General features: G+C 43.3%; 30 protein-coding genes and 3 pseudogenes across 54 annotated transcripts in view; 17 read left to right on the top strand and 16 right to left on the bottom strand.

The window, feature by feature from the left end:
• LOC106593504 (ELAV-like protein 3) overlaps positions 1-9,664 on the bottom strand; it is a 19,666-nt gene extending 10,002 nt beyond the window's left edge. For 6 of the 17 annotated variants that reach the window (XM_045720500.2, XM_045720486.2, XM_045720493.2 and 3 more), the window contains exons 1-3: positions 9,220-9,664; positions 1,675-1,915; positions 1,418-1,521 (exon numbers count right to left, since the gene is read on the bottom strand). In XM_045720500.2, the coding sequence (XP_045576456.1) occupies positions 1,418-1,521; positions 1,675-1,915; positions 9,220-9,237 (363 nt within the window). In that variant the 5' untranslated portion in view covers positions 9,238-9,664. The remainder of the gene's footprint in view (positions 1-1,417; positions 1,522-1,674; positions 1,916-9,219) is intronic. The other 11 variants (XM_045720501.2, XM_045720498.2, XM_045720494.2 and 8 more) reach the window with 5 other exon arrangements.
• Positions 9,665-22,966: 13,302 nt separating this feature from the next.
• LOC106607387 (dedicator of cytokinesis protein 7) lies at positions 22,967-65,105 on the top strand. 6 transcript variants are annotated; one of them, XM_014204307.3, is made up of 46 exons: positions 22,967-23,148; positions 25,888-25,972; positions 26,594-26,769; positions 27,125-27,193; positions 27,348-27,687; positions 32,843-32,928; positions 33,134-33,200; positions 33,417-33,566; positions 38,661-38,747; positions 39,048-39,204; positions 41,066-41,196; positions 42,239-42,332; positions 42,513-42,675; positions 46,699-46,816; positions 47,826-47,896; positions 47,986-48,124; positions 48,339-48,440; positions 48,547-48,633; positions 48,798-49,029; positions 49,267-49,431; positions 49,880-50,055; positions 51,094-51,195; positions 51,792-51,878; positions 52,518-52,613; positions 52,868-53,008; positions 53,232-53,345; positions 53,657-53,827; positions 53,992-54,131; positions 54,210-54,379; positions 54,858-55,006; positions 55,397-55,579; positions 55,723-55,849; positions 55,951-56,032; positions 56,198-56,429; positions 56,622-56,774; positions 57,150-57,409; positions 57,822-58,014; positions 58,493-58,636; positions 58,865-59,011; positions 61,115-61,240; positions 61,400-61,489; positions 61,658-61,894; positions 62,075-62,218; positions 62,304-62,410; positions 62,538-62,717; positions 63,609-65,105. In XM_014204307.3, exons 1-46 carry the CDS (start codon positions 23,099-23,101, stop codon positions 63,649-63,651), a joined length of 6,363 nt encoding a protein of 2,120 aa, XP_014059782.3. In that variant the 5' UTR covers positions 22,967-23,098; the 3' UTR covers positions 63,652-65,105. The 6 variants fall into 6 exon arrangements, with proteins under 6 accessions (XP_014059782.3, XP_014059783.3, XP_045576459.2 ...); XM_014204308.3 differs by having other exon boundaries at positions 38,661-38,741; XM_045720503.2 differs by lacking the exon at positions 51,792-51,878.
• On the bottom strand, positions 43,207-45,206 carry LOC145879838 (uncharacterized). The gene is made up of 4 exons (XM_082976580.1): positions 44,681-45,206; positions 43,877-44,026; positions 43,656-43,766; positions 43,207-43,546 (listed from the first exon to the last, which is right to left on the bottom strand). The coding sequence occupies exons 1-4, from the start codon at positions 44,984-44,986 to the stop codon at positions 43,529-43,531; spliced, it is 585 nt and encodes a 194-aa protein (XP_082832706.1). The 5' UTR covers positions 44,987-45,206; the 3' UTR covers positions 43,207-43,528.
• Positions 65,106-67,339: 2,234 nt separating the features above from the next.
• Positions 67,340-97,237, top strand: LOC106607385 (KN motif and ankyrin repeat domain-containing protein 2). 2 transcript variants are annotated; one of them, XM_082976581.1, is made up of 13 exons: positions 67,340-67,595; positions 77,754-77,850; positions 86,185-86,254; positions 86,706-88,151; positions 88,456-88,668; positions 88,763-88,877; positions 88,988-89,746; positions 89,874-89,961; positions 90,235-90,454; positions 90,714-90,856; positions 91,239-91,439; positions 91,752-91,850; positions 96,790-97,237. In XM_082976581.1, exons 3-13 carry the CDS (start codon positions 86,215-86,217, stop codon positions 96,820-96,822), a joined length of 3,357 nt encoding a protein of 1,118 aa, XP_082832707.1. In that variant the 5' UTR covers positions 67,340-67,595; positions 77,754-77,850; positions 86,185-86,214; the 3' UTR covers positions 96,823-97,237. The 2 variants fall into 2 exon arrangements, with proteins under 2 accessions (XP_082832707.1, XP_014059776.2); XM_014204301.3 differs by lacking the exon at positions 96,790-97,237 and adding an exon at positions 91,968-94,386.
• Positions 97,238-101,461: 4,224 nt separating this feature from the next.
• On the top strand, positions 101,462-102,496 carry LOC106607382 (hemoglobin embryonic subunit alpha-like; annotated as a pseudogene). Its single transcript, XR_014392670.1, has 3 exons — positions 101,462-101,679; positions 101,895-102,102; positions 102,275-102,496. The product of XR_014392670.1 is annotated as a hemoglobin embryonic subunit alpha-like (transcript).
• Positions 102,497-103,723: 1,227 nt separating this feature from the next.
• On the top strand, positions 103,724-104,554 carry LOC106607377 (hemoglobin subunit beta). The gene is made up of 3 exons (XM_014204294.3): positions 103,724-103,880; positions 103,990-104,212; positions 104,315-104,554. The coding sequence occupies exons 1-3, from the start codon at positions 103,789-103,791 to the stop codon at positions 104,441-104,443; spliced, it is 444 nt and encodes a 147-aa protein (XP_014059769.2). The 5' UTR covers positions 103,724-103,788; the 3' UTR covers positions 104,444-104,554.
• A 1,961-nt stretch (positions 104,555-106,515) lies between these two features.
• Positions 106,516-107,348, bottom strand: hbae (Hemoglobin embryonic subunit alpha). Its single transcript, NM_001140924.1, is given in 3 exon segments — positions 106,516-106,710; positions 106,908-107,115; positions 107,220-107,348. Coding segments are annotated over 3 exon segments (432 nt in total). The 5' UTR covers positions 107,315-107,348; the 3' UTR covers positions 106,516-106,581.
• Positions 107,349-110,631: 3,283 nt separating this feature from the next.
• On the bottom strand, positions 110,632-113,415 carry LOC123743439 (hemoglobin subunit beta pseudogene; annotated as a pseudogene).
• On the top strand, positions 110,861-113,874 carry LOC106607384 (hemoglobin embryonic subunit alpha-like; annotated as a pseudogene). The gene is made up of 3 exons (XR_014392671.1): positions 110,861-113,222; positions 113,320-113,527; positions 113,655-113,874. The product of XR_014392671.1 is annotated as a hemoglobin embryonic subunit alpha-like (transcript).
• A 1,997-nt stretch (positions 113,875-115,871) lies between these two features.
• Positions 115,872-116,868, bottom strand: LOC106607378 (hemoglobin subunit beta). Its single transcript, XM_014204295.3, has 3 exons — positions 116,711-116,868; positions 116,299-116,521; positions 115,872-116,195 (listed from the first exon to the last, which is right to left on the bottom strand). Exons 1-3 carry the CDS (start codon positions 116,800-116,802, stop codon positions 116,067-116,069), a joined length of 444 nt encoding a protein of 147 aa, XP_014059770.1. The 5' UTR covers positions 116,803-116,868; the 3' UTR covers positions 115,872-116,066.
• A 1,173-nt stretch (positions 116,869-118,041) lies between these two features.
• LOC106607381 (hemoglobin subunit alpha-2) lies at positions 118,042-118,934 on the top strand. The gene is made up of 3 exons (XM_014204299.3): positions 118,042-118,199; positions 118,308-118,515; positions 118,702-118,934. The coding sequence occupies exons 1-3, from the start codon at positions 118,105-118,107 to the stop codon at positions 118,828-118,830; spliced, it is 432 nt and encodes a 143-aa protein (XP_014059774.1). The 5' UTR covers positions 118,042-118,104; the 3' UTR covers positions 118,831-118,934.
• A 1,355-nt stretch (positions 118,935-120,289) lies between these two features.
• LOC106607238 (hemoglobin subunit beta-C-like) lies at positions 120,290-121,002 on the bottom strand. The gene is made up of 2 exons (XM_014203989.3): positions 120,670-121,002; positions 120,290-120,565 (listed from the first exon to the last, which is right to left on the bottom strand). The coding sequence occupies exons 1-2, from the start codon at positions 120,805-120,807 to the stop codon at positions 120,437-120,439; spliced, it is 267 nt and encodes an 88-aa protein (XP_014059464.2). The 5' UTR covers positions 120,808-121,002; the 3' UTR covers positions 120,290-120,436.
• A 9,973-nt stretch (positions 121,003-130,975) lies between these two features.
• LOC123743438 (hemoglobin subunit alpha-4) lies at positions 130,976-132,127 on the bottom strand. Its single transcript, XM_045720506.2, has 3 exons — positions 131,957-132,127; positions 131,279-131,486; positions 130,976-131,189 (listed from the first exon to the last, which is right to left on the bottom strand). Exons 1-3 carry the CDS (start codon positions 132,049-132,051, stop codon positions 131,061-131,063), a joined length of 432 nt encoding a protein of 143 aa, XP_045576462.1. The 5' UTR covers positions 132,052-132,127; the 3' UTR covers positions 130,976-131,060.
• Positions 132,128-133,248: 1,121 nt separating this feature from the next.
• Positions 133,249-134,263, top strand: LOC106600318 (hemoglobin subunit beta). The gene is made up of 3 exons (XM_045720507.2): positions 133,249-133,432; positions 133,609-133,831; positions 134,016-134,263. Exons 1-3 carry the CDS (start codon positions 133,341-133,343, stop codon positions 134,145-134,147), a joined length of 447 nt encoding a protein of 148 aa, XP_045576463.1. The 5' UTR covers positions 133,249-133,340; the 3' UTR covers positions 134,148-134,263.
• Positions 134,264-136,258: 1,995 nt separating this feature from the next.
• On the bottom strand, positions 136,259-137,148 carry LOC145879842 (hemoglobin subunit alpha). Its single transcript, XM_082976585.1, has 3 exons — positions 136,984-137,148; positions 136,552-136,759; positions 136,259-136,442 (listed from the first exon to the last, which is right to left on the bottom strand). The coding sequence occupies exons 1-3, from the start codon at positions 137,076-137,078 to the stop codon at positions 136,314-136,316; spliced, it is 432 nt and encodes a 143-aa protein (XP_082832711.1). The 5' UTR covers positions 137,079-137,148; the 3' UTR covers positions 136,259-136,313.
• Positions 137,149-139,005: 1,857 nt separating this feature from the next.
• LOC145879843 (hemoglobin subunit beta-1) lies at positions 139,006-139,971 on the top strand. Its single transcript, XM_082976586.1, has 3 exons — positions 139,006-139,172; positions 139,399-139,621; positions 139,775-139,971. Exons 1-3 carry the CDS (start codon positions 139,081-139,083, stop codon positions 139,901-139,903), a joined length of 444 nt encoding a protein of 147 aa, XP_082832712.1. The 5' UTR covers positions 139,006-139,080; the 3' UTR covers positions 139,904-139,971.
• Positions 139,972-154,403: 14,432 nt separating this feature from the next.
• LOC123743441 (hemoglobin subunit alpha-4-like) lies at positions 154,404-155,554 on the bottom strand. Its single transcript, XM_045720511.2, has 3 exons — positions 155,384-155,554; positions 154,706-154,913; positions 154,404-154,617 (listed from the first exon to the last, which is right to left on the bottom strand). The coding sequence occupies exons 1-3, from the start codon at positions 155,476-155,478 to the stop codon at positions 154,489-154,491; spliced, it is 432 nt and encodes a 143-aa protein (XP_045576467.1). The 5' UTR covers positions 155,479-155,554; the 3' UTR covers positions 154,404-154,488.
• A 1,061-nt stretch (positions 155,555-156,615) lies between these two features.
• LOC106595268 (hemoglobin subunit beta) lies at positions 156,616-157,690 on the top strand. The gene is made up of 3 exons (XM_045720508.2): positions 156,616-156,859; positions 157,036-157,258; positions 157,443-157,690. Exons 1-3 carry the CDS (start codon positions 156,768-156,770, stop codon positions 157,572-157,574), a joined length of 447 nt encoding a protein of 148 aa, XP_045576464.2. The 5' UTR covers positions 156,616-156,767; the 3' UTR covers positions 157,575-157,690.
• Positions 157,691-159,685: 1,995 nt separating this feature from the next.
• On the bottom strand, positions 159,686-160,595 carry LOC123743440 (hemoglobin subunit alpha-like). Its single transcript, XM_045720510.2, has 3 exons — positions 160,431-160,595; positions 159,999-160,206; positions 159,686-159,889 (listed from the first exon to the last, which is right to left on the bottom strand). The coding sequence occupies exons 1-3, from the start codon at positions 160,523-160,525 to the stop codon at positions 159,761-159,763; spliced, it is 432 nt and encodes a 143-aa protein (XP_045576466.1). The 5' UTR covers positions 160,526-160,595; the 3' UTR covers positions 159,686-159,760.
• Positions 160,596-162,452: 1,857 nt separating this feature from the next.
• On the top strand, positions 162,453-163,418 carry LOC106607112 (hemoglobin subunit beta-1). Its single transcript, XM_045720509.2, has 3 exons — positions 162,453-162,619; positions 162,846-163,068; positions 163,222-163,418. The coding sequence occupies exons 1-3, from the start codon at positions 162,528-162,530 to the stop codon at positions 163,348-163,350; spliced, it is 444 nt and encodes a 147-aa protein (XP_045576465.1). The 5' UTR covers positions 162,453-162,527; the 3' UTR covers positions 163,351-163,418.
• A 15,482-nt stretch (positions 163,419-178,900) lies between these two features.
• Positions 178,901-180,051, bottom strand: LOC106594777 (hemoglobin subunit alpha-4). The gene is made up of 3 exons (XM_014186163.3): positions 179,881-180,051; positions 179,203-179,410; positions 178,901-179,114 (listed from the first exon to the last, which is right to left on the bottom strand). The coding sequence occupies exons 1-3, from the start codon at positions 179,973-179,975 to the stop codon at positions 178,986-178,988; spliced, it is 432 nt and encodes a 143-aa protein (XP_014041638.1). The 5' UTR covers positions 179,976-180,051; the 3' UTR covers positions 178,901-178,985.
• Positions 180,052-181,112: 1,061 nt separating this feature from the next.
• LOC123724067 (hemoglobin subunit beta) lies at positions 181,113-182,183 on the top strand. Its single transcript, XM_045720512.2, has 3 exons — positions 181,113-181,356; positions 181,533-181,755; positions 181,936-182,183. Exons 1-3 carry the CDS (start codon positions 181,265-181,267, stop codon positions 182,065-182,067), a joined length of 447 nt encoding a protein of 148 aa, XP_045576468.1. The 5' UTR covers positions 181,113-181,264; the 3' UTR covers positions 182,068-182,183.
• Positions 182,184-184,341: 2,158 nt separating this feature from the next.
• Positions 184,342-185,230, bottom strand: hba (hemoglobin subunit alpha). The gene is given in 3 exon segments (NM_001123662.1): positions 184,342-184,543; positions 184,653-184,860; positions 185,085-185,230. Coding segments are annotated over 3 exon segments (432 nt in total). The 5' UTR covers positions 185,180-185,230; the 3' UTR covers positions 184,342-184,414.
• A 1,881-nt stretch (positions 185,231-187,111) lies between these two features.
• Positions 187,112-188,065, top strand: LOC106607236 (hemoglobin subunit beta-1). The gene is made up of 3 exons (XM_045720513.2): positions 187,112-187,266; positions 187,493-187,715; positions 187,869-188,065. Exons 1-3 carry the CDS (start codon positions 187,175-187,177, stop codon positions 187,995-187,997), a joined length of 444 nt encoding a protein of 147 aa, XP_045576469.2. The 5' UTR covers positions 187,112-187,174; the 3' UTR covers positions 187,998-188,065.
• Positions 188,066-204,941: 16,876 nt separating this feature from the next.
• LOC145879839 (hemoglobin subunit alpha-4-like) lies at positions 204,942-206,093 on the bottom strand. The gene is made up of 3 exons (XM_082976582.1): positions 205,923-206,093; positions 205,245-205,452; positions 204,942-205,155 (listed from the first exon to the last, which is right to left on the bottom strand). The coding sequence occupies exons 1-3, from the start codon at positions 206,015-206,017 to the stop codon at positions 205,027-205,029; spliced, it is 432 nt and encodes a 143-aa protein (XP_082832708.1). The 5' UTR covers positions 206,018-206,093; the 3' UTR covers positions 204,942-205,026.
• Positions 206,094-207,154: 1,061 nt separating this feature from the next.
• On the top strand, positions 207,155-208,206 carry LOC145879769 (hemoglobin subunit beta-like). The gene is made up of 3 exons (XM_082976150.1): positions 207,155-207,398; positions 207,575-207,810; positions 208,193-208,206. The coding sequence occupies exons 1-3, from the start codon at positions 207,307-207,309 to the stop codon at positions 208,204-208,206; spliced, it is 342 nt and encodes a 113-aa protein (XP_082832276.1). The 5' UTR covers positions 207,155-207,306.
• Positions 208,207-208,210: 4 nt separating this feature from the next.
• Positions 208,211-209,224, top strand: LOC145879840 (hemoglobin subunit beta-like). The gene is made up of 3 exons (XM_082976583.1): positions 208,211-208,393; positions 208,570-208,792; positions 208,977-209,224. Exons 1-3 carry the CDS (start codon positions 208,302-208,304, stop codon positions 209,106-209,108), a joined length of 447 nt encoding a protein of 148 aa, XP_082832709.1. The 5' UTR covers positions 208,211-208,301; the 3' UTR covers positions 209,109-209,224.
• A 1,995-nt stretch (positions 209,225-211,219) lies between these two features.
• On the bottom strand, positions 211,220-212,129 carry LOC145879841 (hemoglobin subunit alpha-like). The gene is made up of 3 exons (XM_082976584.1): positions 211,965-212,129; positions 211,533-211,740; positions 211,220-211,423 (listed from the first exon to the last, which is right to left on the bottom strand). Exons 1-3 carry the CDS (start codon positions 212,057-212,059, stop codon positions 211,295-211,297), a joined length of 432 nt encoding a protein of 143 aa, XP_082832710.1. The 5' UTR covers positions 212,060-212,129; the 3' UTR covers positions 211,220-211,294.
• Positions 212,130-213,986: 1,857 nt separating this feature from the next.
• LOC106607380 (hemoglobin subunit beta-1) lies at positions 213,987-214,952 on the top strand. Its single transcript, XM_014204298.3, has 3 exons — positions 213,987-214,153; positions 214,380-214,602; positions 214,756-214,952. The coding sequence occupies exons 1-3, from the start codon at positions 214,062-214,064 to the stop codon at positions 214,882-214,884; spliced, it is 444 nt and encodes a 147-aa protein (XP_014059773.2). The 5' UTR covers positions 213,987-214,061; the 3' UTR covers positions 214,885-214,952.
• A 14,432-nt stretch (positions 214,953-229,384) lies between these two features.
• LOC145850529 (hemoglobin subunit alpha-4) lies at positions 229,385-230,535 on the bottom strand. The gene is made up of 3 exons (XM_082976587.1): positions 230,365-230,535; positions 229,687-229,894; positions 229,385-229,598 (listed from the first exon to the last, which is right to left on the bottom strand). The coding sequence occupies exons 1-3, from the start codon at positions 230,457-230,459 to the stop codon at positions 229,470-229,472; spliced, it is 432 nt and encodes a 143-aa protein (XP_082832713.1). The 5' UTR covers positions 230,460-230,535; the 3' UTR covers positions 229,385-229,469.
• A 1,110-nt stretch (positions 230,536-231,645) lies between these two features.
• Positions 231,646-232,651, top strand: LOC145879844 (hemoglobin subunit beta-like). The gene is made up of 3 exons (XM_082976588.1): positions 231,646-231,820; positions 231,997-232,219; positions 232,404-232,651. The coding sequence occupies exons 1-3, from the start codon at positions 231,729-231,731 to the stop codon at positions 232,533-232,535; spliced, it is 447 nt and encodes a 148-aa protein (XP_082832714.1). The 5' UTR covers positions 231,646-231,728; the 3' UTR covers positions 232,536-232,651.
• Positions 232,652-234,646: 1,995 nt separating this feature from the next.
• Positions 234,647-235,556, bottom strand: LOC106607383 (hemoglobin subunit alpha). The gene is made up of 3 exons (XM_014204300.3): positions 235,392-235,556; positions 234,960-235,167; positions 234,647-234,850 (listed from the first exon to the last, which is right to left on the bottom strand). Exons 1-3 carry the CDS (start codon positions 235,484-235,486, stop codon positions 234,722-234,724), a joined length of 432 nt encoding a protein of 143 aa, XP_014059775.1. The 5' UTR covers positions 235,487-235,556; the 3' UTR covers positions 234,647-234,721.
• Positions 235,557-237,406: 1,850 nt separating this feature from the next.
• LOC145850530 (hemoglobin subunit beta-1) lies at positions 237,407-238,372 on the top strand. The gene is made up of 3 exons (XM_082976589.1): positions 237,407-237,573; positions 237,800-238,022; positions 238,176-238,372. Exons 1-3 carry the CDS (start codon positions 237,482-237,484, stop codon positions 238,302-238,304), a joined length of 444 nt encoding a protein of 147 aa, XP_082832715.1. The 5' UTR covers positions 237,407-237,481; the 3' UTR covers positions 238,305-238,372.
• Positions 238,373-249,373: the final 11,001 nt, after the last annotated feature.

The following is a 249,373-nucleotide window of genomic DNA, read 5'->3' on the forward strand; positions in this document are numbered from 1 at the left end:
GCATCCCCGACTGTCAACTCACTAAAACTTTCACTCCTTATTATATAAACACATACTCACATATACAAGTACCATATAACTTGAATGAATGTGTTTTAGATATAAATATGGGACATTTCTAGTGAGAGTGAACATTTAGATTGACATGTCCAGACAATATCGAGTATTATCATGCCTCGCACAACACATAGCCAGCCGATGGATGTATTTGACCCATTGAGTGTAGAGAATAAAGTTGTACTCATTCTAAATGGTGCAGTGAGTGTGCAGGACTCCAGTATTGTGTATAGTGCATGTGGACAGGGTGTGTGATGCAGTGATTGGGGGTCCTAGAGAATGGGAGGGGGGTAGCGGAGGATACCCTATAATTAACCCTCTCCCTGTCTCTCCCACAGTACAGATGGTGCCTGCAGCCCATATGGCCCCTAATCCTGCCATTGGCATTCTGTTTCCCAAGCTACCCCCTACCCTTTACTCCTCCTGCCCCCTCCCTCCATCTTACAATGCTTTGGTGGAAATATGACATTTGCTTGGTCATTTATTATGGCTGTATAATATGCATTGATTTTCAAAATAGCCCTCCTGATAATATAAAAAAATACATATTTGAACAATTGTAATAACAACATTAACAACAATATTATTAACAACCATAAAATGTATACATTTTCTGTCATTTATATCGGCCCAATTATTTTGGTATTATATTACTAACAGTAGTAATAATGTTATTATTGCCCCCTAAATAAAATGTATGTGTATTTGTACAGTAATGTAACTAAAACATATTGTACAAATAATGATTAACAATATGATTTGCCACCTGTCTCTATAACTCTAACAGCCCAACCCAGCTCCTGATGCTGTTGACTCTCTCTGCCCCAGTCTTTCAGAAGTCTGATTTGAACTCAGCCGGCACTTTATCCCAATCTATGATCTACTTTGATCAGGTGGGAGGAGGGGGCCAGGGGACGGATGGAGTAGTGTTTAATCTGCCCCCCTCACCTCCTCCCCCTCCTGATCCTCCCCCCCCATCCATATTGGGGACAAAGAAGCCCCCTAATTAGGCCAGATTGGAGGCAGATGGGGGAGCCTGAACTGACCCCCGTGCCCCACAGTGAGACTCCCTGATTACATTTCCATCACAATCCCCTCTGCATGCTGCTAGCCCTTTGCTTTCTGACCTCCACTCTCCCTCTCTCCACTCTCCCTCTCTCATTTCTTGTTCTGCTCACTTCCTTTGTTCCTGCGACCCCTCCTGTTTTTCCCTCCTTCCCCTCTTGTCACATCTGCGTCTCTCTCCACCTTCCTTTCTTTGAGTTGCTCCCTGCCTTTCTCCTGGTCTTCTGCAGCGTATTGAAGCAGAGAAGATGGAGAGTGGCGCAGGTTGAAAAGCAGGAAGGAGAGGTGCTCTTACCTTAATTGTTTTGGTCTGCAGTTTGAGACCGTTGAGTGTGTTGATGGCCTTGTCTGCGTCATTGGGATCCACATAGTTTACGAACCCATAGCCCAAACTCTGGCCTAAATCGTTGAAAACAGATATCGATAATGGTCCTTTAGAAACTGTTTTTGCACCAAAATAACTGTACCTACAGGTACATATGCTGTATGTGATTATTTGTTATCCTCCAACTAGAAATAGATTTTGTTTGTCTGTCTATTCATCAACTGTACCTGCTGAAGCATCATGAATACCTGTAATCTTGTCTCGGACCAGTTTGCAGGATTCAATCTCTCCGATGCTACCGAACAGGCTCTTGAATTCCTCCTGGGTCATGTTCTGAGGCAGGTAGTTGACGATTAGGTTGGTCTTGCTGTCGTCTGTGGCACCGTTGGTGCTGATGACTGGCCCGTTAGGCAGGCTGGTTCCGCTCGGACCGTTGGACACCTGGGTTTCCATGGTGCTGATTATCTGCTGAGGAAAAGGAAGCATATAGAACCCTGTGTACAAATAATATACATCTGCAGTAATAACACACAGTAGAGTAATGGTGGGGTGTTGTTAGTAGGCCTTTAATGTAGACTCATTGAATGAATGTCCGCTCTGTCATTGTCAGCTAGGGAAGAGGTCAGACATCAGCTGAGGGAGTGGAAGGATGCGAGGCAGGGATAGCAGTAGGCTACACACAGACCCCTCTCTACCCCCCCCCCCCCCCCCTCTCCTCCCCCGCTCTTTCTCTCTCTCGCTGCCTCTGGCCCTGCAGATGTCACAGTCCTTTTCCCCCGTTTCCTCCTCCCATCCCCCAGCCTCCATCCATCCATCCATCCATCCATCCAGCCACAGGGTCAAACAGCATTACATCATTACAGGGTCCTAAGTATTGGTGGTGATGGGGCAGGTGGGGCAGTGGGCTTTGGGACGGGGAGGTTGACATGGCAGACAAAAGAGAAAGTGACATTGTCTAATCTGCTCAGGCCTAACGTCTCTGAAGGCTGTCATCTAGCGACGTGGAACGTTTCAACACAAAAAAATACATTCTGGGTTTTAGTGTGCTCACTTTCTTTTGTAAGTGAGTGTTTGTGACTCCGACTCAAAGTTGTTTGTGCGAGTGGATGGAATGAGTGAGTGTGTATTTGTGCCCACTAGAGGTGTGTTGGTGTCATTGTGTGTTGCTCTGGAGTACACCATGTTGCTTAATTTGACCCACAGGGGATTGTCTTCATGGAACAGCTGTGTGTGCAGGTCAGAAACTAAACTTCCCGCTCTCTCTCCTTTTCTTTTCTCTCCCTCTCTCCCTGCTCCATCTATTCCATTCATCCGCTCCTCCTTTTCACCATTCTGTCTCGAATATAACTATTTTTTGACAGACTGTGTAAACAAGCCAGTACAAAGATGTCCTCCCTGTACTACTGGCCTCCTGGGCTCCACCCAAACTGATACAAATATTCATTTTGGCTCCCTGTTCCATTTCCTGGTATAGTGTACCTGGGAAGTGTGGTTTAAATACGTACCATTATTCAAGCTGGTATCTGTGAGCCTGGCTGGCATGGTGACTGCAGGTCTCAGACTGGTGGGTGTTATAAGGCGTCTACCGCTAAAGCTCCAGAAGTCTCACAGTGTAGCCTAAGCTTCTAGAATTATTTGAGTAAGATACAATATTACCAGCAGTTTTACTACTGTTTGTCTGTTGTTTTGGTTATAGCCTATGTTCGTCATTTTCCCTTTTGCGTGGCAGGGTTTTCTTTTGATGTTTATCCATTCAACTTAATGGAGGAGGCTGAGTAGTGTTCCTTTCCCCTGCTATGGACATATTACTCTAAAAGCATTCATTGCTTTGATGATATTCCCCAAGCCCTGTTGTAGCTCTTAGTGTCCCCCATCTTGTTTCCCCCCTCCGTGCTCATGCCCTTCTCTGTCTCTCTCTCTCTCTCTCTCTCTCTCTCTCTCTCTCTCTGTCTCTCTCTCTCCTCTGTCTAACCTGATTTCTGCCTTGAGCTGTACCTTTAACCATGTTGCCCAGGTAACAGCGGCTTCAAGACTGTTGCTAATGGCTGGCTGACTTCTGGTTGTGTGTGTGTGTGTGTGTGTGTGTGTGTGTGTGTGTGTGTGTGTGCGTGTGCGTGCGTGCGTGCGTGCGTGCGTGCGTGCGTGCGTGCGTGCGCGGACAGGAAGATAGAGGCAGAGAGAACGAAATAATCTATCTCTGTTGGGCAGATATTGTTTTTCTCCATGTATTAATATTCGATGGCTTTGCGGAAGCAGAGAATATATTTAAGTCAAATTGACATTGACAGGGAGAGGAAGCGGGAGAGGGAAAGGGAGTGAATTATGACAGCCTAAAAATAAAACACTGCAAACACACATATCTAAGCAGCACATGAGAGCTGCTGCAAAGTAGACTAGCCATCCATCATACAGTACACATGTTATGGGCTTCTTTGGTCTCGACTAGAGCAGTATGATCTGCTGATCTAGGGACTGGACTGGAACAGAACATGGACAGAAGGCTCTACAATACCCAGTTAAAAGATCATCCTTCATGCATAATGGGAAAGAACAAATAGTCCACATGGGTATGATAAATAGATTCATAAAATGCATCTATCTAATATGTGTCACCATGTAACACAAAAACGTCCGAAACTAAAAGAAATATGAATATTTTCTGAATTTGTCACAGAACTGACCAAATATTACAGCCCTTTGCAGAAAGACACCGAATCCCAGCAAATTTGATTTGTCAACTGAAATAGACCTCAGTGTGGCAGTCCAGGCATCCACAGTGACAAGTTCTAAAGTTATATAATTCCCAGACTCAGACTGGCCACAGAGACACAGAGGGAGAGACTGGCTGACACAAGCAACATCTAACATCACCCTGAGATCTCCATGCCAACAAGCAGGAGGATGAGAAAAACAGAATAGAGTGCTTTTAGGATGCTACAAATAGAACAAGTCGTAATTATCATCAGAACATGTTAGCCTTTACAAAGAAATTAGGGGAAAATATCAACTACCTCCATAACAATATCCAAGTACTGATATGGCAAGGATATAGGCAATAACCCATCAGGTCATAGATAAAGGCCCAACCAGCCCCCCTCTGATAGGCTAATTCTGTTCATTAATTCTGTTGCTAATCATGATGAATGACAACAAAGAGAGTAACCACACACAAACACATTAAACACACAACCCCCAACACTTCCAGATTTCTGCTGTTGGTTGGGCCAGCTCTTCTTCTCCTTGTCCCGGCACTAGATGTGCCTTTCTTTTTCTATTTCTGGGACCTGAGAGATCTCCCTTAATATTTAATGGACTGCATGATCAGCATCGCCTACACATGGACCCAGACTCGCACGCAAACAAGAGCCCAGAGCCCTACCTCCTCTCCTCTCTCTGCCTGCCGAGTGGAGCGAGCACAGCACACAGACCACCTACACTTGACAATGCTCAATTACAAAACACAGCAACATTACATGACCCAAATGTAAATACAGATACTGGCAGCGTCGTCTTCTTCAAATTGGCTTTCTCCTTGTCTATATACATGACTGCTGTTCCTTTCCTACAAATGGAAGGTGAAGACTTGTCCTAAGAGGAAAAGCAGCAGTCTGCCACATACAGTATTCAGGCCAGATTTTGTCATGTCCCGATAAAGGTCAAAGCATGTGATGTGTTTACCATTTACGGAAATCACTGTAATTGTATCAGCCAGAAGACTGGGTTCAGATGGAACTGAGATTCTCATGCTAGGCCTCATTGTTCCTAAGTGTACTAATGGGAATCAAACACAGGTCCATACATTGGAGTTAAGACTGCTCTCTACATTCTAAAAAGGGACTTGTCATTAGATTCTTCTGATAATGTCAAATGTGCTTGGCATCGACTCTGTTCACGTTCAGGAACATTCCTAGCATAAAAAAAAAAACATTGCTCGAAAGATTGTTATCCGTAAATCAACCCAAGAGAAAATAAATCAGGTTGTGGCAGTAACAAATAAATACAACAAATTCTCTCTTAGCAAAGAATGGGAGGTCAGGAGGAGGCCTCTGCTGATCTACCTACTGATATGGGGAACTATATTACTGCTACACACACTTCCTGTTAGTGCTACCACTGGTGACAACACAGTCATTCATGGGTGATGCAGTCGCACTGTACTGGGCGAGTCGTGGAAAATAACCTCTATCTCTGAGTGAGATAATGTAAGAGAGAGAATTAAAAAAAGGTTATTTCCTGTCGGCAACAACACCATCAGAAAATACTAGGTTCTGAATATTTCATGTTATTTAGGAGTTGTTGGGTTCTCTTTTTCATCAGTAAAACCCTATTGCAGACACTGTTGTACCACAATATAACCCGCCTAAAATGGTAGTGCATTAGTCTCATTTGAGTAACTTAAAAACGAGGAAATACATTTGAAAATCTAATTTCATGGAACCACCAAAGACAGGCGATTCACTAAACTAAGGTTTAGCTCAAGAGAAAGGCCTCGATTTTCAAGGCTTTTTTTTTCTCTTTCTCACCCTTGTTTTTAAAATATACATCAATCATTCTTTTGGAAGGCCTGAATCGCAAGTGGATTCTAGGCTGGGGTTGTAAATGGGCCTTCTAAATAACACAGATTACAGGATTATCCTAAACAAAAGGCATTAGCCACACTCTCTACAGCTTAAAGGGATCATGGTGGCAGCTGTAAAACAACAGGACAACACAAGTCACAGCCCAACCCTCACAACCTTAGCCTACATACAGTCAGTAACTAACGCTTTGCACTAACTCTCATTTTTAATAGGCCTATATATATATATATCGTTTTCTTTCAGTGTTATATTAGGAAAATGTGATATTTTAAAATAATTTCCCCGTTTGTCAATGCATTTTATGACACAGACGTAAGACATGTTGCAAATTCCCTGTGAGTGTGTTTGTGTGTGTAGCTTTCGTTGAAACCAGGGGCGCTATCCAGAGTGCTGAAGTAGGGAGTGGCTTTCAGGCGATTCCGTTTGAGGCCAGAATGCATTGTCCAAACCATCAAGCCTTTTCTGTAACATTTCAAAAATGCTTCATTCGCTTCTTTTCACGCATTTAAAAATGTTCGCATTTATATTACACAACATCTTCTTACCCCTTCCCCTTATGTTGTGAAAACAAGACATGTGCGCTCTGTAGGAATTCACAAACCCGAGCGCCTTTTTGCTGAATAAAGGTATTGAAACAACCAAACAAAAGAGCCACCCGTTCCTCCTCTTCTCGCGCGCAGAGACTATGGCAGCTCTATGAATATTAATGTAAACAGTAGCGCTTTGTGTCATGGCCAGGGGCTGCAGGACGCTCCGGGAACAATGAACGCCACAATTGCCAACATCCTTTCGCTCCAGTAAGTCAATCATACGCCTAATAATAATAATAACAATAATAATGTACAACATATATTTTTAGGATATATTAGTGGGAAAAATCAAATGAGGCCTATAAAATTATCTTCGCTCAGTTTAGTAGATATTTTCTTTGTGCTGTATTATTTCCACGACCATGGCTGTCAATTACTTCAATTTACGAGGACAGTAGAAGACAAGGCTAGACCATTCATGACTTTCGTGACAACATAGCAATTGAGGTCTCTTGTTCTTATGTAGGCCTACGAGTCTATTTCAGTCACCTATAGGCCATCTTGAAGAAGTAAATATAGAGTATTTCAAAATAAATCAAAAATCTATTTAGGCTAAACCTGATTTTGTCCTCCAGTCATACTCCACGGGGCATTGATTTTCTAGACTAAATAATTTGACAATACATGTAAATACAGGATACATCTTATATTCTAAACTCATAGCGCCAGTTGTATTTAGGCTCGTTTACACTTGGTGGCCTCTGCTGTCCTTGTCCTTGAATCGCGGAAGCGCCTCGGGAAGGTTATCTGACTCAACTGTTTTATTTGCTTGGCACTGCGGTACAGGCAATGCTCACGGAGGACTGCGGAACATGTGGACAGGAGCTATAGGCCTACGTGCATGACGCTGACTGGGCTCTGGGCCTGCCTGTTAGCCCAGCTGTACGGGAAAACACTGATGAAGAAGAAATAGGCTACTATTCAATAAGGACATATGAAACACACTGAGGCTATAGGTCTAAGTAATTATCAAGTGGACTATTGATTGAAACAATTGCATTATTATGATCTCAAAGATTTAGGACTTGCAAAATAAGTCTGCTCTTCAGTTTATAAACATGGTCGTGCTCGTGCTATATTATGTAGGCTACTAGATTTTATTTTGGGCCTACACGACCATTGCAGTAGGCTACCAAGTCCCACGGAATGGTCATTCGATCATTTATGTTGGCCTATATTGCGTATAATTTCTAAATGGCCGTATTTGTGTTTTTGGTTGCAACAAACGATTATATCCCTTTGGATATTGTAGCAGCCTATTATTTAAAATAGAAAATGTGGTTCTACCTGCAACTGTCATTAAAATCTGTAAATTAAGACGATCGAATATAGGCATAAAGCCTCCTTGATAAATATATAGCCTTTTATATATAGAGCATACAAAGTAGTTAATTAATCACATTCGATATATTTAGCGTGCTCCTCGCTAAACCATGAGAACAAGACAACGGTAAATCCTTCCACCTGCTGACAGGAATACATTGGATGCAGCGCCGTGAAGTCAAGAGGATGTTTGGAGATGAAAGCCAGCGCGTGCCATCATTATGCGCTGGAGTCCAGCAGAGGCACGCCCAATTCGGCCGTCGGCTATGAGCTAGGCTAATTTCACTCTGCTAAGGCTAAACCCTTTATCAAACAGGCGTGACTCAAATAGGCTCTAGCTAATTAAAACAAGTGTTATGATGGATGGGTAAAAAAACGTGCTTGTAAAAAAAGAAACCGCTAGTCGCCATCCCTCGTTTCGCGGCCTCTGAAATTTCCATCCCATTTACTCCGTAGCATCGCAACAAGAACCCTTAGGAATTTTGACTTGCCTGATTCAATCCAAACCAATGTATCCGTAATCTCCCCCTCCCCCTCACTGAGTGACTCGACCCTTTTTCTTTGCCTTGCTCTCGATGGGCCCTCAGCCTCCGAGGCATCATGTTTTGTCTCAGAAATCCGTGTCGAGCATCCATGTGCTGTGCCAGGCAGGGCAGGCGGAGAAAGACATTCCTCCCCCCCACCGCTCTCTACGCCGCTCAGCAGCAGCAGCCGCACGCGGCCTCTGCCCTCTACGCCCTTATCGAAAAATGTGTATACAAATAATGCAGCCATGGATTTTGATATAGCCTAGTGGGCCTATGATAAGCAAATATATCGTCCTCTATAAAATGGCAGAATAAAGCATTTTGCTCTCCAGCGTCGAAGATGCAGGCAGGGATGGAGCCTCGCGCAGGCAGCCTTGGCGCATCGCTCAGCATGACATTACTAATTGCCAGCATCGATCGTTAATCTTGTCAAGACAATATCCCATAACCGAGAGAGCTCTAGTATAAGCCTATTTAGGCCACTATAGCTTATACATATTGTGTGTAATACATGTGTGTTTGTTTATACCAGTATTATAGCTAGCTAGCCTATCATAGATACCATCTTGTATCATATTCAATATGTGTATATATACATAGGGCTATATGCATTCATGTATATACGTTTGTGTACAATACAATCAAGTGGAAAACAAAGGGTCTGCGCTCCAGAATGTAGCCTATGCAATGCATGCTGCTGCTACAACATCCACCATCCTTGCAAATAGAAGAGATAAATGGGGCATACGTACAGTAACCATTCTTGACATACAATGAGAGTGATCTAGGTCCTTCTTCGTTTCGCAGGTCTTCAAGCCGTAGGTTGAGTCAATACTATGATCTGTAGTCTTTATATTAGCTGGCCTGTGTATTTACTGTGGAGAGGCCGTGTCCAAATCCAAAAGAAAAAAAAGAAAAAAGGAAAAAAGACAATGTTCACCAGGGGAATCTCAGCCCTTGGAGATTGGTAGGTGTCCTCTGTAGGGTGAAAATGAGGAGAAAGGGGTTTTCTTCAGGATGATGATGAGGGAGAGCTTTCTCTCCGAGTGGCGTGGGCGACGGTTCAGAAAAAAGAGAAGCAGTGATCCCCAGCAGGGTGTGTCCAGGGGAGGGTGTTGTGGTTCGGCTGTGTTCTGTGTGTAATATTCCCAGCTCCTCTTGCAGTCTCCTTCTGTGCCTCTGCTGCAATGTTCTTCTTTTATGCGTCCTTCTGGCTGGCAGAGCGCGCTCCTGATTGGCTAATTGTGCAGGGAGGGTACTACACGGCAGCCATTGCAATACGCTCCTCTCCCATTATCCCCTTCAGGAGAGATCACCAGGAGCCCCCCCCCCCCTTTCTCCTCCCATCTCACTGCCCCCCTCCCTCCCTCCATCCATCCCTCCACTCCTTCCTTCTCTCTGCTTTCTTCCTGCCTCCCCCTCTCCACACACACATGCAGAGCTGAGTGAATAGAGCCTCCACCTGCACTATCAGAACAGATGGGTGCAGCAGAATACAGTAGCTGTCTCTCTCCGCCTGGCTCTCTTTCCCTACTCTCTCTCTTTACATGTCTTTTCTTCACCCCTCATTTTCCCTCGTTTGAAGCTGTATTGGACAAAATCTGTGTTTTAGCTTTTGTCCTTGTGAAAAAGGACTGTGTGTGTATATTTACACAGGGAGTCTACCATTTTAATGCAGCCAATCACAGCACAAACAAACAAAAATGGCAAACCATTCAAATCAGGGCGTAATATGTGGCCAATAACAAAGCAGGATATCACCAAAGCTGACTAATGAGTTGAATGAGGGATCCCTTCCTATTGGCTGTGTTTTCCTCTACTATTCCAGTCATGTGCAGGGCAGATGGGGGACTTGTAGTGAGTCAAATGCGAATATTTGGATTTGGCTCCTGAATTGATCTGTGTTTATATTCAATATATACTTCAAACATGAAATGTTATGTTCTGAAAATAAAGATAGGCAGGTTTTGTATAGACAAACAGCCCAGCCATGGCAGTGGTAGTGTTAGACAGTATAGTACTCAATGTTTCTGAAACATCCTTCTTTTGAGGAGTTGTCATCTCTCCATCCATCCATCCCTCCATCCCTCCATCCCTCCCTCCTTCCTCCACAGCAGTGAGTGTGTGATGAGTGCAGTGCTGACTGAGACAGACTGTTTGGTCTCATCTATAATGCATCCTCTGCCCCAGGACATGATGTGTGACAAATGACCTATTTCTGCACAGACCGCCATAGGGCCTTGACCCTGAGGGTGCGTGTGTGACTGCATTTGTGTGTGGTGTGTGTTTGTGTGTTTGTGTGTGTGTGTGTGTGTGTGTGTGTGTGTGTGTGGGGGGGGGGGGGGGGGGGGGGGGGATATATACATAGGGGGTTGTTGTTGTTGAAGGGTTAATTAATATGTATATACCAGGCGGTGTCAGAGGAAGGCCCTAATATTGTCAAAGAGTCCAGCCATCCTAGTCATAGACTGTTCTCTCTGCTACCGCATGGCAAGTGGTACCGGAGCGCCAAGTCTAGGTCCAAAAGGCTTCTTAACAGCTTCTACCCCCAAGCCATAAGACTCCTGAACAGCTAATCAAAGGGCTACCCAGACTATCCCCCCCCCCCCCCCCCCCCCCCCCCCCACACTCTTTTACACTGCTGCTACTCCCTGTTTATTATCTATGCATAGTCACTTTAATAGTCACTCTACCTACATATACATATTACCTCAATTTCCTCGACTAACCGGTGCCTCTGCACATTCACTCTGTGCCGGTACCAACTGTACATAGCCTCACTATTGTTATTTTACTGCTGCTGTTTCATTATTTGTAACTTTTATTTTACATTTTTAACTCATCTATTTTTTACTTAACACTTATTTTTCTTAAAACTGCATTGTTGGTTAAGGGCTTGTAAGTAAGCATTTCACTGTAAGTTCTACACCTGTTGTATTAGGCGCACGTGACAAATACAATTTGATTTGATGTGTGATTGTATTTTTGTATATGTAAAATGACTACTTACGTGTTTAGTGTTTGTGTATGACGTTAGAGTGTGTGTGTGTGTGCATGGTGTTGCACGATGTGACTCTCCCACAACAATGGTGTGTTTTCCTGCCTTCCTCTCCCAGACTGACCTTGATGTGTCCTTAGATGTCGCTGCCTTGAAGAAACGATGGGGGAAGCAGGAGGGGGATGGGATGATTATTGGCATTGACTGTGCAGGTAGCAGGCATTTGCATTTAGTGTGTGGATGCTATTTCTGCCGTGGAGGACAGTAGTGATGCCCGTATCAGGATATCTATCCATTTGTATCACTATGTGTGTTTCAATATTCTCACATTTGCATACATAAAACGAACATGGTTGTATAAGAGGTGGACAGTATGGCGTGTGTGTGTGTGTGCGCGCGCAAGTGTGAGTGATAATGCCTTATGTTGCTACAGTATGTCCGGATGTTTACAATGTGCTTATAGATGTGTAATGTACGTTTTCTATGCCTATATACATTTAGCCTAGATACTGAAGTGAATGTAATGTAAACAGTGTTGTCAGCAGTTATAGGCCATAGTATTTGTAGGTTACAGGTCCTGGCCTGAACACAACAGAACTAGTGTAAAGCTGGCAGCTCTAGGCTGATCTTAGCTGCTCCACTGAGTTGAAATAGATGTTAATTCACCACATAATTGTATCGTAGCTTCCTGCTCTTTTGCCTCTCCCTCTCTCTCTGTTTGTTCCACTCCCTCCCTCCATCCCACCCTCTCTCTCTCTCTCTCTCTTCCTGTACCTCTCTTCCTCTCTCCGTCCTTGTCCTGCAGCTCTCTCCCCCAGCCCAGTCAGTTTGTGAATGTGGGCCCTGTCTGATATTTTACATAATTGCCTTACATAAGTAGCCAGCTCAGCTCAGAGCTTGGATGATATTAGCGGAGATGAATATTGCATGAGGAAAGCACTCGTTAAGCGTTAATAAGAGGATAGAGATGGGCCCCGCTGTCAGTCTGTCTTAACCCCGCCCCCACTGTTCACTGTTCTGTCAAGCACTGACTCTATTCAGTATGTACTGTACGTGTTTGTGTGTGTGTGAGAGAAATTGTGTGTGTGTGTGTGTGTGTGTGTGTGTGTGTGTGTGTGTGTGTGTGTGTGTGTGTGTGTGTGTGTGTGTGTGTGTGTGTGTGTGTGTGTAGCCTATGCACTGTATGTGAGTGTCTGCTAGAGAGGCAGATTTTGTCATTAGGTGCTTGTGTGTTGTATTTTCTGCTTTGTTTCCTGAATAAAAGCGGCTCTTGTGACACAAAGGCGCCCAGGTCTTTTAACTGACTGCAGCCCCTGGCATTTGCAGTTCACACTTAGTGTGAATAAACAGGCTTAATTGCGGTCCCTCATTAGAAGGCCCTGGCTGGCAGCAGGGCAGGCTGCAGCTGAATCCTCCCTGTGGGTAGGAGGAGAGGGCACCTCAAGCACCTATTGTACATCTCTATGAATTAAAGGATCAAGCATTGCTTTTAGCTTGAAAACCTTTTGTTGTTCTCCTGATTCTTTTCTTATTTCTAGGGGCCCTTCTCACCAGGAGAGGTGATTAGGAATCCTGTTGCATGGGTTGGGATTCTGAAGGAGCCCTCAGGCATTCTATTGTTCTAACTCATATAGCTGGCTTAATGTGCTGATTTGATGTCTGCAGAAACCGTATAGAATGCATATTTGGTGGCACTGGGAGAAATGTATACATTTTGAGCAGCTTATTAATATGTATGTAAAGTTCACAGATTCTGAAATACAATATTCATGTGATATATATCAATTTCTCTCTTAGGTGGTGAAAATAGAATGCTGTAGTTTTTCTGCATTCGTACGAGATACAATACCATGCAGACAGTGTATACTAAAATGAGATTGCCATTGACTATACTGTTTCTTTTTGCATCAATTTCATAGAAAACCTGAAGGCTAGTTCAGCCATTAACTTTTTAGATGGGTCATTTCATGGCACTCCTATTAATTGAATCAGTCAGACACTTCTCTTGTCATGTCAGGTATGTCCAATGAGTGAAGCACTCAACAGAATATTCACATTCAAGTGCTGGGCCCCAAATGATATGAGGATTAGAAAAGCCAGTGTTAAGATTCATTGAAAATATGTACTTGTGATTAAACAATTACCATTCTAATTCGGTATCCACATCACACTCCTATCAACCATAAATGGAACTGCAAGAACAGGCACTACAGTGCATCAACACATTAATGATAACTGTTGCTAGTTGCAAATGAGAAAATTATCATAAATAACAACAATTACAAATGACAAAGGTGCTGTGCAAAATGCCTACATGAGGATATCAAATGTTTGTTTTTTAATATAAACTGGTGATTGTTTTGGCGTTTATAAATGTCAATAGCTTTTAGCGGTGTTCTCCTAACTGAGAAACATCCCAGTTCTTTGTTTTAACAGAATAATGGAATCTGGACTGCGAATGTGTTCAGTTTCACATGATAATGGCAATGACATTAATGACAGAACAACCAGAAGTCTGAATCAATTATGCATTAAGTTCATAATGTGCTCACTTCCTGTACTAGTATTACATCACAATATATCACAATGCACATTACCGCTTCATTACATGAAGATTCCATTACATCATACATGAAGGTCACGTTGCATTAAGGTTGTTATTTACATCTTTAATGGCTGACAGGTTATTTCTCTCCCGTTTGATTCAATTATCAACCCTTGGTTGCCTTATGACTCCGTAGTATGTATTAATGGATGCATGTATGAGTCTGTTTTGTGGGTGTTTTGCGCATGCCTGTGTGTGTGTGTGTGTGTGTGTGTGTGTGTGTGTGTGTTTGGGGGATGGGTAGTGATGGAGCAGACAGCCTCAGGTTAATAGTGGTCTCTCTACTGGGGTGAGCTCTGGGCGATGCAGGGTTTCATGGTACAGGGCTGAGGGGGCTACTGCTTTTAGGAATGGATCCACAATTAAATCAGCCCCTCTTTGAAATGACATTTGTTGATAATGGCTATTGGCTTAATTCAACCCCCGCATGTATTATTTGGCATTTCTCTTGGGCTCTCTCTCTCCCTTTCTTCATCGCTCTCTCTCTCTCTCTCTCTCTCTCCGGCTAGTTCTATCCCTCTATCTTTCTCAATGTGTTGTCTCTGGGCTATTATTAGAGTAGACTGGCTGGTGGGAGGAAGACTCTGAACTTAGATGCCTCTTGTCATCTTTTTACTTATTGATTATATTCTGCTTTCCAAGCTTCTGGATGAGTGTGTGTGTGTGTGTGTATTTGATTACAAGCCGGAGTGTTAATGTAGTGTATTCTTCTGTGTTAATGTGGGCCACAGGTGCATAACATGTAAGTGCATTATATTTTGTCATGCGTAAGAGTGTATGCAGTCTACATTAATTGTGAATGTGCAACCCATTATATGTTCAAAAAGTCATAGTGCATTGTGTATTTGTGTGTGTGTATTTGTGTGTGTGTGTGTGTGTGTGTGTGTGTGTGTGTGTGCGTGTGCGTGTGCGTGTGTGCGTGTGTGTGGCGTTAGAGGAGGTGGGAGTGGGTGGGTGTGAGTGCAACCACCCTTTCTGGTAAGGAACATGTTTTACTCTAAACCTCGTTAAATATAGATGTTTATTAATCTTTCATCTCGACCCGTCTGCGTTGGTATCCAGGGAGAAAACCTTAAATACACCCAGCTCTTAGAGAATGTCTCTCTTTTCTTCTTCTCCCTTTCCCACTCTCTTTTCCTCTGTCTATCTGTCACATACAAACACCATCACTAAGACGCTAAACTAAATGCAATAACGCAAGAGTGTGGGTGTTTCTTCAGCTCATTGTTATTCATATTGTGTAACAGTTCTGACTTTAAAGGCCCAGTGCGGTCAGAATTCTGTTTTATATGATATTGTACAACAGCTGATGAAACTAACACTTTAAAAGTGTGAAAAAGGTCAATGTTATTTCCTGATAGTTGCTGGTTGAAAATACAATCTACACAGGACCTTCTAAACAGCAGGTTTGCATGGGCGGGGAGTTTGGGCTTTCCATGGTGACATCACCATGCAGTAAATAACAAAGAGAGTTCCAAACCTCTCTGTTAATGATAGCTAGTTTTCAGTTCCCCCCTCCCCACTGCATCCTCCCCATATATGCCAATTTTAATGGAAATCTATTACAGTAAGGTACTTAATTGTTAACCAGAAATGATTTGATATCGATATAAAAACAATTGCATTAGGCCGTTAAAAAAAGTCTAATCTTTGAAAACGCTTTTGTTTTCACTGTCTCAAATGTTCTCCCTCCACTGTTTCTAATGGAAGTCTTTGGTCTAAAATCTTATTTCATGAGAGAGTGAAATAGAACTCCAAAATAGACACCACAGTCAGTCTGAGAAGACATACGATCCTGATTCTCGATGTCCGTGCTCCTCAACAGCACCCCCACGGCATTCTCTTCCTCCTCTCCATCTTCCACCTTTTCCTTCTCCTCACCCTCTCTCATCAGTCCCTCTCCATCCCTCTCTCCCACGCCAATCTCCCAGCTCCAGTAATACGAGACTTGAAATCAATAGCACATTAGTCTGGCCGGAAACTCCACTGGAATTAAATATGAATGACTGAGATTGCAGCTCTAGCTACATGCTACTGCGAGAGAGTGAGAGAGAGAGGTTATGGCCCATAGGGGATATGGGGTTTAGCTGAGTTCTCTCCATACAGACCCATTATGTTAGCCAGCCCCATAGTGAAATTACTGGGGTATCTGTTGTCTTGTTCGGTTGAGAAGCAGTGTGCAGTGATTTGTTGATGATGTTGTTGTTGTTTACTAGGATCTCCTTTAGCCCATCATAGGCTAATCATCAGTGACATACATGTTTGTACCAATATAGTTTAGGAGGGTCATTCAGTGCTCTGTACTGAACAAGGGCTTTGGCGTAGTTGGACAGTGTCAACAGTGAAAGGGCATGTCACAAAGAGGCGACGGCTAAGGAAGCAAGAAGAATCCACCAGCCCCGCCCACCCTCCCGTATCAGAGGCAGCAGAGGCAGCAGCCCCATTTCAATATGAAAGAGCCCTGTTCAGTTATGAACAGATTGCATCTTACATTTTCAACATTACCTCTGAGTACAATGTGCTCTCTTTTTCATCAAGCTTTCACATCCATTCTGTGCACTCTCCTAGAAACACTCTCCATATATTTCCTTCTTGTGTCGAGCACCATTTCAATTCCCTGATTGAATATTGTGAAATTAAATTAGTTCCCTTTGCACAGAATGGCTAGATTTCTGATGATGGAAAAGCCTATTATGTGCGTGTGTAAGGTGCAGCTTGCTGGGTGGATGGATACACTAGAGGTAGGGTGTGGTTAGGCAGAAGCAGACAGAGTGTCTGCTGGGTATACTGTAGGGGATTGGGGGAGCCGTTGCCCCTAGTAAACTAATGCTCTGTAATCATCTAAAGGTAGATGTTTTTAGGAGGTGTATTTATCCCATCAGAGATGAAGCAGTTGGTTTGTGACAGATGGTGTGATATTGTTCCCCTGTACAGCCCACAAGTACAACCCCTCCCTCTCTCTCTATGACAGATGTAGGGGGAGGAACACAGCCCTCTTCTCTTTTCTTTACATTGATTTGGGTGCTTGAACCCTTAGGGACTGGGAGGGGGTGGTGGTAATGGGGATGGAGGTTTGGTCATTTCTTGCTGGTCAGATAAAATAATCTATAGAGGGTACAGTCGAGGGAATCGTAAACACATTGGATGCATTATACTGTACCACAATCTGCATGTCCTTCACCATGAAACACCCTTCAACAGGGCTGGCTTGTGGTAGGCATTAGTGAGGGTAGAACTGTGGATATCCACATAAATCTTGGTTAGTGTGACAGCGATGTAAGCAGCCATGCATGTAATGAAGGCAGGAGAAAGTGGAGCTTCTACTGCTGCTGCTCAGGTTGGCGAGTGTGACGCCTCAACCGCAATTTCCCAATACACGTCTGCAACGCCATCCAACATATACTGAAGGCTACGCTACGGCTCCAGGTAGTTCGACGTATCCTGTACCCTCTGTGTGTATACTGAGTACTAGTGCACTGCGTTTTGAAATAATTTAGCTAGCATCATGATTTACTTTGTTAAATGGCTCTCTGCCTATTAGCCAAATCTGCTGAGTGGGAGTACAGAAGTGGAGGGATGTGTACTGGCAACTGGGGGATATAGATTTCTGTATTCTACAGTAATTAACCAGATTTGAAAGGATTTTAGCAGTGATTATCCGACCCCCCCCCCCCCCCCCCCCCTGCTTCCCCTCCCTCTTAATGGTAGGACAAGTTCCATTAAAGTTCTAACAGCTGTCCGGTGGGGGTGGCAGATGCGGCCTAGCGCTGCACCTCTCCTCTAGCTCCCTGGAGGGTCAGGGGTCAGTCCAGGGGTAGAGGTTCGAGAAAACACTCTCCTGAAGATGCAACGTGTTGATGCCTTTCGAGCCACACAATCAAATAAGCATCTGCCTGCCCCTCAGTGGAGGACAGCAAGAGATACTACTGCACATTAGCTTGAACGTTATTGATTATAGCTATTGTCATGATGGGTAATTCCTTCATCATCAGTGTTCCGCTTGTGAAGGTGATACCATTATGTCATCCTTGGTAACACTTGACTTATAGTCAACAGGTGTAATGCTTTATTACTTGTTATAGACATATGAGCCTGTCTTATTTTGTATCATTTCTTTGCATTTGTTGTTTCTTGCTTTAGTTTCATACATGTAGCCAATCATACAGAATCTCTATATTGATTAAAACCTCTAATCATCTCTCTTTTTAGCATGTAACTTACTCATGTTTGTTTTCCTCCCCCGACATGTGGTTTGCTAAATTGTGAGGGCTTTCATATGCAAAAACACTAGAGGTTTGTTCTTCCTTTTCTCTCCCTCAGCACTTAATATGGTAAAAGCCTTTTTATGGCTGCTGAAGTAATGTCCTGGAGCTGGGCCACAGTGAGCAAGTGGTTAATGATTTTAATGGGACCCCCCCCCCCCCCCCCCCCCCAAGGCCGATAGGGAGAGGTAGAGGGGAGGGGGTGGAGATGGGGCGTGCTCTGGGCATGGGCGCGTGGTGGGCGAGCAGGTGGATGACGGGCAGCTGAGGAGTGGATTCTGGGGGGGAGGGGAAGTGACATCCATTTTGAAGGACTCTTGGGGTTGCGAGAAACCCCTGAAAAAAAGCTAAGCCCATCTGGAAGTGAGGTGGGGGCTGTTGTGTGAAAGAGATCCAGTGGGTGGTGTCTGACACGCTCTCTTTTGTTCTTTGGTAATGCAGTAGGGATGGAAGGGCTGGGGGGGAGGGGCAGCGACTCGAACAATAGTGCCGGTCTAGGAATTGAAAGCCTTCGATGAACAGAGGAGGGCTAAGGAGGAGAGAAAAGAAGGAGGCTAGAGAGGTGGGAAGAATAGAGCAGGCGTAGGTACTGTCCACTGACAGTATTAATCAGTGCTATACGAACAAACACAATGCAAGGGCACCACAATGTCACTGCCAAACATACGAGCGCTAAACTAAATTGTTGATTATTGTGTATTTGTATAGTATTTGCTAGACATTCTACTGCACTGTTGGAGCTAGTAACATAAACATTTCACAGCACCTGCTAAAACACCAATAAACTTTGATTTGATTGGATGCTGACATTTAATTCCCAAATATGACATCAGTGTGATATTTATAGATTTGTCTGGACAGTGTCTCTATGCGTGGTGGTAATGATGGCTGCATTGTAGTGTGCCAGATGCTTTATGTAATATCCAATTAAATGTCCAATTAATCATGTATTCTGACTTACCATTTGGGAAAAGGATAATGTAATGATCTACATTGTCTGGTGTCATGATGGAAGCTCATAGTGGTCTACATTGTCTGGTTGTCATGACGGAAGCTCATAGTGGTCGACATTGTCTGGTTGTCATGACGGAAGCTCATAGTGGTCGACATTGTCTGGTTGTCATGACGGAAGCTCATAGTGGTCGACATTGTCTGGTTGTCATGACGGAAGCTCATAGTGGTCGACATTGTCTGGTTGTCATGACGGAAGCTCATAGTGGTCGACATTGTCTGGTTGTCATGAGGAAGCTCATAGTGGTCGACATTGTCTGGTGTGCATGACGGAAGCTCATAGTGGTCTACATTGTCTGGTTGTCATGTGGAAGCTCATAGTGGTCTACATTGTCTGGTTGTCATGACGGAAGCTCATAGTGGTCTACATTGTCTGGTTGTCATGTGGAAGCTCATAGTGGTCGACATTGTCTGGTTGTCATGCGGAAGCTCATAGTGGTCGACATTGTCTGGTTGTATGACGGAAGCTCATAGTGGTCGACATTGTCCGGTTGTCATGCGGAAGCTCATAGCGGTCGACATTGTCTGGTTGTCATGACGGAAGCTCATAGTGGTCGACATTGTCTGGTTGTCATGATGGAAGCTCATAGTGGTCTACATTGTCTGGTTGTCATGATGGAAGCTCATAGTGGTCGACATTGTCTGGTTGTCATGACGGAAGCTCATAGTGGTCTACATTGTCTGGTTGTCATGATGGAAGCTCATAGTGGTCGACATTGTCTGGTTGTCATGACGGAAGCTCATAGTGGTCGACATTGTCTGGTTGTCATGATGGAAGCTCATAGTGGTCTACATTGTCTGGTTGTCATGATGGAAGCTCATAGTGGTCGACATTGTCTGGTTGTCATGATGGAAACTCATAGTGGTCGACATTGTCTGGTTGTCATGACGGAAGCTCATAGTGGTCTACATTGTCTGGTTGTCATGATGGAAGCTCATAGTGGTCGACATTGTCTGGTTGTCATGATGGAAGCTCATAGTGGTCTACATTGTCTGGTTGTCATGGTGGAAGCTCATAGTGGTCGACATTGTCTGGTTGTCATGATGGAAACTCATAGTGGTCGACATTGTCTGGCTAAGTGACTCTTGACCACCTGAGAAAATACATTACAAATACAATACCTATGCTCTCACAATCTCTAATACACACATGTTGCCTTGTAAGGCAATACTCTTCATTCTTCATTCTCAGGACAACCATGGTAGAGAAAGGGCTAGTGTGGGCATTGTAGTGGAAGCAGTGGACCTACATAGAGGAGAGAGAGAAAGTGAGATTAATTTGTCTTCATTAACATGGTCTCTGGCCCAGACTCCTGCCTGCTGTTAGCACTGAGCCTGCCTGCTACCCTGCTCTGCTCTGAGAGAGACTGGTTCCATGCGCACACAAATCCCTTCCTCTGCTACAGCCCCAGCCTCTGTCTGTCACACAAGGTTAATTTATCCACACCAGCCCTCCCCCTCACCCCAACCCTCTCTCTCTCTATCTCTGTCTCTCATTTTTCATAAACCTCCATACACCCCATTATTCATCTGGCATCTTGCAGACAGAGCAGAGCGGGAGCTGAGTACCTGCAGCAGCAGGCCAGGCAGGCTGCTTTCCCTGGTGCTGAATTGGTGGACCATGGGGCAGAGGGAAGAGGGGTGGGGGCAGGGTTGCAGCAGGCAGCTCTATTTGGTTCTACTTTACCGATGGAGGAGATGGGGGTGGGGAATGAAGGCAGACAGAGCGGAGGGAGTGGTTTTACAGTAAATTGACAAGTGGTTCCTGTGGAGAAGGGTCGATAAGAGAAGGAGAGAAGGATGGAGAAAGAGAGGGAGAGAGATACATAAAACAATACTTACCTTACTAGCTCTGACTTTGCTGAGAGCTACTTTGAGGAAGCATGTACTTACTATGACTGTGATATGTGGTTGTCCCTCCTAGCTATCTTAAGATGAATGCACTAACTGTAAGTCGCTCTGGATAAGAGTGTCTGCTGAATGACTAAAACGTCAAATGTAAATACAATAATGCATTGATTAATTTCCCATTTAGTGTTACCTGCTCATTTCAATTTGAGATGAAAGATGGACTAGCTATAAGACATCAGGGACAACCCTGTAGGGACACATTGTGTTTTGAACTTTGGTGTACCTCCTTTTCATTTGCTTCATTGTAAGTAATTGGATTCCATTTGAAAGGAGGCCATCTCCTTTTGGTCTTAAGACCAGCGTTTGTTGTCTATATACTGAAAGGCCACAAAGAAAATCAGAAACAGTGCAACATAACGCTACAATCAGAGTCTGTCACCACAGTACTAGCTAGTTCTGTTGAGCACCATGAACCACGAACTCAGAAATCAGAAAGAATCATGACTCTGAAGACCCGCCTTTCTTAGAGAAGAGGCTTGGGCCCTACCCCTTTCCCCACAATCATGGTGAACATCTCCCTCTGCTGGTCAACAGCTAGTAAAGCACACTTGCTGAAGGGAGAGGCTGCATTTTGCCTCCTGGCTGACGTGGGAAATGTGATCCAGTATATTACACAGACTCCCTCCAAGAGGGGATAAGGGAATAAACATGAAATACTTGAGCGTGTTATGAATATGAATGTGAGGTAAACATATGATGCTGCTGTAGAGATACACCCAGAGGAACTAACTGTTTGAGGGGATGGGCATATGATTATAAAAATAGGAACACACTATCCTTGTGTAGTGTGAAGAGTATTCTAAAGCACACAACATGATTGAGGTAGACAAATGCTTTAAAAGGTGTAAATTAGCACACCACAATGTAGCACCGCTGAATTATAGGGCCAGTACACATCCTCTTCGATAGACCTTGTAGGCGCATGCCAGACAGAATTAACAGGATTAGATCTACTTAACCAAATGACGAATGAAATGGCTCCCTCCCTGGTAAAAGGCAGATTATTTTTTTCATCAATTGGATTAGTTGACCGCCGGGTGAGGAGAATAGTAATCAGACCACGGTCATATGTCTGGTTGACACAGGCCTAGGTCTATTGGCTCAAAAAAGCCTAGCAGTTGAACAGGCTATAAACCTATTTAATCCCTAGCCGGCGAGCCTAGTACTTCACAACCCTACCTTTTCTCTTGATAGCATTGCTTGATAGCCTACCATCCTCTTCAACCTCCTTGAACTAAAAAATATTGACCTTGTTCAGGTGCCACCTGCCTGCTGTGTTGCACCTGCCTATTTGCATCACTGCAGATTTCCCCATTCACCAATGGGTGCATAGTAACAAAAAAATGGCCTACTGCAGATCCATATCCGTATTATAGGCCTGTAATATATGCAGTGTGATTTATGAATGTATGCATTAACTGTAGTGTTTTGCTTTTGTTTTGACAGGTAGCTAGGACTACCAAACTGTCAACAGATGACACACCTACGGGCTTTGACATGATGTTTTTCACCTGGTATACATGTTGAACTAAAGTAGGTCTCGCTGTTCAGCAAACTTCCTACATTTTCACACTGTAATGAAACCCTAACTGTTGGGGATATGGGCCATTCTCGGGCGTGTGACAGCGTCACTGAAACCGGTCAGTTGAGAATTTTGAATGCACTGCGGACGATCCCATACAACCTTGTATTTCTGCTCCCAACCACTAGGAGGACCACTGGGATAGGCACCGTAGCGTGGTGTACAAGGAAGCGAACTCCAGCGGGACAACAACAGTATCGAAGTGCAGGAGTGTGAGACAGAGAGAGAGTAGTTCGAAGACTACACTAAATGGGGACGCGAAATGGCATCTTCAACCAACGAGAGGAGGGCGTTTGCTCACAAAATTAATCGGTGAGACTCATAATTTGTATGTACTCAGTAGGACAGCTAGTTCGCGTGACATGACGGACAGACCGGGTAGTGCAGGATTTGAGGGTGTCGCTGATCGTAAACCGCGCAGACTGAATAGGAACTGAGACAGACGGAGTCTATTGTTCAGCATATGGGCTTCGAATGAAATATCATTCACCCTGCCATTGTTTAGAAAACGATTTTTCATACCTTGCGATTGTTACTTTGTTGCACACACATAGAACTATATCACAGCTATCCTTTTGCTAGTAGGCTGACACTCGAGCCATCAAACATGTTGGCTACTAGTTACCTAAATTACTTTATTTTACATTATCTTGAGGAGACCCAAGTAAAACGGATATAAAACTATAATTAGTAGTTATCTAGTCATACCAGCAGTTGAATTCGCTTCCCCGTCGACCTGTGGGATAACAAGGCGTGGGTTGGGTTACACTAATATTGTTGCGCTGCAAATGAACTCAGCTTGATCCTCTGTGCTGTCACTCCTAGTTCAAATCAGACTGTGTAGAACTATTCCTGGGGGTAGATCTGTAGATGGAACTGAAACGTCTCGTTCGTATGGACTTCTGATACACAATGAAAACAGAAGTAGGCAAGATGGAGTTCCCCTTTCCTATGGGAAAGTAAAGTAGCCGAGGACAGTATCTTTATTATTATCCACAGTGTTAGGTCAGACCTATAGCTGTAATATCACCTTGCATGACATGATGCATTTCCCAGTTCCACCATTGCTGAGTTAAGTTCATATTTGTGTTCATCAAAGCCTTGATTAGGGAACTGCATGCTAAGCAATTGATTGTGTGGTGTAAGGTGGGTGGGTATAGGTAGTACATGGTAGTACATGCTAGTACATGCTAATAGCAGGTGTCCACACACACCCTTTCAGAATAAAAGCACTAGCCTAGCTGTTCACCTTGCAGCCTTCATAGAATCATCTGAGAACCTCCTTCATGTTATGGGTGAGTGGCCCTTGGAGGCTCCTGAGAGCAGATTGCATATTTGATAAGAGATGTCTATCAGCATCACAACATGCAGGTGAACATGTCACATCAAAACCAGCAGGGAGGAAATCTCAATGACATCTTGGAATGTCAGCAGTCCAGTGCCAAACAGTCAACAACACCACAACAGGCCCATACCTTGTATCTCCTATTAGGACTTTCAGACTGGCCCAACCAGACTTATTATACTCACCATGGTGTGTACGCATATTTCTCAGTCTCACATGATTGTCATATTGAGTTAGCCTAGCTAACGGGGAATGGTGTTTTTCCCTCTGAATGTTGACTGGCAGCCTACTAGTTCAAATTGTATCAGCTAACCTACTACTAGGCTATAGCCTAACTTAGTAGTAACCGAGTACAGTGCTGAATTCAACAACTTAGGCCCAATCATTGCTACAGTTTCGCCTCTCTCCCCAACTCTGTTATTGGCCAGTCCTCTCTCTCTCCCCCCAGTGGGAGCTAGTCCATTGTATCGGTTCAGGATGCAGGAAAGGGTGTGACGGGGTGTTCCGTCTATTACCCTTGGAGGCGATAGCTTTTCCTTTATCCTGTTTAAAGTGGGGATTGGAGAAGGTAGCACATTTTTAACGGCAGAATAACACGATCACAAACATATTGTTGTGACCGACACCTCTGTTAGAAGATTGTTGTAGAGTTCCAGCTTGAAAGGGTTGTGTGATTTGGGATAGCAGAGTTATTTCTGAGGGGTGGGGGTGTGTAGTATGTCATGGGGATAAATTACATTTGAGGGTCTCCTTTTGAAGCAGAGAGCAGTAGCGTTTAATGTGTGGAATGAAGACATAGTTTGACCACAGCGACCGTGACCAGGGAATTTCGGAAGCGTTGTGTCTGTGTGAGATATATCGTCTGAGAGTATGAGATGGCCAGTCCGTTATAAGTTTGTGGAAGAGCAGCTGCGTGCTGTGTCTCTGAGAGGATTGGGGGCCTAGTTTTGACTGTGTCCCCCTCTCTAAGCCTCCCATTGGTCCATAAAGGCCCAGGCCAGGGGTAGTGAGAGAGTTATGGCTCTCTGCCTGGTTTCTGTACTAGGCCCAGCCACCGCTCCTCTCTTCTCCCACAGATCCGGCTTGACTCCCATTCACAACAGCTGCTGGCATTCAGCACTGCTACTAGTACCAGCTGCTGGGGACTGGGTAGTGGGGAGAGAATGGATAGCATACATGGCTGCTCACATCTGATAAGAAGTCAAAACTGGAAAGCTATTATGAAATCTAAGGCAGGCACATAATTATGTATAAAACACTTCTAGCATTACGCCTGGGAGTAGCCTACATATTCATAATGGTTTAAAGCAGCAGTAAGCAAAATGTAATAGGTTTAACTCTGGGTTATCTGCAGCAAGGGTTTTGTTTAACCTATGTTAATTGGCTTATTTGCATATGCATGATAATGGTGATGCAATTAGATTTTTGGCACCTCGCTGGAGAGATTTTAGCTGAGTATCTAGATTATGGAGCATATTTGCATACGGATCTGAGGCTAGCGCGTGCAAGTTTGGGCATCAAATCAGTTCTCCTCAAGTTAACCGTCTTTATCCAGTGACAGAATGATTTCTGTTCTGGTATTTATTATGTCTAGACTTGTTTTTGTTTGGCTTCCTGAAGATACAGCTGTGAATGAAAAACAGTTTTTTTCCCCCTGTTTGAGCGTTACTGTGCTCTACCGTTTCCTGTCCGTCTGTCTCTGTCAGGACGGTGGCTGCAGAGGTCAGGAAGCAGGTATCCAGAGAGTATGGCTCCCCTCAGCTGTCCAAGAAACGAGGAGCACACCAACCTGTAAGTAGCAGTGTGTTTTATGTTTTTAGGTATATCACCTTGTCTTTGGTCAAAGGTGAGGACGGAATTTCTATGGTTGAGTTGAATTTACTGCTTTGGAAACAAACAACTACTTAAGGACGTCATCAACCACTTAGGATGTCATCTGTTGGTGCATAAAAAGGCTAGCTCCGCAGTGCTCTCACTGAAGTGGAGCCAGTGTCTATGTATACGAGTGTGTCAAAACTAGGTGACGTAGGCTTAATCACTCATATTATCCATCTCTTTTCTTTGCTCACTATCTCGGTGTGGCCTGTAGCGTGTGTGATCCTGGTGGAATGTTCAGGTGTATGAGTATAATGCTTCTCCGGGGCTGCGTTCAGTACATAAAAAAAAAAACAACGTTCAATTGAACAAAAACGGTGCTGTACTGAACGACCAGTTAAGGTTCAAAATGCACCTCTGCCCTTTAAATATGTCACTCATTGCTTCAAGGCACACCCACCGAACGGAGCAAACCTTTCTCGGTCTGTTCAAGAAAACGTGTCGTTCAGTACAAACTGTTCCGCAAACGTTCAAGCGAACTGAACGCACCCCGGGTATTGATTGTTGTGTGTTATTGATTGATTGATTGGTTGTCAGGTGCCGCTGACAGAGGTGGTGGAGCCTGTGGACTATGAGGAGTATGTGAGTAGCCACGCCCCTGGGGCGGAGCCTTGCCCCCTCAGACAGCTGATGGAGTTCCCCCCAGACGACCTGGAGCTCCTCCTGCAGGACAGAGAGTGTACTACACTGGAGCCCCCTCTGCCCGAGGAGGAGTGAGTCACTCTAACACACATACTGTGTACATTATGTACAGTACACACACCAGTGTTTCCCCTAGCATTATGTCCCCTTGCTTAGCTCTGTTTCCACCTGCCTAAAAGAGTTTGGCTTCAATGGGTTTCAAATGGCAATTTTGGAGACAGGGGCCTGGACGTTGAGTTGAATTCCTTTGTCCCCCGCCTAGAAAAGAATCTAGAGGGTAAGACTGACACACATGCTTACTCACATAACTAGGACTTCTTTACACAGCATTATCATGCTACTGGACAGGCAGAACACCCTGTACCTTTCCTATGCCATTGTAATATTTATGTCATACTATATAATTCATGTGTTTTATTTCCACAGCACAATTGACCCAAGAGTGAGAGATGCCTTGGGTGTCTACACAGATGACTGGTTGATCATTCAGAGGAAGTGAGTGTCCCTCTATCATGTGTCCCATATGCCACCCTCTTTTCCATTCCTTTATCCACATTGATTTACAATTGATTTGATTGCAATGGTGCCCATGATGTACATTATCTCTGTGATTTAAAGATGAGGAAAATGTATTTTTTCATGTCTGTAGGTATCAGCGTTACAGTACAACCCACACCCCCCACAACTCTGAGCGCCAGAGGGAGAGGCAGCGAGGGCTGGTTAAGCAGACCTTTGAACTGGACGAGGCTGCGGCCACTGACCGCCAGGATGACCAGGATGATGCTAAGCGGCGGTCAGTCTCTCTGGATGACACGCCCCGGGGTAGCTGGGCCTCCAGTATTTTTGACCTGAAGAACTCGTCGCCGGACGCCCTGCTGCCCTCGGTGCTGGAGCGCACGGCTGCAGAGGACATGGACCGCCGCAACGCTGAGGCCCGCCTGCAGGGGCGCCACTCTGACCTGCTGGGGCTCTTCCCTCCTCCCGACGAGGTCTGTCCAAAATAATAATATTATCATCCATACAATATTAACTTCTGTTCAGCTCAGTTGTCTGTCAGCATGTGTTGCTAAAGGGCTAGCCGACTTTGTGTAGAATGATATAGCTATAACATAGAATGCTACGGAAACGATATCAAAACTTAATTATATATAAAACATTTTTTATCAAAGTTAATTACATATCGATTATTTTGCTAAAAATCAGACAGTTCCGCCATTGACATTGAAGCACATCAATGAAATAGATGTACAATACTGGTCTTCTCCTCAGCCATGTGACCATCTGTTTGCGTATCTTGCCTCTAGGGCTGGGCGATATGGCCAAAATATAATATTAAGGTATTTGAAAAATTTATGTTTTTAGGGTATTTTATGTTATTTTATGTTTTTGAGTAATAAAAGTTCTTAATTTGTTTTGAGTAGTGCTTGACCTTAGGGTGGCAACACATACAGTTCATTCGGAAAGTATTCGGACCCCTTCACTTTTTACACATTTTGTTGTTACAACCTTTTTCTAAAATGGATAAAAAAATAAAAATAAAAAATATATATATATGTGTGTATATGTTCCTCATCAATTTACACACAGTACCCCATAATGACAAAGAGAAAACAGTTGTTTTTTTACAAGTGTGTGTGTGTAAAATTTTTTTTAAAAAGGATTTACATAAGTATTAAGACCCTTTGCTATAAGACTAGAAATTGAGCTCAGGTGCATCCTGTTTCCATTGATCATCCTTGAGATGTTTATACAACTTGATTGGAGTCCACCTGTGGTAAATTCAATTGATTGGACATGATTTGGAAAGGCACACACCTGTCTATATAAGGTTCCACAGTTGACAGTGCCAAGCCATGAGGTCGAAGGAATTGTCCTTAGAGCTCCGAGACACGGTTGTCGAGGCGCGGATCTGGGGAAGGGTACCAAACAATTTCTGCAGCATTTTAGGTCCCCAAGAACACAGTGGCCTTCATCATTCTTAAATGGAAGAAGTTTGGAACCACCAAGACTATTCCTAGAGCTGACCGCCCAGCCAAACTGAGCAATCGGGGGAGAAGGGCCTCGGTCAGGGAGGTGACCAAGAACCTCATGGTCCTTCTGACAGAGCTCCAGAGTTCCTCTGTGGAGATCGCAGAATCTTCCAGAAGGACAACCATCTCAGCAGCACTTTACCAATCAGGCCTTTATGGTAGGGTGGCCAGACGGAAGCCATTCCTCAGTAAAAGGCACATGACAGGCCGCTTGGAGTTTGCTAAAAGGCACCTACAAGACTCTCAGACCATGATAAACAATATTCTCTGGTCTGATGAAACCAAGATTGAACTCTTTGGCCTGAATGCCAAGAGTCACATCTGGAGGAAACCTGGCACCATCCCTACAGTGAACAATGGTGGTGGCAGCATCATGCTGTGGGGATGTTTTTCAGCGGCAGGGACTGGGAGACTAGTCAGGAATGAGGGAAAGATGAACGGCGCAAATTACAGAAGGATCCTTGATGAAAACCTGCTCAGGACCGCAGACTGGGGCAAAGGTTCACCTTCCAACAGGACAACGACCCTAAGCACACAGCCAAGACAATGCAGGAGTGGCTTCGGGACAAGTCTTTGAATGTCCTTGAGTGGCCTACCCAGAGCCCGTACTTGAACCCGATCGAACATCTCTGGAGAGCCCTGAAAATGGCTGTGCAGCAACACTCCCTATCAAACCTGACAGAACGGATCTGGAGAGAAGAATGGGAGACACTCCCCAAAAACAGGTATGCCAAGCTTGTAGTGTCATACCCAAGAAGACTCGGGCTGTAAAGTTGCTTCCACATAGTACTCAGTAAAGGGTCTGAATACTTACAGTTGAAGTCGGAAGTTTACATACACCTTAGCCAAATACATTTGAACTACATTTTTCAGATTTCTGACATTTAATCCTAGGAAAAATTCCATGTCTTAGGTCAGTTAGGATCACCACTTTATTGTAAGAATGTGAAGTGTCAGAATAATAGTAGAGAGAATTATTTATTTCAGCACATTCCCAGTGGGTCAGAAGTTTACATACACTCAATTAGTATTTGGTAGCATTGCCTTTAAAAATTGTTTAACTTGGGTCAAACATTTCGGGTAGCCTCCCACAAGCTTCCCACAATAAGTTGGGTGGATTTTGGCCCATTCCTCCTGACAGAGCTGGTGTAACTGAGTCAGGTTTGTAGGCCTCCTTGCTTGTGCACGCATTTTCAGTTCTGCACACAAATGTTCTATGGGATTGAGGTCAGGGCTTTGTGATGGCCACTCCAATACCTTGACTTTGTTGTCCTTATGTCATTTTCCCACAACTTTGGAAGTATGCTTGGGGTCATTGTCCATTTGGAAGACCCATTTGCGACCAAGCTTTAACTTCCCGACTGATGTCTTGTGATGTTGCTTCAATATATCCACATAATTTTCCTGCCTCATTATGCCATCTATTTTGTGAAGTGCACCAGTCCCTCCTGCAGCAAAGCACCCCCACAACATGATGCTGCCACCCCCGTGCTTCACAGTTGGGATGGTGTTCTCCGGCTTGCAAGCCTCCCTCTTTTTCCTCCAAACATAACAATGGTCATTATGGCCAAACAGTTCCATTTTTGTTTCATCAGACCAGAGGACATTTCTCCAAAAAGTACAATCTTTGTCCCCATGTGCAGTTGCAAACCGTAGTCTGGCTTTATTTATGGCGATTTTGGAGCAGTGGCTTCTTCCTTACTGAGCGGCCTTTCAGGTAATGTCGATATAGGACTCGTTTTACTGTGGATATAGATACTTTTGTACGTGTTTCCTCCAGCATTTTCACAAGGTCCTTTGCTGTTGTTCTGGGATTGATTTGCACTTTTCGCACCAAAGTACGTTCATCTCTAGGAGACAGAACGCGTCTCCTTCCTGAGCGGTATGACGGCTGCGTGGTCCCATGGTGTTTATACTTGCGTACTATTGTTTGTACAGATGAATGTGGTACCTTCAGGCGTTTGGAAATTGCTCCCAAGGATGAACCAGACTTGTGGAAGTCTACCATTTTTTTCCTGAGGTCTTGTCTGATTCCTTTTGATTTTCCCATGATGTCAAGTAAAGATGCACTGAGTTTGAAGGTAGGCCTTGAAATAAATCTACAGGAACACCTCCAATTGACTCAAATGATGTCAATTAGCCTATCAGAAGCTTCTAAAGCCATGACATCATTTTCTGTAATTTTCCAAGCTGTTTAAAGGCACAGTCAACTTAGTGTATGTAAACTTCTGACCCACTGGAATTGTGATACAGTCAATTATAAGTGAAATAATCTGTTGTCTGTAAACAATTGTTGGAAAAATGACTTGTGTCATCCATAAAGTAGATGTCCTAACCGACTTGCCAAAACAATAAAAAAAAATTTAACCAGAAATTTGTGGAGTGGTTTTAAAACGAGTTTTAATGAGTCCAACCTAAGTGTATGTAAACTTCTGACTTCAACTGTATGTAAGTGTGATATTTTAAAAAAATGTTTATACATTTACAAAAAGTAACATCTAATTTTGCTTTGTCATTATGGAGGATTGTGTGTAGATTAATGAGGAATTTAATCAATTTTAGAATAGGGCTGTAACGTAACAAAATGTGGAAAAAGTCAAGGGGTCTGGATACTTTCCTAATGCACTGTACATTCTAAGTGATTTCAATGAGTCTTTCTCCATTCTGATTGTTTTATACTGTTCTATTCAACTTCAACCAACATTTATTTCCATCAATTCCTTCGCTCATTTCAGATAATTTCCACACTACCACGTAGGGCTGCATGGTATGGGCAAACAATCTATGCCTTATTTTTACAAAATGTTGCAATTGCACTTGTGTGAACTTTAAAAAAAATGTAATGTTTATATATATTTTTTTAACTAGGCAAGTCAGTTAAGAACAAATTCTTATTTACAATGACGGCCTTCCCCGGGCAAAACCCGGACGACCCTGGGCCAATTGTGCACTGCCCTATGGGACTCCCAATCGCGGCCGGATGTGATACAACCTGGATTTGTACCAGGGACTGTAGTGACGCCTCTTGCACTGAGATGCAGTGCCTTAGACCGCTGCGCCACTCGGGAACTGTTGGAATCATGGAAATAGAATCATTATTTGAATTCTGTAGTTAGAATATGATAGTTGGCACTTTGAATATGGTGTTGTTTGAATGAAAATGCCAGGGAGGATTTATTGTGACAGAGTAGGAACCAAAGTGTTGATAAGTGTTTCTTAGGAGACCCTATAATCTTTGGCTACTTCATGTAGCTAATCATGCTTCGCTTATTCCTCTTTGATTTAGAAGATACTGTTGCACAGACAACATGCTGATTTAGGTATACACCATCACTGGTATTATCAGGCTGTATAGCTAGTTATGTTTGTTCTGACTCACTACATTTTATTAGCCAGCTAACTAGTGATTAGCATTAGCAACTAACACAATTTAGGCCCAACTTGCTTAGAATTGACAAACGAGCTGTTTGCAGATGTAAGAAACACAAACTAACAGTGTAATTCTGGAACACTAGTTCATTTATATTAAGAAGCAAATAGAAAACCACATCGTTGCCATCAATATTGTCTTTGTAAGCATTTTGCTACTCCCGCAGTAACATCTGCTAAACATGTGTATGTGATCAATAACATTTTATTCGATTTTTTGGGGGTTTGTTGCATGTGCTGCGTTGACAATGCAGACTGAACACAAGTGTCTTGTGGTCGAAGAACAACAAATGCGCTCCATGAGTGACAGGGGGAGGGGCTAGGTCTGTGTGGAAAGCGGCATGGAGAGAGCGGGGAGAAATGACTCGAGTAGCGGAGTAAACTATAAAAATGGATGTTACACACAGTGTATCAAATTTAACAAACAAAACATTCAAATACCGTTATAGAAGGTAAAGTAAACGCCCAAACCGGTCCGTGTGTCAATACCGGTATACCGTTTACTGCCCAGCCCTACTTGCCTCTCTCCTTCTCATGCTCTCTCCCTCTTTCGTTATGTCTGTGTACACAGGCGAATTTGCGTGTCTGTGTGGTGTGGTGTCTGTGTCAATGTTGCCATGGCGTCTGGCTGTGTAAATGCTGCTGTCGTGTTTATGTTCTCACGGCTATGTGTGTTGTCTGACAGGATGAGGCTGTGGAGAGATGTTCTGTCCCAGAGGTCCCCAAAGAACACTGTGGTCAAAGGATCATGGTCAAGTGTCTGTCCCTCAAGTGAGTGACCATCTGTCTGTCCTTATCGTTCCTAAAATGATCCTTGTCGGTCACTCTTTCACTTACAACCTTTTCACACTAATGTAAAGTGCTGAATCACGATTCAGGTTAGCACAATAGTAAATACATTTTGGCATTTTATGAATTTATCAATCATATTTCCTTCTCATCCAAACACACATTGTGCTTTTTGTACACCCTACAGATTTGAAATAGAAATTGAGCCAATATTTGGGACTCTTGCTCTCTATGATGTCAAGGAAAAGAAAAAGGTACCCATGAGTTTTCTAGAAATGTTTAGACTGTACATATACAGCATGTTTATTTTTGAATCATCATATTATGCTTATGTCATTCTGAGCTCATGCTTTGACTGATTACATTATTCTAGCTCTCAGTATGCCTCAAAGGTCTTGTGCTTTAAATCTGAGTCAAAACTTAATTAATATCCCTTGACATGCATTTCCTCATCTCCCTCCCTCTCTCAGATCTCAGAGGACTTCCACTTTGACCTGAACTCAGATCAGATGAAGGGTTTGCTGCGTCTCCACACACCCCACACAGCCATCTCCACCCTGGCCCGCTCAGCCATCTTCTCCATCACGTACCCCTCTGCAGACATCTTCCTGGTCATCAAGGTACTGGGCATAGGGCCACCAGGGGGGGATGCATACAGAGAATCCAAGGAGGCTCTACGTTACATTACAAACTACTGACTCTCTGTAGGACTTTTTCTTGGTCTGGTTACATGTTCAGGAGAAAACCCCTAGTCCTGTCCATATGAACTTTTTTAATGATACAAAGTCTTTTATCTTCTATCCACCTTCCACAATGTTTTTTAGGTGTGAACTGAATTACACAGCAAATTCTCCACTGTTAAATAAACACTGAGAGTGTTAAATTTAACAATCTTCCAGTGTCAATACGGGTCCACACTTTTCAGTGTGAAATTAACACTTTGCTTAGTGTAAAGCCTTATTTGCATATTTCACAGTGTGCCTTACCTTTCGTGTGAGTTGTAGAGTTACCACCCATGACTGTATTTGTTAGTGACAGATACATGGCTGTTGCATTCATTCATTTTCAGTCCTGTAGCCTTCACTAAGTGAGATCCCATGTGAATATGTTATCATTAAAATTATATTCTTTAAGACAAGACAATACATATTTTATAAGCCTTATTTTGAGGGCCTAGTTTTACCCTAATACAGTGGCCTGAAACTCATGGTTTACAGGCCACATCAGGCCTCCCAAGTGAAATATTTTTGGGGGTATGATATATATATATATATATACATACATACATACACTGCTCAAAAAAATAAAGGGAACACTTAAACAACACAATGTAACTCCAAGTCAATCACACTTCTGTGAAATCAAACTGTCCACTTAGGAAGCAACACTGATTGACAATAAATTTCACATGCTGTTGTGCAAATGGAATAGACAACAGGTGGAAATTATAGGCAATTAGCAAGACACCCCCAATTAAGGAGTGGTTCTGCAGGTGGGGACCACAGACCACTTCTCAGTTCCTATGCTTCCTGGCTGATGTTTTGGTCACTTTTGAATGCTGGCGGTGCTTTCACTCTAGTGGTAGCATGAGACAGAGTCTACAACCCACACAAGTGGCTCAAGTAGTGCAGCTCATCCAGGATGGCACATCAATGCGAGCTGTGGCAAGATGGTTTGCTGTGTCTGTCAGCGTAGTGTCCAGAGCATGGAGGCGCTACCAGGAGACAGGCCAGTACATCAGGAGACGTGGAGGAGGCCGTAGGAGGGCAACAACCCAGCAGCAGGACCGCTACCTCCGCCTTTGTGCAAGGAGGAGCAGGAGAAGCACTGCCAGAGCCCTGCAAAATGACCTCCAGCAGGCCACAAATGTGCATGTGTCTGCTCAAACGGTCAGACACAGACTCCATGAGGGTGGTATGAGGGCCCGACGTCCACAGGTGGGGGTTGTGCTTACAGCCCAACACCGTGCAGGACGTTTGGCATTTGCCAGAGAACACCAAGATTGGCAAATTCACCACTGGCGCCCTGTGCTCTTCACAGATGAAAGCAGGTTCACACTGAGCACGTGACAGACGTGACAGAGTCTGGAGACGCCATGGAGAACGTTCTGCTGCCTGCAACATCCTCCAGCATGACCGGTTTGGCGGTGGGTCAGTCATGGTGTGGGATGGCATTTCTTTGGGGGGCCGCACAGCCCTCCATGTGCTCGCCAGAGGTAGCCTGACTGCCATTAGGTACTGAGATGAGATCCTCAGACCCCTTGTGAGAAAATATGCTGGTGCGGTTGGCCCTGGGGTCCTCCTAATGCAAGACAATGCTAGACATCATGTGGCTGGAGTGTGTCAGCAGTTCCTGCAAGAGGAAGGCATTGATGCTATGGACTGGCCCGCCCGTTCCCCAGACCTGAATCCAATTGAGCACATCTGGGACATCATGTCTCGCTCCATCCACCAACGCCACGTTACACCACAGACTGTCCAGGAGTTGCCGGATGCTTTAGTCCAGGTCTGGGAGGAGATCCCTCAGGAGACCATCCGCACCTCATCAGGAGCATGCCCAGGCGTTGTAGGGAGGTCATACAGGCACGTGGAGGCCACACACACTACTGAGCCTCATTTTGACTTGTTTTAAGGACATTACATCAAAGTTGGATCAGCCTGTAGTGTGGTTTTCCACTTTACTTTTGAGTGTGACTCCAAATCCAGACCTCCATGGGTTGATAAATTGGATTTCCATTGATTATTTTTGTGTGATTTTGTTGTCAGCACATTCAACTATGTAAAGAAAAAAGTATTTAATAAGATTATTTCATTCATTCAGATCTAGGATGTGTTATTTTAGTGTTCCCTTTATTTTTTTGAGCAGTATATATATATATATATATATATATATATATATATATATATATATATATATATATATATATATATATATATATATAATTTTTTTTTTTTTACAAAACCTACACATACAAACGACAGCGTACAGACTCACACAAACATCAACAGCACTATCTTTGGATGCGACCCAGTCGTTTGTTATAAATGTTCTATTGCCGTACTGGCTGGCAACGTTCTTATCCCTTGCTTGATTGCTTGCTAGCTAGCCAACTACGGCTAACTTGTAGTCATGTCAAAAATGTGCAGCCAGAATAACAACAAAGTAGCTGCATTTGTTTAAGCTGTTTTCTAGTGACCATTTATTGTAGATACATCCATAACAATGACCTAATGATGCGCAAATTCGCCTGGCATAGGAAATGTGCTCACTCGTCAGGACACTGTTGTTCAGAGGAGCTAGCCAACAACACAGCTATAGTAACACAATCACTTCAAACTGAAGTTGGAAAGACTGCAAATTAGCTGCGTTTCGTTTGACCTTTTTTCAATTGAATTTTTTTTGTAAATATCCATAAAACTGATGCCAGCTGATTCATGATTTCGACTGGCATAGAAACGCTGCCTGCCTGTCTCTCGTCCCGACTCGTTCATTACTATGGGACAGCAGGAGATCTAATTTTAAATATTAAAACAATGTTGCAAATGTCGGAGAGACAGAGAGCAAGGTTTATACGAATCTCTGCTGTTGAAAATGAAATGTTAGTCTAAAAGAAATTAGATAATGTCTAGATGCTTTTTATAGGAGATCAAGTGTATAACTTCCCTGCCTGGGCTGATGATGATACAGTGGATTGCGCAGTCAGATGGAACAGAGTATAAAGGTATTTCGACGTCATAGATTTAGCCGGTGGCAACTTGTGGAATAGACACCTGCTTGAATGCAGTTTTAACCAATCAGCATTCAGGATTAGACCCACCCGTTGTATAATTAAGAAATGACTCTGCCATTGTACTGTAGAATTTGTGAATTTTGTCTCTTGTATAGTAAATTCTATACGTTAGTTTATACTGGATTAAGCGTACATTTTCATGAACTGTAATTTAGTTAGTTATGCTCCAACATTCCCTCCATTTTGTGCCAATATCAGTTATTTTTGGGATAGGCTCTATGCAAGGTTTTGTATATCTTACCTATCATATTAATATCAGTTTCTGACTCAAATATGATTCCCTCAAGATTGCTCTGATGTCCAAATGATTTCAAATCGAAACTTTGTGATAATAAACTTTTAAGTTGCATGTATTTGAAAATATCTACACTGGTCAGTCCAAAATTGCTTTTTAATTCTGTAATGGAAATACATTTATTTCCTATTACCAAGTCATTTATGGTTTCTGTGCCTTTAGTTTTCTATGTGGGACCAATTTATCAGCGAATTCTGAAAAGCTATCCAAGGATTGTTCCATAGGATTGTGTTTTTAAAGAGTGATATTGGATCTTGTAGAATACATTGAATTTTCTTCTATATTGTTATAGTGTTTTTAACTATGAAGTTGTTTCCTGGTTGCAAAAATTCTTTAAGTTTGCATCATTTCAGTTTGTGGCAAAACAAAGAAGTATAGTGTAGAGAATCATTGTACCATCTAAACCGCTGTGAAATATATTTTCTATAACCAAAAATATTGTATTTTCAGCTGTTTGAAGCTATTGTACAAAACCGAGAGTAAAAAGACGCAAAAACAAAACTTAAGAACAGTCAGCATAGAAATAGCGCACATAGAACAGATCTACCGCTTCTTAGAGTTGCTTTCAATGAGAATGACATATCTATGTGAATTAGGTCGGGTTGCCCAAAAATCTACGTATTGCTTTGTCCTTTGAAAATAGACACATGAAAGATTCAGGGGATGAGCATGCGCATCTTCAATATGTACCTATTGTTCCTCTTTAGTGCATTAAACTATATTTCACAAGTAGAAGACTTGTGTGGTGAGTTGATACAATTCCAAGTCTGGAAGGTTAAAACCACCCTCAGACTTTGGAAGATGTAAAACTTTCCTTTTTATTCTTTGAGTTTTATTTGCAAGTCAAATTATGCTGGCTTGCAAAGTGGTGTAATTTCCATTGGAATCCAGCTAGAGTGGAGATATCGAACATTTAGAAATGTTTTCACCCACAACCTGCATTCAGAATGACTGCCATGGTCAGGAGGACTAAGATGTGAGACTACCTAAACCATCTAAACTGGAACAATCATTTCAGTAACGGGTGCAATAAGTCCAACTAACAGATTAGATTCGTGTAGCATAAGACTAATTAATCAATCGAAACAAACAATTCCAAAAATCGACCTGCAATAGAACACTGGGTATTGACACCAACACTGGGTATTGACACCAACACTGGGTATTGACACTGGGTTTTAACACCAACACTGGGTATTAACACCAACACTGGGGTTCTTATGTAACACAGAAAAATCAATACAAGGTAACACTGGCCAATTTGCTGTGTAAACTGTATTTGAGCAGACCATCTCAGACAAATCAGTGGAATATCCTTCAGCCACCAGAATGATTCATGCCAAGTGGCTTTGCAATACCTTATCATGGCTGCATTATATCACTTATTTACTTTAGATAAAGTTCTGTAAGCTTTGCCACATAGGTGACAGTGAAGTGCAACGACCTATTTGTCTTTAACTAGTGAATGTGACATTAGTTATTCTGAAGATGCATCCAATATTTGCGTTTCATATATTGCTTTAGAAATGTGTGTGCATGCACGATGTGTGCACCATTTGCTAATAATTGTCAGGTCAGCAATGTTCACCGTTACACACGTGTCTTTGTGTGTGTGTGTGTGTGTTTCAGCTGGAGAAAGTCCTTCAGCAGGGAGACATAGGGGAATCCTGTGAACCCTACATGGTCATGAAAGAGTCGGACTCATCAAAGGTAACAGTAAGTCCATAGTATCTATCTTCTATTGGTCTTTTCTTTGCATGTGTACATGCGTGCATGGGGTCATGCACATAGGACTCTATCCAGCTGGGTAGCCATCAGCATTTCTCAATTCTGTCTAGTCAGACAACTGCAATATTTGCAATTCCCTATTCTGAAGCTCAATGTCCAACAAACTCTGAAACATTATATAAATATTACAGTATCACATAGCAAAGGCCTTTTCTCAAGGCCCTTGATAGAGCAAGCTCCCATCCAGGTTTCCAGTCCCCACCAGTCAGTCTGTCTCTCTCTGTTTAGCACAAGGAGAAGCTGGAGAAGCTGCGTCTGCAGGCGGAGACGTCGTGTAGCAGGCTGGGGAGGTACAGGATGCCCTTCGCCTGGACGGCCATCCACCTGGTCAACATCGTCAGCAGTGTGGGGGGGCTGGAGCGCTCTGACCCCGACTCTGACTCTGGTAGTTATGACCTCTGACCTCTACCAAAACGCCCCCTGGTTTAGTCACAGTTAGGATGTCAAACACATACACAGATCAGTCCCTCCAGGATTTCACAATTTTTTTTGGTGATTTCTGCTGCCAAAAATGCTTGATTTTGCAGCAGCTTCCTGAAATTCTGCAATACATTTTGAGGCGTTTTCTTTTCACGTTAATTTCATATAAATCAATAAGTCATATGTGCTCAGTTTTAGGATGACTTTAAGCAGAATACATAATACAAAAACAAATAAACATCTAAAGTGCTCAATTCTGTTTATTTTCCTGAACAAACAGCTCTGTCATAATCCACTCACACACACCTCTCCTCTCCATCAGGCTTGGGGCTTGCTATCAATACGAGATGCACCTTCCATTCCTACTCATTCTCCCTCTCCCTCTCTCTTAAAAAAAAACAAATTCAAAGCTGATCAATCACTTTCAATTTGAGGATCGATATTTCTTTCTATAAACTTGTCTTCAAAATTCTTGAGATTTTTTTCCTGAAATGGTCGTAAGGGAGGTAAAGAACAGAACACGTAAAAATAAGAGTTGTGGTTGATTATTATTCTAATTTTTTTTTAATCCAGAAAGATGGTGCTTTTGTAATCCGTATTAAGTTTTACAGAGAGTTTAAAACGGCAATGCTGACAAATTGCACTCAGTGCTTTGAGCAGCGCTCTCCATAGACAGACCGGGGAGAGCAGAGTGCCGACCACCCTACTAAAGCCAAGGTTGGCGGAGTAAAACGCCACTCACCTTGATTCTTTCAGCGCTTGCCACAGTCTTCTCTGCTACCACTTCATTCACTTCATGCTTTAAGCACCAGCTGTCAGAGCAGCTCACAGATCACTATACCTGTACATGGCCCATCTATAAATAGCCCAAACAATTAACTCATCCCCTACTGTATGTATTTATTTATTTATTTTGCTCCCTTGCACCCCAATATTTCTACTTTGCACATTCACCTACTGCAAATCTACAATTCCAGTGTTTTTAATTGCTATATTGTATGTATTTCGCCACCATGGCCTTTTTGTATATAGACTTGTTTTTCTACTGCATTATTGACTGTATGTTTGTTTTACTCCATGTGTAACTCTGTGTTGTTGTGTGTCTCGAACTGCTTTGCTTTATCTTGGCCAGGTCGCAGTTGTAAACTTGTTCTCAACTTGCCTACCTGGTTAAACAAAGGCAAAATAAATCTAAATAAATAAATTCATGGTGATCTGCCGCTGCTGTGGGAACTGTTCTGACATTCTCATATTCTTTACTGAGTCGAAGTGACTGTTGATTGTTGACTTTCTCTAGTTTCCAAAAACATTTGGGAATTGTTTCGCACGGTCGTTAGCTGTTATTTTTGTTGGCAAATGAGATTGATTTCTGTTCATTGTACTGCCTGTCAGCCATCAACAATCTCCCATCATCTTAGAACGTGAATACGCTGACAGGCCAGGAGGAAAAAACTTTGTTGACGTGTGGTTGGATTGGGCCGTTTTCCACGGTAACAATGCAGTAATTGGTGTAAAATTAATAAACTGCTTTTGATTGGACCCTTTTATGCGCTAAAAGTGCGGGAATTGGTCAAAATTGCGAGCTCTCGCGTAATATGCGCTGATTGGTTGATTTTGCATCGAATTATGCGATCGCGGAATCTTGGAGGGACTGACAGATTTTCTCTTAATATACACATGGAAATACATGTTGGAATTCCTTACATCAGTCACACTCAGACACCTTTCTTGTTGAATAGTGGATATAACAAAAGTGTCATCATTTCATAATAAGTATGTAATAATTGTTATTTAATCTCTAAACGGATGACTTGTCTTTTTGTCAGAGCGGAAAGGCCATGGAACATGGAACGAGAGAAAGAAGAAAGGGTTTGAGCGGATGAGTGTAGGAGAGGACATGTGTAACTTTGCCACCTTCCGTCCAGCCACTCTCACAGTCACCAACTTCTTCAAACAGGTCAGTCAGAATGTTGTGTGTTTGTGCTACCCAGGTGTACAGTGCCTATGATAAGTATTCATCCCACCAGGATATTTTAAAACATTTTGTTGCGTTACAAATTGGGACCGAAATGTTATAAATGTTGACAAATAAATAAAATGACTTGGTTATCTAAGTATTCACCCCCTTCGTTATGGCAAGCCTAAATCATTTCAGGAGTAAAAATGTGCTTAACAAATCATATAATAAGTGGCATGGACTCACTCGGTGTGCAATTATAAGGGTTAACATGATTTTGATTGACAACCTCATCTCTGTACCCCACACATACAATTATCTGTAAGGTCCCTTAGTCACGTAGTGAATTTCAAGCACAGATTCAACCATAATGACCAGGGAGCATTTCCAATACCATCGCAAATATAGATGGGTAAAAAAAAAAAAAGCACACTGAATATCCCTTTGAGGGATATTCAGTTGTTAATTACACTTTGGATGGTGTATCAAAACACTCAGTCACTACAAGGATGCAGGCATCCTTCCTAACTGAGTTGCTGGAGAGGAAGGAAACCACTCAGGGTTTTCACCATGAGGCCAATTGTGATTTTAAAACAGTTAGTTTAATGGCTTGCTTGCCAAAATCTTGTACTATCCCTTTAAATCTCCTAGAAAATGTATGGCAAGACTTGAAAAAAGTGCTGTCTAGCAATTAGCTTGAAGAAATTGGAAAAGAATAATGGGCAAATATTTCACAACCAAGATGTGCAAAGCTCTTAGACTTACTCAAAAAGATGCACAGCTGTAATCACTGCCAAAGGTGTTTCTGACATGTGTTGACTCAGGGTGAATACTGATTTAATCAAGATATATTTTTCATAATTTATATTTTTATACGATTTTATCATCTACTTTGGTATTGCAGAGTATTTTCTCTATTTTAATCCCACTTTATAACAATAAAATGTGAAGATATCCATGGGATATGAATACTTGTTATTGTCACTGTAACCTGTCTCAGATGTGTCTGTGTGCCGATTTACTATGATCTCTGTATCTGTAGGAGGGGGACAGGCTGAGTGATGAAGACCTCTACAAGTTTCTGGCAGACATGCGCAGACCATCCTCTGTCCTACGCAGACTGAGACCTGTCACAGGTACCTATAGGAGGGGGACAGGCTGAGTGATGAAGACCTCTACAAGTTTCTGGCTTACATGCGCAGCACACACGTTTATATATAATCACCTGCACAAATTCTATAGGCTGAATCGAGGATATATTTTATGTTCACAAGTGTAACCTTGTTTTTCTCTCTTCCTGCTCCTTCTGTCCTTAGCCCAGTTGAAGATAGACATCTCTCCAGCCCCAGACTCTCCTCACTACTGCCTGTCTCCTGAGCTGCTCCATGTCAAGCCCTACCCTGACCTGAGGGTGCGCCCCACCAAGGAGGTGCTGGAGTTCCCTGCCCGCTACGTCTACACCCCTCACACCACCTACAGGTCAGTCTACACCCCTCACACCACCTACAGGTCAGTCTACACCCCTCACACCACCTACAGGTCAGTCTACACTGCTTATATCACCTACAGGTCAGTCTACACTGCTTATATCACCTACAGGTCAGTCTACACCCCTCACACCACCTACAGGTCAGTCTACAGTGCTTATATCACCTACAGGTCAGTCTACACCCCTCACACCACCTACAGGTCAGTCTACACCCCTCACACCACCTACAGGTCAGTCTACACCCCTCACACCACCTACAGGTCAGTCTACACCCCTCACACCACCTACAGGTCAGTCTACACGCCTCACGCAACCTACAGGTCAGTCTACACCCCTCACACCACCTACAGGTCAGTCTACACGCCTCATGCAACCTACAGGTCAGTCTACACCCCTCACACAACCTACAGGTCAGTCTACACACCTCACACCACCTACAGGTCAGTAGACTCTCATACACTGTCATAGATCATGCATAGATTTTACATGTCATGTGCTGCATAAACACCACAGATCAGAAATGATATTTGCAGATTTTTATTTGCACACAAAATATACAATATGACAGCAGTAAGAATGAATTAGAATTAAAATAAAGAACATGTACAATAAAAAAGGGCTTGTGTTAAACAATTAAATGTATTCAGAAATATAATACAGTGGTATAAATATATAATGTTATTGTAATTCAGTTTATTGGGTGGGAATGTTTGTTCTGTGTGAATTATGGTTGAATGAGTAGACAGGGTATTTATGCACCAGGGTAAAGTCATGGAGTGTATTAGCTACAGTAGCTGGTGTTAAGATTCAGTGGAGCCATCAGGTGATGTGACAAAGGACTGGCTATCTCCTGGCTTCACTCTGAAATCAAGACAAAGCAAACTTTGTCAAACACAGCATCCATCACTACATCAATCATGGGCAGATTCTATTTAGCATTTTTCAAACTATGTTCAGCTATTATACCCACCAGTTTCTGTAGCTTAGTCAACTGTTGGCCCTGACTCTCAATGCTCTGTTTTTGGAACTGTGTCCATGTTAGCAGGCCCTCCAGAACACTGGAGTGTTTTAACGCCCTATCCTGAAAACACACACGCACATATGAATTTATGAATGGAACAGAACAAGATTGAGTGTGTTGGCATTGGATTGTTTGGCATAATCTGTGTGTGATTGAGAAGTGTACCTTACCTTTAATTCCTGTATGCTGTTGGGGGGGTAGTTCTGAAGGAATGTCTCCAGGTTGATCACCTTGGTCCTAAGCTCTCCCTCTTCCTGCTCCATCCGGGCCACCTTGCCCTCGGCCTCCTCAGCCTCTGACTGCAGCCCAGCCATCTGGCCCTTGGAAAAGAGCATCTGTCTTTAAATCCTCTCCCTCCCACTGATCTCAGACCAGCTGCTCAAACTGCCTTGGCCTCAACATACACTGGCTGGCCAATGCCATTCTCTGTTCTCAGAACATTAGGATCTATATTGAGTAAACAAAACGAACATGTACATGGCTCTGTGTTTATGTTGAATAGCTAGCCAGATAATTGAGTGCTCAGGTTCTTGGCAGTTATTGGCCCATTCAGCCAAATAGCCAATGTCTGCTCTCCAATGTCTGTTCAGCTGTTCTCTCTCCCTGTTGGAGCCCAGAGGAATAGAGCTTATCTGACTGACTGGGATTTCAGATTGTTGGTAAAGCAGGGTTGTCTCTGTCTGCCCTGTCGCTCTGGAGTGAAATCCACAAATGGATCATCATTTTAGAAGCTTAACCCTCTACCAATTGATGACACTGTCAGAGTTAGTTTGATGTGTTTGACTGGGTGTGTTTTCTCCAGTAAATAGATACATCTAATCTACACCTGACAGAGTAGCTAAGGTGCAAGATTGAAGTTCTACTGAATAAAAAGCCTCTGCACACTTAGATCTATGCACATTTCAGTAATTTAATTGGCAAGTATCCGTTCACAGTATACCTTCGTCAGAGCAGGACGAGTAATGTTTCCTCACCTGTATCTGTCCTAGCACCTTTCTCATCTGTCTTTCCTTCTCTGCGGCCTGGCCTGCGTCCTGGCCCAGCCTCTCCAGCCTTTCCTCGTGTCTCCTCAGCGACCTCTCGATCCGAGCGAACTTGGCATCGGTGCTCTCGTAGACGTGGTGGAGGGTCTCGCTGAACTGCAGCACGCCGTACATCAGCACGTTCATGTCATCAATGGGGGCAGCCTGGTTGTTCTTCTGGGCCTTCCGGACTGGGCTGGCTGGGATCCCTGCTAAACACATGGCCATACACAGCAGGCAGAGTAGTGTGGCCCTCATCCTGACCTGAGGACAGAGGCTATATAGAGAGATTATTTCTTTGTCTCTTCAGAGGGACTATCGACTCGAAATCTTGTGCGAATCGCGCTGTGCCCCTTCCTATGCCTGTTTGTCTTAAAGCTTTGTTAAGGGTGGTGTTACTCCTCAGTTGTCGTTAAAAAGGTACCTTGTCTCAGCTGTATGTCTAAGTGCCTCAGGTCTGTAGTATCTTTTTCGTCTCACCTCGGATATCAGTAATGACACGACTCTTTTATATCGGGTGTTCAAAATGACTGTGAAACATTAGCTCAGTCGTGGTCCAATCAGAGATCAGCTCTGTGGCCTTAGTCAGGCTGACCTTGGCATTCATCCCAACCTCTGGAGTAACTCTGTCAGGCCTCCAGGTGGCAAATACACATGACCTACATTAACATCATCTGAGCCTCTGTTTGTCCTGGTAGATATGGACCAGGGCCTGGTTGCATAAAACATCTCAAGTTTAACTTTAAGTCAGATTCACAAAACATTTTAAGGTGAATTTCTCTCTTAAATTAAGTGAAAAAGTTAGTGGTGCCCATGAGGTCCCTTAAGTGCTTCATTCAGTATGGATATCAATGTAAACAGAATTTGTGAAGGTGAATGTTTTCCTCTGCCCTGGTTGCAGAAGGAAAACATCAACCAGCTAGCTAGCTACTTAGCTAAACAATGGAAGGTGCACAATCAATGGCTACAAAGCCAGCTGGCTAGTTAGCTACCTACTCTGTAAGTTAGCTTGACGTTTTAGAAAGTAATAGAAACAAGTTGAGAAAAAAGTAACTAAAAGAAACGTGTTTCATTATCTTCTGAATCAATTTGTTTCTCCTGTCTTGAATGTATAAGTTTTATTTTGCTATCTCCCAAAATAAATGCTATTTGACAAGACCTTCAGTCAGTAAATCAGGTCGTCTCCATGGTAACCACATAGTTTGAAGGCATGTATGGCAGAAAAATTATCGTAAAACCCATTAAGTACCGTTAAGTATGCCCTTACCTATGGGAAACGTTTGAGGGGCTCTATGCAGCGCCATTCAACAATTATCTTAGGTAAGGGAACATTATTCCTTAAGGTAAATCCTTTAGAGAAACACTTGTTTTATGATGTTTTATGCCACCAGGCACAGTATTAAATTGGGCTGACCATCAGACCATGACAATATGTCACACTGCTCTGTGTTGTTTGTGAGTGTGTGTGTGTGGATACTAGATAGATTAACAATGTTCTTGCTAAGTAAATTACATTTTGGATTGGAATGTACTGGTATGCTCTGAAGTTCTTTCACGTGTTTGACTTGGACAGGAGTTGAAGGTCACTCACACCCTGATAGGTCACACATGCTTCCTCGAAACACATGGTTTCTCTCTCCCAATCCTTCTCACTTTATAGGCCTAATTGTTAAGATTTATTTTTTGATTTCTTATACATCTGCAGCAATGACCTAATTACTACTGTCTAATTTAGGCTAGATATTCAGTTTTTGTGCCAGAAATGTGGTAAGTAGTCACGTGCCAGATAGAATTGATTTGACCATGTTCCCTGTGGTGCGTGCGTGCGTTAGTAGGATATGTTGGCAGGCACCCGCAGCGTGTAGGCTAGCTGAGCTGAAACTAGAGTGTAATGGGTTGTATTAGGTAATTCAAATCCACTGCCATTTCTTTCTTCTCCCTCATCTTGTCCTCCTCCTCTCTGCTTCCAGGAACCTGCTCTATATTTACCCCCAGAGCCTGAACTTCAGCAGTCGACAGGGCTCAGTCAGGAACATTGCTGTCAAGGTGCAGTTCATGGCAGGAGAGGATCCCAGTCTGGCCATGCCGGTGAGTGATTGGTGGACTGGTGACGCAGGCCAATCACAAAACAGGAAACCTCTACAGATTTGTAACGCAGTGCTCTCAGAACAATGGCGTCCCCCTCACAAAGAAAAAGCCTGATGCTGTGAAATAGGATGTGCCCCACAAGAGTAGGTCACTCTACAAGAATGTCCAGTGTGTTTAACTGAGTTGGGGATAGGCAACCCTAGTTCCTGGTTTTTGGAAACGGACAACCTTTTTGATGGTTAAAACAAACTGAAGGAGGGTTTTACTGTAGAATTAACTTCCTGTCTGAAAGCTGTGGTGTTGTTCAGTGCAGTGGATTCTTAATCCGATTGGAGCCTTTAGGACACATCCTAATCTAATCTGGGACCCTGGCAACAATGTCCTAATCCATTGAAGGAGCCCTGTGGAGACTTCTAAACAACTATTGGACATATTCCCAGTCCATAAGATGTGAAAAACTGTCAAATCCAATTAATGATGTTTAGAAACCAGCTAATTTTAAATGACCTAATTTGGAAGACTTCCAACTGTAATGCTGAAGAACCGTAGGTTACATTTCATTTAGTATGACGTGTTATTTACATAGTTAGCAGTTCTGAGAAGGATTCTGGTAAATTCCTTTATGGACATACAGAGTTACAAAACATTAGGCCATGACAGACTGACCAGGTGAAAGCTTTGATCCCTTATTGATGTCAATTGTGAAATCCACAGTGTAGATGAAGGGGAGAAGACAGGTTAAATGAGGAGTTTTAGGCTTTGAGACAGTTGAGACATGGATTGTGTGTGTGTACCATTCAGAGGGTGAATGGGCAAGACAAAACATTTAAGTGCCTTTGAACGGAGTATAGTAGCAGGTGCCAGGCACCGGTTTGAGTGTGTCAAGAACTGCAACGCTGTTGGGTTTTTCCCGCTCAACAGTTTCCCTTGTGTATCAAGAATGCTCTGAGGGCAAAAGGTGGTGCAAGGGCATAGATCCAATAAAAACTGTCTCCTCTCATCATAATAGGTGATCTTTGGGAAATCCAGCTGTGCTGAGTTCTTTACTGAGGCTTATTCACCCGTCATCTACCATGACAAGTAAGAGCCTGTTCCCTTCCAGACCTTTCCTATTACACTGCTCTCATCCTCTCATTTCCTCTCTCACCCATCTCTCTCTCTGTCCTCAGGTCTCCAGAGTTCTATGAGGAGGTGAAGATGAAGATTCCAGCCAACCTGACAGACAACCACCACCTCCTGTTCACCTTCTACCACATCAGCTGTCAGCCCAAACAGAACACGCCCCTGGAAACGCCCGTGGGATACACCGTGAGTACGCTTCACTAGGACCCGGAGGTTTTTCCACTTACCTGACCAGGGAAAACTATGGTCCCAAGTTAGGGTGCTTCCCTACCCATTACATACCTCCGTTACAAGCTACTAATATTTAGGCCTTTGAAACACTAAACGTGTCATCAGTGATTGGCTGTGCCTTGATTTATGTGTGATGTAATAATGTGCATTAAATTGTCCGTGTCCACAGTGGATTCCTCTGATGCAACATGGCCGTCTACGGACCGGTTCCTTCAGTCTGCCGGTCTCTGTGGAGAAACCCCCACCCAGCTACTCCGTCCTCACCCCTGACGTAAGTGTGCGAGCACATGCATGCTTAGTTCTCATGAACTCGTGAGTTTGTATGTGTAGTCTGTGTGTGGCTGGGTTTTGATGTAGGTAATGTGTGTGTATTGCAGGTGCAGCTTCCAGGCATGAAGTGGGTGGATAATCACAAGCAGGTGTTCAATGTGGAAGTGACTGCTGCCTCCTCAGTTCACACTCAGGTAACTCTCTTTCTCTCTCTCTCTCGCTCTCTCTCTCTCTCTCACTTCTCTCCTCTCTCTCTCTCTCTCTCTTCTCACTTCTCTCTTTACTTTCTCTAATACTCTAAATTATCCGAGTTGTAAATTAACTGAATTTACCCCCCCAATGTGACTTTGTCTCTTAGGACCCCCACCTGGATAAGTTCTTCACCCTGTGTTACGTCCTGAAGGAGTACTCGTTCCCGTTCCGTCTGAAGGACTGTATCATCACTGAGGCCAACGTGGAGGGTGAGCTGAAGGCTAGCATGACCGGCCTGCGGGGGGCGCTACTCGACACTTGCGTCCGCTTCCTCCACCAGCTGCTCTCCAAACTCATCCTGCTCATCGTCCACCCGCCCGTCATTGCAGGACAGATTGGTGAGTGGCCTGGCCGACTTTAGATTGACTCATCCCTCATGGCCCTTTCAAGATCCTCATCTCTCCCGCAGAAACACTCCTGGTCAAATATTTCTCCCAGATCTAGGATACATTTTTCAAATAATTTACGTCTACGCTCGATTGAGCTTGCCATGTACAATGGAATAAATGGAACAGTCCCAAAAGTGCAAACCCATGTGTGATCTCTGCCTCTTTTTCCCCATTCCCATCTCTCAGTGAACCTGGGTCGTGCAGCGTTCGAGGCCATGTCCCTGCTGGTCAACCAGATCCATAAGAACCTGGAGGGGAACCAGGACCAGCATGGCAGGAACAACCTGCTGGCCTCCTACATCCACTACTGCTTCCACCTGCCCACTGCCGAGCGTGCCATGCCCCCTACTGGTGAGGAATGGAACAGCAGACACTGAAGATTCACTATATCTCCACACCAGCTGTAATGATGTAGTCCCAATGCTTTCAAGGAAGAGTATTTTAATCTAGCCATGTCTCTGATGTGCTTGGGTGTGATTCATTTAACCTTGTGGAGAATTCTCACTCGGGCCTCCCGAGTGCGACTGGGTTCGAGCCCAGTCTCTGTCGCAGCCGGCCGCGACCGGGAGGTCCGTGGGGCGACGCACAATTGGCCCAGCGTCGTCTGGGTTAGGGAGGGTTTGGCCGGCAGGGATGTCTTTGTCTCATCGCGCACTAGCGGCTCCTGTGGTGGGCCGGGCACAGTGCACGCTGACATCCAACCCGGAAGCCCCCCAAAAAAGAGAATTCTCACTCAACTACTACAATGAGCATAAGTGTGTCTTTTGGTATCAGTGCCCTCCTCTTCTCCCTGACCCAGGAGGGGCCACCCCGGCCTACGAGCTGCCCATCCAGTATGCCACGTTGTCCAGGGCAACGGCCCGCCCCAGCACCCTGCACCTGGCCTGCTCCAAGAGCATCAGTAACTCCAACCCTGACCTGGCCAGCACCCCCACATCACCTGATGAGGAAGTGCAGAGGATCATCGCCAGCAAGGTCAGTTCTACCTCCAATACAAATCAAATGGTATTGAATTGAGATCTCTCATTGGTTCCTCTCCGGTAATACAGCTATCTTAGACATTGCCTCTTTCCTGTCTAGGCACTGTAAATACAACCTGTTCTGTCCTCTGTCCTGTCTAGGTACTGTAAATACAACCTGTCCTGTCTAGGTACTGTAAATACAACCTGTCCTGTCCTGTCTAGGCACTGTAAATACAATCTGTTCTGTCTAGGCACTGTAAATACAACCTGTCCTGTCTAGGCACTGTAAATACAACCTGTCCTGTCTAGGCACTGTAAATACAACCTGTTCTGTCTAGGCACTGTAAATACAACCTGTCCTGTCTAGGCACTGTAAATACAACCTGTTCTGTCCTGTCTAGGTACTGTAAATACAACCGGTCCTGTCTAGGCACTGTAAATACAACCGGTCCTGTCTAGGCACTGTAAATACAACCTGTTCTGTCCTGTCTAGGCACTGTAAATACAACCTGTTCTGTTTCTCCTCTAGTTGGGGAAGGAAAGGCACTATGTGACGAACTCCTGAATATGTTATCTGTGTGCTTATGATAGTGTTGCTGCCTCTTCCAGTCTAAACATAGACACTTACTCAAATTGGGGTTAAATGGCATTCTGGCTGTTTAAATGTACGCTGAATGTCTGTCCGACGTGTTTCCTGTGAATAAACATACAATCAGACTCCCCTCGTCCTCCTGTAGTGACGCTCCAGTGTCGTATCTTGATGTGCATGTCTGTGATTCCTGTCTGTCTGTGCCAATGGTTGGTTGATTCCACCGCTGTTGTCAATTATGCAATCTTGTGGTGTGCCTGTCTGTCTGTCCCTCTGTGTTCTATTCCCCTCCTCCCCCCTCCCCTCTCTCTCTCCCGCTCTTCCTTCCTTCTCCTCCCTCTCTAATTTGACCCTTGTCTCCACCCCTCCCACCCTCCCTAACCTTCCTTCGCTCCCTCTCTCCCCCCATGGCCTGTGGCTGCCTGTGTGTCGGTGTGGTGGCTGATGTGGTATGGTGTTCAGGGGATAGACCGCTCCCACTCCTGGGTAAACTCTGCTTATGCCCCCGGGGGCTCCAGAGCTGTGCTACGCCGGGATACCAACTTCACCTGTGAACTCAAGCAGGTGCCAACAACCCTCCTTCCCTACCTTCAACTACCTACCTACCTACCCCTCCACCATGGGTGCCGGTTCATTCAGTAACGAGAATTGTTCAGAACGTTGCAGAGAGAAATATAATGACTAGAGCGGACATGGTTCCCTATTCTACACGATACATTTCTATCTGAACATTCTGTAACGTTTTGGCCTCCGGAACAAACCCCATGTTCACCCCGTACCCAACAACACCCTCCTCGCTGCCCTGCCCTCCTCCACTCCTATGTGGCTGTGTGTTTGTCTACGCTCCGTTTTGTCAGCTGTCTGTCTATCTGTCTTGTCATTGGTCTGTTCCTTTTCCCCTCCTTGGCTTAGCTCGACTCAGCCTCGTTATTCACAATTCTGCTTTTCACTAGGATCACATTTCATCCTATCAACCGCGTGGGAAATCTAAACGTCACCTGGCACTAACGTCAGTTCTATCTAAGCTAGTCAACTGAGTCCAGGAAGTCCTCCAGCCATCCATCACGTTTCTTAGATTTTTTCCTTAATCTTTTTCCACCTTGCTCACTCCCGCTCTTTGTCTTCATCACTGTGTTTCCATCGCTCCACTACTCTGTCAGGCAAGTGATCGTGGCTGCAATCGCATGTCTGCCTTTGTGGACAGCGCCACCTTCTGTTCAGCTCCAACAAGACAGATTGCCAAGAAGGTACCGTTGTCATACACTGTCTAAAACACTATATTAACACCCTTGTCCATCCTCTTCCATTCTGTGTTTGTCAGCATGTGTAACACACACACACACACACACACACACACAGGTGCTTATCACTTCATACTGTAAGTGTGTGTGTGTGTGTGTGTGTGTGTGTGTGTGTGTGTGTGTGTGTGTGTGTGTGTGTGTGTGTGTGTGTGTGTGTGTGTGTGAGAGAGATAAGTCATTATTTAATGCATCAGCTTTTGAATGTTGACACAGTCATCAAAGCCAGGTATGGGTAAAGTTTGTTATCTGCGATCTCCCAGAATAAGCCTACATTATAAGACCTGTCTAGAGTCTTGCGTTCCTCTAATGCTACCGACAGGATTCATCACGTTAGTGTTCTACAATAATCCTGTTGTTAGCGCAGTAGTATCTTTTCTCACGGTGTGTTTGTTAGCAGACAGACAGCCCGACCTTTTTATGAGAGATTGTATGGTACTAGTGTTAGCTCAGTATTTTCACACGTTCACATTTTTACCTGGGTATTTCAGTTAGCTTTTCCTGCCTTAGCCTCTGTGTTGCTAACGGTGGTGTACTGCACTCAGAGTGTTTCTCTCTGACCCTGTGCCTGTTTACTTCCTGGTGTAGCTGCTCCATGAGGAGCTGGCTCTGCAGTGGGTGGTGAGCACCAGCACAGTGAGGGAGGCAGCACTGCAACAGGCCTGGTTCTTCTTCCAACTCATGGTACGTGTCTGAATGATGAGGATGATGATGATGACGGTTGCGTCTGTATGGCATCTTTCATGAGATCTTGATCTTACTCACTCGTCCTCATCACACAGGCCGTTTATGGATTTCCGTAAATCAAGAAACGGTTGGTCAAATTTGTCATGTAGAGAAAAGCGTGAAGGAATATGATGTTATGATAGTGTTCATTTGAAGAATTAGATACAATCCATGATCCCTCTTTTCCTCCCTTCCCTCTCCTCCTCTCCCAGACGAAGAGCATGTCCCACCACCTGTTCCTGTCCTCCCGGATAGACCTTCCCAGACGCCAGCGCTTCCCAGACCGCTTTGTGGATGACATCGCTGCTCTAGTGGGTGCTATCAGTGCTGATGTAGCAGGGCGATACCACAAGGTACAGTGGCCACAACCCAAGGGCCATTAGAACGGAATTGCAGGACATGGGAGTCACGTTTCCCTTTTTTAGAGAATACAAAGTATACCTTCTATGTCCTCTTAACCCTTCCCATATTCTCTAATCACGGACTTTCTCTCCCTCCTCTCTCTATCCCTCTCCCTCCCTCTCTCTCTCTCGCTCCATCTTGTTCTCGCTCTCTCCCTCCCTGTCTCTCTCTCAGGATGTGGAGCTTGTGGAGAGGTTGAACAGCAGTCTGGCCTTCTTCCTGAATGACCTGCTGTCTCTCATGGACCGTGGCTTTGTCTTCAACCTCATCCGCTCCTACTACAAACAGGTACACACACACACACACACACACACACATACACACACAGGTCCTGTCATTTGCTCCGACGATAAACACAGACACCCACTCTCAGACAGTGAGTGTCTGGTTGTACTACAGACAGGCACGTACGAACATGCATACAGACAGTGTCACTATTCTGCCACAATACAAGCCAGTATTTACACCCACTGTCAGTCATCGACGCAGTCATCACAAATGACAAACACACGACATCATTTGCTTTTACTGCAACCAGTCCCTGAATACGTTGTCTTACACATTCCTGAACCATATGTCTCTCTCTGTGTGTGTGTCAGATTGCCAACAAGTTCCACACAGCCCAGAACCCCAGCTCTCTGACTGCTCTGAGAATGGACTTCACCCGCATCGTGTGCAGCCATGAGCACTACGTCACCCTCAACCTACCCTGCTCCACCCTCAGCCCTCCCGCCTCGCCCTCCCCCTCCACCTCCTCCACCACCTCCCAGGTAACTCCACTGGACTGGAGGCTCCATTCATTACTAGGCAACACAGTGATCTTGACCAACGGCCAACTTTGTCATCCGCGGACATCTGTAGTAATACTCTTGCTAGAAAGTCCTTCCTCTCCCTCCTCTCACCATCCACCCATCCGTCTCCCTCCGTCTCTCAGGGCTCAGCGTTCTCCAGTATGCACCAGGACCAGGGTGTGGCCAGTATGTTTGAGCTCTCTGTTCCCTTCAGACAGCAACACTTCCTGTCTGGCCTGCTACTGACTGAACTATCCCTCATCCTGGAGCCTGATGGGGAGGGGTGAGGAGGCTTCACACACACACACACACACACATCTAGACATACACGGCACGTACTGACTCATTCAGTCTCCCCCAGGGTGTTTTTCCTGCATAAGAAGGCCATCAGTGCAGTCCACTCTCTGATGTGCAGTCATGATGCGGACCCTCGCTACACGGACCCCCAGGTGCGAACCCACATCGCCCAGCTCTACCTGCCCCTCATCCCCATCGTCATGGACACCCTGCCCCAGCTCCATGACTTCACAGGTGAGAAGGACACTCTGTAGGTCAGGGGTCGGCAACAGGCTGACCGCGTGCCAAAAACGGACAGCAAGTTTTTTGGGGTTGTAAAAAAAGACTGTCAAATCACCAGGAATTAATTTAGGAAGTCTGTTCCCAATTATTCCCACAAATAGAAAAGATATATTTCTCAATGTAATCAAGGTATGAAATTATTGTTATTCTCAAATACAATCTGTTTTTGGGCTTAGTTGTGGTCAATTTGCAGTGTACAAATTATTATAATTATGTTATGGCCCCCTAACCGTCCGCTCCGACTGAAATCGTCCCGCGTCCTGATCTTGTTGCCTACATCTGCTGTAGGTTAACCAGTGTCATCTTCCTCTTCTCTGACCATGTGGCGTTGTGTTTAAACCCTGATTGGAGGTGGGAGATTGCATGCTAGTCAGTTATTCTGGCTTAGGTTGATAGAATCAGCAGTATGTTTTGTTCCTGTGTTTGTCAGACACTTCTGCCGCCCGGGGCCGCCACGCCCCTGCTATGCAAGACGACGGGGACCCAGACAACGGAACCATCAGTCAGTCTGTCGCCATGGCAATCGCTGGCTCCCCGCTGCCGCATGCCAAAGCCCCCAACTTCACCATGCCCACGGTGGTGAGTAATGAGACACCATCAGCCCCCCTCTGCTGTGTGGAGCTTACTGCCTCAGGCTTTCATATCTCAGGCATTTTTAGTAACTCCAGTAACCCTGGGAACGATTGAACTTATTATCCCCCTCCCTCTGTTATTAAGATCCTTTGTATTCCACTTCCACACTAAGGTACAGTACCAGCATGGGGCAAATCCACAACACCAGAGTGGGTACAGCATGCCTTCTAATGACAGCCTCCATACTGAATGACCCCTCACTACCTGTAGATGGCTCACTGCTCATGAGCTCCTCTGACTCTCTTTCTCATCCACATAGTTTGGAAAGTGACATAGTTTCAAAGTGACTTCAGGAGAAACTCCTAGCCCTAATGTAGGCGTTCATCTCTCTCCCAGGCTGGTCGTCAGTGCAGCTCTCTGTCGGCAGAGTGCAGTAGGACTCTGCTGGTGTCTTTCCTGTGGGTTCTGAAGAACGCAGACGCTGCTCTGCTGGAGAGCTGGGTGTCAGACCTCTCTGTGATGCAGATCAACAGGCTGCTAGACCTGCTGCACCTCTCGGTGTCCTGCTTCGAGTACAAGGTAGGCACCACTCCTGTCCCCCCCTCACTGATCAGACCGCTGTACCTCTCGTCCTTCACCTGTTACCCCTGTTGGACTCTCCGACCTGAATACCTCCTATTTATAGCTGTTCTGACTGCTCCATCTCTGATTGGTTGTCCCAGGGGAAGAAGGCTCTGGAGCGTATCAACAGCCTGACGTTTAAGAAATCTCAGGACATGAAGGCTCGTCTGGAGGAGGCCATACTGGGAACCATCGGAGCCCGACAGGAGATGGTCCGTCGCTGCAGAGGTACCAGCAACGGATGGGCCATCGTAGTTTGAGATTTTTCTACATGCAATGTTCCTTTGTGGTTGTTACAAGTGTCCGTATTTTTTGTATTTGTTTTTCAGAGCGGAGTCCGTATGGCAACGAGAACGTCAGGTGGAGGAAGAACGTCACTCACTGGAGACAGAACACAGACCGAGTCGACAAGTAGGTCCTCGCCATGTGCACAGATTAATGCCGAGGTAGACCAACGACTTGATAGAGCTTATCATCAACGGTCTGTGTTCAGTATTTGTGTAGGCACGTTGTATAGTGAAGTTTGTACGGAGTTGTGTGTGTGTCTGAGGGACTGTAAACCCTGTTTCGTTGCAGAACTAAAGCGGAGACGGAGCAGGAGTCCGTGGTGGATGGAAACCTGGCCACTGAAGCCTCTCTGGTCGTCCTGGACACGCTGGAGATCATAGTGAAGACGGTGCTGGCGTCGGAGCTGAAGGAGAGTGTTTTGGGCGGGGTGTTGAGAGTCCTCCTCCACAGCATGGCAGGGAGTCAGAGTGCCCTCTTCCTGCAGCACTGCTTCACTACACAGAGGGGACTGGTCTTCAAGGTGTGTGTGTGTGGTGTGTGTGTGTGTGTGTGTGTGTGTGTGTGTGTGTGTGTGTGTGTGTGTGTGTGTGTGTGTGTGTGTGTGTGTGTGTGTGTGTGTGTGTGTGTGTGTGTGTGTGTGTGTGCGCCCGTATGTTAGTTACACACAAAGTTACATGTCTTTGTGTGTGTGGATTACGTGTTGTGTGTGTAGTTCCCAGAGATGCTGTTTGAGGAGGACACAGAGCTGTGTGCTGACCTGTGTCTACGTCTGCTCCGCCACTGCAGCAGCAGTGTGGGGTCTGTCCGGAGTCAAGCCTCCGCCTCCCTCTACCTGCTGATGAGGCAGAACTTTGAGATCGGCAACGTGAGTCTCACTCATACAGAAGCTTGTCATCGCCTGGAAAGACAAACTGCATTCACACTCCGTTTAACCGTTATGAAGTGAAACAATAGTGAGAGGAAGCATGAATTCAGTTTGGATTTCCAGGCTAAGATCTTCCCACAATAATACAAATCAAATCCAGTATATTTGTCCAATGCACAGGATAGATGTGGTGTATATATTATAATGAAATGCTTACTTGCAGGTTCACCTGTCAACAATGCAACAACAATAAGAATAGATATAAAGATGACTCCAGTTCAGTCTCAACACCATCAACTGACATGTTGTGGAATTCTGTATTGGTCACATCCCTTCTGCAGTCTTGAGTATTGACTCATCCTCTCTCTGGTGTAGAACTTTGCTCGGGTGAAGATGCAGGTCACCATGTCCCTGTCCTCCCTGGTGGGGACATCTCAGAACTTCAACGAGGAGCACCTCCGACGTTCCCTAAAAACCATCCTGACCTACGCAGAGGAGGACCTGGAGCTTCGGGACTCCCCGTTCCCAGAACAGGTCCAGGATCTGGTCTTCAATCTGCACATGATTCTGACTGACACAGTCAAGATGAAGGAGCACCAGCAGGACCCTGAGATGCTCATTGATCTCATGTACAGGTATTACACATACAACAGCTGTCTCATCGGCACAAGCGCTTTCTCTCAAACACATTCATATCCACACACATTCACATCCACAAACTGAGTAAAGAGAAATCCATAAGGGAAGAGGGATACCAAGTCAACTGAAATGTGTCTTCTGCATTTAACCCAACCCCTCTGAATCAGAGAGGTGCGGGGGGCTGCCATAATCGACATCCACGTCTTCAGCGCGTGGGGAACAGTGGGTTAACTGCCTTGCTCCGGGGAAGAACGACAGATTTTTACCTTGTCAGCTCGGGGATTCAACCCAGCAACCTTTCGGGTTACTGGCCCAACGCTCTAACCACTAGGCTATCTGCCACCCCGGCTTGGATTGCGTTAGCTATGTACCGCCCTGATTTTCTGTCTTTCTCCCCCCCACCCTCAGGATTGCTAAGGGCTACCAGAACTCCCCTGACCTGCGTCTGACGTGGCTGCAGAACATGGCGGGGAAGCACTCGGAGAGAGGGAACCACGCGGAGGCAGCCCACTGCCTGGTGCACAGCGCCGCCCTGGTGGCAGAGTACCTCAACATGCTGGAGGACTGCCGCTACCTGCCCATTGGCTGTGTCACCTTCCAGGTCAGGAGTGTGTGTTTTCCTGTCCATTATAGTATACCTCAAAACCTTAGCTGAGTCTTTTCCTGTCCATTATAGTATACCTCAAAACCTTAGCTGAGTCTTTTCCTGTCCATTATAGTATACCTCAAAACCTTAGCTGAGTCTTTTCCTGTCCATTATAGTATACCTCAAAACCTTGGCTGAGTCTTTTCCTGTCCATTATAGTATACCTCAAAACCTTGGCTGAGTCTTTTCCTGTCCATTATAGTATACCTCAAAACCTTAGCTGAGTCTTTTCCTGTCCATTATAGTATACCTCAAAACCTTGGCTGAGTCTTTTCCTGTCCATTATAGTATACCTCAAAACCTTGGCTGAGTCTTTTCCTGTCCATTATAGTATACCTCAAAACCTTAGCTGAGTCTTTTCCTGTCCATTATAGTATACCTCAAAACCTTAGCTGAGTCTTTTCCTGACTGCTATGTCCCTTACCTGCTGTAGCACATCTCGTCTAATGTTCTGGAGGAGTCAGCGGTGTCTGATGACATCCTGTCCCCGGAGGAGGAGGGTATCTGTGCGGGGAAGTACTTCAGCGAGTTGGGGCTGGTGGGGCTGCTGGAGCAAGCTGCAACCTCCTTCCACATGGTATTACTCAGATTGTCTTTACATTGAGATTTCCTTAAATACGTGATGGATAACTTTTTAATCTCTCTTTGAGTGGATGCCCTACACAGCATCAGATTGCCTTACCACCTCGTAAATAGTCAGAGCTGTATGTTCACATAGAGAAAGCCAGGTTTTTGTAATGTATATATGAATTGTAGTGTGCTGTAGGTAGACTTCTCACTGTTTCATACTGTATCTCCCCTGCAGGCTTCCATGTACGAGGCCATCAACGAGGTGTATAAGATCCTGCTCCCGGTCCACGAGGCCAACAGAGACTTCAAGAAGCTGGCTACTGTCCATGGAAAGTTGCAGGACGCCTTTAACAAAATCTACAACCAGAGTTCTGGATGGGAGGTAAAGTAAATGAAATATGTAGTTTGTTTGTGTAACTTAACGGACTTTGAGTTTATTTAAGCAGTAAGACACGCGGGGGTATGGTATATGGCCAATATACCACGGCTAAGGGCTGTTCTTACGCTCGACGCAAAGCGGAATGCCTGGATACAGCCTTTAGCCGTGGTATATTGGCCATATACCACAAACCCCGAGGTGCCTTATTGCTATTATAAACTGGTTACCAACGTAATTAAAGCAGTAAAAATACATGTTTTGTCATACCCATGGTATACGGTCTGATATACCACGGCTGTCAGCCAATCAGCATTCAGGGCTCAAACCACCCAGTTTATAAATGCATTTAAACAATAATATTTGATTTCTCTTTCCCGTGGTTTCCCTGCCTTTCCTGTCCTTTCTGGATGATGTTTCCTAACTGGTGAGTGAAATGTAATAAAACTCTGCCCAACACTCAGACCACAGTATTGCATTGCATTCACACTTTCACACACTTAACCAATACATAGTTGTGTAAAACAGTTGCACAAGATCGACTGGCTCCAACTCTCTGAGGTGTATTTACTGGTTGCTGTGGTAGCATATGGTTTCAATGTTTTGACTAGGGCTTTAAATTTAAAAAAAAAACATTGGTAGCACTGATGTTCCCGGGGAAGGGTACCAAAAAAGTTCTGCAGCATTGAAGGTCTAAAAGTACACAGTGGCTCCATCATTCTTAAATGGAAGAAGTTTGGAAACAAGACTCTTCCGATAGCTGGCCACCCTGCCAAACTGAGTAATCGGGGGAGAAGGGCCTTGGTCAGGGAGGTGACCAAGAACCCGATGGTCACTCTTACAGAGTTCCTCTGTGGAGATGGGAGAACCTTCCAGAAGGACAACCATCTCTGCAGCACACCACTTTATTGTAGAGTGGCCAGATGGAAGCCACTCCTCAGTAAAAGGCACATAACAGCCCACTTGGAGTTTGCCAAAAGGCACCTAAAGACTCTCAGGCCATGAGAAACAAGATTCTATGGTCTGATGAAACCAAGATTGAACTCTTTGGCCTGAATGCCAAGCATCACATCTGGGAGAAACCTGGCACAATCCCTACGGTGAAGCATGGTGGTGGCAGCATCATGCTGTGGGGATGTTTTTCAGCTGCAGGGACTGGGGGACTAGTCAGGATGGAGTGAAAGATGAACGGAGCAAAGTACAGAGAGATCCTTGATGAAAACCTGCTCTAGAGCGCTCAGGACCTCAGAATGGGGTGAAGGTTCACCTTCCAACAGGACAACGACCCTAAGCACACAGCCAAGACAACGCAGGAGTGGCTTCGGGACAAGTCTATGAATGTCATTGAGTGGCCCAGCCAGAGCTCGGACTTGAACCCAATTGAACATCTCTGGAGAGACCTGAAAATAACTGTGCAGCGACGCTCCCCATCCAACCTGACAGAGCTTGAGAGGATCTGCAGAGAAGAATGGGAGAAACTCCCCTAATACAGCTGTGCTTATCTTGTAACGTCATACCCAAGAAGTCTCAAGGCTGTAATCGCTGCCAAAGGTGCTTCAACAAAGTACTGAGTAAATGGTCTGAATACTTATGTAAATGTCATATTTCATTTTTTTTTTATAATTTAGCAACAATTTCTAAAACTCTTTTTTTGCTTTGTCATTATGGGGTATTGTATGTAGATTTGAGGGGGAAAAAACGATTTAATCAATTTAGAATAAGGCTGTAATGTAACAAAATGTGGAAAAAGTTAAGGGGTCTGAATACTTTACGAAGGCACTCCCAAATTAAAACTCCAAGTCGCACAGCAATGTCAATTTAGGACAACTTAGACCAATGTAACATGTCAATTTAGGACAACTTAGACCAATGTAACATGTCAATTTAGGACAACTTAGACCAATGTAACATGTCAATTTAGGACAACTTAGACCAATGTAACATGTCAATTTAGGACAACTTAGACCAATGTAACATGTCAATTTAGGACAACTGAGACCAATGTAACATGTCAATTTAGGACAATTTAGACTAAGTGACTGAAAGTAATCTCTGTATTCTGTTTTCCTATTCTTCCCCCTCCCCCCTCTCTCTCTCTGTAGTGTGTAGAGGATGTTTGGGACCTACTTCCGGGTGGGCTTCTACGGTTGTCGCTTTGGGGACCTGGATGAGCAGGAGTTTGTGTACAAGGAGCCCTCTATCACCAAGCTGGCTGAGATCTCCTACAGACTAGAGGTACGGTCTGAGGAGAATGACAAGTAGGAGGATGTTAATAATCATTTATATAGCACTCAAAGACATCAGTGATCATTTCTGTAACTCACTGGATCATTGCAGAGTTGTGTGTTATAAGCTGATACCAGTCTTTTGAATGTCTCTCTACATCTTGTTCAGGAGTTCTATGCTGAGCGGTTTGGAGATGATGTGGTGGAGATTATCAAGGACTCCAACCATGTGGACAAGAACAAGCTGGACCCCAATAAGGTAAAAGGCCCAAAGTCCCAGAAAGAGAAACGACTGAAGGTTTGTGTTGCGGTTTTTACACGGGGACGTGAGGAATGACCCCGTAGTACTGATCTATGTGTTGTATATCTGCGTGGCTCTCAGGCCTACCTCCAGTGCTTATAGATGTGTTGTATGTCTGTCCGTCAGGCCTACCTCCAGATCACCTACGTGGAGCCCTTCTTCGACACGTACGAGCTGAAGGAGAGGATCACCTACTTCGACAAGAACTACAACCTGCGCACCTTCATGTACTGCACCCCCTTCACCCTGGACGGGCGCGCCCACGGGGACCTGCACGAGCAGTACAAACGCAAGTCCATCCTCACCACGTCCCACGCTTTCCCCTACATCAAGACACGCGTCAACGTCATCCACAAAGAGGAGGTGGGTCACTGTGTACATGTCTGACTGTAGTGTGAGACATGGTGAGCACTGTGAACAGTGAAGGGATTTATATTTAGCAGTGTTTTTCCAGGTGCTCAGAGAGCTTTACTGTACATAACATTAATCCGCTAGCAGTGAAGCAGTGCTCATGATCATGTTGCTGTCCCCTCTCCTCTCCAGATCATCCTGGTGCCCATGGAGGTGGCTATAGAGGACATGCAGAAGAAGACCCAGGAGCTGGCCTTCGCTACCCACCAGGAGCCTGCCGACGCCAAGATGCTGCAGATGGTGCTGCAGGGCTCTGTGGGCACCACTGTCAACCAGGTACTGTGTGTTGTGTAATATCCCTTTGTGTGTTTGACATGCTGTAGTGTGTACGTAACCCTCTCTCTCTGTCTCTCGTGTGCAGGGCCCTCTGGAGGTGGCCCAGGTCTTTCTCTCTGACATTCCTGATGACCCCAAGCTGTACCGTCATCACAACAAGCTACGCCTCTGCTTTAAAGACTTCACTAAGAGGTGATGACACCTTCCAAAGCCTGTACATGGACTATACAGTCTGACACACACACACGGTTCAATAACCCAGTGAACAGACTTTGACTCCCCATGTGTGTGTGTGTGTGTGTTCCTTCCTCTCCTGCAGGTGTGAGGATGCCCTGAGGAAGAACAAGACTCTGATTGGTCCAGACCAGAAAGAGTACCACAAGGAAATGGAGAGGAACTACAATAAGCTGAAAGAGTCTCTGGGACCGCTCATCACCCGCAAGATCCCCCAGCTCTACAGAACACTGCCGGCTGCAGGGCTTCAGTCTGCTACACAAAGGTTACAAATCAAATCTTATTGGTCACGTGCACATATTTAGCAGATGTTATTGCAGGTGTAGCGAAATGCTTGTGTTCCTATCTCTGACAGTGCAGTAGTATCTAACAATTCACAACAATACACACAAGTCTAAAAGTCAAAGAATGGAATTAAGAAATATGTAAATATTAGGACGAGCAATGTCGAAGTGAATAGAATACAGTATATACATATGAAATGATTAAAGCAGGATGTTAACATTATTAAAGTGACTAGTGTTCCATTATTGAAGTGACCAGTGATTCCATGTCTATGTACAAGTAACTGGATTCACACACTTATGAACATGCATGGACACACACACTCATAATACACACACACACACACACACACACACACACAATATGAGCGCATCCAGCTCTACAGAGCACTGACATCTACAGCCTACACAATAGTAACTCGACACCATCTCACACACACACCGATGCAAACACACACGCTGTGAGCTAATCCATTTGAACACCCCACTGCCAGCCTCTGCTTTGAAAAACACCGTAGAAACTCGACACTTTACATACGCGTAGTCACACGAACATGCATCACACCCCACTGAGTACCACTGGTAGGACCCCTTCATCCACACACAATGCAGCTGCTGCTTCAATCAGCTCAGCACATCTGTTTTGGAAAGTATCCGCACATTGTTGGTTGGTTTTGACTGGGTGTTTTTGGAGCCAGCTGCGTGTCTTATGTGAGAGCTGGAGGATTTGTAATCACAGCCAGATACAGCCACACCTGCCAGAACACAAAATGACGTACACCATACCAGCAATTACGAGCCTCCTTCATCCACACATTGCAAAAACCCTCGTCCAGATAGCAACATTTTAATTACTTTTTATGTCTTCACAGGAATTCCTTCAGTAGGTCCAGTCTCCGCCGGGGGGACTGTTGAAGCACAGCAGACCTCGTCAACAGAGAAGAAACCGAACGCTTGAGACATACTCTTGATTTCAACTGGTCTGTCTGTCTGTCTGTCTCCCCCACCCCTTCACACACCAACAGTCTATCCTCAACACTCACACCATCCTCCTCCATCTCCCTAGCTTGTTATTCCAACCCCCCCCCCCCCCTCCCACCAGTGTCAGGCCATACCACCTCTCTCCCGCCTCACTCACTCGTTTCTTGTCTTCCTCTCCTGCTCTGCTCTACCTCCCCCCCATTCTCTCTGTCTCTCACACTCCTATAGGAAAAGCTCCCTCTGTTTATACTGGAAGTTTATCTGCACTGTAAACATAGTCGTTTGGACCATCTCTCTTTGTCCTGGGCATTTACAGAGACCAGCTTTCAGGAGGAGTCTCTCTGCATTGAGGAGGACCCAGAATGATGCCTCTCCCTCTCTGTTCATCTCCGCTCAGTTTAAATGTAGCTTTTCCTCAACTGGAGAATCCAAAACAGCTCCTAGGCGCTTCCCTAATTGTGTGTTTGTTTTGGGCCGCGTTTGAATGTGTGCGCTTGGAAGTTTGTGTTTGAGTGTGTTTCTTGCCCCGACTGCACAGGATATAGGCTTCTTTCCATTTGCTTGTGTATGTGTCATGTTTGCTGTGGATGGGCCTGGGTGGTTACACTGTGGTTTAGCAGGCCTGTTTCGTGGCCTTAGTGAATTTGTGTGTGATGATTTTTTTGGTGGGGGACCAGTTGCTGCCAGACGTAGTCATTAAATGTTCCCAGGGAGTCGTTCTGTAACCAACGATCCTCATACCAAATAACTGACATTCTTTCACTACTGACTTCTCCCTTTCATACACCCTGTATCAGGACAGGAATTCATTATGAAGAAGTATGACATTTTGATCATTAGAGGCCCGTCTGCTCTAGATGAACATACAATGGACACATTGTAGGTTGGAGAGATGGGGCTTTAGGAAGAGAGGGAGCCTTACATGTGGTCTCTGGTGACACTGAAATGTTATTTTTACTGCACTGACCAAAAACACTGTCGCATCACTGATGTTCACATGGTAGGCACTGCCAGACTGCCAGGGACATTCTCTCTCTTCTCTCTCTCTCTTCTCTCTCTCTCTCTCTCTCTCCCTCTGTGCTGACAAACACTCCACATGTTCTGGAATGAATCTTCAACCTTGTGGTTGGTGGAAACACATAATGTAGGTCTTTTTAACTACTGTATTGGACTGTGTCTCCTTTATTGTATTGCACTATACTGTATTCACACTGCCGCACCTACGTACCACTGTCTGTAACTACTGTATTTCCTCTGTTTATTGTATTTTCACGAGGCTTGTCTAAAACTGCATTTTTACCAGTCAGGAAAATAACTACTTTTTTTATTTATTCACTTTTCATTTTTTTTTTGTACTGCTTTGTATTAAAATGTTCTCTCAATCTTAACAGTCTGCTTTCATCAGTGCTGATTAATATACAATGTATTGGGAAAGTATTCAGACCCCTTGACTTTTTCCACCATTTGTTACGTTACAGCCTTGTTCTAAAATATATTAAATTGTTTTTTCCCCCTTATCAACCTACACACAACACCTCATAATGACAAAGAAAAAAATGGTTTTGATACATTTTTGCAAATGTATCAAATAAAAAACCCTGGAAATATGAGATTTACATAAATGTTCAGACCCTTAACTCAGTACTTTGTTGAAGCACCTTTGGCAGCAATTACAGCCTCGAGTCTTGGGTATGACGGTATAAGCTTGGCACACCTGTATTGCAGATCTATACAGATCCTCTCAAGCTCTGTCAGGTTGGATGGGGAGCGTTGCTGCACAGCTATTATCAGGTCTCTCCAGAGATGTTCGATCGGGTTCAAATCCGGGCTCTGGCTGGGCCACTCAAGGACATTGAGACTTGTCCTGAAGCCACCCTTGCGTTGTCCTGTTGGAAGGTGAACCCTCGCCCCAGTCTGAGGTCCTGAGTGCTCTGAAGCAGGTTTTCATCAAGAATCTCTCTTTACTTTTCTCCGTTCATCTTTCCCTCGATCCTGACTAGTCTCCCAGTCCCTGCCGCTGAAAAACATCCCCACAGCATGATGCTGCCACCACCGTGCTTCACCGTAGGGATGGTGCCAGGTTTCCTCCAGATGTGGCGCTTGATATTCAGGCTAAAGAGTAAAATATTGGTTTCATCAAATCAGAGCATCTTGTTTCTCATGGTCTGAGAGTCTTTAGGTGCCTTTTGTCAAACTCCAAGCGGGCTGTCGTGCTTTTTACTGAGGAGTGGATTCCGTCTGGCCACTCTACCACTTGCCTGATTAGTGGAGTGCTGCAGAGATTGTTGTCCTTCTGGAAGGTTCCCCCATCTCCACAGAGGAACTCTGGAGCTCTGTCAGAGTGACCATCGGGTTCTTGGTCACCTCCCTGACCAAACCCTTCTCCCCCGATTGCTCAGTTTTGCACTGACATGCACTGTCAACTGTGGGACCTTATATAGACAGGGGTGTGCCTTTCCAAATCATGTCCAATCAATTGCATTTACCACAGGTGGACTCCAATCAAGTTGTAGAAACATCTCAAGGATGATCAATGGAAACAGGATGCACCTGAGCTCATAGCAAAGGGTCTGAATATTAATGTAAATAAGGTATTTCTGTTTTTTTTATTTTAAATACATTTCCAAACATTTCTAAACCGGTTTTCACTTTGTCATTAGGGGGTATTGTGTGTAGATGAATGAGGAATTTTATTTTATCCATTTTAGAATAAGGCTGTAATGTAACAAGATGTGAAAAAAGTCAAGGGGTCTGAATACTTTCCGAATGCACTGTACTGTATATAACCTTGAGAGGGTTAATCATTCTAGACACATGGTTTTACTACCCTGGGAATATGAGTCCCAGGACTGGACTTAGCCAGCAGGGGAAATATTTAAACAACTAAATTATTAAACACCTTCGTTGATTAATTGATAGGCTATAGGCCTATAGTATATTATGTTAATAATGCAGATGGGAATCTAATTTTTATGTGTATCGACATATGGCATATTATTGCTTTATTTATTTTTTTAAATGAGAAAAGATGAAACGTTCCATTTCGAGTGGATTATGAATAGGCTGTGGATGGGTTATCCTGGAGCAACTGAACGGGTATAGTAATCTGGCCCTCAGGACGCATCTTTGCAGACATGAACCACCCTAATTATTGGCCTGACGATGTAGAGCGGACCCCTCAGATCTCCATTTGAACCTGATGTCGGCTCAAGTCGGAGTATGCGCCCCTTTCTGTTATTTTTCATCGTGCAATTAATTTCCTGTGCGGGTGTGCCTGACATTGTAGCCGTAATGGTAAACGCCCATTGTATGGATGTAGTGTGTGTTATTGGTATGTAACACGCTATACAATAAAAACACACCCACCCCTTTTAGGCATTAATCAATCTGTGATATAGCTGTGGTGTATCCATTCTCTGTAAAACAGTAACCGCATTTACGTCCCTCAATCGACTATTTAGTCTTCTGTAAGACACGGGTAGATTCCAGGGGAGACTAAAGTATGACGTCATGTTACGGGGACCATATTCCCCAAGCGCAGTCACCGATAAAACATTTTTTTAAAGAATGGAAAGAAAGAGCAATGCTGACGGACTTTAGGTCACCCTTGCATTAGGCTAAATTTCTATAAGTCACACTGAGCCATTAATACGACGACTCTCTTATTCCAACTCTTACATTTTACAATTGGGAATGAGTATGCAGAGATGTCTGAGTGGAATGGGGCTTCTAGCCTAAGGTACTAGTCTGTTCTAAAGGCGCTCCTGGCCCTTTAAGAGCGGAGGGAGGGGGTTCTGAACCGCTTGGCTGCGGTGTTTTTGTCTCCATGTCAGTGAGCGCTCCTGGCCCAAGACGTCTGAACGGATTTCTAAGGAGAGGTAAGGACAACAGCCTTTCGATAAGATCATAAATTCTTAATTCCCAGCAGCCTGTATGTTAACATTTGCTTAATTCTTAAGTCCAAAATGGTGTCTTGCGTAAGATTTCTTTTGTCCTATTCCTTCGGCGGTTTGTTTCTTACTTCTAGAAGTAACGGGTCTCTTATTGCCCATTCTCTACCTATTTAACTGCGTTACGTTTGTATGAATTGGTGTGCACTTTCCCCTAAATATTACTATAAGTATTAATGGCCTAATGAGTGGTTTTGTTCTCGTGCATAGTAGGTTATTTGGCTGAACATCATTGGCGATAATGCGCTCCTCGAGGGAGCGCACACAATGCATTGGGCACTGGCGCGTGTGTTATAGCTAAGACGTTTTATGTTAATAGGTCATGTTGGCTGAATTTTATTGACAACTGAGAGAGCGGTCTCACATTTTCACTGAGTTTATTGTTCAAATTGGAGAGAAGGTCTTTAGTTACTATTTGCGTTCTGGAACATTTTGGAAACTTGCCACCCTCACTCTTCTGGCTAAACTTGAAAAATTTGGAACTTCAACTGGAACGTTTTTCGATCAGGTTCTTTCTTCAATCAAAGAAAGTTTTGAAGTTGAATTCCTGAATACTTTCAGATTAATCCCTAATTTAAAGAAAACCCCGTGATTGCCGTTACTCCAGGGAGAGGGTGGGTCCTTCCATTCTTCCACTTTTCATTAGCCTACTTCCAGATGTTCATCACTTTCTCATTACCACTCTGCCCTTAACTTTGGTCTGGTTTAACCGCCCGTCCGTGAACGGATGTCTGCCTCAAAAAGCTATTGGGCCTAAGGGAGGGCTGCATCAACAAAAAGTTGGATTCGTTCTATCGGGTTTTCCTCCTCTCTAGAAGAAGCAGTGTCTGTAAGAACATTTAACGCCTGTAGGCCTAATAGCCTACTAATGCTTTTCACGGTTTGTCTATTGGTCATTATTAAACAGTTGAACTTTGGAGAAGATGGATACAACCCAAGTGTAATTTTGTGGGAATAGGCTACAGTCTAGATAGGCCCATATAATTGTATATGGGGTCCTTTGATCAATCATTGATCACTTGATAGCAGTCTGCTTTCACACAGACTAGGCCTACTTTATAGGTGACCGACACAGGTCTCCATAGGTGTCCTAGAATGCAAGGTGCCCAGTTGGAGTTATCCCATGCTCGTGCCAGCAGCAGCGGGGATGGAATCCGTAGCCTAACTGTCTCACCGACTAGGTCCACATTCCCGATTACAGCGTTAGGAACGAGGGGCGCTGTAGTGGAATTCCAAATGGAGGAATGCAAGGTTATAAAGCCCATTTGTAGCGGTGGACCACACGCTGGGCATTTCAATGATTTAGCTAGACTAATGGAATTACGCCATAAACCAGCATGAAGCTTCATGTTTGTGATCGTCTGGATTTATTAGAATTTGCGGACAGGTCTCAGCGGGCCAGACTGTCCCCTAGCTGACACCTCTCTGTTCAGCTGACACCCCTCTGTTCAGCTGAAACTATGGTTACACACATGAGCAATTCATTTAGAGTTGCCTACCACCTTGAATCAGGTAGTGGAAGATAATTACAGACGCTCTGTGAGTTAATGCGTGTAGGCGGTCAAGGTATATTTCACTCTGCCATTTTACAGTTCATGTCTTCTTGTGTAGTCTGGAAACTAGTCCTATCACATCAGTCAATTACCAATTGTTACTGATTCAGTGAGCAGAAAGCCTTCTACTTCTGCACAGAAAGGCATGTTATACTTGAGCCTTACACTACTGCCATAGAAGGTGTATAGTAGGCTACAGCTCAAATACACATTTTGACATCATGTATAGCTTTATGCAAATTTCACACAAACATATGTTTCTTGTTTTGGTGGGAAAATGGATCACAGTTTGTGCACCTTTTTATTGATAGAATATCAACATTTTTTACTTTAATATGAGAGTAACTTATCACCAAATTCTCCATCAGTATTAATAACTGTTTTGGTGAAGCCTGTAGGCTATAGTGCCTTGCTTATATGACTGCTAATCACTCATTGCAGTGGAGAGGTGTAGATGTATTTAGCTATAGCAGGGGATGATTACATAGCTCTGATATTAGAATGGGGCCAGATTGGGGGATTTGGCTGTTGAGGGTTAATACCCCTGCTTGTTTATCCAGACCTACAGCCAGAGACAAATCCTTCAAAGTTTTCAGTCAACATATTCCTTGATCATGCATGTAGAGTCCAAGGAAGCATGAATCATTATCTGCTGGACTAATCTCTGGAGAAATCCTTCTTAAAATATATGAATCGTTCTGAAAGGGAAGATGGATCTTTCTATTCACTGACTCGCAACAACCTCCCAATGCCTTGTTGTGTGGTTTGAAGTCCTGCTTGTTGTTATCTAATTTACTTCCCTCATTGAGTTAGTCAGGAAACAATCAATGAGGATCCCGGTGAACGGGTCACTTAGATACATCATCAGGGCTCCAATGCTTGACTACTTCCTTCCGTTACCCCACTGTGCTGCATGTGACCACCACTGACTGACTCCACTGACCTGAGGTTTTAAGCCCAAAACTGCTGTGAGTCTGACCAGCTTTCCCCTGCCTGACCGGACTAACAGCTCTGCTCCGGTCTTCGTCTCCGTTTCTGTCTCCCCTGAACCTTCCCCAAATCCTTCCAGAACACTGCCTCTCTGGCCTCATCAATCCTTATCCCTCTACCTCCCGTTCTGCACAGGAATTTTCCCTCTCTCTCTTTCTCTCACTCTGTCTCTCACTCGCTGTCTCTCCCATTCCTTCCACCTCTCTCTCTCTCGAATGCATACAGTTTTTCTTCTTTTGTTTCTGTTGCAATTCCTGTCCCTGGGCCCCACCCTTAGCCAGGCAGTTTCCTTTTGGAGGAGTCAACACAATGACCAATGGCAGCTGTGATGCTGATGTTTATTCTTCTCCTGTTCCAGACAGGAGAGCAGGCAGGCAGGGCTGAGGCCAGGTCAAGCAGTAAGGCCGCTCCCTGGCTGTATGGGGCAGACTATTTCTGCAGCATGCCGTCTTTCTCTCCAGACCCTACTCCTCCTTAATGTTAAAAACAGTCGTCCTATTTGCTTGCAGTAACAGGGCATAGTCTACATAGCTTGGCTGGGTTAAGGCTTCACTGACATTTTCAACCTCTCCCAGACCCAGTTTGTAATACCTACATGTTTCAAGCAGCCCAAAATAGTCCCTGTGCCCAAGAATGCCATGGTAACCTGTCTAAATGACTATCGCCCAGTAACACTCACATCTGTAGCCACGAAATGCTTTGAAAGGCTGGTCATGGCTCACTTCAACACCCTCATCCCAGACACCCTGGACCCACTCCAATTCACGTACCGCCCCAACAAATCCACAGATGACACAATCTCTATTGTACTCCACACTGCCCTCTCCCACCTGGATAAGAGAATGCTGTTCATTGACTACAGCTCTGCATTCAAAACACCATAGTGCCCTCCAAACTCATCACTAAGTTAAGGACCCCGGGACTTAACACCTCCCTCTGCATCTGGATCCTGGACGGTCTGCCCCCAGGTGGTAAGGACAGGCAACAGCACATCCGCCACGCTGACCCTCAACACAGGGGCCCCTCAGGGGTGTGTGCTTAGTCCCCTCCTGCACTCCCTGTTCACCCACGACTGTGTAGCCGCGCACAACTCCAACACCATCAATAAGTTTACTGACTACATGACGGTGGTAGACCTGATCACCGACGACGATGAGACTGCCTATAGGGAGGAGGTCAGAGACCTGGCAGTGTGGTGCCAGGACAACAACCTCTCCCCTCAACGTCAGCAAGACAAAGGAGCTGATCGTAGACTACAGGAAACAGAGGGCCAAGCACGCCCCCATTCACATCGACTGGGCTGTTGTGGAGCGGGTCAAGAGCTTCAAGTTCCTCAGTATCCACATCACTAAGGATCTATCATGGTTCAAAAACATCAACACAGTCATGAAGAGAGCACGACAACGCCTCTTCCCCTTCAGGAGGCTGAAAAGATCGTCAAAAAGTTCTACAGCTGCACTATTGAGAGCATCTTGACTGGCTGCATCACCACTTGGTATGGCAACTGCTTGGCATCCGATCGCAAAGCTGGGCCGTAGTGCGGACGGCCCGGTACATCACTGGGGCCGAGCTCCCTGCCATCCAGGACCACTATACCAGGTGGTGTCAGAGGATGGCCCTAAAAATTGTCAAAGACTCCAGTCACACAAGTCATAGACTGTTTTCTCTGCTACCGCCCGGCAAGTGGTACCGATACACCAAGTCTGGAACCAATAGGACCCTGAACAGATTCTACCCCCAAGCCATAAGACTGCTAAATACTTACTTAAATAGTTAACCAAATAGCTACCTAGACTATCTGCATTAACCCTTTTTGCATTTACTTTTACTTTTTTTTTTACTCATAACATACACTGCTGCTACTGTTTATTATCTATCCTGTTGCCTAGTAACTTTATCCCTAGTTATATGTACTAGCTCAATGACCTCGTACCCCTGCACAATGACTCAGTACTGGCACCCCGTGTGTATATAGTATGGCCAAGTTATCGTTAATCCTTGTGTATTTATTATTACTTTTATTATTATGTGCTATTACTTTTCTATTATTTCTCTATTTTCTCTCGGCATTGTTGGGAGGTGGCCTTAAGGAAGCATTGCACTGTTCATCAACACCTGTTGTTTACCAAGCATTTGATGAAATAAAATCGGATTTGAAAAATGTGATATGTCTGCTCTGTTCCTAGTTCAAACCCACTATTAGTTACTCAGAAGCACATTGCCCTCACAGTCATTTGTTATATCCTGGTCAATTGAGAGCATCTGTCCTCCTCATGCACATGTGAAAGTCTTGTTTTTCATGCGAATGAGGCACGACATTTGTTCTAAAAAGAGTGGTTTACTTGTAAAGGAACCACATGATGATAAATGGCTAACATCCTTGCCACTTCTGAGTAGAGACCAGCAATTCATTGGTCATTGGTTATTAATGCATGACCAGTTGGCTAAATTAAGCCATCTGTTAGAATGAGAGTTAGGGTCACATACAGCAGTCCCCAGCAGATGCTGAAAGAGCAATGAAGGTTTCTCCTCCAGCGAATAATGTGACACCAGCATGATGTATGTATTTGTTGTTTTTCGTAAATAGTATTCATAATAGTTCCAATTTTCCCATGTATTGTTCCAGTTTTTTTAACATGGTGTTACACTCATTGGACTGAGGTCAATCATAAGTAGCCTGGGTGCTGACAAAATAACATTCGGCTTCATTTAGGAACTTGAAGTGCTGCCTCTTTGTGTGCTGGGTTTCTATTGTGAGTCTCCTTTTCTCCTTAAACCAGTAGTGGAATGTTCAAAATATGATCGTAATCTTACAGGCCGAACGAGTTCAGATGATGAAGAAAGATCTTTTGAAACGTAATTCACCCTTGGTCAAGAGTTCCTCTTAAACCCTCTTGAATCCCTGTGATGTCTGCCCTGTTTTGGTAAGCGCAGAGGACCCAACATTATGGTGTGGCCGCTGGGAGTTTCAATGACTCATACTGGTGGATTCGAAATCTTAGAACAGTCATGGTGTTCTCATTCTAGAAGTTTCCATTTAAAAGTTATTCTCTTCTCCCTCCCTATTTTCTTTCTCTCCCCCACTCCAGTCTCGCCCTTCTTGTTGTTCACACACACCCACACCCCTCTTTCTTTTCTCCGTCTTTCACTCACATACTGTACCTCCACTCTCCTGCTCTCGCTTTACTTTACTCCCTCATTCTTTCTCCCTCTCCGTCTCATTTTCCCTCTCCCTCTCCTTGTTACTTTTTCTCCTGGGCTTGGAGGAAGTGACTGGGTTGTTTCTGGGTCCTGAGGGAATACAGAGATGGAGCTCCTTTTCCTGTAACCCTTTCTTCGTCAGACCTCAGGCAATCACACAATAAGCTATTTTAATGGCACATCAATGATATATATCCTTTCTAATGAACAGTGAGAAAGGGTTACCCACGATGTGCCCTCTTCCAGTCTGGGGTCTGGTGTTGAGGGCTTGTGGTGCTGAGTGCCTGTGCATGGTGATATCTTTTGAGTGGGTGTACTGTATATATGTCGTCATCTCACTGCTGCTGTTGAAAGGTTACTACTGTCATGGTGGATTTGATACTCACCACTACAATTTCCCAGCGTGTTTAGATGGAAGATAAGAACAGAGTTACTGTATTTGTTTCTTCAGAGCGTATACCTGAAACAATGAACTGAAATGATTCAGCTGTGTTTGTGGGTCTGTGGGAGTCCCATGGGTTCAAAGGATCCTGGAGTGTGTGCGTGTGTGTGTGTGTGTGTGCGTGTGTGTGTGTGTGTGTGTGAGTGTTTTCAGCTGTGTGATGAAAGGGTAGTGGGTGCAGACGTGGGAGTGTGTGTTAACCTATCTCTTCAGAACTGTTTGACTCTTTCACAAAAACAAGAATGTACAAAAGTTTGCAGAGCCTACCTCCTACCTCATAACACTGGGCACCGCATACACATTGGTATATACTGTGTGTGTTGGTATATACTGTGTGTGTTGGTATATACTGTGTGTGTTGGTATATACTGTGTGTGTTGGTATATACTGTGTGTGTTGGTATATACTGTGTGTGTTGGTATATACTGTGTGTGTTGGTATATAGTGTGTGTGTTGGTATATACTGTGTGTGTTGGTATATACTGTGTGTGTTGGTATATACTGCGTATGTAGTTTTAGTTTAGTTATGAGATTTTATAGTCTGTATAGACTAGTTATTCCACTGTTATTATACTCTATTGTGATATTTACTGATGCTTTCTAGTATGATAGAATCACATTTGTATTGATTTGTGATGACTGATAAGAGTAGGAGTCTAAGACATGTACACAGACCTCCCAGACATTGGTTGCTCGTCATCACTGGGCCTGTTTGTATTTCCGCTCTCTGACAGTGTCTGGATCCACAACAGACAACAGCCTCAGACACCATTACGTTTGTTTTGAGGTTTATTTTCTTGGCTGTAACAGTCTCTCTCCTATCTCTCTCTCTCTCTCTGTCTCTCTGTCTATCTATCTATCTATCTATCTATCTATCTATCTATCTATCTATCTATCTATCTATCTATCTATCTATCTATCTATCTATCTATCTATCTATCTATCTATCTATCTATCTATCTATCTATGTGTCTCTCTCGCCATCTCTCTGCCTCTCTTTCTCCCTCCCTCTCTTTCTTTTATTTATGTATGTAAATATGGGTTGATCGTGTGTGTGTCTCTCTCTCTCTCTGCTCTTCTCTCTCTCTCTCTCTCTCTCTCTCTCTCTCTCTCTCTCTCTGCCCCTCCTAGCTCTATATTAGAACCAGCTGTGGAACTAGGGGCTGAATGAATGGCTCATTGTGATTTGGCTGTCGTTCCTCTATAAGGCTCTGTTTCTCTCACTCTCTCCTTCCCTCCCTCTGTCCCATGATAAAAGTATTCAACAATGGACTGAGTAAGATAAAAGTTCATAATGTGACATTCTTTAAATGGAAATCACTGGCGTCATTTGGCCACAACTCCACAGTGAAATGTACAAGTTAAGTCCCAGAATTTGCAGTGAAAGCCAAGGTATGAGAAAAAGAAAGAACCTCCATTATCACGCAGCTTATCTCCTGGAACTTGCACGTATTTGTGACAGGACGAATCTGAAATCACATGGATTTGCAGATTGGGAATATTGGCTGTATTCCTTGCAAATCACGCGTAAGTATAGGTAATGTCGTGGAGATGCCTTGGCAAGATCCTGGGGTAACATTATCTGGGTCGGCCCAGACGGCATCCCTAGCCGCGTCCTCAGAGCATGCACAGACCAGCTGGCTGGTGTGTTTACGGACATATTCAATCAATCCCTATCCCAGTCTGCTGTTCCCACATGCTTCAAGATGGCCACCATTGTTCCTGTTCCCAAGAAAGCTAAGGTAACTGAGCTAAACGCCTATCGCCCCATAGCACTCACTTCAGTCATCATGAAGTGCTTTGAGAGTCTAGTCAATGATCATATCACCTCCACCCTACCTGACACCCTAGACCCACTCCAATTTGCTTACCGCCCCAATAGGTCCACAGACGACACAATCGCAACCACACTGCCCTAACCCATCTGGACAAGAGGAATACCTATGTTAGAATGCTGTTCATGGATTACAGCTCAGCATTTAACACCATAGAACCCTCCAAACCCGTCATTAAGCTCGAGACCCTGGGTCTCGACCCCGCCCTGTGCAACTGGGTCCTGGACTTTCTGACGGGCCGCCCCCAGGTGGTGAGGGTAAGAAACAACAACTCCACCCCGCTGATCCTCAACACTGGGGCCCCACAAGGGTGCGTTCTCAGCCCTCTCCTGTACTCCCTGTTCACCAATGACTGCGTGACCATGCACGCCTCCAACTCAATCATCAAGTTTGCAGACGACACTGCAGTGGTAGGCTTGATTACCAACAACGACAAGATGACCTACACGGAGGAGGTGAGGGCCCTCGGAGTGTGGTGTCAGGAAAATAACCTCACACTCAACGTCAACAAAACAAAGGAGATGATCGTGTACTTCAGGAAACAGCAGAGGGAGCACCCTCCTATCCACATCGATGGGACAGTAGTGGAGAAGGTGGAAGCAAAAATTGTTCCTCGGAGTACACATCACAGACAAACTGAAATGGTCCATCCACACAGACAGCGTGGTGAAGAAGGCGCAACAGCGTCTCTTCAACCTCAGGAGGCTGAAGAAATTTGGCTTATCACCAAAAACACTCACAAACTTTTACAGATGCACAATCGAGAGCATCCTGTCGGCAACTGCTCCACCCACAACCGTAAGGCTCTCCAGAGGGTAGTGAGGTCTGCACAACGCATCACCGGGGGCAAACTACCTGCCCTCCAGGACACCTACACCACCCGATGTCACAGGAAGGTCAAAAAGATCATCAAGGACAACAACCACCCGAGCCACTGCCTGTTCACCCCACTATGATCCAGAAGGCGAGGTCAATACACATCACTAACATTGAGTGGCTGCTGCCAACATACAGACTCAATCTCTAGCCACTTTTATAATTAACATTTGGATGTAATAAATGTATCACTAGTCACTTAAACAATGCCACTTTATATAATGTTTACATACCCTACATTACTCATCTCATATGTATATACTGTACTCTATACCATCTACTGCATCTTGCCTATGCCGTTCGGACATCGCTCATCCACATATTTATATGTACATATTCTTAGTCATTCCTTTACACTCGTGTGCATAAGGTAGTTGTTGTGAAATTGTTAGATTACTTGTTAGATATTATTGCACGGTCGGAACTAGAAGCACAAGCATTTCGCTACACTCGCATTAACATCTACTAACCATATGTATGTGACCAATAAAACTTGATTTGATGATTTGATTTGGGTGTTCCTGTGAAACCAGAGGGGTGTGTTACATGGCACTGGGTTCAAGAGTGTGAGTCAAGAAGTGCATGAAAACATTGCTCAATGTCATGACAGGGAGGTTCCCAGCCAGCCTTGGTTGATTAGCCATACAGCAGTCTGTGTTGTTGTGGTTCAGACTCAGACGGATGAGAAGTTTTCTCAAGGCACTAGCTGCATGGAGGTCTGTTGTTGCTCTGAAATTAGGTCCATCGACTTGTGAGTTTGATTGGCATTTTGTGGTGAGATGGAAAGGATGTTTTTCATGTGAGGAGCTGTCACTGAGGCAGTGGAATGTGTTTCTGGGGTTTGTTTTCTACTGCAGACCTGGGTGTTTTAGTCTTACCCTGCCTAAACATTGGGTAATCCCTGTTTTGTAAGAAAGGCCTGTTTGTAGCCCTCTGGAGAGGCTGGAATGGACCTGTTAGAGTTGTCATGGACGTTTTGAGATTTGATGGCTGGTTAAAGATTCACTGGATACCTCAATGATGTGCTTCATTTGGAACTTGGTTGCATTTATCCCAAGTTTATTTTGTGGGTCTTTCTGGTCTTTTCTGTTTTCTGATCTCTATCTCAGTAGGATTATGAAATGGATGTTATGATTTCTTAATATAAATGTTAATATCTTTCCATTATCTTCCTCCATGCTGTGCTCAGGTGCTGACCGTGAGAAAGAGGGGAGGGAAGAAAAAGAGGAGAGAAGAGAAGCCAGAGTGAGGAGGAGAGACCAACCCTGCAGCACTCTGAGCAGCTGGTATGGAGCAGAAAATAAATCCCTCTTTTCCTAATTCATAAACCATTCCCAAACTTGTGCAGAATAGCAATCACACAAAAGGCAGCTATTTAAGACGTGGGTGGAAAATTCCATGATTTTATCTGGGTAGTGGGATTCAAGGTATTTCTTGCTTTGCGGTAAGACAGTGAATGAGGTAAGACAGTGGATAAAGACAATGTGTTGGACATACAGTCTGGTCCAAAATTATTGGCACCCTTGATAAAGATTAGCAAAACAGACTATAAAATACATAATACAAATACTGAGACATATTGTATGCTCAAAGAAATTGGGAGATTATATTATTATTATTATACTAATACAATTGCTCAGAGAAAGAGATTTTGTTTAACAAGTAAAGCAATTTTTCTCAAAAATATAGGGTTCAAAATGTTTGGCACCCCTGTTTTCAATACCTTTCAATACCTCACCTTGCAAATATATATATAATTGGAGAACACATTGAAAGGGATCTTAGACCATTCCTCCACACATAATCCTTCCAGATCTTTGATATTCTTTGTCTGCGCCCTCTTCAATTCAAACCACAAGTCCTGGTACTGGGTAAAATTCATGATGCCGTTGACCTTAACAAGGGCCCCAGGACCAGTGGAAGCAAAATAGCCTCATAACATCAAAGATCCAACAGCATATTTTACAGTAGTTATGCGGTTCTTTTCTGCATCTTTCTTTAGATGTAAAACCCAGCACTGGTGTGCGTTGCCAAAGAGCTCTATTTTTATGTCATCTGAACATAGCACTGGTTCCAATCCAGTGGCTCTTTGGCCACTGTTGAAATCATACATTAAAATCATACATCTTTATAAAAGTGTGTCTTTAGCAGCGATTTAAAAAGAGGCACAGAATCTGCAAGCCGGATCTACTCTAGACTTTGGAATGGCCAACAGTGCCCTGCCAGAGGATCTCAGGCTGTGCCCTGGCTCGTAGGGAGATAAAATATCTGAGTGTAACGGGCGTCGTATAGACGGGACCAAGGCGCGGCGTGTAGAGTGCTCATACTTTACTTTAATGATAACACTTAAACAAAACAACAAAACGGCAGCCAACAGTTCCGTCAGGTGATACTCACAAAACGGAAAACAACTACCCACACCAACACAGGAAAAACAGGCTGCCTAAGTATGGCTTCCAATCAGAGACAACGATAGACAGCTGCCTTTGACTGGAAACCATACCTGGCCAAAACATAGAAAACGAAAACATAGAATGCCCACCCATCTATCACACCCCCCATCTATCACACAGCTCTCCTAGGTCAGAGCGTGACAGTAACCCCCTCCCAAAGGTGCGGCCCCCCAGCCGCAAACCTGAACCTATTGGGGAAGGTCCGGGTGGGCATCCATATTTGGCGGTGGCTCTGGTTCCGGGCATAGAACCCCCCCCGCCCACTGATCCCCCCGCTTCTGTGCGTCCGGAGGAACCAGACCGTGGGTCATCGCCGGAGGCTCTGAAATGCCAACCGCCGCTGAAGACTCTGAGCTGAAGGCCACCGCTGAAGACTCCAGGCTGCAGACCGCCGCTGAGGGCTGCGGACCGTCGCTGGAGGCTCCGGACTGGGGAGCGTCGCTGGAGGCTCCGGACGGAGGAGCGTCGCCGGAGGTTCCGGACTGGGAAGCGTCATTATCGGTTCCAGACTAGTGACCGTTGCTGCTGGCTCCATGCCATGGATCATCTCTACAGGTTCCGCGCCATGGATCATCACAGGAGGCTTCATACCATGGAAGATCTCTACAGATGCTTGGCCATGGATTATTCCTACAGGCTTCGTGCCAGGGTTTATCCCTACAGGCTCAGGACCATTTATAATCCCTTCAGGCTTTTTGCCAAGGATTATTTCTACAGGCTCCGGGCCATGGATTACCTCTAGAAGCTTCGTGCCATGGAACATCCCTACAGGCTCTGGGCCATGGATCATCACTAGAGGCTTCGTGCCATGGATCATCTCTATAGGCTTCGGACCATCGCTTATCACTGGAGGCTTAGATCGTGGAGCTGAAACAGGTCTCACCGGACTAGGAAGACGCACTGAGGACCGAGTGCTCAAAGCAGGCACCGGCCATACTGGGCTATGGAGGCGAACTGGAGGGAGAGTGTGAGGGGCAGGCACAGGACGTACTGGATTATGGAGGCGCACTGGAGGGAGAGCGCGAGGAGCAGGCACAGGACGTACTGTGCTATGGAGGCGCACTGGAGGGAGAGTGGGAGAGGCAGGCACATGCTCACCACAATAAGCACGGGGAGTTGGCTCAGGTCTCAGTCCTGGCCTAGCCAAACTACCCATGTGCCCCCCCCCAAAAAAATTTGGGGGGCTGCCTCCCGTTCTTCCCCGGTAGGCTCCGATATCTCTCTATTACTTGCCCCCAAGTCCAGTTTCTCCTTTCTAGCCACTCCTCACTTGACCAGTTGTCCATTTCTGCCCGGGCACGCCGCTTGATCCAATCATGGTGGGTAGTTCTGTAACGAGGGTCGTATAAAGGGGACCAAGGCGCAGCGTGTAGAGTGCTCATAATTACTTTAATGATAACACTTAAACAAAACAACAAAATGACAGCCAACAGTTCCGTCAGGTGATACTCACAAAACGGAAAACAACTACCCACACCAACACAGGAAAAACAGGCTGCCTAAGTATGGCTTCCAATCAGAGACAACGATAGACAGCTGCTTCTGATTGGAAACCATACCTGGCCAAAACCTAGAAAACAAAAACATAGAATGCCCACCCATCTATCACACCCTGACCTAACTAAACAGAAAAACACAGCTCTCCTAGGTCAGAGCGTGACACTGAGATATAGGATTGGGCAAAACCAAGTCTAGTCTTAAAGGAAAAATCCTCCCAAAACCACTAATTCCTATAATTTACCGTGTTAAATAACACTAATATGTGATAGCAATATTTGTTGTGATTTTTTTTCTTTCATTTTGTCGTTATAATAAGGTTGGTAGCAACATGAAATGTGAAAATCGTTTTGGAAATCTGTTGCATCTCAAGTCGACTACAAAACCCACAATGCAATGATCTCTCTATGGGTTGGCTGGATAGCTACCTAGCTTGTTAGCTAGTTAGCCACCCAGTATTGAAAACTGACATTTAGATTGCGAAAACCTCAAACATACAAGTCATTTTCCTCTTAGCTTCCAGTGTAGTGAGAGTGCCGGTCACAATGCCATGTCATATCAGCTGTCTTTCTGCCTGCGTGAACGGCAAGACATCAAATACACATGAAAACATGAAATAACCCCAGGAATCGATAGAACATCGCTCAGAGATACACAAAAACGATTTAACATTCAAAATGGGTGAATATTTCCTTTAAACGTGATTAATACATCTATTCTGAAAGTGACTGGTAAGTGCTTGTTAAAATCCAAGCTGTAGCATTTTGAACTAACTGTAGACGATGGAGTGATTTCTGACTGAGACATTTATACAAAGAGTTACTGTAATCTAGGCATGTGGAAATTAAATCATGTATAACTTTCTCCAGATCAGTGACTGAAATAAAAGAGTTGACTTTAGCTATATTTCTTAGATGATAAAGGCAGGACTGGACAACTTTCTTTACATGCAGCTCGAGGTTTAGGTCAGGGTCAAAGAAGACACCAAGGTTTCTGGCCGTAGGCTTTACTTTGGTCGACAAATTACCAAGGTTATTTACAATCTGGGATCTAGCAAGGTGGGCACCAAATAAAACAACCTCTGATATCGTATCATTGAGCTGGAGAAAATTGTCACACATCAAACATTTGATGTCAGCAAGACACTTGTGAAGGGTAGCTACGCAAGCTTGGTCACTGGGTCTGATTGGTAAATAAAGCTTTGGGTCACCTACATAGCAGTGAAACTGAATGTTATTATTTCGGATGACGTCACCAAGGGGAAGCATGTACAGGGAAAAAAGGATGGCGCCCAGAATTGACCCTTGAGGGACACCATAGTGAATAGGTGCTAGGGATGATACTGAAGCACCCATGCTCACTGAGAAGCATCTACCACATAGATATGACCTGAACCAGTCGAGGGCAACGCCAGAGATTCCCCCAACCTATCCAGCTGGTCAACAAGGATGTTATGATCAATGGTATCAAACTCAGCACTGAGATCCAAAATAACTTTACCCAGTACCAGGACATTTTGGCCCAAAAACTGGTTGCCTCTGCCAGGAAGCTGAAACTTGGTCACAAGTTGATCTTCCAGCAAAACAGTAATCCCAAGCACACACCAGAAGCCACAAAGAAATAGTTAATTGACCACAAAATCAACATTTTGCAATGGCCATCTCTGTCTCCAGACTTGGACCCCATTGAAAACTTGTGGTTTGAATTGTAGAGGGCAGTCCATAAGAGCAGATGAAGGATCTGTAAAAATGTGTTATGGAAGAATGGTCTAAGATCCCTCCCAATGTGTTCTCTGAACTCATAAAACGTTTTAGAAAAAGACTCAGTGACATTATCCTCACAAGGTGAGGTATTGAAAGCAATTGAAAACAGGGGTGTCAATAATTTTGCCCCCTCTCTTTCTCTGAGCAATTGTATTAGTATAAAATAAAAAAATTCCCCAAAAACAGCTGCATACAATATAGCTCAGTATTTGTATTATTTATTTGATAGTCTTTTTTGCTCATCATTATCAAGGATGCCAATAATTCTGGACCTGACTGAAGTACTAGCCCTGAGAGTTTTCTTCCAGAACTAAACCTACTGTATCTTACCTACTAACCATGGTGGTCACCCTCCTCTGATCACAAAGATATGTGCATTGTGTTTGTGTGGTAAGAAATGTGGTATGTCATTTTGATACAGGTGAGGGACATCTGTACCTTTTATTGAGGGACTGTGTAATAACAATGTAGCGGTATATTAGCACATTCTGAAACAGCTTCGGTGTATCAATGTTGCAACAAGTCACAATGATTAAAAGTAGCACACTCTGGCATCCAACAGGACATCAGCAGTCTCAGAGACAGATCCTATTTTGTGCTTGAAGGATCTGAGTTTTTCTCCCCTTGATTTCTAATCTTAATAGTCAGAGTGGGGGACCCTGGAGGCGGGCAATGTTAACTTCCTCTGGTCTGGAACGAGGGGAGGGGGGCATCAGTCTGTGGCAACTCATTCCTCCTGGAGGAAGGTAGAGAATGGCTGGAGGAGGAGAGGAGGAGGTTAAGGTCTGGGTCTGGGAGTGTATCACTGAAGAATGGTTGGCTGGCTGTGCTGGTGCTGCTGAGGAGGAGCGGGGGGTACACTGGACTCTGTTCACTGTCATCTCAATGGAACACTGTTTACAGCCCAGAGAGAGAGGGAGTAAGGTCACCCACATACATGGTGGAGCACACAGACACAGCAGACACACACTTACGGGTGGACACGCACGTACAAACACATCACGGACACACACTCACTCACACACTCACACTCACACTCACACACACACACACACACACACACACACACACACTGTCGTAGAGGCAGATGCAGAAGGTTTGGGGGAGGGGAGGAATTGGAGCACCAGGCAAAGCGTTAAATAGAGAGAGGGGAGAGAGAAGAAAGCGGCCCATAACAGAGTACGTGTTCACTTGACGTGAGTAGGAAAGGAAAGGAATATTCAACTAAAGTGAGAGTTAGTATGAGAAGGAGAAAGCGAGAGAGAAGGAGCGTGTAGAGAGGAGAGTTTTGGCCGTGGTCATTGCTGAGGGCCGGGATGTTTGTCACGCTGTGTAGCTGAACTGAACACTCTAATTATATCTCATCAACTGTGCCCCTGTCAACCAGACCTCCACCTTCCTGTACTCTCTCAATGACACACACACGCCACCTTCCTGTTCTTTCTCATAGACACACACACACACACACACACACACACACATCTGACACACTCACATTCCACATTCCAGATACGCTCACATAAGCATTTATACTGTACTCATACCAGGAAATACACATTAAACAATAAATCTCATTTGATTTGTTGCGACTACTTTGATACTAACACTACATGTCCTGTCATCATTTTGCAGAGGTCACATTTGATCTCACCAACGTTTTTTTAATCATATCAAATTGTTTGCCTTCTTTGTTTGTGTGTGTGTGTGTGGGGGGGGGGGGGGGGGGGGGGGGGGGGGGGGGGGCACGTGCGTGTGTGTGCGTATCTGTGTGTGTGTGTGTTTGCATGGGCGTGCATGTCTGTGTGTGTTGCCGTATCAGTGTGAGAAAGACAGAGATAGGGAGAGCTACAGTATACAGAGAAATTCAGGCTTCAAAAATACCAAGTCAATTTAGTCAATGTTTCCAAGTGCCCTACTTTCCCTGAAACGGGCAAGAGCATAAACAGGCGCTGACGAGAGTCATGAGATTAGAGGGAGGGAGAGGACGAGCGAGGGGAGAGACAGAAATTGAAATGAGCAGAGAGAGACTCCTTTCTTGCTGATGGAACAGAACAGAAAACTGGGCATGAACTAAGTATGCCCTGAGAACAAAATCAATTCAGGTCAAACTTTTGATGTTTGTTTTTACAGATTCAGCTGGTGAGGCTCCAGTGGCTAATGCAAGAGATTTAATGCTGAAAAAGTTCATCCCCAGTTCCCACAAATGAATGACCTAGAAAGTAAAGATTTAGCAGACGGGGAGACACACGGAATCAGAGACCCCTCATTGTGGGCAGTATGTCATCGCTGGCAGCATGTCACTTTCCTCTTACCACAAGCAAACAGAAACTGCAAAGGGTGTCAGAAAAATAGCTCGGCCATCACTATTAACTTCCAAACAGAAATGTTAGTACACCAATAGCAAGACGTCTTGTAGGCGAATAGAAAGAAAGTTCACAACAACATGAAATATGCATTGGTTTTCTCAGTGTCGATCCCAGTGTGCATTTGGTCATTGCTTTGATTGTGTTTAATGTGGTGAATGTACTATCCTGGGTTGAGTGTATGGGAGCAAGAGGAGGGGGAAGGGGGATGAGGGGAGACAGTGGTCAGCTGAAATCTCTTTATCGTCAGCTGACGAGTAGAGGGGGAGAGAAAGAATGAAAGAGGAGGGAGGGAGAGACAGAGAGAGGGAACAGAGAGGGGAAAATAAATGGAAAAAGAGTGGGAGAGAAAGAAAGGGCGAGAGTGTCTGTAAACCCTAAATCGAGAACCTCTGTGAGTGTTCACAAACGATTCCTAATAAGGCTGTAACTGGCAGCCTCCAAACTTTCTCTCCTGGAATAAGCTGCCTGGAAACTTTCCCCTTCTAACTCTTCTCCTCCTCAGAATATTAGAACCAGAAACAAACAAAAGATGTACTATCGAGCAGGAAGATGTACTATCGAGCAGGAAGATGTACTATCGAGCAGGAAGATGTACTATCGAGCAGGAAGATGTACTATCGAGCAGGAAGATGTACTATCGAGCAGGAAGATGTACTATCGAGCAGGAAGATGTACTATCGAGCAGGAAGATGTACTATCGAGCAGAAAGATGTACTATCGAGCAGAAAGATGTACTATCGAGCAGGAAGATGTACTATCGAGCAGGAAGATGTACTATCGAGCAGGAAGATGTACTATCGAGCAGGAAGATGTACTATCGAGCAGAAAGATGTACTATCGAGCAGAAAGATGTACTATCGAGCAGAAAGATGTACTATCGAGCAGAAAGATGTACTATCGAGCAGGAAGAACATAAGCAGGCAGAAAAGCAGAGAAATGGCTAATTGAGGCTAAATATATTACACAGAGAGATTCTTAGGGACATACACAAGATGTTAGATATAGCCAACCCACCATATGACCATCCTACAATATGACCAATTAAACTCTCAGGCCATCCCAACAAAGAAGCAGTATATTGACCAATACAAACCCAGCTTATGCTACTCTGCCCTCGTCAGAAAGAGAGACTCTTCAACTACAAGGGTTGTCATTGTGACCCTACACTCTTAGAAACAAGGGTTCCAAAGGGGTTCTTCGGCTGTCCACATAGGAGAACCCTTTTGGGTTCCAGGTATAACCCTTTTGGGTTCCATGTAGAACCCTCTGTGGAAAGGGTTCTGCCTGGAATGACCTTCTGTAGCCAAAAATGGTTCTTCAACGGGTTTCCCTATGGGGACAACCGAAGAACCCTTTAAGGTTCTAGATTTCACCTTTGTTTCACTGGCCTTTCCCCTGCTGGTGTATCTATGGTATCCCCCTTTGTGTACAATGTATTGTCAAATATCTTACAGTGGGTTGCTCCATTAGGAGTAGTTCTTCTGACTGTGTAGTGGAAGTGTTTGATAGGTTTGTATGACTGTGTCTTTCTCTCTCCCCAGGTGAGGTTTTGTGGGTAAACGTGTGACATCATGGCTCAGGTGCTGCACATGGACCCCAGCTTCCCAGGAGGTATGGTCCTAACTCCACTCTTTCTATTTCTTAACATCATAATACTGAATCATCTCCCACAAACTATCATGTGAGTGAAAAATCTATTTCTCATGTAGGGACTGTTTCCCAGACAAAGATTAAGACTAAAAAGTCATTTCACTGGAGTTTCTCCATTGGGCATGCTTGTCAGTCCAGGATTTAACCTAATCTGCCTTGGCCTAAAGTGTTTAACATCCAAAATAACTTAGATCAACCTAAGGTCTTTAGATATCTTAAACCAATCAAGGTCTGGCTATAACCTACTACTTTATTTATCAAACTTTGTTTCTACCTAATTTGTGTAGCTACTATTAGAGTGCATACCCAAGCATTCAGTATCCCCGAGAGATAATGCTATTTTCTGAAGTCTGAGTCCGAGATTAGATGGTAGATTTCCGCTTGTTTTAACTCTATTTCCTGTTCCCTGCAGGGAAGCTTACCCCGGCCGCTCCCCCTTCCCTGCACGGGAAGGAGCAGGAGGCGCCCTACTCTGTGGAGACCCCCTACGGCTACCGTCTGGACCTAGACTTCCTCAAGTATGTCAACGACATTGAGAAGGGCAACACCATCAAGAAGGTGCCCGGTCAGCGCCGGCCCCGCTACGGGTCTCTCCCCCGGGGGTACGGCTACACAGGCTCCTGGTGGACCTCCACAGAGTCCCTGTGCTCCAACACCAGCCAGGACAGCCGCCAATCATCCTTCTCCTACTGCGCCCCGGGCTACCACCCACACAGCTCCCACTCCCAGAGGCCCAGCTTCAGTATGGCCCGGGTGGAGAAGACCCTGCTGGACGCCCGCAGGAAGTTGGAGGAAGAGAAAGAAGGGGCCCCCAGGAGGTTCTCTAGCACACTGGGTAGCATGCACAACAGCATGGCCGGATCCACCACCTCCCTGAGCAGCGCCCATAGCTACAACCGCACCCATGGAGGAGGAACGGGCTCCTTCACCCCCATGAGTTCCGGCCTGTCCACGCCCGTGTCGCCCACCCCGGCCCACCTGCAGCATGTGAGAGAGCAGATGGCGGTGGCTCTCAGGAAGATCCGGGAGCTGGAGGAGCAGGTGAAGACCATCCCCGTGCTCCAGGTGAAGATCTCTGTGCTACAGGAGGAGAAGAGGCAGCTAAGCGTACAGCTGAAGAGCCAGAAGTTTCTGGGACACACCCTTGGCTTCGGCAGAGTGGGCCGGCCCCGAGGGGAGCTCTACATCGACATCCCAGAAGAGGAGGTGAGCTCTGGAGCTGGAGCCACCACCAGGGTTGCAGCAGGGCCTCTGTCTCCCACCACCCCCACCAGTCCTGAGGACTCCAGGCCGCAGGCAGACTCAGGCTGTGAGATTGAGGACACGGTGATTGTGGGTGGAGCGCGGCCGGCTGGGCAGAGGGAAGTGCGTACCATTGGGGTGGGACCAGAGGAGGCGAGGGGCAGCCAGCAGGTGGATGTGGGCATTGGGGTGAAGGAGCAGGACCTGGGGCTGGTGCCGGAGACAGAGGCCCTGAAGAGCCAGGTGGGCCAGCTGGAGGGCCAGCTGAAGAGGATGATGCAGGAGCTGCAGGCTGCCCAGCAGCAGGGGCAGGCAGCTCAGAGGGAGAGGCAGGCTCTGGCCCCCCAGGCAAACCCCTCGGTCAGGGCCACCAGTCTGAGCTGGCAGGAGCAGCAGGGACGCAGCCTGCAAACGGTAGTCAGCTTTACCCAGCAGCCCCATCTCCGGGCGCAGAGAACTGTGGGAATCCAGGTGTACACGCTGGAGCAACCAGCCACTGTGGTGGGGGTGGGCACGTTGCTCCGAGCAGAGGGGTGCAGCTCCCCCTCCCTCCCTCCAGGTGGTACAGTCCTGGAGGGAACCCAAAGAGGACATGCACAGGCCCTGGGCCCAGAGGGTAGGTCTGACTTCAGTGATAAGTTACAAGTGATATTAAATTAAGTAGGTTTAAATGGGGCGGCAGGTAATCTAGTGGTCAAGAGCGTTGGGTCAGTAACCTAAAGGTCACTGGTTCAAATCCCCAAGCCCACTAGGTGAAAGATGATGTCGATGTGCCCCTGAGCAAGGCACTTACCCTTATATGCTCCTGTAAAATGTACCAATGTTTTCTATAACAATTAGTTGTTAGGTTGAAAAACCATGTGTTTTCTTTGATTGTTGATCCCTTCCATTTTTTGTCCTCTTCCTTTCCATTCCTGCAGATGCAGCTGTTGAGCTGCCCATCGCCATCTCCTCCAAACAGGTCCGAGACGTGCTAAGAAGTGAGCTGTCCACCTCTGTGCCTGTCACTAATCCTGCCATCGCCATTGATACCATTGGAAATCAGATGGCTTTGCTGTATTTGAAGGAAGGAGAGACACCCCAGCACACTGCCATAAACACCATCCATTATCAAGAACACCCATCAAAGCCAGGTAGCTATGGATCGTACGACTCCTTACCTTAACCCTCCCACTAACTGTCCCTGACGTAACATAACATTGTGGCAACATTGGGTGTTCTCTCCAGCTGCAGCAGCCTCTCCCCAGACTGCCCTGAGGTCCATTATGAAACATAAGGCAGAAGGAGAACCTGGCTCTCCATCCACCAAGAAGAACCTGCAGTTCACTGGAGTCAATGGAGGGTACGTGTGTTATTGATAGTGTATGACATTGCTTATGTGTAACAGTGTTTTCATGTTACACTACAGAGATGGTGAGTTGACGTGTGTGATAGATCAGTCCTGTCCTGCAGGTATGAGTCCACCTCCTCAGACGACAGTAGCAGTGAGAGTTCAGAGGAGAGTGATGCCAGTGAATATCATGAGACCACAGAGAAACTCCCAGAAGCACCAGAGTCTGCAGCGGGACAGCACCAGCGAGCAGCAGCAGTCCCAGTCTCTTCCACAAGGCTAGAGCATGCCACCCCGCTCCCAGCCACTACCGTCCAACCACCAGCCTGCGAACCTGCCTCTGAGCGGAGCACCAGCCAGTCAGCAACCATCAGCATAGGACTGCAGCATGCAGCCACCTCATCACCAGCCGTGAACACTGCCGTGCAGCAATGTGCCTCTGACTCTGCCCCCACTGAGACTACCTACCCGTCTCCAGCCAATGACTGTGTCCGTCAGGGGAGTATTGTCCAATCATCGGTCCCAGACCCCATCCCTCAGGAGTGTACCTCCATAAATACTAGCACTGAACCCACTACACCTGAGCAGTGCCCCATCCAATCAGCAGCTACCTGTTCTGCACCCCCCAAGCCACCCAGATGCCAACCAGAAGCCACTAACCCGGAAGTAAAGCAGGGTGTCACCCAATCAAATACCACTGGTGTCACCGTTCAGCTAGATGCCATCAAATCACAAACTTCTGACCTCGCCCCTCAGCATTGGGCCACCCAATCGTCAGCTACTGAACAAAGCTCCCAGCAGAGGATAGTCCAATCATCAGCCTCGACACCAGCACCTGGAAACGCCCCAAGTGCTACTGGAGCAGCCAATCAAGAAACCAGGTAAACCAGCACAACCATTTAAAAACTCAAATCAGTAGATCTGTCATTCCATGAATGATCTCAAGTGCAGTATGATATTGTGTATGTATGTGTTTGAATTTGCTGTGTTTTCTATCATCTCTGTCAGACTGGAGTTCAGTGAGAGCCTGATGTCATCTCTCCATGCCCTGCAGAAAGCCCTGGGTGAACCCAATGCTTTCAGCCAGCAAGCAGCGGTATGCTATTCTCTTTTACTCTGCCCACCATGCCAGTTTACATGACTTCATCTGTGACTTGTCATTTCATATAGTCACTTTCTACATGATTGTGTTCATGTAACCGACGGGGATTTGAACTCGGGTCTCCTGCACTTTACAATACTGGGTTATCCCATTAAGCTAAGGCTGTTAGGCCTACATTCATCTGTATATCATAAACAGTGTGAGTTACTTTGACCAGTCCTGTCTGGTTGTTAGTCTGAGACCGGTGTCTGTGTTTTCCCTCCCCAGAGGACAGCCTACACCACGGTGCTCCAGGAGTGGCTTCGGGTGTCCTGTCACAAGGCAGCTGACACTGCCATGGTCAGGGCCTATATGGATACCTTCTCCTCCGTCTCCCCACAGCTGCTGAAGTTTGTGGTCAATATGGCCGACGGCAACGGCAACACGGCCCTGCACTACACCGTCTCCCACTCCAACTTCCCTGTGGTCAAGCTGCTGCTGGACACTGGTGAGTGACTGGGGGATGTGTGTGTTTACAGACAAGAGAATAGTGGTTTACTTTTATGGTGGACAAGTAAGTGTTTGGTTTGTTTGTACAGTACATGGATTAGCACTGTATGAATGTGTATATCTAACACAGACTTGTGGTCTGACATGGATACAATTGACTGTCTGTATAACCTTTATGTACTGCATGACTGTTAGTGGAATGGCTTAGGAATATAATTCCCATAATAAACGTGTCCTGGTCTCTCTCTCCCTGTCAGGCCTGTGCAACGCTGACAAGCAGAACAAGGCCGGGTACACAGCCATCATGCTGACAGCTCTGGCTGCCTTCCACTCTGACAGTGACCTTCACACCGTCCTGCAGCTGCTGCGCACAGGGGACGTGAACGCCAAAGCCAGCCAGGTACACTATGCCCCCTACTGGACAGCAGGCCTCCCTGCACAGAGCCAAGCTCAGGCAGACCAATGACGTCCCTCCCAAACCCCTGACATAATGGCTATTTCAGCTACTTCAGTTAGATGGCTCCTTTGCGTGTATGTTGCTGATAGCTCCACATTGTATCTATGTTCTGATGGAATTAAAATTCTCAAGTGGTTATGTTGGGCCAGGACATGTCTTTCTTGCCTCCAATGGTTTTGTAATTTTGAGAAAGAAAAGCTGACTGTTGGTGTTAGGCCAGCTCTTATAACTACTGCCTGGAGTTTTTCCAGGTCAGAAGGTCACACGGTCAGGAGACTGGTAAAACTCGTGGCCTTCCTAACGGGTAATTGTTGTATGTTGTTAGGCGGGTCAGACGGCGTTGATGCTGGCAGTGAGTCACGGGCGAGGGGACATGGTCCGGGCGCTGCTCTCCTGCGGGGCACAGGTCAACATCCGCGACGACGACGGCTCCACGGCGCTCATGTGTGCCTGCGAGCACGGCCACGTCGACATCGTGCGTCAGCTGCTGTCTGTGCCAGGCTGTGATGTCACCCTCACTGATAACGTGAGTCAACAAACCTACTCCCAAACTTCTAGGATTTTACATAGCATTTTACTTAGTCGTTTTCCCACCCCGTTTTCTCTACTCTCTGTCTAACAGTATCTGTGAGTTTGTCTCCCACGTCAATGCAGTGTCTTTGACTGTTTGTTTTTGACTTTCTCTTCTGTCTCTCTAATTTGCTCTCGGCGGTGCAGCTCTGTGAACCAGCTCCCAACCCTGTCTCTCATCCTTCCCTCAGCCTGACCTACTTTGTCTTGTCTTTCTCACCCTGTCTCTCTTTGGCAACCAACCTATGGTTATCTCTCTCTCCACTAGGATGGCAGTTCAGCCCTGTCCATAGCCCTGGAGGCCAGTCAGAATGACATCGCTGTGCTTCTCTACGCTCACCTCAACTTCGCCAAGCCTCCTTCCCCTGTAAGTGTTGTCAAACAGAGAATTTCCGTTAACATTTGAACAAAAACAAACACACAACACACACACTCACTTGTGGGTGCATCAGGTGGTGATTTACAATATTGTTTTACCCTCAAGGTATCACCAAAGTCTCCTCTTTTGGGATCCTCTCCACCCTCTGGTGAAACAAAGTGACCACACAGTTAGATACCTTTTGGCGAATTTAGCAGCACCGCTTCAACCAGCTCCTCAACCATTCCACCACAAGTGTTGATATCTGTGTATATATGTGTGTGTGTGTTCGTGTATGTGTGTGTCAGTCTGTCTGTGTGTATTTGTGTGTGAGAGAGTGATTGTAATGGTATTTTCCTCTTCTCTCTGTCTGTTCTCTCTGTATGTACTGTATGTGCACGTCGGCATGAAACCCAGCACTTGACACAATCCTAACGCGTCTTTTCTTTAAACAAAAAGGAATTCATTGTGATGCTATACTCACATATAGTTCTTCACGCACAAGCGTCTGTTTTTTTGTTACAGTGTTGGTTGAAATCAATCTCAGAAAATATTCACATGACAGAATAAGCAGTTCCCATTGTAACAGCTCGGCACACAATCTCAAATCAGCAATAATCCCACTTACATTCATTTTGTGTTTTTTATTGCCACTAGATAAGCAATATTGTATTACTTTACTGTAGTTCATTATTGTAGCTTATTTTTTGTTCATATGCATTTGTTACTTATTACTGTACAAGCAATATATGTCATTCTATATGTCATTCTATATGTCATTGATAATCGATTAGTTGCAATGACACAGTAGGAATATGTTGTCTCATCCCAATCATTTATGAAACGTATAAAGTCACCCATATCACTGTAGAATTATGAATTCACCCATATCATTCGAAAACTACCAAATCACCCATTTCATTCTGAAATACACATATCTCTCTGAAGTGTCCTTTATCGATTGTATCAGTCAGCTGATTGGTGCTAAAACAATTCTGATACAGGACTCCAGTTTAATTCTGCACAATAGGTCGAGATTTCTACACAACCTTTATTTACCCTAGAGTATTTTTGATAGTGTCTTTTTATTCAATCCACATTTCGCAGAGGTAACGGTATGGATCTCCAACACTGTTAACAGATGACAGACTTTACACACAGCATTGCTACTTTAGATGTCAGACAGCTAGCTGTGACGAGGCCTACAGCACCCTTACCAGGATGCTGTTGTTTGAAATGATGGTCTTAGTGGCTAACTTCCAACCACATTTTAGTCATGGTAACAGTTAACCATTTTTTCTGAATTTTTATCCAAAGATCTTCCCCTCATAACAACTATTTTGTTACACTGTATGTTGTGGTGACTCAGTTTGAGTGTAAAGATAATATGTATTGACCAGACAGATCATTCTCAACAAAAGATTTGGTAACAGCAACAATTATCGTTGAGGTCAATAACAGTTGTAATGTTCATGAGAAGGCAACTAGAAACGATAGCTTCTCTAACTCTCCGATAAAGGTACTACATTTCTGAAATGAAAGATTGTTTATTTTCTTGAATAAAGGTTTTATGAGTGGTTTTACTGAGGGAAGGAGAGACGTGGGGTGTTTGGGTACTGTCTAGGGTGTGTAAGGTGGTAGGCAAGGTTAAACTTCCTGTTCAGTGGTCACCCTTTTTGGATTGGTTGGTAACTAGAAAGTGACAGAATGGACTATGGATCTAATGAAGAATTTGCATTGTAATATAGGTATACCAAAATTATAATAATATATGACATGATTCTACAGTAGTGATGCATAAAATTATAATTTAAAAAAGATTGAAGTCCAGAATACAAAAATACACTGAGCATACCAAACATTAAGGACACCTTCCTAATGTGGAGTTGCCTCACCCTCTGAACGGCACACATACACAATCCACGTCTCTATTGTCTCAAGGCCTAAAAATCCTTCCTTAACCTGTCTCCTCCCCTTCATCTACATTGATTGAAGTGGTTTTACAAGTGATGTCAATAAGGGATCATAGCTTTCAGCAGGATTCACCTGGTCAGTCTATCATGGAAAGAGCAGGTGTTCTTAATCTTTTGTATGCTCATTGGTGTCTCAATCTGGAATACCTGGGATAGAATAAAGTAATCCTTCTAACCCCCCCCCCCTTAAAAGATTTAGATGCACTATTGTAAAGTGATTGTTCCACTGGATATTATAAGGTGAATGCACCAATTTGTAAGTCGCTCTGGATAAGAGCGTCTGCTAAATGACTTAAATGTAAATGTGAATTTGGATTTCTCTTTTTACATCAATTTTTTCCCCCCACCTTTAAAATAGGATTTCCTGAGCAATTGGATTTTATAACGTTTTATATTTGTTTTACTTTCTTTTTTATACATTTATATTTGTATTACTTGTTCACAACTATAGGTTTACCTACTCGCACATTTGTTTTTGTTTTTTGACTTCTGTAAAATGCTCCGTTTGTATTTTTCCCCATTTAGTTTTATGGGTTTTTGGAAGAAAATAATAAATCAGCCTTCATCGTAAATCGTCTCTGTGTGTGTTTCTAGTAACAGTAGAAACTGGACCAATCTCTCTGATTATGCTAAGGCCTTCTTGAATCTTCAATACATCGTGGATGATAATGTAAGTATAATAAATTCCAAGACAATGTTCCTCTGCCCTTACGTAGGCTATTAGACTAATCCGTGAAACTAATAATTATAATAATAAGAGCAGACTATTAGACTACTCTGCAGTGGGTATTGAACAGGACCTTGCACGCAATTAACGTTTGGCAAGGTGTTTGAATAGAGCGTTTCTCGAGCCAGCTGTAGCCTAATTGTGGATGATTTGACCAACAGAGCGCGCTGTTGCATTTAGTGTAGTCGTAGATTTCTTGGGCCCGCTGCGCACGCTGTCATGTCTGCAGCAGACCAGCAGAGGACACTTGTAGACTGAATTTGTGTTGGAGACCAAAATATTGTTGTCCCAATTTCCGTCAAAAACAACAAAAACAAAACCATCAAAAAAGCAGACTTCCACTTTGGCAAACAACCCAAATCCACTGCGCAATGCAATGCTTAGGCTGCCTATAAACCCCTTCTCAAAATCAAACTGCCTGCTGCCAATGCCATCAACATTCTAAACACTTGAATCTGGTCTATTAATCATTACCTCGTGCATTAAAAATGTTCCATTACGATTTCCAATTGTATGTGACACATAGACCAATTCTAAACTAAAGTTGTAAGTTGTTAACTTGTTCTTCTTACTTCAGCTATGTCACCGAAGAATATAGATTTTGCCTCAGAAGAATCAATCATATTTTACATTTTGACACAGTTGACCCCATTGAATGATTCGTTTTGATTGATTTTCTGGTCTATTGATATGTCGATTTTTAAAGAGTCATGTGAAATTACGAAATGTACCTTCATTGTGATACAAAAATGTTAAATAAATAAGTGAAACAGTAAAGCATTGATGAAATTCTAATTGTATGGCCCATGGTACGAACAGGATAATCACAATCAGCATGACTTTCTTACAAAAAGGTAAAATGTTCAAAATGTGCATATATATGCTATTAATAGCCAATTGACGTCAAACAAGGAAAGTGACTCTGATGTCTTAGGGCATACTATCACGGAAATATTATCTGAATCGAAGTACATACGTACAATGCCAGTGCCACGATAACTGAGCGACTAGGGTGGAACCAAAACACAGATAAAACCGACGCATGTTTCCTTTGAGATAAGCAGAGACAGAGATAGATGCCCTTATCAATGTGCACCCCACCTCTTGTTAGAGCACCAACTCGTCCAAATATGAGATCATTGCTAGACACGTTGAAATTCACATTCAATTCCTTTGTAATTGTGTGTTCGTTTTATAGGCCTATACACGTTACCAGTCAAACGTTTGGACACACCGACTCATTCAAGGGTTTTTCTTTATTTTTAATATTTTCAACATTGTAGAATACTAGTGAAGACATCAAAACTATGAAATAACTCACATGGAATCATCTAATAACCAAAAAAGTGTTAAACAAATCTACATATATTTTATATTTGAGATTCTTCATAGTAGCCACCCTTGGCCTTGATGACAGCTTTGCACACTCTTGGCATTCTCTCAACCAGCTTCATGTGGTAGTCACCCGGAATGCATGTCAATTAACAGGTGTGCCTTGTTAAAAGTGAATTTGTGGAATTCCTTTCCTTATTAATGTGTTTGAGCCAATCACTTGTGTTGTGGCAAGGTTGGGGTGATATACAGAAGATAGCCCTATTTGGTAAAAGATCAAGCCCATATTAAGGCAAGAACAACTCAAACTTTAAGACATGAAGCTCAGTCAATGTGGAAAATGTCAAGAACTTTGAAAGTTTCTTCAAGTGCAGTCGCAAAAACCATCAAGCGCTATGATGAAACTGGCTCTCATGAGGACCGCCACAGGAAAGGAACACCCAGAGTTACCTTTGCTGCAGAAAATAAGTTCATTAGAATTACTAGCCTCAGAAATTGCAGCCCAAATAAATGCTTCACAGAGTTCAAGTAACAGACACATCTCAACATTAACTGTTCAGAGGAGACTGCGTGAATCAGGCCTTCATGGTCGAATTGCTGCAAAGAAACCACTACTAAAGGACATCAAGAAGAAGAAGAGACTTGCTTGGGCCAAGAAGCATGAGCAATGGACATTAGACTGGTGGAAATCTGTCCGTTGGTCTTTGTGAGACGCAGACTAGGTGAACGGATGATCTCTGCATGTGTGGTTCCCACCATGAAGCATGGAGGAGGAGGTGCTTTGCTGGTGACACTGTTTGTGATTTATTTTGAAATTCAAGGCACACTTAACCAGCATGGCTACCACAGCATTCTGCAGCAATACGCCATCCCATATGGTTTGGGCTTAGTGGGACTATCATTTGTTTTTCAACAGGACGATGACCCAACACACCACCAGGCTGTGTAAAGGCTATTTTTCCAAGAAGGAGAGTGATGGAGTGCTGCATCAGATGACCTGGCCTCCAACAAATTGAGATGGATTGAGATGAGTTGGACCGCAGAGTGAAGGAAAAGCAGCCAACAAGTGCTCAGCATGTATGAGAACTCCTTCCTACGGTCGTGTATTAGAAAACAAGCACTGTTTTGATATAATTACTATAATAGCATAATACTGATGAATATAATGATTATTCCTTTGTTTAGAATTTGTTGCTGCATGTGACGTTTTACCAAATATCTCTCTTGTGACCCCAGCGTCAAAGAGAGGTTTCTCAATCTCACTTAGGCCAACGGCATAAGGGCAAGTTAAAGTAGGCTTGGCTACATTTTGTAATGGCTCCTGTTTTACTGCCCATCAAACAGAATAAAGTGAAGAGCATGGACGTGTGCTTAACATTATATTTTATTATTCATACAAAATGTCTTCTATAATAATTATATATATATATATATATATATATATATATATATATATATATATATATATATATATGTATATGTATGTGTATATATATATATATATATGTGTGTATATATATATGTATATATATATACACACACACACACATATATATATATATATATATATATATATATATATATATATATATATACATTTACGTCATTTATATATATATATATATATATATATATATGTATGTGTGTGTGTGTGTGTGTGTGTGTATATATATATGTGTGTGTGTGTATATATATATATGTGTGTGTGTGTATATATATATATATACTGCTCAAAAAAATAAAGGGAACACTTAAACAACACAATGTAACTCCAAGTCAATCACACTTCTGTGAAATCAAACTGTCCACTTAGGAAGCAACACTGATTGACAATACATTTCACATGCTGTTGTGCAAATGGAATAGACAACAGGTGGAAATTATAGGCAATTAGAAAGACTCCCCAAATAAAGGAGTGGTTCTGCAGGTGGGGACCACAGACCACTTCTCAGTTCCTATGCTTCCTGGCTGATGTTTTGGTCACTTTTGAATGCTGGCGGTGCTTTCACTCTAGTGGTAGCATGAGACGGAGTCTACAACCCACACAAGTGGCTCAGGTAGTGCAGCTCATCCAGGATGGCACATCAATGCGAGCTGTGGCAAGAAGGTTTGCTGTGTCTGTCAGCGTAGTGTCCAGAGCATGGAGGCGCTACCAGGAGACAGGCCAGTACATCAGGAGACGTGGAGGAGGCCGTAGGAGGGCAACAACCCAGCAGCAGGACCGCTACCTCCGCCTTTGTGCAAGGAGGAGCAGGAGAAGCACTGCCAGAGCCCTGCAAAATGACCTCCAGCAGGCCACAAATGTGCATGTGTCTGCTCAAACGGTCAGAAACAGACTCCATGAGGGTGGTATGAGGGCCCGACGTCCACAGGTGGGGGTTGTGCTTACAGCCCAACACCGTGCAGGACGTTTGGCATTTGCCAGAGAACACCAAGATTGGCAAATTCGCCACTGGCGCCCTGTGCTCTTCACAGATGAAAGCAGGTTCACACTGAGCACATGTGACAGACGTGACAGAGTCTGGAGACGCCGTGGAGAACGTTCTGCTGCCTGCAACATCCTCCAGCATGACCGGTTTGGCGGTGGGTCAGTCATGGTGTGGGGTGGCATTTCTTTGGGGGGCCGCACAGCCCTCCATGTGCTTGCCAGAGGTAGCCTGACTGCCATTAGGTACCGAGATGAGATCCTCAGACCCCTTGTGAGACCATATGCTGGTGTGGTTGGCCCTGGGTTCCTCCTAATGCACGACAATGCTAGACCTCATGTGGCTGGAGTGTGCCAGCAGTTCCTGCAAGAGGAAGGCATTGATGCTATGGACTGGCCCGCCCGTTTCCCAGGCCTGAATCCAATTGAGCACATCTGGGACATCATGTCTCGCTCCATCCACCAACGCCATGTTGCACCACAGACTGTCCAGGAGTTGGCGGATGCTTTAGTCCAGGTCTGGGAGGAGATCCCTCAGGAGACCATCCGCCACCTCATCAGGAGCATGCCCAGGCGTTGTAGGGAGGTCATACAGGCACGTGGAGGCCACACACACTACTGAGCCTCATTTTGACTTGTTTTAAGGACGTTACATCAAAGTTGGATCAGCCTGTAGTGTGGTTTTCCACTTTAATTTTGAGTGTGACTCCAAATCCAGACCTCCATGGGTTGATAAATTGGATTTCCATTGATTATTTTTTTGTGATTTTGTTGTCAGCACATTCAACTATGTAAAGAAAAAAGTATTTAATAAGATCATTTATTTCATTCAGATCTAGGATGTGTTGTTTAAGTGTTCCCTTGATATATGTGTGTGTGTGTGTGTGTGTGTGTGTGTGTGTGTGTGTGTGTGTGTGTGTGTGTGTGTGTGTGTGTGTGTGTGTGTGTGTGTGTGTGTGTGTGTGTGTGTGTGTATTTCACTATAGAACATGTCTTTAGCAGTACTGTCTGTCTAGCACAGAGACGACCACGGTCAGGAACCCAGCACAATCAATTTAATTCAATGAATCCATATAAATATAGCTATTAGGATGACAGTACAAAAAATATTACAGTAGCTAATGTTTAGTAGCTGCTGAGACAAAGTGTGCCCTCATCGTCAGTGAGATTTCTCTAACTGACGGAGCTGTTCTTCAGCACCACCAAGGTCACCCTGAGCATCGCTGTCTCTATGCTTCTACCTGACCGATTAGCGGAGCTGTCCTTTCAGCACCACATTTTCACAGTCTAAAGAGAATCCTTGTGTTGTCGTGGTATGGCCAAATGTTGACAAAGTACAAGCTTTAAATTGTGACACAGGCTTTGACCCTACTGACTATGCGTCCAGCTCTGAAGTTTTGTGGACTGCTGCTTTTCAATGGGAGTTCACCCATTTTCATTCAATATCCATATCTCCAGGAGCCAGGGGTCTTCAAAATGTTCTTGCCCAGGGACCCTGTCCCAGGTAAACCGGCGGCCGAAGGACCCCCACAGTAAGTTAGCGGGGGAAAAATCCACATCTTGTCTTATTATCAAGTGAATGATACACTATACTGTATATACAAAAGTACACTACATGGCCAAAAGTATGTGGACACTCCTTCAAATGAGTGGGTTCGGCTATTTCAGCCACACCCGTTGCTGACAGGTGTTTGAAATCGAGCACACAGCCATGCAACCTCCATAGACAAACATTTGCAGTAGAATGGTCTTACTGAAGAGCTCAGTGACTTTCAAAGTGGCACAGTCATAGGATGCCACCTTTTCAACAGGTCAGTTCGTCAAATTTCTGCTCTGGTAAAGCTGCCCTGGTCAACTGTAAGTGCTGTTTATTGTAAAGTGGAAAAGTCTAGGAGCAACAACGGCTCAGCCGCGAAGTGGTAGGCCACACAAGCTCACAGAACGGGACCACCTAGTGCTGAAGCGCATAACGTGTAAAAATCGTCTGTCCTTGGTTGCAACACTCACTCTGGAATTCCAAACTGCCTCTGGAAGCAACGTTAGCACAATAACTATTCGTCAGGAGTTTCATGAAATGGGTTTCCATGGCCGAGCAGCCGCACACAAGCCTAAGATCACCATGCGCAATGCCAAGCTTAGGCTGGAGTGGTGTAAAGCTTGCCGACTCTGGAGCAGTGGAAACGCGTTCTCTGGAGTGATGAATCACGCTTCACCATCTGGCAGTCCATCAGACTAATTTGGGTTTGGCAGATGCCAGGAAAACGCTACCTGTCCCAATGCATAAACTGTACAGTTTGGTGGAGGAGGAATAATGGTCTGGGGTTGTTTTTCATGGTTTGGGCTAGGCCCCTTAGTGACCTAGACAATTCTGTGCTTCCAACATTCGGGCAACAGTTTGGGGAAGGCCCTTTCCTGTTTCAGCATGATATTGCCCCCATGCACAAAGTGAGGTCCATACAGAAATGGTTTATTGAGATCGGTGTGGAAGAACTTGACTGGCCTGCACAGAGCCCTGACCTCAACCCCATTGAACACCTATGGGATGAATTGAAATGCCGAATGCGAGCCAGGCCTTATAGCCCAAATCAGTGCCCGACCTCACTAATGCTCTTGTGGCTGAATTGAAGCAAGTCCCCACAGCAATGTTCTAACATCTAGTGGAAAGCCTTCCCAGAAGAGTGGAGGCTGTTATTGCAGCAAAGGGGGAACAAACTCCATACTAATGCCCATGATCTGGGAATGAGGTGGAAGAGGAAGTGTAAACTCCAAACACATTTTCACTAAAAGCAGCTGTTTAGCTGGATAAACAAAGGTTGGCTATTAGCAGGTCCTTTTTCAAAGCATAGGTCAGATACTCCAGTAAGTGTTATTGGCTCAATATTAGGAGTTGAGAAATAAAGTTGACATCGTTAAAAAGAAGATATGCTCCTCTTTTCTACTGTCGTTATGTCATTCAACATTAGTTTATTCTGTTTTTGCCAGCGATATTCATAACATTCAAAATAAAATAATAACAAATATACCAAAAGAAAGAAGAAAATAATGGCTGAATAACTCTGCCATGCGCCCATGACTTATTTTATCTATACTTGGCTGTGTGCCATGAGTTGTAAACAACTAAGATGACACGCTATGACAAGAGATAACCAACGGGGTCTCTTTTGGAGGTGGTTTCTGGGCAGCAGCATTGTGCTTGGGCAGATCAGACAATACATTAAAAGGGACTCGAAACAGTGAGCTCTATTGAGTTGGTTGGCAGCAAGTCAAGAAGTTGAAGCAACAATGAATGAGTCTCTCCGCTAAGGACAAGGCAATTGTCCAGGCCTTTTTTGGCAAGGTTGCCGGCAGGGCAGAGGATGTTGGCAACGAGGCACTTTCCAGGTAATTACAATTATTGAATTATTTACTACAAGGAATTGATAAATACAAGTATTTAAGACCTTTGAATTACTTGTGAATGGTTGAGAATTCCTTAGCATACACGTGCGTAAAAATGGTACTCTCTTTTTCCAATTCATATCAAGTTAAAATAGTGGGGTCATATAGTACAACGATAAACATGCCCGCATAACCGACGTATGTTTTCAACCTCCCAGGACGCTGGTGGTGTACCCCCAGACCAAGACATATTTCTCCCACTGGAAGGACCTGAGCCTCGGCTCTGCCCCGGTCAGGAAGCACGGTGGGACCGTCATGGGAGGCGTCCTGGATGCCATTGAGAAGATTGACTACCTTAGTGCTGGTCTTCATACCCTCAGCGAGGTGCACCCCTTCGTGTTGTGAGTGGATCCTGCCAACTCCAAGGTTAGTAAATAGTAAAAATGCACTTGTTTTCTTTATCACTAGTAGCTTTTTTCCATTAGCATCCGTTGAAATTTGAATACTGTAATAGCTTAATGTATGGATTTCAATCTTCAGAAACATACTCGTGAAATATGCTTCTAATAATGTTTCTGCTCTCTCTTCACATCCCCAGATCTTCAACCACAACATGCTGGTGACGCTGGCCATGATGTTCCCTGATGACTTCACCCCTGAGGTGCACGTGGCCCACGGACAAGTTTGTGGCCCAGCTGGCCCTGGCTCTGTCTGAGAAGTACCGTTAAGCAATGAGCCAGACTTCCACTTGACAATCTTTGTAGAGTGCAAATTTAAATGAAAATATGCAATAAATGAATCCTGCCGATCGAATGTGAAACGTTGTTGTCCTGTTGTCCTGATTAATCGTAGGCTATATGTGTTTTAATGTTTAGTTACAATTGATAGACCTAGATTATTGATAATTACACAAATATATCCACTGTCCACAAAGTTGAAAACTTCCACTACTCCACTCTGGGTCCACATTGCCATTAATAGTAATAGCAATTATTATAGTAATAGGTAACCACCACCTTCATTATCATTATTATCATCATCATGATCATCATTATAATTATTAGGCTACCATTATTATATCACAATCATTATGACTGTACGTTTGTTTATGTGTAACTCTGTGTTGTTGTTTTTGTCGGCCTACCTGGTTAAATTAAGGTGAAATGAAAATAAAATAAAATAAATGATATGACCTTACATCCTGATATGATATAAGTCATTACTGGTTGTCTTCTGGATGCCTACATTACCAGTATTTAGACCAGGTTATTATTTCATGAAATAATCAATAAGCCAGAAGCACTGGTCTTGGATCAGATTTCTCACCCAAACTTTACATGAGAATGGCCCAGCTCTTATAGAGATGACTGCAGTAGGTCATGTATAAGTTAGTTTGCACCATTTAATATTATACGACTTCATACACCAATCATTATTTAAATAATTGCTCAAACTTGCACTTGCTTGAAAAAACATAGGCACACACATCATGATATCGTAATTGTCATATTATTCAATAAAATACTATAATAAAACAAATGTATTGTGAATGAAAACATTATTTATCATCATAAAATGTAGATTAATAAAAGGAAAATAAATTAATATAAAAAAATCATAATAATCAATGTTTTATTAGGCCTAAATAAAATAAAACAAAAGGCAGGCAACATATTTCCTTTTTCGGCTTTTGGCAGAACTTTTTTCTTAATTTGACTTATTGAAAACAAAAGTATGAATTATTTGTCTATACATCAGCAGTGACAGGGACATTAAACTGTCCACATTTCCACCAACGCCACTTAAATAATTTCAAATATGAATTGGTAATAAATAATGATGGTCATTAATGAATGAGCATAAAAGGCACATGAGAACTATCGTCACTGTCTTGGTGATTTGTTCCTTTCGGTCGTTGTAATTTACAGGAGACTATGAATGGGCTGGCGTGGTACTGCAATGAATTTCTACAAAACATTGTTAACCCAGCCCTCTCAAAACAGCTAAACCAATAGTTGGCTTTTGGTGTGGAGACAAAACGCGTATATAAGCTGTCCCTTCAGTAGCATGAACAGTACATGTCATATTGAGTGATACCTCACAAACGTCAATATGGTTCAGTGGACAGACTTCGAGCGCCAAACAATCCAGAGCATCTTCGGGAAGATGGACTACGATGACGTGGGCCCCGCGGCTCTTTCCAGGTCTTTTCTCTTTTTCATACCTCCTTAAAAATGGGCCTACATTTACATTGAACCTCGTGCATATTATATGATTAATGCAGTCACTCATAATCCCATTATTCACTTACAGGTGTCTGATCGTGTACCCCTGGACCCAGAGGTATTTTGGTAACTTCGGAAACCTGTCCAACGCCGCTGCCATCCAGGGAAACCCCAAGGTCGCCGCTCACGGAAAGACTGTCCTGCACGGACTGGTCCGGGCTGTCAAGAACATGGATGACATCAAGGCCACCTTCACAGAGCTTAGCGTGCTGCACTCCGAGAAATTGCGCGTGGATCCCGACAATTTCCGGGTAAATTAGTTATCATTTTATACTTCACAAGGTCATATTCTACTCTCAATACTCTGCCAGAATGCATTTTTTTACATGTCCGTTTTCTTTTTTCTTTTGCAGCTGCTGGCTGACTGCTTGACTATTGTCGTTGCTGCAAGAATGGGTGCTGACTTCACCGCCGACGTCCAGGGGGCTTTCCAGAAGTTCCTTGCCATCGTGGTGTGCTCCCTGTGCAGACAGTACCACTAGAGCGTTCGTTGCCTGCGTCAAAATAAACAGAGCAACATCCGGCGCCCTTCATTGCATGTATCAAAACAGATGTATCAATTCTGAAGGAAAAATAAAGTGCTAAATCGAAAATATATTTTTCATCGCTTTCATTATGTGTTCGTCTGTCAACATGTATACCCTACATTAACATCTATTTTCAACAAACGAAAGGTCCACGTCAATAGGCCTACATATTTTTTGTGGTTTAATATAAGTCTAGAAGTTGTGCAACTTATTTCTACTGGTAGGCCTCCAAAGCACCCAATTCTCTGTCCAACCAAAAGCACACATATTGTCCTAAAATACATTTCACACATATGAACTGTGACAACATACATGAGGGGTAAATTCCATAAATAGCGTTAGAATGACAAACCAAATAAATATGTAGGTTACAGCAGCCAAGAGGGAGGTAAATGGATGTTTCTTCCCTGTCTTCTCTCTGGCTAATGATGAAGAACTGTAGGCTACATGTGTGCACTGGGGAGGCCGCTTGGAGGCTTGAGAAGTTAAGAGCATCAGAACGTATATAAAATAACATCTAAATTAACTGATGTTAATTAATGTTCATAAAACTCCACCGAACTGCTATTGCGCATTGGAACCCAGAACGATATGTGAACACTTGGTCACAGCAACGCCGAGGACACCCAAACCAGAGTGGCCACCGCAAAGCCCAGGAGCCTGACCCTCCCTGGAAGTTGCCGTAGCCCTGCTTAAGATATTTAGCCTGTATTGGCTATTGGTTTGGACGCAGGGCATAGGGTGGCGCACAATTGGCCCAGCGTCGTCCGGGTTAGGGGAGGGTTTGGCCGGGGTAGGCCGTCATTGTAAAATAATAATTTGTTATTAACTGACTTGCCTAGTTAAATAAAGGTTAAATGTTCTAGCTTGGTAGGTTATGTCGTGGTGGGGAAATTGAAATGTATATTGGGCCAAGTTGGAAGTAATAATGCATTTAGATTATAGTTTATTGAGATGCATAAATACACCACACCAAAAGCATGATTTTATGGCTGTTTTAAAACGAACTTCCTGCAATTCTACATAGTAATGATTTATGATCACTATTTGATCAATTGATTTATTGATTAAATCTTTGCAAATAAATTATATGAATTGATTATTTACCCCTCTGTTTTATTTTATTCTGTAATAGGGTATATTGTAACCATGTGTTCTAGCTAATCAAATACAAAGTTTATTTAGCGCTGTCCTTTTGGAACCATGAAGGGCACTCCGATCGTTTACAATAACACTCATCAAGATATATTGTCTAAGCCTAATAGTACTAATAATCACTTATTATTATTATTACAAATAGAACATCATCCCCTCTCACAATGGTGCTCGTTTAGTAAAGTTAGATCGAAACTGAATCAATGTCTCGTAAGATCACATAACGATTCATTATTAGTTTACATAACAGAAGCGAATATAATAGCATAGCATAATAGGCCTATAGGCTAATGTTACTGTTCCACCAAAAACACCTCATCATTTCTAATGAGATGTTAGAATGGTTCATTTAAAAAAAAAGCATCGTGCGCCAAAAACTCAACAGCATATATGCTTTGATTGAAACAAAATACAAGGAAGGCTAATAATCTGTTAACACCATCTGCTCTAAACAGTCATTCAACAAGATCGAAATGCATAGACCATTCCCATGAAACTGCTTGAGATCTATCACATTATTGGAATACACACGCAGTTTCGCCGTTAAAACATGAATAACTATCATTCACGATTGACAGTGATGACGGCCTATTTTGAAATTAGGTATGCCTAACTTTGTGTTTGAGGGTATTACAAATATAAAATGTTCTTGAGACAATATGTGTGGGCATAAGCAGACGTTGCAATTGGAAGATGCGTGTTATAACAGGGCTCTCCAACCCTGTTCCTTTGCGTCATGTTTAATTAATGCACAGTGCTAAGGCTGGCTGTTTTCGTCACACGGTTGCTCACATTGCAAAACCCGCTGTCCCTTTAAATAAAAACGATCAAGATAAACAGTAGATGATGTCGGTATTTTTATTCCATGATTCATATCATACAACACGTGCACATTTATGATCAACACAGAAAACCGAGAGCATTTATCTTCTCGCCATTTAACGATACTTCTCGGAAAGCGCCAGGGCCAACTTGGCGAGGAACTTGTCCACAGACACGTGCACCTCAGGGGTAAAGTCGTCAGGGAACATCATGGCCAGCACCACCAGGATGTTGTGGTTGATGATCTGCAGATGTAGAGGGAATGGAGTTATTATTATCAAGCGTTTTAGGCCTAGTCCATATGCGAAAGATAGTGTTTCTGAAGATTCAATTGGAACCTTCACAAAATACATACATAGGACTCACATTTGGACACGGTTGCCGCTGTGATATTTTGAGAAAGGGTGAATCGTTTTATTGACTCGGTAAGTTATTTAGTCACCTTGAAGTTGGCGGGATCCACACGCAGCGTGAAGGCGTGCAGCTCGCTGAGGGCCAGAAGACCACCGGTCAGGTCGTCGATCTTGGTCACGGCATCAAGGACGCCTCCCATGACGGTCAGACCGTGCTTCTTGACGGGAGCAGAGCCGGGTCTCAGGTCCGTCCAGTGGGAGAAGTAGGTCTTGGTCTGGGGGTACACCACCAGGGTCCTAGAAATAAAAACATGTGATTATGTATTATGATTTAACGTGGGTAAATGCACCGCATAACTCTGTTACAAAACAATCCGTTCAATATATAAAGATGTCGTTACCTAGAGAGAGCCTCATTTCCGATGTCCTCTGCTTTGCCAGCCACCTTTCCAAAAAAGGCTTTCACGATCTTTTTGTCCTTGGCTGTGAGACTCATTCTAGCGGTTTCTATGACATAAGATACTGCTGGTGCCATAAGAGTGGACACTGGAAGTATTTATGTGGTCTCTAAAGATCTCTTTGGCTTAGCTCCGCCTTCAACTGGAAGTCATTGGATGTACACAAGATAGAGTTTGGTGATAACCATTAGTTATGTACCATCAATATATTGCTATTTGATTATGATCAATCACAAATGTTACCCTTTACGCACGGATATACTTGTTATGACGATAGTGCTGAAAAACGGAACAATCATGTTTCAAACTGTCATGAATCTAAAGGCTACATTATGCATGATGCAAGAATGTCTTTTATTCTTCTTCTAATATAATGAATACTGTAAGCTGGACGTTTCATGCACAAGGAATGGTCTTTGGAATATGTCTGATTGCTATTCTTTTGGCTATTTAGGCGATCATTTGTTTTATTGACTCGTTCATTGATTCATTCGTTGATGTAATCATTAATGAATTAATTGGATAATACATTCATTCAGTAAATATGCCTACTACAATGACCGAAGTCATCCTAGAAGGTATTTCTCATTAATCTGACCATGTTTTGTCGAGGGTGGTACCAAACAAATGATGATGGACATCTCGTTGGCAAAGGTTGAGTGCCAAGATTGCTGTCTTATCTCTGCAACAGCAAGGCAAGAATGACACCGCACCCCCTTCCGGTAAGGTGTGTTGAAGGTTGATTGATATACATTTTCTCCGTAGGTCAATAGTTATGGTTAGGCCAGGTCTATTGTTTAAGTCACATTGACATTTACATTTTAGTCATTTAGCAGACGCTCTTATCCAGAGCGACTTACAGTAGTGAATGCATACATTTCATACATTTTTCACATGCTGCTGTCATGCTGCTGAACCTCTATAGTCCTTACCACGTCGTGCGATGTCACTCAGATTTCCCTAAAAAGAGGTAAATGCATATGTGTGTGCTTTGCATGAGGGTATATCCGGCATACGCTTTGTTCACCAATATCTAGTCTGATGTCGCAGTAGCAGCTTATAGAGAGCATGTCACCGTTTGTCAGGTGCGTGGACAAAATCGGAGTAATACGTTTTGTCAAGAAGAATGTTGATTGTTTGGGTAAGCTAATACACCCTGCATGATACATGTATAATTGAAGTATATCTCACTTGCTTTTCAAAGGGTGGCGCTGGTCAAGCTACTGTGTAGGCTACTCTGACCTCGGCACCTCCACTTCTCTCGACCAGAGAGATAGAGGAAAGCTGAGCCAATGATTATTATGTTCACAATATTTTTTTTAGCCTTTTTATTTCCTATCCCATAGCATAACGCGATTAGCCTATTTCGTCACCAAATGCAACCAGTAAAATAGCCTATATCTGCATTTTTATTGAAAACATAGGCCTACTTACAGGATTTGCATGAATCCAGCACCATGCCTAATGATAACGCTACACACTTCCTAATGTGTTGTAATGATATGTTATAATAATGTTAAAGTCCTCTTGGGTCGTTTTGTTTAAATAGTGCCATTGCGTAATTCAGGTGCTTTTTTCCGAACATTAAGCACGTTGCTCTTCAAAACCCATTTGGAATGCCAACGTTCAGCTACAGTACCAGTAAAAGGTTTGGACACACCTACTCATTCCAGGGTTTTTCTTTATTTTTTTTATGTTGTTATAAAGGGCACAAGGCGAGACCCAGATGCAGACACAGGAGGCAGATAGTTAGAGTCTTTGTAGTTTATTTATATCCAAAAGGAGTAGGCAACAGAATGGTCGTGGACAGGCCAAAGGTCAAAACCAGATTCTGAGTCCAAGAGGTAAAGAGTGGCAGACAGGCTCGATGTCAGGGCAAGCAGAAGGGTCAGGTAGGTGGGTATGGAGTCCAGAAAAAACAGGCAAGAATCAAAACCGGGAAGACTAGAAGAAGAGAATAGAAAACAGGAGCACGGGGAAAAACACGCTGGTTGACTTGAAAACATACAAGACGAACTGGCACAGAGAGACAGGAAACACAGGGATAAATACACTGGGGAAAATAAGCGACACCTGGAGGAGGTGGGGACAATCACAAGAACAGGTGAAACAAATCAGGGCGTGACAGTTGTAGAATAATAGTGGAGACATCAAAACTATGAAATAACACAAATGGAATCATGTAGTAACCAAAAACCTGTTAAACAAATCAACAGACATCTCAACATTAACTGTTCAGAAGACACTGCGTGAATCAGGCCTTCATGGTTGAATTGCTGCAAAGAAACCACTACTAAAGGACACCAATAAGAAGAAGAGACATGATTGGGCCAAGAAACACGAGCAATGGACATTAGACCGTGGAAATCTGTCCTTTGGTCTGATGAGTCAAAATGTGAGATTTTTGGTTCCAACCGCCATGTCTTTGTGAGACGCAGAGTAGGTGAACACATGATCTCTACATCTGTGGTTCCCACCGTGAAGCATGGAGGAGGAGGTGTGATGGTGTGGGGGTGCTTTGCTGGTGACACTGTCAGTGATTTATTTAGACTTCAAGGCACGCTTAACCAGCATGGCTACTACAGCATTCTGCAGCGATACTCCATCCCATCTGTTTTGCGCTTAGTGGGAGTACCATTTGTTTTTCAACAGTACAATGACCCAACACACCTCCAGGCTGTGTAAGGGCTATTTGACCAAGAAGGAGAGTGATGGAGTGCTGCGTCAGATGACCTGGCCTCCACAATCACCCGACCTCAACACAATTGAGATGGTTTGGGATGAGTTGGATCGCAGAGTGAATGAAAAGCAGCCAACAAGTGCTCAGCACATGTGGGAACTCCTTCAAGACTGTTGGAAAAGCATTCCAGGTGAAGCTGGTTGAGAGAATGCCAAGAGTGTTGAAACCTGTCATCAAGGCAAACGTGGCTCTTTGAAGAATCTAAAATCTAAAATATATTTTGATTTGATTAACACTTTTTTGTTACTACATGATTCCATGTGTGTTAATTCATAGTTTTGATGTAGAAAATAATTTCAAAAAAGTAAAACCCTTGAATGAGTAGGTGTGTCCAAACTTTTGACTGATACTGTATATGCAAATTCCGCCTACCTGAGGCAAGTAAAATTTAACCTGGGCAACAAATTTTATGATAGACTACCTTATAATTACAATAATAACATAATACTGAGGAATATATTGATTATTCCGTTGATAAGATCTCGTTGCTGCATGTGATGTTTTACCAAATCTCTCTCTCGTGACCTCAGGGCAAGTTAAAGTAGGCTTGCCTACATTTTGTAATGGCTCCTGTTTTACTGCCCATCAAACAGAATAAAGTGAAGAGCATGGACGTGTGCTTAACAATATATTTTATTATTCATACAAAATGTCTTCTATAATAAAATATATATGTGTATTCCACAATAGAACAGGTCTCTCATGGTACAGTCTGCCCAGCGCAGAGACGACCACGGTCAGGAACTTCTGCCAGGCGGCTTGGACGTCTGGCGTGAAGGCGCGCCCCATCTGGGAGGCCAGAACAATGGTGAGGCAGTCGCCCAGCACTTAGGAAAAGGAAACGATTGAAACGTTAGTCATTTATTTGCAGCAGCAATATTCTCTTGGATATAAATCAATGAGGAAAAACGTATTGTTCATTTGTTTTAGGCACGCCCATTAGTACTCATATTTACACGTCTTTTCAACTCCAAAATCTTACCCTGAAGTTGACGGGATCCACATGACGTTTCTCAGAGTGCAGAACGCTCAGCTCGACGTAGGTGTTCTTGATGTCATCCATATTCTGCACAGCTCAATCCAGGCCGTTCAGCACAGTGATGCCATGTTTGGCAACTTTTTTATTGCCCATGATAGCCGCTGCGCTGTTTAAGTCTCCAAAGGTTCCAAAGTACCTCTGAGTCCATGGATATACAATAAGACACCTGGAAAATACAAATTACATTATAAGATACATAATATAAACTAATCAATTTAATCCAATGAATCCATAGAATTGCGCACACATATAAAACAAGACTAGAAAAGTAAAATGATATATTATCAATATATTTTATTTCCTTTCATTATTATTAGCCGTCCTTCTCAAAGCATGGGGTCCGACCACTTTTGACGTTGACTTTGCCCCAGGTCTCTATGATGAGCTTCCGCTTTTCAACTGTCCATTCATCCATGTTGAAGGTGTTGTGTGTCTGATCTGTGAGAAGATCTGTCAGTGTCGGTCACTGGAGCTTTTTCATTTATATTGAATCCCTCCGACCCAGTGGACGAATACAATTTAGAGGATTCATTCCAAAAACGACATCAAAGGTCCGCAAAACGTTCATGGTAATCTATCATTCCTTGCCAGCCAGCTGGTCTTATCGACCAACACCATATATTCATAGTTCTGCCAAATGCCCAAACGGCAACGGAGGTCGACTTATGGAAAAGTTTCACACCGGCAATATGTGGCTGTTTTATTAGTACCTTATAAAAGCACCATGAAGACGTAAAGTGTAGTTAACAGTAGTTTTATAGTATTCAGTGCTAGCTTCGTGAATTACTATAACAAAGATTGGAAATTACCACCAGTCACTGCAAAATGTGGTAGACAGCAAGAATGTGGTAGAAAGAAAGATGTTGACTTTCTTGAAAGGGACCGATCTAAAGGGCTGCTTATCAGTGAACTATAGGCTCACGTTTTATCTTGCCGTTCTGAATGAGTTCCACCCTCTGCGTAAAAGCTCCATTTGGTTGCCTTGTTCTGATAAGCCATTAGAAACACCCTTTTCTTGGCAACAATCATCTCCTTACGTTGAATGTATTTGTCAACATGGTATTAACTGATAAGTAAATCATTTTTTTTTACATTAATCAATTGCGGGGTCAGGATTAGAAATCAATTTATTGACTTCAGTCAATCTAAATCAGTCTCGCTCATATGGAGCTCAGTTGGTAGAGCATGGTGTTTGCAACGCCAGGGTTGTGCGTTCGATTCCCACGGGGGGCCAGCACAGAAAAAGAAATGTATGAAATGTATGCATTCACTACTGTAAGTCGCTCTGGATAAGAGCGTCTGCTAAATGACTAAAATGTAAATGTAAATGTCATATAAAATCATACAAAATTATTATTCCAATTATAACCCATTGTTCACGATAATTACGCATCAAATAAATAAGACATATACCAAACGAAACCGTCATATGTTGGCCCCATAAGCCTGTCCCCCAATATGGCCAAATAAATAACTACACCATCAGTAAAAAAAAAAGACTAAAAAATGAACACTAATTATACTTAATACGTCGCAAAGTATATTTTAAATTCAATTACGTTCTCTCCATTCGTGTAATTTTAAGCAAAAGCCATTCTATAGATAGTAGCTAAATGTAAGTTATTCAAGATCTGCAAAGTCATGAGCCTCCCATCCTCATCTCCACAACCTATGTATTACTTTATTTACGGCCTAACGACGAGGTTAGAAAAGTCATTTCATCATTTTGAAAACACATTCATAGATACTGTACAGTATATTTCCAGATATCGTTTTTAGATACTTCCTTTTATATTGGTTCACTTAGACTATTACTTTTGAGCAAAAAACCTGATGAACTCATATTCGATAACTATTATGTTATCCAAGTAAATGGGTAAAATTATAGTATTTTCTTTTTTTTTTCACCCAATCTGCCAATACCAAAATAAGATATTTTACTAAGCAGGGTCTTGTTTCATCTGTCTGACTGTGACTGCCGATAACTTCAGAACGAAGTCGACAAAAAATACGAAGTTGCCACAGTATTTGCAATTGTTACAAACAAGTGAAGGATAAAACCGAGATGACTGCATGGGCCTGTAGGCAAGGACAAGGCGGTGGTCAGGGCCTTCTGGGCCAAGGTGTCCGGCAAGGCTGAGGACGTCGGATGCGATGCTCTGTCTAGGTAATGGAATTATTCAACTGCTATATTGTTGTTTTAGAATATACCATTTGGTGTTAGCTAGCCTTAAATCTCGAGATGTATTTTTCCTCCCGTGCAGAATCCTTGTGGTGTACCCCCAGACCAAGACATACTTCTCTCACTGGCCGGACCTGAGCCCCGGTTCTTCCCTGGTCAGGAAGCATGGTAAGACCATCATGGGAGGCGTCGGTGAAGCCGTGGCCAAGATCGACGACCTCACCGCAGGTCTCCTCACCCTCAGCGAGCTGCACGCCTTCCAGCTGCGGATAGATCCAGCCAACTTCAAGGTGAGGACAGTATAATATTTTTTAACATTTCAATCGGCTACGTTTTACAGTAAAATAGACAACATAGGCTAAAATAGCCTACATTAAAGATGCATACGAACTCATTTCCATGTATTTCCTCTTGTAGATCCTGTCCCACAACATATTGGTGGTGCTGGCCATTTTGTTCGCCGCGACTTCACCCCAGAGGTTCATGTGTCCGTGGACAAGTTCCTGGCCGCCCTGGCCCTGGCTCTGGCCGAAAAGTACAGATAAACCATGGGGCATCATCAGACCAGACATATGGCAGCATGTGCTCGATGATCTGTCTTGTTCTAAATTATGAATAAATGTTCAAACGCACATAACCACGTTATCTGTTCTTTACTTTGCTTTTTAATGAGTCGTGTTGTAGCGTCTGAACTTGATATGATGAAATGCGTTGCTATTTTTAAGGCTGAAATAACTATTTCTCAAAATCGTGACGAAATGCTAAAACGCATTCTTAAAGAAAACTTAGGCAATGCAAAACAGTTTCGTAGGTAGTCTAAAAATATAAAAGGGGTAACGAGAAATTCAAAGTACAAATACCGGCAGTAGCCTATAGAATAATTAAATAGCCCTCTTCGAACTTGCTATTGAAAAACAAGATTGAACAAACAATTTGACATACAAACAAATCAAATGATATTTGTCACATACACATGTTTAGCAGATGTTATTTCGGGTGTAGCGAAATTCTTGTAAACACCATCGAAAAAGGATTTGATAGACTACCAACATATTATTTGTAAATATTATGAATAGATTATAAGCAGATATGATCTATAATACTAAAACGTAAAACATAGCCTAATGATTTTGATTGGCTGATCATGCTATATTTGTAACATATTATTCATTTATTTTTATGAACCAATGTGGTTCAGTTTCCATAAAATGTCAACAGTTAAATGTCGAATTTTACACTATTTTAAATGAAACACAAAGTATATCTTGTTTAAGTTCTTAGCAATATTGGTTGATTAATTAATTGATTCATCAGTCTATTATTCATGAGAAGTGAGCAGTAAAAGTTTAAAAAGTTAAAGTAAAAAATTCGAGAAGGGGAACGAAGTTTAAATAGTAGCCTATAGATTAATCAAACGGCTCGCTTAGAACTTGTTACTGATAAACAAGATTGAACAAACTATTTGACATAGGACCACATAAACAAAAACGATTTGATATACAAAAATAATATATATTAGATGATTAGGCTAATTAAGGACTCATAAATATATATATATATATTATGAATGGCTTGATATTATTTCTTAATTACATTTCCTATACACTTAATATTTCCTAAGAACATTTCCTATGCACATAAAAACGTATATAACGTGTAAAACATAACCTAGTGGTTTTGCTGATCATGCTAGAATTGTAACATATTGTTAATGCATTTTTATAAACAAATGTGGTTAAGTTTTCATAAAATGTGAAAAGTTACATGTTGCATTTATACATGATGTAAAATGAAATACACAGACAGTATTTCTTGTTGTATTTCTTAAGATTATTGGTTAATTAATCTATTGATTTAATAATCTATTATTAATGACTTTAATAGATTCCTATCTGAACACTTTTTGTACGGTTATCATGGTTCCAAAGCTGGCCATGACAGGAGGTGCCTCTCATAAATGTATTTAGTATTTTATAGGGTTCTATAGACCAATTGTCTTATTATTATTCATACATGGGACGGCAGGGTAGCCTAGTGGTTAGAGCGTTGGACTAGTAACCAGAAGGTTGCAACTTCGAATCCCCGAGCTGATAAAGTAAAAATCTGTCGTTCTGCCCCTGAACAAGGGAGTTTAACCCACTGTTCCTAGGCCATCATTGAAAATAAGAATTTGTTCTTAACGGACTTGCGTAGTTAAATAAAAGTGAACGTTTATGTCATTTTGATCTGGTTAACCTCTCGACCATTCACACTAATACATCAACCAAACATTGAATAACATATATGTTCTGAAAAGTTATCTTGAACCTTTAGGAATGACGATTGTGTGTAATTGAAGAGGAATTTATCATTGCAGCTCTGCTCTTATTTGACTCAATGCATCATTGGACACACGTTTTTCTTCATTATATGGTTCGCTCATGCACAGCTAATGTAACATGTCAGTCTATTAATTGCAAAAAAAATGTTTTTATTTGCTAAATATTTGTATATATATTGCACATTATCCATATCTGGTTAACAAGGTTTTTGCGATATTCACACCCATAGCCTATCATATTACCATATTAGACCTATTAGTATGTGCCACCGTATTGATATTCATGTATGAAACAAAAGGCGCAGATAAAAATATTAATTTGCTGATTTTATTTGCTTTAGTAGAAGGAACAACATGTGCCTCTAAACAAATGATCAGCGCCTGTTGGTCCTCTGAGCTTGTTGGTCCTCTGAGCTTGTTGGTCCTCTGAGCTTGTTGGTCCTCTGAGCTTGTTGGTCCTCTGAGCTTGTTGGTCCTCTGATGGTCGTCCGTCTCTGAGTGGAGGGGCTCTAGTGGTACTGTTTGCCCAGGGAGCTCACCACCACAGCCAGGAACTTCTGGAAAGCACCCTGGACATCAGCGGTGAAGTCAGCACCCATTCTCGCAGCAACAACAATAGTAAGGCAGTCAGCCAGCAGCTGCAAAAGAATGGAGCAAATGGACATGTAAGAAAACGCATTCTTCCACACTATTTTAATAGATAGGCAAGTACCTTGTGTGAAGTCGAACAATTAACTTTACCCGGAAGTTGTCGGGATCCACGTGTAGTTTCTCGGAGTGCAGCACGCTCAGCTCTGCGTAGGTGGCCTTGATGTCATCCATGTTCTTGACAGCCCGGTCCAGTCCGTGCAGGACAGTCTTTCCGTGAGCGGCGACCATTGGGTTTCCCTGGATGGCAGCGGCGTTGTACAGGTTTCCGAAGTTACCGAAATACCTCTGGGTCCAGGGGTACACGACCAGACACCTGTAGAAATAATAAACAGTCAAGAATGACAGAAACGTGATATCTGCATACACACATATCTTATGGAAATCAATGATGAAATACGAATTAATCTTGAAAATCATAATAACAAGCGCATACTAATATAATAACAATATAATAACATGAATAATTCCAATAATTTGTAGACCACAGTTTTAAACGCACTACCTGGAAAGAGCCGCGGGGCCTACGACATCGTAGTCCATCTTCTCGAAGACGCTCTGAATGGTGGCGCGCTCAAAGTCTGTCCACTGAACCATGTTGCGAGCTGTTGAACTATCTTTCACAGAGGCTAACGAATCGTATACACTTGGTCTTCGTTTGAGCAGCGTTTTTAAAAGGATCGGAACACTCCTCCCTAAAGACAGCGATGGGTGGGGTCATGGTAGTGGGCTGTATAAGCCAAGACTCACAGATTTTACTCAGATACTAACGTGAAGGTTGACTATTTACCATATATGTTTAAAAACAATTTGACAATAACATACTGCCCTAAAATCAATTATGAAATCATTCATTTAAGTATTAAGTTACATAGCAATTATTACATTAACATTATTAGAAATATTAACAAAAATAAGCCCAAAATAGTGGGGAAATATACAATTCTCAACACATGCAAATACATGTGTAATAGGCCTACTATCTGAAGTTATAGGTCTATTGCACATTAATTACACTTGGTGGGGATTCAATTACTTTGTCTGAGAAACATTTTTCAACTCTGTGTATGCCTATATTCAGATATTAGTAAGATATAACTACGATATTAATATATTACTAAGATATATTAGATAGTCTACCAAGATGTTTCTCAATTTTTATCCTTGTAATACATTTCTAATCAAATTAATTGATATTTTAGCTCTATGTTCATTCTGTGCTAGTAAGGTCGACCCACTTAATATTTATTTTTAGATTTGCACTATTCCAATCTATTTTGGAATAATGCATCTCTACGGTCAACTTTTCCATATTTCTGAATACAGGCTTCTATTTCTTACTTATGATACAGGCAATTTAGCTATTGACAATACAATTAGACTTTTCTATTTAATGGGTAAATACCATAAAGCCAGAGTGAGAAATAAATAAATAAACGAATATTGAATTATTTTGTATTGAAATAAAATATGGAAATGACTGAGTCCCTTGTGAAAACTACCAGCATTAAAAAAAACTCAACACATCTCTAATACTAAATAACTTTGTAGACTTCAATGGCTGTGATAATCATGTCTTTTTCATGTTTTTTTTTATCCATCTCTACCCTGTGTGTTTTATGTTTGATATTGTGGGTTGCTCAGAAGGGGCTAACAATGTCTTTGTAAGTCTTGTATGGAGGATTGTACCAACTTGTGTTTTTGTCCAGTACAATAAGCAAATAAATGAAATAACTTGTGAGGGATTGTGCCTATTGAACATTAACAAAAGGGATGTTGTGTCTTGTTTATCTTGGAGGTGGGTCTGCTTTGGGTGGGGCTCGCGGCTAATATAAAAAGCCTTGGTTTGTAAGAGCTCATCACTGAACTTCTACTCCAGCATCGTCTTTAACGACAACCATGAGTCTCACCACTAAGGACAAGAAAATGGTCAAGGCCTTCTGGGCCAAGGTGTCCGGCAAGGCTGAGGACATCGGCTGCGATGCTCTGTCTAGGTAATGGCTGTCGTGCTGCTAATCTTATAGCTGTTTTTGAAGTAAAAATGTAGACTGTTTGGTGTTAGCGTTTCATCTTTCTTGACGTGTCTTTTTCTTCCGGTGCAGGATGCTGGTTGTGTACCCCCAGACCAAGACCTACTTCTCCCACTGGAAGGACCTGAGCCCCGGCTCTGCCCCAGTCAGGAAGCACGGTGGGACCATCATGGGAGGCATCAGTTTAGCCGTGGCAAGCATCGACGACATCAGCGCAGGTCTCCTCGCCCTCAGCGAGCTGCACGCCTTCCAGCTGCGTGTCGATCCCGCCAACTTCAAGGTCAGGACAGTCACAGCATTATTTATAATCATTTGTTTATCGTTGACACCAAATCAAAATGTATAGTTAAAATGCATTTCAAATATGTCGGGTACGCTCTACAGTAAAATGGACAACGTAGATTATTAAATAAAATAGCCTATTAAAACATGTAGCGTACTAATTTCCATTCCTTTCGTCCTGTAGATCCTGTCCCACAACATCTTGGTGGTGCTGGCTGTCTTGTTCCCCAATGAATTCAACCCCGAAGCTCATGTGGCCATGGACAAGTTCCTGGCCGCGGTGGGCCGGGCTCTGTCTGAGAAGTACCGATAAGATGTGGACAGAAGGCATCAGACCAGACGGATTGCAGCATTGATCAGCACTGTGCTCAGCTCTGTATTGTTCTAAAATATTATTAAATATTCAAACGCGCATAATTACGTTTTTTGGTCTTTACTTGGGTTTTTAATGAGTTGTGTTGTAGAGCACATGACCTGATATGATTGAATATGTTGCTGTTTGCAAGTCTGAAAGACATCGAAACGCAAAAAGGTATAGAAAATGGAGACTACATGCAAAACATTTCCACTAAAAGCGGTCCTCAGAGAACTGAGCAGTAAAAGTTTAAAAAGTAAAAAAACTAAATCAGAGAAGGGGAACAAAGTTGAAATAGTAGCCTATAGATTAATCAAATGGCTCGCTTAGAACTTGCTATTCATAAACAAGATTGAACAAACTATTTGACATAGGACCACATAAACAAAATGGAAAAAACGATTTGATATAACTGAATAATATATATTATATAAGTAGGCTAATTATATATTATATATATATATATATATATATATATATATATATATATATAAATATATATATATATATATATATATATATATATATATATATATATATATATATATAGGGTATTATAGGGTTATTTTGACTAACTGATTTATTGTTATTAATAAATAAAAATTTATCTCATGTTGATCTGGTTAAAGCTAGAATCCTTAATTGAAACAATAACAAAGCATGGTATGTTTTTGTAAAAAGCTGAGAGATGGGCCTGGAGAAATGTGACCACTCTCAAAATCATAGACAGAGCTATGGATGCAAGGACTGACTATCCATGATATCAACAATTATAGTTTTAACCATGTTTTGAGGCTATACAGTGTCTGTTTACATTTAATTTGTTTGCAAACAGAGTAAAAGAGTAAAAGAAGCTTAGGCTTATATGTTGGGTTCTGATGGGGTACGACAGTTGAACTGAGCTCATGAGGCATTTACAAGTTATATTCTTTAAGAATCAATGGGTATATATTATTAATTCCCCAAATCGATGTAGCAACTAGGGAGTCTGTGTTTAAACTCTCGATCACTCAACAATTTCTTGCCACACTAATACATGAACCTAACATTGAATACCAGATCTGTTCTGAAAAGTTCTCTTCAACTTTTATGAATTAGATGATTGTGAGTTTAAACAGGAATTAATCATTGCAATTCTGATATCATTTAAACATATTGTATCAATTCTACACCATTAAACACAAGGTTGTATTTATTAGTTGCATTGGTTAGTTCATGCACGGCTAATGTAGCATGTCCGTGTGATTAATTGGACAATATTTGAGTTATTTGCTATATATTTGTATATATTGCACATTATCAATATCTGATTAACAAGGTGGAAATATTTACACACTGAGTTCATAATGGAGTAGTCTACCATATGTGCCACCATATTGATGTTCATGCAAGAAAAATAAGGCACAGAGAAAACATATTCATTTGCGGAAGATTTTATTTGCTTTAGTAGAAGGAACAACATGTGCCTCTAAACAAATGATCAGCGCGTGTTGGTCCTCTGAGCTTGTTGGTCCTCTGAGCTTGTTGGTCCTCTGATGGTCGTCCGTCTCTGAGTGGAGGGGCTCTAGTGGTACTGTTTGCCCAGGGAGCTCACCACCACAGCCAGGAACTTCTGGAAAGCACCCTGGACATCAGCGGTGAAGTCAGCACCCATTCTCGCAGCAACAACAATAGTAAGGCAGTCAGCCAGCAGCTGCAAAAGAAAGGAGCAAATGGACATGTAACACAACGCATTCTAGCACACTATTTTAATAGATAGGCAAGTACCTTGTGTGAAGTCGAACATTTTAACTTTACCCGGAAGTTGTCGGGATCCACGTGTCGTTTCTCGGAGTGCAGCACGCTCAGCTCTGCGTAGGTGGCCTTGATGTCATCCAAGTTCTTGACAGCCCGGTCCAGTCCGTGCAGGACGGTCTTTCCGTGAGCGGCGACCATTGGGTTTCCCTGAATGGCAGCGGCGTTGTGATATATGCATACACTCAACGCCCAGAAATAAATGATTTTGTCGTTTGGAGATGTGTATTACGCGTAAATTACGCGCTTATGTCAAATAATAACCCGTCTTGAAAACCGTTAACAACATGACTAATTCCAATAATTTGTAAGCAACCGTGTTTAAGGCACAATAACGCTGACATCAAATAGGGTATAAACGGTAGCCTAACTGGAAAGAGCCGCGGGGCCCACGTCATCGTAGTCCATCTTTGAGAAGATGCTTTGGATTGTGGCGCGTTCAAAGTCTGTCCACTCAACCATGTTGCTGGCTATGAGGTTCCTTTGACAGGGTTCTTAATGGAGGTTAAGGAATTCTGTGCACTTAGACTTTGTTTGAGCAGCGTTTTTAAAGTACACTCCTCCCTAAAGACAGCGATGGGTGGGGTCATGTTAGTAGGCTGTAAATCCAAGCGTCACAGATTTTACTGAGATAATATAATGTGAATGGAAAGGTTTACTTTTGACCAAATGATTGGCACCCATTTTTCTTACATTTTTCTTACATTTTCTTACATTTTTCTCTGCATTGTTGGGAAAGGGCTCGTAAGTAAGCATTTCTCGGTAAAGTTAACACCTGTTGTATTCTGCGCATGTGAGAAATACAATTTGATTTGATAAAGATGTGCACAAAATACTGTATAAAATAAATAATACAAATACTGAGCTACATTGTATGCTAAAAAATGGGACAATTATATTATTTTAATGGCCTACTAATATTCCAAGCTCTCGCACATCTGAGCGAGAGCACATTCCAGGCTCTCGCACATCTGAGCTATCTCTAGTTCACATCTGAGCTATCTCTAGTTCACATCTGAGCTATCTCTAGTTCACATCTGAGCTATCTCTAGTTCACATCTGAGCTATCTCTAGTTCACATCTGAGCTATCTCTAGTTCACATCTGAGCTATCTCTAGTTCACATCTGAGCTATCTCTAGTTCACATCTGAGCTATCTCTATTTCACATCTGAGCTATCTCTAGTTCACATCTGAGCTATCTCTAGTTCACATCTGAGCTATCTCTAGTTCACATCTGAGCTATCTCTAGTTCACATCTGAGCTATCTCTAGTTCACCAAGGCCTTGAGGCCGAGACGTAAGGCTTAATAAAGAGCAGTGATATTAGCAAGAGCAGTATGCGGGTTTCTTCTTTTTCCCCTCATCTTATAGAACTACTAATATAATTGCTCAGAGGAAGAGTATACAAGTAATAAAACATATACAAATCTAGGGGTCAAAATGATTGGCATCCCCGTTTTCAGTACCCCAGCACCCACCCCAGCACCCTCCCCTTCCGAGGATAGCGACAATTAGCCTTTTTCTCAAATGTTTCATGAGATTGGAAAACACACTGGGATGGATCTTAGACCGTTCCTCCATATAGAATATTTCCAGATCATTGATCTCCTTCATCTGCACATGCCCTCTTTAATTCAAACCACAGGTTTTCAATGGGGTTCAAGTCCCGAGACTGATATTGATCTGTTGATTTTGTGGTAAATTTACAATTTCTTTGTGGATTTTGATGTGTGCTTGGGGTTATTGTCTTGCTGTAAGATCCACTTGTGGCCAAATGCCAACCTCTTGGCAGAGGCAACCAGGGTTTTGGCTAAAATGTCTTGGTACTTGGTAAAGTCCATAGTGCCGATGACTTTAACAAGGGCCCCAAGTACCACACTCACTTGAATATGATTTAACTCATAGCAACATATCGTTATAGACCGGAAACGGGCAAGGAGGATTTGGAGTTAGGCATATTCTCTTCCTTTATTGATTGTGCCTATTGGGCCTGTAGGGTATAGGCCGATGGATATTTAAGAACACTCTAATTTCAATAAAGGACGAATTACAGGATACTAAAGTAAGTTCGTGGGCAAGTGCAAACTGACAATAATGATCCTCAATAGCCAATACGACACGTTTCATGTTTCTCATAGGCCTAATAAGTTCCATATTAGTAGAGTTGTTAATATGGTCAGAAATGTGTACAATACGGGAACTTTGTGGAGCTTTCTTTTTATTGGTAGCAGTTCCTGGATAATTTCCCCCTCAATCAAATCTCCAGCAGAGGGCACTCTCAACCTTTCATATAAGAGATACCTAAGCACACCATGGAGTAATCAAAGAGGCACACTCATAGATTTAGATAGAGGACTCTTTATATCTGTGCCATTTTAGCGTCTGTGACAGCAGCGCCATTGAGGCTACAGCCCATAGGAATCCCCACCCAGTTGCCTACTTTGACTAGGCCTACTTTAAAATGGCAGAAGCATGGTGGAAGCCCTCAACGGCGCTGCCCATACTTAAACGTCCTTTTGGCAACTAGAGGCCTCTATCATGGGCACACCAGAGAACTCAGAACGTACTGCATGAGAGCACACGTTCATGTCGCGGAGCTTCCGTAGGCCAGATATGGAACAGAGGATCAAGCCAAACCAGTGTGGTCCATGGAGGTACTGCGGGGGTCCGCAGACATATCTCCAAATCAGTATTTCTAACAACAGATTAAACAAATTTTGTCCAAGGGATCAGTGGAATAAGTTTAGAGTGTGTAATACAATACAATACAATGTAATACACTGCTCAAAAAAATAAAGGGAACACTTAAACAACACAATATAACTCCAAGTCAATCACACTTCTGTGAAATCAAACTGAAATTATAGGCAATTAGAAAGACTCCCCAAATAAAGGAGTGGTTCTGCAGGTGGGGACCACAGACCACTTCTCAGTTCCTATGCTTCCTGGCTGATGTTTTGGTCACTTTTGAATGCTGGCGGTGCTTTCACTCTAGTGGTAGCATGAGACGGAGTCTACAACCCACACAAGTGGCTCAGGTAGTGCAGCTCATCCAGGATGGCACATCAATGCGAGCTGTGGCAAGAAGGTTAGCTGTGTCTGTCAGCGTAGTGTCCAGAGCATGGAGGCGCTACCCGGAGACAGGCCAGTACATCAGGAGACGTGGAGTAGGCCGTAGGAGGGCAACAACCCAGCAGCAGGACCGCTACCTCCGCCTTTGTGCAAGGAGGAGCAGGAGGAGCACTGCCAGAGCCCTGCAAAATGACCTCAAGCAGGCCACAAATGTGCATGTGTCTGCTCAAATGGTCAGAAACAGACTCCATGAGGGTGGTATGAGGGCCCGACGTCCACAGGTGGGGGTTGTGCTTACAGCCCAACACCGTGCAGGACGTTTGGCATTTGCCAGAGAACACCAAGATTGGCAAATTCGCCACTGGCGCCCTGTGCTCTTCACAGATGAAAGCAGGTTCACACTGAGCACGTGACAGATGTGACAGAGTCTGGAGACGCCGTGGAGAACGTTCTGCTGCCTGCAACATCCTCCAGCCTGACCGGTTTGGCGGTGGGTCAGTCATGGTGTGGGGTGGCATTTCTTTGGGGGGCCGCACAACCCTCCGTGTGCTCGCCAGAGGTAGCCTGACTGCCATTAGGTACCGAGATGAGATCCTCAGACCCCTTGTGAGACCATATGCTGGTGCGGTTGGCCCTGGGTTCCTCCTAATGCAAGACAATGCTAGACCTCATGTGGCTGGAGTGTGTCAGCAGTTCCTGCAAGAGGAAGGCATTGATGCTATGGACTGGCCCGCCCGTTCCCCAGACCTGAATCCAATTGAGCACATCTGGGACATCATGTCTCGCTCCATCCACCAATGCCACGTTGCACCACAGACTGTCCAGGAGTTGGCGGATGCTTTAGTCCAGGTCTGGGAGGAGATCCCTCAGGAGACCATCTGCCACCTCATCAGGAGCATGCCCAGGCGTTCTAGGGAGGTCATACAGGCACGTGGAGGCCACACACACTACTGAGCCTCATTTTGACTTGTTTTAAGGACATTACATCAAAGTTGGATCAGCCTGTAGTGTGGTTTTTCACTTTAATTTTGAGTGTGACTCCAAATCCAGACCTCCATGGGTTGATAAATTGGATTTCCATTGATTATTTTTGTGTGATTTTGTTGTCAGCACATTCAACTATGTAAAGAAAAAAGTATTTCATTAGATTATTTCATTCATTCAGATCTAGGATGTGTTATTTTAGTGTTCCCTTTATTTTTTTGAGCAGTATATTATTAATCTATTGTGTTTGTTCTTAACCTGTTTGGGATAGGGGGCAGTATTTTCATGGCCGGATAAAAAAACGTATCCGATTTAATCTGGTTACTACTCCTGCCCAGAAACTAGAATATGCCTCTAATTAGTAGATGTGGATAGAAAACACTATAGTTTCTAAAACTGGCAGGCAAGTACCCTGTCTGACAATTTATTGTCCTTCTGTAGCCTCTGTATCAAAAATACAGCATCTGTGCTGTGATGTGACATTTTCTAAGGCTTCCATTGGCTCTCAGAAGGCGCCAGAAAGTGGAATGAGAGGTCTGCAGTCTCTGGGCTAAGTACAGCAGCTCTGTTTGTTACTGGCCTGCCTGGGGACAGTGACACTGGAGATGCGCGTCCACGAGACTACTCCATTTTTTCTTTCAGTCTTTGAATGAATACAACGTCCCCCGGTTTGAATATTATCGCTATTTTATGAGAGAAATAGCATAAAAATTTATTTTAAACAGCGTTTGACATGCTTCGAAGTACGGTAATGGAATATTTGGATTTCTTTTGTCACGAAATGCGCTCGCGCGTCACCCTTCGGATAGTGACCTCAACGCACAAACAAAACGGAGCTATTTCAATATAACTATGGATTATTTCGAACCAAAACAACATTTGTTGTTGAAGTAGAAGTCCTGGGAGTGCATTCTGACGAAGAACAGCAAAAGTTATCAAATTGTTCTTATAGTAATTCTGAGTTTAGTGACCACCAAACTTGATGGGTGTCAAATTAGCTAGCCTGTGATGGCCGAGCTATCTACTCAGAATATTGCCAAATGTGCTTTCGCTGAAAAGCTATTTTAAAATCTGACACCGCGATTGCATTAAGGAGTTCTGTATCTATAATTCTTAAAATAATTGTTATGTTTTTTGTGAACGTTTATCGTGAGTAATTTAGTAAATTCACCGGAAGTTTGCTGGTTCTGAATATCACATGCTAATGTAAAAAGCAGTTTTTTGATATAAATATGAACTTGATTGAACAAAACATGCATGTATTGTATATCATAATGTCCTAGGAGTGTCATCTGATGAAGATCATCAAAGGTTAGTGCTGCATTTAGCTGTGGTTTTGGTTTTTGTGACATATATGCTTGCTTTGAAAATGGCTGTGTGATTATTTTTGGCAGGGTACTCTCCTGACATAATCTAATGTTTTGCTTTCGCTGTAAAGCCTTTTTGAAATCGGACAATGTGGTTAGATTAACAAAAGTCTTATCTTTAAAATGGTGTAAAATAGTTGATTGTTTGAGAAAATTGAATTGTGGTATTTTAGTTGGTTTTGTATTTCGCGCCATGCAATGCCATTGGCTGTTGGCTAGGGATTCCGCAGGCGGAACAACAACTACATAATTAAGTATTTATTCCATTTTTGCACCTGGGAGAGTTCAACCAATGATGTCATTGGTTGTTTGAGCCTGCTGTCTGATCTAAAAATGAATGGAGCAATGTTTTGTAGCAATTATTGTGGCCTTTGTATTTAGCCGATTGCAGATCACACAATCACTCTAGTAGATATGGTTGTCCTTGTTCAATAGAGCCTTCGGACTTGTCTCAAAGATGTTCATATGCACAAGTTGCAATCAAGTGAAGGATCAATTCATCACACAAGCTACCGGCAACATGGTTACCTAGACTATTGAACAAAAACCGGCACCTCAACATTTAAAAAAAGGACATGAAAAGTGTTTTGTAAATACAATAAATTAACTAACCTCAAATTATCATATTGAAATCTAAGGGACGTAATTTTCCATTAGGTTGTTATTAGTTATGTGGACTTGGAATGATTAGCTCTAATATTAATCAAAAGTTTGGACACACGTACTCATTCAAGGATTTTTGTTATTTTTACTATTTTCTACATTGTAGGATAATAGTGAAGACATCAAAACTACCAAATAACACATATGGTATCATGTAGTAACCAAAAAAGTGTTAAACAAATCAAAATATATATTCATATTCTTCAAAGTAGCCACCCTTTGCCTTGATGATTGTTTGTTGGTGATGTGGACACCAAGGAACTTGAAGCTCTCAACCTGCTCCCCTACAGGCAATGGGGGCATGCACAGTCCACCTTTTCCTGTAGTCCACAATAATCTCCTTTGTCTTGATCACGTTGAGGGAGAGGTTGTTGTCCTTGCACCACACGGCTAAGTCTCTGATCTCCTCCCTATAGGCTGTCTCGTCGTTGTCGGTGATCAGGCCTACCACTGTTGTGTCATCAGCAAACTTAAGGATGGTGTTGGAGACGTGCCTGGCCGTGCAGTCATTAGTGAACAGGGAGTACAGGAGGGGACTGAGCACGCACCCCTGAGGGGCCCTTGTTTTGAGGATCAGCATGGCGGATGTGTTGTTACCTACCCTTACCACCTGGGGGCGGCCCATCAGGAAGTCCGGGATTCAGTTGCAGAGGGAGGTGTTTAGTCCCAGGGACCTTAGCTTAGTCATGAGCTTTGAGGGCACTATGGTGTTGAAGGCTGAGCTGTAGTCAATGAATAGCATTCTCACATAGGTGTTCCTTTTGTCCAGGTGTGAAAGGGCAGTGTGGAGAGCAATAGAGATTGCATCATCTGTGGATCTGTTGGTGCGGTATGCAAATTGGAGTGGGTCTAGGGTTTCTGGGATAATGGTGTTAATGTGAGCCATGACCAGCTTTTCAAAGCACTTCATGGCTACAGATGTGAGGACTATGGGTCGGTAGTCATTTAGGCAGGTTACCTTAGTGTTCTTGGGCACAGGGACTATGGTGGACTGCTTGAAATATGTTGGTAATACAGACTCAGACATAGAGGTTGAAAATGTCAGTGAAGACAGTTGCTAGTTGGTCAGCGCATGCTCGGAGTACACATCCTAGTAATACGTCTGGCCCTGCGGCCTTGTGAATGTTGTCTTGTTTATAGGTCTTACTCACATCGGCTGCGGAGAGCGTGATCACACAGACACCGGGACAGCTGATGCTCTCATGCATGTTTCAGTGTTACTTGCCTCGAAGCAAGCATAGAAGTTATTTAGCTCTTCTGGTAGGCTCGTGTCACTGGGCAGCTCTTGGCTGTGCTTCCCTTTGTTGTCTGTAATAGTTTGCAAGCCCTGCCACATCTGACGTGCGTCGGAGCCGGTGTATTACGATGTGATCTTAGTCCTGTATTGACTCTTTGCCTGTTTGATGGTTCGTCGCAGGTCAGAGCGGGATTTCTTATAAGCTTCTGGGTTAGAGTCCCGCTCCTTGAAAGCGGCATCTCTACCCTTTAGCTCAATGCGGATGTTGCCTGTAATCCATGACTTCTGGTTGGGGTATGTACGTACAGTCACTGTGGGGATGACATCATCAATACACTTACTGATGAAGCCAGTGACTGATGTGGTGTACTCCTCAATGCCATTGGAGGAATCCCGGAACATATTCCAGTCTGTGCTAGCAAAACAGTCCTGTAGTTTAGCATCTGCTTCATCTGACCACTTTATATTGACCGAGTCACTGGTATTCCTGCTTAATTGTTGCTTGTAAGCAGGAATCAGGAGGATAGAATTATGGTCAGATTTGCCAAATGGAGGGCAAGGGAGAGCTTTGTATGCATCTCTGTGTATGGTTTTGTTTCTATCATAACCTTTTTAGAATATTGACATTTGGAGTGTTGCAGTATTCTAATCGCCTATATATATACTGTCAAACTGGGACACACTATTACTGTAAAACTGGGAACCTCCTCTAGGCCATTTTATGCAGATTTTTTTTCTGGGGATTATGAAATACATAATTTCTTAACAGAAATCATTTTTTTAAAATAGGATCAAATGTACAACATAAATTTCCTCAAATCTGCTATCAGCTAGCTTGCTAGAAAAATATTGCATAGCTGCATTTTACTTAGAAAGATATTACCTCACCAACATAAAAAAATCCTAGCTATATTCGTATCCATAATAAAATATCCCCAAAAATGAATAAATAAATAAATAATCTTTTAATTTGTATGAATAATTGAAGTGTATCATTAAAATATTGAAATTACTCATACTCTTTAATTTATCCTTCTTTACAATAACGAATTAAGTGTCCCACTTTGCCAATCAAGGTGTCCCAATTTGCCAGTATCGACTTAAAAAATCTGGTCCCTTCACTTTTTATGTTGTATAGTGTAGAAGAGTTTGTAAGCTATTTAAAATGGTATCGTGTCAGGGGTTAAGACAATGAGAGGATTCTGTAAGGTGTTCTGCAAAAAACATTTTCAGAAAGTTTCACATTTTACAAATACTCAACCTAATTATATAATTTGGCAAATGTATTCAAATGTCTCTGCATCACTTCCAGTTTCCCTTTCTGTAGCGCTATGTTTTCCTCCATGCGCTGTGCTCTCCCCAAGGCCAAATCAATTCATCAACACTTCTTAATAATTCAATCGATTGTGGTCAGTAACGCCATATGAGGTTATTGTGTAGGTTGGCCTACTGTTACAATAATATTTTAAATAATCTATCAGAAAGTTGCCTCAGTAAATCAATGAAGCCAATAGGGGTTTCAGCTATATTGTTGTTGAAATGATGTAGGCCTTATGACATTTCCAAACAGTAAAAAATACGTCAAATGACTAACCTATGAGAAAAGTGTAAAAATGTGTAATCGCATCAGTAGGCTAAATGACTGAAATGCATCAGAAAGGTATTGAAAAGTTCAGGAAAACATCAGGGAAGCTCATCAGGTAGACTATACAGTAGGCCTAATGTATGTGCGTATAGAAGATCTGCGTTGCTTTCAATTACTAGACTAATGATCATGAGAACTTTTCCCAGACCAATTGTAACCAAATATCCAAACGGAGATCCAGTGAAAACAAAAATCGGACATTGATTGATTTCTTGATTTATCAAGCTGAGTTCCTTCTCTCAAAGCAGCGCAGTGATGCTGTCCAATCAAAACGCTGCTGGAATTATCAGTTGACCACACATACCATCAATGGATAAAATAATTCTAGAATGTATAGGCTACATACAACGCATCATCCAAACTGCATGATTAACTATGCCTACACATACTGTAAGTGGCTAAAGGAAAATGTTCTATTTTTAAAATACTAAAACACCAAATTAGGCCTACCTTATTATAAATTAGGCCATCATCACTGTCAATGATAATGATCATTCTTCACGTTGCACAGGTGAAATGTCCATGCTGCATGCATGCCAACCATTTGATCCAATCAGTATCATGGGAAAGTGCATTTCGATTTTCTTGAATGATGTAAGGGTGGCTAACCGGCCTAACTAATCACATTTTAGGACAGACGGAGTAAATCAACACAGCCACCACATGAGAATTAAAAAACAACAACATTTCAGCACAATCATCCTAAATTATCATAAGAAATGACATGGTGTTTTTGGTATAACAGTAGCCTGACATTATCATGCTATTATTGTCGGTTTGTTATGTAGAATACTAATTAATCATGAAGTGATCTTGCGAGACATATCACCATTTTAAGGAGTGGCAGAGCGTCGCTCCGCTGTACACCCGCAGCACTACACTCCTGATTATAACTGTTGGATGACTTCCAGGGTTTCGAGTAACCACAGCTCCATGAACTAAGTGGCGCATTCTGCTGACTACACTTTTTTTTAAACCATTGCAGCAGCGCAAAAGATTCAATGCTGACCCAAATTCATAGCGGGCTAAAGCCCTGAAAGCCAGGTCCTGGTAATGTCCATGATGGACCGTAATGTCTGGCCACCACATATTGGTCTCAGGCACATTCATTTGGGACTTTTTAAGTTCAAGGTGTATGCAAAGGTGGAGTAAGAATATACATGTATTGTGAAGTGCATCATTTTTATGAGATGCCTTTGAAATACTGTGAAATAGGCTATTAACTTTATTTTATACTTGACTTGACAAATACATTCTACAAGATAATCCAAATATAGCCTACAGTATAAATCACAAGACAATGTAAGACAATTAAAATGACAAACAACAAACACCTCGGTATGAGTTTCAGTTAGGTTTATTGTCAGTGTGCCAATATTGGATGGACATTATTCCTCGGATGACAGCATGACAGCTGAACTCCGGTTTAGCGGTACTTCTCCGCCAGGGCCAGAGCCACTTGCTGCAGGAACTTGTCCACGGACAGGTGGATCTCGGGGGTAAATTCCGCAGGGAAGTAGGCGGCAAAGACCACAATCAGGTTGTGAGCCAGGATCTGCAAAGAAAAAGGGAAATAGATTATTTCACATTTACACAGGTAAAAACTCAGATATTTTTAGTGTTATTTTTTTTAAATGATCTTACCTTGAAGTTGTTGGGGTCCACCCTCAGCGTGGTGGCGTGCAGTTCACTGAGCTTGGTCAAGAAACCAAAAAGGTCGTCCAAGTGTCCAACACAGTCATCGATCTGATTCATGATGGTGATGCCGTGCTTCTTCACTGGATCGGAACCGGGGGCCACGGAAGTCCAGTGGGAGAAGTAGGTCTTGGTCTGGGGGTAGACGACAAGCATCCTGTCGTGGACATTAGAAATCGGGTGAGCCAAAATTAATCTTAAATAATCATTCGTTCAGTGCTCCCGCAACTTATTTTCGCCTACATACACTCATAGAAAAAGTGGATCCAAATGGGTTCTTCGGCTGTCCTATTGGATAACCCTTTTTGTTTCCAGTTAGAGCCTTTTTTGTTCCAAGTAGAACCCTTTGTGTTTCAGGTAGAAGCCTCTGGGAAAAGGGTTCCACATGGAACTAAAAGGGGTTCTACCTGGAACCAAAAGGGTTCTCTACTTGGAACCAAGAAGGGTTCTTCAAAGGGTTATCTTATGGAGACAGCTGAACAACCCTTCTAGGTTCCAGATAGCACCTTTTGTTCTAAGAGTGTAGGCTACGCGTTTATAGCTTCCAAATTGACTGAGTAATTTTGCGCTAATAATTTCAACAGCCTACATGTACTTAGTCTAGAATTTACATCGTTATGTAATTACCTGGAAAGAGCCTGTTCTCCAATCTCATCGGTTTTAGGGAGGATCTTGCCCCAGATGGCCTTCACGTTGGCTTTGTCCTTGGCTGAGAGACTCATAGCTGCGTCTTGTCCGTTTATCCACTTAAATGAAGATGCTGAGAAAATAAGCTTGTGAGCGTGGAAAACTCAGAGGCTGTTTTTATTGAGGCACAAGAAAAGGCACACCCCGATCTAATCTTGGCTCCGCCTCTGATTGGGAATTTGTCCAAGACATGATTCATGTTTTTTATACTTTATAATTATGCAACCGAGCCAATTCAGGTAATGTCCAACATATGACCTTAGCACATAATACTTTCGTTTGTAAAAATGTTGCCATAACAATGCATGCATTTATTTCATATAGATTGAATAACAATGGGTTTTTGAAACACTTAATTCCTCAATATTTTCTTTACAATTAAAGTTTAGTCTAATATTAAGGTCTAATATTAAGGTCTATTAAGGTCTAATATTGCAGCACTCATTGGTGAGTGAGTATAGGCTATGTGATTCTGTAACCTACAAAAGGTTCGATGGAAAAATCGATGGAAAGGTTTTGTTCTGGTAGCAAAACGTTGCCGATGCCTATCCAACACAGTCTCACAATCAATTGTAACAATATATAGGCTACATGCATTGTATTTCAGTGGAGTTAAACAAAAAGCTGTAGTTTCATTGAATGAAATAGGCTAATATCCACATTGAATAGTGTCCAGTTAGAACTTATTCCCCTGATGAAGGCCTAGAAAACGACTTGTCACCAACTGACATTTCCATTAATCATTCAAAAAGAAATATGGAACTTTCAAATGGGTGGGGCCGTCTGAATATGAAGATAAAACACATTTTGAGTCATGCTCTTTCTTCAATAGTTTACTCCAAATCTACGCTTTTCCCTAAATAAACACTTACATCATGAATTAGCATTCTATAAAGATAATATTACAATTCAATGTCAATATTACAACGATCAATTAAAAGAGCATTTATGGCTAAAGGAACCAAAATCCTTTAAAGGTCTGTACATTTTACTTTTTGAAATTATGTTCGATTGTATCATTAAGTATGCATATGTTATTGAAGGCTCATCATGACTTGTTTATTTCATCCGTACTAATTAGAATTTGGTAACGCCTAAATGACCAAGCATTATCTTTAAAGGTGGGATGAAGTTGGCGCAATGCCGATATGTGCCACACTCGAGGACCTTGCCCCCTCAAGACATTCATCCAATCATTTTCTGTGTCCTGTTCAGGGCGGAGATACTGAACATCAATAAATTGGACGTCCCGGGAGACAAAAAGCTCAGGGATCCCTTGTAACATTTTGCAAGTACCAACGGAAATCAACAAACAAACGTCAACATGGTCGACTGGACAGATGCTGAGCGCAGTGCCATCTTAGGGCTGTGGGGAAATATCAGCGTGGATGAGATCGGACCCCAGGCCCTGGCCAGGTACATTCTTATAATATTTACGTAGACATCATTAAATAATAACTTGATAATAGGCTACCTAGAATATTTAGCACTAATTGCGTTGTAGGAATTCGCGGTTTTCACCTTTGGTGCGATACAGACCATGTTGATTGTTAAGTATAATTGTAATGGAAGCCTGTTTTATTTCTTTTTAGACTTCTGATCGTGTTTCCATGGACTCAGAGACACTTCAGCACCTTCGGCAACCTGTCCACACCCGCTGCCATCATGGGTAACCCCGCCGTGGCCAAGCACGGAAAGGTCGTGATGCACGGACTGGACAGAGCTGTGCAGAACCTGGATGACATCAAGAACGCCTATTCAGCACTGAGCGTGAAGCACTCCGAGAAACTGCACGTGGATCCCGATAACTTCAGGGTGAGTACTAAACGTTATCAGAAAATACATATAGCCTAATATTATGTTCTTCATACAATTATTATATATATTTTTTAAAGATATGACCAATTAGCCTAGGAGACACATAGTCTTATGCATTAAATAGCGGTGTGAGCCGACGTAAAGTTTATGCCAATATTCTTTTACTGTCCCCTCTCCACAGCTCCTCGCTGAATGCATCACCGTGTGCGTGGCCGCCAAGCTCGGTCCCGCCGTTTTCAGTGCTGATATTCAGGAAGCCTTCCAGAAGTTCCTGGCTGTCGTTGTGTCCGCTCTTGGCAGACAGTACCACTAGAGCATCACTCGACAGCATCAATATGGAAGAGAGACGACACTGCAACTCCAGTCTGTTAGGCTGGAAGCTGTGCCATAGCTACACATATTGAAAATAATAAAATACATGTAAAAGCATTTATCTTTTTGAAGTATTGTTTTTTATGGAAAACGTTCTCCTGCAATTGTACTGATGGCACATGGTTTCTACACTCCAAAATGTGGGGAATGTGAATGAAAAAAACTGTTTTGATGATGGTTTTCATACACGTACTCTGTCCATAATGTAGCGGCCTATGGGATATTCATTGAGGTAAGGAAAGAGGATGGCACAAAATGTAATTGAGTTAATAAAGCCGCATACAAACATGTTTTTTAGCCCTTGGGTTCTGCCATGGAGTTATATTAGAAGTGCCCATCCAAGAAGGCTCAAGGTCATTGGCCACAGATAGAACGTCATCAAATCACGTTATATCTACAATAGCTTTGATTGGACTGATCATCAGTCATCATCAATTGTCATCAAGTTGACAATCTACTGACAAATCCTTTTTAATCCTTGTCATATGAAGATAAATAATGAAGAGAAATTATAGATAAAACGTATCGGTGCTTATCGGCCGTTGGACATAAACATTCCACAACAAGTTGGAAATCGCAAATTCAACAATGAGTCGTTTGGAAGGAATCAGTGGATAACTGCAAGCGTTGCAAAGAAACCACAAACGTTAGCCTGCTATTCAATGGAGTGGCTGTGTTTCCCGAGTTCCCACCATAAATCCAGAAAATGCCAGACTTTGATAACAAAGTTTGATGACAACATCTGCCAACCAAGGACCGCTGCGCCACCTTCACAAGGTGAGTCATAACATGTCTTCTATGCTGCTGCATAAATGATGTAACATGCAAGGGAGAAATGTATACTGTATCTAAGAAAGTAATACTTAGTGTATGCTGTGTAGAAAGCTGTTAGTAGCCCATGTGCCTCACCCTAATAATGTGGTCTATTTTCTCCAGAGCTGGATTGTAAACACATCGTTCGTGACGGGGTGTGTGGTGTTTGGCTACCTTGTTTGAACAGCTTTGACAGTGCTACTGATAGTGGTTGTGGTGCTTGGCTTGCGCGTTCAAATTCAGCACACACAACATTCTATAATATAATTGTGTTATTTGACGTGTCAATTTAAAAGCGTATTTAGTGCTTCAAATAGTGTTATATGACGTATCTTTTTTTGTCAGGTAAAGACCCAAACGGCATTCAATGTGCATCAATTCACGTAGTCCCATCAAACAAAGTTTGCGGTGCAAAACTGTAGATGAATTTAAATACTCATGTGTCATCTTTTTCCCCATATGTTAGGCTATGTCTGCGCCTAACCTGCGGGCAAAACCAAGCCCGCGGGTAAAAACAATCAGGAACAAGGGTGTGCAACAAAAACCCGAGAGATTATACTACTAGTAAGCCTACTAGACTAAATATCAACAAATGTATTAAACAATACACGTTTGTACGAAATAGTAAAACCATTTAACTTACAGACATTTAGGATCAGAGATGCGCAAGGATACTTTATTACAACATTTAAAAAATACTCATGTATCAAAATAAACTACAAAATGCCACGGTGCCGAAAGGTGTTTTGGTTGAAAGAAAGTCGAGGCATGGAACTTCTAGAATGAGTGTTTGTGTTCGTTTTTCAAAGTCGATTTCAGTTCCCCCACCAAATTCTCTGCGTTGAAAATACAAAATAGCCTATTCTAGTAAGTATCTTGCTGCAAATTAAGTATCTTGCTGCAAATTACATGGTCATTTTCCAAAGTTATTAAAATATTTAATTCATATAGGTCTAAAATACATTTGTTTATCTCTGAATAGGTTTTCATTGTGCCTCTACCGTCTTCATACAGTCCATTCAGTTTACCAAGCACTATCTGGAACTACTCCATATTCATCACATATTAAATGAGGTCAGCAAAATTCATGTTACACGTATTAGATAGGCTAACCAAAGTTATGGAGAACATAGAGAGCTAGTGGATGGTGCGCCTAAAGCAATATTTAGTACTATTTAGAAAGGGATCCTTTCTCAATGATGGTGAACTGTGGTGGAATAAGGACACAGAGGACATAACTTCATTCATTGCCTGTTTATTTTGTGATAACAACAGAGCAGGAACCATGATGGTCTTATCTGTATTTGTCAGCCAGGGCAGCGGACAAGGCTGCAAGGAATTTATCCACAGCAATGTGCACTTCGGGAGTGAAATCCGCAGGGAAGTGAATAGCCAGGGTCACAAGGATGTTGTGGGACAGAATCTGAAAAGTATATTTTAAAAGTTAATATTGAAGGATTAAGCGATAGCAACAAACAGAGTTGATGTCGAGAGTGATCAATAAACAGACAATAGGTTATCTGGGGGCAAACCTTGAAGTTTCCAGGGTCAACGCGCAGCTTGAAGGCGTGCAGATCGCTGAGAGCACTCAGTCCACCCACGAGGTTGTCCATCAGTCCGACAGCATTACCAATTGCACCCATGATGACGGCTCCATGCTTCTTGACTGGGGCAGAGCCGGGGCTCAGGTCAGCCCAGTGGGAGAAGTAGGTCTTAGTCTGGGGGTAAGCAGTCAGCATCCTGCAAAGGAAGGTACAGAATAGTTCGTACTATAGGCGTTTGTATTAGATGCTGAACTTATAAGCATTACGCGTATCAGATTTCTCCCATCGTCTGTCTACAATATAATGAAAGTAGTTGACTTATTGTATGTTAAAAGGCTTATTTGGGGTCGGCACATAGGCCGCTGTCAGTAGGTTAAACACAACCATTCTCATCAGTCTTTCATTAATAAGAAGACTTACCTTCCCAAAGCCTCAGCGCCGACGACATCTGCCTTTCCTTTAATCTTGCCCCAGAAGGCATTGACCACAGATTTGTCCCTTGCTGTCAGACTCATTTTGCTCCTTTGATTGACCTGTATTAAATCTACGAGAAATGAACTGAAGAAGATGACTGCCTATATATACAACTAGGACCCTTTATATTACAGTAGAGCGGCAGACACGCCCAGCTACTAGGGTACACCCCCCTTACACTGCAACCATCTTGGTCAAAATCCAATAGTAAGATCTGTTTTTTTAATCAAATATTCATATTTGATAAAAAAAAACCAAAAAGCTTAAGTTAGCGTTTTTATATTAAACTTCAATAACATGTCAGTGGTCAGTTTCTAATATCCATCATTCATTTTGTTATTTTGCGCAATGTAAATACATGAATTGTAGGCCTACCAGATGCAACAAATGTACAGTTTGATTGATAAAGATTATTTTGTTGCATAAAACGAATTATTTCAGTGTGATCAAGCATATTTCCAATAGGTTCATTCTAAAGTTGCAGCTGCTTTTGCCAAAATAGCCAAATATTTCATTTATAGTTATTTAGGATATAAAATGAAATTTAGCCAATTAACGTTAAATAATGAAAGAGTAAGAACCGTTATTTTGGCTTTTATGAAATATTAAGTTTGAATTTCCATATTAAACCCTTCAATAAGATGTCATATGGCTATGTTAATAATAATAATATCCATCATTAGGCCTAATTAACTTTGTTTCTTTTTGTAGTCTACAATTTAATGACTGTACTGTAACACAAAGCATTTAAATCAATTGCACCAGATGAAACAGATGTCAACAATTTTACAAATGTTTTTGATAAAGATAATTATTACCATTATTTTATTTTTTCGTTGCATAAAACGAAGTCTTTCAGAGTAGCCTAACCGAGCATATATTTCCAATAAGTTAATTCAAAAGATAAAGCTTCTTTTGCCAAAATAGACAAATATTTCATTAATAGTTCATTGGCTATTTGAAATTGTATAGGCCTAGATTATGACGCAAATGTCGTTCTATCCTACATAATGTTAAATAATTAAAGGTGGACTATATATATTTCATTGTAGAGTTCTATAATAGATCTTACATTGGTAAATGAAATTGCAAAATTCAAATCCACCTTCAAAGACCTGCATTCAATTGGAAAAATTGTATTCAAAGTGACGTGTTTCACATTTATTTCTTCTTTAACCTTTATTTAACTAGGCAAGTCAGTTAAGAACAAATTGTTATTTACAATGACGGCCTGTATGTATCTGTGATATGCCTACTCTGGGGTTGGAAGTTGGATATGATCCCCAATTATAAGGTTGATTGGACTTCGAATGATGATCGGAAGAAGAAAATGTCAGAGACAGACAGGTCAGGCGAGGACATGGGTACCCACCTATCTGCAAATAATACAGGACATTCCTGCGTATCATTTTTAATGTCTTGAAATTAATCACTTAAAATGGGCGGAACGGTCTGAATACCCCGATAAAAAAGGAAGCCATCATTTTGTCGTAGATAAGAAACTGTGCCAAATTGTAGGCCGGAATTGGCTGAAATTATCACATTTTCCAAATTCATACAAATGTTTAGTGATTGCATCACTTTCTATTTTTTCATTTGTGTAGCCTTATACACTGCAATGAAGGAAATGTAATCTACGGAAGATTTTTGCCATAACCTTGCTTTTAGTCTTGCATCAGTTGGATAAATTAAAACTGTTTTAGATAATGATCATGCGAATTTTGAAACGTTGGTAACCGAGATAAAACTATATAGGCCTATTTACATATGCTTCCAGGTTTTAGGATCTAACCTACAGACTTGATTCTGTAACAACTAATAAATTAACATTTACTGTTTAACAGATAAATGATTATAATTTGTCAAGTTCGAGAGCTGTAGCGCTCACTTGGCCAATACTAATCTTTACCAGAGCCAATCATATGCGCCGCCTCCAGTGGGCGGAGTGCACTCATAAATATAAGTTGCAGACAAAGTGTCTCCCTACACAATACATTGATTTGTTTTATCTTGTTGCAAAACCGGAGATCAAACACTGACAACATGGTTGACTGGACAGACGCTGAGAAGAGCACCATCAGTGCTGTCTGGGGCAAAGTAGATATCAATGAGGTCGGACCACTGGCTCTGGCAAGGTAGGTCATGGCTTCAGCCTCATTCAAATATATTATCTAAAATAGTTTATAGTGGAGATGTTCATGAGTAATTATAACACTATTATACTTGTCCTGTTATCTTATTACTATTAATATTGAGTTGATATTGTTAAGTTTGAATGGAGCATGTTAGAGTATTAACTAGGCATATCATTGAAATACATTTGAAAATAATCCACATATTTCGGTGTTCTTGCAATAACAGAGTCCTGATCGTCTACCCCTGGACTCAGCGTTATTTCGGCTCTTTCGGAGATGTGTCCACTCCCGCAGCAATCATGGGCAACCCCAAAGTTGCTGCTCACGGCAAGGTCGTGTGTGGAGCTCTGGACAAAGCTGTGAAGAACATGGGCAACATCTTGGCCACATACAAGTCACTGAGCGAGACGCACGCCAACAAACTCTTCGTCGACCCTGACAATTTCAGGGTATGCCTTCTGTCTTGAGAAATAGGCTTATATTTTAGGCTTTCCTGATGTAAGCCTACACATATAACAATCAGAGCAACACGTCTAATTACAAAGGTAAAACAAAAACGGCAGTCTTACTTAACATCGTCCTTCTTTGTCTTTTGTCCACAGGTGTTGGCTGACGTCCTCACAATTGTCATTGCCGCCAAGTTCGGAGCCTCTTTCACTCCTGAAATCCAAGCAACCTGGCAGAAGTTCATGAAAGTGGTTGTCGCAGCTATGGGCAGTCGGTACTTCTAAATGCCCTCCAGACAAGTGATTATGTTCTGACATCCCTGCCTGAGTGAAAATAAAGACATCGACACAAACCATTGTATTTGTATTTATACAAATTGTTTTTTTTTAAATAGATACTGTCCCTGGACAGTTCCACCACAAAATTGTTAACATCAATATTTTAGGCTATACCCTATTTGGAAGTGGAGTTTCCCAGAGTCTTCGTAGCCTTAAGATCATTACTAGAATCTACTTGTCTTTAGTAGCCGAGTCGTTTCCCAGAGGCCTCATTGGTAACGTGGCTCTTAAAAACGCTCTTAAAAACCTTTGCACATCTACGAGTGATCCAGACCCCTAATAGAGCAGCCAAGGTGCATGGTTAGATGCTTTTTTTGCCCATCCGCGTCCTTTCATTTACAGAAGATCTCTGCTAAACCTAGAATCAAGATGTTAAGTCTGTCTGTGACTGCAGATAACATCAGCACGAAGCCGACAACAAAAACAAAGTTGCCGAAGTATCTGCAATTGTTATAAACATGTGAAGGATAAAATTATTCTTCAAATGAAAACCGAGATGACTGTATTAAAACAGGCTTTATATGCCCATGTATGTAGGCTATTTCAATCATATTGAACTCAATTTAATGTTCAATCAATTGAGTTATATTTTGCCACTAGTACTTTTTGCCTCAATGTTTTCATGATGTGTGACATGTGCGCAATGATGTGCTCAATTTGTGATTTAGTCCATTATTATTGCCTAAAGCATAATAAGTCGCCTCAATAGGCTATTTGCAGACATAGTCAAAGTTATTGCCTACACAACCTAGGTTTACCTGTAGTCAAGTCTGACTTGGTCAAATAAGCAGTCAAATTGTATTCATTGAAAATCATGAACGAGCTCTTGATCATTGTCGATTGATAATTAATAAACCAGATGTTTGCTAAAGCAACAATGGTAATAACATCGTTGTTGGTTTTATAGGCCTATTGGAATACCAACAAGCTCCTGAGATCTGCATAGCAAACGTAGCCTTCTCTCACTGATAATGAATTTATTCAAATCTGAAATGTAAAATGTTACATTGTGTTGTTATCTTACATCTTGAAGACATCTTACATCCTATTCTCATGTTAAACATGGTTGTTTGAGTCCTGATTCTTTCAAATATTTAATACAATTATACGAAGATATGTGTGCAAACTATAGGCTATGATCTGAGTCTATCCCAAGATAGCAAATAAGGTTGGTATGCTGCAGTCAACTGGGGGGAAAGTTCCCAAGATGGCCCCATTTCACAATAGTTCCATAAATGGCCTTGTGTGGTTATCTGGCCAGTTACAGCAGGGACATCAATCACGTGATCCTGCGTGTAGGCCATATGACAATACAGAGTCATGTCTCCCCACAGCATACAATTCATTCGGAAAGTATTCAGACCCCTTGACTTTTTCCACATTGTGACATTAGAATTATTCTATTCTAAAATTGATTAAATTGTTTTTCCTCCAATCTACACACATTACCCCATAATGACAAAGTGAAAACGTTTTTTGGAAATGTTTGCAAATGTATAAAAACTAAAAACTGAAATACCTTATTTACATAAGAATTCAGACCCTTTGCTATGATACTCGAAATTGAGCTCAGGTGCGTCCTGTTTCCATTGATCATCCATTACCTGTGGTACATTCAATTGATAGGACATGATTTATGATCTATATAAGGTCCCACAGTTGACAGTGCATGTCAGAGCAAAAACCAAGCCACAAGGTCGAATTGTCCGTCGAGCTTCGAGACAGGATTGTGTCGAGGCACAGATCTTGGGAAGGTTACCAAAACATTTCTGCAGCATTGAAGGTCCCCAAGAACAAAGCGGCCTCCATCATTCTTAAATGGAAGAAGTTTGGAACCACCAAGACTCTTCCTAGAGCTGGCCACCCGGCCAAACTGAGCAATCGGGGGAGAAGGGCCTTGGTCGGAGAGTTGACCAAGAACCCGATGGTCACTTTGACAGAGCTCCAGAGTTCCTCTGGGGAGATGGGAGAACCTTCCAGAAGGACAACCACCTCTGCAGCACTCCACCAATCAGGCCTTTATGGTAGAGTGGCCAGACGAAAGCCACTCCTCAGTAAAAGGAACATTACAGCCCACTTGGAGTTGCAAAAGTCACCTAAAGGACTCTCAGACCATGAGAAACAATATTATGTGATCTGATGAAACCAAGATTGAATTCTTTGGCCTGAATGCCAAGCGTCACGTCGGAAGGAAACCTGGCACCATCCCTATGGTGAAGCATGGTGGTGGCAGCATCATGCTGTGGGGATGTTTTTCAGCAGCCGGATCTGGGAGACTAGTCAGGATTGAGGGAAAGATGAAAGGAGCAAAGTACAGAGAGATTATTGATGAAAACCTGCTCCAGAGAGCTCAGGACCTCAGACTGGGGCTAAGGTTCACCTTCCAACAGGAAAACGACCCTAAGCACACAGCCAAGACACAGCCAAAGTGGCGCAGCGGTCTTCAAGAGGCGTCACTACAGACACCCTTGTTCGAATCCAGGCTGTATCACAACCGGCCGTGATTGGGAGTCCCATAGGCCGGCACACAATTGGCCCAGCGTCGTCCGGGTTTGGCCGGTGTAAGCCGTCATTGTAAATAAGAATTTGTTCTTAACTGACTTGCATAGTTAAACAAAGGTTAAATAAAAATAATAAAAATGCAGGAGTGGCTTCGGGACAAGTCTCTGAATGTCCTTGAGCGGCCCAGACAGAGCCCGGACTTGAACCCGGTCGAACATCTCTGGAGAGACCTGAAAATAGCTGTGCAGCAATGCTCCCCATCGAACCTGAAAAGAGCTTGAGAGGATCTGCAGAGAAGAATTGGAGAAACTCCCCAAATACAGGTGTGCCAAGCTTGTAGCGACATTCCCAAGATGACTCAAGGCTGTAATCGCTGCCAAAGGTGCTTCAACAAAGTACTGAGTAAAGGGTCTGAACACTTATGTAAATGTGATATTTCCGGGGGGGGGGGGGGGGTTGTTGTTCTGTTTTCATTAAAGTTGTATTTATTGTTTCCTTTTTTCCACAAATAAACAAATAAAACAAAAATAAAACATTGTACAGCATAAAAACATTGAGCTTGACATCATAACATATCTTCCAATATAGCACATATACACAGTCAAATAGTATTTCACAGGTTACAATATAGAACTAAATGGGTTCACAAGCACAAGTAATCACCTCCCAGTCTTAGAAACATGACAAAAAAAACACGTCCAGGTTCTAGAATTTTCGTTTCTACCAGTGATCCTAGCAAGCATTTGTTCATAAGATGCTACCTCCAACATTGATTCTATCCACTGTTTTATAGTAGAAGTCAGCTGTTCTTTCGCCCAAGAGACATTATCTAAAATGGCACCGGAAGAAATGGCAGCACTTTTACGGGCACCTAACCAATTGTGCTATTACGTGTTTTTTATCACGTTATTTGTAACTTATTTTGTACATAATGTTTCTGCCACCGTATCTTACGGCAAAAAAGAGCTTCTGGATATCAGGACAGCGATCACTCACCTCGGATTAGACAAAGATTTTTTCTTCAACAAGCAGGACTCACAGGATGTACTTCAGACACCCAACAAGGCCACAATCCTCATCATTGGCAAGAGAAAGAGACACAGGTACAAAGGACAAAGAGCGGGGTGCCTTGTAAGGATCTGCCGACGGTCGAGTGGAAAACCTGCCTTTACCGTCCGTAGTACTTGCCAACGTACAATCATTGGACAATAAATTAGATGAGGTACGATCACGAATATCTTACCAACGGGACATCAAAAACTGTAACATCTTATGTTTCACTGAATCATGGCTGAATGACAACATGGATATTCAGCTTGCGGGATATACGCTGCACCGGCAAGATAGAACAGCACAAGGGGGGGGGGGTCTGTGCATATTTGTAAACAACAGCTGGTGCACGAAATCTATGGAAGTGTCTAGGTTTTGCCCGCATGAAGTAGAGTATATCATGTATCTACGGCGGAGATACAATCTTCGGCAAAATCATTCGCAAGGAGATTCCTGCAAAAATATTATTTGAAGATGATCAAAAGAAGGATTACTTTATCCTATCCTAGGTATTCCTTAAAGAGGATATATATAATATATATATACACACATACGCAACCAGCAACCTTTCACTTAACCGCTAGGCTACCTGCCGCCTAGTAGTACTGTCATTTGTAATCACCTAGCCTGCCATTTTTAAGGAAAATCTAGACCCATGTCTAACACTGTATTTTTTTAATTTGTTTGAGACGCTGGAATCATAGTTATCATTTCCATCTGAGATATATGATCGACAGTCTAGACTAAAAAGTAACAACGCGGTTCTCTTCGTAGAGCTTGAACGTCGTCAGCGACACTAGCTAGTAGCGTATTAATAACTTTATTTGCCAAGAGAGTTTTCATCAATACTTTTTTGTGGCTGTTTATTTACCACCACAGACAAATGCTGGCACTAAGACCGCACTCAGTCAGCTGTATAAGGAAATAAGCAAACAGGAAACTGCACACCCAGAGACGGCGCTCCTAGCGGCCGGGGACTTTATTGCAGGGAAACTTAAATCAGTTTTACCTAATTTCTATCAGTATGTTAAATGCGCAACCAGAGGGAAAATAAATTCTAGATCACCTGTACTCCACACACAGAGATGCATACAAAGCTCTCCCTCACCCTCCATTCGGCAAATCTGACCACAATTCTATCCTCCTGATTCCTGCTTACAAGCAAAAATTAAAGCCGGAAGCACCAGTGACTCGGTCTATAAAAAAGTGGTCAGATGAAGCAGATGCTAAACTACAGGACTGTTTTGCTAGCACAGACTGGAAAATGTTCCGGGATTCTTCCGATGGCATTGAGGAGTACACCACATCAGTCACTGGCTTCATCAATAAGTGTATCGATGACGTTGTCCCCACAGTGACTGTACCTACATACCCCAAACATAAGCCATGGATTACAGGCAACACTTGCACTGAGCTAAAGGGTCGAGCCGCCACTTTCAAGGTGCGGGACTCTAACCCAGAAGCTTATAAGAAATCCTGCTATGCCCTATGACGAACCATCAAACATGCAAAGCGTCAATACAGGACTAAGGCTGAATCGGACAACACCGGCTCCGACGCTCGTCTTATGTGGCAGGGCCTGCAAACTATTACAGATTACAAAGGGAAGCACAGCCGCGAGCTGCCCAGTGACACAAGCCTACCAGACGGGCTAAATCACTTTTTTGATTGCTTCGAGGCCAGCAACACTGAGACATGCATGAGAGCATCAGCTGTTCTGGACGACTGTAGCCTACTTGAGTAAGACCTTTAAACAGGTCAACATTCACAAGGCCGCGGGGCCAGACGGATTACCAGGATGTGTACTCCGAGCATGTGCTGACCAACTGGCAGGTGTCTTCACCAAGTCCCTGATTGAGTTTAAAATCCCAACATGTTAAAGCAGACCACCATAGTCCCTGTGCCCAAGAACACTAAAATAATCTGCCTAAATGACTACAGACCCGTAGCACTCACGTCCGTAGCCATGAAGTGCTTTGAAAGGCTGGTAACGGCTCACATTAATTTGCATACCGCCCAAACAGATCCACAGATGATGCAATCTCTATTGCACTCCACACTACCCTTTCCCACCTGGACGAAAGGAAAACCTACGTGAGAATGCTATTAATTGACTACAGCTCGGTGTTCAACACCATAGTGCCCTCAAAGCTCATCAATAAGCTAAGGATCCTGGGACTAAACACCTCCCTTTGCAACTGGATCCTGGACTTCCTGACGGGCCGCCCCCAGGTGGTGAGGGTAGGTAGGAACACATCCGCCACTCTGATCCTCAACACTGTAGCCCCACAGCGGTGCGTGGTCAGTCCCCTCCTGTACTCCCTGTTCACCCAAAACTGCGTGGCCAGGAACAACTCCAACACCATCATTAAGTTTGCCGATGACACAACAGTGGTAGGCCTGATCACTAACAAGACAGCCTATAGGGAGGAGGTCAGAGACCTGGCCGGGTGGTGCCAGAATAACAAACTATCCCTCAATATAAACATGACAAGGAAATGATAGTGGACTACAGGAAAAGGAGGACTGAGCACGGCCCCATTCTCATTGATGGGGCTGTAGTGGAGCAGGTTGAGAGCTTCAAGTTCCTTGGTGTCCACATCACCAACAAACTAGAATGGTCAAAACACACCACGACAGTCGTGAAGAGGGCATGACAAAGCCTATTCCCCCTCAGGAAACTAAACATATTTGCCATGGGTCCTCAGATCCTCAAAAGGTTCTACAACTGCAACATCAAGAGCATCCTGACTGGTTGCATCGCTGCCTGGTATGGCAACTGCTCGGCCTCCGAACGCAAGGCACTACAAAGGGTAGTGCGTACGGCCCAGTACATCACTGGGGCTAAGCTGCCTGCCATCCAGGACCTCTACACCAGGCGGTGTCAGAGGAAGGCCCTACAAATTGTCATAGACCCCAGCCACTCCAGTCATAGACTGTTCTCTACTACCGCATGGCATGGCAAGCGGTACTGGAGCGCCAAGTCTAAGACCAAAAGGCTTATCAACAGCTTTAACCCCCAAGCCATAAGACTCCTGAACAGGTAATCAAATGGCTACCCAGACTATTTCCATTGTGTGCCCCCCCCCCCCTCCTCCCCGCTGCTACACTCTGTTTATTATCTATGCATAGTAACTTTAACTATACATTCATGTACAAAATTTCTCAAAAAGCCTGACTAACCAGGGCCCTCGTACTATCTGGATTGTGTCCCGCCACGCCCCACCCGCCAACCCCTCTTTTACGCTGCTGCTACTCTCTGTTTATCATACAGTTGTAGTCGGAACTTTACATACACTTAGGTTGGAGTCATTAAAACTCGTTTTTCAACCACTCCACAAATTTCTTGTTAACAAACTATAGTTTTGGAAAGTCGGTTAGGACATCTACTTTGTGCATGACACAAGTAATGTTTTCAACAATTGTTTACAGACAGATTATTTCACTTGTATCACAATTCCAGTGGGTCAGAAGTTTACATACACTAAGTTGACTGTGCCTTTAAACAACTTGGAAAATTCCAGAATTCCAGTACAAATCAATCCCAGAACAATCCCATCAATCCCAGAACGGTTTGCAAATGCACATGGGGACAAAGATCGTACTTTTTGGAGAAATGTCCTCTGATCTGATGAAACAAAAATAGAACTGTTTGGCCATAATGACCATCGTTATGTTTGGAGGAAAAGGGGGAGGTTTGCAAGCCGGAGAACACCATCCCAACCGTGAAGGACGGGGGTGGCATTATCATTTACATTTACATTACATTTAAGTCATTTAGCAGACGCTCTTATCCAGAGCGACTTACAAATTGGTGCATTCACCTTATGATATCCAGTGGAACAACCACTTTACAATAGTACATCTAAATCTTTTAAGGGGGGGGGGGGGGTTAGAAGGATTACTTTATCCTATCCTAGGTATTCCTTAAAGAGGTGGGGTTTCAGATGTCTCCGGAAGGTGGTGATTGACTCCGCTGTCCTGGCGTCGTGAGGGAGCTTGTTCCACCATTGGGGTGCCAGAGCAGCGAACAGTTTTGACTGGGCTGAGCGGGAACTGTGCTTCCTCAGAGGTAGGGGGGCCAGCAGGCCAGAGGTGGATGAACGCAGTGCCCTTGTTTGGGTGTAGGGCCTGATCAGAGCCTGAAGGTATGGAGGTGCCGTTCCCTTCACAGCTCCGTAGGCAATCACCATGGTCTTGTAGCGGATGCGAGCTTCAACTGGAAGCCAGTGGAGAGAGCGGAGGAGCGGGGTGACGTGAGAGAACTTGGGAAGGTTGAACACCAGACGGGCTGCGGCGTTCTGGATGAGTTGTAGGGGTTTAATGGCACAGGCAGGGAGCCCAGCCAACAGCGAGTTGCAGTAATCCAGACGGGAGATGACAAGTGCCTGGATTAGGACCTGCGCCGCTTCCTGTGTGAGGCAGGGTCGTACTCTGCGAATGTTGTAGAGCATGAACCTACAGGATCGGGTCACCGCCTTGATGTTAGTGGAGAACGACAGGGTGTTGTCCAGGATCACGCCGAGGTTCTTAGCACTCTGGGAGGAGGACACAAGGGAGTTGTCAACCGTGATGGCGAGATCATGGAACGGGCAGTCCTTCCCTGGGAGGAAGAGCAGCTCCGTCTTGCCGAGGTTCAGCTTGAGGTGGTGATCCGTCATCCACACTGATATGTCTGACAGACATGCAGAGATGCGATTCGCCGCCTGGTTATCAGAAGGGGGAAAGGAGAAGATTAATTGTGTGTCGTCTGCATAGCAATGATAGGAGAGACCATGTGAGGATATGACAGAGCCAAGTGACTTGGTGTATAGCGAGAATAGGAGAGGGCCTAGAACAGAGCCCTGGGGGACACCAGTGGTGAGAGCATGGGGGTGCTTTGCTGCAGGAGGGACTGGTGCACTTCACAAAATAGATGGCATCATGAGGGAGGAAATTTATGTGGATATATTGAAGCAACATCTCAAGACGTCAGGAAGTTAAAGCTTGGTCGCAAATGTGTCATCCAAATGGATCATGAGAACATTTCCCAGACTAATTGTAACTAAATACAATTAAAAAATACTCTTCCAAGATGGCGTAGCAGTTCAGGCATCCTTTACCCTCCTCTTGTTGTGTCCCGTGTATATATATATATATATATATTTACATATTTTTCTTCGCATTATCTTTTTTTTTTTTTCCTTCTAAAACTCAACCTCAAAGCACTCTCCTGCAACCCGCCTCACCAATTTAAAAAAGAAAGTATTATTTACCTCAAATCCGAAATCCACAACAGAAGCTAGCCAGAGGTTAGCCATTTTCACTGGCTAACGTTGGAGTTCAGCTAGCCACGGTTAGCTGTCCTCAGCTATCCGTTAGCTCGAAAAGCTATCGCCAGTTTTTTGTACAGCGCGACTCAGACCAGAGCATACCGGACCTATTCTCTCTCCTTTTCCCGATTTCTACTGCAGGCTCAGGACATTTACACCTGGATCTTGCAGCTAACTAGCTGCTACCTGAGTGACTATTGGCAACGTCGGTCCCGGAATTAACACACATTATCCCGGAGCTAGCCAGCTGAAGAGTTCCGTCAGCCACTCGTGGGCTTTTCCTGAGCTAGCCAGCTGAAGTGTCCCCTGGGCTACAATCACCTATCCTGACCCGCTTTACTGCCGATGCGGAGCCCCATTGGGCCCTCACGACTGGACCTCCGACGTTATCTGCCCGAGGGAGTTATCGCGACGTAACCTGATCGCCCATCTGCGGCCCACTAATCGTTAATCGTTAGTTGTCTTATCGGCTGCGATCTGAATAGGTCTATCGGACACTTTTCCTGGGCCACTATAACTAACTATTTTGCCAACTTGGACTGGTCCCCCCTTCCACACGGAACCCCACTAACCCACAGACGGAAACGCACGAGGTGGCTAAAAACAGACCTCCCTCGATCTTCCACCAGCTTGCTACCTATGGCCCGGCTAGCTGTCTGAATCTCACTGGACTCTTTGATCACTCGGCTAAGCATGCCTCTCCTCAATGTCAATATGCAATGTCCATTGCTGTTCTGGTTAGTGTTTATTGGCTTATTTCACTGTAGAGGCTCTAGCCCTGCTCATTATACCTTATCCAACCTCTCAGTTCCTCCACCCACACATGCTATGACATCTTCTGGTTTCAATGATGTTTCTAGAGACAATATCTCTCTCATCATCACTAAATGCCTAGGTTTACCTCCTCTGTATTCACATCACACCATACCTTTGTCTGTACATTATACCTTGAAGCTATTTTATCGCCCCCAGAAACCTGCTCCTTTTTCTCTCTATTCTGGACGTCACAGACGACCAATTCTTATAGCTTTTAGCCGTACCCTTATACTCATTCTTCTCTGCTCCTCTGGGGATGTAGAGGTGAATCCAGGCCCTGCAGTGCCTGGCTCCACTCCTACTCCCCAGGCGCTCTCTTTTGATGACTTCTGTAACCGTAATAGCCTTGGTTTCATGCATGTTAACATTAGAAGCCTCCTCCCTAAGTTTGTTTTATTCACTGCTTTAGCACACTCTGCCAACCCGGATGTCCTAGCTGTGTCTGAATCTTGGCTTAGGAAGTCCACCAAAAACTCTGAAATCTTCATCCCTAACTACAACGTTTTCAGACAAGATAGAATGACCAAAGGGGGCGGTGTTGCAATCTACTGCAGAGATAGCCTGCAGAGCTCTGTCCTGCTATCCAGGTCTGTACCCAAACAATTTGAACTTCTACTTTTAAAAATCCACCTCTCCAAAAACAAGTCTCTCACCGTCGCCGCCTGCTATAGACCCCCCTCGGCCCCTAGCTGTGCTCTGGACACCATATGTGAACTGATTGCCCCCCATCTATCTTCAGAGCTCGTGCTACTAGGTGACCTAAACTGGGACATGCTTAACACCCCAGCCATCCTACAATCCAAGCTTGATGCCCTCAATCTCACACAAATTATTAATGAATCCACCAGGTACAACCCCAAAGCCGCAAACACTGGCACCCTCATAGATATCATCCTAACCAACGTGCCCTCTAAATACACCTCTGCTGTTTTCAACCAAGATCTCAGCGATCACTGCCTCATTGCCTGCACCCGTAATGGTTCAGAGGTCAAACGACCTCCACTCATCACTGTCAAACGCTCCCTGAAACATTTCAACGAGCAAGCCTTTCTAATCGACCTGGCCCTGGTATCCTGGAAAGATATTGACCTCATCCCGTCAGTAGAGGATGCCTGGTTATTTTTTTTAAATGCCTTCCTCACCATCTTAAATAAGCATGCCCCTTTCAAGAAATTTAGAACCAGGAACAGATATAGCCCTTGGTTCTCCCCAGACCTGACTGCCCTTAACCAACACAAAAATATCCTGTGGCGTTCTGCATTAGCATCGAACTGCACCCGCGATATGCAACTTTTCAGAGAAGTTAGAAACCAATACACACAGGCAATTAGAAACGCCAAGGCTAGCTTTGTCAAACAGAATTTTGCTTCCTGCAACTCAAACTCTAAAAAGTTCTGGGACACTGTAAAGTCCATGGAGAATAAGAACACCTCCTCCCAACTGCCCACTGCAATGAGGATAGGAAACTCTGTCACCACCGATAAGCCCACTATAATTGAGAATTTCAATAAGCATTTTTCTACGGCTGGCCATGCTTTCCACCTAACTACCCCTACTGCATTCAACAGCACTGCACCCCCCACAGCTACTCGCCCAAGCCTCCCCCATTTCTCCTTCTCCCAAATCCATTCAGCTTATGTTCTGAAAGAGCTGCAAAATCTGGACCCCTACAAATCAGCTGGGCTTGACAATCTGGACCCTTTCTTTCTAAAATTATCTGCCGAAATTATTGCAACCCCTATTACTAGCCTGTTCAACCTCTCTTTCGTGTCGTCTGAGATTCACATAGATTGGAAAGCAGCTGCTGTCATCCCCCTCTTCAAAGGAGGTGACACTCTTGACCCAAATTGCTACAGACCTATATCCATCCTACCCTGCCTTTCTAAGGTCTTCGAAAGCCAAGTCAACAAACAGATTACCGACCATTTCGAATCCCACCGCACCCTCTCCGCTATGCAATCTGGTTTCAGAGCTGGTCATGGGTGCACCTCAGCCACGCTCAAGGTCCTAAACGACATCGTAACCACCATCGATAAGAAACAATACTGTGCTGCCGTATTCATTGACCTGGCCAAAGCTTTTGACTCTGTTAATCACCACATCCTCATCGGCAGACTCAGTAGCCTTGGTTTCTCAAACGATTGCGTCGCCTGGTTCACCAACTACTTCTCTGATAGAGTTCAGTGTGTCAAATCGGAGGGCCTGCTGTCCGGACCTCTGGCAGTCTCTATGGGGGTACCACAGGGTTAAATTCTTGGGCCAACTCTTTTCTCTGTATACATCAATGATGTCGCTCTTGCTGCTGGTGAATCTCTGATCCACCTCTACGCAGACGACACCATTCTGTATACTTCTGGCCCTTCTTTGGACACTGTGTTAACAACCCTCCAGACGAGCTTCAATACATACAACTCTCCTTCCGTGGTCTCCAACTGCTCCTAAATACAAGTAAAACTAAATGCATGCTCTTCAACCGATCGCTGCCTGCACCTGCCCGCCTGTCCAGCATCACTTCTCTGGACGGTTCTGACTTAGAATTTGTGGATAACTACAAATACCTAGGTGTCTGGTTAGACTGTAAACTCTCCTTCCAGACTCACATCAATCATCTCCAATCCAAAGTTAAATCTAGAATTGGCTTCCTATTTCGCAACAAAGCATCCTTCACTCATGCTGCCAAACATACCCTCGTAAAACTGACCATCCTACCAATCCTCGACTTCGGCGATGTCATTTACAAAATAGCCTCCAATACCCTACTCAACAAGCTGGATGCAGTCTATCACAGTGCCATCCGTTTTGTCACCAAAGCCCCATATACTACCCACCACTGCGACCTGTACGCTCTCGTTGGCTGGCCTTCGCTTCATAATTGTCGCCAAACACATTGGCTCCAGGTCATCTACAAGACCCTGCTAGGTAAAGTCCCCCCTTATCTCCGCTCACTGGTCACCATAGCAGCACCGACCTGTAGCATGTGCTCCAGCAGGTATATCTCTCTGGTCACCCCTAAAGCCAACTCCTCCTTTGGTCGTCTCTCCTTCCAGTTCTCTGCTGCCAATGACTGGAACGAACTACAAAAATCTCTGAAACTGGAAACACTTATTTCCCTCACTAGCTTTAAGCACCAGCTATCAGAGCAGCTCCCAGATCACTGCACCTGTACATAGCCCATCTATAATTTAGCCCAAACTACTACCTCTTCCCCTACTGTATTTATTTATTTTATTTATTATTTTGCTCCTTTGCACCATATTATTAAGATTTTAAATTTGAACTTTCTTCAAATTATAATTCTACCATTCCAGTGTTTTACTTGCTATACTTTATTTACTTTGCCACCATGGCCTTTTGTTGCCTTTACCTCCCTTATCTCACATTATTTGCTCACATTGTATATAGTCTTATTTTTGTCTACTGTATCATTGATTGTATGTTGTTTTACTCCATGTGTAACTCTGTGTTTTTGTATGTTGTCGAACTGCTTTGCTTTATCTTGGCCAGGTCGCAATTGTAAATGATAACTTGTTCTCAACTTGCCTACCTGGTTAAATAAAGGTGAAATAAATAAAAATAAATAAATAAAATATTCACATGGAGATCCAGTGAAAACAAAAATCGGACATTGATTGATTTCTTGATTTATCAAGCTGAGTTCCTTCTCTCAAAGCAGCGCAGTGATGCTGTCCAATCAAAACGCTGCTGGAATTATCAGTTGACCACACATACCATCAATGGATAAAATAATTCTAGAATGTATAGGCTACATACAACGCATCATCCAAACTGCATGATTAACTATGCCTACACATACTGTAAGTGGCTAAAGGAAAATGTTCTATTTTTAAAATACTAAAACACCAAATTAGGCCTACCTTATTATAAATTAGGCCATCATCACTGTCAATGATAATGATCATTCTTCACGTTGCACAGGTGAAATGTCCATGCTGCATGCATGCCAACCATTTGATCCAATCAGTATCATGGGAAAGTGCATTTCGATTTTCTTGAATGATGTAAGGGTGGCTAACCGGCCTAACTAATCACATTTTAGGACAGACGGAGTAAATCAACACAGCCACCACATGAGAATTAAAAAACAACAACATTTCAGCACAATCATCCTAAATTATCATAAGAAATGACATGGTGTTTTTGGTATAACAGTAGCCTGACATTATCATGCTATTATTGTCGGTTTGTTATGTAGAATACTAATTAATCATGAAGTGATCTTGCGAGACATATCACCATTTTAAGGAGTGGCAGAGCGTCGCTCCGCTGTACACCCGCAGCACTACACTCCTGATTATAACTGTTGGATGACTTCCAGGGTTTCGAGTAACCACAGCTCCATGAACTAAGTGGCGCATTCTGCTGACTACACTTTTTTTTAAACCATTGCAGCAGCGCAAAAGATTCAATGCTGACCCAAATTCATAGCGGGCTAAAGCCCTGAAAGCCAGGTCCTGGTAATGTCCATGATGGACCGTAATGTCTGGCCACAACATATTGGTCTCAGGCACATTCATTTGGGACTTTTTAAGTTCAAGGTGTATGCAAAGGTGGAGTAAGAATATACATGTATTGTGAAGTGCATCATTTTTATGAGATGCCTTTGAAATACTGTGAAATAGGCTATTAACTTTATTTTATACTTGACTTGACAAATACATTCTACAAGATAATCCAAATATAGCCTACAGTATAAATCACAAGACAATGTAAGACAATTAAAATGACAAACAACAAACACCTCGGTATGAGTTTCAGTTAGGTTTATTGTCAGTGTGCCAATATTGGATGGACATTATTCCTCGGATGACAGCATGACAGCTGAACTCCGGTTTAGCGGTACTTCTCCGCCAGGGCCAGAGCCACTTGCTGCAGGAACTTGTCCACGGACAGGTGGATCTCGGGGGTAAATTCCGCAGGGAAGTAGGCGGCAAAGACCACAATCAGGTTGTGAGCCAGGATCTGCAAAGAAAAAGGGAAATAGATTATTTCACATTTACACAGGTAAAAACTCAGATATTTTTAGTGTTATTTTTTTAAATGATCTTACCTTGAAGTTGTTGGGGTCCACCCTCAGCGTGGTGGCGTGCAGTTCACTGAGCTTGGTCAAGAAACCAAAAAGGTCGTCCAAGTGTCCAACACAGTCATCGATCTGATTCATGATGGTGATGCCGTGTTTCTTCACTGGATCGGAACCGGGGGCCACGGAAGTCCAGTGGGAGAAGTAGGTCTTGGTCTGGGGGTAGACGACAAGCATCCTGTCGTGGACATTAGAAATCGGGTGAGCCAAAATTAATCTTAAATAATCATTCGTTCAGTGCTCCCGCAACTTATTTTCGCCTACATACACTCATAGAAAAAGTGGATCCAAATGGGTTCTTCGGCTGTCCTATTGGATAACCCTTTTTGTTTCCAGTTAGAGCCTTTTTTGTTCCAAGTAGAACCCTTTGTGTTTCAGGTAGAAGCCTCTGGGAAAAGGGTTCCACATGGAACTAAAAGGGGTTCTACCTGGAACCAAAAGGGTTCTCTACTTGGAACCAAGAAGGGTTCTTCAAAGGGTTATCTTATGGAGACAGCTGAACAACCCTTCTAGGTTCCAGATAGCACCTTTTGTTCTAAGAGTGTAGGCTACGCGTTTATAGCTTCCAAATTGACTGAGTAATTTTGCGCTAATAATTTCAACAGCCTACATGTACTTAGTCTAGAATTTACATCGTTATGTAATTACCTGGAAAGAGCCTGTTCTCCAATCTCATCGGTTTTAGGGAGGATCTTGCCCCAGATGGCCTTCACGTTGGCTTTGTCCTTGGCTGAGAGACTCATAGCTGCGTCTTGTCCGTTTATCCACTTAAATGAAGATGCTGAGAAAATAAGCTTGTGAGCGTGGAAAACTCAGAGGCTGTTTTTATTGAGGCACAAGAAAAGGCACACCCCGATCTAATCTTGGCTCCGCCTCTGATTGGGAATTTGTCCAAGACATGATTCATGTTTTTTATACTTTATAATTATGCAACCGAGCCAATTCATGTAATGTCCAACATATGACCTTAGCACATAATACTTTCGTTTGTAAAAATGTTGCCATAACAATGCATGCATTTATTTCATATAGATTGAATAACAATGGGTTTTTGAAACACTTAATTCCTCAATATTTTCTTTACAATTAAAGTTTAGTCTAATATTAAGGTCTAATATTAAGGTCTATTAAGGTCTAATATTGCAGCACTCATTGGTGAGTGAGTATAGGCTATGTGATTCTGTAACCTACAAAAGGTTCGATGGAAAAATCGATGGAAAGTTTTTGTTCTGGTAGCAAAACGTTGCCGATGCCTATCCAACACAGTCTCACAATCAATTGTAACAATATATAGGCTACATGCATTGTATTTCAGTGGAGTTAAACAAAAAGCTGTAGTTTCATTGAATGAAATAGGCTAATATCCACATTGAATAGTGTCCAGTTAGAACTTATTCCCCTGATGAAGGCCTAGAAAACGACTTGTCACCAACTGACATTTCCATCAATCATTCAAAAAGAAATATGGAACTTTCAAATGGGTGGGGCCGTCTGAATATGAAGATAAAACACATTTTGAGTCATGCTCTTTCTTCAATAGTTTACTCCCAATCTACGCTTTTCCCTAAATAAACACTTACATCATGAATTAGCATTCTATAAAGATAATATTACAATTCAATGTCAATATTACAACGATCAATTAAAAGAGCATTTATGGCTAAAGGAACCAAAATCCTTTAAAGGTCTGTACATTTTACTTTTTGAAATTATGTTCGATTGTATCATTAAGTATGCATATGTTATTGAAGGCTCATCATGACTTGTTTATTTCATCCGTACTAATTAGAATTTGGTAACGCCTAAATGACCAAGCATTATCTTTAAAGGTGGGATGAAGTTGGCGCAATGCCGATATGTGCCACACTCGAGGACCTTGCCCCCTCAAGACATTCATCCAATCATTTTCTGTGTCCTGTTCAGGGCGGAGATACTGAACATCAATAAATTGGACGTCCCGGGAGACAAAAAGCTCAGGGATCCCTTGTAACATTTTGCAAGTACCAACGGAAATCAACAAACAAACGTCAACATGGTCGACTGGACAGATGCTGAGCGCAGTGCCATCTTAGGCCTGTGGGGAAAGATCAGCGTGGATGAGATCGGACCCCAGGCCCTGGCCAGGTACATTCTTATAATATTTATGTAGACATCATTAAATAATAACTTGATAATAGGCTACCTAGAATATTTAGCACTAATTGCGTTGTAGGAATTCGCGGTTTTCACCTTTGGTGCGATACAGACCATGTTGATTGTTAAGTATAATTGTAATGGAAGCCTGTTTTATTTCTTTTTAGACTTCTGATCGTGTTTCCATGGACTCAGAGACACTTCAGCACCTTCGGCAACCTGTCCACACCCGCTGCCATCATGGGTAACCCCGCCGTGGCCAAGCACGGAAAGGTCGTGATGCACGGACTGGACAGAGCTGTGCAGAACCTGGATGACATCAAGAACTCCTATTCAGCACTGAGCGTGAAGCACTCCGAGAAACTGCACGTGGATCCCGATAACTTCAGGGTGAGTACTAAACGTTATCAGAAAATACATATAGCCTAATATTATGTTCTTCATACAATTATTATATATATTTTTTAAAGATATGACCAATTAGCCTAGGAGACACATAGTCTTATGCATTAAATAGCGGTGTGAGCCGACGTAAAGTTTATGCCAATATTCTTTTACTGTCCCCTCTCCACAGCTCCTCGCTGAATGCATCACCGTGTGCGTGGCCGCCAAGCTCGGTCCCGCCGTTTTCAGTGCTGATATTCAGGAAGCCTTCCAGAAGTTCCTGGCTGTCGTTGTGTCCGCTCTTGGCAGACAGTACCACTAGAGCATCACTCGACAGCATCAATATGGAAGAGAGACGACACTGCAACTCCAGTCTGTTAGGCTGGAAGCTGTGCCATAGCTACACATATTGAAAATAATAAAATACATGTAAAAGCATTTATCTTTTTGAAGTATTGTTTTTTATGGAAAACGTTCTCCTGCAATTGTACTGATGGCACATGGTTTCTACACTCCAAAATGTGGGGAATGTGAATGAAAAAAACTGTTTTGATGATGGTTTTCATACACGTACTCTGTCCATAATGTAGCGGCCTATGGGATATTAATTGAGGTAAGGAAAGAGGATGGCACAAAATGTAATTGAGTTAATAAAGCCGCATACAAACATGTTTTTTAGCCCTTGGGTTCTGCCATGGAGTTATATTAGAAGTGCCCATCCAAGAAGGCTCAAGGTCATTGGCCACAGATAGAACGTCATCAAATCACGTTATATCTACAATAGCTTTGATTGGACTGATCATCAGTCATCATCAATTGTCATCAAGTTGACAATCTACTGACAAATCCTTTTTAATCCTTGTCATATGAAGATAAATAATGAAGAGAAATTATAGATAAAACGTATCGGTGCTTATCGGCCGTTGGACATAAACATTCCACAACAAGTTGGAAATCGCAAATTCAACAATGAGTCGTTTGGAAGGAATCAGTGGATAACTGCAAGCGTTGCAAAGAAACCACAAACGTTAGCCTGCTATTCAATGGAGTGGCTGTGTTTCCCGAGTTCCCACCATAAATCCAGAAAATGCCAGACTTTGATAACAAAGTTTGATGACAACATCTGCCAACCAAGGACCGCTGCGCCACCTTCACAAGGTGAGTCATAACATGTCTTCTATGCTGCTGCATAAATGATGTAACATGCAAGGGAGAAATGTATACTGTATCTAAGAAAGTAATACTTAGTGTATGCTGTGTAGAAAGCTGTTAGTAGCCCATGTGCCTCACCCTAATAATGTGGTCTATTTTCTCCAGAGCTGGATTGTAAACACATCGTTCGTGACGGGGTGTGTGGTGTTTGGCTACCTTGTTTGAACAGCTTTGACAGTGCTACTGATAGTGGTTGTGGTGCTTGGCTTGCGCGTTCAAATTCAGCACACACAACATTCTAAAATATAATTGTGTTATTTGACGTGTCAATTTAAAAGCGTATTTAGTGCTTCAAATAGTGTTATATGACGTATCTTTTTTTGTCAGGTAAAGACCCAAACGGCATTCAATGTGCATCAATTCACGTAGTCCCATCAAACAAAGTTTGCGGTGCAAAACTGTAGATGAATTTAAATACTCATGTGTCATCTTTTCCCCCATATGTTAGGCTACGTCTGCGCCTAACCTGCGGGCAAAACCAAGCCCGCGGGTAAAAACAATCAGGAACAAGGGTGTGCAACAAAAACCCGAGAGATTATACTACTAGTAAGCCTACTAGACTAAATATCAACAAATGTATTAAACAATACACGTTTGTACGAAATAGTAAAACCATTTAACTTACAGACATTTAGGATCAGAGATGCGCAAGGATACTTTATTACAACATTTAAAAAATACTCATGTATCAAAATAAACTACAAAATGCCACGGTGCCGAAAGGTGTTTTGGTTGAAAGAAAGTCGAGGCATGGAACTTCTAGAATGAGTGTTTGTGTTCGTTTTTCAAAGTCGATTTCAGTTCCCCCACCAAATTCTCTGCGTTGAAAATACAAAATAGCCTATTCTAGTAAGTATCTTGCTGCAAATTAAGTATCTTGCTGCAAATTACATGGTCATTTTCCAAAGTTATTAAAATATTTAATTCATATAGGTCTAAAATACATTTGTTTATCTCTGAATAGGTTTTCATTGTGCCTCTACCGTCTTCATACAGTCCATTCAGTTTACCAAGCACTATCTGGAACTACTCCATATTCATCACATATTAAATGAGGTCAGCAAAATTCATGTTACACGTATTAGATAGGCTAACCAAAGTTATGGAGAACATAGAGAGCTAGTGGATGGTGCGCCTAAAGCAATATTTAGTACTATTTAGAAAGGGATCCTTTCTCAATGATGGTGAACTGTGGTGGAATAAGGACACAGAGGACATAACTTCATTCATTGCCTGTTTATTTTGTGATAACAACAGAGCAGGAACTGGAGTCCAATTTTGGACTTCATGATGGTCTTATCTGTATTTGTCAGCCAGGGCAGCGGACAAGGCTGCAAGGAATTTATCCACAGCAATGTGCACTTCGGGAGTGAAATCCGCAGGGAAGTGAATAGCCAGGGTCACAAGGATGTTGTGGGACAGAATCTGAAAAGTATATTTTAAAAGTTAATATTGAAGGATTAAGCGATAGCAACAAACAGAGTTGATGTCGAGAGTGATCAATAAACAGACAATAGGTTATCTGGGGGCAAACCTTGAAGTTTCCAGGGTCAACGCGCAGCTTGAAGGCGTGCAGATCGCTGAGAGCACTCAGTCCACCCACGAGGTTGTCCATCAGTCCGACAGCATTACCAATTGCACCCATGATGACGGCTCCATGCTTCTTGACTGGGGCAGAGCCGGGGCTCAGGTCAGCCCAGTGGGAGAAGTAGGTCTTAGTCTGGGGGTAAGCAGTCAGCATCCTGCAAAGGAAGGTACAGAATAGTTCGTACTATAGGCGTTTGTATTAGATGCTGAACTTATAAGCATTACGCGTATCAGATTTCTCCCATCGTCTGTCTACAATATAATGAAAGTAGTTGACTTATTGTATGTTAAAAGGCTTATTTGGGGTCGGCACATAGGCCGCTGTCAGTAGGTTAAACACAACCATTCTCATCAGTCTTTCATTAATAAGAAGACTTACCTTCCCAAAGCCTCAGCGCCGACGACATCTGCCTTTCCTTTAATCTTGCCCCAGAAGGCATTGACCACAGATTTGTCCCTTGCTGTCAGACTCATTTTGCTCCTTTGATTGACCTGTATTAAATCTACGAGAAATGAACTGAAGAAGATGACTGCCTATATATACAACTAGGACCCTTTATATTACAGTAGAGCGGCAGACACGCCCAGCTACTAGGGTACACCCCCCTTACACTGCAACCATCTTGGTCAAAATCCAATAGTAAGATCTGTTTTTTTAATCAAATATTCATATTTGATAAAAAAAAAAAAAAAAGCTTAAGTTAGCGTTTTTATATTAAACTTCAATAACATGTCAGTGGTCAGTTTCTAATATCCATCATTCATTTTGTTATTTTGCGCAATGTAAATACATGAATTGTAGGCCTACCAGATGCAACAAATGTACAGTTTGATTGATAAAGATTATTTTGTTGCATAAAACGAATTATTTCAGTGTGATCAAGCATATTTCCAATAGGTTCATTCTAAAGTTGCAGCTGCTTTTGCCAAAATAGCCAAATATTTCATTTATAGTTATTTAGGATATAAAATGAAATTTAGCCAATTAACGTTAAATAATGAAAGAGTAAGAACCGTTATTTTGGCTTTTATGAAATATTAAGTTTGAATTTCCATATTAAACCCTTCAATAAGATGTCATATGGCTATGTTAATAATAATAATATCCATCATTAGGCCTAATTAACTTTGTTTCTTTTTGTAGTCTACAATTTAATGACTGTACTGTAACACAATGCATTTAAATCAATTGCACCAGATGAAACAGATGTCAACAATTTTACAAATGTTTTTGATAAAGATAATTATTACCATTATTTTATTTTTTCGTTGCATAAAACGAAGTCTTTCAGAGTAGCCTAACCGAGCATATATTTCCAATAAGTTAATTCAAAAGATAAAGCTTCTTTTGCCAAAATAGACAAATATTTCATTAATAGTTCATTGGCTATTTGAAATTGTATAGGCCTAGATTATGACGCAAATGTCGTTCTATCCTACATAATGTTAAATAATTAAAGGTGGACTATATATATTTCATTGTAGAGTTCTATAATAGATCTTACATTGGTAAATGAAATTGCAAAATTCAAATCCACCTTCAAAGACCTGCATTCAATTGGAAAAATTGTATTCAAAGTGACGTGTTTCACATTTATTTCTTCTTTAACCTTTATTTAACTAGGCAAGTCAGTTAAGAACAAATTGTTATTTACAATGACGGCCTGTATGTATCTGTGATATGCCTACTCTGGGGTTGGAAGTTGGATATGATCCCCAATTATAAGGTTGATTGGACTTCGAATGATGATCGGAAGAAGAAAATGTCAGAGACAGACAGGTCAGGCGAGGACATGGGTACCCACCTATCTGCAAATAATACAGGACATTCCTGCGTATCATTTTTAATGTCTTGAAATTAATCACTTAAAATGGGCGGAACGGTCTGAATACCCCGATAAAAAAGGAAGGCATCATTTTGTCGTAGATAAGAAACTGTGCCAAATTGTAGGCCGGAATTGGCTGAAATTATCACATTTTCCAAATTCATAGAAATGTTTAGTGATTGCATCACTTTCTATTTTTTCATTTGTGTAGCCTTATACACTGCAATGAAGGAAATGTAATCTACGGAAGATTTTTGCCATAACCTTGCTTTTAGTCTTGCATCAGTTGGATAAATTAAAACTGTTTTAGATAATGATCATGCGAATTTTGAAACGTTGGTAACCGAGATAAAACTATATAGGCCTATTTACATTTGCTTCCAGGTTTTATGATCTAACCTACAGACTTGATTCTGTAACAACTAATAAATTAACATTTACTGTTTAACAGATAAATGATTATAATTTGTCAAGTTCGAGAGCTGTAGCGCTCACTTGGCCAATACTAATCTTTACCAGAGCCAATCATATGCGCCGCCTCCAGTGGGCGGAGTGCACTCATAAATATAAGTTGCAGACAAAGTGTCTCCCTACACAATACATTGATTTGTTTTATCTTGTTGCAAAACCGGAGATCAAACACTGACAACATGGTTGACTGGACAGACGCTGAGAAGAGCACCATCAGTGCTGTCTGGGGCAAAGTAGATATCAATGAGGTCGGACCACTGGCTCTGGCAAGGTAGGTCATGGCTTCAGCCTCATTCAAATATATTATCTAAAATAGTTTATAGTGGAGATGTTCATGAGTAATTATAACACTATTATACTTGTCCTGTTATCTTATTACTATTAATATTGAGTTGATATTGTTAAGTTTGAATGGAGCATGTTAGAGTATTAACTAGGCATATAATTGAAATACATTTGAAAATAATCCACATATTTCGGTGTTCTTGCAATAACAGAGTCCTGATCGTCTACCCCTGGACTCAGCGTTATTTCGGCTCTTTCGGAGATGTGTCCACTCCCGCAGCAATCATGGGCAACCCCAAAGTTGCTGCTCACGGCAAGGTCGTGTGTGGAGCTCTGGACAAAGCTGTGAAGAACATGGGCAACATCTTGGCCACATACAAGTCACTGAGCGAGACGCACGCCAACAAACTCTTCGTCGACCCTGACAATTTCAGGGTATGCCTTCTGTCTTGAGAAATAGGCTTATATTTTAGGCTTTCCTGATGTAAGCCTACACATATAACAATCAGAGCAACACGTCTAATTACAAAGGTAAAACAAAAACGGCAGTCTAATTTAACATCTTCCTCCTTTGTCTTTTGTCCACAGGTGTTGGCTGACGTCCTCACAATTGTCATTGCCGCCAAGTTCGGAGCCTCTTTCACTCCTGAAATCCAAGCAACCTGGCAGAAGTTCATGAAAGTGGTTGTCGCAGCCATGGGCAGTCGGTACTTCTAAATGCCCTCCAGACAAGTGATTATGTTCTGACATCCCTGCCTGAGTGAAAATAAAGACATCGACACAAACCATTGTATTTGTATTTATACAAATTGTTTTTTTTTAAATAGATACTGTCCCTGGACAGTTCCACCACAAAATTGTTAACATCAATATTTTAGGCTATACCCTATTTGGAAGTGGAGTTTCCCAGAGTCTTCGTAGCCTTAAGATCATTACTAGAATCTACTTGTCTTTAGTAGCCGAGTCGTTTCCCAGAGGCCTCATTGGTAACGTGGCTCTTAAAAACGCTCTTAAAAACCTTTGCACATCTACGAGTGATCCAGACCCCTAATAGAGCAGCCAACGTGCATGGTTAGATGCTTTTTTTGCCCATCCGCGTCCTTTCATTTACAGAAGATCTCTGCTAAACCTAGAATCAAGATGTTAAGTCTGTCTGTGACTGCAGATAACATCAGCACGAAGCCGACAACAAAAACAAAGTTGCCGAAGTATCTGCAATTGTTATAAACATGTGAAGGATAAAATTATTCTTCAAATGAAAACCGAGATGACTGTATTAAAACAGGCTTTATATGCCCATGTATGTAGGCTATTTCAATCATATTGAACTCAATTTAATGTTCAATCAATTGAGTTATATTTTGCCACTAGTACTTTTTGCCTCAATGTTTTCATGATGTGTGACATGTGCGCAATGATGTGCTCAATTTGTGATTTAGTCCATTATTATTGCGTAAAGCATAATAAGTCGCCTCAATAGGCTATTTGCAGACATAGTCAAAGTGATTGCCTACACAACCTAGGTTTACCTGTAGTCAAGTCTGACTTGGTCAAATAAGCAGTCAAATTGTATTCATTGAAAATCATGAACGAGCTCTTGATCATTGTCGATTGATAATTAATAAACCAGATGTTTGCTAAAGCAACAATGGTAATAACATCGTTGTTGGTTTTATAGGCCGCTACAACACAGGCCTATTGGAATACCAACAAGCTCCTGAGATCTGCATAGCAAACGTAGCCTTCTCTCACTGATAATGAATTTATTCAAATCTGAAATGTAAAATGTTACATTGTGTTGTTATCTTACATCTTGAAGACATCTTACATCCTATTCTCATGTTAAACATGGTTGTTTGAGTCCTGATTCTTTCAAATATTTAATACAATTATACGAAGATATGTGTGCAAACTATAGGCTATGATCTGAGTCTATCCCAAGATAGCAAATAAGGTTGGTATGCTGCAGTCAACTGGGGGGAAAGTTCCCAAGATGGCCCCATTTCACAATAGTTCCATAAATGGCCTTGTGTGGTTATCTGGCCAGTTACAGCAGGGACATCAATCACGTGATCCTGCGTGTAGGCCATATGACAATACAGAGTCATGTCTCCCCACAGCATACAATTCATTCGGAAAGTATTCAGACCCCTTGACTTTTTCCACATTGTGACATTAGAATTATTCTATTCTAAAATGGATTAAATTGTTTTTCCTCCAATCTACACACATTACCCCATAATGACAAAGTGAAAACGTTTTTTGGAAATGTTTGCAAATGTATAAAAACTAAAAACTGAAATACCTTATTTACATAAGAATTCAGACCCTTTGCTATGATACTCGAAATTGAGCTCAGGTGCGTCCTGTTTGCATTGATCATCCATTACCTGTGGTACATTCAATTGATAGGACATGATTTATGATCTATATAAGGTCCCACAGTTGACAGTGCATGTCAGAGCAAAAACCAAGCCACAAGGTCGAATTGTCCGTCGAGCTTCGAGACAGGATTGTGTCGAGGCACAGATCTTGGGAAGGTTACCAAAACATTTCTGCAGCATTGAAGGTCCCCAAGAACAAAGCGGCCTCCATCATTCTTAAATGGAAGAAGTTTGGAACCACCAAGACTCTTCCTAGAGCTGGCCACCCGGCCAAACTGAGCAATCGGGGGAGAAGGGCCTTGGTCGGAGAGTTGACCAAGAACCCGATGGTCACTTTGACAGAGCTCCAGAGTTCCTCTGGGGAGATGGGAGAACCTTCCAGAAGGACAACCACCTCTGCAGCACTCCACCAATCAGGCCTTTATGGTAGAGTGGCCAGACGAAAGCCACTCCTCAGTAAAAGGAACATTACAGCCCACTTGGAGTTGCAAAAGTCACATAAAGGACTCTCAGACCATGAGAAACAATATTATGTGATCTGATGAAACCAAGATTGAATTCTTTGGCCTGAATGCCAAGCGTCACGTCGGAAGGAAACCTGGCACCATCCCTATGGTGAAGCATGGTGGTGGCAGCATCATGCTGTGGGGATGTTTTTCAGCAGCCGGATCTGGGAGACTAGTCAGGATTGAGGGAAAGATGAAAGGAGCAAAGTACAGAGAGATTATTGATGAAAACCTGCTCCAGAGAGCTCAGGACCTCAGACTGGGGCTAAGGTTCACCTTCCAACAGGAAAACGACCCTAAGCACACAGCCAAGACACAGCCCAAGTGGCGCAGCGGTCTTCAAGAGGCGTCACTACAGACACCCTTGTTCGAATCCAGGCTGTATCACAACCGGCCGTGATTGGGAGTCCCATAGGCCGGCACACAATTGGCCCAGCGTCGTCCGGGTTTGGCCGGTGTAAGCCGTCATTGTAAATAAGAATTTGTTCTTAACTGACTTGCATAGTTAAACAAAGGTTAAATAAAAATAATAAAAATGCAGGAGTGGCTTCGGGACAAGTCTCTGAATGTCCTTGAGCGGCCCAGACAGAGCCCGGACTTGAACCCGGTCGAACATCTCTGGAGAGACCTGAAAATAGCTGTGCAGCAATGCTCCCCATCGAACCTGAAAAGAGCTTGAGAGGATCTGCAGAGAAGAATTGGAGAAACTCCCCAAATACAGGTGTGCCAAGCTTGTAGCGACATTCCCAAGATGACTCAAGGCTGTAATCGCTGCCAAAGGTGCTTCAACAAAGTACTGAGTAAAGGGTCTGAACACTTATGTAAATGTGATATTTCCGGGGGGGGGGGGGGGGGGGTTGTTGTTCTGTTTTCATTAAAGTTGTATTTATTGTTTCCTTTTTTCCACAAATAAACAAATAAAACAAAAATAAAACATTGTACAGCATAAAAACATTGAGCTTGACATCATAACATATCTTCCAATATAGCACATATACACAGTCAAATAGTATTTCACAGGTTACAATATAGAACTAAATGGGTTCACAAGCACAAGTAATCACCTCCCAGTCTTAGAAACATGACAAAAAAAACACGTCCAGGTTCTAGAATTTTCGTTTCTACCAGTGATCGTAGCAAGCATTTGTTCATAAGATGCTACCTCCAACATTGATTCTATCCACTGTTTTATAGTAGAAGTCAGCTGTTCTTTCGCCCAAGAGACATTATCTAAAATGGCACCGGAAGAAATGGCAGCACTTTTACGGGCACCTAACCAATTGTGCTATTACGTGTTTTTTATCACGTTATTTGTAACTTATTTTGTACATAATGTTTCTGCCACCGTATCTTACGGCAAAAAAGAGCTTCTGGATATCAGGACAGCAATCACTCACCTCGGATTAGACAAAGATTTTTTCTTCAACAAGCAGGACTCACAGGATGTACTTCAGACACCCAACAAGGCCACAATCCTCATCATTGGCAAGAGAAAGAGACACAGGTACAAAGGACAAAGAGCGGGGTGCCTTGTAAGGATCTGCCGACGGTCGAGTGGAAAACCTGCCTTTACCGTCCGTAGTACTTGCCAACGTACAATCATTGGACAATAAATTAGATGAGGTACGATCACGAATATCTTACCAACGGGACATCAAAAACTGTAACATCTTATGTTTCACTGAATCATGGCTGAATGACAACATGGATATTCAGCTTGCGGGATATACGCTGCACCGGCAAGATAGAACAGCACAAGGGGGGGGGGTCTGTGCATATTTGTAAACAACAGCTGGTGCACGAAATCTATGGAAGTGTCTAGGTTTTGCCCGCATGAAGTAGAGTATATCATGATAAGCTGTAGACCACACTATTTGCCAAGAGAGTTTTCATCAATACTTTTTTGTGGCTGTTTATTTACCACCACAGACAAATGCTGGCACTAAGACCGCACTCAGTCAGCTGTATAAGGAAATAAGCAAACAGGAAACTGCACACCCAGAGACGGCGCTCCTAGCGGCCGGGGACTTTATTGCAGGGAAACTTAAATCAGTTTTACCTAATTTCTATCAGTATGTTAAATGCGCAACCAGAGGGAAAATAAATTCTAGATCACCTGTACTCCACACACAGAGATGCATACAAAGCTCTCCCTCACCCTCCATTCGGCAAATCTGACCACAATTCTATCCTCCTGATTCCTGCTTACAAGCAAACATTAAAGCCGGAAGCACCAGTGACTCGGTCTATAAAAAAGTGGTCAGATGAAGCTGATGCTAAACTACAGGACTGTTTTGCTAGCACAGACTGGAAAATGTTCCGGGATTCTTCCGATGGCATTGAGGAGTACACCACATCAGTCACTGGCTTCATCAATAAGTGTATCGATGACGTTGTCCCCACAGTGACTGTACCTACATACCCCAAACATAAGCCATGGATTACAGGCAACACTTGCACTGAGCTAAAGGGTCGAGCCGCCACTTTCAAGGTGCGGGACTCTAACCCAGAAGCTTATAAGAAATCCTGCTATGCCCTATGACGAACCATCAAACATGCAAAGCGTCAATACAGGACTAAGGCTGAATCGGACAACACCGGCTCCGACGCTCGTCTTATGTGGCAGGGCCTGCAAACTATTACAGATTACAAAGGGAAGCACAGCCGCGAGCTGCCCAGTGACACAAGCCTACCAGACGGGCTAAATCACTTTTTTGATTGCTTCGAGGCCAGCAACACTGAGACATGCATGAGAGCATCAGCTGTTCTGGACGACTGTAGCCTACTTGAGTAAGACCTTTAAACAGGTCAACATTCACAAGGCCGCGGGGCCAGACGGATTACCAGTATGTGTACTCCGAGCATGTGCTGACCAACTGGCAGGTGTCTTCACCAAGTCCCTGATTGAGTTTAAAATCCCAACATGTTAAAGCAGACCACCATAGTCCCTGTGCCCAAGAACACTAAAATAATCTGCCTAAATGACTACAGACCCGTAGCACTCACGTCCGTAGCCATGAAGTGCTTTGAAAGGCTGGTAACGGCTCACATTAATTTGCATACCGCCCAAACAGATCCACAGATGATGCAATCTCTATTGCACTCCACACTACCCTTTCCCACCTGGACGAAAGGAAAACCTACGTGAGAATGCTATTAATTGACTACAGCTCGGTGTTCAACACCATAGTGCCCTCAAAGCTCATCAATAAGCTAAGGATCCTGGGACTAAACACCTCCCTTTGCAACTGGATCCTGGACTTCCTGACGGGCCGCCCCCAGGTGGTGAGGGTAGGTAGGAACACATCCGCCACTCTGATCCTCAACACTGTAGCCCCACAGCGGTGCGTGGTCAGTCCCCTCCTGTACTCCCTGTTCACCCAAAACTGCGTGGCCAGGAACAACTCCAACACCATCATTAAGTTTGCCGATGACACAACAGTGGTAGGCCTGATCACTAACAAGACAGCCTATAGGGAGGAGGTCAGAGACCTGGCCGGGTGGTGCCAGAATAACAAACTATCCCTCAATATAAACATGACAAGGAAATGATAGTGGACTACAGGAAAAGGAGGACTGAGCACGGCCCCATTCTCATTGATGGGGCTGTAGTGGAGCAGGTTGAGAGCTTCAAGTTCCTTGGTGTCCACATCACCAACAAACTAGAATGGTCAAAACACACCACGACAGTCGTGAAGAGGGCATGACAAAGCCTATTCCCCCTCAGAAAACTAAACATATTTGCCATGGGTCCTCAGATCCTCAAAAGGTTCTACAACTGCAACATCAAGAGCATCCTGACTGGTTGCATCGCTGCCTGGTATGGCAACTGCTCGGCCTCCGAACGCAAGGCACTACAAAGGGTAGTGCGTACGGCCCAGTACATCACTGGGGCTAAGCTGCCTGCCATCCAGGACCTCTACACCAGGCGGTGTCAGAGGAAGGCCCTACAAATTGTCATAGACCCCAGCCACTCCAGTCATAGACTGTTCTCTACTACCGCATGGCATGGCAAGCGGTACTGGAGCGCCAAGTCTAAGACCAAAAGGCTTATCAACAGCTTTAACCCCCAAGCCATAAGACTCCTGAACAGGTAATCAAATGGCTACCCAGACTATTTCCATTGTGTGCCCCCCCGCCCCCCTCCTCCCCGCTGCTACACTCTGTTTATTATCTATGCATAGTAACTTTAACTATACATTCATGTACAAAATTTCTCAAAAAGCCTGACTAACCAGGGCCCTCGTACTATCTGGATTGTGTCCCGCCACGCCCCACCCGCCAACCCCTCTTTTACGCTGCTGCTACTCTCTGTTTATCATACAGTTGTAGTCGGAACTTTACATACACTTAGGTTGGAGTCATTAAAACTCGTTTTTCAACCACTCCACAAATTTCTTGTTAACCTGTTAGGGCTAGGGGGCAGCATTTGCACGTCTGGATAAAAAAAATGTACCCGATTTAATCTGGTTACTAATCCTACCCAGTAACTAGAATATGCATATACGTATTATATATGGATAGAAAACACTCTAAAGTTTCTAAAACTGTTTGAATGGTGTCTGTGAGTATAACAGAACTCATTTGGCAGGCAAAACCCTGAGACATTTTCTGACAGGAAGTGGATACCTGATGTGTTGTATTACCTTTAAACCTATCCCATTGAAAAACACAGGGGCTGAGGAATATTTTGGCACTTCCTATTGCTTCCACTAGATGTCACCAGCCTTTACAAAGTGTTTTGAGTCTTCTGGAGGGAGATCTGACCGAACAAGAGCCATGGAACGATGATGTCCCATTAGACACCTGGCGCGCGAGTTCATGTTGGGTACCCTCGTTCCAATACGTTATAAAAGAGTATGCATTCGTCCACCTTGAATATTATTCATGTTCTGGTTAAAAAAGGCCCTAATGATTTATGCTATACAACGTTTGACATGTTTGAACGAACGTAAATATATTTTTTCCCCTCGTTCATGACGAGAAGTCCGGCTGGCTTAGATCATGTGCTAACAAGACGGAGATTTTTGGACATAAATGATGAGCTTTTTTGAACAAAACTACATTCGTTATGGACCTGTGATACCTGGAAGTGACATCTGATGAAGAGAATCAAAGGTAATGGATTATTTACATAGTATTTTCGATTTTAGATCTCCCCAACATGACGTCTAGTCTGTATCGCAACGCGTATTTTTCTGGGCGCAGTGCTCAGATTATTGCAAAGTGTGATTTCCCAGTAAGGTTATTTTTAAATCTGGCAAGTTGATTGCGTTCAAGAGATGTAAATCTATAATTCTTTAAATGACAATATAATATTTTACCAATGTTTTCTAATTTTAATTATTTAATTTGTGACGCTGACTTGACTGCCGGTTATTGGAGGGAAACGATTTCCTCAACATCAATACCATAGTAAAACGCTGTTTTTGGATATAAATATGAACTTGATAGAACTAAAAATGCATGCATTGTCTAACATAATGTCCTAGGAGTGTCATCTGATGGAGATTGTAAAAGGTTAGTGCATCATTTTAGCTGGTTTTATGGTTTTGGTGACCCTGTCTTTGAATTGACAAAACATTACACACAACTCTTGTAAATGTACTGTCCTAACATACTCTAAATTTATGCTTTCGCCGTAAAACCTTTTTGAAATCGTAAAACGTGGTTAGATTAAGGAGATGTTTATCTTTCAAAGGGTGTAAAATAGTTGTATGTTTGAAAAATTCGAATTTTGACATTTATTTGGATTCAAATTTGCCGCTCTTGAAATGCACCTGCTGTTGATGGAGTGCACCACGGGTGGCACGCTAGCGTCCCACCTAGCCCATAGAGGTTAACAAACTATAGTTTTGGAAAGTCGGTTAGGACATCTACTTTGTGCATGACACAAGTAATGTTTTCAACAATTGTTTACAGACAGATTATTTCACTTGTATCACAATTCCAGTGGGTCAGAAGTTTACATACACTAAGTTGACTGTGCCTTTAAACAACTTGGAAAATTCCAGAATTCCAGTACAAATCAATCCCAGAACAATCCCATCAATCCCAGAACGGTTTGCAAATGCACATGGGGACAAAGATCGTACTTTTTGGAGAAATGTCCTCTGATCTGATGAAACAAAAATAGAACTGTTTGGCCATAATGACCATCGTTATGTTTGGAGGAAAAGGGGGAGGTTTGCAAGCCGGAGAACACCATCCCAACCGTGAAGGACGGGGGTGGCATTATCATTTACATTTACATTACATTTAAGTCATTTAGCAGACGCTCTTATCCAGAGCGACTTACAAATTGGTGCATTCACCTTATGATATCCAGTGGAACAACCACTTTACAATAGTACATCTAAATCTTTTAAGGGGGGGGGGGGGGTTAGAAGGATTACTTTATCCTATCCTAGGTATTCCTTAAAGAGGTGGGGTTTCAGGTGTCTCCGGAAGGTGGTGATTGACTCCGCTGTCCTGGCGTCGTGAGGGAGCTTGTTCCACCATTGGGGTGCCAGAGCAGCGAACAGTTTTGACTGGGCTGAGCGGGAACTGTGCTTCCTCAGAGGTAGGGGGGCCAGCAGGCCAGAGGTGGATGAACGCAGTGCCCTTGTTTGGGTGTAGGGCCTGATCAGAGCCTGAAGGTATGGAGGTGCCGTTCCCTTCACAGCTCCGTAGGCAATCACCATGGTCTTGTAGCGGATGCGAGCTTCAACTGGAAGCCAGTGGAGAGAGCGGAGGAGCGGGGTGACGTGAGAGAACTTGGGAAGGTTGAACACCAGACGGGCTGCGGCGTTCTGGATGAGTTGTAGGGGTTTAATGGCACAGGCAGGGAGCCCAGCCAACAGCGAGTTGCAGTAATCCAGACGGGAGATGACAAGTGCCTGGATTAGGACCTGCGCCGCTTCCTGTGTGAGGCAGGGTCGTACTCTGCGAATGTTGTAGAGCATGAACCTACAGGATCGGGTCACCGCCTTGATGTTAGTGGAGAACGACAGGGTGTTGTCCAGGATCACGCCGAGGTTCTTAGCACTCTGGGAGGAGGACACAAGGGAGTTGTCAACCGTGATGGCGAGATCATGGAACGGGCAGTCCTTCCCTGGGAGGAAGAGCAGCTCCGTCTTGCCGAGGTTCAGCTTGAGGTGGTGATCCGTCATCCACACTGATATGTCTGACAGACATGCAGAGATGCGATTCGCCGCCTGGTTATCAGAAGGGGGAAAGGAGAAGATTAATTGTGTGTCGTCTGCATAGCAATGATAGGAGAGACCATGTGAGGATATGACAGAGCCAAGTGACTTGGTGTATAGCGAGAATAGGAGAGGGCCTAGAACAGAGCCCTGGGGGACACCAGTGGTGAGAGCATGGGGGTGCTTTGCTGCAGGAGGGACTGGTGCACTTCACAAAATAGATGGCATCATGAGGGAGGAAATTTATGTGGATATATTGAAGCAACATCTCAAGACGTCAGGAAGTTAAAGCTTGGTCGCAAATGTGTCATCCAAATGGATCATGAGAACATTTCCCAGACTAATTGTAACTAAATACAATAAAAAAATACTCTTCCAAGATGGCGTAGCAGTTCAGACATCCTTTACCCTCCTCTTGTCGTGTCCAGTGTATATATATATATATTTACATATTTTTCTTCGCATTATCTTTTTTTTTTTTCCTTCTAAAACTCAACCTCAAAGCACTCTCCTGCAACCCGCCTCACCAATTTAAAAAAGAAAGTATTATTTACCTCAAATCCGAAATCCACAACAGAAGCTAGCCAGAGGTTAGCCATTTTCACTGGCTAACGTTGGAGTTCAGCTAGCCACGGTTAGCTGTCCTCAGCTATCCGTTAGCTCGAAAAGCTATCGCCAGTTTTTTTGTACAGCGCGACTCAGACCAGAGCATACCGGACCTATTCTCTCTCCTTTTCCCGATTTCTACTGCAGGCTCAGGACATTTACACCTGGATCTTGCAGCTAACTAGCTGCTACCTGAGTGACTATTGGCAACGTCGGTCCCGGAATTAACACACATTATCCCGGAGCTAGCCAGCGAAGAGTTCCGTCAGCCACTCGTGGGCTTTTCCTGAGCTAGCCAGCTGAAGTGTCCCCTGGGCTACAATCACCTATCCTGACCCGCTTTACTGCCGATGCGGAGCCCCATTGGGCCCTCACGACTGGACCTCCGACGTTATCTGCCCGAGGGAGTTATCGCGACGTAACCTGATCGCCCATCTGCGGCCCACTAATCGTTAATCGTTAGTTGTCTTATCGGCTGCGATCTGAATAGGTCTATCGGACACTTTTCCTGGGCCACTATAACTAACTATTTTGCCAACTTGGACTGGTCCCCCCTTCCACACGGAACCCCACTAACCCACAGACGGAAACGCACGAGGTGGCTAAAAACAGACCTCCCTCGATCTTCCACCAGCTTGCTACCTATGGCCCGGCTAGCTGTCTGAATCTCACTGGACTCTTTGATCACTCGGCTAAGCATGCCTCTCCTCAATGTCAATATGCAATGTCCATTGCTGTTCTGGTTAGTGTTTATTGGCTTATTTCACTGTAGAGGCTCTAGCCCTGCTCATTATACCTTATCCAACCTCTCAGTTCCTCCACCCACACATGCTATGACATCTTCTGGTTTCAATGATGTTTCTAGAGACAATATCTCTCTCATCATCACTAAATGCCTAGGTTTACCTCCTCTGTATTCACATCACACCATACCTTTGTCTGTACATTATACCTTGAAGCTATTTTATCGCCCCCAGAAACCTGCTCCTTTTTCTCTCTATTCTGGACGTCACAGACGACCAATTCTTATAGCTTTTAGCCGTACCCTTATACTCATTCTTCTCTGCTCCTCTGGGGATGTAGAGGTGAATCCAGGCCCTGCAGTGCCTGGCTCCACTCCTACTCCCCAGGCGCTCTCTTTTGATGACTTCTGTAACCGTAATAGCCTTGGTTTCATGCATGTTAACATTAGAAGCCTCCTCCCTAAGTTTGTTTTATTCACTGCTTTAGCACACTCTGCCAACCCGGATGTCCTAGCTGTGTCTGAATCTTGGCTTAGGAAGTCCACCAAAAACTCTGAAATCTTCATCCCTAACTACAACGTTTTCAGACAAGATAGAATGACCAAAGGGGGCGGTGTTGCAATCTACTGCAGAGATAGCCTGCAGAGCTCTGTCCTGCTATCCAGGTCTGTACCCAAACAATTTGAACTTCTACTTTTAAAAATCCACCTCTCCAAAAACAAGTCTCTCACCGTCGCCGCCTGCTATAGACCCCCCTCGGCCCCTAGCTGTGCTCTGGACACCATATGTGAACTGATTGCCCCCCATCTATCTTCAGAGCTCGTGCTACTAGGTGACCTAAACTGGGACATGCTTAACACCCCAGCCATCCTACAATCCAAGCTTGATGCCCTCAATCTCACACAAATTATTAATGAACCCACCAGGTACAACCCCAAAGCCGCAAACACTGGCACCCTCATAGATATCATCCTAACCAACGTGCCCTCTAAATACACCTCTGCTGTTTTCAACCAAGATCTCAGCGATCACTGCCTCATTGCCTGCACCCGTAATGGTTCAGAGGTCAAACAACCTCCACTCATCACTGTCAAACGCTCCCTGAAACATTTCAACGAGCAAGCCTTTCTAATCGACCTGGCCCTGGTATCCTGGAAAGATATTGACCTCATCCCGTCAGTAGAGGATGCCTGGTTATTTTTTTTAAATGCCTTCCTCACCATCTTAAATAAGCATGCCCCTTTCAAGAAATTTAGAACCAGGAACAGATATAGCCCTTGGTTCTCCCCAGACCTGACTGCCCTTAACCAACACAAAAATATCCTGTGGCGTTCTGCATTAGCATCGAACTGCCCCCGCGATATGCAACTTTTCAGAGAAGTTAGAAACCAATACACACAGGCAATTAGAAACGCCAAGGCTAGCTTTTTCAAACAGAATTTTGCTTCCTGCAACTCAAACTCTAAAAAGTTCTGGGACACTGTAAAGTCCATGGAGAATAAGAACACCTCCTCCCAACTGCCCACTGCAATGAGGATAGGAAACTCTGTCACCACCGATAAGCCCACTATAATTGAGAATTTCAATAAGCATTTTTCTACGGCTGGCCATGCTTTCCACCTAACTACCCCTACTGCATTCAACAGCACTGCACCCCCCACAGCTACTCGCCCAAGCCTCCCCCATTTCTCCTTCTCCCAAATCCATTCAGCTTATGTTCTGAAAGAGCTGCAAAATCTGGACCCCTACAAATCAGCTGGGCTTGACAATCTGGACCCTTTCTTTCTAAAATTATCTGCCGAAATTATTGCAACCCCTATTACTAGCCTGTTCAACCTCTCTTTCGTGTCGTCTGAGATTCACATAGATTGGAAAGCAGCTGCTGTCATCCCCCTCTTCAAAGGAGGTGACACTCTTGACCCAAATTGCTACAGACCTATATCCATCCTACCCTGCCTTTCTAAGGTCTTCGAAAGCCAAGTCAACAAACAGATTACCGACCATTTCGAATCCCACCGCACCCTCTCCGCTATGCAATCTGGTTTCAGAGCTGGTCATGGGTGCACCTCAGCCACGCTCAAGGTCCTAAACGACATCGTAACCACCATCGATAAGAAACAATACTGTGCTGCCGTATTCATTGACCTGGCCAAAGCTTTTGACTCTGTTAATCACCACATCCTCATCGGCAGACTCAGTAGCCTTGGTTTCTCAAACGATTGCGTCGCCTGGTTCACCAACTACTTCTCTGATAGAGTTCAGTGTGTCAAATCGGAGGGCCTGCTGTCCGGACCTCTGGCAGTCTCTATGGGGGTACCACAGGGTTCAATTCTTGGGCCAACTCTTTTCTCTGTATACATCAATGATGTCGCTCTTGCTGCTGGTGAATCTCTGATCCACCTCTACGCAGACGACACCATTCTGTATACTTCTGGCCCTTCTTTGGACACTGTGTCAACAACCCTCCAGACGAGCTTCAATACATACAACTCTCCTTCCGTGGTCTCCAACTGCTCCTAAATACAAGTAAAACTAAATGCATGCTCTTCAACCGATCGCTGCCTGCACCTGCCCGCCTGTCCAGCATCACTTCTCTGGACGGTTCTGACTTAGAATTTGTGGATAACTACAAATACCTAGGTGTCTGGTTAGACTGTAAACTCTCCTTCCAGACTCACATCAATCATCTCCAATCCAAAGTTAAATCTAGAATTGGCTTCCTATTTCGCAACAAAGCATCCTTCACTCATGCTGCCAAACATACCCTCGTAAAACTGACCATCCTACCAATCCTCGACTTCGGCGATGTCATTTACAAAATAGCCTCCAATACCCTACTCAACAAGCTGGATGCAGTCTATCACAGTGCCATCCGTTTTGTCACCAAAGCCCCATATACTACCCACCACTGCGACCTGTACGCTCTCGTTGGCTGGCCTTCGCTTCATAATTGTCGCCAAACACATTGGCTCCAGGTCATCTACAAGACCCTGCTAGGTAAAGTCCCCCCTTATCTCCGCTCACTGGTCACCATAGCAGCACCGACCTGTAGCATGTGCTCCAGCAGGTATATCTCTCTGGTCACCCCTAAAGCCAACTCCTCCTTTGGTCGTCTCTCCTTCCAGTTCTCTGCTGCCAATGACTGGAACGAACTACAAAAATCTCTGAAACTGGAAACACTTATTTCCCTCACTAGCTTTAAGCACCAGCTATCAGAGCAGCTCCCAGATCACTGCACCTGTACAAAGCCCATCTATAATTTAGCCCAAACTACTACCTCTTCCCCTACTGTATTTATTTATTTTATTTATTATTTTGCTCCTTTGCACCATATTATTAAGATTTTAACTTTGAACTTTCTTCAAATTATAATTCTACCATTCCAGTGTTTTACTTGCTATACTTTATTTACTTTGCCACCATGGCCTTTTGTTGCCTTTACCTCCCTTATCTCACATCATTTGCTCACATTGTATATAGTCTTATTTTTGTCTACTGTATCATTGATTGTATGTTGTTTTACTCCATGTGTAACTCTGTGTTTTTGTATGTTGTCGAACTGCTTTGCTTTATCTTGGCCAGGTCGCAATTGTAAATGATAACTTGTTCTCAACTTGCCTACCTGGTTAAATAAAGGTGAAATAAATAAAAATAAATAAATAAAATATTCACATGGAGATCCAGTGAAAACAAAAATCGGACATTGATTGATTTCTTGATTTATCAAGCTGAGTTCCTTCTCTCAAAGCAGCGCAGTGATGCTGTCCAATCAAAACGCTGCTGGAATTATCAGTTGACCACACATACCATCAATGGATAAAATAATTCTAGAATGTATAGGCTACATACAACGCATCATCCAAACTGCATGATTAACTATGCCTACACATACTGTAAGTGGCTAAAGGAAAATGTTCTATTTTTAAAATACTAAAACACCAAATTAGGCCTACCTTATTATAAATTAGGCCATCATCACTGTCAATGATAATGATCATTCTTCACGTTGCACAGGTGAAATGTCCATGCTGCATGCATGCCAACCATTTGATCCAATCAGTATCATGGGAAAGTGCATTTCGATTTTCTTGAATGATGTAAGGGTGGCTAACCGGCCTAACTAATCACATTTTAGGACAGACGGAGTAAATCAACACAGCCACCACATGAGAATTAAAAAACAACAACATTTCAGCACAATCATCCTAAATTATCATAAGAAATGACATGGTGTTTTTGGTATAACAGTAGCCTGACATTATCATGCTATTATTGTCGGTTTGTTATGTAGAATACTAATTAATCATGAAGTGATCTTGCGAGACATATCACCATTTTAAGGAGTGGCAGAGCGTCGCTCCGCTGTACACCCGCAGCACTACACTCCTGATTATAACTGTTGGATGACTTCCAGGGTTTCGAGTAACCACAGCTCCATGAACTAAGTGGCGCATTCTGCTGACTACACTTTTTTTTAAACCATTGCAGCAGCGCAAAAGATTCAATGCTGACCCAAATTCATAGCGGGCTAAAGCCCTGAAAGCCAGGTCCTGGTAATGTCCATGATGGACCGTAATGTCTGGCCACAACATATTGGTCTCAGGCACATTCATTTGGGACTTTTTAAGTTCAAGGTGTATGCAAAGGTGGAGTAAGAATATACATGTATTGTGAAGTGCATCATTTTTATGAGATGCCTTTGAAATACTGTGAAATAGGCTATTAACTTTATTTTATACTTGACTTGACAAATACATTCTACAAGATAATCCAAATATAGCCTACAGTATAAATCACAAGACAATGTAAGACAATTAAAATGACAAACAACAAACACCTCGGTATGAGTTTCAGTTAGGTTTATTGTCAGTGTGCCAATATTGGATGGACATTATTCCTCGGATGACAGCATGACAGCTGAACTCCGGTTTAGCGGTACTTCTCCGCCAGGGCCAGAGCCACTTGCTGCAGGAACTTGTCCACGGACAGGTGGATCTCGGGGGTAAATTCCGCAGGGAAGTAGGCGGCAAAGACCACAATCAGGTTGTGAGCCAGGATCTGCAAAGAAAAAGGGAAATAGATTATTTCACATTTACACAGGTAAAAACTCAGATATTTTTAGTGTTATTTTTTTAAATGATCTTACCTTGAAGTTGTTGGGGTCCACCCTCAGCGTGGTGGCGTGCAGTTCACTGAGCTTGGTCAAGAAACCAAAAAGGTCGTCCAAGTGTCCAACACAGTCATCGATCTGATTCATGATGGTGATGCCGTGTTTCTTCACTGGATCGGAACCGGGGGCCACGGAAGTCCAGTGGGAGAAGTAGGTCTTGGTCTGGGGGTAGACGACAAGCATCCTGTCGTGGACATTAGAAATCGGGTGAGCCAAAATTAATCTTAAATAATCATTCGTTCAGTGCTCCCGCAACTTATTTTCGCCTACATACACTCATAGAAAAAGTGGATCCAAATGGGTTCTTCGGCTGTCCTATTGGATAACCCTTTTTGTTTCCAGTTAGAGCCTTTTTTGTTCCAAGTAGAACCCTTTGTGTTTCAGGTAGAAGCCTCTGGGAAAAGGGTTCCACATGGAACTAAAAGGGGTTCTACCTGGAACCAAAAGGGTTCTCTACTTGGAACCAAGAAGGGTTCTTCAAAGGGTTATCTTATGGAGACAGCTGAACAACCCTTCTAGGTTCCAGATAGCACCTTTTGTTCTAAGAGTGTAGGCTACGCGTTTATAGCTTCCAAATTGACTGAGTAATTTTGCGCTAATAATTTCAACAGCCTACATGTACTTAGTCTAGAATTTACATCGTTATGTAATTACCTGGAAAGAGCCTGTTCTCCAATCTCATCGGTTTTAGGGAGGATCTTGCCCCAGATGGCCTTCACGTTGGCTTTGTCCTTGGCTGAGAGACTCATAGCTGCGTCTTGTCCGTTTATCCACTTAAATGAAGATGCTGAGAAAATAAGCTTGTGAGCGTGGAAAACTCAGAGGCTGTTTTTATTGAGGCACAAGAAAAGGCACACCCCGATCTAATCTTGGCTCCGCCTCTGATTGGGAATTTGTCCAAGACATGATTCATGTTTTTTATACTTTATAATTATGCAACCGAGCCAATTCAGGTAATGTCCAACATATGACCTTAGCACATAATACTTTCGTTTGTAAAAATGTTGCCATAACAATGCATGCATTTATTTCATATAGATTGAATAACAATGGGTTTTTGAAACACTTAATTCCTCAATATTTTCTTTACAATTAAAGTTTAGTCTAATATTAAGGTCTAATATTAAGGTCTATTAAGGTCTAATATTGCAGCACTCATTGGTGAGTGAGTATAGGCTATGTGATTCTGTAACCTACAAAAGGTTCGATGGAAAAATCGATGGAAAGGTTTTGTTCTGGTAGCAAAACGTTGCCGATGCCTATCCAACACAGTCTCACAATCAATTGTAACAATATATAGGCTACATGCATTGTATTTCAGTGGAGTTAAACAAAAAGCTGTAGTTTCATTGAATGAAATAGGCTAATATCCACATTGAATAGTGTCCAGTTAGAACTTATTCCCCTGATGAAGGCCTAGAAAACGACTTGTCACCAACTGACATTTCCATCAATCATTCAAAAAGAAATATGGAACTTTCAAATGGGTGGGGCCGTCTGAATATGAAGATAAAACACATTTTGAGTCATGCTCTTTCTTCAATAGTTTACTCCAAATCTACGCTTTTCCCTAAATAAACACTTACATCATGAATTAGCATTCTATAAAGATAATATTACAATTCAATGTCAATATTACAACGATCAATTAAAAGAGCATTTATGGCTAAAGGAACCAAAATCCTTTAAAGCTCTGTACATTTTACTTTTTGAAATTATGTTCGATTGTATCATTAAGTATGCATATGTTATTGAAGGCTCATCATGACTTGTTTATTTCATCCGTACTAATTAGAATTTGGTAACGCCTAAATGACCAAGCATTATCTTTAAAGGTGGGATGAAGTTGGCGCAATGCCGATATGTGCCACACTCGAGGACCTTGCCCCCTCAAGACATTCATCCAATCATTTTCTGTGTCCTGTTCAGGGCGGAGATACTGAACATCAATAAATTGGACGTCCCGGGAGACAAAAAGCTCAGGGATCCCTTGTAACATTTTGCAAGTACCAACGGAAATCAACAAACAAACGTCAACATGGTCGACTGGACAGATGCTGAGCGCAGTGCCATCTTAGGCCTGTGGGGAAAGATCAGCGTGGATGAGATCGGACCCCAGGCCCTGGCCAGGTACATTCTTATAATATTTATGTAGACATCATTAAATAATAACTTGATAATAGGCTACCTAGAATATTTAGCACTAATTGCGTTGTAGGAATTCGCGGTTTTCACCTTTGGTGCGATACAGACCATGTTGATTGTTAAGTATAATTGTAATGGAAGCCTGTTTTATTTCTTTTTAGACTTCTGATCGTGTTTCCATGGACTCAGAGACACTTCAGCACCTTCGGCAACCTGTCCACACCCGCTGCCATCATGGGTAACCCCGCCGTGGCCAAGCACGGAAAGGTCGTGATGCACGGACTGGACAGAGCTGTGCAGAACCTGGATGACATCAAGAACTCCTATTCAGCACTGAGCGTGAAGCACTCCGAGAAACTGCACGTGGATCCCGATAACTTCAGGGTGAGTACTAAACGTTATCAGAAAATATAGCCTAATATTATGTTCTTCATACAATTATTATATATATTTTTTAAAGATATGACCAATTAGCCTAGGAGACACATAGTCTTATGCATTAAATAGCGGTGTGAGCCGACGTAAAGTTTATGCCAATATTCTTTTACTGTCCCCTCTCCACAGCTCCTCGCTGAATGCATCACCGTGTGCGTGGCCGCCAAGCTCGGTCCCGCCGTTTTCAGTGCTGATATTCAGGAAGCCTTCCAGAAGTTCCTGGCTGTCGTTGTGTCCGCTCTTGGCAGACAGTACCACTAGAGCATCACTCGACAGCATCAATATGGAAGAGAGACGACACTGCAACTCCAGTCTGTTAGGCTGGAAGCTGTGCCATAGCTACACATATTGAAAATAATAAAATACATGTAAAAGCATTTATCTTTTTGAAGTATTGTTTTTTATGGAAAACGTTCTCCTGCAATTGTACTGATGGCACATGGTTTCTACACTCCAAAATGTGGGGAATGTGAATGAAAAAAACTGTTTTGATGATGGTTTTCATACACGTACTCTGTCCATAATGTAGCGGCCTATGGGATATTCATTGAGGTAAGGAAAGAGGATGGCACAAAATGTAATTGAGTTAATAAAGCCGCATACAAACATGTTTTTTAGCCCTTGGGTTCTGCCATGGAGTTATATTAGAAGTGCCCATCCAAGAAGGCTCAAGGTCATTGGCCACAGATAGAACGTCATCAAATCACGTTATATCTACAATAGCTTTGATTGGACTGATCATCAGTCATCATCAATTGTCATCAAGTTGACAATCTACTGACAAATCCTTTTTAATCCTTGTCATATGAAGATAAATAATGAAGAGAAATTATAGATAAAACGTATCGGTGCTTATCGGCCGTTGGACATAAACATTCCACAACAAGTTGGAAATCGCAAATTCAACAATGAGTCGTTTGGAAGGAATCAGTGGATAACTGCAAGCGTTGCAAAGAAACCACAAACGTTAGCCTGCTATTCAATGGAGTGGCTGTGTTTCCCGAGTTCCCACCATAAATCCAGAAAATGCCAGACTTTGATAACAAAGTTTGATGACAACATCTGCCAACCAAGGACCGCTGCGCCACCTTCACAAGGTGAGTCATAACATGTCTTCTATGCTGCTGCATAAATGATGTAACATGCAAGGGAGAAATGTATACTGTATCTAAGAAAGTAATACTTAGTGTATGCTGTGTAGAAAGCTGTTAGTAGCCCATGTGCCTCACCCTAATAATGTGGTCTATTTTCTCCAGAGCTGGATTGTAAACACATCGTTCGTGACGGGGTGTGTGGTGTTTGGCTACCTTGTTTGAACAGCTTTGACAGTGCTACTGATAGTGGTTGTGGTGCTTGGCTTGCGCGTTCAAATTCAGCACACACAACATTCTATAATATAATTGTGTTATTTGACGTGTCAATTTAAAAGCGTATTTAGTGCTTCAAATAGTGTTATATGACGTATCTTTTTTTGTCAGGTAAAGACCCAAACGGCATTCAATGTGCATCAATTCACGTAGTCCCATCAAACAAAGTTTGCGGTGCAAAACTGTAGATGAATTTAAATACTCATGTGTCATCTTTTTCCCCATATGTTAGGCTACGTCTGCGCCTAACCTGCGGGCAAAACCAAGCCCGCGGGTAAAAACAATCAGGAACAAGGGTGTGCAACAAAAACCCGAGAGATTATACTACTAGTAAGCCTACTAGACTAAATATCAACAAATGTATTAAACATTTTTTTACATTTACATTTTAGTCATTTAGCAGACGCTCTTATCCAGAGCGACTTACAGTAGTGAATGCATACATTTTTTTTTTTTTTGTGCTGGCCCCCCGTGGGAATCGAACCCACAACCCTGGCGTTGCACACACCATGCTCTACCAACTGAGCTACAATACACGTTTGTACGAAATAGTAAAACCATTTAACTTACAGACATTTAGGATCAGAGATGCGCAAGGATACTTTATTACAACATTTAAAAAATACTCATGTATCAAAATAAACTACAAAATGCCACGGTGCCGAAAGGTGTTTTGGTTGAAAGAAAGTCGAGGCATGGAACTTCTAGAATGAGTGTTTGTGTTCGTTTTTCAAAGTCGATTTCAGTTCCCCCACCAAATTCTCTGCGTTGAAAATACAAAATAGCCTGTTCTAGTAAGTATCTTGCTGCAAATTAAGTATCTTGCTGCAAATTACATGGTCATTTTCCAAAGTTATTAAAATATTTAATTCATATAGGTCTAAAATACATTTGTTTATCTCTGAATAGGTTTTCATTGTGCCTCTACCGTCTTCATACAGTCCATTCAGTTTACCAAGCACTATCTGGAACTACTCCATATTCATCACATATTAAATGAGGTCAGCAAAATTCATGTTACACGTATTAGATAGGCTAACCAAAGTTATGGAGAACATAGTGAGCTAGTGGATGGTGCGCCTAAAGCAATATTTAGTACTATTTAGAAAGGGATCCTTTCTCAATGATGGTGAACTGTGGTGGAATAAGGACACAGAGGACATAACTTCATTCATTGCCTGTTTATTTTGTGATAACAACAGAGCAGGAACTGGAGTCCAATTTTGGACTTCATGATGGTCTTATCTGTATTTGTCAGCCAGGGCAGCGGACAAGGCTGCAAGGAATTTATCCACAGCAATGTGCACTTCGGGAGTGAAATCCGCAGGGAAGTGAATAGCCAGGGTCACAAGGATGTTGTGGGACAGAATCTGAAAAGTATATTTTAAAAGTTAATATTGAAGGATTAAGCGATAGCAACAAACAGAGTTGATGTCGAGAGTGATCAATAAACAGACAATAGGTTATCTGGGGGCAAACCTTGAAGTTTCCAGGGTCAACGCGCAGCTTGAAGGCGTGCAGATCGCTGAGAGCACTCAGTCCACCCACGAGGTTGTCCATCAGTCCGACAGCATTACCAATTGCACCCATGATGACGGCTCCATGCTTCTTGACTGGGGCAGAGCCGGGGCTCAGGTCAGCCCAGTGGGAGAAGTAGGTCTTAGTCTGGGGGTAAGCAGTCAGCATCCTGCAAAGGAAGGTACAGAATAGTTCGTACTATAGGCGTTTGTATTAGATGCTGAACTTATAAGCATTACGCGTATCAGATTTCTCCCATCGTCTCTCTACAATATAATGAAAGTAGTTGACTTATTGTATGTTAAAAGGCTTATTTGGGGTCGGCACATAGGCCGCTGTCAGTAGGTTAAACACAACCATTCTCATCAGTCTTTCATTAATAAGAAGACTTACCTTCCCAAAGCCTCAGCGCCGACGACATCTGCCTTTCCTTTAATCTTGCCCCAGAAGGCATTGACCACAGATTTGTCCCTTGCTGTCAGACTCATTTTGCTCCTTTGATTGACCTGTATTAAATCTACGAGAAATGAACTGAAGAAGATGACTGCCTATACAACTAGGACCCTTTATATTACAGTAGAGCGGCAGACACGCCCAGCTACTAGGGTACACCCCCCCTACACTGCAACCATCTTGGTCAAAATCCAATAGTAAGATCTGTTTTTTTAATCAAATATTCATATTTGATAAAAGCCCCCCAAAAAGCTTAAGTTAGCGTTTTTATATTAAACTTCAATAACATGTCAGTGGTCAGTTTCTAATATCCATCATTCATTTTGTTATTTTGCGCAATGTAAATACATGAATTGTAGGCCTACCAGATGCAACAAATGTACAGTTTGATTGATAAAGATTATTTTGTTGCATAAAACGAATTATTTCAGTGTGATCAAGCATATTTCCAATAGGTTCATTCTAAAGTTGCAGCTGCTTTTGCCAAAATAGCCAAATATTTCATTTATAGTTATTTAGGATATAAAATGAAATTTAGCCAATTAACGTTAAATAATGAAAGAGTAAGAACCGTTATTTTGGCTTTTATGAAATATTAAGTTTGAATTTCCATATTAAACCCTTCAATAAGATGTCATATGGCTATGTTAATAATAATATCCATCATTAGGCCTAATTAACTTTGTTTCTTTTTGTAGTCTACAATTTAATGACTGTACTGTAACACAATGCATTTAAATCAATTGCACCAGATGAAACAGATGTCAACAATTTTACAAATGTTTTTGATAAAGATAATTATTACCATTATTTTATTTTTTCGTTGCATAAAACGAAGTCTTTCAGAGTAGCCTAACCGAGCATATATTTCCAATAAGTTAATTCAAAAGATAAAGCTTCTTTTGCCAAAATAGACAAATATTTCATTAATAGTTCATTGGCTATTTGAAATTGTATAGGCCTAGATTATGACGCAAATGTCGTTCTATCCTACATAATGTTAAATAATTAAAGGTGGACTATATATATTTCATTGTAGAGTTCTATAATAGATCTTACATTGGTAAATGAAATTGCAAAATTCAAATCCACCTTCAAAGACCTGCATTCAATTGGAAAAATTGTATTCAAAGTGACGTGTTTCACATTTATTTCTTCTTTAACCTTTATTTAACTAGGCAAGTCAGTTAAGAACAAATTGTTATTTACAATGACGGCCTGTATGTATCTGTGATATGCCTACTCTGGGGTTGGAAGTTGGATATGATCCCCAATTATAAGGTTGATTGGACTTCGAATGATGATCGGAAGAAGAAAATGTCAGAGACAGACAGGTCAGGCGAGGACATGGGTACCCACCTATCTGCAAATAATACAGGACATTCCTGCGTATCATTTTTAATGTCTTGAAATTAATCACTTAAAATGGGCGGAACGGTCTGAATACCCCGATAAAAAAGGAAGGCATCATTTTGTCGTAGATAAGAAACTGTGCCAAATTGTAGGCCGGAATTGGCTGAAATTATCACATTTTCCAAATTCATACAAATGTTTAGTGATTGCATCACTTTCTATTTTTTCATTTGTGTAGCCTTATACACTGCAATGAAGGAAATGTAATCTACGGAAGATTTTTGCCATAACCTTGCTTTTAGTCTTGCATCAGTTGGATAAATTAAAACTGTTTTAGATAATGATCATGCGAATTTTGAAACGTTGGTAACCGAGATAAAACTATATAGGCCTATTTACATATGCTTCCAGGTTTTAGGATCTAACCTACAGACTTGATTCTGTAACAACTAATAAATTAACATTTACTGTTTAACAGATAAATGATTATAATTTGTCAAGTTCGAGAGCTGTAGCGCTCACTTGGCCAATACTAATCTTTACCAGAGCCAATCATATTCGCCGCCTCCAGTGGGCGGAGTGCACTCATAAATATAAGTTGCAGACAAAGTGTCTCCCTACACAATACATTGATTTGTTTTATCTTGTTGCAAAACCGGAGATCAAACACTGACAACATGGTTGACTGGACAGACGCTGAGAAGAGCACCATCAATGCTGTCTGGGGCAAAGTAGATATCAATGAGGTCGGACCACTGGCTCTGGCAAGGTAGGTCATGGCTTCAGCCTCATTCAAATATATTATCTAAAATAGTTTATAGTGGAGATGATCATGAGTAATTATAACACTATTATACTTGTCCTGTTATCTTATTACTGTTAATATTGAGTTGATATTGTTAAGTTTGAATGGAGCATGTTAGAGTATTAACTAGGCATATAATTGAAATGCATTTGAAAATAATCCACATATTTCGGTGTTCTTGCAATAACAGAGTCCTGATCGTCTACCCCTGGACTCAGCGTTATTTCGGCTCTTTCGGAGATGTGTCCACTCCCGCAGCAATCATGGGCAACCCCAAAGTTGCTGCTCACGGCAAGGTCGTGTGTGGAGCTCTGGACAAAGCTGTGAAGAACATGGGCAACATCTTGGCCACATACAAGTCACTGAGCGAGACCCACGCCAACAAACTCTTCGTCGACCCTGACAATTTCAGGGTATGCCTTCTGTCTTGAGAAATAGGCTTATATTTTAGGCTTTCCTGATGTAAGCCTACACATATAACAATCAGAGCAACACGTCTAATTACAAAGGTAAAACAAAAACGGCAGTCTAATTTAACATCTTCCTTCTTTGTCTTTTGTCCACAGGTGTTGGCTGACGTCCTCACAATTGTCATTGCCGCCAAGTTCGGAGCCTCTTTCACTCCTGAAATCCAAGCAACCTGGCAGAAGTTCATGAAAGTGGTTGTCGCAGCCATGGGCAGTCGGTACTTCTAAATGCCCTCCAGACAAGTGATTATGTTCTGACATCCCTGCCTGAGTGAAAATAAAGACATCGAAACAAACTATTGTATTCATAAAAAGTGCTTCTTTTTTTTGGGGGGGGGGGGGGGGGGGGTCAGTTCCACGACAATTCTTAACATCAACAGACCAGTAATAGAGCAGCCAACGTGCATGGTTAGATGCTTTTTTTGCCCTTCCGCGTCACTTCATTTACAGAAGATCTCTGCTACACATGGAATCAAGATGTTTAGTCTGTTTGTGATATCAGGACGAAGTGCGGATAACATCAGAACGAAGCTGACTACAAACAAAGTTGCCTAAATATCTGCAATTGTTATAAACAAGTGAAGGATAAAATGATACTTCAAATGAAAACCGAGATGACTGTATTAAAACAGCCTCCATAATAATATTAAAACAGCCTCAATTTCATGTTCAATCGAGTTATTTTGCCAATAGGCTGTGTACTTTTTGCCTCAATGTTTTCATGATGTGTGACATGTGCGCATTGATGTGCTCAATTTGTGATTTAGTCCATTATTATTGCCTAAAGCATAATAAGCCGCCTCAATAGGCTATTTGCAGACATAGTCAAAGTGATTGCCTACACAACCTAGGTTTACCTGTAGTCAAGTCTGACTTGGTCAAATAAGCAGTCAAATTGTATTCATTGAAAATCATGAACGAGCTCTTGATCATTGTCGATTGATAATTAATAAACCAGATGTTTGCTAAAGCAACAATGGTAATAACATCGTTGTTGGTTTTATAGGCCTATTGGAATACCAACAAGCTCCTGAGATCTGCATAGCAAACGTAGCCTTCTCTCACTGATAATGAATTTATTCAAATCTGAAATGTAAAATGTTACATTGTGTTGTTATCTTACATCTTGAAGACATCTTACATCCTATTCTCATGTTAAACATGGTTGTTTGAGTCCTGATTCTTTCAAATATTTAATACAATTATACGAAGATATGTGTGCAAACTATAGGCTATGATCTGAGTCTATCCCAAGATAGCAAATAAGGTTGGTATGCTGCAGTCAACTGGGGGGAAAGTTCCCAAGATGGCCCCATTTCACAATAGTTCCATAAATGGCCTTGTGTGGTTATCTGGCCAGTTACAGCAGGGACATCAATCACGTGATCCTGCGTGTAGGCCATATGACAATACAGAGTCATGTCTCCCCACAGCATACAATTCATTCGGAAAGTATTCAGACCCCTTGACTTTTTCCACATTGTGACATTAGAATTATTCTATTCTAAAATTGATTAAATTGTTTTTCCTCCAATCTACACACATTACCCCATAATGACAAAGTGAAAACGTTTTTTGGAAATGTTTGCAAATGTATAAAAACTAAAAACTGAAATACCTTATTTACATAAGAATTCAGACCCTTTGCTATGATACTCGAAATTGAGCTCAGGTGCGTCCTGTTTGCATTGATCATCCATTACCTGTGGTACATTCAATTGATAGGACATGATTTATGATCTATATAAGGTCCCACAGTTGACAGTGCATGTCAGAGCAAAAACCAAGCCACAAGGTCGAATTGTCCGTCGAGCTTCGAGACAGGATTGTGTCGAGGCACAGATCTTGGGAAGGTTACCAAAACATTTCTGCAGCATTGAAGGTCCCCAAGAACAAAGCGGCCTCCATCATTCTTAAATGGAAGAAGTTTGGAACCACCAAGACTCTTCCTAGAGCTGGCCACCCGGCCAAACTGAGCAATCGGGGGAGAAGGGCCTTGGTCGGAGAGTTGACCAAGAACCCGATGGTCACTTTGACAGAGCTCCAGAGTTCCTCTGGGGAGATGGGAGAACCTTCCAGAAGGACAACCACCTCTGCAGCACTCCACCAATCAGGCCTTTATGGTAGAGTGGCCAGACGAAAGCCACTCCTCAGTAAAAGGAACATTACAGCCCACTTGGAGTTGCAAAAGTCACCTAAAGGACTCTCAGACCATGAGAAACAATATTATGTGATCTGATGAAACCAAGATTGAATTCTTTGGCCTGAATGCCAAGCGTCACGTCGGAAGGAAACCTGGCACCATCCCTATGGTGAAGCATGGTGGTGGCAGCATCATGCTGTGGGGATGTTTTTCAGCAGCCGGATCTGGGAGACTAGTCAGGATTGAGGGAAAGATGAAAGGAGCAAAGTACAGAGAGATTATTGATGAAAACCTGCTCCAGAGAGCTCAGGACCTCAGACTGGGGCTAAGGTTCACCTTCCAACAGGAAAACGACCCTAAGCACACAGCCAAGACACAGCCAAAGTGGCGCAGCGGTCTTCAAGAGGCGTCACTACAGACACCCTTGTTCGAATCCAGGCTGTATCACAACCGGCCGTGATTGGGAGTCCCATAGGCCGGCACACAATTGGCCCAGCGTCGTCCGGGTTTGGCCGGTGTAAGCCGTCATTGTAAATAAGAATTTGTTCTTAACTGACTTGCATAGTTAAACAAAGGTTAAATAAAAATAATAAAAATGCAGGAGTGGCTTCGGGACAAGTCTCTGAATGTCCTTGAGCGGCCCAGACAGAGCCCGGACTTGAACCCGGTCGAACATCTCTGGAGAGACCTGAAAATAGCTGTGCAGCAATGCTCCCCATCGAACCTGAAAAGAGCTTGAGAGGATCTGCAGAGAAGAATTGGAGAAACTCCCCAAATACAGGTGTGCCAAGCTTGTAGCGACATTCCCAAGATGACTCAAGGCTGTAATCGCTGCCAAAGGTGCTTCAACAAAGTACTGAGTAAAGGGTCTGAACACTTATGTAAATGTGATATTTCCGGGGGGGGGGGGGGGGTTGTTGTTCTGTTTTCATTAAAGTTGTATTTATTGTTTCCTTTTTTCCACAAATAAACAAATAAAACAAAAATAAAACATTGTACAGCATAAAAACATTGAGCTTGACATCATAACATATCTTCCAATATAGCACATATACACAGTCAAATAGTATTTCACAGGTTACAATATAGAACTAAATGGGTTCACAAGCACAAGTAATCACCTCCCAGTCTTAGAAACATGACAAAAAAAACACGTCCAGGTTCTAGAATTTTCGTTTCTACCAGTGATCCTAGCAAGCATTTGTTCATAAGATGCTACCTCCAACATTGATTCTATCCACTGTTTTATAGTAGAAGTCAGCTGTTCTTTCGCCCAAGAGACATTATCTAAAATGGCACCGGAAGAAATGGCAGCACTTTTACGGGCACCTAACCAATTGTGCTATTACGTGTTTTTTATCACGTTATTTGTAACTTATTTTGTAGATAATGTTTCTGCCACCGTATCTTACGGCAAAAAAGAGCTTCTGGATATCAGGACAGCGATCACTCACCTCGGATTAGACAAAGATTTTTTCTTCAACAAGCAGGACTCACAGGATGTACTTCAGACACCCAACAAGGCCACAATCCTCATCATTGGCAAGAGAAAGAGACACAGGTACAAAGGACAAAGAGCGGGGTGCCTTGTAAGGATCTGCCGACGGTCGAGTGGAAAACCTGCCTTTACCGTCCGTAGTACTTGCCAACGTACAATCATTGGACAATAAATTAGATGAGGTACGATCACGAATATCTTACCAACGGGACATCAAAAACTGTAACATCTTATGTTTCACTGAATCATGGCTGAATGACAACATGGATATTCAGCTTGCGGGATATACGCTGCACCGGCAAGATAGAACAGCACAAGGGGGGGGGGTCTGTGCATATTTGTAAACAACAGCTGGTGCACGAAATCTATGGAAGTGTCTAGGTTTTGCCCGCATGAAGTAGAGTATATCATGTATCTACGGCGGAGATACAATCTTCGGCAAAATCATTCGCAAGGAGATTCCTGCAAAAATATTATTTGAAGATGATCAAAAGAAGGATTACTTTATCCTATCCTAGGTATTCCTTAAAGAGGATATATATAATATATATATACACACATACGCAACCAGCAACCTTTCACTTAACCGCTAGGCTACCTGCCGCCTAGTAGTACTGTCATTTGTAATCACCTAGCCTGCCATTTTTAAGGAAAATCTAGACCCATGTCTAACACTGTATTTTTTTAATTTGTTTGAGACGCTGGAATCATAGTTATCATTTCCATCTGAGATATATGATCGACAGTCTAGACTAAAAAGTAACAACGCGGTTCTCTTCGTAGAGCTTGAACGTCGTCAGCGACACTAGCTAGTAGCGTATTAATAACTTTATTTGCCAAGAGAGTTTTCATCAATACTTTTTTGTGGCTGTTTATTTACCACCACAGACAAATGCTGGCACTAAGACCGCACTCAGTCAGCTGTATAAGGAAATAAGCAAACAGGAAACTGCACACCCAGAGACGGCGCTCCTAGCGGCCGGGGACTTTATTGCAGGGAAACTTAAATCAGTTTTACCTAATTTCTATCAGTATGTTAAATGCGCAACCAGAGGGAAAATAAATTCTAGATCACCTGTACTCCACACACAGAGATGCATACAAAGCTCTCCCTCACCCTCCATTCGGCAAATCTGACCACAATTCTATCCTCCTGATTCCTGCTTACAAGCAAAAATTAAAGCCGGAAGCACCAGTGACTCGGTCTATAAAAAAGTGGTCAGATGAAGCAGATGCTAAACTACAGGACTGTTTTGCTAGCACAGACTGGAAAATGTTCCGGGATTCTTCCGATGGCATTGAGGAGTACACCACATCAGTCACTGGCTTCATCAATAAGTGTATCGATGACGTTGTCCCCACAGTGACTGTACCTACATACCCCAAACATAAGCCATGGATTACAGGCAACACTTGCACTGAGCTAAAGGGTCGAGCCGCCACTTTCAAGGTGCGGGACTCTAACCCAGAAGCTTATAAGAAATCCTGCTATGCCCTATGACGAACCATCAAACATGCAAAGCGTCAATACAGGACTAAGGCTGAATCGGACAACACCGGCTCCGACGCTCGTCTTATGTGGCAGGGCCTGCAAACTATTACAGATTACAAAGGGAAGCACAGCCGCGAGCTGCCCAGTGACACAAGCCTACCAGACGGGCTAAATCACTTTTTTGATTGCTTCGAGGCCAGCAACACTGAGACATGCATGAGAGCATCAGCTGTTCTGGACGACTGTAGCCTACTTGAGTAAGACCTTTAAACAGGTCAACATTCACAAGGCCGCGGGGCCAGACGGATTACCAGGATGTGTACTCCGAGCATGTGCTGACCAACTGGCAGGTGTCTTCACCAAGTCCCTGATTGAGTTTAAAATCCCAACATGTTAAAGCAGACCACCATAGTCCCTGTGCCCAAGAACACTAAAATAATCTGCCTAAATGACTACAGACCCGTAGCACTCACGTCCGTAGCCATGAAGTGCTTTGAAAGGCTGGTAACGGCTCACATTAATTTGCATACCGCCCAAACAGATCCACAGATGATGCAATCTCTATTGCACTCCACACTACCCTTTCCCACCTGGACGAAAGGAAAACCTACGTGAGAATGCTATTAATTGACTACAGCTCGGTGTTCAACACCATAGTGCCCTCAAAGCTCATCAATAAGCTAAGGATCCTGGGACTAAACACCTCCCTTTGCAACTGGATCCTGGACTTCCTGACGGGCCGCCCCCAGGTGGTGAGGGTAGGTAGGAACACATCCGCCACTCTGATCCTCAACACTGTAGCCCCACAGCGGTGCGTGGTCAGTCCCCTCCTGTACTCCCTGTTCACCCAAAACTGCGTGGCCAGGAACAACTCCAACACCATCATTAAGTTTGCCGATGACACAACAGTGGTAGGCCTGATCACTAACAAGACAGCCTATAGGGAGGAGGTCAGAGACCTGGCCGGGTGGTGCCAGAATAACAAACTATCCCTCAATATAAACATGACAAGGAAATGATAGTGGACTACAGGAAAAGGAGGACTGAGCACGGCCCCATTCTCATTGATGGGGCTGTAGTGGAGCAGGTTGAGAGCTTCAAGTTCCTTGGTGTCCACATCACCAACAAACTAGAATGGTCAAAACACACCACGACAGTCGTGAAGAGGGCATGACAAAGCCTATTCCCCCTCAGGAAACTAAACATATTTGCCATGGGTCCTCAGATCCTCAAAAGGTTCTACAACTGCAACATCAAGAGCATCCTGACTGGTTGCATCGCTGCCTGGTATGGCAACTGCTCGGCCTCCGAACGCAAGGCACTACAAAGGGTAGTGCGTACGGCCCAGTACATCACTGGGGCTAAGCTGCCTGCCATCCAGGACCTCTACACCAGGCGGTGTCAGAGGAAGGCCCTACAAATTGTCATAGACCCCAGCCACTCCAGTCATAGACTGTTCTCTACTACCGCATGGCATGGCAAGCGGTACTGGAGCGCCAAGTCTAAGACCAAAAGGCTTATCAACAGCTTTAACCCCCAAGCCATAAGACTCCTGAACAGGTAATCAAATGGCTACCCAGACTATTTCCATTGTGTGCCCCCCCCCCCCTCCTCCCCGCTGCTACACTCTGTTTATTATCTATGCATAGTAACTTTAACTATACATTCATGTACAAAATTTCTCAAAAAGCCTGACTAACCAGGGCCCTCGTACTATCTGGATTGTGTCCCGCCACGCCCCACCCGCCAACCCCTCTTTTACGCTGCTGCTACTCTCTGTTTATCATACAGTTGTAGTCGGAACTTTACATACACTTAGGTTGGAGTCATTAAAACTCGTTTTTCAACCACTCCACAAATTTCTTGTTAACAAACTATAGTTTTGGAAAGTCGGTTAGGACATCTACTTTGTGCATGACACAAGTAATGTTTTCAACAATTGTTTACAGACAGATTATTTCACTTGTATCACAATTCCAGTGGGTCAGAAGTTTACATACACTAAGTTGACTGTGCCTTTAAACAACTTGGAAAATTCCAGAATTCCAGTACAAATCAATCCCAGAACAATCCCATCAATCCCAGAACGGTTTGCAAATGCACATGGGGACAAAGATCGTACTTTTTGGAGAAATGTCCTCTGATCTGATGAAACAAAAATAGAACTGTTTGGCCATAATGACCATCGTTATGTTTGGAGGAAAAGGGGGAGGTTTGCAAGCCGGAGAACACCATCCCAACCGTGAAGGACGGGGGTGGCATTATCATTTACATTTACATTACATTTAAGTCATTTAGCAGACGCTCTTATCCAGAGCGACTTACAAATTGGTGCATTCACCTTATGATATCCAGTGGAACAACCACTTTACAATAGTACATCTAAATCTTTTAAGGGGGGGGGGGGGGGGTTAGAAGGATTACTTTATCCTATCCTAGGTATTCCTTAAAGAGGTGGGGTTTCAGATGTCTCCGGAAGGTGGTGATTGACTCCGCTGTCCTGGCGTCGTGAGGGAGCTTGTTCCACCATTGGGGTGCCAGAGCAGCGAACAGTTTTGACTGGGCTGAGCGGGAACTGTGCTTCCTCAGAGGTAGGGGGGCCAGCAGGCCAGAGGTGGATGAACGCAGTGCCCTTGTTTGGGTGTAGGGCCTGATCAGAGCCTGAAGGTATGGAGGTGCCGTTCCCTTCACAGCTCCGTAGGCAATCACCATGGTCTTGTAGCGGATGCGAGCTTCAACTGGAAGCCAGTGGAGAGAGCGGAGGAGCGGGGTGACGTGAGAGAACTTGGGAAGGTTGAACACCAGACGGGCTGCGGCGTTCTGGATGAGTTGTAGGGGTTTAATGGCACAGGCAGGGAGCCCAGCCAACAGCGAGTTGCAGTAATCCAGACGGGAGATGACAAGTGCCTGGATTAGGACCTGCGCCGCTTCCTGTGTGAGGCAGGGTCGTACTCTGCGAATGTTGTAGAGCATGAACCTACAGGATCGGGTCACCGCCTTGATGTTAGTGGAGAACGACAGGGTGTTGTCCAGGATCACGCCGAGGTTCTTAGCACTCTGGGAGGAGGACACAAGGGAGTTGTCAACCGTGATGGCGAGATCATGGAACGGGCAGTCCTTCCCTGGGAGGAAGAGCAGCTCCGTCTTGCCGAGGTTCAGCTTGAGGTGGTGATCCGTCATCCACACTGATATGTCTGACAGACATGCAGAGATGCGATTCGCCGCCTGGTTATCAGAAGGGGGAAAGGAGAAGATTAATTGTGTGTCGTCTGCATAGCAATGATAGGAGAGACCATGTGAGGATATGACAGAGCCAAGTGACTTGGTGTATAGCGAGAATAGGAGAGGGCCTAGAACAGAGCCCTGGGGGACACCAGTGGTGAGAGCATGGGGGTGCTTTGCTGCAGGAGGGACTGGTGCACTTCACAAAATAGATGGCATCATGAGGGAGGAAATTTATGTGGATATATTGAAGCAACATCTCAAGACGTCAGGAAGTTAAAGCTTGGTCGCAAATGTGTCATCCAAATGGATCATGAGAACATTTCCCAGACTAATTGTAACTAAATACAATTAAAAAATACTCTTCCAAGATGGCGTAGCAGTTCAGACATCCTTTACCCTCCTCTTGTCGTGTCCCGTGTATATATATATATATATTTACATATTTTTCTTCGCATTATCTTTTTTTTTTTTTCCTTCTAAAACTCAACCTCAAAGCACTCTCCTGCAACCCGCCTCACCAATTTAAAAAAGAAAGTATTATTTACCTCAAATCCGAAATCCACAACAGAAGCTAGCCAGAGGTTAGCCATTTTCACTGGCTAACGTTGGAGTTCAGCTAGCCACGGTTAGCTGTCCTCAGCTATCCGTTAGCTCGAAAAGCTATCGCCAGTTTTTTGTACAGCGCGACTCAGACCAGAGCATACCGGACCTATTCTCTCTCCTTTTCCCGATTTCTACTGCAGGCTCAGGACATTTACACCTGGATCTTGCAGCTAACTAGCTGCTACCTGAGTGACTATTGGCAACGTCGGTCCCGGAATTAACACACATTATCCCGGAGCTAGCCAGCTGAAGAGTTCCGTCAGCCACTCGTGGGCTTTTCCTGAGCTAGCCAGCTGAAGTGTCCCCTGGGCTACAATCACCTATCCTGACCCGCTTTACTGCCGATGCGGAGCCCCATTGGGCCCTCACGACTGGACCTCCGACGTTATCTGCCCGAGGGAGTTATCGCGACGTAACCTGATCGCCCATCTGCGGCCCACTAATCGTTAATCGTTAGTTGTCTTATCGGCTGCGATCTGAATAGGTCTATCGGACACTTTTCCTGGGCCACTATAACTAACTATTTTGCCAACTTGGACTGGTCCCCCCTTCCACACGGAACCCCACTAACCCACAGACGGAAACGCACGAGGTGGCTAAAAACAGACCTCCCTCGATCTTCCACCAGCTTGCTACCTATGGCCCGGCTAGCTGTCTGAATCTCACTGGACTCTTTGATCACTCGGCTAAGCATGCCTCTCCTCAATGTCAATATGCAATGTCCATTGCTGTTCTGGTTAGTGTTTATTGGCTTATTTCACTGTAGAGGCTCTAGCCCTGCTCATTATACCATATCCAACCTCTCAGTTCCTCCACCCACACATGCTATGACATCTTCTGGTTTCAATGATGTTTCTAGAGACAATATCTCTCTCATCATCACTAAATGCCTAGGTTTACCTCCTCTGTATTCACATCACACCATACCTTTGTCTGTACATTATACCTTGAAGCTATTTTATCGCCCCCAGAAACCTGCTCCTTTTTCTCTCTATTCTGGACGTCACAGACGACCAATTCTTATAGCTTTTAGCCGTACCCTTATACTCATTCTTCTCTGCTCCTCTGGGGATGTAGAGGTGAATCCAGGCCCTGCAGTGCCTGGCTCCACTCCTACTCCCCAGGCGCTCTCTTTTGATGACTTCTGTAACCGTAATAGCCTTGGTTTCATGCATGTTAACATTAGAAGCCTCCTCCCTAAGTTTGTTTTATTCACTGCTTTAGCACACTCTGCCAACCCGGATGTCCTAGCTGTGTCTGAATCTTGGCTTAGGAAGTCCACCAAAAACTCTGAAATCTTCATCCCTAACTACAACGTTTTCAGACAAGATAGAATGACCAAAGGGGGCGGTGTTGCAATCTACTGCAGAGATAGCCTGCAGAGCTCTGTCCTGCTATCCAGGTCTGTACCCAAACAATTTGAACTTCTACTTTTAAAAATCCACCTCTCCAAAAACAAGTCTCTCACCGTCGCCGCCTGCTATAGACCCCCCTCGGCCCCTAGCTGTGCTCTGGACACCATATGTGAACTGATTGCCCCCCATCTATCTTCAGAGCTCGTGCTACTAGGTGACCTAAACTGGGACATGCTTAACACCCCAGCCATCCTACAATCCAAGCTTGATGCCCTCAATCTCACACAAATTATTAATGAATCCACCAGGTACAACCCCAAAGCCGCAAACACTGGCACCCTCATAGATATCATCCTAACCAACGTGCCCTCTAAATACACCTCTGCTGTTTTCAACCAAGATCTCAGCGATCACTGCCTCATTGCCTGCACCCGTAATGGTTCAGAGGTCAAACGACCTCCACTCATCACTGTCAAACGCTCCCTGAAACATTTCAACGAGCAAGCCTTTCTAATCGACCTGGCCCTGGTATCCTGGAAAGATATTGACCTCATCCCGTCAGTAGAGGATGCCTGGTTATTTTTTTTAAATGCCTTCCTCACCATCTTAAATAAGCATGCCCCTTTCAAGAAATTTAGAACCAGGAACAGATATAGCCCTTGGTTCTCCCCAGACCTGACTGCCCTTAACCAACACAAAAATATCCTGTGGCGTTCTGCATTAGCATCGAACTGCCCCCGCGATATGCAACTTTTCAGAGAAGTTAGAAACCAATACACACAGGCAATTAGAAACGCCAAGGCTAGCTTTGTCAAACAGAATTTTGCTTCCTGCAACTCAAACTCTAAAAAGTTCTGGGACACTGTAAAGTCCATGGAGAATAAGAACACCTCCTCCCAACTGCCCACTGCAATGAGGATAGGAAACTCTGTCACCACCGATAAGCCCACTATAATTGAGAATTTCAATAAGCATTTTTCTACGGCTGGCCATGCTTTCCACCTAACTACCCCTACTGCATTCAACAGCACTGCACCCCCCACAGCTACTCGCCCAAGCCTCCCCCATTTCTCCTTCTCCCAAATCCATTCAGCTTATGTTCTGAAAGAGCTGCAAAATCTGGACCCCTACAAATCAGCTGGGCTTGACAATCTGGACCCTTTCTTTCTAAAATTATCTGCCGAAATTATTGCAACCCCTATTACTAGCCTGTTCAACCTCTCTTTCGTGTCGTCTGAGATTCACATAGATTGGAAAGCAGCTGCTGTCATCCCCCTCTTCAAAGGAGGTGACACTCTTGACCCAAATTGCTACAGACCTATATCCATCCTACCCTGCCTTTCTAAGGTCTTCGAAAGCCAAGTCAACAAACAGATTACCGACCATTTCGAATCCCACCGCACCCTCTCCGCTATGCAATTGTCACGTCCTGACCAGCAGATGGAGCTGTTGTTGTAGTTTTGGGGTCAGGACGTGGCAGTCTTGTGTTCTGTGTTGGTCTTGTGACTCCTGATCAGGAACAGCTGGGGATCGTTGTTCCTGATTGGGAGTCATATATGTAGGAGTATGTTTGTCACTTGGTTTTGTGGGTAGTTGTTTTTACACTGCGTGTATAGCCTGTAAAACTGCTACTGTTGTCACCGTCATTGTTTTTTTCAAGTGGATGCTTTACTCTTTTTTTGGTAATAAAATAACCATGAGTATTCACATACCTGCTGCGCCTTGGTCCATTCATGAAGACAACCGTTACAGAACTACCCACCACCAAAGGACCAAGCAGCAGAAGAGGAGGAAGCCACAGGAGAAGGAAATGGAAGAATGGACCTGGCAGGACGAGAGAAAATTCTGGGCGGACAAGTTAAGGGAGCTAAGGGAACCCGAGAGGCAGCCCCAAGATTTTTTTGGGGGGGGGCACACGGGTAGTTTGGCCAGGCCAGGGAAGAGCCGTAAGCCAGCTACCCGTGACTACAGGGAGGTGCGTACGAGGTGGAGGGCGTCATGTTACGCTGAGGTGCGCACCATCTCGCCTATACGGACGCACAGCCCAGTGCGCCCAGTACCAGCGCCCCGCAGGTGCCAGGGCAAGGGGAGCATCGAGCCGGAAGGGGTGATGCCAACCCTGCACTCAAGACCGCCAGTGCGCCCTTTCGGTCCGGTGTTTCCCGCTAGACACACTAGCATGGAGGTGCGTGTCTCCAGGCTGGTACGTCCAATACCTGCCCCACGCATCAGGAGTCAACAGTCGTCGGAGCTGCCCGCCAGTCAACAGTCGTCGGAGCTGCCCGCCAGTCAACAGTCGTCGGAGCTGCCCGCCAGTCAACAGTCGTCGGAGCTGCCCGCCAGTCAACAGTCGCCGGAGTGGCCGGACTGCGCTGAACTGCCGGAGTGGCCGGACTGCGCTGAACTGCCGGAGTGGCCGGACTGCGCTGAACTGCCGGAGTGGCCGGACTGCCCTGAACTGCCGGAGTGGCCGGACTGCCCTGAACTGCCGGAGTGGCCGGACTGCCCTGAACTGCCGGAGTGGCCGGACTGCCCTGAACTGCCGGAGTGGCCGGACTGCCCTGAACTGCCGGAGTGGCCGGACTGCCCTGTTCTGCCGGAGTGGCCGGACTGCCCTGTTCTGCCGGAGTGGCCGGACTGCCCTGTTCTGCCGGAGTGGCCGGACTGCCCTGTTCTGCCAGAGTGGCCGGACTGCCCTGTTCTGCCAGAGTGGCCGGACTGCCCTGTTCTGCCGGAGTGGCCGGACTGCCCTGTTCTGCCAGAGTGGCCGGACTGCCCTGTTCTGCCAGAGTGGCCGGACTGCCCTGTTCTGCCAGAGTGGCCGGACTGCCCTGTTCTGCCAGAGTGGCCGGACTGCCCTGTTCTGCCAGAGTGGCCGGACTGCCCTGTTCTGCCAGACTGCCCGGTTCTGCCAGAGGTGCCCGCCTGCCCTGATCTGCCAGGGTGCCCGGCCTGTCAGGATCGCCCGAGGGCCCCGCCCCCGGCCGCCGAGTGGTCCTCCTGCCCTCCGGTCCAGCCCGAGTGGTCCGCATGCCTTCCGGCCCAGCCCGAGTGGCCCGCATGCCTTCCGGCCCAGCCCGAGTGGCCCGCATGCCTTCCGGCCCAGCCCGAGTGGCCCGCATGCCTTCCGGCCCAGCCCGAGTGGCCCGCATGCCTTCCGGCCCAGCCCGAGTGGCCCGCATGCCTTCCGGCCCAGCCCGAGTGGCCCGCATGCCTTCCGGCCCAGCCCGAGGGGCCCGCATGCCTTCCGGCCCAGCCCGAGGGGCCCGCATGCCTTCCGGCCCAGCCCGAGGGGCCCTCCTGCTCCCCGGCCCAGCCCGAGGGGCCCTCCTGCCCCCCGGCCCAGCCCGAGGGGCCCTCCTGCCCCCCGGCCCAGCCCGAGGGGCCCTCCTGCCCCCCGGCCCAGCCCGAGGGGCCCTCCTGTCCTCCGGCCCGGCTCGAGGGGTCCGTCTGCCTGGCGCAGCTATCGGCTCCACCGAAGTGGGCGACGCCGAGGGTGGAGCAGGGTCCACGTCCTGCACCGGAGCCACCTCCAGGATAGGTGGGTTGGGGAGGGAGGGTGTAGCACAGTGCCGTCGTTGACGGCAGCCACCCTCCCTTCCCTCCCTTATTGTTTAGGGGTTATTGTTTATGGGTTTTGTTGGGGATTTTGTTTGTTGGTGGTTTTTCGTTGTTAGGTGCATTCCGGGCTCTGCACCTTGAGGGGGGGGGGACTGTCACGTCCTGACCAGCAGATGGAGCTGTTGTTGTAGTTTTGGGGTCAGGACGTGGCAGTCTTGTGTTCTGTGTTGGTCTTGTGACTCCTGATCAGGAACAGCTGGGGATCGTTGTTCCTGATTGGGAGTCATATATGTAGGAGTATGTTTGTCACTTGGTTTTGTGGGTAGTTGTTTTTACACTGCGTGTATAGCCTGTAAAACTGCTACTGTTGTCACCGTCATTGTTTTTTTCAAGTGGATGCTTTACTCTTTTTTTGGTAATAAAATAACCATGAGGATTCACATACCTGCTGCGCCTTGGTCCATTCATGAAGACAACCGTTACAGCAATCTGGTTTCAGAGCTGGTCATGGGTGCACCTCAGCCACGCTCAAGGTCCTAAACGACATCGTAACCACCATCGATAAGAAACAATACTGTGCTGCCGTATTCATTGACCTGGCCAAAGCTTTTGACTCTGTTAATCACCACATCCTCATCGGCAGACTCAGTAGCCTTGGTTTCTCAAACGATTGCGTCGCCTGGTTCACCAACTACTTCTCTGATAGAGTTCAGTGTGTCAAATCGGAGGGCCTGCTGTCCGGACCTCTGGCAGTCTCTATGGGGGTACCACAGGGTTCAATTCTTGGGCCAACTCTTTTCTCTGTATACATCAATGATGTCGCTCTTGCTGCTGGTGAATCTCTGATCCACCTCTACGCAGACGACACCATTCTGTATACTTCTGGCCCTTCTTTGGACACTGTGTTAACAACCCTCCAGACGAGCTTCAATACATACAACTCTCCTTCCGTGGTCTCCAACTGCTCCTAAATACAAGTAAAACTAAATGCATGCTCTTCAACCGATCGCTGCCTGCACCTGCCCGCCTGTCCAGCATCACTTCTCTGGACGGTTCTGACTTAGAATTTGTGGATAACTACAAATACCTAGGTGTCTGGTTAGACTGTAAACTCTCCTTCCAGACTCACATCAATCATCTCCAATCCAAAGTTAAATCTAGAATTGGCTTCCTATTTCGCAACAAAGCATCCTTCACTCATGCTGCCAAACATACCCTCGTAAAACTGACCATCCTACCAATCCTCGACTTCGGCGATGTCATTTACAAAATAGCCTCCAATACCCTACTCAACAAGCTGGATGCAGTCTATCACAGTGCCATCCGTTTTGTCACCAAAGCCCCATATACTACCCACCACTGCGACCTGTACGCTCTCGTTGGCTGGCCTTCGCTTCATAATTGTCGCCAAACACATTGGCTCCAGGTCATCTACAAGACCCTGCTAGGTAAAGTCCCCCCTTATCTCCGCTCACTGGTCACCATAGCAGCACCGACCTGTAGCATGTGCTCCAGCAGGTATATCTCTCTGGTCACCCCTAAAGCCAACTCCTCCTTTGGTCGTCTCTCCTTCCAGTTCTCTGCTGCCAATGACTGGAACGAACTACAAAAATCTCTGAAACTGGAAACACTTATTTCCCTCACTAGCTTTAAGCACCAGCTATCAGAGCAGCTCCCAGATCACTGCACCTGTACATAGCCCATCTATAATTTAGCCCAAACTACTACCTCTTCCCCTACTGTATTTATTTATTTTATTTATTATTTTGCTCCTTTGCACCATATTATTAAGATTTTAAATTTGAACTTTCTTCAAATTATAATTCTACCATTCCAGTGTTTTACTTGCTATACTTTATTTACTTTGCCACCATGGCCTTTTGTTGCCTTTACCTCCCTTATCTCACATCATTTGCTCACATTGTATATAGTCTTATTTTTGTCTACTGTATCATTGATTGTATGTTGTTTTACTCCATGTGTAACTCTGTGTTTTTGTATGTTGTCGAACTGCTTTGCTTTATCTTGGCCAGGTCGCAATTGTAAATGATAACTTGTTCTCAACTTGCCTACCTGGTTAAATAAAGGTGAAATAAATAAAAATAAATAAATAAAATATTCACATGGAGATCCAGTGAAAACAAAAATCGGACATTGATTGATTTCTTGATTTATCAAGCTGAGTTCCTTCTCTCAAAGCAGCGCAGTGATGCTGTCCAATCAAAACGCTGCTGGAATTATCAGTTGACCACACATACCATCAATGGATAAAATAATTCTAGAATGTATAGGCTACATACAACGCATCATCCAAACTGCATGATTAACTATGCCTACACATACTGTAAGTGGCTAAAGGAAAATGTTCTATTTTTAAAATACTAAAACACCAAATTAGGCCTACCTTATTATAAATTAGGCCATCATCACTGTCAATGATAATGATCATTCTTCACGTTGCACAGGTGAAATGTCCATGCTGCATGCATGCCAACCATTTGATCCAATCAGTATCATGGGAAAGTGCATTTCGATTTTCTTGAATGATGTAAGGGTGGCTAACCGGCCTAACTAATCACATTTTAGGACAGACGGAGTAAATCAACACAGCCACCACATGAGAATTAAAAAACAACAACATTTCAGCACAATCATCCTAAATTATCATAAGAAATGACATGGTGTTTTTGGTATAACAGTAGCCTGACATTATCATGCTATTATTGTCGGTTTGTTATGTAGAATACTAATTAATCATGAAGTGATCTTGCGAGACATATCACCATTTTAAGGAGTGGCAGAGCGTCGCTCCGCTGTACACCCGCAGCACTACACTCCTGATTATAACTGTTGGATGACTTCCAGGGTTTCGAGTAACCACAGCTCCATGAACTAAGTGGCGCATTCTGCTGACTACACTTTTTTTTAAACCATTGCAGCAGCGCAAAAGATTCAATGCTGACCCAAATTCATAGCGGGCTAAAGCCCTGAAAGCCAGGTCCTGGTAATGTCCATGATGGACCGTAATGTCTGGCCACAACATATTGGTCTCAGGCACATTCATTTGGGACTTTTTAAGTTCAAGGTGTATGCAAAGGTGGAGTAAGAATATACATGTATTGTGAAGTGCATCATTTTTATGAGATGCCTTTGAAATACTGTGAAATAGGCTATTAACTTTATTTTATACTTGACTTGACAAATACATTCTACAAGATAATCCAAATATAGCCTACAGTATAAATCACAAGACAATGTAAGACAATTAAAATGACAAACAACAAACACCTCGGTATGAGTTTCAGTTAGGTTTATTGTCAGTGTGCCAATATTGGATGGACATTATTCCTCGGATGACAGCATGACAGCTGAACTCCGGTTTAGCGGTACTTCTCCGCCAGGGCCAGAGCCACTTGCTGCAGGAACTTGTCCACGGACAGGTGGATCTCGGGGGTAAATTCCGCAGGGAAGTAGGCGGCAAAGACCACAATCAGGTTGTGAGCCAGGATCTGCAAAGAAAAAGGGAAATAGATTATTTCACATTTACACAGGTAAAAACTCAGATATTTTTAGTGTTATTTTTTTTAAATGATCTTACCTTGAAGTTGTTGGGGTCCACCCTCAGCGTGGTGGCGTGCAGTTCACTGAGCTTGGTCAAGAAACCAAAAAGGTCGTCCAAGTGTCCAACACAGTCATCGATCTGATTCATGATGGTGATGCCGTGCTTCTTCACTGGATCGGAACCGGGGGCCACGGAAGTCCAGTGGGAGAAGTAGGTCTTGGTCTGGGGGTAGACGACAAGCATCCTGTCGTGGACATTAGAAATCGGGTGAGCCAAAATTAATCTTAAATAATCATTCGTTCAGTGCTCCCGCAACTTATTTTCGCCTACATACACTCATAGAAAAAGTGGATCCAAATGGGTTCTTCGGCTGTCCTATTGGATAACCCTTTTTGTTTCCAGTTAGAGCCTTTTTTGTTCCAAGTAGAACCCTTTGTGTTTCAGGTAGAAGCCTCTGGGAAAAGGGTTCCACATGGAACTAAAAGGGGTTCTACCTGGAACCTAAAGGGTTCTCTACTTGGAACCAAGAAGGGTTCTTCAAAGGGTTATCTTATGGAGACAGCTGAACAACCCTTCTAGGTTCCAGATAGCACCTTTTGTTCTAAGAGTGTAGGCTACGCGTTTATAGCTTCCAAATTGACTGAGTAATTTTGCGCTAATAATTTCAACAGCCTACATGTACTTAGTCTAGAATTTACATCGTTATGTAATTACCTGGAAAGAGCCTGTTCTCCAATCTCATCGGTTTTAGGGAGGATCTTGCCCCAGATGGCCTTCACGTTGGCTTTGTCCTTGGCTGAGAGACTCATAGCTGCGTCTTGTCCGTTTATCCACTTAAATGAAGATGCTGAGAAAATAAGCTTGTGAGCGTGGAAAACTCAGAGGCTGTTTTTATTGAGGCACAAGAAAAGGCACACCCCGATCTAATCTTGGCTCCGCCTCTGATTGGGAATTTGTCCAAGACATGATTCATGTTTTTTATACTTTATAATTATGCAACCGAGCCAATTCATGTAATGTCCAACATATGACCTTAGCACATAATACTTTCGTTTGTAAAAATGTTGCCATAACAATGCATGCATTTATTTCATATAGATTGAATAACAATGGGTTTTTGAAACACTTAATTCCTCAATATTTTCTTTACAATTAAAGTTTAGTCTAATATTAAGGTCTAATATTAAGGTCTATTAAGGTCTAATATTGCAGCACTCATTGGTGAGTGAGTATAGGCTATGTGATTCTGTAACCTACAAAAGGTTCGATGGAAAAATCGATGGAAAGTTTTTGTTCTGGTAGCAAAACGTTGCCGATGCCTATCCAACACAGTCTCACAATCAATTGTAACAATATATAGGCTACATGCATTGTATTTCAGTGGAGTTAAACAAAAAGCTGTAGTTTCATTGAATGAAATAGGCTAATATCCACATTGAATAGTGTCCAGTTAGAACTTATTCCCCTGATGAAGGCCTAGAAAACGACTTGTCACCAACTGACATTTCCATTAATCATTCAAAAAGAAATATGGAACTTTCAAATGGGTGGGGCCGTCTGAATATGAAGATAAAACACATTTTGAGTCATGCTCTTTCTTCAATAGTTTACTCCAAATCTACGCTTTTCCCTAAATAAACACTTACATCATGAATTAGCATTCTATAAAGATAATATTACAATTCAATGTCAATATTACAACGATCAATTAAAAGAGCATTTATGGCTAAAGGAACCAAAATCCTTTAAAGCTCTGTACATTTTACTTTTTGAAATTATGTTCGATTGTATCATTAAGTATGCATATGTTATTGAAGGCTCATCATGACTTGTTTATTTCATCCGTACTAATTAGAATTTGGTAACGCCTAAATGACCAAGCATTATCTTTAAAGGTGGGATGAAGTTGGCGCAATGCCGATATGTGCCACACTCGAGGACCTTGCCCCCTCAAGACATTCATCCAATCATTTTCTGTGTCCTGTTCAGGGCGGAGATACTGAACATCAATAAATTGGACGTCCCGGGAGACAAAAAGCTCAGGGATCCCTTGTAACATTTTGCAAGTACCAACGGAAATCAACAAACAAACGTCAACATGGTCGACTGGACAGATGCTGAGCGCAGTGCCATCTTAGGCCTGTGGGGAAAGATCAGCGTGGATGAGATCGGACCCCAGGCCCTGGCCAGGTACATTCTTATAATATTTATGTAGACATCATTAAATAATAACTTGATAATAGGCTACCTAGAATATTTAGCACTAATTGCGTTGTAGGAATTCGCGGTTTTCACCTTTGGTGCGATACAGACCATGTTGATTGTTAAGTATAATTGTAATGGAAGCCTGTTTTATTTCTTTTTAGACTTCTGATCGTGTTTCCATGGACTCAGAGACACTTCAGCACCTTCGGCAACCTGTCCACACCCGCTGCCATCATGGGTAACCCCGCCGTGGCCAAGCACGGAAAGGTCGTGATGCACGGACTGGACAGAGCTGTGCAGAACCTGGATGACATCAAGAACTCCTATTCAGCACTGAGCGTGAAGCACTCCGAGAAACTGCACGTGGATCCCGATAACTTCAGGGTGAGTACTAAACGTTATCAGAATCTACGCTTTTCCCTAAATAAACACTTACATCATGAATTAGCATTCTATAAAGATAATATTACAATTCAATGTCAATATTACAACGATCAATTAAAAGAGCATTTATGGCTAAAGGAACCAAAATCCTTTAAAGGTCTGTACATTTTACTTTTTGAAATTATGTTCGATTGTATCATTAAGTATGCATATGTTATTGAAGGCTCATCATGACTTGTTTATTTCATCCGTACTAATTAGAATTTGGTAACGCCTAAATGACCAAGCATTATCTTTAAAGGTGGGATGAAGTTGGCGCAATGCCGATATGTGCCACACTCGAGGACCTTGCCCCCTCAAGACATTCATCCAATCATTTTCTGTGTCCTGTTCAGGGCGGAGATACTGAACATCAATAAATTGGACGTCCCGGGAGACAAAAAGCTCAGGGATCCCTTGTAACATTTTGCAAGTACCAACGGAAATCAACAAACAAACGTCAACATGGTCGACTGGACAGATGCTGAGCGCAGTGCCATCTTAGGCCTGTGGGGAAATATCAGCGTGGATGAGATCGGACCCCAGGCCCTGGCCAGGTACATTCTTATAATATTTACGTAGACATCATTAAATAATAACTTGATAATAGGCTACCTAGAATATTTAGCACTAATTGCGTTGTAGGAATTCGCGGTTTTCACCTTTGGTGCGATACAGACCATGTTGATTGTTAAGTATAATTGTAATGGAAGCCTGTTTTATTTCTTTTTAGACTTCTGATCGTGTTTCCATGGACTCAGAGACACTTCAGCACCTTCGGCAACCTGTCCACACCCGCTGCCATCATGGGTAACCCCGCCGTGGCCAAGCACGGAAAGGTCGTGATGCACGGACTGGACAGAGCTGTGCAGAACCTGGATGACATCAAGAACGCCTATTCAGCACTGAGCGTGAAGCACTCCGAGAAACTGCACGTGGATCCCGATAACTTCAGGGTGAGTACTAAACGTTATCAGAAAATACATATAGCCTAATATTATGTTCTTCATACAATTATTATATATATTTTTTAAAGATATGACCAATTAGCCTAGGAGACACATAGTCTTATGCATTAAATAGCGGTGTGAGCCGACGTAAAGTTTATGCCAATATTCTTTTACTGTCCCCTCTCCACAGCTCCTCGCTGAATGCATCACCGTGTGCGTGGCCGCCAAGCTCGGTCCCGCCGTTTTCAGTGCTGATATTCAGGAAGCCTTCCAGAAGTTCCTGGCTGTCGTTGTGTCCGCTCTTGGCAGACAGTACCACTAGAGCATCACTCGACAGCATCAATATGGAAGAGAGACGACACTGCAACTCCAGTCTGTTAGGCTGGAAGCTGTGCCATAGCTACACATATTGAAAATAATAAAATACATGTAAAAGCATTTATCTTTTTGAAGTATTGTTTTTTATGGAAAACGTTCTCCTGCAATTGTACTGATGGCACATGGTTTCTACACTCCAAAATGTGGGGAATGTGAATGAAAAAAACTGTTTTGATGATGGTTTTCATACACGTACTCTGTCCATAATGTAGCGGCCTATGGGATATTAATTGAGGTAAGGAAAGAGGATGGCACAAAATGTAATTGAGTTAATAAAGCCGCATACAAACATGTTTTTTAGCCCTTGGGTTCTGCCATGGAGTTATATTAGAAGTGCCCATCCAAGAAGGCTCAAGGTCATTGGCCACAGATAGAACGTCATCAAATCACGTTATATCTACAATAGCTTTGATTGGACTGATCATCAGTCATCATCAATTGTCATCAAGTTGACAATCTACTGACAAATCCTTTTTAATCCTTGTCATATGAAGATAAATAATGAAGAGAAATTATAGATAAAACGTATCGGTGCTTATCGGCCGTTGGACATAAACATTCCACAACAAGTTGGAAATCGCAAATTCAACAATGAGTCGTTTGGAAGGAATCAGTGGATAACTGCAAGCGTTGCAAAGAAACCACAAACGTTAGCCTGCTATTCAATGGAGTGGCTGTGTTTCCCGAGTTCCCACCATAAATCCAGAAAATGCCAGACTTTGATAACAAAGTTTGATGACAACATCTGCCAACCAAGGACCGCTGCGCCACCTTCACAAGGTGAGTCATAACATGTCTTCTATGCTGCTGCATAAATGATGTAACATGCAAGGGAGAAATGTATACTGTATCTAAGAAAGTAATACTTAGTGTATGCTGTGTAGAAAGCTGTTAGTAGCCCATGTGCCTCACCCTAATAATGTGGTCTATTTTCTCCAGAGCTGGATTGTAAACACATCGTTCGTGACGGGGTGTGTGGTGTTTGGCTACCTTGTTTGAACAGCTTTGACAGTGCTACTGATAGTGGTTGTGGTGCTTGGCTTGCGCGTTCAAATTCAGCACACACAACATTCTATAATATAATTGTGTTATTTGACGTGTCAATTTAAAAGCGTATTTAGTGCTTCAAATAGTGTTATATGACGTATCTTTTTTTGTCAGGTAAAGACCCAAACGGCATTCAATGTGCATCAATTCACGTAGTCCCATCAAACAAAGTTTGCGGTGCAAAACTGTAGATGAATTTAAATACTCATGTGTCATCTTTTTCCCCATATGTTAGGCTACGTCTGCGCCTAACCTGCGGGCAAAACCAAGCCCGCGGGTAAAAACAATCAGGAACAAGGGTGTGCAACAAAAACCCGAGAGATTATACTACTAGTAAGCCTACTAGACTAAATATCAACAAATGTATTAAACAATACACGTTTGTACGAAATAGTAAAACCATTTAACTTACAGACATTTAGGATCAGAGATGCGCAAGGATACTTTATTACAACATTTAAAAAATACTCATGTATCAAAATAAACTACAAAATGCCACGGTGCCGAAAGGTGTTTTGGTTGAAAGAAAGTCGAGGCATGGAACTTCTAGAATGAGTGTTTGTGTTCGTTTTTCAAAGTCGATTTCAGTTCCCCCACCAAATTCTCTGCGTTGAAAATACAAAATAGCCTATTCTAGTAAGTATCTTGCTGCAAATTAAGTATCTTGCTGCAAATTACATGGTCATTTTCCAAAGTTATTAAAATATTTAATTCATATAGGTCTAAAATACATTTGTTTATCTCTGAATAGGTTTTCATTGTGCCTCTACCGTCTTCATACAGTCCATTCAGTTTACCAAGCACTATCTGGAACTACTCCATATTCATCACATATTAAATGAGGTCAGCAAAATTCATGTTACACGTATTAGATAGGCTAACCAAAGTTATGGAGAACATAGAGAGCTAGTGGATGGTGCGCCTAAAGCAATATTTAGTACTATTTAGAAAGGGATCCTTTCTCAATGATGGTGAACTGTGGTGGAATAAGGACACAGAGGACATAACTTCATTCATTGCCTGTTTATTTTGTGATAACAACAGAGCAGGAACTGGAGTCCAATTTTGGACTTCATGATGGTCTTATCTGTATTTGTCAGCCAGGGCAGCGGACAAGGCTGCAAGGAATTTATCCACAGCAATGTGCACTTCGGGAGTGAAATCCGCAGGGAAGTGAATAGCCAGGGTCACAAGGATGTTGTGGGACAGAATCTGAAAAGTATATTTTAAAAGTTAATATTGAAGGATTAAGCGATAGCAACAAACAGAGTTGATGTCGAGAGTGATCAATAAACAGACAATAGGTTATCTGGGGGCAAACCTTGAAGTTTCCAGGGTCAACGCGCAGCTTGAAGGCGTGCAGATCGCTGAGAGCACTCAGTCCACCCACGAGGTTGTCCATCAGTCCGACAGCATTACCAATTGCACCCATGATGACGGCTCCATGCTTCTTGACTGGGGCAGAGCCGGGGCTCAGGTCAGCCCAGTGGGAGAAGTAGGTCTTAGTCTGGGGGTAAGCAGTCAGCATCCTGCAAAGGAAGGTACAGAATAGTTCGTACTATAGGCGTTTGTATTAGATGCTGAACTTATAAGCATTACGCGTATCAGATTTCTCCCATCGTCTGTCTACAATATAATGAAAGTAGTTGACTTATTGTATGTTAAAAGGCTTATTTGGGGTCGGCACATAGGCCGCTGTCAGTAGGTTAAACACAACCATTCTCATCAGTCTTTCATTAATAAGAAGACTTACCTTCCCAAAGCCTCAGCGCCGACGACATCTGCCTTTCCTTTAATCTTGCCCCAGAAGGCATTGACCACAGATTTGTCCCTTGCTGTCAGACTCATTTTGCTCCTTTGATTGACCTGTATTAAATCTACGAGAAATGAACTGAAGAAGATGACTGCCTATATATACAACTAGGACCCTTTATATTACAGTAGAGCGGCAGACACGCCCAGCTACTAGGGTACACCCCCCTTACACTGCAACCATCTTGGTCAAAATCCAATAGTAAGATCTGTTTTTTTAATCAAATATTCATATTTGATAAAAAAAAAAAAAAAAGCTTAAGTTAGCGTTTTTATATTAAACTTCAATAACATGTCAGTGGTCAGTTTCTAATATCCATCATTCATTTTGTTATTTTGCGCAATGTAAATACATGAATTGTAGGCCTACCAGATGCAACAAATGTACAGTTTGATTGATAAAGATTATTTTGTTGCATAAAACGAATTATTTCAGTGTGATCAAGCATATTTCCAATAGGTTCATTCTAAAGTTGCAGCTGCTTTTGCCAAAATAGCCAAATATTTCATTTATAGTTATTTAGGATATAAAATGAAATTTAGCCAATTAACGTTAAATAATGAAAGAGTAAGAACCGTTATTTTGGCTTTTATGAAATATTAAGTTTGAATTTCCATATTAAACCCTTCAATAAGATGTCATATGGCTATGTTAATAATAATAATATCCATCATTAGGCCTAATTAACTTTGTTTCTTTTTGTAGTCTACAATTTAATGACTGTACTGTAACACAATGCATGTAAATCAATTGCACCAGATGAAACAGATGTCAACAATTTTACAAATGTTTTTGATAAAGATAATTATTACCATTATTTTATTTTTTCGTTGCATAAAACGAAGTCTTTCAGAGTAGCCTAACCGAGCATATATTTCCAATAAGTTAATTCAAAAGATAAAGCTTCTTTTGCCAAAATAGACAAATATTTCATTAATAGTTCATTGGCTATTTGAAATTGTATAGGCCTAGATTATGACGCAAATGTCGTTCTATCCTACATAATGTTAAATAATTAAAGGTGGACTATATATATTTCATTGTAGAGTTCTATAATAGATCTTACATTGGTAAATGAAATTGCAAAATTCAAATCCACCTTCAAAGACCTGCATTCAATTGGAAAAATTGTATTCAAAGTGACGTGTTTCACATTTATTTCTTCTTTAACCTTTATTTAACTAGGCAAGTCAGTTAAGAACAAATTGTTATTTACAATGACGGCCTGTATGTATCTGTGATATGCCTACTCTGGGGTTGGAAGTTGGATATGATCCCCAATTATAAGGTTGATTGGACTTCGAATGATGATCGGAAGAAGAAAATGTCAGAGACAGACAGGTCAGGCGAGGACATGGGTACCCACCTATCTGCAAATAATACAGGACATTCCTGCGTATCATTTTTAATGTCTTGAAATTAATCACTTAAAATGGGCGGAACGGTCTGAATACCCCGATAAAAAAGGAAGGCATAATTTTGTCGTAGATAAGAAACTGTGCCAAATTGTAGGCCGGAATTGGCTGAAATTATCACATTTTCCAAATTCATAGAAATGTTTAGTGATTGCATCACTTTCTATTTTTTCATTTGTGTAGCCTTATACACTGCAATGAAGGAAATGTAATCTACGGAAGATTTTTGCCATAACCTTGCTTTTAGTCTTGCATCAGTTGGATAAATTAAAACTGTTTTAGATAATGATCATGCGAATTTTGAAACGTTGGTAACCGAGATAAAACTATATAGGCCTATTTACATTTGCTTCCAGGTTTTATGATCTAACCTACAGACTTGATTCTGTAACAACTAATAAATTAACATTTACTGTTTAACAGATAAATGATTATAATTTGTCAAGTTCGAGAGCTGTAGCGCTCACTTGGCCAATACTAATCTTTACCAGAGCCAATCATATGCGCCGCCTCCAGTGGGCGGAGTGCACTCATAAATATAAGTTGCAGACAAAGTGTCTCCCTACACAATACATTGATTTGTTTTATCTTGTTGCAAAACCGGAGATCAAACACTGACAACATGGTTGACTGGACAGACGCTGAGAAGAGCACCATCAGTGCTGTCTGGGGCAAAGTAGATATCAATGAGGTCGGACCACTGGCTCTGGCAAGGTAGGTCATGGCTTCAGCCTCATTCAAATATATTATCTAAAATAGTTTATAGTGGAGATGTTCATGAGTAATTATAACACTATTATACTTGTCCTGTTATCTTATTACTATTAATATTGAGTTGATATTGTTAAGTTTGAATGGAGCATGTTAGAGTATTAACTAGGCATATAATTGAAATACATTTGAAAATAATCCACATATTTCGGTGTTCTTGCAATAACAGAGTCCTGATCGTCTACCCCTGGACTCAGCGTTATTTCGGCTCTTTCGGAGATGTGTCCACTCCCGCAGCAATCATGGGCAACCCCAAAGTTGCTGCTCACGGCAAGGTCGTGTGTGGAGCTCTGGACAAAGCTGTGAAGAACATGGGCAACATCTTGGCCACATACAAGTCACTGAGCGAGACGCACGCCAACAAACTCTTCGTCGACCCTGACAATTTCAGGGTATGCCTTCTGTCTTGAGAAATAGGCTTATATTTTAGGCTTTCCTGATGTAAGCCTACACATATAACAATCAGAGCAACACGTCTAATTACAAAGGTAAAACAAAAACGGCAGTCTAATTTAACATCTTCCTCCTTTGTCTTTTGTCCACAGGTGTTGGCTGACGTCCTCACAATTGTCATTGCCGCCAAGTTCGGAGCCTCTTTCACTCCTGAAATCCAAGCAACCTGGCAGAAGTTCATGAAAGTGGTTGTCGCAGCCATGGGCAGTCGGTACTTCTAAATGCCCTCCAGACAAGTGATTATGTTCTGACATCCCTGCCTGAGTGAAAATAAAGACATCGACACAAACCATTGTATTTGTATTTATACAAATTGTTTTTTTTTAAATAGATACTGTCCCTGGACAGTTCCACCACAAAATTGTTAACATCAATATTTTAGGCTATACCCTATTTGGAAGTGGAGTTTCCCAGAGTCTTCGTAGCCTTAAGATCATTACTAGAATCTACTTGTCTTTAGTAGCCGAGTCGTTTCCCAGAGGCCTCATTGGTAACGTGGCTCTTAAAAACGCTCTTAAAAACCTTTGCACATCTACGAGTGATCCAGACCCCTAATAGAGCAGCCAAGGTGCATGGTTAGATGCTTTTTTTGCCCATCCGCGTCCTTTCATTTACAGAAGATCTCTGCTAAACCTAGAATCAAGATGTTAAGTCTGTCTGTGACTGCAGATAACATCAGCACGAAGCCGACAACAAAAACAAAGTTGCCGAAGTATCTGCAATTGTTATAAACATGTGAAGGATAAAATTATTCTTCAAATGAAAACCGAGATGACTGTATTAAAACAGGCTTTATATGCCCATGTATGTAGGCTATTTCAATCATATTGAACTCAATTTAATGTTCAATCAATTGAGTTATATTTTGCCACTAGTACTTTTTGCCTCAATGTTTTCATGATGTGTGACATGTGCGCAATGATGTGCTCAATTTGTGATTTAGTCCATTATTATTGCGTAAAGCATAATAAGTCGCCTCAATAGGCTATTTGCAGACATAGTCAAAGTGATTGCCTACACAACCTAGGTTTACCTGTAGTCAAGTCTGACTTGGTCAAATAAGCAGTCAAATTGTATTCATTGAAAATCATGAACGAGCTCTTGATCATTGTCGATTGATAATTAATAAACCAGATGTTTGCTAAAGCAACAATGGTAATAACATCGTTGTTGGTTTTATAGGCCTATTGGAATACCAACAAGCTCCTGAGATCTGCATAGCAAACGTAGCCTTCTCTCACTGATAATGAATTTATTCAAATCTGAAATGTAAAATGTTACATTGTGTTGTTATCTTACATCTTGAAGACATCTTACATCCTATTCTCATGTTAAACATGGTTGTTTGAGTCCTGATTCTTTCAAATATTTAATACAATTATACGAAGATATGTGTGCAAACTATAGGCTATGATCTGAGTCTATCCCAAGATAGCAAATAAGGTTGGTATGCTGCAGTCAACTGGGGGGAAAGTTCCCAAGATGGCCCCATTTCACAATAGTTCCATAAATGGCCTTGTGTGGTTATCTGGCCAGTTACAGCAGGGACATCAATCACGTGATCCTGCGTGTAGGCCATATGACAATACAGAGTCATGTCTCCCCACAGCATACAATTCATTCGGAAAGTATTCAGACCCCTTGACTTTTTCCACATTGTGACATTAGAATTATTCTATTCTAAAATTGATTAAATTGTTTTTCCTCCAATCTACACACATTACCCCATAATGACAAAGTGAAAACGTTTTTTGGAAATGTTTGCAAATGTATAAAAACTAAAAACTGAAATACCTTATTTACATAAGAATTCAGACCCTTTGCTATGATACTCGAAATTGAGCTCAGGTGCGTCCTGTTTCCATTGATCATCCATTACCTGTGGTACATTCAATTGATAGGACATGATTTATGATCTATATAAGGTCCCACAGTTGACAGTGCATGTCAGAGCAAAAACCAAGCCACAAGGTCGAATTGTCCGTCGAGCTTCGAGACAGGATTGTGTCGAGGCACAGATCTTGGGAAGGTTACCAAAACATTTCTGCAGCATTGAAGGTCCCCAAGAACAAAGCGGCCTCCATCATTCTTAAATGGAAGAAGTTTGGAACCACCAAGACTCTTCCTAGAGCTGGCCACCCGGCCAAACTGAGCAATCGGGGGAGAAGGGCCTTGGTCGGAGAGTTGACCAAGAACCCGATGGTCACTTTGACAGAGCTCCAGAGTTCCTCTGGGGAGATGGGAGAACCTTCCAGATGGACAACCACCTCTGCAGCACTCCACCAATCAGGCCTTTATGGTAGAGTGGCCAGACGAAAGCCACTCCTCAGTAAAAGGAACATTACAGCCCACTTGGAGTTGCAAAAGTCACCTAAAGGACTCTCAGACCATGAGAAACAATATTATGTGATCTGATGAAACCAAGATTGAATTCTTTGGCCTGAATGCCAAGCGTCACGTCGGAAGGAAACCTGGCACCATCCCTATGGTGAAGCATGGTGGTGGCAGCATCATGCTGTGGGGATGTTTTTCAGCAGCCGGATCTGGGAGACTTATCAGGATTGAGGGAAAGATGAAAGGAGCAAAGTACAGAGAGATTATTGATGAAAACCTGCTCCAGAGAGCTCAGGACCTCAGACTGGGGCTAAGGTTCACCTTCCAACAGGAAAACGACCCTAAGCACACAGCCAAGACACAGCCAAAGTGGCGCAGCGGTCTTCAAGAGGCGTCACTACAGACACCCTTGTTCGAATCCAGGCTGTATCACAACCGGCCGTGATTGGGAGTCCCATAGGCCGGCACACAATTGGCCCAGCGTCGTCCGGGTTTGGCCGGTGTAAGCCGTCATTGTAAATAAGAATTTGTTCTTAACTGACTTGCATAGTTAAACAAAGGTTAAATAAAAATAATAAAAATGCAGGAGTGGCTTCGGGACAAGTCTCTGAATGTCCTTGAGCGGCCCAGACAGAGCCCGGACTTGAACCCGGTCGAACATCTCTGGAGAGACCTGAAAATAGCTGTGCAGCAATGCTCCCCATCGAACCTGAAAAGAGCTTGAGAGGATCTGCAGAGAAGAATTGGAGAAACTCCCCAAATACAGGTGTGCCAAGCTTGTAGCGACATTCCCAAGATGACTCAAGGCTGTAATCGCTGCCAAAGGTGCTTCAACAAAGTACTGAGTAAAGGGTCTGAACACTTATGTAAATGTGATATTTCCGGGGGGGGGGGGGGGGGGGGTTGTTGTTCTGTTTTCATTAAAGTTGTATTTATTGTTTCCTTTTTTCCACAAATAAACAAATAAAACAAAAATAAAACATTGTACAGCATAAAAACATTGAGCTTGACATCATAACATATCTTCCAATATAGCACATATACACAGTCAAATAGTATTTCACAGGTTACAATATAGAACTAAATGGGTTCACAAGCACAAGTAATCACCTCCCAGTCTTAGAAACATGACAAAAAAAACACGTCCAGGTTCTAGAATTTTCGTTTCTACCAGTGATCCTAGCAAGCATTTGTTCATAAGATGCTACCTCCAACATTGATTCTATCCACTGTTTTATAGTAGAAGTCAGCTGTTCTTTCGCCCAAGAGACATTATCTAAAATGGCACCGGAAGAAATGGCAGCACTTTTACGGGCACCTAACCAATTGTGCTATTACGTGTTTTTTATCACGTTATTTGTAACTTATTTTGTACATAATGTTTCTGCCACCGTATCTTACGGCAAAAAAGAGCTTCTGGATATCAGGACAGCGATCACTCACCTCGGATTAGACAAAGATTTTTTCTTCAACAAGCAGGACTCACAGGATGTACTTCAGACACCCAACAAGGCCACAATCCTCATCATTGGCAAGAGAAAGAGACACAGATACAAAGGACAAAGAGCGGGGTGCCTTGTAAGGATCTGCCGACGGTCGAGTGGAAAACCTGCCTTTACCGTCCGTAGTACTTGCCAACGTACAATCATTGGACAATAAATTAGATGAGGTACGATCACGAATATCTTACCAACGGGACATCAAAAACTGTAACATCTTATGTTTCACTGAATCATGGCTGAATGACTACATGGATATTCAGCTTGCGGGATATACGCTGCACCGGCAAGATAGAACAGCACAAGGGGGGGGGGGTCTGTGCATATTTGTAAACAACAACTGGTGCACGAAATCTATGGAAGTGTCTAGGTTTTGCCCGCATGAAGTAGAGTATATCATGTATCTACGGCGGAGATACAATCTTCGGCAAAATCATTCGCAAGGAGATTCCTGCAAAAATATTATTTGAAGATGATCAAAAGAAGGATTACTTTATCCTATCCTAGGTATTCCTTAAAGAGGATATATATAATATATATATACACACATACGCAACCAGCAACCTTTCACTTAACCGCTAGGCTACCTGCCGCCTAGTAGTACTGTCATTTGTAATCACCTAGCCTGCCATTTTTAAGGAAAATCTAGACCCATGTCTAACACTGTATTTTTTTAATTTGTTTGAGACGCTGGAATCATAGTTATCATTTCCATCTGAGATATATGATCGACAGTCTAGACTAAAAAGTAACAACGCGGTTCTCTTCGTAGAGCTTGAACGTCGTCAGCGACACTAGCTAGTAGCGTATTAATAACTTTATTTGCCAAGAGAGTTTTCATCAATACTTTTTTGTGGCTGTTTATTTACCACCACAGACAAATGCTGGCACTAAGACCGCACTCAGTCAGCTGTATAAGGAAATAAGCAAACAGGAAACTGCACACCCAGAGACGGCGCTCCTAGCGGCCGGGGACTTTATTGCAGGGAAACTTAAATCAGTTTTACCTAATTTCTATCAGTATGTTAAATGCGCAACCAGAGGGAAAATAAATTCTAGATCACCTGTACTCCACACACAGAGATGCATACAAAGCTCTCCCTCACCCTCCATTCGGCAAATCTGACCACAATTCTATCCTCCTGATTCCTGCTTACAAGCAAAAATTAAAGCCGGAAGCACCAGTGACTCGGTCTATAAAAAAGTGGTCAGATGAAGCAGATGCTAAACTACAGGACTGTTTTGCTAGCACAGACTGGAAAATGTTCCGGGATTCTTCCGATGGCATTGAGGAGTACACCACATCAGTCACTGGCTTCATCAATAAGTGTATCGATGACGTTGTCCCCACAGTGACAGTACCTACATACCCCAAACATAAGCCATGGATTACAGGACACACTTGCACTGAGCTAAAGGGTCGAGCCGCCACTTTCAAGGTGCGGGACTCTAACCCAGAAGCTTATAAGAAATCCTGCTATGCCCTATGACGAACCATCAAACATGCAAAGCGTCAATACAGGACTAAGGCTGAATCGGACAACACCGGCTCCGACGCTCGTCTTATGTGGCAGGGCCTGCAAACTATTACAGATTACAAAGGGAAGCACAGCCGCGAGCTGCCCAGTGACACAAGCCTACCAGACGGGCTAAATCACTTTTTTGATTGCTTCGAGGCCAGCAACACTGAGACATGCATGAGAGCATCAGCTGTTCTGGACGACTGTAGCCTACTTGAGTAAGACCTTTAAACAGGTCAACATTCACAAGGCCGTGGGGCCAGACGGATTACCAGGATGTGTACTCCGAGCATGTGCTGACCAACTGGCAGGTGTCTTCACCAAGTCCCTGATTGAGTTTAAAATCCCAACATGTTAAAGCAGACCACCATAGTCCCTGTGCCCAAGAACACTAAAATAATCTGCCTAAATGACTACAGACCCGTAGCACTCACGTCCGTAGCCATGAAGTGCTTTGAAAGGCTGGTAACGGCTCACATTAATTTGCATACCGCCCAAACAGATCCACAGATGATGCAATCTCTATTGCACTCCACACTACCCTTTCCCACCTGGACGAAAGGAAAACCTACGTGAGAATGCTATTAATTGACTACAGCTCGGTGTTCAACACCATAGTGCCCTCAAAGCTCATCAATAAGCTAAGGATCCTGGGACTAAACACCTCCCTTTGCAACTGGATCCTGGACTTCCTGACGGGCCGCCCCCAGGTGGTGAGGGTAGGTAGGAACACATCCGCCACTCTGATCCTCAACACTGTAGCCCCACAGCGGTGCGTGGTCAGTCCCCTCCTGTACTCCCTGTTCACCCAAAACTGCGTGGCCAGGAACAACTCCAACACCATCATTAAGTTTGCCGATGACACAACAGTGGTAGGCCTGATCACTAACAAGACAGCCTATAGGGAGGAGGTCAGAGACCTGGCCGGGTGGTGCCAGAATAACAAACTATCCCTCAATATAAACATGACAAGGAAATGATAGTGGACTACAGGAAAAGGAGGACTGAGCACGGCCCCATTCTCATTGATGGGGCTGTAGTGGAGCAGGTTGAGAGCTTCAAGTTCCTTGGTGTCCACATCACCAACAAACTAGAATGGTCAAAACACACCACGACAGTCGTGAAGAGGGCATGACAAAGCCTATTCCCCCTCAGGAAACTAAACATATTTGCCATGGGTCCTCAGATCCTCAAAAGGTTCTACAACTGCAACATCAAGAGCATCCTGACTGGTTGCATCGCTGCCTGGTATGGCAACTGCTCGGCCTCCGAACGCAAGGCACTACAAAGGGTAGTGCGTACGGCCCAGTACATCACTGGGGCTAAGCTGCCTGCCATCCAGGACCTCTACACCAGGCGGTGTCAGAGGAAGGCCCTACAAATTGTCATAGACCCCAGCCACTCCAGTCATAGACTGTTCTCTACTACCGCATGGCATGGCAAGCGGTACTGGAGCGCCAAGTCTAAGACCAAAAGGCTTATCAACAGCTTTAACCCCCAAGCCATAAGACTCCTGAACAGGTAATCAAATGGCTACCCAGACTATTTCCATTGTGTGCCTCCCCCCCCTCCTCCCCGCTGCTACACTCTGTTTATTATCTATGCATAGTAACTTTAACTATACATTCATGTACAAAATTTCTCAAAAAGCCTGACTAACCAGGGCCCTCGTACTATCTGGATTGTGTCCCGCCACGCCCCACCCGCCAACCCCTCTTTTACGCTGCTGCTACTCTCTGTTTATCATACAGTTGTAGTCAGAACATTACATACACTTAGGTTGGAGTCATTAAAACTCGTTTTTCAACCACTCCACAAATTTCTTGTTAACAAACTATAGTTTTGGAAAGTCGGTTAGGACATCTACTTTGTGCATGACACAAGTAATGTTTTCAACAATTGTTTACAGACAGATTATTTCACTTGTATCACAATTCCAGTGGGTCAGAAGTTTACATACACTAAGTTGACTGTGCCTTTAAACAACTTGGAAAATTCCAGAATTCCAGTACAAATCAATCCCAGAACAATCCCATCAATCCCAGAACGGTTTGCAAATGCACATGGGGACAAAGATCGTACTTTTTGGAGAAATGTCCTCTGATCTGATGAAACAAAAATAGAACTGTTTGGCCATAATGACCATCGTTATGTTTGGAGGAAAAGGGGGAGGTTTGCAAGCCGGAGAACACCATCCCAACCGTGAAGGACGGGGGTGGCATTATCATTTACATTTACATTACATTTAAGTCATTTAGCAGACGCTCTTATCCAGAGCGACTTACAAATTGGTGCATTCACCTTATGATATCCAGTGGAACAACCACTTTACAATAGTACATCTAAATCTTTTAAGGGGGGGGGGGGGGGGTTAGAAGGATTACTTTATCCTATCCTAGGTATTCCTTAAAGAGGTGGGGTTTCAGATGTCTCCGGAAGGTGGTGATTGACTCCGCTGTCCTGGCGTCGTGAGGGAGCTTGTTCCACCATTGGGGTGCCAGAGCAGCGAACAGTTTTGACTGGGCTGAGCGGGAACTGTGCTTCCTCAGAGGTAGGGGGGCCAGCAGGCCAGAGGTGGATGAACGCAGTGCCCTTGTTTGGGTGTAGGGCCTGATCAGAGCCTGAAGGTATGGAGGTGCCGTTCCCTTCACAGCTCCGTAGGCAATCACCATGGTCTTGTAGCGGATGCGAGCTTCAACTGGAAGCCAGTGGAGAGAGCGGAGGAGCGGGGTGACGTGAGAGAACTTGGGAAGGTTGAACACCAGACGGGCTGCGGCGTTCTGGATGAGTTGTAGGGGTTTAATGGCACAGGCAGGGAGCCCAGCCAACAGCGAGTTGCAGTAATCCAGACGGGAGATGACAAGTGCCTGGATTAGGACCTGCGCCGCTTCCTGTGTGAGGCAGGGTCGTACTCTGCGAATGTTGTAGAGCATGAACCTACAGGATCGGGTCACCGCCTTGATGTTAGTGGAGAACGACAGGGTGTTGTCCAGGATCACGCCGAGGTTCTTAGCACTCTGGGAGGAGGACACAAGGGAGTTGTCAACCGTGATGGCGAGATCATGGAACGGGCAGTCCTTCCCTGGGAGGAAGAGCAGCTCCGTCTTGCCGAGGTTCAGCTTGAGGTGGTGATCCGTCATCCACACTGATATGTCTGACAGACATGCAGAGATGCGATTCGCCGCCTGGTTATCAGAAGGGGGAAAGGAGAAGATTAATTGTGTGTCGTCTGCATAGCAATGATAGGAGAGACCATGTGAGGATATGACAGAGTCAAGTGACTTGGTGTATAGCGAGAATAGGAGAGGGCCTAGAACAGAGCCCTGGGGGACACCAGTGGTGAGAGCATGGGGGTGCTTTGCTGCAGGAGGGACTGGTGCACTTCACAAAATAGATGGCATCATGAGGGAGGAAATTTATGTGGATATATTGAAGCAACATCTCAAGACGTCAGGAAGTTAAAGCTTGGTCGCAAATGTGTCATCCAAATGGATCATGAGAACATTTCCCAGACTAATTGTAACTAAATACAATTAAAAAATACTCTTCCAAGATGGCGTAGCAGTTCAGACATCCTTTACCCTCCTCTTGTCGTGTCCCGTGTATATATATATATATATTTACGTATTTTTCTTCGCATTATCTTTTTTTTTTTTCCTTCTAAAACTCAACCTCAAAGCACTCTCCTGCAACCCGCCTCACCAATTTAAAAAAGAAAGTATTATTTACCTCAAATCCGAAATCCACAACAGAAGCTAGCCAGAGGTTAGCCATTTTCACTGGCTAACGTTGGAGTTCAGCTAGCCACGGTTAGCTGTCCTCAGCTATCCGTTAGCTCGAAAAGCTATCGCCAGTTTTTTGTACAGCGCGACTCAGACCAGAGCATACCGGACCTATTCTCTCTCCTTTTCCCGATTTCTACTGCAGGCTCAGGACATTTACACCTGGATCTTGCAGCTAACTAGCTGCTACCTGAGTGACTATTGGCAACGTCGGTCCCAGAATTAACACACATTATCCCGGAGCTAGCCAGCTGAAGAGTTCCGTCAGCCACTCGTGGGCTTTTCCTGAGCTAGCCAGCTGAAGTGTCCCCTGGGCTACAATCACCTATCCTGACCCGCTTTACTGCCGATGCGGAGCCCCATTGGGCCCTCACGACTGGACCTCCGACGTTATCTGCCCGAGGGAGTTATCGCGACGTAACCTGATCGCCCATCTGCGGCCCACTAATCGTTAATCGTTAGTTGTCTTATCGGCTGCGATCTGAATAGGTCTATCGGACACTTTTCCTGGGCCACTATAACTAACTATTTTGCCAACTTGGACTGGTCCCCCCTTCCACACGGAACCCCACTAACCCACAGACGGAAACGCACGAGGTGGCTAAAAACAGACCTCCCTCCATCTTCCACCAGCTTGCTACCTATGGCCCGGCTAGCTGTCTGAATCTCACTGGACTCTTTGATCACTCGGCTAAGCATGCCTCTCCTCAATGTCAATATGCAATGTCCATTGCTGTTCTGGTTAGTGTTTATTGGCTTATTTCACTGTAGAGGCTCTAGCCCTGCTCATTATACCATATCCAACCTCTCAGTTCCTCCACCCACACATGCTATGACATCTTCTGGTTTCAATGATGTTTCTAGAGACAATATCTCTCTCATCATCACTAAATGCCTAGGTTTACCTCCTCTGTATTCACATCACACCATACCTTTGTCTGTACATTATACCTTGAAGCTATTTTATCGCCCCCAGAAACCTGCTCCTTTTTCTCTCTATTCTGGACGTCACAGACGACCAATTCTTATAGCTTTTAGCCGTACCCTTATACTCATTCTTCTCTGCTCCTCTGGGGATGTAGAGGTGAATCCAGGCCCTGCAGTGCCTGGCTCCACTCCTACTCCCCAGGCGCTCTCTTTTGATGACTTCTGTAACCGTAATAGCCTTGGTTTCATGCATGTTAACATTAGAAGCCTCCTCCCTAAGTTTGTTTTATTCACTGCTTTAGCACACTCTGCCAACCCGGATGTCCTAGCTGTGTCTGAATCTTGGCTTAGGAAGTCCACCAAAAACTCTGAAATCTTCATCCCTAACTACAACGTTTTCAGACAAGATAGAATGACCAAAGGGGGCGGTGTTGCAATCTACTGCAGAGATAGCCTGCAGAGCTCTGTCCTGCTATCCAGGTCTGTACCCAAACAATTTGAACTTCTACTTTTAAAAATCCACCTCTCCAAAAACAAGTCTCTCACCGTCGCCGCCTGCTATAGACCCCCCTCGGCCCCTAGCTGTGCTCTGGACACCATATGTGAACTGATTGCCCCCCATCTATCTTCAGAGCTCGTGCTACTAGGTGACCTAAACTGGGACATGCTTAACACCCCAGCCATCCTACAATCCAAGCTTGATGCCCTCAATCTCACACAAATTATTAATGAATCCACCAGGTACAACCCCAAAGCCGCAAACACTGGCACCCTCATAGATATCATCCTAACCAACGTGCCCTCTAAATACACCTCTGCTGTTTTCAACCAAGATCTCAGCGATCACTGCCTCATTGCCTGCACCCGTAATGGTTCAGAGGTCAAACGACCTCCACTCATCACTGTCAAACGCTCCCTGAAACATTTCAACGAGCAAGCCTTTCTAATCGACCTGGCCCTGGTATCCTGGAAAGATATTGACCTCATCCCGTCAGTAGAGGATGCCTGGTTATTTTTTTTAAATGCCTTCCTCACCATCTTAAATAAGCATGCCCCTTTCAAGAAATTTAGAACCAGGAACAGATATAGCCCTTGGTTCTCCCCAGACCTGACTGCCCTTAACCAACACAAAAATATCCTGTGGCATTCTGCATTAGCATCGAACTGCCCCCGCGATATGCAACTTTTCAGAGAAGTTAGAAACCAATACACACAGGCAATTAGAAACGCCAAGGCTAGCTTTGTCAAACAGAATTTTGCTTCCTGCAACTCAAACTCTAAAAAGTTCTGGGACACTGTAAAGTCCATGGAGAATAAGAACACCTCCTCCCAACTGCCCACTGCAATGAGGATAGGAAACTCTGTCACCACCGATAAGCCCACTATAATTGAGAATTTCAATAAGCATTTTTCTACGGCTGGCCATGCTTTCCACCTAACTACCCCTACTGCATTCAACAGCACTGCACCCCCCACAGCTACTCGCCCAAGCCTCCCCCATTTCTCCTTCTCCCAAATCCATTCAGCTTATGTTCTGAAAGAGCTGCAAAATCTGGACCCCTACAAATCAGCTGGGCTTGACAATCTGGACCCTTTCTTTCTAAAATTATCTGCCGAAATTATTGCAACCCCTATTACTAGCCTGTTCAACCTCTCTTTCGTGTCGTCTGAGATTCACATAGATTGGAAAGCAGCTGCTGTCATCCCCCTCTTCAAAGGAGGTGACACTCTTGACCCAAATTGCTACAGACCTATATCCATCCTACCCTGCCTTTCTAAGGTCTTCGAAAGCCAAGTCAACAAACAGATTACCGACCATTTCGAATCCCACCGCACCCTCTCCGCTATGCAATCTGGTTTCAGAGCTGGTCATGGGTGCACCTCAGCCACGCTCAAGGTCCTAAACGACATCGTAACCACCATCGATAAGAAACAATACTGTGCTGCCGTATTCATTGACCTGGCCAAAGCTTTTGACTCTGTTAATCACCACATCCTCATCGGCAGACTCAGTAGCCTTGGTTTCTCAAACGATTGCGTCGCCTGGTTCACCAACTACTTCTCTGATAGAGTTCAGTGTGTCAAATCGGAGGGCCTGCTGTCCGGACCTCTGGCAGTCTCTATGGGGGTACCACAGGGTTCAATTCTTGGGCCAACTCTTTTCTCTGTATACATCAATGATGTCGCTCTTGCTGCTGGTGAATCTCTGATCCACCTCTACGCAGACGACACCATTCTGTATACTTCTGGCCCTTCTTTGGACACTGTGTTAACAACCCTCCAGACGAGCTTCAATACATACAACTCTCCTTCCGTGGTCTCCAACTGCTCCTAAATACAAGTAAAACTAAATGCATGCTCTTCAACCGATCGCTGCCTGCACCTGCCCGCCTGTCCAGCATCACTTCTCTGGACGGTTCTGACTTAGAATTTGTGGATAACTACAAATACCTAGGTGTCTGGTTAGACTGTAAACTCTCCTTCCAGACTCACATCAATCATCTCCAATCCAAAGTTAAATCTAGAATTGGCTTCCTATTTCGCAACAAAGCATCCTTCACTCATGCTGCCAAACATACCCTCGTAAAACTGACCATCCTACCAATCCTCGACTTCGGCGATGTCATTTACAAAATAGCCTCCAATACCCTACTCAACAAGCTGGATGCAGTCTATCACAGTGCCATCCGTTTTGTCACCAAAGCCCCATATACTACCCACCACTGCGACCTGTACGCTCTCGTTGGCTGGCCTTCGCTTCATAATTGTCGCCAAACACATTGGCTCCAGGTCATCTACAAGACCCTGCTAGGTAAAGTCCCCCCTTATCTCCGCTCACTGGTCACCATAGCAGCACCGACCTGTAGCATGTGCTCCAGCAGGTATATCTCTCTGGTCACCCCTAAAGCCAACTCCTCCTTTGGTCGTCTCTCCTTCCAGTTCTCTGCTGCCAATGACTGGAACGAACTACAAAAATCTCTGAAACTGGAAACACTTATTTCCCTCACTAGCTTTAAGCACCAGCTATCAGAGCAGCTCCCAGATCACTGCACCTGTACATAGCCCATCTATAATTTAGCCCAAACTACTACCTCTTCCCCTACTGTATTTATTTATTTTATTTATTATTTTGCTCCTTTGCACCATATTATTAAGATTTTAACTTTGAACTTTCTTCAAATTATAATTCTACCATTCCAGTGTTTTACTTGCTATACTTTATTTACTTTGCCACCATGGCCTTTTGTTGCCTTTACCTCCCTTATCTCACATCATTTGCTCACATTGTATATAGTCTTATTTTTGTCTACTGTATCATTGATTGTATGTTGTTTTACTCCATGTGTAACTCTGTGTTTTTGTATGTTGTCGAACTGCTTTGCTTTATCTTGGCCAGGTCGCAATTGTAAATGATAACTTGTTCTCAACTTGCCTACCTGGTTAAATAAAGGTGAAATAAATAAAAATAAATAAATAAAATATTCACATGGAGATCCAGTGAAAACAAAAATCGGACATTGATTGATTTCTTGATTTATCAAGCTGAGTTCCTTCTCTCAAAGCAGCGCAGTGATGCTGTCCAATCAAAACGCTGCTGGAATTATCAGTTGACCACACATACCATCAATGGATAAAATAATTCTAGAATGTATAGGCTACATACAACGCATCATCCAAACTGCATGATTAACTATGCCTACACATACTGTAAGTGGCTAAAGGAAAATGTTCTATTTTTAAAATACTAAAACACCAAATTAGGCCTACCTTATTATAAATTAGGCCATCATCACTGTCAATGATAATGATCATTCTTCACGTTGCACAGGTGAAATGTCCATGCTGCATGCATGCCAACCATTTGATCCAATCAGTATCATGGGAAAGTGCATTTCGATTTTCTTGAATGATGTAAGGGTGGCTAACCGGCCTAACTAATCACATTTTAGGACAGACGGAGTAAATCAACACAGCCACCACATGAGAATTAAAAAACAACAACATTTCAGCACAATCATCCTAAATTATCATAAGAAATGACATGGTGTTTTTGGTATAACAGTAGCCTGACATTATCATGCTATTATTGTCGGTTTGTTATGTAGAATACTAATTAATCATGAAGTGATCTTGCGAGACATATCACCATTTTAAGGAGTGGCAGAGCGTCGCTCCGCTGTACACCCGCAGCACTACACTCCTGATTATAACTGTTGGATGACTTCCAGGGTTTCGAGTAACCACAGCTCCATGAACTAAGTGGCGCATTCTGCTGACTACACTTTTTTTTAAACCATTGCAGCAGCGCAAAAGATTCAATGCTGACCCAAATTCATAGCGGGCTAAAGCCCTGAAAGCCAGGTCCTGGTAATGTCCATGATGGACCGTAATGTCTGGCCACAACATATTGGTCTCAGGCACATTCATTTGGGACTTTTTAAGTTCAAGGTGTATGCAAAGGTGGAGTAAGAATATACATGTATTGTGAAGTGCATCATTTTTATGAGATGCCTTTGAAATACTGTGAAATAGGCTATTAACTTTATTTTATACTTGACTTGACAAATACATTCTACAAGATAATCCAAATATAGCCTACAGTATAAATCACAAGACAATGTAAGACAATTAAAATGACAAACAACAAACACCTCGGTATGAGTTTCAGTTAGGTTTATTGTCAGTGTGCCAATATTGGATGGACATTATTCCTCGGATGACAGCATGACAGCTGAACTCCGGTTTAGCGGTACTTCTCCGCCAGGGCCAGAGCCACTTGCTGCAGGAACTTGTCCACGGACAGGTGGATCTCGGGGGTAAATTCCGCAGGGAAGTAGGCGGCAAAGACCACAATCAGGTTGTGAGCCAGGATCTGCAAAGAAAAAGGGAAATAGATTATTTCACATTTACACAGGTAAAAACTCAGATATTTTTAGTGTTATTTTTTTAAATGATCTTACCTTGAAGTTGTTGGGGTCCACCCTCAGCGTGGTGGCGTGCAGTTCACTGAGCTTGGTCAAGAAACCAAAAAGGTCGTCCAAGTGTCCAACACAGTCATCGATCTGATTCATGATGGTGATGCCGTGTTTCTTCACTGGATCGGAACCGGGGGCCACGGAAGTCCAGTGGGAGAAGTAGGTCTTGGTCTGGGGGTAGACGACAAGCATCCTGTCGTGGACATTAGAAATCGGGTGAGCCAAAATTAATCTTAAATAATCATTCGTTCAGTGCTCCCGCAACTTATTTTCGCCTACATACACTCATAGAAAAAGTGGATCCAAATGGGTTCTTCGGCTGTCCTATTGGATAACCCTTTTTGTTTCCAGTTAGAGCCTTTTTTGTTCCAAGTAGAACCCTTTGTGTTTCAGGTAGAAGCCTCTGGGAAAAGGGTTCCACATGGAACTAAAAGGGGTTCTACCTGGAACCAAAAGGGTTCTCTACTTGGAACCAAGAAGGGTTCTTCAAAGGGTTATCTTATGGAGACAGCTGAACAACCCTTCTAGGTTCCAGATAGCACATTTTGTTCTAAGAGTGTAGGCTACGCGTTTATAGCTTCCAAATTGACTGAGTAATTTTGCGCTAATAATTTCAACAGCCTACATGTACTTAGTCTAGAATTTACATCGTTATGTAATTACCTGGAAAGAGCCTGTTCTCCAATCTCATCGGTTTTAGGGAGGATCTTGCCCCAGATGGCCTTCACGTTGGCTTTGTCCTTGGCTGAGAGACTCATAGCTGCGTCTTGTCCGTTTATCCACTTAAATGAAGATGCTGAGAAAATAAGCTTGTGAGCGTGGAAAACTCAGAGGCTGTTTTTATTGAGGCACAAGAAAAGGCACACCCCGATCTAATCTTGGCTCCGCCTCTGATTGGGAATTTGTCCAAGACATGATTCATGTTTTTTATACTTTATAATTATGCAACCGAGCCAATTCATGTAATGTCCAACATATGACCTTAGCACATAATACTTTCGTTTGTAAAAATGTTGCCATAACAATGCATGCATTTATTTCATATAGATTGAATAACAATGGGTTTTTGAAACACTTAATTCCTCAATATTTTCTTTACAATTAAAGTTTAGTCTAATATTAAGGTCTAATATTGCAGCACTCATTGGTGAGTGAGTATAGGCTATGTGATTCTGTAACCTACAAAAGGTTCGATGGAAAAATCGATGGAAAGTTTTTGTTCTGGTAGCAAAACGTTGCCGATGCCTATCCAACACAGTCTCACAATCAATTGTAACAATATATAGGCTACATGCATTGTATTTCAGTGGAGTTAAACAAAAAGCTGTAGTTTCATTGAATGAAATAGGCTAATATCCACATTGAATAGTGTCCAGTTAGAACTTATTCCCCTGATGAAGGCCTAGAAAACGACTTGTCACCAACTGACATTTCCATCAATCATTCAAAAAGAAATATGGAACTTTCAAATGGGTGGGGCCGTCTGAATATGAAGATAAAACACATTTTGAGTCATGCTCTTTCTTCAATAGTTTACTCCAAATCTACGCTTTTCCCTAAATAAACACTTACATCATGAATTAGCATTCTATAAAGATAATATTACAATTCAATGTCAATATTACAACGATCAATTAAAAGAGCATTTATGGCTAAAGGAACCAAAATCCTTTAAAGGTCTGTACATTTTACTTTTTGAAATTATGTTCGATTGTATCATTAAGTATGCATATGTTATTGAAGGCTCATCATGACTTGTTTATTCCATCCATAATCATTTGAATTTGGTAACGCCTAAATGACCAAGCATTATCTTTAAAGGTGGGATGAAGTTGGCGCAATGCCGATATGTGCCACACTCGAGGACCTTGCCCCCTCAAGACATTCATCCAATCATTTTCTGTGTCCTGTTCAGGGCGGAGATACTGAACATCAATAAATTGGACGTCCCGGGAGACAAAAAGCAGCTCAGGGATCCCTTGTAACATTTTGCAAGTACCAACGGAAATCAACAAACAAACGTCAACATGGTCGACTGGACAGATGCTGAGCGCAGTGCCATCTTAGGCCTGTGGGGAAAGATCAGCGTGGATGAGATCGGACCCCAGGCCCTGGCCAGGTACATTCTTATAATATTTATGTAGACATCATTAAATAATAACTTGATAATAGGCTACCTAGAATATTTAGCACTAATTGCGTTGTAGGAATTCGCGGTTTTCACCTTTGGTGCGATACAGACCATGTTGATTGTTAAGTATAATTGTAATGGAAGCCTGTTTTATTTCTTTTTAGACTTCTGATCGTGTTTCCATGGACTCAGAGACACTTCAGCACCTTCGGCAACCTGTCCACACCCGCTGCCATCATGGGTAACCCCGCCGTGGCCAAGCACGGAAAGGTCGTGATGCACGGACTGGACAGAGCTGTGCAGAACCTGGATGACATCAAGAACTCCTATTCAGCACTGAGCGTGAAGCACTCCGAGAAACTGCACGTGGATCCCGATAACTTCAGGGTGAGTACTAAACGTTATCAGAAAATACATATAGCCTAATATTATGTTCTTCATACAATTATTATATATATTTTTTAAAGATATGACCAATTAGCCTAGGAGACACATAGTCTTATGCATTAAATAGCGGTGTGAGCCGACGTAAAGTTTATGCCAATATTCTTTTACTGTCCCCTCTCCACAGCTCCTCGCTGAATGCATCACCGTGTGCGTGGCCGCCAAGCTCGGTCCCGCCGTTTTCAGTGCTGATATTCAGGAAGCCTTCCAGAAGTTCCTGGCTGTCGTTGTGTCCGCTCTTGGCAGACAGTACCACTAGAGCATCACTCGACAGCATCAATATGGAAGAGAGACGACACTGCAACTCCAGTCTGTTAGGCTGGAAGCTGTGCCATAGCTACACATATTGAAAATAATAAAATACATGTAAAAGCATTTATCTTTTTGAAGTATTGTTTTTTATGGAAAACGTTCTCCTGCAATTGTACTGATGGCACATGGTTTCTACACTCCAAAATGTGGGGAATGTGAATGAAAAAAACTGTTTTGATGATGGTTTTCATACACGTACTCTGTCCATAATGTAGCGGCCTATGGGATATTAATTGAGGTAAGGAAAGAGGATGGCACAAAATGTAATTGAGTTAATAAAGCCGCATACAAACATGTTTTTTAGCCCTTGGGTTCTGCCATGGAGTTATATTAGAAGTGCCCATCCAAGAAGGCTCAAGGTCATTGGCCACAGATAGAACGTCATCAAATCACGTTATATCTACAATAGCTTTGATTGGACTGATCATCAGTCATCATCAATTGTCATCAAGTTGACAATCTACTGACAAATCCTTTTTAATCCTTGTCATATGAAGATAAATAATGAAGAGAAATTATAGATAAAACGTATCGGTGCTTATCGGCCGTTGGACATAAACATTCCACAACAAGTTGGAAATCGCAAATTCAACAATGAGTCGTTTGGAAGGAATCAGTGGATAACTGCAAGCGTTGCAAAGAAACCACAAACGTTAGCCTGCTATTCAATGGAGTGGCTGTGTTTCCCGAGTTCCCACCATAAATCCAGAAAATGCCAGACTTTGATAACAAAGTTTGATGACAACATCTGCCAACCAAGGACCGCTGCGCCACCTTCACAAGGTGAGTCATAACATGTCTTGTATGCTGCTGCATAAATGATGTAATATGCAAGGGAGAAATGTATACTGTATCTAAGAAAGTAATACTTAGTGTATGCTGTGTAGAAAGTTGTTAGTAGCCCATGTGCCTCACCCTAATAATGTGGTCTATTTTCTCCAGAGCTGGATTGTAAACACATCGTTCGTGACGGGGTGTGTGGTGTTTGGCTACCTTGTTTGAACAGCTTTGACAGTGCTACTGATAGTGGTTGTGGTGCTTGGCTTGCGCGTTCAAATTCAGCACACACAACATTCTATAATATAATTGTGTTATTTGACGTGTCAATTTAAAAGCGTATTTAGTGCTTCAAATAGTGTTATATGACGTATCTTTTTTTGTCAGGTAAAGACCCAAACGGCATTCAATGTGCATCAATTCACGTAGTCCCATCAAACAAAGTTTGCGGTGCAAAACTGTAGATGAATTTAAATACTCATGTGTCATCTTTTTCCCCATATGTTAGGCTACGTCTGCGCCTAACCTGCGGGCAAAACCAAGCCCGCGGGTAAAAACAATCAGGAACAAGGGTGTGCAACAAAAACCCGAGAGATTATACTACTAGTAAGCCTACTAGACTAAATATCAACAAATGTATTAAACAATACACGTTTGTACGAAATAGTAAAACCATTTAACTTACAGACATTTAGGATCAGAGATGCGCAAGGATACTTTATTACAACATTTAAAAAATACTCATGTATCAAAATAAACTACAAAATGCCACGGTGCCGAAAGGTGTTTTGGTTGAAAGAAAGTCGAGGCATGGAACTTCTAGAATGAGTGTTTGTGTTCGTTTTTCAAAGTCGATTTCAGTTCCCCCACCAAATTCTCTGCGTTGAAAATACAAAATAGCCTGTTCTAGTAAGTATCTTGCTGCAAATTAAGTATCTTGCTGCAAATTACATGGTCATTTTCCAAAGTTATTAAAATATTTAATTCATATAGGTCTAAAATACATTTGTTTATCTCTGAATAGGTTTTCATTGTGCCTCTACCGTCTTCATACAGTCCATTCAGTTTACCAAGCCCTATCTGGAACTACTCCATATTCATCACATATTAAATGAGGTCAGCAAAATTCATGTTACACGTATTAGATAGGCTAACCAAAGTTATGGAGAACATAGTGAGCTAGTGGATGGTGCGCCTAAAGCAATATTTAGTACTATTTAGAAAGGGATCCTTTCTCAATGATGGTGAACTGTGGTGGAATAAGGACACAGAGGACATAACTTCATTCATTGCCTGTTTATTTTGTGATAACAACAGAGCAGGAACTGGAGTCCAATTTTGGACTTCATGATGGTCTTATCTGTATTTGTCAGCCAGGGCAGCGGACAAGGCTGCAAGGAATTTATCCACAGCAATGTGCACTTCGGGAGTGAAATCCGCAGGGAAGTGAATAGCCAGGGTCACAAGGATGTTGTGGGACAGAATCTGAAAAGTATATTTTAAAAGTTAATATTGAAGGATTAAGCGATAGCAACAAACAGAGTTGATGTCGAGAGTGATCAATAAACAGACAATAGGTTATCTGGGGGCAAACCTTGAAGTTTCCAGGGTCAACGCGCAGCTTGAAGGCGTGCAGATCGCTGAGAGCACTCAGTCCACCCACGAGGTTGTCCATCAGTCCGACAGCATTACCAATTGCACCCATGATGACGGCTCCATGCTTCTTGACTGGGGCAGAGCCGGGGCTCAGGTCAGCCCAGTGGGAGAAGTAGGTCTTAGTCTGGGGGTAAGCAGTCAGCATCCTGCAAAGGAAGGTACAGAATAGTTCGTACTATAGGCGTTTGTATTAGATGCTGAACTTATAAGCATTACGCGTATCAGATTTCTCCCATCGTCTGTCTACAATATAATGAAAGTAGTTGACTTATTGTATGTTAAAAGGCTTATTTGGGGTCGGCACATAGGCCGCTGTCAGTAGGTTAAACACAACCATTCTCATCAGTCTTTCATTAATAAGAAGACTTACCTTCCCAAAGCCTCAGCGCCGACGACATCTGCCTTTCCTTTAATCTTGCCCCAGAAGGCATTGACCACAGATTTGTCCCTTGCTGTCAGACTCATTTTGCTCCTTTGATTGACCTGTATTAAATCTACGAGAAATGAACTGAAGAAGATGACTGCCTATACAACTAGGACCCTTTATATTACAGTAGAGCGGCAGACACGCCCAGCTACTAGGGTACACCCCCCCTACACTGCAACCATCTTGGTCAAAATCCAATAGTAAGATCTGTTTTTTTAATCAAATATTCATATTTGATAAAAGCCCCCCAAAAAGCTTAAGTTAGCGTTTTTATATTAAACTTCAATAACATGTCAGTGGTCAGTTTCTAATATCCATCATTCATTTTGTTATTTTGCGCAATGTAAATACATGAATTGTAGGCCTACCAGATGCAACAAATGTACAGTTTGATTGATAAAGATTATTTTGTTGCATAAAACGAATTATTTCAGTGTGATCAAGCATATTTCCAATAGGTTCATTCTAAAGTTGCAGCTGCTTTTGCCAAAATAGCCAAATATTTAATTTATAGTTATTTAGGATATAAAATGAAATTTAGCCAATTAACGTTAAATAATGAAAGAGTAAGAACCGTTATTTTGGCTTTTATGAAATATTAAGTTTGAATTTCCATATTAAACCCTTCAATAAGATGTCATATGGCTATGTTAATAATAATATCCATCATTAGGCCTAATTAACTTTGTTTCTTTTTGTAGTCTACAATTTAATGACTGTACTGTAACACAATACATTTAAATCAATTGCACCAGATGAAACAGATGTCAACAATTTTACAAATGTTTTTGATAAAGATAATTATTACCATTATTTTATTTTTTCGTTGCATAAAACGAAGTCTTTCAGAGTAGCCTAACCGAGCATATATTTCCAATAAGTTAATTCAAAAGATAAAGCTTCTTTTGCCAAAATAGACAAATATTTCATTAATAGTTCATTGGCTATTTGAAATTGTATAGGCCTAGATTATGACGCAAATGTCGTTCTATCCTACATAATGTTAAATAATTAAAGGTGGACTATATATATTTCATTGTAGAGTTCTATAATAGATCTTACATTGGTAAATGAAATTGCAAAATTCAAATCCACCTTCAAAGACCTGCATTCAATTGGAAAAATTGTATTCAAAGTGACGTGTTTCACATTTATTTCTTCTTTAACCTTTATTTAACTAGGCAAGTCAGTTAAGAACAAATTGTTATTTACAATGACGGCCTGTATGTATCTGTGATATGCCTACTCTGGGGTTGGAAGTTGGATATGATCCCCAATTATAAGGTTGATTGGACTTCGAATGATGATCGGAAGAAGAAAATGTCAGAGACAGACAGGTCAGGCGAGGACATGGGTACCCACCTATCTGCAAATAATACAGGACATTCCTGCGTATCATTTTTAATGTCTTGAAATTAATCACTTAAAATGGGCGGAACGGTCTGAATACCCCGATAAAAAAGGAAGCCATCATTTTGTCGTAGATAAGAAACTGTGCCAAATTGTAGGCCGGAATTGGCTGAAATTATCACATTTTCCAAATTCATACAAATGTTTAGTGATTGCATCACTTTCTATTTTTTCATTTGTGTAGCCTTATACACTGCAATGAAGGAAATGTAATCTACGGAAGATTTTTGCCATAACCTTGCTTTTAGTCTTGCATCAGTTGGATAAATTAAAACTGTTTTAGATAATGATCATGCGAATTTTGAAACGTTGGTAACCGAGATAAAACTATATAGGCCTATTTACATATGCTTCCAGGTTTTAGGATCTAACCTACAGACTTGATTCTGTAACAACTAATAAATTAACATTTACTGTTTAACAGATAAATGATTATAATTTGTCAAGTTCGAGAGCTGTAGCGCTCACTTGGCCAATACTAATCTTTACCAGAGCCAATCATATGCGCCGCCTCCAGTGGGCGGAGTGCACTCATAAATATAAGTTGCAGACAAAGTGTCTCCCTACACAATACATTGATTTGTTTTATCTTGTTGCAAAACCGGAGATCAAACACTGACAACATGGTTGACTGGACAGACGCTGAGAAGAGCACCATCAGTGCTGTCTGGGGCAAAGTAGATATCAATGAGGTCGGACCACTGGCTCTGGCAAGGTAGGTCATGGCTTCAGCCTCATTCAAATATATTATCTAAAATAGTTTATAGTGGAGATGATCATGAGTAATTATAACACTATTATACTTGTCCTGTTATCTTATTACTATTAATATTGAGTTGATATTGTTAAGTTTGAATGGAGCATGTTAGAGTATTAACTAGGCATATAATTGAAATACATTTGAAAATAATCCACATATTTCGGTGTTCTTGCAATAACAGAGTCCTGATCGTCTACCCCTGGACTCAGCGTTATTTCGGCTCTTTCGGAGATGTGTCCACTCCCGCAGCAATCATGGGCAACCCCAAAGTTGCTGCTCACGGCAAGGTCGTGTGTGGAGCTCTGGACAAAGCTGTGAAGAACATGGGCAACATCTTGGCCACATACAAGTCACTGAGCGAGACCCACGCCAACAAACTCTTCGTCGACCCTGACAATTTCAGGGTATGCCTTCTGTCTTGAGAAATAGGCTTATATTTTAGGCTTTCCTGATGTAAGCCTACACATATAACAATCAGAGCAACACGTCTAATTACAAAGGTTAAACAAAACCGTCAGTCTAATTTAACATCTTCCTTCTTTGTCTTTTGTCCACAGGTGTTGGCTGACGTCCTCACAATTGTCATTGCCGCCAAGTTCGGAGCCTCTTTCACTCCTGAAATCCAAGCAACCTGGCAGAAGTTCATGAAAGTGGTTGTCGCAGCTATGGGCAGTCGGTACTTCTAAATGCCCTCCAGACAAGTGATTATGTTCTGACATCCCTGCCTGAGTGAAAATAAAGACATCGAAACAAACTATTGTATTCATAAAAAGTGCTTCTTTTTTTTGGGGGGGGGGGGGGGGGGGGGGGGTCAGTTCCACGACAATTCTTAACATCAACAGACCAGTAATAGAGCAGCCAACGTGCATGGTTAGATGCTTTTTTTGCCCTTCCGCGTCACTTCATTTACAGAAGATCTCTGCTACACATGGAATCAAGATGTTTAGTCTGTTTGTGATATCAGGACGAAGTGCGGATAACATCAGAACGAAGCTGACTACAAAAAATGTTGCCTAAATATCTGCAATTGTTATAAACAAGTGAAGGATAAAATGATACTTCAAATGAAAACCGAGATGACTGTATTAAAACAGCCTACATAATAATATTAAAACAGCCTCAATTTCATGTTCAATCGAGTTATTTTGCCAATAGGCTGTGTACTTTTTGCCTCAATGTTTTCATGATGTGTGACATGTGCGCATTGATGTGCTCAATTTGTGATTTAGTCCATTATTATTGCCTAAAGCATAATAAGCCGCCTCAATAGGCTATTTGCAGACATAGTCAAAGTGATTGCCTACACAACCTAGGTTTACCTGTAGTCAAGTCTGACTTGGTCAAATAAGCAGTCAAATTGTATTCATTGAAAATCATGAACGAGCTCTTGATCATTGTCGATTGACTAATCTAATAAACCAGATGTTTCGCTAAAGCAACAATGGTAATAACATCGTTGTTGGTTTTATAGGCCGCTACAACACAGGCCTATTGGAATACCAACAAGCTCCTGAGATCTGCATAGCAAACGTAGCCTTCTCTCACTGATAATGAATTGCCTTCAAATCTGAAATGTAAAATGTTACACCGTGTTGTCATCGTACATCTTGAAGACATCTTACATCATATTTTCATGTTAAACAAGGTTGTTTGAGTCCTGATTCTTAAAAATATTACAAATTATACAAAGATGTGCGCTGTAGGCTATGATCCGAGTCTGACCCAAGATAGCAAATAAGGTTGGTATGCTGCAGTCAACTGGGGGGAAAGTTCCCGAGATCGCCCCATTTCACAATAGTTCCATAAATGGCCTTGTCATGCTCTTCTGCGTGTAGGCCATATGACAATACAGAACAATGTCTGGCCACAACATACAGTTCATTCGGAAAGTATTCAGACCCTTTGACTTTTTCCACATTTTGTGATATTACAGACTTATTCTAAAAATGATTAAATAGTTTTTCCTCAATCTACACACAGTTTTTCCTCATAATGACAAAGCAAAAACAGTTTTTTTTTATGTTTGCAAATGTATAAAAACTGAAATACCTTATTTACATAAGTATTCAGACCCTTTGCTATGAAACTTCAAATTGAGCTCAGCTGCACCCAGTTTCCATTGATCATCCTTTACCTGTGGTAAATTCCATAGACTGGACATTTGGAAAGGCACACATCTGTCTTATTTCAGCAGCATTGAAGGTCCCCAAGGACAAAGCGGCCTCCATCATTCTTAAATGGAAGAAGTTTGGAACCACCAAGACTCTTCCTAGAGCTGGCCACCCGGCCCAAACTGAGCAATCGGCGGAAAGGGGCCTCGGGTCAGGGAGGTGACCAAGAACCCAATGGGCACTTGACAGAGCTCCAGAGTTCCTCTGGGGAGATGGGAGAACCTTCCAGAAGGACAACCATTTCTGCAGCACTCCACCAATCAGGCGTTTATGGTAGAGCGGCCAGACGGAAGCCACTCCTCAGTAAAAGGAACATTACAGCCCACTTGGAGTTGCCAAGATCAAACAAGATTATCTGGTCTGATGAAACGAAGATTGAACTCTTTGGCCTGAATGCCAAGCATCACATCGGAAGGAAAGCTGGCACCATCCCTACAGCGAAGCATGGTGGTGGCAGCATCATGCTGGGTGGATGTTTTTCAGCGGGAGGGACTGGGAGACTAGTCAGGATCGAGGGAAAGATGAAAGGAGGAAAGTACAGAGAGATTCTTGATGAAAACCTGCTCCAGAGCGCTCTCGACCTCAGACTGGGGCGAAGGTTCACCTTCCAACAGGAAAACGACCTTAAGCACACAGCCAAGACAAGCCAAGACACAGCCCGAGTGGCACAGCGGTCTTGAAGATGCATTACTACAGACACCCTGGTTCGAATCTAGGCTGTATCACAACCGGCCGTGAATGGGAGTCCCATAGGGTGGCACAGAATTGTCCCAGTGTCGTCCGGTGTTGACCGTCAATGTAAATAATATTTTGTTCTTAACTGACTTGCCTAGTTAAATAAATGTTAAATTAAAAAAATTCAAATGCAGGAGTGGCTTCGGGACAAGTCTCTGATTGTCCTTGAGTGGCCCAGCCAGAGACTTGAACCCGGTCGAACATTTCTGGAGAGACCTGAAAATAGCTGTGCCGCAGCAACGCTCCCCATCCAACCTGACAAGCGCTTGAAAGGATCTGCAGAGAAGAATTGGAGAAACTCCCCAAATACAGGTCTGCCAAGCCTGTAGCGACATACCCAAGAAGACTCGAGGCTGTAATCACTGCTAAAGGTGCTTCAACAAAGTACTGAGTAAAGGTTCTGAATACTTATGTAAATGTGATATTTCCAGTTTTTTTGTTAAAGTTCTATTTATTAAACATACAAATAAAACATTGCACGGCATAAAAACATTGACCATGACATCAAGACATATCCTCCAACATAGGACATATACACAGTCAAATAGTATCTCACAGGTTACAATACAGAACTAAATGGGTTCGCAAGCACAAGTAATCACCTCCCAGTCTTAGAAACATGACAAATAAAATGTGTCCAGCTTCTAGAATTTTCGTTTCTACCAGTGATCCTAGCAAGCATTTGTTCATAGATGCTACCTCCAACATTGATTCTATCCACTGTTTCAGAGTAGGAGTGGAATGACCCTTACAAACTCTAAGGATTACTCTAGCTGCTGTAACCACACCAACAGTGATCAGTGCAAATTCCTAATTTGTTACATTAGGTAACTGTTCTATCGCACAAGAGACATATTCTCGGTAAAACTGGAGTTGTTAAGCCCCACCATTCCTCCAGGTATTTCAAAACATCCTTCCAGAAAAGTAGCACTAATATACATTTCCATATTGCGTGTAAAAATGTCCCAGTGTCTTTTTGGCATTTCCGACACAGAGAATTGTTGGTCAGCCCCATTTTATGAAGCCTTGCTGGGGTCCAATAAAACCTATGTATATCTAATTTTGAGTAAGTTTCCCCCTGGCTTCCCTTATGTTCCTCCCTGAGCTGGACAAGATCTTTAACCAGGTATCATCCTCAATTTCACACTTTAGGTCAATATGCCATATTGTTCTGAGGTTTTTACAGTCTTTACTCTGCAAATGACTAAATATTGAGTAGAAAATGGCTGCTTACGTTTGGGTAATTCCAAATACTCAGCTATTGGGTTCTTTCTTTCCTATCTGTAGCCTAGGATTGTGCCACAATGATGAGTATCCTTGTTTTAGATGTGAAATTCCACATATGTTGTGTACTGTTCTCCACACCTCTTTTGAGTGAAACAACATTGGGTTGGGAGTTTCAACAGACCTCTGCCCTGTAAGACTACGTGACAGATTATCAACAGGGGTGAAAGGATAAAGTAGTTCCCGTTCTATTGTTATCCAAGCCAGCATCCCTTTTGCCCCTGTCATGACTGTCCTGATCAGGTCAGGGTACAGGAGACCACCACCCTACAGATTATCTCCCAAAACCCCAACAGAGGAGGAGAGATCTAGGGGTCTGAAGATGTGGGGGTTTTATGACCCCTCACGCCCATAATAAACCTTAGGCCACAGAGAAATTCCTTTGTCCTCACAATGGAGAACTGGCCTCAGAACATTAAACATGCAATAAAGGGACTTTGGAACAATGGTTTCCGTCAGCCACAATGGTGGTCATGACGAGAGGTGGAATATGAAAATGTATGTAACTTTTGTATTATTATTAAAGGTTAAGAGATGACGTTATTATGAAAACATTGTACCTTTAAGAGTTTTCCCAGTATATGCCTGATGTTTATACATTGTACATTGTGTGGAAAATATCCAAATCAAAGATAATGTTTTGGTAAAGATGAGATATGAAGGTAGTGTCTAAAATAGGATTTTAGTCAAATCTAGGCCTTGCCCCTTAACTTGGTCCGCCCAGAGAATTGCCCTAAAGGCGGTTACACCCACTTCTGACCCGAGGGTATAAGACAGGAGAGTGAAGAATTAACATAGGAGACTAATTGACCCCAAGCTGCAGCGAAGGTCGAACAAAGTCAACAAACCCCAAAACGAAACACAAGGTTGAAGACAAAGTAATCTTTTTCTACACGAGCTACGGACGAGTAGCTGTGTCTAAGCGGGTGAATTCAAGCCGAACCACCCAGCCTCCACTCTCCATTGAATCGTGGTATCTACACCGTTCGAGTCCGAAGCTGTGAGCTCTGAGCTACAGAGCTGTCTGTCCTCAGAAGACCCCTTTCAGATCAAGGGCGAGGGATCAGACCCTAAGCCAAGAAGGACACTGACATCGTGAGGACAACCAGAGAGTTGCGCCGGAGAAGTGCGTCATTGAGAAGCCTAAACGACACACGTGGAGCTTCCCACCTGAGACCTCCAACACGTAATTACATCATTATATTCTGACCCATAAGAGCGGCAGTTCGGGGCAAGGCTAGGTTTAAATAAGCATGGCTGACAAATGAACCAAATGTATATTTCTCTCGTGTACTTTCTTGGTTTCTCTCTCTTTTAAATCCCCATTTTGGGTAACACGTGCCATAGTGTGTTGGCCCGTTATACTAAGTCCTAATCAATAGCTATACTGTGTTTTGTGTATGTGTATTTTTATCATCATTTTAGCTTGCTAGTAAATAAATAATCAACTAAGATTGGTGTGGTAAACTCATTGGTGGGACCCGGGTCCGTGCAGATTCCCGGATTATGCGACGTTCAGACATGAGACAAGAGGTTGATTAATTTAGCGACTGTTGTAAAATCGATATTCTGATATCCTTTGAGTTAATTTGGGAAATAGAAACTCAATCAAAATAATGTTCCCATGGTGCCCCAGGTTAATGAGTTAATAATTGCTTGATTCATTGCTTAATTCATTTAATCATGCAATTATAAACCGTTAATCATTCGATGAGCAACAGTCGTCACATTAACTAATACAACGTCACGACACCCCAATGCTTCACTAATTTAACCATTTCAAATGATAAATTGTACAATTTAACATCTGGTAAAGCCAAGCCTCCTACATCCCTTGGTGAGCACATCTTCTTCATATTAATCTTGGTTTTTTTCCTATCCGACAAAAATTATTTAGTTAATTTGTCATATTGTTTAACATACTGGTCTGGATTATTCATAAGTAACATTGCAGAGATATAATTAAATGGTGGGACTACAACCATTTTAATCACGTTGATCTTTCCCCATAAAGAAAGTTTTATCTTTTCCAATTTTTCTACATTGGTCTTAATCTTGACTAGTAGTGGATCAAATCAAAATCACTTTCTCCAAATTTGAGCTCAATTTAATACCCAAATATTTCATCCCATTAGGAACCCATTTGAAATGAAATGGGGGTGTCAGGGATTTCTTCGTCGTCAGACGATATAGCGAAATCATCGTCGGAAAAAGAGGACCAATATGCAGCAGAATTGAGATAGTTCATTTTGAACATTTAATAAACTCAAAAATGAACATACAAAAACAACAAAACGAACTCACGATTACTAGACAGTCCTGATAGGCTCACACACGCTAAACAAGAAACAATCTCCCACAAATACACAGACAAACACACCCAACTAATATAGGACTTCCAATCAAAGGCAACACCACACAGCTGCCTTCAATTGGAAGTCCACCCCAATTAACTCAACATAGAAACAGATTACCTAGACTAAACATAGAATTACATAAACAAGGAACAGTGCCCAAAAACCCCGGAATACATAAATCAAATGCCCTTTTAGAAAAAACACCACCCCGAACCACATAAACCAAATACCCTCTGCCACGTCCTGACCAAACTACAATAATAATTAACCCTTATACTGGCCAGGACGTGACAGTACCCCCCCCCCCCTAAAGGTGCTAACCCCGGAAGCACCTCAAAAATAACAAAAACCCCAAACAACAACAAAAAATCCCCCTAACTAAAGGGAGGGAAGGGAGGGTGGCTGCCGTCAACGACGGCACTGTGCTACACCCCCCTCCCCAACCCACCTATATCTGGAGGTGGCTCTGGTTCTGGCAGTTCCGGGCAGACGACCCACCCCGGTAGCTCCGGGTAGACGGGCCACTCGGGCTGGGCCGGAGGACAGTCGGGCCACTCTGGCAGACCCGGAAGACAGTCGGGCCACTCTGGCAGACCCGGAAGACAGTCGGCCACTCTGGCAGACCCGGAAGACAGTCGGGCCACTCTGGCAGACCCGGAAGACAGTCGGGCCACTCTGGCAGACCCGGAAGACAGTCGGGCCACTCTGGCAGACCCGGAAGACAGTCGGGCCAGTCTGGCATCGCCGGAAGACAGTCGGGCCAGTCTGGCATCGCCGGGCAGTCTGGCCACTCTGGCATCGCCGGGCAGTCTGGCCACTCTGGCATCTCCGGGCAGTCTGGCCACTCTGGCATCTCCGGGCAGTCTGGCCACTCTGGCATCTCCGGGCAGTCTGGCCACTCTGGCATCTCCGGGCAGTCTGGCCACTCTGGCATCTCCGGGCAGTCTGGCCACTCTGGCATCTCCGGGCAGTCTGGCCACTCTGGCATCTCCGGGCAGTCTGGCCACTCTGGCAGTCCTGACTAGTGGGTGGCTCTGGCGACTCTTCACTGACGGGCAGCTCTGGCGATTCCTCACTGACGGGCAGCTCTGGCGACTCTTGACTGACGGGCAGTTCTGGCGACTCTTGACTGACGGGCAGTTCTGGCGACTCTTGACTGACGGGCAGTTCTGGCGACTCTTGACTGACGGCAGTTCTGGCGACTCTTGACTGACGGGCAGCTCTAGCGACGTCGGACTGGGATGACGCACTTGAAGCCTGGTGCGTGGTGCTGGTACTGGACGTACCAGACTGGGAACACGCACCTCCAGGCTAGTGCGGGGAGCGGGAACAGGACGAGTTGGACTGGGCTGACGCACTTCCGGGTCCGCACGAGAGACAGGCGCTGGAAACCCAGGGCTATGGAGGCGCACAGGCGGTCTTGATCTTACCTCTTGCACAACCCGTCCTGGCTGGATGGAACTAGTAGCCCTGTACGAGCGGGGTGCTTGTACAGGGCGGACTGGGCTGTGCAGGGGCCTGATGGTAGCCGTGCGTAGAGCGGGAGTTGGGTAGCCTGGTCCTCAGAGGCATACCGGCGACCAGATGCGCTGCGCAGGCATCCTCCTACCAGGCTGGATGCCCGCTCTAGCACGGCACCTGCGAGGGGCTGGAATAACGCGCACCGGACTGTGCGTGCGTATGGGTGAGATAGTGCGCTCCTCAGCGAAACATGGCGCTCTCCACCTCATACGCTCCTCCATATAACCACGGGTAGCTGGCTTCCGGCTCTTCCTAGGCCAAACTACCCGTGTACCCCCCCAAAAAAAATTATTGGGGGTGCCTCTCGTGCTTCAACGCCAGTCGTGATCCTCGGAAACGTTCCCGGTCCTTACCAGCCATTCTCCATGGGCCCTCTCCGGCCATAACTTGCTCCCATGTCCATTTCTCCCTTTTGTCCAATTCAAAATCCCACTGCTCCTTCCTCTGCTGCTTGGTCCTGGTTTGGTGGGAGATTCTGTCAGGGATTTCTTCGTCGTCAGACGATATAGCGAAATCATCGTCGGAAAAAGAGGACCAATATGCAGCAGAGTTGAGATAGTGCATTTTGAACATTTAATAAACTCAAAAATGAACATACAAAAACAACAAAACGAACTCACGATTACTAGACAGTCCTGATAGGCTCACACACGCTAAACAAGAAACAATCTCCCACAAATACACAGACAAACACACCCAACTAATATAGGACTTCCAATCAAAGGCAACACCACACAGCTGCCTTCAATTGGAAGTCCACCCCAATTAACTCAACATAGAAACAGATTACCTAGACTAAACATAGAATTACATAAACAAGGAACAGTGCCCAAAAACCCCGGAATACATAAATCAAATGCCCTTTTAGAAAAAACACCACCCCGAACCACATAAACCAAATACCCTCTGCCACGTCCTGACCAAACTACAATAACAATTAACCCTTATACTGGCCAGGACGTGACAGGGGGTAACGGTTCCAGAGTAACATACGGTATTAATTGGCATTGCTTCCGACTTATTCCAATTAATTTTGTAGCCTGACATACTAAAATATGATTCAATACAAGTAAGTAATCATGGTACAGACTGAAGAGGATCAGAGACCAGCAGTAGAATATCATCTGCATACATAAGCAGCTTGTGTTCTTTTCCTCCATGTACAGTGAGGGAAATAAGTATTTGACCCCTCTGCAAAACATGACTTAGTACTTGGTGGCAAAACCCTTGTTGGCAATCACAGAGGTCAGACGTTTCTTGTAGTTGGCCACCAGGTTTGCACACCTCTCAGGAGGGATTTTGTCTCACTCCTCTTTGCAGATCTTCTCCAAGTCATTAAGGTTTCGGGGCTGATGTTTGGCAACTCGAACCTTCAGCTCCTTCCACAGATTTTCTATGGGATGAAAGTCTGGAGACCGGCTAGGCCACTCCAGGACCTTAATGTGCTTCTTCTTGAGCCACTCCTTTGTTGCCTTGGCCGTTGTCATGCTGGAATACCCATCCACGACCCATTTTCAATGCCCTGGCTGAGGGAAGGAGGTTCTCACCCAAGATTTGACAGTACATGGCCCCGTCCATCGTCCCTTTGATGCGGTGAAGTTGTACTGTTCCCTTAGCAGAAAACCACCCCCAAAGCATAATGTTTCCACCTCCATGTTTGATGGTGGGGATGGTGATCTTGGGGTCATAGGCAGCATTCCTCCTCCTCCAAACACGGCGAGTTGAGTTGATGCCAAAGAGCTCCATTTTGATCTCATCTGATTAGGAACACTTTCACCCAGCTGTCCTCTGAATCATTCAGATGTTCATTAGCAAACTTCAGACGGGCATGTATAGGTGCTTTCTTGAGCAGGGGGACCTTGCGGGCGCTGCAGGATTTCAGTCCTTCACGGCGTAGTGTGTTACCAATTGTTTTCTTGGTGACTACGGTCCCAGCTGCCTTGAGATCATTGACAAGATCCTGCGCTTGATCCTGGGCTGATCCAGTTCTGGGCTGATTCCTCACCATTCTCATGATCATTGCAACTCCACGAGGTGAGATCTTGCATGGAGCCCCAGGCCGAGGGAGATTGACAGTTCTTTTGTGTTTCTTCCATTTGCGAATAATCGCACCAATTGTTGTCACCTTCTCACCAAGCTGCTTGGCGATGGTCTTGTAGCCCATTCCAGCCTTGTGTAGGTCTACAATCTTGTCTCTGACATCCTTGGAGAGCTCTTTGGTCTTGGCCATGGTGGAGAGTTTGGAATCTGATTGATTGCTTCGGTGGACAGGTGTCTTTTATACAGGTAACAAGCTGAGATTAGGAGCCCTCCCTTTAAGAGTGTGCTCCTAATCTCAGCTCGTTACCTGTATAAAAGACACCTGGGAGCCAGAAATCTTTCTGATTGAGAGGGGGTCAAATACTTATTTCCCTCATTAAAATGCAAATCAATTTATAACATTTTTGACATGCATTTTTCTGGATTTTTGTTGTTGTTATTCTGTCTCTCACTGTTCAAATAAACCTACCATTAAAATTATTGACTGATCATTTCTTTGTCAGCAGGCAAAAGTACAAAATCAGCAGGGGATCAAATACTTTTTTCCCTCACTGTACATCCCTAATTTCTGGATCTGTTCTTATCATTGTCACAAGAGGCTCTAAAACTACGGTGAACAGGAGATGGGAGAGCGAGCAACCCTGTCTTGTGCTTCTAGAAAGACTAAAAAAAGGAGACATAATTCCATTCATAAGTACTGTTGCATCAGGATTGGAAAAAGGTCCCCTATTTATTTATAAAAGTCAGGTCCAAAACCAAATTTTTCTAGGGTTCTTAAGAGAAAGCCCACTCTACCCTATCAAATGCCTTCTTGGCATCTAAGGAGACAGCAGCGATAGAAACTATATTTGAGAGGTTTAACCACATGAGATGCATTATCAGTTTAGGTCTTGTTCTTAATAAATCCTACTTGGTCACTATGTATGAATTCCTTTCATTATAAGGTAATGCCTTCTCTAAGTGTATCGCAAGGAGGCTGACAGCTCAAAAATTTCCAGGTTCTGTGGTATCTCTATCGTTTTTAGGATTCAGCGATATCAAAGCCTCATTAAAAGTGTCCGGAAGGGAGCCATTTTTAAGTACCTCCTGGTAAACAACTGACAATACAACTATCTCAATACACTTTTTATAATATTCTACAGGAAGGCCATCCAGACCAGGTGATTTCCCTGCTTTCATAGATAAAATGGCTTCTCTAACCTCCTCTTCTGTTATATTACAGTCCAGGTCCTCTACCTGGCTATTTGATAATCCTATACCAGACAAAAAAAGTATCCATATCTATGGGGTTCGCTGAACAGGAGGATGTATATAAATCTTCATAAAAACATTGAAACACACTGTTTATCTCTTTGGATGAGCTCACCATCTTATTGCCCTTCTTAATTTCTGAAATTACGTTAGAAGTGTTCTGCATGATTAGTTGTCTTGCTAGTAGCCTGCCTGTCTTCAACTCCCTCATAAAAACTGTTTCTAAGTCTAAATAGTGCATATTCTGCCTTTTTGTTATACATTTCATGCAACTGAAATTTTAATTTTAATTTCTAAAATGTGCTTTCTGTGAAATGTCTTGCCAAATCCCTTTCCAAACCACATATCTTGGTTTCTAATCTTTTTACTGCTTCAGCCCCTTCACTCTTCTTTTTG

This window comes from Salmo salar, chromosome 06 (assembly GCF_965601325.2).
Source record: "Salmo salar chromosome 06, fSalSal1, whole genome shotgun sequence".
NCBI lineage: Eukaryota > Metazoa > Chordata > Actinopteri > Salmoniformes > Salmonidae > Salmo > Salmo salar.

Coding starts and splice junctions, on each gene's coding strand:
- LOC106607385 (XM_014204301.3), top strand. CDS start 86,215: ATGGCTCAGGTGCTGCACATGGACCCCAGCTTCCCAGGAG. Junction 89,747..89,873: donor GCAGCCAATCAAGAAACCAG/GTAAACCAGCAC, acceptor CATCTCTGTCAG/ACTGGAGTTCAGTGAGAGCC. Junction 91,440..91,751: donor ATGTCACCCTCACTGATAAC/GTGAGTCAACAA, acceptor TCTCTCCACTAG/GATGGCAGTTCAGCCCTGTC.
- LOC145879844 (XM_082976588.1), top strand. CDS start 231,729: ATGGTCGACTGGACAGATGCTGAGCGCAGTGCCATCTTAGGCCTGTGG. Junction 231,821..231,996: donor GGACCCCAGGCCCTGGCCAG/GTACATTCTTAT, acceptor ATTTCTTTTTAG/ACTTCTGATCGTGTTTCCAT. Junction 232,220..232,403: donor TGGATCCCGATAACTTCAGG/GTGAGTACTAAA, acceptor CCCTCTCCACAG/CTCCTCGCTGAATGCATCAC.
- LOC106594777 (XM_014186163.3), bottom strand. CDS start 179,975: ATGAGTCTCTCAGCCAAGGACAAAGCCAACGTGAAGGCCATCTGGGGC. Junction 179,411..179,880: donor GGAGAACAGGCTCTTTCCAG/GTAATTACATAA, acceptor TGTCCACGACAG/GATGCTTGTCGTCTACCCCC. Junction 179,115..179,202: donor TGGACCCCAACAACTTCAAG/GTAAGATCATTT, acceptor TTTTCTTTGCAG/ATCCTGGCTCACAACCTGAT.
- LOC145879841 (XM_082976584.1), bottom strand. CDS start 212,059: ATGAGTCTGACAGCAAGGGACAAATCTGTGGTCAATGCCTTCTGGGGC. Junction 211,741..211,964: donor GGCGCTGAGGCTTTGGGAAG/GTAAGTCTTCTT, acceptor CTTCCTTTGCAG/GATGCTGACTGCTTACCCCC. Junction 211,424..211,532: donor TTGACCCTGGAAACTTCAAG/GTTTGCCCCCAG, acceptor TATACTTTTCAG/ATTCTGTCCCACAACATCCT.
- LOC145879769 (XM_082976150.1), top strand. CDS start 207,307: ATGGTCGACTGGACAGATGCTGAGCGCAGTGCCATCTTAGGCCTGTGG. Junction 207,399..207,574: donor GGACCCCAGGCCCTGGCCAG/GTACATTCTTAT, acceptor ATTTCTTTTTAG/ACTTCTGATCGTGTTTCCAT.
- LOC123743440 (XM_045720510.2), bottom strand. CDS start 160,525: ATGAGTCTGACAGCAAGGGACAAATCTGTGGTCAATGCCTTCTGGGGC. Junction 160,207..160,430: donor GGCGCTGAGGCTTTGGGAAG/GTAAGTCTTCTT, acceptor CTTCCTTTGCAG/GATGCTGACTGCTTACCCCC. Junction 159,890..159,998: donor TTGACCCTGGAAACTTCAAG/GTTTGCCCCCAG, acceptor TATACTTTTCAG/ATTCTGTCCCACAACATCCT.
- LOC123724067 (XM_045720512.2), top strand. CDS start 181,265: ATGGTCGACTGGACAGATGCTGAGCGCAGTGCCATCTTAGGCCTGTGG. Junction 181,357..181,532: donor GGACCCCAGGCCCTGGCCAG/GTACATTCTTAT, acceptor ATTTCTTTTTAG/ACTTCTGATCGTGTTTCCAT. Junction 181,756..181,935: donor TGGATCCCGATAACTTCAGG/GTGAGTACTAAA, acceptor CCCTCTCCACAG/CTCCTCGCTGAATGCATCAC.
- LOC106607238 (XM_014203989.3), bottom strand. CDS start 120,807: ATGGTCGCCGCTCACGGAAAGACCGTCCTGCACGGACTGGACCGGGCT. Junction 120,566..120,669: donor TGGATCCCGACAACTTCCGG/GTAAAGTTAAAA, acceptor TTTCTTTTGCAG/CTGCTGGCTGACTGCCTTAC.
- LOC123743441 (XM_045720511.2), bottom strand. CDS start 155,478: ATGAGTCTCTCAGCCAAGGACAAAGCCAACGTGAAGGCCATCTGGGGC. Junction 154,914..155,383: donor GGAGAACAGGCTCTTTCCAG/GTAATTACATAA, acceptor TGTCCACGACAG/GATGCTTGTCGTCTACCCCC. Junction 154,618..154,705: donor TGGACCCCAACAACTTCAAG/GTAAGATCATTT, acceptor TTTTCTTTGCAG/ATCCTGGCTCACAACCTGAT.
- LOC106600318 (XM_045720507.2), top strand. CDS start 133,341: ATGGTCGACTGGACAGATGCTGAGCGCAGTGCCATCTTAGGGCTGTGG. Junction 133,433..133,608: donor GGACCCCAGGCCCTGGCCAG/GTACATTCTTAT, acceptor ATTTCTTTTTAG/ACTTCTGATCGTGTTTCCAT. Junction 133,832..134,015: donor TGGATCCCGATAACTTCAGG/GTGAGTACTAAA, acceptor CCCTCTCCACAG/CTCCTCGCTGAATGCATCAC.
- LOC123743438 (XM_045720506.2), bottom strand. CDS start 132,051: ATGAGTCTCTCAGCCAAGGACAAAGCCAACGTGAAGGCCATCTGGGGC. Junction 131,487..131,956: donor GGAGAACAGGCTCTTTCCAG/GTAATTACATAA, acceptor TGTCCACGACAG/GATGCTTGTCGTCTACCCCC. Junction 131,190..131,278: donor TGGACCCCAACAACTTCAAG/GTAAGATCATTT, acceptor TTTTCTTTGCAG/ATCCTGGCTCACAACCTGAT.
- LOC145879843 (XM_082976586.1), top strand. CDS start 139,081: ATGGTTGACTGGACAGACGCTGAGAAGAGCACCATCAGTGCTGTCTGG. Junction 139,173..139,398: donor GGACCACTGGCTCTGGCAAG/GTAGGTCATGGC, acceptor TTGCAATAACAG/AGTCCTGATCGTCTACCCCT. Junction 139,622..139,774: donor TCGACCCTGACAATTTCAGG/GTATGCCTTCTG, acceptor TTTTGTCCACAG/GTGTTGGCTGACGTCCTCAC.
- LOC106607387 (XM_014204307.3), top strand. CDS start 23,099: ATGGCATCTTCAACCAACGAGAGGAGGGCGTTTGCTCACAAAATTAAT. Junction 48,634..48,797: donor CCTCCTCAGTTCACACTCAG/GTAACTCTCTTT, acceptor TTTGTCTCTTAG/GACCCCCACCTGGATAAGTT. Junction 55,580..55,722: donor TGTCCTGCTTCGAGTACAAG/GTAGGCACCACT, acceptor TGGTTGTCCCAG/GGGAAGAAGGCTCTGGAGCG.
- LOC106607377 (XM_014204294.3), top strand. CDS start 103,789: ATGGTTCAGTGGACAGACTTCGAGCGCCAAACAATCCAGAGCATCTTC. Junction 103,881..103,989: donor GGCCCCGCGGCTCTTTCCAG/GTCTTTTCTCTT, acceptor ATTCACTTACAG/GTGTCTGATCGTGTACCCCT. Junction 104,213..104,314: donor TGGATCCCGACAATTTCCGG/GTAAATTAGTTA, acceptor TTTCTTTTGCAG/CTGCTGGCTGACTGCTTGAC.
- LOC145879839 (XM_082976582.1), bottom strand. CDS start 206,017: ATGAGTCTCTCAGCCAAGGACAAAGCCAACGTGAAGGCCATCTGGGGC. Junction 205,453..205,922: donor GGAGAACAGGCTCTTTCCAG/GTAATTACATAA, acceptor TGTCCACGACAG/GATGCTTGTCGTCTACCCCC. Junction 205,156..205,244: donor TGGACCCCAACAACTTCAAG/GTAAGATCATTT, acceptor TTTTCTTTGCAG/ATCCTGGCTCACAACCTGAT.
- LOC106607112 (XM_045720509.2), top strand. CDS start 162,528: ATGGTTGACTGGACAGACGCTGAGAAGAGCACCATCAGTGCTGTCTGG. Junction 162,620..162,845: donor GGACCACTGGCTCTGGCAAG/GTAGGTCATGGC, acceptor TTGCAATAACAG/AGTCCTGATCGTCTACCCCT. Junction 163,069..163,221: donor TCGACCCTGACAATTTCAGG/GTATGCCTTCTG, acceptor TTTTGTCCACAG/GTGTTGGCTGACGTCCTCAC.
- LOC145879842 (XM_082976585.1), bottom strand. CDS start 137,078: ATGAGTCTGACAGCAAGGGACAAATCTGTGGTCAATGCCTTCTGGGGC. Junction 136,760..136,983: donor GGCGCTGAGGCTTTGGGAAG/GTAAGTCTTCTT, acceptor CTTCCTTTGCAG/GATGCTGACTGCTTACCCCC. Junction 136,443..136,551: donor TTGACCCTGGAAACTTCAAG/GTTTGCCCCCAG, acceptor TATACTTTTCAG/ATTCTGTCCCACAACATCCT.
- LOC106607378 (XM_014204295.3), bottom strand. CDS start 116,802: ATGGTTCAGTGGACAGACTTTGAGCGCGCCACCATTCAGAGCGTCTTC. Junction 116,522..116,710: donor GGCCCCGCGGCTCTTTCCAG/GTAGTGCGTTTA, acceptor TTATTTCTACAG/GTGTCTGGTCGTGTACCCCT. Junction 116,196..116,298: donor TGGATCCCGACAACTTCCGG/GTAAAGTTAATT, acceptor ATTCTTTTGCAG/CTGCTGGCTGACTGCCTTAC.
- LOC145879840 (XM_082976583.1), top strand. CDS start 208,302: ATGGTCGACTGGACAGATGCTGAGCGCAGTGCCATCTTAGGCCTGTGG. Junction 208,394..208,569: donor GGACCCCAGGCCCTGGCCAG/GTACATTCTTAT, acceptor ATTTCTTTTTAG/ACTTCTGATCGTGTTTCCAT. Junction 208,793..208,976: donor TGGATCCCGATAACTTCAGG/GTGAGTACTAAA, acceptor CCCTCTCCACAG/CTCCTCGCTGAATGCATCAC.
- LOC145879838 (XM_082976580.1), bottom strand. CDS start 44,986: ATGAGGGCCACACTACTCTGCCTGCTGTGTATGGCCATGTGTTTAGCA. Junction 44,027..44,680: donor AGGTGCTAGGACAGATACAG/GTGAGGAAACAT, acceptor CTCTTTTCCAAG/GGCCAGATGGCTGGGCTGCA. Junction 43,767..43,876: donor ACAGCATACAGGAATTAAAG/GTAAGGTACACT, acceptor GTGTGTTTTCAG/GATAGGGCGTTAAAACACTC.
- LOC145850530 (XM_082976589.1), top strand. CDS start 237,482: ATGGTTGACTGGACAGACGCTGAGAAGAGCACCATCAGTGCTGTCTGG. Junction 237,574..237,799: donor GGACCACTGGCTCTGGCAAG/GTAGGTCATGGC, acceptor TTGCAATAACAG/AGTCCTGATCGTCTACCCCT. Junction 238,023..238,175: donor TCGACCCTGACAATTTCAGG/GTATGCCTTCTG, acceptor TTTTGTCCACAG/GTGTTGGCTGACGTCCTCAC.
- LOC106607383 (XM_014204300.3), bottom strand. CDS start 235,486: ATGAGTCTGACAGCAAGGGACAAATCTGTGGTCAATGCCTTCTGGGGC. Junction 235,168..235,391: donor GGCGCTGAGGCTTTGGGAAG/GTAAGTCTTCTT, acceptor CTTCCTTTGCAG/GATGCTGACTGCTTACCCCC. Junction 234,851..234,959: donor TTGACCCTGGAAACTTCAAG/GTTTGCCCCCAG, acceptor TATACTTTTCAG/ATTCTGTCCCACAACATCCT.
- LOC106595268 (XM_045720508.2), top strand. CDS start 156,768: ATGGTCGACTGGACAGATGCTGAGCGCAGTGCCATCTTAGGCCTGTGG. Junction 156,860..157,035: donor GGACCCCAGGCCCTGGCCAG/GTACATTCTTAT, acceptor ATTTCTTTTTAG/ACTTCTGATCGTGTTTCCAT. Junction 157,259..157,442: donor TGGATCCCGATAACTTCAGG/GTGAGTACTAAA, acceptor CCCTCTCCACAG/CTCCTCGCTGAATGCATCAC.
- LOC106607380 (XM_014204298.3), top strand. CDS start 214,062: ATGGTTGACTGGACAGACGCTGAGAAGAGCACCATCAGTGCTGTCTGG. Junction 214,154..214,379: donor GGACCACTGGCTCTGGCAAG/GTAGGTCATGGC, acceptor TTGCAATAACAG/AGTCCTGATCGTCTACCCCT. Junction 214,603..214,755: donor TCGACCCTGACAATTTCAGG/GTATGCCTTCTG, acceptor TTTTGTCCACAG/GTGTTGGCTGACGTCCTCAC.
- LOC106607236 (XM_045720513.2), top strand. CDS start 187,175: ATGGTTGACTGGACAGACGCTGAGAAGAGCACCATCAATGCTGTCTGG. Junction 187,267..187,492: donor GGACCACTGGCTCTGGCAAG/GTAGGTCATGGC, acceptor TTGCAATAACAG/AGTCCTGATCGTCTACCCCT. Junction 187,716..187,868: donor TCGACCCTGACAATTTCAGG/GTATGCCTTCTG, acceptor TTTTGTCCACAG/GTGTTGGCTGACGTCCTCAC.
- LOC106607381 (XM_014204299.3), top strand. CDS start 118,105: ATGAGTCTCACCACTAAGGACAAGAAAATGGTCAAGGCCTTCTGGGCC. Junction 118,200..118,307: donor GGCTGCGATGCTCTGTCTAG/GTAATGGCTGTC, acceptor CTTCCGGTGCAG/GATGCTGGTTGTGTACCCCC. Junction 118,516..118,701: donor TCGATCCCGCCAACTTCAAG/GTCAGGACAGTC, acceptor TTCGTCCTGTAG/ATCCTGTCCCACAACATCTT.
- LOC145850529 (XM_082976587.1), bottom strand. CDS start 230,459: ATGAGTCTCTCAGCCAAGGACAAAGCCAACGTGAAGGCCATCTGGGGC. Junction 229,895..230,364: donor GGAGAACAGGCTCTTTCCAG/GTAATTACATAA, acceptor TGTCCACGACAG/GATGCTTGTCGTCTACCCCC. Junction 229,599..229,686: donor TGGACCCCAACAACTTCAAG/GTAAGATCATTT, acceptor TTTTCTTTGCAG/ATCCTGGCTCACAACCTGAT.